This window comes from Cydia amplana, chromosome 1, assembly GCF_948474715.1.
Source record: "Cydia amplana chromosome 1, ilCydAmpl1.1, whole genome shotgun sequence".
NCBI classification, from domain to species: domain Eukaryota; kingdom Metazoa; phylum Arthropoda; class Insecta; order Lepidoptera; family Tortricidae; genus Cydia; species Cydia amplana.
This window is the reverse complement of record NC_086069.1, coordinates 27,238,796-27,479,248: the sequence shown is the minus strand read 5'-3', so window position 1 is coordinate 27,479,248 and position 240,453 is coordinate 27,238,796. Positions and strand designations below refer to the sequence as shown.

The following is a 240,453-nucleotide window of genomic DNA, read 5'->3' as shown; positions in this document are numbered from 1 at the left end:
GGCATGTTTGTTACACATTGATTAATGTTTTTCGCGAGTTCATACATTTTGCTTCTTCCTACTTGATATTAATACTATTAATAGTGGCATTAAATATATAACGCATTAAACACTAATCCATGTGCTAACAGGCCGGGCCCCAATGTAAAAAAAGCGGCCAAGTGCGAGTCGGACTCGCCCATGAAGGGGATATTTAGGGGATTTATGACGTATTAAAAAAAACTACTTACTAGATCTCGTTCAAACCAATTTTCGGTGGAAGCTTGCATGGTAATGTACATCATATATTTTTTTTAGTTTTATCATTCTCTTATTTTATAAGTTACAGGGGGGGGGGGACACACATTTTACCACTTTGAAAGTGTCTCTCGCGCAAACTACCTATTCAGTTTAGAAAAAAACGATATTAGAAACCTCAATATCATTTTTGAAGACCTATCCATAGATACCCCACACGTATGGGTTTGATGAAATAAAAATTTTTGAGTTTCAGTTCTAAGTATGGGGAACCCCCGAAATTTATTGTTTTTTTTTCTATTTTTGTGTGAAAATCTTAATGCGGTTCACAGAATACATCTACGTACCAAGTTTCAACAGTATAGTTATTATAGTTTCGGAAAAAAGTGGCTGTGACATACAGACGGACAGACGGACAGACAGACAGACAGACAGACAGACATGACGAATCCATAAGGGTTCCGTTTTTTGCCATTTGGCTACGGAACCCTTAAAAGCCAGGCACACTTTACCTTACACACAGAATAAATAATAGTAAAGGTAACCTTACTCACAGAGACAATTCTAACAAATCCAAACATAATGACGTTGCGTGGTTTTATCAAAGAGATCGATAACATAACATTGCAAAATCTTGTGTTGTAAAAATACCTACGATACGTAAATACCTACAGTCAGCAGCAGAAGTTGCTAAGCCGGCGACTCTTATTCTCTTAACAATAAAGTCGCGTCAAGATTCTTTTTAACACCTCGCCCGATAAGCAACTATTGTTGCTGACTGTACTTTACGTGTTCAAAGTTCGACTAGTCCGTTATTTTAGTTTCACGTTGTGTAGGTACAGTCACCAGCATAAATAAATGACTATGGGCAGCCGTGCAAAAATATCTGATGCTCCATTGGAGGCATAAGTATATGACGACACTACCTCGGTAAAAATATGTGATCCTTTGTGACCAGCAAAAATATCGTTAGTCCGTATCCGCATAAATATCGGATCGGGTCGCTTAAAAATATTTGATTACTCATAAAATTCAAAATTATGTGATTACTCTCATCTGGAATAAATATCTCTTCACTGTAAAAGCAAATACATCGGATGGACGACAGACCGCCTATTTATCTGACACGTTGGAAAATCACAAATATGTTATCGACCTTTAAAAACGAACCATACATGTTTGGTATAGAGCGGTAAATTGTATAAAGTGATTTGACAATTCACGAAAAGAGTGCCGACTTGTCATTGTATATGTCTGTCTCACATTATATTCTATCATCGATTTGACGGAATAAACTGGATATATAATTTTGAATTGTAACGTATTGCAATCATGAATCTAGTATATAACTGGATCTGGCATGAGGGGTAGGGGAAATGACAAAACGGGATAGTCTTATGTATCTTTCAGTAGGAGTAGCAGCGAAAGCGCTACTATTGTTTGTCCTTGTCAGTCTCACAGGTTGACCTCTCCATCATTATTTTTTATGTAAGAAGGAGGTTTATTACACATTGTCTATTAAAAGTCTACCTGAATTATGTCACAATTTAAAATTGCAAATGAAATATGTGAGACAGACATATGCAATGACAAGTCTGCACTCTTTTCGTGAATTGTCAAATCACTTTAAACAATGTAAGGCTCTATGCTATCCAGGTATGGTTCGTTTTTGCCGATTGATGACATATTTCATAATTTCGTGTCAGATATATAGGCGGTCCGTCTGCCATCCGATGTATTTGCATTCACATTGGAGAGATATTTATGCCAGATGAGAATAATCACATAATTTTGATTTTTATGAGTAATCAAATATTTTTAAGCGATCCGATCCGATATTTATGCGGATACAGAGTAACGATGTTTTTGCCGGCCACAAAGCATCACATATTTTTACCGAGGTAGTGTCGTCATATACTTATGCCTCCAATGGAGCATCAGATATTTTTGCACGGCTGCCCACAGTCATATATTTTTGCTGGTGACTGTAAGTAGGAGTAGGTACCAATTTCACTCAAAAGTAAAGCAAACGAAGCTCGCGGCAATAATAATTCTGACGTGCCGAACCTTTGTTTCGCTAATTTTACGGCACTAACGCGAGTTTTAAGTTTCAAACACTAACGAAGTTTATGAGTAACGTAATCAGTCACATTTCGAATTCCACTTGTGTTTCAGTTCTAGGTAAATAAATAGGTAAATATCTTACACAGATCGACCTAGCCCGAAACTAAGCAAAGCCCGACGATATACATACTTTAAAGACATCCATAAGTCAGGAACAAATTTAATATTCGTGATAAACACACAATGAATGCCCTGACCGGGATTCGAACCCGGGACCTCCTGCTTCATAAGCAGGATCACTACCTACATCACTACCGACTAGGCTAGGAATTACCTATTCGCACGTGTATCGTACAACGTTTTACAGTAGGTAAATAATAAATAAATATTGGGGGACATCTTACACAGATCAACCTAGCCCCAAACTAAGCAAAGCTTGTACTATGGGTACTAGGCGACGATATACATATTTATATAGATAAATAAATACTTATATACATAGAACACATCCATGACTCCGGAACAAAATATTAGTGTTCATCACACAAATAAATGCCCTTACCGGAATTCGAACCCAGTACCATCGGCTTAGCAGGCAGGGTCACTACCCACTAGGCCAGACCGGTCGTCACAGTACCTACATAATTATGTATATACGGCCCCATATACGGCCCTTTAAATTTTCGTCGTAGTTACGTAATGTGCTTATTATAGCACAGGGTGTCGTAATAGAACAAGAGATGTACTGTAAGTGTATTTAAGTTATAGCCACAGATACTGAAAAACAAAATTACCTACCTATGTGCTTATAAAATAAGCTTATTTCAGCAACTTATATTTCATAAATTTTCACGAGATATTCTTAATTTTCCTTATGAAATAACCATTCGAAAAACAAAACGCACTTCACTAACGCGCATTCATTAATACCTACAGCCAAGTTTCAGAACCCTCAAGCCATTAGATAGGTACCGTAAAAAAAAGTTTTAGAACGTTCCGCGGGTTTGGAATTTTGGAACGCGACTTTAAATTCAAACATGGAACGCGTGGCGCCGACCCGAGCGCCCCTTCCCAACTATAGTGCTTGTGCGGGCTCCTGCTTGGGAAACTTTAACTTGAAAACTGTCATAACATAATCAGATGCGTTCACTGAACATAATGTACCTAATGTTCTAAAGAAACTTATTTAAGAGTAGGTCACGTCAAGATTGTAGCTTTTCGGGAGCTACTTAATCAGAATGGGAATGAAGTGGCCAGCTGTTAAAATATTTTTACAGTACATATGGGGCTACTTTTCCGCACTAGTGCGTAAAATAGCACTTTTCGTGCGTATGTCGAAACTTTAATGTGCCATATGTACTGTAAAACGTTGTTCGATACACGTGCGAATAGGTAATTCGCAACTCGTGTCGATTTAAAACACTCTCTTCGGTCGTGTTTTAATTTATCGCCACTCGTTTCGAATTTCCTCTTTTTCGCGCTTGTATCGAAAATATAATAATAATAACTATTACGATACAAGTGCGGAAAAGAGGAAATTCGAAACGAGTGGCGATAAATTAAAACACGACCGAAGGGAGTGTTTTAAATCGACACGAGTTGCGAATTACCTATTCGCACGTGTATCGAACAACGTTTTACAGTACGTACATATGGCACTTTAAAGTTTCGACATACGCACGAAAAGTGCTATTTTACGCACCAGTGCGGAAAAGTGGCCCCATATGTACTGTAAATAACTATTACAGTAGGTATATATGGCGCTACTTTCCCGCACTAGTGCGGGAATAAACCATTTCCGTGCCTAGGTAGGTATATCGAAAATTTAAGGGACCCATTGCGATCAAAATCCTGCATCTGCCACTGTGTACCTACCTACTCCGTTTTCAATAAGGAGGAAATATTCGACTTGTTTCATCGACAGATTATGACATGTCTACCTACCACCTACCTACTGATTTAGCGATATCGCCCGCAAGGTGACACATGCTAATCGAATGTTGACATATGGCGTGTAGTTACGCCCCTGATCGTGATCGTGGAAAGATAGGGACTCATTTATACAAGGGTGACCGTATGAATAACAAAAATATCGACATTTTGTTGATTTACATACGAAATTGGCTTTAATTATATTGCGATTACGAGGGTCACGAGGGTGGTATGATAAGTAATGAACTTTGAAGCAATGCGGTATGTATGGCTAAATATTAAAAATGTCTTTACCTACAGCCGCCATCTTAGACGCGGGAAAATTTACAGTTTCAAATGATTCCGTCAATTACTTAATTAATTATAGCCTTTTAAACAGTATAATAAGCGGAATTTTGTGTGTAAAATGGAAAAAGGACAATATCGGTCAGTTGAAGGGGAAAACGCGTGATGAAATAAAAAGCGGCCAAGTGCGAGTCGGACTCGCCCATGAAGGGTTCCGTATTTAGGCGATTTATCAGATTTATGACGTATAAAAAAAAACTACTTACTAGATCTCGTTCAAACCAATTTTCGGTGGAAGTTTACATGGTAATGTACATCATGTATTTTTTTTTAGTTTTATCATTCTCTTATTTTAGAAGTTACAGGGGGGGGGGGACACACATTTTACCACTTTGGAAGTGTCTCTCGCGCAAACTATTCAGTTTAGAAAAAAATTATATTAGAAACCTCAATATCATTTTTGAAGACCTATCCATAAATACCCCACACGTATGGGTTTGATCAAAAAAAAATTTTGAGTTTCAGTTCTAAGTATGGGGAACCCCCAAATTTTATTGTTTTTTTTCTATTTTTGTATCAAAATCTTAATGCGGTTCACAGAATACATCTACACTTACCAAGTTTCAACAGTATAGTTCTTATAGTTTCGGAGAAAAGTGGCTGTGACATACGGACGGACAGACAGACAGAAACACAGACAGACATGACGAATCTATAAGGGTTCCGTTTTTTGCCATCTGGCTACGGAACCCTAAAAACGAGATGGATAGCGTGTATGGCGATGCTTCACGTTCGATTGCCACAATTTAGCGGTGGTATAACGAGTTCACTTCACCCATAAGGGATCCACATAAAATAAAACATACATATATAAACATTGAAATGTAAAAAAAAAAAATGTAGAAATAAAAGGCTATATTATTATATATATTATTATATTATTATAACGAGTTCAGAAATGGAAGAACAACTGTGTTTGATGAGGCCCGCCCAGGACGTCCAAATGAAGCTACCACGGAGGAAACCATCAACAAAGTCCGTGATATGTTGACGAACGATCGTAGACTGAAGTTGAGGGAGGTAGCTGAGGTATGTGGCTTGTCACTGGAGCGTGTATAAAATATCTTTCATAAACATTTGGGCATGAGGAAGTTATCAGCCCGATACCCATTTGCCACCACCGCGTTTGCTAAGTAAAGAAAACAAGCAGAATCGTGTGGCTACTTCCAAAGAGTGTTTAGCACTATTGAAGCGTAATCCGAAGGACTTCTTTATGCGTTACGTTACCGTGGATGACACGTGGATCCACCACTATACTACCGAAACGAAACAACAGTCAAAGTGAAAAGTGTCCCGGCGAAAGTGCTCCAAAAAAAGCAAAAAAACGGTTCCGTCGGCCGGGAAGGTGATGGCGACCGCTTTTTCGGATTCGCAAGGAATTATCCACATTGACTATTTAGCGAAAGGAAGAACGATCACGGGGAAATATTACTCTGATTTGTTGTCTCGATTTGATGAACAATTAAAAAAAAAACGTCCCCGTTTGGCCTGCAAAAAAGTGATGTTTCACCAGGATAATGTTCCGGCCCATTCATCTTACATCGTCAAGGCCAAACTGGATCTATTGGGTTACAAAATACTGCCGCACGCTCCTTATTCCCCGGATTTGGCTCTTTGCGATTTCTTTTTGTTCCCAAATATTCCTCTTGGCTCAGAGGCAAACGCTTCATGTCAAATGAAGAGGTCATAGAGGTCACGGATGAATATTTTGCAGAGTTTCCGAAGACATATTTTTTGGAGGGCTAAAAGAAGTTGGAGACGCGTTGGGAAAAGTGCATGAAGTTGAAAGGGGACTACGTTGAAAACATGGTTGAAAATTAAAAACAAAAAAATTATATTAATATTATTATTTTTTAATTTTATGGGTAGGCCGAAGGCTCACTACTTATCATACCACCCTCGTAATTCTAAGAAATTAAATTTTATTTAAATGTTAGTATGTTTGGACATTAGGGTGTTTGTCATAGGTCGTTTCTCAAAAAATTGGCACTGCCACCTGTCAATAGGTTTATGTTAGAACTTTTTTTTCATTATGTATAATTTTTATATATAAAATTTTAACACATATTTAGAGAGACTTTTTACACAGAGGCCTAATACTTTGAAAAAGATTTACTAAATATTGATTACAAAAAAAAATATTGTAACTACGTTTATCCGCTAACCTGTCGTGTCCCAACGCGAGGTACTGATGTTTCGAGCTATGAAAACCACATAAATTATTGACTTAATTTAACGTCATTGCCGGATTTTATTAACATATATCCTTAAGTTTTAAAGTATTACTATCGCATAACAATATTATGCTTATATTTTAAGTTATTCGGCTTCAAAGTTTGTCCAAGGCAATTTTTGACATTCACCTGTCGCGTCACGTTCACGACGATTGTATAACCCCCACCGCACCTTTCCCGTCTCACTCCGCACGAACCGAAGGCGTCAGTCATCAGCTATCTCCTGGTAGGACGAAGACGTGGTTATTGTGCTCCGCAAATAAAACACAAACGACAAAGTATCGGAAATTGGAGTTTGTAATGGGTAAGTACTCTTTATCCTGGCGTGGATATCTTGCTAATTGAGTAACCTATCGCATTACTATTAAGATATGTAACGTAATCAATAGTTTAGTTTTATATGCCTAAGTATGGAGTTCATCAAGCTAATACATTTTGTGTATTCGCGATATAACTGCCATTTTCCCCATCACCTGCATATCGTTCACCTGGCTAAAACTGCCAGGTGGATGAGATTTTGCGTCAGGTTAATGTCACTGATACCACAACTAATACTCGTAACTATATAATTGTATAGCGGTAATATCGCTTTTGTGTGTTAATTTAGGAATAAAAACTATCCTGTCTGTTAAAGCTGTATATTATTCAAATTTGTGTACTTTTGTCTTACGTCTCGTTAACCTGTCCAAAAAAGTCAGGTGAATGATGCAATAGCAGGTGAATGAAGCGTCATTCACTTGCCATATGACAGGTGAACGATAACTATTTTAAATCCACGTTACATATACTCAAACAGTGATTAAGTAGATTTGTGACATCCCATGGGAAAAGGTACCTTATGAGGGTTTTTAGTTTTAGACCTATTAAAATATTTTGTACAAAGGTGAAAACATGCTCAATTCTTTTATTGTGTATTGAGATGAGAGAGAGAGGTCAGTTCTGATAATGGGATCCATGAAGAATCGAGGGAACTCCTCAAATCTTAAAGGCATACATATAGTGATTTTTGTGTTTTCATTTACAAATCAAGCATATACATTTAGAAAAGTGACATTTGATGAAGTGGAACTGCTGATGAAGATCAAAACGTAACTCTTCAACGACGCATAGTTCACGTTTGTAGATTTGTCATCTTCGTTATGTTTGTTAAGCAAGTTAAGTTTTTAAGCCACATTTTTGTCAATCTCGAGTTCTGATGATGGGATCCATGAGGAATCGAGGGAACTCCTCAAATCTTAAAGGCATGCGTATAGGGACTTTTGGATTTTCATCAGAAAATCAAGCATTTTCATTAAAAACTGTCGCATTTGATGAAGTGGAACTGCTGATGATGATCAGAACAGAACTCTTCAACGACGCATAGTACACGTTTGGCGATTTCGATTTCGACTTGGACTGGGACTGGGGCTGGGACCCGGACCCACATACACATATCGGTACACGGCGGGAAGAATTTTAAGATCAAGTTTCTTCAATTTTGTATTAAATCAGAAACTACACGATCCGCAAGAATATGATTTCTCTATCTAGGGTACCTACTGCTCTCCAAGGACGTGTTGGATGACCAAACAGCGTATGCTTATGATGCACCAAGTCTATTCCACTTGTACTGCGAGGGTTCAGCATCAGCTCTATCTTGGGTACTGCTCTTCCAAGTGCTCATCAAGACGTATTGGATGACCAAAACAGCGTGTGTCTATGTTGCACCAAACCTGAGTTCCACTAGGTACTGCGAGGGTTCAGCATCAGCTCTATCTTGGGTACTGCTCTTCCAAGTGCTCATCAAGACGTATTGGATGACCAAAACAGCGTGTGTCTATGTTGCACCAAACCTGAGTTCCACTAGGTACTGCGAGGGTTCAGCATCAGCTCTATCTTGGGTACTGCTCTTCCAAGTGCTCATCAAGACGTTTCGAATGACCAAAACAGCGTGTGTCTATGTTGCACCAAACCTGAGTTCCACTAGGTACTGCGAGGGTTCATCATCAGCTCTATCTTGGGTACTGCTCTTCCAAGTGCTCATCAAGACGTATTGGATGACCAAAACAGCGTGTGTCTATGTTACACCAAACCTGAGTTCCACTAGGTACTGCGAGGGTTCAGCATCAGCTCTATCTTGGGTACTGCTCTTCCAAGTGCTCATCAAGACGTGTTGGATGACCAAAATAGCGTGTGCCTAAGTTGCACCAAACCTGAGTTCCACTAGGTACTGCGAGGGTTCAGCATCAGCTCTATCTTGGGTACTGCTCTTCCAAGTGCTCATCAAGACGTATTGGATGACCAAAACAGCGTGTGTCTATGTTGCACCAAACCTGAGTTCCACTAGGTACTGCGAGGGTTCAGCATCAGCTCTATCTTGGGTACTGCTCTTCCAAGTGCTCATCAAGACGTATTGGATGACCAAAACAGCGTGTGTCTATGTTGCACCAAACCTGAGTTCCACTAGGTACTGCGAGGGTTCAGCATCAGCTCTATCTTGGGTACTGCTCTCCCAAGTGCTCATCAAGACGTTTCGAATGACCAAAACAGCGTGTGTCTATGTTGCACCAAACCTGAGTTCCACTAGGTACTGCGAGGGTTCATCATCAGCTCTATCTTGGGTACTGCTCTTCCAAGTGCTCATCAAGACGTATTGGATGACCAAAACAGCGTGTGTCTATGTTACACCAAACCTGAGTTCCACTAGGTACTGCGAGGGTTCAGCATCAGCTCTATCTTGGGTACTGCTCTTCCAAGTGCTCATCAAGACGTGTTGGATGACCAAAATAGCGTGTGCCTAAGTTGCACCAAACCTGAGTTCCACTAGGTACTGCGAGGGTTCAGCATCAGCTCTATCTTGGGTACCGCTTTTCCAAGTGCTCATGAAGACATGTTGGATGACCAAAACAGCGTGTGTCTATGTTGCACCAAACCTGAGTTCCACTAGGTACTGCGAGAGTTCAGCATCAGCTCTATTTTGGGTACTGTCCTCCCAAGTCCTCATCAAGACGTGTCGAATGACCAAAACAGCGTGTGTCTATGTTGCATCAAACCTAAGTTCCAGTAGGTACTGTGACGGTTCAGCATCAGCTCTATCTTGGGTACTGCTCTCCCGAGTGCTCATCAAGACGTGTCGAATGACCAAAAGAGCGTGTGTCTATGTTGCACCAAACCTGAGTTCCACTAGGTACTGCGAGGGTTCAGCATCAGCTCTATCTTGGGTACTGCCCTCCCAAGTCCTTATCAAGACGTGTCGAATAACCAAAACAGCGTGTGTCTATGTTGCACCAAACCTGAGTTCCACTAGGTACTGCGAGGGTTCAGCATCAGCTCTATCTTGGGTACCGCTTTTCCAAGTGCTCATCAAGACGTGTTGGATGACCAAAAGAGCGTGTGTCTATGTTGCACCAAACCTGAGTTCCACTAGGTACTGCGAGAGTTCAGCATCAGCTCTATCTTGGGTACTGCCCTCCCAAGTCCTCATCAAGACGTGTCGAATGACCAAACCAGCGTGTGTCTATGTTGCAATGTTGCATCAAACCTAAGTTCCAGTAGGTACTGTGAGGCTTCAGCATCAGCTCTATCTTGGGTACTGCTCTCCCAAGTGCTCACCAAGACGTGTCGAATGACCAAAACAGCGTGTGTCTATGTTGCACCAAACCTGAGTTCCACTAGGTACTGCGAGGGTTCAGCATCAGCTCTATCTTGGGTACTGCCCTCCCAAGTCCTCATCAAGACGTGTCGAATAACCAAAACAGCGTGTGTCTATGTTGCATCAAACCTAAGTTCCAGTAGGTACTGTGAGGGTTCAGCATCAGCTCTATCTTGAGTACTGCTCTCCCAAGTGCTCATCAAGACGTGTCGAATGACCAAAACAGCGTGTGTCTATGTTGCACCAAACCTGAGTTCCACTAGGTACTGCGAGGGTTCATCATCAGCTCTATCTTGGGTACTGCTCTTCCAAGTGCTCATCAAGACGTGTTGGATGACCAAAACAGCGTGTGTCTATGTTGCACCAAACCTGAGTTCCACTAGGTACTGCGAGGGTTCAGCATCAGCTCTATCTTGGGTACTGCTCTTCCAAGTGCTCATCAAGACGTGTTGGATTACCAAAATAGCGTGTGCCTAAGTTGTACCAAACCTGAGTTCCACTAGGTACTGCGATGGTCCAGCATCAGCGCTATCTTGGGTACTGCTCTCCCAAGTGCTCATCAAGACGAGTTGGATGACCAAAACAGCATGTGCCTTAGTTGCACCAAACCTGAGTTCCACTAGGTACTGCCAGGGTGACAGCAAGTTTGAATGTTTACTTATTCACAGAAACTTATTGTTAAATTGGGGATCGTATCGAAGGTGAGGTGGGTCAGAATCCAAAATTTTAACATACTATTGTAATCATCGTAGTGGACAATAAGGTCCCTTTTTATAGAAAATGACACATTTTTCGATTATTTTTAGAAGGCATTGAAAATGATGTGATGGACAGGTGAATGACACTCAGTTCAGGTGAATGATGACAAGAAACCAGGTAAACGGCAACGGACACAGGTTAATGGAGCCTCTCGATAACCTGTCAATATTTTCAGTGGAATTTGTACTTATTTCTCGATAACCTGCTTCTACTATCGATAACCTGGGGACAAAATATCTTTCACCTGTCCTTGATGTCATTCACCTGAATTTTCAAACGCCTATATCTTCTAAACTAATTGAAGGAATTGCTTCCCTTCCACATTTTCTAATAGTTTAAGTTGCCTTTTAACGATCTCAATAAAAAAATATGCGAAAATGCATAATTTTTGAAAAACATAAATTTTAACCTGGCGGTGCCAACTTTTTGAGAAACGACCCATAGGTCATAGTCATAATTGACATAATTTTCATTCAATTACGCTCACAGATGGCTCACAGATAGCTTGTACTTAGTACAGTCAGCAGCACAGAAGTTGCTAAGCGGGCGAGGTAATGTTGAACAACATTACCTTGACGCGCTCTTATTTTCTTAACAATAAAGTCGCATCAAGATCATTTCGAACACCTCACCCGCTTAGCAACTATTGCTGCTGATTGTACCTACCATGACACAGTAGAACCTCGCTAATCCGGATCGACAAAAAACCGCGGCCGTTGTCGGATTATAGAGGTTTCCGTAAAGGTTTTTATGATTACAAATCACTTAATTAGCCTCCTTCTTCCATCCCTTTTCCCATTATTTGGGGAGAATTGTTTTTTACAATATGTATTATGTACACGTGCGAATAGGTAATTCGCAACTCGTGAATTCACTCCCTTCGGTCGTGTTAATTTATCGCCACTCGTAGCGAATTTCCTACTTTCCGCACTTGTATCGTACTAAAACATAGTCAGTTAGACATCATAAAAGCAAGAATTTATTTCTTGGATAGAGTTAGAAAATGGCTATTAAGTACCTATATAGATTTACTAAATGAGTTTCCCCTTAATAAATAAAATAATTATACTTAACTAGATATTATTATACTCCCTAGCTAAGTTTATTCGGTTCTTCAAAGAAACTTGATAAATGCCAGTTATTAAAATAGTTCGTAATTATTAGTTATTTTGAGCCCATGTTTTCATTACCTACAAGTACACCTAAAACAAGTAACTTTCGTGAATAAATAAAGATCTGCTATTGAAACACGATGGGTACCAAGTGTATACACACGCTGTATGTAATTAAAGTATTTAAGTGGTATTTTATTGTAATCATTTACAGCCTAGTTTATAAAGATTGTACCTAATAGGGTCATCGATAGTTGTCGTCCAGCTCTAGTTTTCATCCACTTGACGAAATTTGAATATAATATAAACCTACATTGCTGCAAGAATTTGAACTTATTGCAATGATTAATGTTCTTAACAACATAAACCACACAAACATACGGCAACTTTTTTATTTATAGCATAACAGTTAGACCTATTATTGACCTACCTATTGCATGTTCTTTTCTTTGCCAAAAACTATCATCCGATCTCGGAACCAACGCAACGATATGAGGAATTCTAGACGCGCCATCTCGAGCCAATATTACCAATATTGGCACTCGGCAGCCTTCAACAACCTTGTGAACCTGCAAAGGCCTTTTCGATGAAACTCCGAATATTTGACGGTATACGATGTGCGAAACGTTTAAGAGGAAAGTGGACCAACGCTTCTCTATACAAGTACACTTCCATCCACATTTTTCTCAAAGTATTAAGAGTTATATATAGTATATAACTTATAAAGATTCGCAATATGTTTTCGGTCCTAACTCAGTTTGTTGGCGTTTATATATGTATATTTATGCCAAATTGCAGCTAACGACAAAGGAGCAAAGCCGCGGGCGTACAGACGTACAGACAGGCAGACGGACATGGCGTAAACTATAAGGATTCCTAATCGCATAAAAAGTTACAATGCTCACAAAACATTTATCACAAATTTCACGGTCTCTACAAGGCGGCTAACCGCCCGCTAACATCTACCAAAGAGAATTTGAAATAGAGGCGGATTGTCAAAGTAATATTATGTAGCCACAGTCAATTCACTGGCATCTTTTGACAAAAGATTAAAACTGTTAGTAATTTGAGAGTAGGCCAAAGGTATGGTGCAATATTTTCGAGCGATGGCGCCATAACCTTTGGCCTACACTCGGGTAGATGGCGTTAATTTCAATATTTAACAAATTAACACATATCAGTGAAAGAATAAGGGTCAAAGTCAAATCGCGTTCTAACAGTTTTTTCAGTTGTCAAAAGATGGCAGTAAATGTAAGTAAAGGGCTACATAATTTACCATGACAGTAAGTAACTCTCTATTCACTCTACTCTCTTTGCATCTAGCTACCCTTGTCATCCAGAACTTTCACCAGTCCATATTAAACGCGATTGTTTAGGTCCCTGCAGGCTGGTTTTGGACCACGCATTACCATAAGCGTAATACACTGCAAATTGATCATGACACGGTTGCGCAAGCTAAAGCTACCTAATTCACTTTATTGTTATTCACTTCAACGGCCTGGAAAGGATTACTTTGTCCGCTAGTGTGGAAATGATATTCATTGTGTTTAATTTGTTTTCGACGCTTGCGGATAAAGTACCCTTTTGGGCACATATTTGAAGCCACAGTTACAATAAATAATTTGGGGGTTAAATGTAATTTTATTAATTATTTTACATAGGTTTAGGGTTTTCACCTGAAACATGAACAAACACTGATGACACGTATAGGACACGTGTCATGCAGCACGATGAAAATTTGTTTGTTTCAAAGTACCTAACTTGAAATCCTCACTTGGCTCAGCTTTCCAAGTTTCCACTTTTTTAATCTGAAATTTGCGCTCGTTTATTATATCAATATGAGGACCAATAAAAGTTTGCCCTATGACTATTAAATAGTTTGAATAACAACCAAATAGTAATAGTGTAAGGTAAGGTAACTGCTCTCATTAGGGAGCTCTCGCTTTGCGACAGAAAAAAGTACTGCAATTAAATAAAACTGCGGTAATAACAGCAGTTAGCTTAATTGTCCAAATAAAAACGTAGCAATTAGACGAGACATTTGTTTTTTGTTATCTAATTACTGCTATCAGTATCTCAGTGCATATATTATTTAAAATTCCTAATAGGTGATGGTCACTTTTACCGAATGCGCGTAGAAACGTCCACGTCCGCTGCGGACCCTCCAATCAGCATAATAGAAAACCTCAAATCCAACTCTATGCAACTGTCAGGAACTGTCATTTTTTGTCCCAGCACGGTTACGATTTCTTAAGGGTGTTCCAGTTCTATAGAATAAATGGGAAATATTCCCGCAGAGCGAGCGCAACCGAGCGTTCAACCGTCCTTTATGGTTCCACGCCGTCCCTGGTCTTATTTTTACAGGTACATATCTAAATAAATAGTTTAGCTTAGGTATACACTTCTTGCCGCCATTTCGTAGCTTCGTTTCTTATGAAAGGAATCAGAATCAGAATTTATTTGTATAACATAGGTGGTACTTTTAAATACATTTCGATCACTATGTTTTATCCACAAATGCGGATGTACAAATTTAATGTAATGCCTAACCTAAATAATAACATGCTGTATGCATACTTTGACATTAATAATATTCTTACAAATATCACAATCAAACTTGGATATGGAGCATAAAGTCATATCATACTCGTATCCCACCAACTTCGCCAATTAAAGGCGACAATAGGCTAATATAAGTTATAAACCATCACGTTTACATACTCAGAGTTATTTTCTTATTGACATAAGAACTGTAGTATTAGTAGTATAGTTCGTTACTGGTTGGTCTAAGTCTAAGCTCTGTAAGCGACACGAACGACACCCCTCGTTGGCCGAGGCCACACAGTAAGGGCACACACAAACACGGCGCACACAATGCCTTATAAATTGCAGCGGATGACGAATGGCCACAATTCGCGCCCGCCTCGCGTGTGCTAATGACTCACACTTGCGCTTTGCTAATTTTCTATGAATTGCGGAATTAATGGTGGCTATAGAAAGAAATGAGAGTGAATAGGGATGTTGACACATGTTTAATTTTATAACAAAATCTAGTAAAATAGATAGCAAACGAGCAATTTATCACAATAATGTGGATATTAAAATAAAATATTGAAAAATTACATAAATACAGGACCTGAAAGTTTCAAAATTTAAGTTTTTTTTAACTTCCAAAAACGATAAAAGTAAGGGTACCATTCGATTCCTTACATTTCACCAAAAAAAATATTGTACAGCAACTATATACATAAACGCAATATTTCACCGACAAAAACGCAATTTTCTTGTTTTGTCCATACTACAAGATGGGCGATGACGTCACGGCCTCTGGCCGTTTTGTATAGGGCGTTTCGCGAGTGAAGTGCGACTGTCGGACTTTGACTACAATTTCTGACTTTTGTGTTACTTTAATGCAATGGGTCCCATATAGACATTTGATCCTAAAAACAAACCCGATCGATTGATACCATAAAAAAAAATTAGTCATGTAGCCTATTACGGTAATTTAATTAGGTATCGTTCCTCTTTTCCAGGAGCACTACGAGGCAAACTATGTACAACTTACTCTTTCTTATCACACTTGGCCTAGCATACCTAGCTGTGAAAATGCAATGAAATCGGGCCCTAATATCTCGAAAACTTTAGTCAAATTCAAATTATATTTTCGGCAAGTCGGCACGGTGCAGCGCCACTTCTTAACAAGAAGATACGGAGGCGTGTAGTAATTAGTACAAGTTAGAATTTATCTGGCATTCCCGCTGCCAAGCGAGTCGAGGGCCTCAGGGCGATTTTGTGCACAGTTCTATTACGTCACCTACATATTTTAAGTTGTCATCATTGCTATATGGTCCACTGTCCTCTTTCGTCGACATTCTTATAGTATCGACCACATTCGGGTCAACGCGATAAAGAGTGCCGAAGACGGCTCTGCATTAAACGAAAGAAAGGTTTTTGTATAACAGATTAGGGCCCAAGCCAAAAAACAATTCGGAAAATCTTGATAAAAATTGCAGTATGCGACTTATGCTGGTTTATATCCCTTCTCGCCCGTGCTCGGTTAGCTATCTGACTAACACCCACACAGATCACCTACAGTTAGACGGGCCATAAAATGTGTCCCGACAATAGTTGACTAACGAATATATTTATTTAAACTAAACTAGTATACATTTTAAGCCTTTTGGTGCATAACGGTAGGTATATTGCGAACGGTAGGTACTTGCTTTATAAGTAGGTTGTAGTACATATTAAGAAACTAATACAAAAATAAAAGGGGTACGAGAAAAGAAAATAGGTATTAATAATCGGGTACTGCATATTTTTAACGTATTTAGTTCATGCGAAGCTATGTATTATAAAATGCAACTCTATTGACAGATACATATTAGGTAAAGTTCAAATTTAAACAAATGATTGTATAAAACATTCACTATAGTTTCTTCGCAAACTATAAAAAACTAACTTATAAAAAAGCTAAACAATCCTGACGTGTCTTGATTAATAAACGCTTTAAAAAATTACGCTTTAAATTAATTAAGTATTACTTATGATACCAAAATAACATAAATGCTCATATATGCTATGTAATTGTTACATATTTACAACCAGGGATCGGACAGATTCGCGTCATTGCTCGCAATAATGTGAACATGACTCCAAATTTGATTAAATAATTAATCATTTAATTATTTTAATTAATTTTATACCTGAGATTTAATTTTGTTCCCTAGTCAATAAATAGCACTTAAATATATTTTTGATATAAAAAAATGAGTACCTAAAAACTTGGAAAACATACTGATTATTTTTTTTAATAAATTTACATTATAAGAAATCTATCTGTTATTTATTGATTAGGAATCAAAATTAAACCTCAGGTAAGAAATTAATTAAATGATTAATTATTTAATCAATTTTGGAGTCATGTCCACATTATTGCTAGCAATGACGCAAATTTGTCCGATCTCTGCATATAACATATACCTATTTGCTGTGACTTATTTTTCAAAAGTGTTTTTCAATAAAAAGACACTTCACGATTGTTTTGGCTTTTTCTAAGCCAAAAAAATTGAAGCACAAAATATAGGCATTTTTAAGTGCTTTAAGAATGATGGTATGCAAATTCATAAGCAGTACGGAGTGTGTAGGAGGGGGTCTGTGAGCCCCCGACCGCAGCGCCTCCTCCCCGAATGAGCCAATTTGTTCTGCGCCAGCGCCCTTAATGACTTTTTTGGCTAAACTCGAATCTCCTTATAAATTTAAGTTCTTTTGGCTGTTGTGGATAAATCACTCTTATTTTTATCTTAAAACGTATTTCACACTACTAAATCTGTACATGTACGTTCAAATATTTAAATGGTTTCCCAAAACGGGTGACATTTTCAATTTCTTTACGTAAAAAAAATCTTATCATTAGCGACTTGTTATTTTCGAGCATCGCTTTGAGGGGAAATCCGGAAGACTGTCTAATATTTGTTAGGTATTGAACCCTGGAGAAAGATCACACATACAACAACAATATATGACGGCGGCAGATCGTAATACTTATATGCCAGATCACGACATTCCTATATAGGCATATCGTGAACCGTAAAAAGAATTATCTCGGTCCCTGGCGGCCTAGCCAAGATGACAATCGCTTGCCCTTCGCCATCCAAGTGCTTTGTGTCTCTCTCTAACTCTTCTCTTCCATATTAGTGTGACAGTGAACGCAACCGTTTCGATCGTTACGGAGCGTTAGCGATTGGCATGTTGTCTACGGGGCCTGAGTCGACGGAGCCCTGCTAAACGGGGCTCCTATTTCTGGACAGTTTGCCCTTCGGACATCTGAAGCAACCTAACGAGCCTATCTAATGGATTAATGCAGTGGTTCCTAACCTGGGGGTAATTACCCCCGTGGGGGTAAAACTGGTATTTTACGGGGGTAATAAGCTAACCTAATATAACAATACAACAAACGTACACGTTTTATTTTTTATTACCATTGGGAGGAGGGGTAAAATCAGGTTCCCTAGTTAGTCATAGGGGTGACCGGACTGAAAAGGTTAGGAACACTGGATTAATGTGACTATCGTCAAAACATTGCACATGGCCGCGGCCGATTAGATCGGAAAATCCGCCCGATCGTCTTGTCTAGGTATATGTAGGTATAGATAAGAAACTTTTAAATTCAGATTTCTTATCTCAACAATTTTTGAGATTCCTAATTTATTTCTTAGTAACAATAATAATCTAGAGCCCGTCTAAGCAAACTTTGCGCAAGTCTTTGTAAACGTCATATTTTCATGTAAATTTGCATTAATGGCGCTTAAGAGTTAAGGATGACTCACGTTAGACCGGGCCGTGGCCGGACCGGGGCGGGCCGGAGCGAGCCGACACCGGGGCTCTCCGGAGCGCAACCGTCACCGGGCCGTTCCGGGGCCGGGGCGTCAGGGCTTAGTATATTACATTAACACTAGGGCTGTCCGAGTCTCTACTGTTTGTAGGAACGAGTCTTTTGAGTCTGAATTTGACAGCTCATTCATACAAGACTGCGCTCAAAAAAATTCTGAGTTTTTTAAGTCCCGAGTAGAGTCATTTGTTGAGTCTTTTTTTAGAGCAACTCAAAAGGACTCGAGCCTCTAAATAATAAAAACTCCGTGAAACAGCTCTAAAAGCAGTCTTACCGTACCTTCAGCCGTAAAAGTGCATGGCTACTTTATCAATAAATTCATTCATAATTTCTCTATCCAATTTCGCAGCTCACTGTACCTGGTTAACGCCTAAACGCTTTTTCATTAACAGTTTAAAATGTTGTTGCGGACATAGTGAACCAGGCGTTTAAAACGCAATATAAAGTTTTGCAATTGGAACTAATAAGAAGTGGAAATAAAACTCAAAGCTTCTTGCGTGTTTTATATAGAAATTAGAAGACTTTACACAGACCTACATAGTCTCACAGCAAGCTCTGAACCCCTAGTGTAAATTACTCACGATAGCGTGACCTGCGTTCGCGTGATGTCTCATTTTGTATGCGATTTCGAACAGCGCGCCAATCGGGCCGTTATGAAAACTCAAAATCCCATACAAAATGACACTTAACGCAAACGCGTACGTCACGTCACGCTATCGAAGAGAAGAGTCGTGGATTGTATTGGGCCCCATACATTCCACGACTCTTCTCTTTCCGCACAGACTCTAGATTCTAGATCTAATTTTTTTACAATAATAGGTACTTAGGTACACGAAATAGTTCTTTACCTATATATGAGAGGAAAACCTATTAGAAAGGTGCAGTCAAGTGTGAGTCGGACTTAATGTACGGAACCCTTGGAACGCGAGTCCGACTCGCACTTGGGCGGTTTTTTCAGTCTATTGCCCACCCACCTTGTATTAATTGCTGGACGATCTCATTAATGCCGAAAAGCTATGCGAATGGCGAATACCGATAGTAATTACAGGTGCTAGTGGCCATGGCAAATCGAATGCCGAGGTGAACTCAATGTACCTTGAACGGGACATTGCCATTTTATCACATGGAATTTAAACAATACACTCCTTTTTAGGGTTCCGTACCCAAAGGGTAAAAAACGGGACCCTATTACTAAGACTTCGCTGTCCGTCCGTCCGTCCGTCCGTCCGCGATAGCTAGACAGTTGAAATTTTCACAAATGATGTATCTCTGTTGCCGCTATAACAACAAATGCTAAAAATAAAATAAAATAAATATTTAAGGGTGCCCATAAAACAAACACGATATTTTTGCTCTATTTTTTGTTGATGGTGCGGAATCCTCCGTGTGGCCGGTTTTTTTGGGCAGTCGTGTAAAAATTAGGCGTTAATAATAAAGTATAATAATAATTTATTAATTTCCGCTACCTACCTAAAGGTTGTCTGGAAGAGATCGCTTTTTAGCGATAAGACCGCCTGTTGTTTAACCTCTTCTTTTCTGTAATATTTTCTATAATGAGGTGTGCATTAAAGAGTATTTGTATTGTATTGTACAAAAACCAGGTAGGTAATTAGAAAGAAACAAAAGATTAGGCACGCCGCGCGAAACTTGCGACGAAAGATTTCACGATCGCGTGGGTTTTGACGTTTTTCCTCAATATCTCTAAAAGTTATCGACTTATATATGTATTAAGACTCGCAAAGACGGGCTTTTCTACGAATGGGGCTAATTTATGGGTGTCAAAATCGCATTTAGTAAAATTCAGCTCTCAGTCGTGTGTAGGGTTACGGTGTCAGGAATTTTCCTGACATGTCAGGAATTTTGGCCGTTTGTCAGGAATGCGGCCGGAATACGAATATGTCAGGAATTTTAGTGAATTAACAATAGGTATGTTGTAGGTATGTGCCTAAAAAGGTACATTATTCAAATTTACTTATCAAGCATACATAGATATCGCATACGGCTAGACCCCCCGTCGCCTGCCGATATGAGCATCAGGAAAAAAAATCGCAAATCAGGAATTTTATCAGGAAATTCCAAATTTGGATCTGGGAACCCTAGTCGTGTGGCGAATTGCCGGGACGCAACTAAATTGACAGACTTTATACCTTTGCAATAAAGTTCATAATGAGTCAAATAATTGTGTCAACTGTTACCTACCTACAACTACGTAAGAAGTGAGGCTCAAGGGCGTTATTTCTATAATTGTTCAATATAATAATATTATTATGTATACCGTATTATTCCTATACTAGACGTAATAGCGTACCTATTTGACCGTAAATTACAATAATTATATTTGACAAGGCATATTCCAAGATCGTAAGGTACAATATAGCAAAGTCATCGACTCTACCTACTTAATAATCTAAATCGACAGATTCGTCGAGTGATCTAATATTATTTTATTCAGTTATTATTTTATTATTAGCAACCGCAATAGGTAAAATTTGCTCTGCGAGCAAACATAATGATACCTAATTAATTAACACGCTTATTTAAGGGGACGGTATATGACGTTTTCGATTTAGACCACACTTTGTGCAATCAATTTGTTCAATGAATGATTAATAACTGCATTAAATTATACGCAAATCTGTTCACGAAGAAGCCGTGTACCGGCTCTTCACGCCATATTTTTTTTTATTTCCTGTAATTCTCTACAAATCGACACTAAAAGTGTCCAAAAATCAAAATATGGAGTTCCGTTTGAGCAAGACGCATTACAGTTTTGTCTTTGACAGTAATTGAGTTGTTGTGGGATTTTGAAGGCTAGATAACTAAACTACCAGATTATTATCTACTTATATTTTTACTCACAAATACAACACAGAAATTCAATCCCAAATGTAAACTTTCGTATAATTTCCATACATTGACGACATCACTCAAAACTCTTCTTCGAGTCAGATGGCCGTTGGCCTTGCATCGAAGCAGACGTGTACATCGTCATAGCTCGTTTTTGACATTAATAAAGACATTTCATCATATACGCATACGAAAATGTATACCAGTAGATAAATTGTATTTCATAAAATAGGGTAAATAAATATAATCACGTCGAGCTCCAGTCAAATTTTAAATGTGAGTTGTTGTTATTTACGGGTCGTAACGGTCGAAAACAGCAGTAAATTATCCTAAAACAATACGATTACAATCGAATTTAAGTAACTTGTTCCTTCAAAACCCGCTTAAAATGAAAAAAGTTTAAAGACTCGTTTTACTGATTGGGATTGATTTTCATTATGCTGGTATCAATTTTGCGTCATTATAAAAATGTATATGACTTCTGTACGTCAATGACTTTTGATGTCAATTAATTGTAATCTTGTATTTATGTTAGAGAATATTATATGTTCATTTAAATATTACTCATCTATTAATACGAAGCGTAATTCGTTTAATACCTAAAGACTTGCAGTGTCTACACCTACTTTGTTGACGTTCGTTCCGTCTATGTATGCGATTACGTAACGTGCTGTTCTGATAATCTTCAAGAATCAAGATAATTAATAACGGCAAGACCAGCATTTAGTACCAGCGAGTTTTGCGGATTTGGAGACCGAGATGAAGCTTACAGGCCAATATCGCTGCGGCCTGGCCTGCTTATTGTTATGTGTATAAATCGAATGTTATATTAATTTACTATAAAAAACAATGTTTTATTTCAATGACATTCTGTGCGTAGAGGTATGTATGTTTCGGTGATTATAAGAATTATGTCCACACAATAATCGTGCAAAGCAGAGACTGCATTATTTCTTTACGGTATAAGCGGTAAGGAAAAACTCATTGGTATCCTGGCTCGTACCAATGAGTTTTTCGGAACTTATGTACGAAATATCATTTGATATTTACCACTAGCTTTTCGGTGAAGGAGGAAACATCGTGAGGAAACCTGCATACTCGTAGTGCATACATTTGCGAAGAAATTCAAAGCTGTGTGTGAAGTCCCCAATCCGCATTGGGCTAGCGTTGAGATTATTGTCTATACAGGGTGGTCCAAACCAGGGATGTTGCGGATGCAGATTTTTTGACATCCGCGGATGCGGATGCGGATGCGGATATTTAAAGGCTCACATCCGCGTATGCGGATGCGGATGTCAAGATTAGGTACTTAGAAAACGTCAAATATTACATTTTTAGTATAAATAATAATAATAATAATTTGAGCCTATTATACGTCCCACTGCTGGGCACAGGCCTCCTCTCATGCGCGAGAGGGCTTGGGCTATAGTCCCCACGCTAGCCCAATGCGGATTGGGGACTTTACATACACCTTTGAATTTCTTCGCAGATGTATGCAGGTTTCCTCACGATGTTTTCCTTCACCGACAAGCTAGTGGTAAATATCAAATGATATTTCGTACATAAGTTCCGAAAAACTCATTGGTACGAGCCAGGATTTGAACCCGCGACCTCCGGATTGAAAGTCGGACGTCATATCCACTCGGCCACCACCGCTTTGCTGCTTATTTTTAGTATATTTTTATTAAATAAAAACGAAACTTTTAGTATTTGAGCAAGAATATAGGTGCGTTATATTTAATAAACAGTAACTTCGCCGACTTTTCTGGATCTAGACGATTTCGTTATAGGTAAATGACGAAATTACCTAGCACTTACGCCGCCGCTAAGACGTTCCTGAAAGAATCATTGACCAGCACATTAGAGCGAAATACCTGGTGGAAAGACCACTTAGTGTAAACCAACATGCTTACCAAAAGGGTAAATCTACGGAGACTGCCCTACTTGACCTGGTTGACAAGGTGCAGAAAACCCTAGAGGAAAAGCAAACCGCTCTATGTGCGTTCCTTGATGTTGAAGGTGCTTTCGACAATACGCCCACAGAGACCATACTCAACGGTATGAAGTCAAAGGGAGTAGACGAAACCACCACCAGATGGGTACATAGCATGCTCTCTAACAGAGTAGCCACTCTGACCCTCCATACTACAGAACATGAATTTTATACCACAAAAGGGTGCCCACAAGGAGGAGTTTTATCCCCACTATTATGGACCCTAGTAGTGGACCAACTTCTTGCAATTATGTCAGGCCAAGACTTTGACACACAAGGATATGCCGACGACCTTGTAGTCATCGTCAAAGGCCCTTGCCTCCACACAATATCCAACTTAATGCAAGGAGCTCTAAACACAATATTCAAATGGTGTAGAGAAAATGAATTGTCCATTAATCCGAGCAAGACTGTACTAGTACCATTCACAAGGAAACGAAAGCTCGAAAAGCTTAAAGAACCAAGACTTAATGGACAAATAATACCATTCTCAGAAGAGGTCAAGTATCTAGGGGTTATTTTCGACCAAAAGTTAACTTGGAACCCTCACCTGAGAAATATTATACAAAAAGCGAAAATGGCCATGTGGTCTTGCTGTCGAATGGCAGGAGCAAGATGGGGCATAAGACCCAATATTGCTATGTGGTTATACACAGCGGTAGTGAGGCCAATTATCACCTACGCCTCCGCAGTCTGGTGTAACAAAACCAACCAAAAGACGGCAATAGAAACTCTAAACAGCCTGCAACGCACGGCTTGTTTAACAGCGACAGGCGCCTTCTCCTCGACTCCGGGGGCGGCCCTAGATGCACTGCTGGACATTATACCACTCCATCTGCAGGTGCAAAAGGAGGCCAAGCAGTGCGTCTACAGAATATGCACGCTAAATAGGCCAAAATGGCGCTCCCAAGCATTAGCCAAACTAAAGGCCTGGGTTTTTGCAAATAAAACCCTTAACATGCCCACTGATGACACGCACACCGAATGTCATTTCACCAAACTGTACACAGTAGAAATACCTCCTAGAGACAAATGGACTAACAACCAAATGTACGTTGAAGAGGGAAGCCACATCTGGTACACGGATGGTTCAAAGAAAGGAAATGATGTAGGATGTGGGATCTATGGTGAGAGACCTAAGCTCAGAGCTAGCGTCAGCATGGGCACAAAGGCCTCAATCTTCCAGGCAGAAGTCTTCGCCATCAACAAATGTGCGGAGATTAACCTGGACAGAAACCTAAGACACCAACATATCTACATCAACTCAGACAGCCAGGCTGCTCTGCTGGCACTAGAATCCCTTGAGTCAAACTCAAAACTAGTCCAGAACTGTAAAACAAACCTAAATGCACTGGCTAACTCCAACAAAGTCACACTTAGATGGGTACCAGGGCACTCCGACATTAACGGAAACGAAGAAGCAGACGAACTTGCAAGAAAGGGCGCAGACACACCCCTGGTCGGCCCAGAACCGTTCTGTGGAATCACAAAACGGGATGCATATTCTCTGCTCAGCGACTTAGAAAAAAAGAGAGCAATCGATTGGTGGAAGTTCGCTAAAGGACAAGTACACTCGAAAGCTCTAATCAAAGGGTTCAACAGCAAAATCGCTAAGGAGCTTCTGGGGCTCAAAAGGCACAAAACTTGCGCGGTGACTAGAATACTGACTGGACACTGTAAGTTGAACAAGCACATGTTTCAAATTGGCAAGAAACAAGATGCGACATGCAGGTTCTGCCAGGAGTCAGAGGAGACTGCAATGCACATTCTCTGTTCCTGTGGACCACTAATGTCAAAAAGAAGTACCTACTTAGGGCGGCATGTATTGCAACCCTATGAGGTACAGAACGTTACGGCCCAAAGCATCTGTAATTTTCTGGATGCAACGGGCATTAGTAATGAACTTTAAAGGGCCGTCACAATAGATCAATACTTGGTCGACGTGACACTCAAAGGCCCGATACCACCCCAATAATAATAATAATAATAATGTGCCACGCTCTATTGGGATCGATCTATTATCACTGACAGGACTATTGTAGCCAATAAGCCTGATATTGTGATAATAGATCGAGCGCAACGCCGGGCCGTGCTCGTTGACATTACCATCCCCCATGATGAGAATCTCGTGAAAGCCGAGAAGGACAAGTCCAGTAAGTACCTAGACTTGGCTCACGAGATAACCGCCATGTGGGATGTTGATTCGACGATCATTGTCCCGATAGTTGTTTCAGCGAACGGTCTAATAGCGAAGAGTCTCGACCAACATCTTGAGAGACTCTCGCTAGGTGGTTGGATCAAGGGCCAGATGCAGAAGGCGGTGATCTTGGACACGGCGCGGATAGTCCGCCGGTTCCTCTCTCTGCGGCCCTGACCACCGGTGGCTTGGGCCCTGCCCCGCTGCCGGCGGCATTCTAGGTTAGGTTTTTTATAATGTGTTTATATGTATTTTTTATTGTTTTGTAAGTGTTTTTATATTTTACTTTTATATTCATATTATAAATAACCTAACTTAAGAGGAAAAATAAATAAAGAGAATAATAATAAAAGACGTTCCTGTACCGACTTGTTCGACATCCGCATCCGCATAAGCTCCGCATCGATTTTATGCGGATGCGGATGCGGATGCGGATGTTGAAAATAATGCGGAAGTTCCGCGATTGCGGATGCGGATGCGGATGTTCGCAACATCCCTGGTCCAAACCGTGACGTCCAAAAATCGTGGGCTATTATAATGTACCCCATATGTTTGTTAGCCGATTTTTCGTAGTTTTCAAGTTATGATTTTTTAAGCTTTTAACTTTTCCTATGTAGGTAATATTCTCCGACCGTCCTTAGTCTGGGACCGGTCTGAAAACCAGCGCCGGGCACCTAGGCCCGGCACACGCTGAGACTGGAACCCTTTGCTTAATACAAAGATCTTCTCACTTTTGTTTTGTATATGATAACAACTGTTTTATTTTATTATGTAAGTAATTCTAACTCTATTTTATGTTCATGTATGTGGCAATAAACAATTCTTATTCTTATTCTATTCTTATTCTTATTCCTATGAAATTCCGGGGTTCCCATACAGAGTGGCTGAAAAATAACTGCATTCCGTTGCCAGGGAGGTGTTGGGATTATACTGAGCAACTTTTATTATGGGACCAACCCCGAAATCGCGAAAAAAAAATTGGCTTTTTATACATTTTGGCTAGTCCATTTTCTATGGAAGGGTAATTTTTTTTCGCGGTTTCGGGGTTGGCCCCATTGTAAAAGTTGCTCAGTATAATCCCAAAACCTCCCTGGCAACGGAAATGCAGTTATTTTTTAGCCACTCTGTATGGGAACCCCGGAATTTCATATGAAAAGTTAAAAGTAAAAAAAAATCATAACTCGATAACTACGAAAAATCGGCTAACATACATGGGGTATATTCTGATAGCCCACGACGTGAGGAATCTAAAAAAAAATTTTTGGACGTCAAGGTTTGGACCACCCTGTATATAGGCTGAATTATTATTATTATTTATAAGCGGTACGGTACCGTTATTATTTATCAATACCGCTTCGTTTTGAAGGTACTATACCTGTTGAAATATAAAGTACGGTACCGGTATAAAATTGCAGCAGGTACAACAATTTTTTATAGGTGTACAGTCAGCTGCAGAGAAAAGGTACCACCCCTGCATACAATCTTCTATGCAGGGGTGACCTGCAGCTGACTGTACCTAAACCTTCACTGACCGAGCGTAGGCGAAGGTCTCCGTTTCAGCTTGGGCAAAAATACTTTCGTTTGTTCGAATGTTCTCCTTTGCATATCACATTTCTCAAATATCTCGAGAAAATTTGTAAGCAGGTTCGGTAGTTGGATATAATTACTCGGTTTCTTTTTTTTTTATAAGTTCTAATAGGCAGAGATTGTCATAAAGGACTTAAGCGACAGTAGGGTCTGTGGTACTTAAGACCATTGTGATTATTCGTAGTGTCCGACCGAAGATTCGGTTTCGGTTTCGGTTTCGGCCATAAAATCATGTTTCGGCCGTAGTTTCGGTTTCGGCCAAAAAACGGCCGAATCTTTCGGCCTGGCCGAAACATACGAAATAGTACTTCGTATTATGAAACTAAACTATGTGACAAAGACCAAAAGTTGGCGAGCAAGTAGGACAACAATATTTATATATACAGAAATTTGTGTTTCGGTCGGACACTAATTATTAGGTACTTACTGATTACGCTGCGCCGCGTGGAACGTGAGGTGCGTTGGGGTAAGTACATACAAATCATTCAAGAAAAAAATCCCTTTTAAGATCACTCGTGTGTCTGCCCCTAATAGACTAATTCAATTGAAATTTGGTACACATTTTTCACATATGACAAAGAGTCGGTGATCCAAAGATGGACTAGTAACGTAAATAAATAAACTTTTAACTTTGCGGCCATTTTTTTGTATCGTGTGATATATCAGATATTAAATTGTAAGATATTTACTAATAATAAGCATTGGTCACGTAAATTATTTTTAGTCTTTTTTTGCAAGTATGAATGATATAGAACATTATTTCAAGTATTTTTAAAATTAAGCCTATCCAAAGGCGACTTGGAAGATGTGTCATGGGGATCTATATTCGTTGGGTGAAAAACAAGTTTTTTTGTCTAATTATCGTTTAAAACACAATCGATCGGCAATAACGCGGGCACATAAAACAAAAAACTTCTTTTTTCACTCATAAAACTCCTTAAACCTAATAAGAGCTAAACAAAAACAAGTGCGAGTCGGACTCGCATTCTAAGGGTTCCGTATATTAAGTCCGTCTCACGCTTGACTGCACATTTCTTATAGATTTTCCTGACATATATAGGTAAAGAACTACTTTGTGTATTTTTTTTCAAAATTTTAGATCCAGTTGTTTCGGAGAAAGTGGGCGGAGAATGATCATTTTTTGCCTATTTTCATGAATAACTGCTGAACTATTAATCCTAAAATTATAAAAAAAGTTATGTTTGAGATTCTTACAATGAGCTCTTTTATTTGATATGTAACACTATATAGTTTAAAAAACATATTTTTTAATTTTTTCATTTACCCCCCCCCCCCCCAAAAATGGTTACCGTATTTCAAATTCTCTAAAATACATTTTATTTACGTTACACGTCCATCTTTGGGTCACAAATTTACATTTGTATGCCAAATTTACATATGTGTGCCAAATTTCAACTGAATTGGTCCAGTAGTTTCGGAGAAAATAGACTGTGACAGACGGACGGACAGACAGACAGACGCACGAAGAATTATATGTATATGCACTTATCCCAACGCACCTCTCGTTCTACGCTGCGCGGGGTTCATTGCCGCTTCTACCGCCGTAAGTGTAAGTACAACTACATCATCAAGGCTACGATCGAAGATAATCAGTTCAGCACTGAAATAATAGCGGTGGAATGCCAGTATAATATTTAATTATTTATTTTAATTTTATAAATTTAATAGCAAAATAAATAGCGAATATAGGATACTCGTACAAGTAAATCTGAGATCTTAGGGGTACATCAGCCGACATATATTATTAAATTTTATTTTGTCGGCCTTAATTAAATTTCCACCCTGCCGAAACTTTATTTATTTAAATTTTTAATTGAATTGATTTTTCGCCTTATGAATAACCGTATAGAGTAGTAAATAACATTTTACATCTGACTTAATGACATCTGGGTTTATTCGGTTTAACTTTACAAAACGCGCATCTCGACAAAGCCATAATATGCAGAAAATAGTTAACAATCAAATGAATTAAATTAGAATTTAAATACGTCACGTGTGACATGAACAGACAAGGAGAGCAAGATTTAATGTATTGTTTCTCTTTCTTCTTTCAATGGAACGTTTTTACAGTTTCTGTTCCTCAAAAGAGGTCAGTGGTTAACACTATACTCAAAACACAATCTTAAAAAAACTTGATGGGTCAATGACCTGTCCCAGTAAAGTGAGGTAGTGTGCGTGAAGTGCGCTTGTGTGTGAAATGGGGTAAATTGACAGAATCTGAAAATTTACCCACCTCTAAGGTGACGGTAGAGGTGGGAAAATTTTCAGATTCTGTCAATTTACCCCATTTCACACACAAGCGCACTTCACGCACACTACCTCACTTTACTGGGACAGGTCACTGACCCATCAAGTTTTTTTTTAAGATAGCGTTTTGAGTTTAGTGGCCTCCTTTTAGGAAAAGCGTTCCATTGAAAGAAGAAAGAGAAACAATACATTTAATCTTGCTTCCTTGTCTGTTCATGTCACACGTGACGTATTTAAATTCTAATAATTCATTTGGTTGTTGACAATTTTCTACATTATGGCTTTGTCGAGATACGCGTTTTCTAAAGTTAAACCGAATAAAACCAGATGTCATTAAGTCAGATGTAAAATTTTATTTACTACTCTATACGACTTTTCATAAGGCTCAAAATCAATTAAATGAGAATTTAAATAAATAAAGTTCCGGCAGGGTGCAAAATTTAATTAAGGCGGACAAAATTTGAAAATATATGGAAACAGTGTTGGCTAATGTACCCCTAATATCTTTACCGATTTACTTTTATGTGGTATATTCGCCTTTTGTTTCACTATTAAATTAATACAATTAAAATAAAAAATATTATACCGGTATTCCACCGGTATTATTTCAGTGCTGAAGCGATTATCTTCGATTGTAGCCTTGATAATGTAGGTGTTGATAGTTACTTACGGCGGTAGGAGCGGCAATGAACCCCGTGCAGAGTAGAACGTGAGGTGCGTTGGGATAAGTGCATATATCTACTTATAATTCTTTGGCTGGTTGGTAACCCTCTATATTTTATTTTTTGTTTTACTGTTATTAGGTTAAGGGAGTTTTAGGGAGTGAAAAAAAAAATGATTTTCGTTTTATGCGCTCGCGTGATTGCCGATGGATTATAATTAGACAAAAGAACTTGTTTTCCACGCATCGAATGTAGATCCCTATGACACTTCCTCCAAGTCTTCTCCAATAATGTTTATACCGTATTTTAATTACCTACCTTAAATGTTACATTTCTAAATATTTTTTTTGTGCTATACATACTTCAAAAAAATCGCTGGAGGCCTAGCGGTAAGAGCGTGCGAATTGCAATTCCGGCTCGTACCAATGAGTTTTTCGGAACTTATGTACGAAGTATCATTTGATATTTACCAGTCGCTTTTCGGTGAAGGAAAACATCGTGAGAAAACCGGACTAATCCCAATAAGAGCCTAGTTTACCCCCTATGGGTTGGAAGGTCAGATGGCAGTCGCTTTCATAAAAATTAGTGCCCACGCCAATTTATGGGATTAATTGCCAAGCGGACCCCAGGCTCCCATGAGCCGTGTCAAAATGCCGAGACAACGCGAGGAAGATGATGATGATGTGACACATACTTCCAAAAAAATCTACAAATATTTTACGTGACAACTGCTTATAAGTAAATATTATGTAGGTACACTTATAAAGTATAAAGTAGAAAATATCTTATAGGTACATAATATAAAAACCGATCATGTACGAGTAGGATTCACTATGGGTTCCACAGTTACACATTTTTATTGCATATTTTTTGTTTAAGACCAACTCACCTATTATAAGGACATAGGTCTTCCATTAATCTTTTGGCGTTGAACTATTTTTTGTATATGTATTTATGTAATACAATTCTGAGTTAGGTTATGGTACATTTTTGCTCACCTACTTATAATTATGTATTATATCTGATATGTCACATGATACCAAAAATCGCCGCAAAGTTAAAAGTTCATTTATTTACGTTACTCATCTTCGGATCACCGACTTACTACTTCCTTACTTGACATATGTGTACTAAATTTCAATTGAACTAGTCCAGTAGTTACGGTGAAAATTGGCTTTAACAAAATGGCAGACACACGAGTGATCTTATAAGGGAGATTATTTTCCTTGAGTGAATGGTATGCATTTACCCCAATGCACCTCACGTTCCACGCGGCGCGGCGTAATCTGGCCCCTATTTCACCACGGTGACAGGTACGACAAAAACATCACTGTTATTGACGCCATAGGCATCCATGGACTACAGTTACCGCTAACACTGATTTAAACTTTCACGATTTTTACACATTATTAAATTGTACAACGGAACCGCAAAACGTTCAAGCGGATAAACAAGACCAAGTGCGGGTAGTTCGAAAAACTCGCGCGGTTAGAAGATGCTGATGTCAACTTAAGCCAGTCTTCTCCGAGACCACGGAGACAACGCCGTCCTCGAAACGTCGGAGGTAAATCTTAAAACTTAGATACGCGATTAAGTCCCGTTGTACAATTTAATAATACAGTTACCGCTTACCATCGGGCGGGCCGTATTCGTGTTTGCCACCGTCATTGTACCTATTTATAAAAAAACATTATTATATCGGATAAAACAGACATTTCTCTCGCGAAAAAATCTTGTGACAATTGTCACAAGATTTTTCAAAGAATTTTCGGTAAGTCTTGACAGGAAATGAGTTCTGTGTCGCAATTTCGATACAGTTGCCGTGTTTCTTGTGACAATTGTCATTAGCTTCGCAAAATAAGAATTTTTTAGTGGCAATATAATGGAGTTTATTTATTTATTAAAATGTTGGTGGCAAACAAGCACATCGCCCGTCCGATGGTAAGCGGTTACCGTAGCCTATGGAGGCCTGTGACGTCAGCAACAGTGATGTCGACAACTGTCGCACCTGTCACCGTGGTCGTGGTGAAATAGGGGCCAGTAAGTACCTAATAATCGCAGTGGTCTTAAGTGTCACAGACCCTACTGGCGCTTAAGTCATTTATGACAATTTCTGCCTATTTTAAATTGTTCAAAAAAAAAAGAAACCGAATAATTATATCGAACTACCGAATTTTCACGAGAATCAGTTGAGAAATGTGATATGCAAAGGAGAAGAATTCGGACATACGAAAGCATTTTTGCCCAAGTTGAAACGGAGACCTTCGCCAACGCTCGGTCAATGATGGTTTAGGTACAGCTAGCTGCAGAGAAAAGGTACCACCCCTGCATACAATTATCTATCTGGTCGTACCTTTTCTCTGCAGCTGACTGTACACCTATAAAAATGGTTGTCCCTGCTGTAATTTTATACCGGTACCGTACTTTGTATTTCAACCGGTATAGTTTTACCTTCAAAACGAACCGGTATTGATAAATAATAACGGTACCATACCGCTTATACCGTAAAGAAAGCATGATGCAGTCTCTGCTTTGCACAATTATTGTGTGGACAAAATTCTTATAATCACCGAAACATACATACCTACGCACATAATGTCATTGAAATAAAACATTGTTATTTTATAGTAAATTTATATAATACTCGATATATACACATAACAATAACCAGACCGCAGCGGTATTAGCCTGTAAGCTTCATCTCTTGTCTCCAAATCCGCAAAAACTAGTTAGTACTAAATGCTGGTCTTGCTGTTATTTTATTCTTGAAGATTATGGCTTGTTTCTTGATTATTGAGAACAGCACGTAATCGCACACATATAGACAGAACGAACGGTAACAAAGTAGGTGTAGACACTAAGACTTTCAGGTATTAAACGAATTACGCTTCGTATTAATAGGTAAGTAATATTTAAATGAATATATAATATTCTCTAACGTAAATACAAGATTACAATTGACATCAAATGTCATTGACGTACAGAAGTCATATACTTTTTTTTAATGACGCAAAATTGATACCAGCATAATGAAAATCAATCCCAATCAGTAAAACGAGTCTTTAAACTTTTTTCATTTTAAGCGGGTTTTGAAGGAACAAGTTACTTAAATTCAATTGTAATCGTATTGTTTTAGGATAGTTTACTGCTGTTTTCGATCGTTACGACCTGTAAATAACAACAAATCAAATTTTAAATAAATTTATTTACCCTATTTTTTGAAATACAATTTATCTACTGGTATACATTTTCGTATGCGTATACTTGGAGGATATAATCAAACGGAGACGCCATGTCTGTAATTTTCTGTACAAAACAGTCTGCCGATTTTTGCGGGGGAGGGGAACGTCAAATGTATGCGTAACGTAAAAATAGCCATGTCAGATAAACGTCAGTCCATACATTGTGTATGACCGTTGGCCGCCTATTTTCGACAGAGGGGAAAGCCTGTTAATGGCTACTCCGTTTAGTTGTATCCTCCAAGTGCGTATATGATGAAATGTCTAAATAATGTCAAAAACGAGCTACGACGACGTACACGTCTACTTCGATCCAAGGCCAGCGGCCATCTGACTCGAAGAAGAATTTTGAGTGATGTCGTCAATGTATGGAAATTGTACGAAAGTTTACATTTGGGATTGAATTTCTGTGTTGTATTTGTGAGTAAAAATATAAGTAGATAATAATTTGCTAGTTTAGTTATCTAGCTTTCAAAATCACACAACAACTCAATTACTGTTAAAGGCAAAACTGTAATGCGTGTTGCTCAAACGGAACTCCATATTTTGATTTTTGGATACTTTTAGTGTCGATTTGTAGAGAATTACAGCAAATAAAAAATATTATGCCGTGAAGAGCCGGTACACGGCTTTTTCGTGAACAAATTTACGTATAATTTAATGCAGTTATTAAACATTTCTTGAACAAATTGATTGCATAAAGTGAGCTCTAAATCGAAAACGTCATATACCGTCCCCTTAATATTAAACCATTATTTTATAAATAATGGGGAAAACAAAAGACATTCAAAAGTAATCGCAAGGCGAGTAACTTTTCTGCGTTAATAACACGAGTTACGATCGAATTAATACGAACAACGCACTTTGCATTTTGTCGAAGGGATATCCACCTGGAGAATACTCTACCTATTGCACAGAAACCAGTTTTATCATTTGTAGGGTTCCGTAAGCAAAGGGTAAAAACGGGACCCTATTACTAAGACTCCGCTGTCCGTTTGTCTATCTGTCTGTCGGTCCGTCTGTCTTTCGGTCTGTCTACTGTCACCAGTGACCAGGCTGTAACTCATGAACCGTGATAGCTCGACACTTGAAATTTTCACAGATTATGTATTTCTATTGCCGCTATAACAATAAATACTAAAAACAAAATAAAATAAAAATTACGTGACCAACAAATACAACGTGATTTTTATTGCCGTTTTTTGCGTAATGGTATTTTTTGCGTAATTTTGTTCACAACACACTGGGATTGAAACAATCAAAACCCTAATTATAATTTAGGTATACTATCCACTCTATTACGCTCAGTATTCAAATCTCAGAATAAATATTAGTACCTAAACAAGTATACGTGTTCTTGTTCTTTCCGACTGGCACTCGATCTCGAAGTATTGTTTTCATAATAAATTCGACTGGCTCGATCGTCGCAGTCCCGACAATGTGCCCGCTAAGGCCCGACGGGTTATTGGTGCTCTTATTAATAGCATCCTTCAACTCCGGATATCGAGTGACCAATTCAAATAAACTCAATTTAAATTTAAATTTCACGGAAACTGCGACTGCATACGGATATGAGTCTGAAGAGCATACAGTGGCTACTGAAGATGGTTACTTGCTGAAGCTTTTTCGGATAACGAAAGGTGCGAAATGTATGGAGCCGAGGCGGCGCACACCGGTGCTGTTGATGCATGGGCTGCTGCTCAGCGCCGACTGCTGGTTGGACGCCGGGCCCGACGCCGGCCTGGCCTTCCTTCTGTCGGACTCCTGCTTCGACACCTGGGTCGGCAACGTCCGAGGCACCTACTACTCCCGTGAACATCTCCATCTCGACCCCGGTAAAAGCCGCTTCTGGAAGTTCTCCGTCGACGAAATTGGACTTTACGATATCCCTGGAATAATCGAGTACGTGTTAAGAACCACTGGCGTGAAGCAGCTCAACTACATCGGATATTCTCAAGGAGCCGGCACTTTCTTCATCATGTGCTCAGAAAGGCCAGGCTATTGTGATAAAGCGAAGTTAATGATCGCTTTAGCGCCTGCTACCAGACAGTTGAACACGAAATCTGTAGTGTTCAGAACGGTACCGCTAATTATTCAGGGCCAAAAACATTTCTTGCAATCACTCGGCATTTGGGAGTTGTTCGCGAGAAGATTGCCGACGTATGAATTTCTCAGTAATATATGTCAAAACGATCAAGCCTCCAGCTTCTGTGAGTGGGTTTTGGGGATATTAGACGCACCTCATTCACGGTCTATCTCGAGGAACACTTTAAAAACTTTGTACAAACATGTGTTAGCGGGTACTTCCACACAGAACATGGCGCGTTACGGCCAAAGTATTTTGGATCCGACATTTACTAAATACAATTATGGAAGAGAGAAAAACAGAAAACTGTACGGAAGTGATCGCCCCCCTGAATATGATTTGAGAGCCGTGAGTGTCCCGGTGGTGTTGATTTACGGTAGAAACGATGGAATAGTGGACGTGAAGGATGTGCAGTGGTTGACGAGTAAGCTACCGAACGTTATAGAGTCGATCCCGGTGAAAGACAACTATTGGACTCACCTAGACATGGCCTATAGTCAAAATACGAATGTTATGATATTTCAGGATATCCGTAAATATTTATTGCAATATGATGTCTAATGGCTGTTTCTTCTGTCTAGAAATTTAAGGGTATGGAAACATTAAATGTTAAATAATCGTAATTTGGAGACATGAGCGCTACATGAAAATCGCATAATAAATATTTACTAGTAATTTAAAAGACAAATATTAAGCTCTAATGTTCTTAACTTTTGGATGCAGGGTGGATGCAGGAGGTTGTTTTCGTTCATTTATAAGTTGTTGCTTAAATTATAAGTTATTTGCGTTCGTTATTACCTACCTCGTTACTCGTAGGTAAGCCATATATAGCTTGTGTTGTGCCAAATAGTATGATAAAATCAAAAATACGAGATGTTATTTATTACTTGCAAAATTTCTAGAGACTGCGATTCTACAAAATAATAAAACTAGTTTGATAAAGCTCCCTTTTGTTTTATTTAGGTACTTACCTAGATACTTGTGCGTACGAAAAACTTGTTCTGTCGGTCGGCAGTTCATTGCTTCGGTGAGCCCGAGTGACCTTCTTAGCGGTCACGACCGCGGGTCTTTTTAATTAATATGTATACTTACATCAAAATGTATCATAACAGACAGACAGACAGGTAAATACAGAGGGGATAAGTTTGTATGGAAAGGCGGTTTCGGGGTGGTCGTCCACTTTGGTTTTAAGAGTCACAAGAACTGACAAGAACCCACCGCCAATAATACGCTCCCATACAATCGAAGTTACGATCTCATTAAAAATAACGATACTTAAACAAATATAGGTATCTATGTAGTTTTCATTGCTAAAAATTGGTAAGTCCAAATAGAACCTATTAAAACTTCTACTCGCTCTAATGCGGCGCGTCCATAAAAGCCGATTCCCATCGGCTTACCTGTTTTTGGACGTTTGAGCAGAGTTGTAAAGGAAATATGTAAGCCAAATTAGCCCCCGGCTTGCCTATGGACGTTTGTTTGACGCGCCGCCACTGATAGGTAGGTACCTAGGTACCAACTAAACAGCATACTATACTATACTTAGTTTTTTTTAGCATTAGAAATTTGGTAAACAATCTTGATGTGTCTTTTAATTGAAAAACACATTTTAAAAATAAGTTACGGTAAATATGTAACAATTATGAATCTAATACGATCTTTTATAGTCTTCTGCTTTCATTTAAGTAATAGTTATTGATTTTTAAAAAGTGTTTTTCAATTAAAAGACATGTCAAAATCGCTTACCTTCTTTCAAGTTCTTTCTAATGCTAAAAAAAACGAAGTATAGTAGTACACCAACTAAAGTTAACCTATCGTTCGTTAAAGATGAGGTGGTTCTTCATGGAACCAATGTGCACTGTATTTACTTGGCACATCGAGGAAGTAAGTAAGTGGACCACGCTTTTGATGTTTGCATAAATGCTGACACCACACAATAGGGTTGTCAGAGACTTTGCCGAGGTATGATGCACGATGAACCATTGTTGAATGTTGAATGCGTTACTCGGATGTCTTCTTCTGAAAAAATATTAAATCAGATATAAGCGCCGCGCCAGTATAAGGGCACACTACACGAGCTGATTATTTTAGAAATTCAGACCCTGAGTTTTTATATACTTATAATAAATAAAGTCCAGCCAGAGACGATAATGAATTTATAAAGTGACAATAAAGATTCAGGCTCTGAATTTCTAAAGCGATGAACTGTGTGTGATGTGTCAAAATTTAAAACTTTGTTTTAGGGCGAATCTACTGACTGCGCCAGTTAGCTGCATGACTCACAACAGCCACGACAATGACAATCGCCTAGTCGAGTACCCTGGCTCACAAACTACTTGCCCGACTTACTTGAATTTAGGGTGTCGAATACGACATTACACCAAAACACATACCTACATCTACTCGTGAAATAAAGAAAATATTCAAATTTATTCGCAGAATAGTATTTTTATCTGGGCTTTAATGGCGCAACCGTCGTGGACCTAATGTATCGTGCACCATTGTCGCCCTGTGAACTCGCGCGGCAGAAATGTCTTGACGTCCTCAGGGAGGTTTATAAAGATGTTCCGTGAGGAATTAAGTCACATCGTTTGGAGCCGAGGAGCTGATAAGGTTCGGATTGTTTACATCTAAGTAGTTCCGCATTGAGGTAAGCGACAAGGTTTCACCTTACTCATCGGACAAAATTATGTCAATACGAACTTACCTCTGAGTGAGGTAACAGTGGGCGGTGATGCCGCGGTGATGATTCGAATTACCTACTTAGTTTCCAGTGCGTTCAAGATAATCGGGTTATTGACAACTGCTTTTGTTTTATTGGTTATTCTTATTCTCATCATCTTAGACATCATTTCTGAGCACTAAGGAAGGAACAAATTATTCCTCTTTTGCGACAATCATGAAACCCATCTGATCGAATAATAATTAAGCTTATCGCTCGAATAATAACGGCATCAATGTCTACGTTAGGTAGGTACATAGATATAGGTAGATAGGTATAGAAAATGGACTCTCATCGAGCATCTGACATGGACATGGCTCATCCGATGTGTACGGTGTATACTGTGGCCGCTTACCTTTTTGATAAATTCAAAGTTAAATATAATTTCCACTTAAGTATGTGTCTGTATAACGTCTGTATAAAGTTTTTTATTGATTTTTAGCGTTTGTTGTTCTGATTGCTATTCAATAATTCAAGAAAAGTGTTGAATTAAAGATAATCAGCCGTTTTCTTAGTATCGGAAGTATTCAAACTTTTTAATTTCATTCGAAGATGTCACCAAAGCGTAGTGCGACATCAGTGGCCATGATGCTATTCTGCGTGGCAGTGTTATGCGTTGGGGACGCGCGAGCGCGCTGCAAGTTGCGCAAGCACATACACAAGGCCATGCAGACGGACTTCACTGGTCGAAGGTGCTGGGACGACGTCAAGATACAGTCCTGCTGGGGATACTGTCTGTCCTACGAGGTTAGTGGCAGCTATGGTGCTTTGCATGGCAGTTGCGTGCGTCGAGGATGGTGCGAGTTTGGCCAACACATGCACATCACATGGTCATACAAACGGACTTCACTAGCCGAAAGTATTGAGACGTTGTCAACAATAAAGTTTTTCCGGGAATAAATGTCCGTCCTACACCAACATTCATCTAAATCGGTTACATCCATAGATATTAGGTATGTTTAGTTATTAAAATTTGGCATTTTGTCAGCCGGACCCCGAACTTTATTAGGATTCAACCGGGAAAGTGGGAGGAGGAGGAGGAAAAAAGAGGAGGAAGAAAGATAATGCAGTAATTTCAGCAGCAACATATCTCAAAAGTGTTTTCTTGAGAAATTCACAATAATGGTGATAAAGTATCACACGAAATACGACCAAATTAAACCCTAGACCACAATACCCGCTATTACTTTCCCAGATTTCTGACTGGCGCTTCCCATACAAGGATTCGCACCACCAAGTGTGCGGTCACGAGGAGCGCAAGCACGCCTCCGTCAAACTGAGGCACTGCGACCCCGGCGTGGAGCCCGGCACCGACACCTACCACTACATCGAGGCGACTAGCTGCAAGTGCCAGGTGTGTATCTCTTCTTACAGTGGCGTAGCTGGCCGCGTAGCCAACATGCCAATCGCTAACGCTCCATAGCGAACGAAACGCAACTGTCACTATCGCACTAATATGAAAGAGTGATAGAGAGACACAAAGCGTTTCGTTGTCGAAGCGATAGCGATTGTAACTTTGGCTAGGCCGGCTGGGCGTGAGCGGCCACTTGCCCTTAAGAGAGCCCCGCGAGAGCCTCTTTTTATTGCCTTGGGAATACAGATTTAAAGAAAAGGACCTCATCACAGGCATCAGTGAGGTCCTTTTCTTCCAATCGCATGACTTCGCCCGCAGGTACATCAGTCACTACAAACATTTCTACCCCAAGCCTTTAGAGATAGTATACTTTAACAAAAAGCCGAAGCAATGCCAGGGGGATGTTATAATGATGTCTCTTAGGTATATTAGACAAAACTATACTAACAGCACACCTTTTATTCGTTGTCACATCAAGGTTTTGGAATGGGGTTAGCCGGTCAAAGTATTTTACAGATGGAGCCAGTATACGTTTAACCTGTCAACCCTAATACGAATTCAAATCGTTGTTTTTTTTTAAGTTTATAGCCTTAGAGACAGTTAACTAATGCTGGCGCCGCCATCCATAAAAACCTTTGACACCAACCCCAGCATTGTCAGATAACTGCGTGATACTAAACACTCAAATCTGTCAATTTCCAGGTATGTTCGTCAGAAGACACGAGCTGCGAGTGGTTGCCTCCCGACTCCAGCCTCCTCGGCGGCCTGGTCCTCAAGGAGGAGATAGAAGAGGAGGAATAACACTAACGCGTACAAGGACCGAGCTACATCGCAAGTTATGTTAAGTTAAGCTGTGAGATAAACAATTTTAAGAAATTGTTATATTATTTATTTGCTCTCCCCAGTCGTAGAAGTTTGACGTTTAAAATAACACTAGCACATTCTGTGCTATCAAAATCGCTGCCGAGTTAGCTTGGTCTGACTCTACACATGTATCCACTTCAACACTGTTTACTGGCCATCGGTGGACCTTATATCTGTGCAATAAGGTTTAGGATAGTTCGATAGTGAACAGCGGGCTTACCGCCAACATCGGAAATCGAAAAACGCTCTTGCGTATCCGAGCGACAGAGAGGCAGATAACGAATTGGCGATAGGCCCTCCGTCTGGCCGATGGTACCGTGAATTTAGAAAAGTTTACAAAATGAATTAACTACATGACTTGGTCAAAACCAGTAAAAAAACACAAGTGGACGACATTAATTTCATAAGCATAAGGTCAAAGATCTTTTCTGTTTTCTATACCTATATATAGTAGGTGAGGGCATTGACCTTTTATATTTTTAAACAAGCAGACCCAGGCAGGTACCAACTTTAGGTTAAAGGTGGGTGGACAGCATTGATCTTTTATTTATACAAGTTTTTTTTAACAAATCAGGTCAGGTCAGGAGGAGGAGGGAAGTAATTTGCTTGCGAGTTAACTTCCGTATTGTATAAAATGACACCTACAGTAAATTCCTACCTAATAGGTTGGACTTTTTCATAGAATATAAGCTCCTCCTTTTTAGAAGTTGGTTAAAATGTTACCCGGTCATAAATTTTTGGTTCTTATTTACTGACAAATTGGTTTGACCAACTATATATCATCTGTGAAAATTTCAACTGTCTCGGTTCATGAGATACAGCCTGGTGACTAACAGACAGACGGACAGCGAAGACTTAAAGTCGTAAGGGTGATATGATAACACCGCACCGCGACCTTGGTGCGTCACACCCATAAGTGAGAGCGAGAAAGAGATGTCTGTTTCTCGCTCTCACTACGGGTGCGGCGCACAAGGTCACCATGCGGTGCGGTAGTGTGTATAGTGCGTCAAGCAAATCTTGTCAGTAGCAATGTACTGCAAATTAAAGTAGGGTAACACCATGTAACACTCAAAGAGCAGAATTGCCCTAAGAAAAGCAGCAATGTACTTCGAACCAAAACGTGTTTATTTTTCCGCCGTTCATACGTCAGTTCGAGTGAATTATCATAACCTCAAATTTTAGTAATGTTTACCGTCAACGAGCATGATTGTACATTGTAGGCACCTAGCTTTGCTCGAGGTCATGCATAATCTTGGTATTTAATGGTGACAGCAGAAATTTCTCTTGAAATAGAAATGATTCAGAATGTAAACAATAAGATGATGGCTGTCATTCACGATCCACATTCCACAGATAACACACAGATGACACGCGATTTTGGAATTATTCGAACACAGTGTTGCTAACCCGCGATTTTTCAAATTTGTCGCCTTTTACTACTGACAAGATTTGGTTGATCCAGTATAGATAATGGCAATGCCGGCCAATTAAAAATTGGATGTGGTAACATTTTTGTTAGCCGTCATTGGAATTGTTGCCCTATCTATCGTTTTCAGTTTCATTCACGGCTTACGCATCGACTTGACTTTCTTTCGGGAAATCAGAAATGTTCAAAGAAAATCTCGTGTTATTGAAAATATGACTCACATATCAAATTTCGCGGTAGATATTACATGTATTGGACGTGATAACAGAAGATAAAAGTAGTATTTTTTGCTGATAATACAGTATTTATTATTGTCAAAGGTGTTATGGAAAGTCTTAGTCATGAAATGCTTTTTTGTGATTATTGTTGTGTGTGTCTCGCTAAGTGAAAGTGTATCTTTAAATCCAGAAAGGGCAGATTCCTCGATTGTTTCTAAGGGAAACGCGACATCAGAGCAGAAAGTATGGAACATAAAACTTGACATATATTTTTCAAAAACACTTCCGAGCTTGATAAAAAAGGTCCACGGGGAGGACATGCGGCTGCGATGCGAGGCGGCTATGAACTTCACTCGCGTGGAGAAAACCACCAAGAACAAGGAAGGCGTGGAGACGTCGCAAGCAGAAGTACCGCCCGACCATATCCTGCAGACGCTCATGAAAAACGTCAAAATGTACTGGCTTAAAGATACTAAAGTTATCACCAACACTACTAGATTAAAAATTCTCAATAGAATGGACAAGAAAAACGGGACTTTAGGCACTCATTTGAGGATCAAAGACATAGATGACAGTGATGAAGCCAACTACACCTGTGTCATCAGGCAGAGTTACGAAAAGAAACAGACAACGACGCTAAAAGTACTAAAAGATGATGAAAATGATGAACTCCCGAAGTACACATCATTTCTACCTAGTGCAGAAGTAAACAACCAACTGGAGATGCTTATTAAAACAACCCCCGATGTACTGTCTGAGGACATCCGTTCACAGCATGCAAGTGTCACTCCAGCCCCAAACACCACCATCACCAGGAAACTGGAGCCAATCTGTCAAGAGTATGTAGGCAATGTGTGCGCCGCACACCTCAAGGGTCATTTTGTGTACATTCCTTACAACACAACTCAGCTGGCAGTAGAGGACAAGCTGTTGAAAGCCCTGCAAGTCACAAAGTACTCAAATGACATTAGTTCCAACTGTGAGGGCTTTGCCTTGCCTAGTTTGTGTTATTCAACATTCCCTATTTGCCGGAATCCAATTATTACAAATGAAAACTTCTTTAGAGAAGCCAAAGAAGTATTTACACAACCTGATACAGCTAACAAAGCTCAAGATACCCCATGGGTGGTCTTTGATAACTCACCTGTAGGGCTCATACCACAGTTCAACAGGAATCTTACGGCACAGTCATTTGATTATCGTTACAATTCCACAGTATTAAAGCGCGTCTGCAAACAGGATTGTGAAATATTAGAGAATGAGTTGTGTCAGACTGAGTATGCTATAGCCAAAAGACATCCACATATTGGTCAGCAGCTCACCTTGGAAGAATGCCAGAGCTTGCCAGAAAATGACTCGGAATGCCTCAAAATTGGTATTGGTGACCTTATGGTGTCAGATGATGAATGCTATTGGGAGTATGGCCAGGGCTATCTAGGAAAGGTGAATACAGCTGGTAACGGTATGGCATGCATAGAATGGTCCAAACAACTTAGGATTAAGATTTCAGATTATCCAGAACTGACTGGTTTGCACAGTTACTGTCGAAATCCAGGAGGAAAGGAGCATCAGCCCTGGTGCATGGTGGACAACGAGGGGAGACTAGAGGTACAACACTGCGACATTCCCAAATGTGCATTAAAAATTTGGATATACATTGTTGTAATATTTCTCTTGTTAACCTTATCAATCGTGAGCTTCATTATTTGCTTATGTTACAAAAATAAAAGCAAAAACAATGCAGCCGCCATAAGGGACATCAATTTGCCAAATGCTGACAAGAATATTTATGGCAATTCTAGATTAAATTCTCCAATAGAGATGAGTGAATTGTTGACAAATCAGAATATTGCCAATCAACCGCACCTAACCAGGAACACGAGGGGTAATGGTATTCTGAGGATACCTCAGTATTCTCTATCACAAATTAAATTTTTAGAAGAATTAGGAGAGGGGGCATTTGGAAAAGTCTACAAAGGAGCCCTCAAGAAGAACGGTGAAACACATTATGTCGCTGTTAAAGCTCTAAAGGAAAATGCTTCTGCTAAAACTCAAGCTGATTTCAGAAGAGAAATAGACTTAATTTCAGAACTGACTCATGAGAATATAGTATGCATAGTGGGAGTAGCTCTCAGTGAGGAGCCTCTGTGCATGCTTTTTGAGTTTATGGCTCGAGGGGATCTGCACGAGTTCCTCATGGGACGAGCACCTCCTTCAGGCAAAGGCCTGCCCCCCTTGAGGCTCCTTAGTATTGCTTACAACATTGCTTCCGGAATGCAGTACTTGGCGTCCCATCATTATGTCCACAGAGACTTGGCAGCAAGAAACTGCTTGGTGTCAGACGATTTTGTGGTCAAGATATCTGACTTTGGGTTATCAAGAGATATCTATAGTTCAGATTATTACAGAGTAAGTAGATAAAACATCATACTTAACATATTTTTCCTTTTAAACCAAATTATTGTGCAAATAATAACAATAACACACTTTATTTTCCTCAGGTGCAATCAAAAAGTTTACTCCCAGTGAGATGGATGCCCCCTGAATCCATTCTCTACGGGAAATTCACTACAGAGAGTGATATCTGGTCCTATGGAGTTGTACTATGGGAAATTTACAGTTATGGATTACAGCCCTACTATGGGTAAGAATGAGTTTCAATATCAACACAACAAGCTTAGAGCTATAGTATAGGAGGTATTTTAAGGCTTCGTCACACATGCGCGTTTTCCGGGCGGGGCGTGAGCTTTTTATATGTAAAAACGGCGCGCCCCGCCCGGAAAACGCGCCTGTGTGACGTAATCTTTATTGTACTTACCGTGTTTCATAATTTACGTCTTCTGTTTGTTTGGTGAACATGAACATGTTGGTGATTGTTGACCTATTTGTACAGGTACAGCAACCAAGAGGTGATAGCGATGGTTCGCGGCGGCGAGCTGCTGGCAGCCCCTGCCGCGTGTCCCGCGCCAATGTATGCCCTCATGCGCGATTGCTGGAGGCACATGCCCCAGCGGAGACCCAACTTCGAGGAGATAGTAGTCAGGTCAGTCTCACTCATCACTTATTGACTAATATAAGGGTGTAACGCAGACATTAAGCAACTAGCAGAGCTCTTGAGGGCGCAAACGGTGTGGGGAAACATTTGACACTTCAGCTAATTTTAGTATGTTCGGCAACGAGATCTACCCGAGGAAGTATGCGCCGTATACACGCTCAAATCTCCAAGAAAGGTCTTGTTCATAAGTTCAGAGTCGTCATACTAAAGTAAGGACGCTATGCACGAAGAATTTCGTACATTGACACGCCAGTTCCTATCTCTATCGCACGCACATAATTGCTGTCGCGCTCGCACAGCGCATTGACTGCCGGCAACATCGGCGGGACAGCAATATAATTATGCGCGTGCGAAATCCGAGGAAATATCGAGTTAATATACGAAATTATTCGTGCTTAGCGTCCTTACTATATCAGGCTAGTATTTTGCCAATATTAGATACGTTTTTGCGATGGCAAAAGTTCATTTTTCTGACTCCTCATTCACAGTGTCACAGTAGTAATAAAAAATGTCATTCATATTTTTTTCCATGGCAAAAGAAGGTATATTTTCTGACTCATCAATCTCATCATTCACGATCAGCGCCTAATAATTAAATTCAATTAATTTATTTCGAATCCATAAAATCCATAAATGTTAGTACTTAGAACAAACAAATCTTAAAATTACTTAAGGTTAGTGTCATTTAAAAATACAAAATAATAGTAATAAATCCAATAATAAATAATAAAACTACAACCAACTACAATAACTACTAATAATAACCAAGCACAATAATTACAGGATACAAGGCTGGATAACAACGGGCGGCTGCCCCGAAACAGCCGCATCCGAGTCCGGCAGCAGCGAGTGCGGCCACCGCGGCTCCGCTCGCGAGCTCCAGGAGCGCGCCCCCCTCCTCCCGCCCCACTCCGCCTCTAACGGCTCCCTCCCAACAGGGAGCCTCAAAAAGATAAGTGTAGCCGGCTCTAGCTCGCGAGTCGACGAAACCTGTTCCACTTGCAGCGAGGGCCCCCCGCTGGCCCCCAAGAAGAAACACAGCTCCGGATCTCTCATAGATGACCGCGGGACGAAGGATACCGTCGTCAGGATACAGAATACTCAGTACGGTAATGAGATATAGTTCTTTCTAAAGTTTGTAGGGAGTTTTTGCGGGTGCGGATGATTTTGTTCAAAACCCAGAAGTCTTGAATTCAACCACGATATTTCCCCATGAACGTAGTTTACGAGTAGGTACATATCTACAATTTACCTATTCACGCACGCGAGACATTTTTGTCATGTGTGGAACTGGACACTTGCCTAAGGAATTTCCTTACCTATAAATCAGTGGTCGGCAACCTGCGGCCCGTGAACCTGTGACTTGCGGCCCGCGAGCCTCCCTGGCTATTTTGTATGTAATATTGACAAACGACAATGTCTGATAAAGTCATAAATATTAACAAAGTACGGCCCGCGTCAACTTCGTTAACTACTATGTGGCCCTTGGCTGCTAAAAGGTTGCCGACCGCTGCTATAAATAATAATGTATCTGTCCGGAAATTATCCTGCATCCTAATCTAAACATCCTAATAGTTTCATAGTTAGATGAATGAAGACTCGAAGCGGCAGCTTTTGGGCACTTAACTTTTTAAGTCAATTGAGGGGGGAGTTTTTTATGGCGTAATGTTGAAGTTCGGACCGCCCCGGATACTTAATATAAATAAACAAAACTACAATGGGAACATTATATTCTTATTTTAATTTGCTGGAGTGAACTGAGATACATCATATTAAATATTCAAGACTTATAAATAGCATTATTACGTAAATAAGTATACAGTACAAGACATCACATAGAACCAGTTAAAGTAGGGACTGTTATTTAACACATTCATTGCCACCCAGCCAAACAAGACATCCGCGCCAGGCCACAAACATTTCGTCATATAAAGCTGTATTACATAATACCACGATCCCGACTATCGGGTCGTCCGGCCTGGGAACGCAATCATAAAATACCTGATAGTCGGGTTTTCGGCACTGAATGTGTTAAAAGTATATGCTTAGGCCATATAAGGCAATCACATCACATCAATAGACGCACGCAAATGTCAGTTTCCTCCAACATATTAAAATGACCACTTTACAAATAGTCTGTCGTAAAATGGTAGCTAATAAAGACAAAATGCAGCTGCATAGATAGATGTCGGAAGTATTTATTATAGTCGTAGCTTTAAAACGAATTAGATATTCGTAATTTCCGTTTTTCTGACATAGTGATAAGATATGAGAAATAGGAAATAAGCAGCTGTGTAATATATAAAGAAATTAGGATAAGTATATGTTAGTATTTAATGCGTCAGCATTTAATTTATAACGAATTGTTGTCAGTACCTTTTGTATTGCCCATTTATAGATATTTTCTTAGTTCCTGCCATTATATTATATTTGGTATCTTTTGTAACTAAATGTTGACTGGTAGCTATAATTCCATGTTATTTATTGTAAATAATTATAAGAGGCAGTGTCCGATCAGCAATCACAGATGTGTCAGTATTATTTACGTCATAAATTTATACGAGCAAAATTTTATGATTGTTTAGTTATTTATAGTATCATAACCACTGCCACGGAAACAAACGCCAAGAAAAAAAATAGTAATAGTAGACGAAATTTTTGGCGTTTTTTTTTTGAATTCTAAAGTTTAACATTCTCGACCTTTTTGATAAACTTTACATATTGGATTTACGATATTATTAACTCTTTTCTTACGTGTTTTTCACTGTCGCCCACGTATTTACTAAAGTTATGGTGCGTGACGCGCGGCGAAAGTAGACAACTGATAGCATTCGCTTCGCGTGGTTGCCAAACACTCATTCCGCTGCTTAGAGAATCATTTTAATTAACTTTGATTACTTATTCAACGTTTTTGTGCGTGAGACAAGACTGCAGGCGTTATAATCGGTGTTTTAATTTACATAGATAATAGATATAGCGTTGTAAAAAGCAAGGTACAGTCAAGTGTAAAACTATCCTCATTCTTTTGTGTCAGACATAATTTTTGTCGTAACTGACTGTAGAAGTGTAGACTATACAGTTTTAAAATGCACTCATATTTTTTAAACTTCTCTATTGGATCAAATTTTACATTATCAATGTAAGTATCCAAAAAAACTCGAGCTATGTTCCCAAGAATCTTGTCAAAATTACAATTTGATAGTTTCAAGATTATATCATCACTGTGTCATTGTTGTTCAGTAGATAATTCCATAATTAGCTAGCTCATGATAAACGAAAGTCTTTTTTGTAAGGATGTTTACAGTCTGTATTATTGATTAGTCTGGTTGATGTTAATTATAATTATAGGGTTTGTATTTACAATGAAACTTCCAGACATTCCGTTGTCGGATCTGTCCTGAACTTGTTTTCTACTTCAGTCACGTCTAATGACTTGAAGACAGATAATTTTCGAGAGCTATAATGAACCTTAAAGCAATGATCTTAGAGTTGCAATTTCAAAGCGTTCGTTAAAACGTTCTTAGGTACTTGCCATTATTCTAGAAATTTACACCTTACTTTATAGCATTAAGTTTCATTATTGTTCAACTTAGAAATCTCTTGCCACAAGCGGGCGCCGGTTCGAAGTACTGCCTGTAAGTAACGCTGATAGATTTAAATTAAATAGGTTTTAAGTACTTATATAAATAAGTAAATATACCGTTTTCACAGTTGTGATCACATTTTGTACCTTAAGTATTTAATTTTTTTTGATATTTTTTCTGGTACTTTAGTAATAATAGTACTTCCCGTACTTGCCAAAGACTTCGTTTTGTATGTGATACATTTACTTATAACTAGACATATTGGTATGATTTTGTAAATTTTATTTATAAATCAGTTTTCTAAAACAACAGTGTTTTTACTTATATATTTATTAAATTCTTATAATAAATCAACCATTAAATTTTTATTTACACTTAACAATAAAACGTAGCTAATCCCTTACAATTACAACCGCAATACAAATAAAGAATAATAATCATCAAACACAACATTATAATACATTTAACTCTCGCATTTCGTACACATAATTAATGTCGTTAACCTTAACGCGATTAAATTTCATTATTTTACCTTTTTTCCGACGTTTCAGCCAGGTTGCACTAGCTGTGGTCACGGAAGACACGTCATGGCTGAAACGTCGGAAAAAAGGTAAAATAATGAAATTTAATCGCATTAGAACCGTTAATGACATGCATTATTATACCTAACATATATTCAAAGCTTAAATATATAAAAAAATTACACTTTATTCAGCCTTTTCAAGACTTTGGACGTTACAACTGGTATAACCCTTGAGGGTGTTAAATAATTTCAATGTATGTAGTAAAACATAAAGATGGTTCAGTAGGTATCGAGTTACAAAGTGACTTCACGAAATGTGTCGTTTCGTACCGTCACTGAATACTGTTAATGTACTTTTCTCTCTTTACTAACTACTCGATGTAATTTCAATGTCGGTCACACTGGCAACACGTAAACCTTATTGCAAAGACATTAGGTCCACCGAAGAGCAGTTAACTGTTGCTGTTAGTAGTCAGAATCTATGCAGCCTCTTTCTTTTAATTTTTTATTTTATTTATTTTTTATTTTATTTAATTCTAAACAATATACATTGTGTCGAATAGTAATACATGCATATAATTAGTACATACATTAAACACATTAAAAACTAGGGTCAAATATATCTTATCTCTACCAAGTACATAATGCCTCTTGCATGCACTTTTGCAGGCGTATGGTTTGCTTTAGTACTAGTACAGTCAGCAGCAGAAGTTGCTAAGCGGGCGAGGTGTTCAAAATGATCTTGACGCGACTTTATTGTTAAGAGAATACGAGCAAGGTAATTTTGAACACCTCGCCCGCTTAGCAACATCTGCAGCTGACTGTACATAGTTAAACATCTTGTTCTTTGTTCCTCTTGTTGACGAGGTTCTCGCCGTGGACCTTCATGTGCAGCTTGAGGTTGTGGCCGCCGGTGAACCGCATGTCGCACTTGGTGCAGGCATATGGTTTTTCCCCTACGGACCAAACAGAATTGTATGGGATTAAAATGTAGATGGTTCTGCATTGGAATAGGGAATTTTGCATATCGATAGATAAAATAGATAAAACGTTTATTTGGATGCTACAACAACACACATTTTACAAATAGGTAGATTACAAACAGAACAAAACTAAAATATTTTCAAAATTTAACTAACAAAAAAATAGAAGATAAAAAAATACTCACACACGAAAAATGGGTTTACTTGCTGTACTCTGTGTGCATTGCAGCAAAAACAAAAGGGTTCCGACTCAGCTATACGCTTCACTCTATTGAGCAAAGCACTGATATTCTGCCGGAACCCAGATCAGGTTACAGTTGGGTAAAAAATACGTGTGTCCGAAATAAAATACATAAACAAAACAATATCGCAGCGGCTCTTGTAAGCAGGTAATAATGAATGGTCGCTTGAGACTCACCGGTGTGTATGCGGCGATGCTTGATAAGCACGGAGCCGGAATAAAACCGAGCCTGGCAGTACTCGCACTGCTGGGTCGGGTTGTTGTCATGCTTGTCGCGGTGTTCCTTGAGGGCCGAGCGGCTCTTGTAGGCAGGTAATAATGAATGGTTGATGATACTCACCGGTGTGTATGCGGCGATGCTTGATAAGCACGGAGCCGGAATAAAACCGAGCCTGGCAGTACTCGCACTGCTGGGTCGGGTTGTTGTCATGCTTGTCGCGGTGTTCCTTGAGGGCCGAGCGGCTCTTGTAGGCAGGTAATAATGAATGGTTGATGATACTCACCGGTGTGTATGCGGCGATGCTTGATAAGCACGGAGCCGGAATAAAACCGAGCCTGGCAGTACTCGCACTGCTGGGTCGGGTTGTTGTCGTGCTTGTCGCGGTGTTCCTTGAGGGCCGAGCGGCTCTTGTAGGCAGGTAATAATGAATGGTTGATGATACTCACCGGTGTGTATGCGGCGATGCTTGATAGGCACGGAGCCGGAATAAAACCGAGCCTGGCAGTACTCGCACTGCTGGGTCGGGTTGTTGTCGTGCTTGTCGCGGTGTTCCTTGAGGGCCAAGCGGCTCTTGTAGGCAGGTAATAATGAATGGTTGATGATACTCACCGGTGTGTATGCGGCGATGCTTGATAAGCACGGAGCCGGAATAAAACCGAGCCTGGCAGTACTCGCACTGCTGGGTCGGGTTGTTGTCGTGCTTGTCGCGGTGTTCCTTGAGGGCCGAGCGGCTTTTGTATGTGGCGGGGCAGCGCTCGCACTTGAAGTGCCGCTCTGAAGTGTGGGTTCGCATGTGGCGAATTAACTGAAACACGATAACTTATGTTTAGACCACAGACTTGCTTACGAATGGAGCAAGTTAGATACTTGAGGTGCCAATTTGTGACTTTTGTGAGGTCATAATTCGCCTGACACTCCCTGGGCATTTTCTAAAATAAGTATTGAAAACCTGATTCTCACAGACCGTGTTTTTGGGTTCTTTCAACTCAGAATCACTAGCATATTCAATCCTGATGATAAAAATTTACCGCATATTACGCACCGCACCAAAAATTACCACACACGGGACATATCTGACTGGTGTTACAAGAGTGCCTGGCAGGTGCACTTGGTGGTCTAAAGCCTTGTTTGTTACACACGTTACAGTATAGTTACCCCGAGCCACGTTCTATCCGTTCACGGGTCATATCTGGCTGGTGTTACAAGAGTGCCTGGCAGCTGTCTTGGTGGTCTGAAGCCTCGTTACAAACGTTACAGTATAGTTACCCCGCGCCGCACGTTCTTGCCGCACACGGGACATATCTGGCTGGTGTTACAAGAGTGCCTGGCAGCTGTCTCGTGTGGTCTGAAGCCTCGTTACAGACGTTACAGTATAGTTACCCCGCGCCACACGTTCTTGCCGCACACGGGACATATCTGGCTGGTGTTACAAGAGTGCCTGGCAGCTGTCTCGTGTGGTCTGAAGCCTCGTTACAGACGTTACAGTATAGTTACCCCGCGCCGCACGTTCTTGCCGCACACGGGACATATCTGGCTGGTGTCGGTGCAGGAATGCCGGGCGAGTCTCTCGGCGTCCTCGTACGCGTTGCCGCACATCTTGCAGATGCACTTGGAGGGCGCGTGCCGCCGAATGTTGTGGGCCTTATTAATGTCATAATATGGGTTAATTTAGTTGAGCAAAATATAATTTGACAGCCGAAATAAATTTCACCAGGTACTTTCATAACAAAATGTAATAGTATTTAAATATTAGTAGTAGTCATTCATACCGTGAGACCCGAGGAATATTTGCTGCTGTACCCGCAGAGGTCGCAGACGTGGGGCTTGACGTCGCTGTGGCTCAACACGTGGGTCTTTAAATTGGCTTTGTTACTATACCTGCAACAAGGCACACATCACACAAAGACAACAGCGCTCACTAACTATGGAGGGTACAGGTAAAGAGCCCACTCTGTGTATAAGCAAGGGTCCGTAAAAAGGGGTCAAATAGGTGCTGCCATAATTCTTTATTAATAATAGCCAGACGACGCGCGAAATAGTACTAGAATAGGACAGAGAAGTAAAATAGGAAATCAAAAATTTAGGTACTTACTTTTTGGAACAAATATCACAGGTGTATTCCTTATCACCATGCAAGCTCCATATGTGTTTTGCTAATTTTCTAGGAGAAGTAAAACTTTTTACACACAAATCACATTTCAGCAGAACATTCTGAAACAAAAGGTGGTTTGCACTGTTTGCAGGTTCAAAATTTAATTGTATAATTTAAAAAAAATAGATTTAAATAACATTATTGGAACACGGAAAATAAGTATGTCGCAGACCGTCTATTATGACTTATGACGGCTGCGTTTGATGGAATGTCAAGTATTAAAATAATCTATGCTTGAGTGTGTTTGACTGCGATACAGTAACTTTTATTTGAATGACCTGAACAGCTTCTTTAATGGATTGGTTCCTGGCTGATTCTGAGGACAGCCCGAAATGAGATGGCATCCTGAGTGGAACGGTCAGTCAGATTTGAATTGGAAAAGTGTCGCAGTCAACCTCACTACATTCCTATAATTAATATTTTATGAAATCTATCGTTTTACCTATGCCGTACATTGAGCATCTTTAATTTACGTGATCGTTTATCCTTCCTCGTCAAGTATATGTTCAGAAAAGTTAGAAGATTTATTAATAGATAGACTAGAATAGATAGACTGTGTGACAAAAGAAGCAAGCTCAGCACAAACTTGCGTCAGCCATTTCATTACAATACGAATGCCGCAATGCTGATTTTCAATTATGTTTTGTACTGTAATAGGTACAAAAATGTTTGTAGAAAACTGATTTTTAGGAATATTATTACCTTTTCCCCATAATGTATCTTCCTGTAATGAAACTCCAAATTGGCGTGCGACTTGAATCTAATGGCGCACAGATGGCATCCTTGGCTGTGCACCGTGTGCAGTATGCGGTGCGCGAGCAGCTGCGCGCGGTGCTCGAACGTGGCGTGGCAGAACATGCAGCCCTGCGCAGTCTCATGCTCTTCTACATGCTTGCTTAATGTGGCTGCGTCTTTGAATTCTTTACCACATAACCCTGAAAAATAAAAATTTTGAACCCAAGCATAGATGATTCATGAGAAATGTGGTCAGAATCTTTAATAAACAAACACAAAATATATGGACTTGTAAATATTAGAATGGTGTATAGTATAGTGTATTTACCACACGTAGGAATATTGCTGGTCAGTTGAACAGAGGTTGCTGTGAGGGCGCTGAAACTATCCTTCTTTTTTGCCTTTTTTATCTTTTTCTTACACTGTCTAGTAGGCCTTTCTTTTTTAACATCATCTAAGAAACAGGAAGTTAAATAAATAATATTTATTTATATGAATAAATTAGATATTTTAAAATCAATTCCTAATGCTGAAATAGATTTACATTACTGAATAATATAAGCTTTCATATAACACTCTTAATATTTGCTATTGAAATATCAATATCAAGTTTAAATGTAAATTCAAAGTCGCTCAGGATAATAATAAGGGACTGAAACACTAGCAGTAAAGTTTTCAACACTAACCATTACATTCTTTTTTAATCTCAGCACCAACATTCTCGGCAGAGTCAGGAAGCTCATCATCAAAATAAGTATCAGTGGCAAAATCTTCAGTTTCACACTTTATTTCGATTTTTATGCTATGAGACTCAGCTTTAAGTGCCTGCAAAAATAAAATAACATCAAGAATCAGAATTTAAACAGTTACAATATTCAGCGGAGCACTTTAAAAAAGTGACCAGAGGTGTTAAAATACCTGCTCCACTATTCCTAGCAATGTCTGTTCAGCAGAAATACATTTATTCCTGAACTCCGTGAAACAGTTGACGGCTTCTATGCAATTTTGGCAAAAAGATTGTGGCTTCCCATCAGAATATTTGACCTGAAATTGGGAAGTAAACAAATATTACTATTTTGTGTTGAGTAATAGTAGGAGGTAGGAGTGCATGTAATATGGGTGTGGATTCACTTTGCAAACATTACTTATCAACAGGTAATCATAATTTTATTGTTGGTCACAATGATTACCAGTTGCTATTTACTTAAGTATATTAACAAGTTAATAAAAAGCTTGTAAAAAAATGACCAGCCCAACATCAACGACAAAGCGTAGAGAATGCTAGTTAAAATATATACCACGGCTGTAAAAATAGTACTATTTACTTACGTTGATATTAGTAAGCAAGTTGTAATTGCAAGCAAAATTATCATCAGAGGGAAAAAGTTCCTTATCCGAAGACAAACACGCTCTACACAAGTTCATTTTCGGAATTGTATGTGCTCACTTTTTAATAACGATAAAATTATGACGGATCACGGGATATAATAATTCATATTAAATAAATTTCACTGTGTTTTTAATAAATTTAATCTGTATCACAGCTAATAAGAGATACTACATGTATTTATATTGAATTGACACTTAAGTGACATATTCATCAGTCATGTATGAGGAACGTTCAAATTTCACATGATATATGTACAGGAGAATTATAAAAAACAGTAAAGCTGAAAAATAACTAAACTAATTAAATGTTTCATTATTTATTAATAAAAATATAAAACGTACTGTTAATAATTTTTCATAACGCAGTTCCGCCCAAGTTTATCCATGGTTCAGCCGTAGAAAGATCGCATTAGCTTATTTGTATTAAATAAGGTATTTGAACGCACTTTGAATTGACAAGAGCATGGGAAGCTAATGTACGGCCATAATAATGACGGACCGAACAACGCGACTAGCTTAGTGAAATATAGACCAAGTCCACACAGTCTGACAACTCGAGACGTCACACACGCTTTAAAAAAATATACGATACGTCACAAATCAAATTCTCTTTGCTTTGCTGTCACTGACGTCACTGTCAGTCTCAGTTTCAAGAAGAAATTGTAGTGGCATGCAGAAGATGCAGTGCAATAATTGCAATATTTACTTATTCGAATAAATGTTTCATGTTAATTATGTATTAAATGTTTTAAAATTAATAGACAGACAGGTTTAGTATGAATTTATGAAACAATTAGTGCCCTTGTAAGAACTTGTTTACCTTTTATTACCATCTTGAATATCAATATTCTGTTTCTTTATTTATATTATTGAATATTATAACTAAATTAACAGTCGAAATGGACCCTTTAAGAGACCCAACATCCTTACAAGATTGTTTAAGTAATCCTGCAAAACGTGTTACACCAAACGTACCAACACCTGTTTGGGTAAGTGACATGTTTACTGATTTTAGTAATTACCTATAATAGTGAAGATTTCAACTACTTAATTATTGGTCTTTTCAGGACAATGTTGAAAGCAGGACAGCTTTAGTTGAAAATGATATATTTTCGCCGCCACCAGTGCCCTCAAATCACGCATCCATTATATCCAATAGCTCCATAAATATGGCTCGCACTCCACAACACAGACCTGCAAGTGTCCATAGTGATAATAGTGCGTCATCTATGCAATTGCCAACACCCCAGCCTCAGTCACGGATTACTGGAGATGTGGTGCTCACTCCGACTCACAGTTCCTTCACACCTCAAGCTAACCCTCATAGCTCAATGACTGCTTTGACTCCAATGCCAAGTGGGACGAGTCAAGCTAAAAACAGTATAAAAATACAGTAAGTATAAATTAAAGTGTCATATAGACTTAACCCTCCCATTGCTTGGTTGAGTTTTCATAATCTGCCTAGATATTGCATAAGATTACTGCTAAAAGTTATTTTATTTGAATTCTACTGTCTTCAGGGGTATTTGGGTAGAGCAGTTTACATCACATAATTCTAATTTTTATTTTAACAATGTTCTTTAAAAAGTTATTTAGCTTCTTGAAGATTTTACCACATCACATCATTTATTAAGTTGTTTGTTACAGGAATTGTGTATCGACTGTTAGTCTTGGATGTGAATTGAAGTTATTAGACATATACTGTAGAACAAGGTTCTCAGAATACAACCCTGCAAGATTCCAAGGTGTTGTCATGAAAATATTGGAGCCGAGAGCCACAGCACTAGTGTTCAGGTTGTTTTATTTATTTAAACTTTATTGCACAAAATACAAATAAAATGTACAAATGGCAGAATTAATGCCTAAAGGTTTAATTTCAGGTCTGGTAAAATTGTATGCACAGGGGCAAGAAACGAACATGATTCATATCTAGCAGCTAGAAAATTTGCAAGGATCATTCAAAAGCTTGGATTTCCCGTAAGTGTTACTTTTGAAAAAGCTTAAAAAGAGAAAAATAACTTGTAATTTTTGGCAACTTTTAGTACTATCTAGGCCAAATTAACAGAAGACCAGACAATTTAGTTTGATATCTAAATGTTTTATATTTTCAGGCAAAATTTATGGATTTTAAAATACAAAATTTCATAGCAACAGGGGACCTGAGATTCCCAGTTAGATTAGAAGCTTTACAACAAGCACATGGACAGTTCACGTCATATGAGCCGGAGCTCTTCCCCGGACTTGTCTACCGGATGGTGCGGCCTAGAGTTGTCCTGTTGATATTTGTTAATGGAAAAATTGTGTTCACAGGTAATTCAAAATTATTAACTTTATCATTTATAGTTCTAGGAACAAATTTCTGATTGTAACCATTGGTTTTTAAAATCATAACCATTTGATACATCAAATGAAAGACCATAAACGTACAGCGAGCTGCATAAGTGCAGACTGCAGACCCACACTATGAATGGAATTCATTCAAAAAGTGGGTATGCACTTTTCCAGCTGGGTGTACCTGTAAATAACTGACAAAAATGTAAGCATTCTTCATTGCTTTTACGATGTACTTAAATATATGTTAATTGAGATTTCTTGTCTTATTTTTTTCAGGAGGAAAGACGAGGAATGAAATCCATGAAGCCCTAGATATTATTTATCCAATATTAAGAAGTTATAGAAAAAATTAAGACTAATAATGTAGTTTTAATAATGAGTTGCCGATTATTCGGTTTATTATTTATTGTACATTTATAATAAAATTATTGAAATGAAATTATGAAACATGGGTAATTCTTAGCTTTGATTTCAGTGCTAAACCCAAATATTACATTTAACACATTCACTGCCAGTAACCTGCTCCATTCTGTTTGTAGGATAGCTTTTCGCTACTAAAAGCGGAAAATACGCGTTATCGGCTACAACTGGCAGTGAATGCGTTAACCTATAGCAGTAGCGTAACTATAATATAATATCGAACCAATGTTCAATCTTGTGGGTGGTGACGCTACAGTTGGAATATTTTGTTACAGAAAAGGTATTGGATATACAGGTGGTCCAAACATAGACGTCCAAAAATTTTTTTAGATTCCTCACATTGTGGGCTTTCAGAATATACCCCATGTATGTTAGCCGATTTTTCGTAGTTTTCGAGTTATGAATTTTTGAACTTTATAACTTTTGTTAAGAAATTCCCGGGCGAACCAATTAATTATATAAAAAAAAACTAAGTATTGAACTTTTTTTGAATGTTTATTTTTGTAACATAATCCTTTACAAACGGCGCAGTTGCTTAAAATAATCAGCATCCTCACTTGACTGCGAGTTGAAAAAAAAGACAAAAGTCAAAGTTAGGATTATGTTACAAAAATAAACATTAAAAAAAGTTCAATACTTAGTTTTTTTAAATAAATTAATTGGTTCATCCCGGAATTTCTTAACAAATTTAAAAGTTCAAAAATTCATAACTCGAAAACTACGAAAATTCGAACATACATGGGGGTATATTCTGATAGCCCACGATATGAGGAATCTAAAAAAAAATTTTTGACGTCTATGTTTGGACCATCCTGTATATAAATGAAAAATATTGGTATAAAAAATAAGCTTAGGCATTTATTTTATTGCTTACACATATAACATTATTACACTTAATTAGTTTAATTACAAACTTTAGGCATTTTATCCACATTATTGTTTCATGCATAATTCTAGCTTAGGTACAAAATATAACTTACAACTATCAAGATTATGTTGTTAAGATCCACAGCTTAGGCAGTCGTCTTTGTTCTGTAAAGAGCAGGTGATTGCCGCCATGTTAGCTTCGTCTCTATCAGCATTGCCATTCGTAGTGCCATTAGTGTTTCCGTTTGGGACTCTTGCTTTCGCTTTAGCCTTATCAACAGTAAACTGGATAGCGTTCGCGGCCGGCTTGGTTCGCAGGTAGTACATGCCAGTTTTCAGACCCATCTTCCAAGAGTAGAAGTGAATAGACGTCAGCTTGCCGTAGTTCGGCTCGGCCACGTGGATATTGAATGACTGACTCTGATCTATAAATGCACCTCTGTCTGCAGCCATCTGAATGGTGGTTTTCACGGAGATCTCCCAAACAGTCTTATACAACTCTCGTATTTCTTTAGGAATATTTTCTATGTTCTGTATGGAACCATTGTTGTGGATGATGAGGTTCTTCATATCTTCGTCCCACAAATCCGCCTCGGTTAAGTCTCTTAGCAGGTGATGGTTGACAACCTGGAACTCGCCAGACAGAACTCTTCTTTGGTAAATATTGGATGTGAACGGCTCAAAAGATTCATTGTTCCCTAATATTTGTGCAGTTGAAGCTGTGGGCATGGGAGCCAGGAGGAGGGAATTGCGGAGGCCATGTTTTGCAATCTTCTCTTTGAGAGTAGCCCAGTTCCATAAGTCGGTGGGAGTCTTATTCCACATTTCGTACTGCAGTATGCCTTGGCTAGCCGGACTTCCTTGGTAAGTCTCGTACACTCCGAGCTTCTCCGCCAACTCACAACTAGCCTCCAAGGCTCCATAGTAAATGGTCTCAAATATTTGCTGATTCAGTTTAATTGCGGCTTCACTCTCATACGGCAACCTCATCAAAACAAAAGTGTCGGCCAAGCCCTGGACTCCGATTCCGATCGGTCGGTGTCTCATGTTGGAGTTTCTAGCCTCCGGGACCGGGTAGAAGTTCACGTCGATGATTTTGTTCAAATTCTCGGTAATGGTTTTGGTCACGTCCTTCAATTTTTCGAAATTGTACGTTTTGTCTTCGTTCACAAACATGTTCAAAGCTACCGAAGCTAAATTACAGACGGCAACCTCATCCTTGGACGTGTACTCGACGATTTCGGTGCAAAGGTTGCTGCATTTGATAGTTCCCAGATTCTTCTGATTGCTCTTCCTGTTGCAGGAATCCTTGTAAAGCATGAAAGGCGTTCCGGTTTCTACCTGTGCCTCAATGATAGCTTTCCAGAGAATTTGCGCTTTCACCTGTTTCACAAATCGATTTTCTTGCTCATATTTTTCATAGAGGGCTTCAAACTCTTCTCCCCAGCAGTCGGCGAGCCCCGGGCTGTCGTGGGGGCACATGAGGCTCCAGTTCTGGTTGGCCTCGACCCTCTTCATGAAGAGGTCCGGGATCCACAAGGCATAGAACAGTTCACGCGCGCGAACTTCCTCCTTTCCTGTGTTCTTCCTCAAGTCGAGGAATTCGAATATGTCAGCGTGCCAGGGCTCGAGGTAGATGGCGAAGGCTCCGGGCCGCTTGTTGCCGCCCTGGTCCACGTACCGCGCCGTGTTATTGTACACTCTCAACATGGGCACTAGTCCGTTGGACACGCCGTTGGTGCCGGCGATGTACGTGCCTTTAGCCCTGATGCAGTGCACGTGCACGCCGATGCCACCAGCGGACTTGGAGATGAGCGCACACTGCTTGAGTGTGTCGTAGATGCCCTCGATGCTGTCGTCCTTCATGGCGATGAGGAAGCAGGACGAGAGCTGGGGCCGAGGGGTGGCCGCGGAGAACAGAGTGGGGCTGGCGTGGGTGAAATACTTCTCGGAGAGTAGATTGTAAGTATTGATGGCGGCGTCGATGTCTTCACCGTGAATACCGATTGCGACTCGCATCAGCATGTGTTGGGGCCTCTCTGCCACCTGTAAGTAGTATTATGATTGAGGATGATCAAGTTTTATATGAGAGATAGTGATGACAAATAATTATGAGTGAGTTGTTAAATAAAGAAAAGCCTTGGGTAAGAGGTATTCGAACTTGGGGATCTGGGACACCGGCCCATCGCTCTGCCAACTTGGCTGCCAAAGTTTATCGGATCACGGCAATATTACACACGTTGACGTCGTAGATTTGCCTTAGATACAGTACTAAACTATCTTAACAGCAATGAAGTTTAAATTTTTTTAATTGTAATTTTATTAGCCGAATAAAAAAACTAAGGTACCTTGTTGTTTATCTTCAAGAGATATGATCTTTCCAGGGTTTTAAAGCCAAAATAGTTATATTTGAAATCCCTGTCATAGACAATGGCGGAATCCAGGCGCTCCTTATGCTTCATTACAATTTCATAGTGAAAGTCTGAAATCATTGGCGTCCGTTTCTTGGTGTGAGGGTTGATGATGTTGTACAAGTCAATTATCACATCTGAAAAAAATATTTAGAAGATTGTCCTCATATCATTTGATAAAGGCGGGATGTCGCTATAATACGCGCATAGCGTTGTCTCGCTCAAACATCGGAGCGACGTGCGAAGCGCATCTAGTGTGATAACCACCTTTGGGTACATATGACTATTCAATGACAATAAAAAGTATGGTACAGCGCCATCTACTTTATTTCCTGTATCATAGATACCCTCATACCACCAGTAATATTTAAATATTCCAAACCATCGAACATTGGCTCGCGCGGCAGCCGCGCGCAATGGATACCGGGCGCACCGAGTAGGCTCGCGCGGCACCCCGGTATCCATTGCGCGCGGCTGCCGCGCGAGCCAATGTTCGATGGTTTGCCGCGCGATATGGAGACGGGGCTTAAATGTTAATAATAAGAACAAGTAGCTTTTTGTCTTGTTACCCCAATTTTTTCAACATCAAAAATTATGGTACCTTTCACCGTATTACAAAAGGCGAAAGTGTAAAGATATCTTTAACAATTATACTATATATTAATGTCAAACAATTTTAACCTACAACATCTCATGTTTACCTGAGAAGTGTTTCCTGGTTTCCTTGTGCAGGTTAGAGATCGCCAGTCGAGCGGCGAGCACAGCATAGTCGGGGTGGTCAGTGGTCATGGTGGCTGCAGTCTCGGCCGCCAGGTTGTCCAACTCCACGGTGGTCACACCAGAGTATATGCCGCCTATAACTTTCAGGGTTATGGAGACCTGGGAAAGTGAATATGATGTACTCTACCTTGACCCAAAATATGCAGGATTAGTATAGCAACTCTTATGTCACAAGTAGATACTACTAGACAAACGAAAATCAGTCTTGCAAGGCTACTTTCTAGTTTGTCAATTATCAGAAAGAAGTGAATTTGTTAGGCACTTAGACACTTTAGAGTAAAAGGGTCCAGTATAAGTGGTATAACAGAACTAGAAAAAATTAATATTGAAACATCAATATTGAAAAACAAAAACTAAAAAACGAATACAGTCTATATATTAAATATAACCAGATAACTGTCATGTTGTTGCCTGAGCTCTCAATGAGTTACGCTTTGTGTGATGGCAGCTTATCTACCTATACTCTTTCACGAAAGATAATTATAATTATCTTCTCTATATGTATACACTGTACTTGACGAGAGTATGTATGTTAATGATATGTGGTTGATAATAAACTTGCTGGAGCTGGAGGGTATTTAAAGAGCACTTGAGATAATGTTGTTACCAAATGTCTTAACCTGTGAGGTGGGTGTTTGATGTTTTTGTTTTCTTTGTTACTACAAACATTTACAAATTAAAACTTTAAGATTTTTCTTCATAAGTTTAATTATTTTTGATTTTAATTATTGAATATATGTACTTAAATAGAAAACATCCATAATGAACTAAAATGGAATGTAACTAAAACCTATACATAAAATTAACAGAATAAAGAGCATTATTATTAAATTCTTTAATTTCAGGGCTCGGTTTTCCATGATAGTCGGTTATGAAAGAGAAGACTCGTGAATTGTATTGGGCCCCATACATTCCATGACTCTTCTCTTTCCGCTCAGACTCTAATGTTGTATTATATACTTACAGGATCCACAAAATCCATATTCAGTCCATAACAGAGCTTCTTGATCCTCGATGTTATCTTATCAATATGAACCTCCTCCACCCTCCCACCTGCAATGTTTGGAAAGTTATCCTCTAGCCATAGACAAGGAATCCTCTAGACGGAGTTTAGAGCAATTATTTCATGAAACGGATGCTGCCAAAAATACGGGGGTGCGGGGGGACGAGGTGAGCGAATCCCGTGCCGTGATTGTATAAGTGGCAGAGGGGGTAGCGTTATTATGGTCAGTCTAGAGGATGTCCTGTCTGTGCCTCTAGCCTACCACAAGACTTGATTAAAAAAGTAATTAAAATATGTATTCAGCCACTGTGCTATGGGATCTCGCAAATAATGTAATCACACATGTTTGATTTAGACACATCTGATGAATCAGAACTGGAACGCGAACAGCAATCGACCAAGTCGAAACATGTGTGTATAAAATGTGTGCTCTTTCTCCTCTTTCATTCAACGGTTTCGACCCGAGGGCATTGTAATTGCAACAATAGATTTTTTTACTTATACCAAACAATGCCATTCCAAGGAAAGGTATACCAATTTTTGTATCATGAGTCAAACTTGATTCTTGATAGAACCGCGACTGCAAATGCCAGCTGTTTTAAATCTAACCTAAGGTATTGAATTTCAATACTACACAATTGAATATAGGTTACAACGACATCTTATATTTCTATTAGTAAGTATCAAAATTCTTACAAATTCAGACCCATCAGTCTGTTGACCCCGGCATGCAGGCTATTTTCTCAGCAAAGTAAAATCGTAAACTTTGATGTAGACTTACCTCTTTTATGAACATATAGCTTATTCATTTTTCCAACCATCTTGTGATGTTATGAATGGGACACAAATTGAACAAATAAGCCACTTATTTAAATTAAACAAAGGAAAGGACCCGCTTCAGCTGGTACTCCAACGGAACGGAACGGAAATAAAATTAATAATGACTGAAAAATGCGCGGGAAATGTTACGAAAGCCCAGAGACAATACAACTTTTTTTTAAGTTGTGTCTACACGATTCGATTATGGTACATTTTTTATTCGCCTTAAGCCCCCTCCACACTCGTGCGCGAATCGTGACGTGAAGCCCCCTCCACATTCGTGCGCGAGTCGCGCAAGCGCGCAAATTGGCTAGAGATTATAGTTTGTCAAAGGACTGTCTCATTTCAAACATAGACAGAGAATCATACTATCTTTGCCTTACATCCGAAAGAAAAGGATGAGTATAGTTTTCCTGGTTCTTACTGACTGACAAATTGGTTTGACCAACTATTTAAAATCGCATACGTTTTGTGGCATAGTCTGTAGAGGTCTTAACGTTTTTAGAAATAAGCCCCCATTCGCACGGCAGCTTTTTCAACGCGCGTTTGAATGACACAAATAGATACACGTGTATTTATTCACACGACAGCGGTGGCGCTTTTTATCAAGCGTTATTGGATTTTTCGGCCGCCTCGGAAGCCTTGGTCGTTAAATCGAATTTACCCCGGCTACACCTAGGCTACACACGTTAACTATAAATCGTAGCGATTAATCTGTGCAGTTCGATTTGCGCAGTTTTATCTACCGTGTGTATGACAAATCGTTAAGATAATCGACAACGATTTGTCATACACACGGTAGATAAAACTGCGCAAATCGGACTGCACAGATTAATCGCTACGATTTATAGTTACGTGTGTAGCCGGCATTAGAGTGCGGACAGAATCAAGCGCTTTTTTAACGCGTTCTACCGATTTTGAACATACCCCCTTGCAGTAGCGATTCGGCCGCTGATTCGAATTCAAAATCGAGTTGACTCGACTCGACGATTCGCGTGGTTTGCGACAAGGTCACAGGCACAGGCGCGGAGCGAGTTGAGACGAAAAAAGTAAAAAGAACCTTCAGGGCACGGAATTAAGGTTTATTTTTGAATGGCCATACTAGCAGTGAACTCGAGTTGGGATACTTGGGATGGCGAATCAAGCGGCAGTTGTTGTAAAAAGAACCTTCGGGTCACGGAATTAAGGTTTATTTTTGAATGGTCATAGTACCAACTCGAGACGGCGAATCGAGCGGCAGTTGTTGTAAAAAGAGCCTTCGGGCTACGGTATTAAGGTTTATTTTTGAATGGCCTTAGTAGCAGTGTGCTAGCGTTGACTCGGCTCGGCGAGTTGGCGAATTGGTGATTCATTCGCCGAGTTAGCTAGTGGTCGAGTTGATTCGAATTGCCAATAGTCTTGATTCGAATTAACTCATCTGTAGGCTGATTCGAATTATTCGAATCAGATAACTCGACTCGCCCATCGCTACTTGCAGCTGTCATTAACGTCACTTGCCACTTCTTGCTTCAAGTTGCTTTTGCTTCCCTCTCTCCTTGTAAAATATGAATCACATTATCTTATCGTTATCAATGTAATTGTAAACTGCTTTTAATCATTACCATATCATCAAGACACCTGTTCTTCAACCGAAAGCAAAGGGGTTTAGCTAAATGATTCACCAACTTATTTATTAACTCAAAAATCTTTTTAAGTTAAGATTAGTAGTTAAGTTTAGTAAGTAATACAATGTCTTTTTACTGAAATAAACAGTTTAAATTTAAAAAATTTTTTTTTTTTTTTTTAAATTTCACAGACTAAATCGTCTTCAATGTTGGGCTTTCTTGTAGAAGATAATAACTTGTTCATCAAATAATTTACAATTAATTAACTAACAATGGAGCAAATTACTGTAGACGGACAAGCATACGATAATGCTTCTTTTTTAATTGGACTATCCTTAGCAGTGTCTTCAAGTTTGTTTATCGGATCCAGTTTTATAATTAAAAAAGTGGCGTTAAAAAAAATCAGTGCAAGTGGAAACGTTAGAGCATCGGCCGGCGGCTTTGCGTATCTTAAGCAATGGCTCTGGTGGTTAGGATTTTTGACGAGTAAGTTTTTTTCTTATTTGCCCGTATTTCGTATTTCACATACTAAACACATGTTAGTTTATGAATTTCCCATGGACTTTCCAGTATGAATCAAAGTTAGATACGTTTTATCATAAAATACGCTGCTATACTAAGTATATTATATTATTTTCTAGAATAAATTCTTAAACCATATTATTACCTAGTTGTTTAACTTTTTTATTACCATTTTATAGTGGGCCTCGGAGAAGCGGCCAATCTACTGGCGTACGCTTTTGCTCCGGCTGCACTTGTTACTCCACTGGGAGCCCTCAGTGTGCTTGTGTCTGCAGTACTCGCCTCAAAGTTCCTCAAGGAGCATCTTAATTTCATTGGAAAGGTAAATATTTGCAATTTTTTTGTAGTCTTTTATAAAATATTACAGATTGCGTGAATTATTTTAGCTAAGGGGCTACCATTAAGCATTTGGACAGAAAAGTTGACATTTACTTGAAAAATATGATATCAATCTAGTTCTTTACTGATCTACCCAGTTACAGTAGTTTATGAAATCCAAAAATGTCATGTATACTTTATTTTCAGATTGGCTGCTTCCTTTGCATTGTGGGTTCAGTCCTCATTGTTATACACTCACCAAAGTCCGAAGAAGTGAAGAGCTTCAGGGAGTTAACTACTAAACTAAGCGACTATCAGTTCTTGACATACATGGCAACAATTGTTTTCTTATGTTTAATAGTTAAAGTCATATTTGTGCCCCGGTATGGCAACCAGAATATTGCAGTGTATTTGCTGCTCTGCTCAGCTATTGGCAGTTTAACTGTTGTGTTTTGTAAAGCAGTAGCACTAGGGATCAAAGAGACTATTGCAGGTCATGCCAATAATCTGACACATTATATGTTTTGGTTGTTATTAGTAACCTCCGTAATTTGCATAATGATCCAAATGAATTACCTAAACAAGTCTTTAGACATATTTAATACAAGTGTTGTGAGTCCGGTATATTATGTGATGTTTACAGTATTAGTTATTATTGCGTCAGGTATCCTGTTCAGGGAATGGGAGAACATGGCTATTATAGACATTCTAGGTTGCCTGTGTGGCTTCCTAGTTGTGATGACAGCAATATTCATGTTGAACACCTTCAAAGATGTTCAAATGACATTCAGAGATTTAAATTTGAATGCAAGAAGGAGACAAAGCACTTTAGATGTAGAATCGAATAGTAACTTTCTGAATACTATTCGTAATGGCAGACCAGCATGACAAAGGTTATTATAATTAACATTATTTAAAAAGACTTACCTGTAAGAAATAACTTAAGCATAATATTTGCCTTCTTATAGTTATTTATTACTTAATTAATAATAAATAAAATACATTAAGATGAATATAAAAATTTATTATTGCATTTTCAAGTATTGGTCACTGACCTACAAAAACAGCAATAAGTAATAAGAATTAAATATTTAGTAATATCAAAACCAAAGATTATTTTTGTTTTGTTTTGTAATTATTACTTATAATTATAATATAATTAAAGTAAGTAATCATAACATATTATATTATAATTATGCAGCTGTTTCTTATCTTGAGATTGCTACTATATGAGTGCACTTCACTTAGCTATATTTATATAGTTATTGCTTTGTGTGTCCTTATAAATGCTATATACAAGAAAATGCGGAAAAAAAGTGTTAAAATAACAACTAAATACATGTGTCACCATAAGAATTAAAATAATACACAATTGATGTATCCATTCTTACATTTTAGATCTCTTGTATAATTTAAAACAACTATGCAGAAAGTTATTACAATAGCTGTATAAGAACAATTTTCTACAAAACAAATTAGAAGAAACAGATCTTCAATAAGTAAATTGAACAATTTGTAACTCACTATTTTTTATTTGAAAGTCACCTCAATAAGACCTTGAAGATCAAGTCAGTGGATACATTTCAGCTTAACTAAGTGAGCCTGATCTTTGGTAAATCTAAATTGGAATTGAGAAAATGCCTCAAGCCAGGAATGTAAAGTATGTCTGTCACAAGTACACAGTGACAGAGTGGTAAATGAAAGTTCTACAAATAGGACAAGTCCTTTGATACCCATACAGTCTCATACAACACTCACTACACAGGCAGATGTGGCGACATGGCAGTGTCAGAACACATTTTTGCCGTTCTTGGCAAATGACGCACAGTGCATCAGCAGCATCCGCAGCATCATTGGCTGCTCGCAAGATGGCCTCCGCCTCCCTCACACGGGCCTCCCTGCCACCCACTAAACTAGTTATCACCCTCACCTCCGAGTCAGTAAAATAATTGTAAAACAGATGATACAAGTACATACTATTTCTTACCACAGACCAATAAAGTGACGTAAACCTAGTTTGAATATCCTCTCTAAAATGTATGCACAAACGCACAATAACTATAGCACTAATTATACCCATAAATGACTCCAAAGGCACATCAGTCAGGAAGTTGGTAAACTTCAACAACGTCATGTAAGCACTTACAATCCCATCTATGGCTATTTCTGTTAAGTACCTCAGCAACTGCTTCACCAGCTGAGGCAGCTGAACAGGAATAAACGTAACTATGAGCCATAGTGCATCCCCTAAACATATCACAGCACTTTTTATAATGTATAACACCTCAGAAATCACCAGAAACACTGAGTCTATTAGCCACTTGATGGAGACCACGATGGCACTGAATTTGAGAAATATGTCGCTGTAAACCTTCGTCACACCGTTCCAGACGAACACCACTTGGCTGACGAACGTGTCGATAACATCATTGGTGAAGTTGGGTATGTCCTCGTTGAAGATCGGTAAGTTGTCTTCATAAACTATCTGAATAAACGTTCGAACACTATCAACAAAGTTTACCAGTGCCGTACAGACGCCTGCAACTGCAAGAAATATTACATGTCCGACGAATGAAGCTCCAAGTAAAACACTTCGAACGGTCAAGGCGAATAAGTTAATTATTTTGGCAACTAGCGCAATCATCGTTTTTTATCATCTTCCATAAGTTTCTTAGCAGAAATAAACTTATCAACGGCTTGAGGAGTGATGCGATTGGATAGGACCTGTCATTTCTGAAAAGCGTTTAGATATTACTCCGGATATTTAAATATAGTCCGTCAACCAAATCTTGTCAGTAGCAATGTAAAGCAAACTAAAGTAGGGCAACACTCAAAGAGCAGTATTGCGCTAAGAAAAGCAGCAATGTACATCGAACCAAAAGATTTTTTTTTCCGCTGAGCGCGCCCTGCGTACGTCAATTCAAATTGTCACTCGCGGTTTATTGAAAAAATTTGAAACGGACGGACAATTTAAAAGCGATGTTAAAACAATGTTAATCAAAATGATGAACAAATTTGAAGATATCAAAAACAACTCCCTATCGTAGTGCTTATATTCTCTTTGTTCCCTATGTCTTCTAAGTTTACTAAAATAAAATCATATCAAAATGCAGATAATTAGATAGTGCATATATTTGTTATTTACAATATAATATGCCACTTGTTAATGTAAATTAGTGTACTCTTCTGGATGAATATGACATACCTGTGTAATTTTTTTGATTGGTATATATTGTACAATAGGATTACATATTAAAAATAAAACAACTGATATTTGGGTGTTTATTTAATTTAAAGGTAAATAAGATAAGGGTCACTTTAGCTTACACTATAATTCAGGTCATTAATTGAAAAAATATAATGAAGTTACCAATGTTACCGGGTCACTTCAACCAAGCATAATACTCTGTAGTATTCTATTGCATCTTTGTAAATAGTCACAACTGATTGCTGAAAATATTAGACATGTATGTAGGGCCTATGGACCTAACCTACGGGACCTACGGGCCTATGGTTTCCAGGACACAATTTATGGTCTTGTTGGATAGATTTAGGCATACGTTTTAATTTTATTTATGCCTTTTAACCCTAAAACAAAAAAACTGAACATAATCTTAAAAGTTCGAAAGAGTTCTTCCAGGGTGTACTTGTCATAACCTCAATTTTTAGTAATGTTTACCATCAACGAGCATGATTGTACATTGTAGGCCCCTTAGCTTTGCTTATTCTTATTTAATGTATTGGTATTTAATGGTGACAGCAGAAATATCTCTTGAAACAGAAACGATTCAGAATGAAAACCAAATGAAAACAAATAAGTTGACGGCTGTCGTTCACGATCTACATTCCACAGATAAAACACAGATGACACGCATTTTGGAATTATTCGAAACAGTGTTGCTAACCCGCGATTTTTCAAATTTGCCGCCTTTTACTACTGACAAGATTTGGTTGACGGACTTTAAATTACCCATCAAACAGATTTAGAATAAATAATTATGAATAATAATAATATTGTTAATGTAAATTGTTGTCGCTCACGTTAAGGCACGTGCTTAAGTTAATATAATACAAGTCAGTTGACTTAATACTAATAGCTTTAACACACTACCGCACCGCACTGTGACCTTGATCTATTTGCTTCTCTCTCGCTCTAATAAGAAAGAGCGATAGAGAGGCAGATAACTGCAGAGGCCCCCTGCAGTTATGAAATGTTATCCAATGAAGGCGTAATTAGAGTGACAGAGAAAGATGCCCGCAATTTGCGAACTTCGATTTTCGCGGTTATAGCTCGCGCAAGTACTTCTTGGAACACCGCTTATCTTTGTCTACTCCAACTAAATGCGCCGCGTGCAAATATCCAGAGAAACATGAGAGAAACCTTTTATAAAAAAAGCGGCCAAGTGCGAGTCGGACTCGCCCATGAAGGGTTCCGTATTTAGGCGATTTATAACGTATAAAAAAAAACTACTTACTAGATCTCGTTCAAACCAATTTTCGGTGGAAGTTTACATGGTAATGTACATCATATATTTTTTTTAGTTTTATCATTCTCTTATTTTAGAAGTTACAGGGGGGGGGACACACATTTTACCACTTTGGAAGTGTCTCTCGCGCAAACTATTCAGTTTAGAAAAAAATGATATTAGAAACCTCAATATCATTTTTGAAGACCTATCCATAGATACCCCACACGTATGGGTTTGATGAAAAAAAAAATTTTGAGTTTCAGTTCGAAGTATGGGGAACCCCAAAAATTTATTGTTTTTTTTCTATTTTTGTGTGAAAATCTTAATGCGGTTCACAGAATACATCTACTTACCAAGTTTCAACAGTATAGTTCTTATAGTTTCGGAGAAAAGTGGCTGTGACATACGGACGGACAGACAGACGGACAGACGGACAGACAGACAGACATGACGAATCTATAAGGGTTCCGTTTTTTGCCATTTGGCTACGGAACCCTAAAAATAGAAAAATACACTTGATAACTGTCAATTGAATGTGTTCAAGTAACTGTCAGTGTCAACAGTTTTAATATTTGTGCTAGTACTCGAGAAATATATTTCTGCTATTAATCCACTTTAATCGTGTGAATCTTGATATAAACGAAGTGAATTAACCCAACAATAATGGTTATTAAAGCGGGTGGTGATTCCGGTAAAGTTAATTCGGCTGTTTACAAGGATAAAAGCAAGCCGACAGACATTCGGCTGAGCAACATAAATGCCGCAAAAGGTATCTTATACTACGATTACCTATATGACTAATAACATCTGACTTTTTATTTCAATTTCAGCGACAATATATGAATGAAATACCTAATCTAAGTAAACGTTATGTAGTAAGGAGGCTCAAATTGTCTAACTACATAGCTTTCTTTCCTGTAATCGTATGTTTTACGCGATATTTTTATTTTTATGCGTCTTGGTTCTGTTCAAGTTCTTAAGTTTAGTCATGTGACTATAGAAAACGAATAAAACTTTCTTAATGATTTACTGTTCAAAGCCACAGCTCTCTAGAATTTATCTGCATGATTAATTTAATTATTTAAATTAAGTATATTATTATTTTCCAGCCGTATCAGATGCTATCCGCACCAGTCTCGGGCCCCGCGGGATGGATAAAATGGTAACAATTCGAAAAAAAAATCTCTAAAAAATCTTAATCTTTTTCTGCTAAAAATTTACAAGTCAACTGAACAAGTTTTTATTTATTTACAGTATGTATTGTACTTACAGTGTCGCAGGAAGTAAGGAAAGCTAAATACAATATGTGAATGAATTGAAAGATAAACATTGAAATTGAAACATTTTGAAGTTAATTCTAAATATTTACTTTTAGATCCAAGCCGCAAATGGTGAAGTGACAATAACCAATGATGGAGCGACTATTTTGAAACAGATGAGCGTGATTCACCCAGCTGCTAAAATGGTAAGAGTTATCAGTGTATATCTTTTTATCTATAAATACATATTGTAAACAGTTAGAAAACTCAGTAAAACAAGATATTTGCAATGTACAAACATATCCTTATAAGGGATAGGAGATATGGTATTGCTATTCACTTTATATTTTAACTACATTAAGTGCCTGATTTAAAGACTACTTAGTTCCATATAATTTTATAGCTACCTGCTACAGAATATTAGAAGTCAGGGACATTTAGCATGCAAGTTGGCTATGAGTATTTCTTCTTTCATATTTTCTTGTCATATTTCAGTTGGTAGAGCTGTCCCGCGCCCAAGACATTGAGGCGGGTGACGGCACTACCTCAGTGGTGGTAATCGCGGGAGCCCTGCTGGACTCGGCTGAGAAGCTCTTGCAGAAGGGCATCCATCCTACGGTCATTTCAGATGGGTTCCAGAAAGCTCTACAAATGGCCCTCCAGGTAAATTCAATTCTTTCAAATACACAAGAAATGAGTACAATAAAAATAAAGACAAAACATTAATAAGGTATGGGCGACAATGTAACATAATATTCTAATGGTCTCCCCATTCTCCTAGGTGATTGAAGGCATGGCGACTCCCGTGGACCTCCAGAATGAGGAAGCCCTGCTGCAGGCCGCTGCCACATCCCTCAACTCTAAAGTAGTTTCTCAGCACTCGACCATTCTGGCTCCTATTTCTGTCCAGGCTATTCGCGCTGGTGAGATATTGAGTCAAGTCTACAGTAGTTCTACAGTCAAGTCTCGATAATCCGGCACTTTGGTGGTCCGGTACACCCAGTAAGCTGGCACTAAAATTTTGGTGAAACTGAATTTCTTTGTCCAAGTTTACTATTTTTGCTCTTACGGTGTTCCTAAAACGCGCGTGAAATAAAAAATAAAATAAAATACCCGCGTAAAATGCATACTAATTTAGACCAAAAGGTGGCTTTATACTATTTTTAATGATTTTAAGATGTAGCAGCATGCATTTAGTCAAGTTCAACGAAAAGGATAATGGCTGCCGGAAATGGCTAGTGTTGTGACTAACCCTACCGGAAGTTAAAAGCTAACAGAGATGTCACCTTTATACCCAAACCTTTACACTATTAGGCGGGTCCACACAGAACGGGCCGCGTCCTGTTTTTACTTGCCTATTGAAAAACGCCCTCATGAATGAGTGCTAACTGTAGTCGATTTCCAGTGATGGAGCCGATAGTGGGCGGCGTGGGCGCGCGCGTGGACCTGCGCGACGTGAAGGTGCTGGAGCGGCTCGGCGGCACCGTGGAGGACACGGAGCTCGTGCAGGGCCTCGTCATCCCGCACCGCGCCGCCAACGTCAACGGACCCCACAGGCTCGAGAAGGCCAAAGTCGGCCTGATACAGTTCTGCATATCGCCGCCCAAGACTGATGTAAGTAGCTGTAGTTAGTGAGAGTTTTGGAGTGGGGCGTGGCTCGTGCAGTCTTTCCAGACACTACAGTCAACGTCAAAGATATTTTAACGTTTTTGCACCTTAGTCCTTTGTAATAAGGCGAAAATGTAGACATCTTCCACGTCAACTGTACGTAACGACATCATACATCGAAATCGATAAACTAATGATTCCCTTTTGCCAATGTGAATCAAAACCAAAAAGCCGAAAAGTAATATGAAAGCACACACTTATGTATTATTTTAATTAAAAAAAAAACAATACGTTGGCACGTTGGTGTGATATGACGTCTTAGCGTCAAATATAATAAAAAAAACAAATTCAAACATAATTTGAAACAAATTATCGTTGTTTTCGTATACAGATGGACCACAACGTAATCGTGTCGGACTACGCCGCGATGGACCGCGTGCTCAAAGAGGAGCGCCAGTACATCCTGAACATCGTGAAGCAGATCAAGAAAGCGGGCTGCAACGTGCTGCTCGTGCAGAAGTCCATCCTCAGGTCAGTTTACTAACAAACTATGCTTAGCCAAGCTTAATAATGATTATGTTACGTACTTAGAGATATTAACGTCCAATTTCGTTGTTCCAGAGACGCTCTGAGTGACCTAGCGGTGCACTTCCTCGACAAGATCAAGTGCATGGTCATCAAGGACATTGAGCGAGAAGACATCGAGTTCGTGTGCAAGACGCTCGGCTGCCGGCCCATCGCTTCGCTCGACCACTTCACCGCTGAAAACCTGGTCAATGTGGATCTGGTCGAGGAGGTCAATGAGCCCTCCGGCAGGTATATCAAGGTGAGTTATTAGACGAGATGTGTGCAAGATGCTCGGCTGTCGGCCCATCGCATCGCTCGACCACTTCACCGCTGAAAACCTGGTCAATGTGGATCTGGTCGAGGAGGTCAATGAGCCCTCCGGCAGGTATATCAAGGTGAGTTATTAGACGAGATGTGTGCAAGATGCTCGGCTGTCGGCCCATCGCTTCGCTCGACCACTTCACTGCTGAAAGCCTGGTCAATGTGGATCTGGTCGAGGAGGTCAATGAGCCCTCCGGTAGGTATATCAAGGTGAGTTATTAGACGAGATGGTCGAGATGTGACGTATGCAAACGCTCGGCTGCCGGCCCATCGCTTCGCTCGACCACTTTACCGCTGAAAACTTGGTCAATGTGGATCTGGTCGAGGAAGTCAATGAGCCCTCCGGCAGGTATATCAAGGTGAGTTATTGGACGAGATGGTCGAGATGTGACGTATGCAAGACGCTCGGCTGCCGGCCCATCGCTTCGCTCGACTACAAAATAGTGTGTTCAAACCTCGATCGTGCCGTATAGTATAGAGACTTTTTTTTCTAAAAGATGATTAAATATTTGGTCAGGATCTTTTTATTATTGATTTTTAACCGTCTGTAATTTCATTCACACACCATTTCTATATTTTCTATTATTACTTTTTCTATTTTTTGGCATTTAAAATTCGGTCAGGAACCTCATCATAGAGGAGATATTTCGTGGGGCGGGACGGGCCGTCGCACGTAATCCGGACCCGGCTATAAAAATTCAAAGTCGAGCGACCGTTACAATTTTTCTAGATGACGGGGTGCTCGGGCGGCGGGCGCACGGTGTCGGTGCTGGTGCGCGGGTCGTCGGGCGCCGTGGTGGCGGAGGCGGCGCGCTCGCTGCACGACGCGCTGTGCGCCGTGCGCTGCGTGGCGCGCCGCCCCGCGCTGCTGCCGGGCGGCGGCGCGCCCGAGGCGGCGGCGGCGGCCGCGCTCGCCCGGGCCGCCATCGCCGCGCCCGGCGCCGACCACTACTGCCTGCGCGCCTACTCGGACGCTCTAGAAGTTGTACCTTCTACGCTCGCCGAGAATGCGGGTAATTATATTTTCTCAAAAATGGACGGCAAAGTCGACGTTGCCGGTTAAAAAATAGGTCGCGAAGTGCGTAGTTTATGGTCATTCAAAAAATTAAAAAGTTAAAAACATTGCGGTCTCGATTTCGGGACTGCAATGTCGCATACAAATTCCATTATTTAACGAGTTCCAGACTTTTTAAAACTTCAAATGGCCATATCAAATGAAGGCATAGGTCCCTTAAACAGCCAAACAGATGATCAGCACTTATTATTATAAAGCCTATAACAGACTATCGCACCGCACCGCGACCTTGGAGCGTCGCACCCATAAGTGAGAGCGAGAAACAGATATCTCTTTCTCGCTCTCACTTATGGGTGCGACGCTCCAAAGTCGCGGTGCGGTGCGATAGTCTGTTACAGGCTTAATGTTGGTACCGCGACTATTTAGGTGTCTCAAATAGGTTGGCGTATTTTCAGCAGAAAAATACACTTCTTTTTTTTTTTTTAAAGGCGGCAAGCTAATTTTTTTAATGGTTGTATTTTTTTCTGTGAAAATTAATGGAAAATTAGAACGTTGCTTCTGTAAGTTCTGTAAAATATTTCTATTTCTTGCACCATTTTTGAGAAAAGCACTATATATGACTCAGCTGGAAGGCTACTTGCTGGCTTCGGATTCAATTAAACGGACTCCCAAGGTCGTCCGTTTAAAACGAATCCTCAGCCTGCAAGTAGCTACTTCCGAACCTCGACAATAATGTACTATTTCTGACTCTTTAAGTAAAAAAAAACCTTGTCTCAAAAATGGACGGCAAAGTTGACGTTGCCGGTTAAAAAATAGATCGCGAAGTGCGTAGTTTATGGTCATTCAAAAAATTAAAAAGTTAAAAACATTGCAGTCTCGATTTTGGGACTGCAATGTCGCATACGAATTCCATTATTGAACTAGTTCCAAACTTTTTAAAACTTTAAATGGCCATATCAAATGAAGGCATAGGTCCCTTAAACAGCCAAACAGATGATCAGCACTTATTATTATAAAGCCTGTAACAGACTATCGCACCGCACCGCGACCTTGGATCGTCGCACTCATAAGTGAGAGCGAGAAACAGATATCTCTTTCTCGCTCTCACTTACGGGTGCGACGCTCCAAGGTCGCGGTGCGGTGCGATAGTCTGTTACAGGTTACAGGCTTAATGTTGGTACCGCGACTATTTAGGTGTCTCAAATAGGTTGGCGTATTTTCAGCAGAAAAATACACTTCTTTTTTTTTAAAGGCAACAAGCAAATCTTTTTAATGGTTTTACCTTTTTCTGTGAAAATTTGAACGTTGCTTCTGTAAAATATTTCTATTTCTTGCACCATTTTTGAGAAAAGCACTATATATGACTCGGTTAGAAGGCTACTTGCTGGCTACGGATTCAATTAAACGGACTCCCAAGGTCGTCCGTTTAAAACGAATCCTCAGCCTGCAAGTAGCTACTTCCGATCCTCGACAATAATGTACTATAGCAGTATAGCTGCCGGATAACAAGTCCCTCAGAAAAAAATATTCTCGACGTTGCCGTTCCACGTATCCATTCTATTCATCATTCCCCCACAGGTCTAAACCCGATCGAGACGGTCACTGAACTACGCGCCGCTCACGCCGCCGGCGGCGCGGGCGCGGCGGGCGCCGGCGTGAACGTGCGGCGCGGCCGCGTGACCGACATGCGCCAGGAGCACGTGCTGCAGCCGCTGCACGTCACCGCCTCCGCGCTCGCGCTCGCCACCGAGACCGTGCGCGCCATACTCAAGATCGACGACATCGTGAGTATTTATCTATTTAAGCCATTTAATTCCTTAATAAAAAATATACATATTTCATTATTAAATTAAATAATAATAAACTATTAAATTAAATTAAATATTATCAAACTAATGTACATGCAAGTTTAAATTGTAAAATTCTATTCAATAATTTAGTTTGTATTATTAAGGACCTCTTGACGAGTAAAGGCCTCCTCCATTTTACTCCACATTTCCGTCTTGGGCTATTGTTACCCAGCTAGAACATCGTGAGTATACTTCGCTTTAAAACCCCGTAGGTTCGGATTCTCTCACTGAGGGTAAGCGTGAGCGAGACGTACCTATGGGCACGCTCGGGCCCGCGGATATCATGTTTTTAAATTTTAATTTGTTGTGAATTTTAACAAAAAAGTATTCGATGTGGTTCACTCAAAAATAAAACTGCACATTTATATAAATTAGAAGCAATTTTCATATTTTAACTTTTGTGCATAAATTGTATTGCATTTTAAACGTATGTTCGTGATTTTTTTTAGGGTTCCGTACCCAAAGGGTAAAAACGGGACCCTATTACTAAGACTCCGCTGTCCGTCCGTCCGTCCCGTCTGTCACCAGGCTGTATCTCACGAACCGTGATAGCTAGACAGTTGAAATTTTCACAGATGTATTTCTGTTGCCGCTATAACAACAAATACTAAAAACAGAATAAAATAAAGATTTAAGTGGGGCTCCCATACAACAAACGTGATTTTTGACCGAAGTTAAGCAACGTCGGGCGGGGTCAGTACTTGGATGGGTGACCGTTTTTTTGCTTGTTTTACTCTATTTTTTGTTGATGGTGCGGAAACCTCCGTGCGCGAGTGCGACTCGCACTTGGCCGGTTTTTTATGAGCCCGACTCCTCGCTGCACTCCCCATCCCAGGCCACTTGCAGGCCTTACACTTATGAATGTTCTCACCTGAATCCTAACATTATATTTTTTCTTTTCAGGTAAATACTATGAACTGAAGTGCCTACGCTATTCACAAAGTATTAGTTTTAATCTCCTTAGTTTCGATAGATGCTTGTTTTAATTTTCGTCACAGGATGGCATTTATGTATGTTCACATTAAGTGTTTATATTATTACTAATTCAGAATTAATGAATTCTCTGTACTGCTTGGAACAAAAATTTTAAATGTAACCAGCAATTGAAACTTGAAATAAAGTTCCTAAATATTAGTCACAAGTACTTATGTTCGAGATAGTTTTCAGACATTGTACCTAATGTTCTCGCATTGAGATAACTTTAAGGGAACTATCTTTCCCTACTAATACATTATAGGTATATCTCGCATATATTTATTTTTGTATTCTTTAAGGTACTAGCTACAAATAATTCAAGTTCCCGAAAAACTTATGTATGAGGGCTTTACACATCTTGCAATAAATTAATGTTTTAAAAATAAAAGTATTAATTTAACTGACGTGTTTATTTTACTTATCACATCGGCCCAGCAGTGTCATGTCATCATCATCAACGGTGTCGATCACGGTCGCATTACAATCACCTGCCATATCATGCGTCACTTTCGCACACTGACAATTTTCTATTTGGCTTTGTCAGAGTTTTTTCTCGCTTTTAAAAAAATATTTAGTCATCGAACATCGAAATATTGACGATGTACAATAATTTTGAACCATACCTAAAGTATATTTTTTTATTCGGTAGACTGAAATGACAGTTAATAGTATGAACATGAAATGTCATTTCATACTAACTGTCATTTCAGTCTACCGAATAAAAAAATTGACTTTAAAGGGTTAAACAAAATAAGAAAATGATGCGATGCATGATAATAAGACAAGTGCATATATGTAATCCTTTACTACTCTTACATTAAAATTACATCTAATAATAATCGAATAAGAATAAATTTATCGTTGATAGGGATGTATCTGATTGGCGGCCTTGATATTGGTCTTAATCGCGGAGGGCGCTTTCGGCATGGCGACGGCCTGCGGGCCGGGCGGCGGCGGCGGGCCGGGCGGGCCGCGCGGGCCGAGCGCGCCGCCGCCGACCCCGAGCGGCGCCAAGCCCGGCCGCAGCCCCTTGCCCGTACCCACCGCCGTCACCAGCGCGTGCGTGTCGCCGGTGCTGTGCGTCGGTTGCATACCTGGGAAATATTTATGTTTACAAATAGCTAACCTTTAACGGTTTGCACCACACAAGCGGAAAACCCTTTCTAAAAACTACAGGGAGCGTGTGAATCCTATGACCTTCACAGTCTGCTAAGTTATAGCACAAAATAAATCGAGAATCCTGTTTATGCAAAGTTTAAGTTTTCGAGTTAGACCATAAAACGCCAGTCCCTGCAAACGTGTAGTCGTCAGTTTAAGTTGTAGATTCAAGCCACAAGGCAGTCGACCCATAAAACAAGCTCAATCTATAGTTTTTACAATTTTAAACTGCTCTCAGTACCTTTGACCCTTAAGTGTTGGAACTATGATAATGAGTTGCTTGATAAAACTATTAAAAGACTCACCTTGTGATCTCATGGACTCTCCATCCCAATCCTCTCGCCCCTTGGATATAATCTCCCAAACATGGTTGACGACTTTTGTGAATTGGGCTACTTGTTTCTGTAAATAAAAATAACCTAGTAGAGTGACAAGTCTGATAATCTTCTCCAATCTTTAAATGATAATGTGACCTATTTCTCGATGAGTCTTAAGGCCAGTCCAGACGGGATGATCAAATCGACCAATTTGATCAGAAAAGACATGTGTCAATCTTGGTCAATCTCATCTATGGTCTACACAATTAAACCACCAATTTTAGATTTCTGGTGAAACTTGAGCTTTAAATTTAAAAAAATTCACTGAAACTGCATATGTCACAAATTGGTTTTCTTCCACCTAATTTTATCAGTCATAATCTTACAATCTAATAAAGTGGAATGGGCAAGCCAATTAAGTTCTCTGGTTGTAATGATAAAAGCAATATTTTAAAAATATATAAAAATAAAATCTTACCTGAGCAGTGTCATAGCTAAGTGTGCTAGCTTTATGGTTGAACTGCTGCAGCCTCTGCTCCGCCTGCGGTTCAGGCTTGGTGCGCAGCAGATCCGGCACCAAGTCATGTGTGCAAGCCGGCACCCTGCCCTCGGTGAGCCGCGACAGCGCCTCATCTCTCTCACAACCCAGTTGTAGAGGCAAGACCACTAAAGCTCGCAAGGATGGAGCCATCTCTGCTTGCAGAATTTTACTTAAGCCGGTTAACTGTGAAAAATTTACAGATCTTTGATCACAATAAAATTATAAATGAATGAAGAATGTTAAGTGAATAAGAATGTAAGTGAATTGTAAATGTCTATGATATCTGTTAAGTTTGCAGGTAGTGTAATTCTGTAAACAGTAATATAATATTTTACTTCACAATGAACAAAGTTATGTGGTTCACTTCACTGTCAATTTCCTATGTATATAAAATTAAAAAAAAAACTTACATGACCAGATAATATGGCATAGTTATCCAGAAAAGTTGGCCAGTTGATAGTTTCGTACTCATTTTCAAGTTTAGCAATAAGTGCCTGGATAGCAGTTTTTAAATCATTGACTCTGTTCAGGATTGCTTGAAGAGTTACTTCCAGCTGCTTCTCTTCACGTTGCATTTTTAGATAGGAATTTAACTAAATCTCTTACTTTTAAAAATGGCTAAAATAAACAAAAAGGATACAAATTATAGATAGAATTGTGAAATAAAGAAATAATAATTGTCGTCATTCCATTACAAAATAAATAAAGCGAGTGGAGTCCAGAATACTCTTAATGAGAATAACACAAGGTAATAATTAAATAAGCAAGGGTAGCCCACCAAACAACACAGCAGCTTAACCACAAAAAAAAGGTACAGGTATAGTACATAATTTTATTCCAGTTCAGAAAAGCTAAAGCTCAGCTCACTGCTAACAACTCCAAATGAACCATAAATGAAACGCCAACCAACAACAATTATAACTGTCATTTCACTGATTTTTTTTTTTTTTTTTTTTTTTTTTTTTTTTTTTTTTTGGATTTTATGGCCTGGTTACGAGACCTTTAAGCCAAGTCTTTATTTTAATTACACTGCACTACTATTAAAGTTTTAACACTGTGTTTTTAATGTATTTGTATATTGGTTGATATGTTTGACTGTCTTTTAGTAGATTATTAAGCGGCGGCGGGCGGGAGGAAAAATCACTATTATTTTTAAACACTTCATTTAGTTCACTGGCAAGCACTAATCTGTCAATAAGAAACTTCTGACACTTAAATATAAGGTGGTTAACGGTTCCTTCTTCAGCTTCACAGAAAGTACAGATATTGTTTTGTATCAATCCAAGTCTCCAGTCTCGTCACGACATTCGTGTTGAGTGCACGCGGCGATCTAATTTTGTTATCGCATTTATTGTTTACGCGCGGTACCTGTTGTCATGCAAGTTGTAGGCTGGTAATTCCGTACACAACATGTCTACGGAGCTACCGGACTCAAAATCAGAAATGGATGTGGAAGAAGAATTATCACAGAAACCAACACTAACAGAAGATAATGAAGTCGTAGTAAAAGAAACAGAAGATCAGGAGCAAAAAGAAGATAACCTGCATGACAGAGCTCAAAAACGAGAAAGACAGGAGGACGATGACGATCAGGGGCAATGGCAAAAAGTGGAAAACGTGAAAAAATTTAAAAAGGAGACTATAGAATTATTCCTTTCGAGTAGCGAAAAACTACCTAAACAATTTGCCATTGCAAAGTTACTTACAATTGCAGGTTTGTTCAAGATTAATAAAATTAAATATATAAATCAGTACAAACTAAAACTCGAGGTGCCCGACGAGACCTATGCAAAAAAGGTAATTGACTGTGAGGAATTTAAAAAAAAGGAATGGAAAATCCAACGAGTTTCGGAAGTGGAAATGTCGTACGGTATTATAAGAGGGGTTGACCTGGAGCTAACCGACAGCGATATACTTAGGGATATCTCCAGCCCCAGTGACGTCAAGCTTGTATCTGCAAAACGGTTACAGAAGAGAGGAGAAGGTAATAAATGGGTACCCAGCGAGGTGGCTAAAGTAATATTTTCCGGATCACAACTGCCAGCATACGTAAATATAGATAACTTACGCGTCAAGGTCGAACCTTTCATCTTTCCTGCTACCCAATGTTCAAAATGCTGGAAATTCGGACATACTAAAGCTAGATGTTCATCTCGAAATGTTATATGCCCCAAATGCACCGGTCAACATGAAAACTGTGAGATTGAGACATTCCAATGTGTTAACTGCAAGGGGAATCATATGGCTCTAAATAGATCGTGCCCAGTCTACTTGAAAGAAAAAAAGCTAAGGGAATTAATGGCGGAATTCAATTGCACATATCGGGTTGCTTGCAACATTTATGTTGAACCAGAACAACACGCTTATAAAGAGATCCGTAGCGATAATAACATTCAAGAACCCTCATTTCAAGTAAATACGCACAACAGCTTTATTGATTTAGATCTGGAAGAAACAAGTCCCCATAAATACGTACCTATCTTATCATCGTTTGCACAAACGCTTAAACGTCCTAAGTCACCGCCCGGCAACCGAGCGGTCCCTAGAAACGCAAGTAGCAGCATCAGCAAAAATGAGCGGCATCAGTACGAGCGCCCGGCGGACCGCATTCCAGAGGAATCAGCTGATAACCCGGAAAACGATCAAGTAAACAACTCGCGAAAAGTACATTTTAGTGAGTTATTAAGTCGTTTAAAAGAAATATTATTTTTAAAAAACATAAGTGTAAATGAAAAATTTAAAAATATAATTAAGTCCTGTATTGAATGGTTAGTTCTCGTAGTAGTAGATTTTATGTCTGAGTGGCCTATTTTAAAAAGTATTGTGGAAATGTTAACACATTATGGAATTTAGTCGTAAAGGTAAAAATATGCAGTTGAACATTTTGCAGTGGAATGCGCAAAGTTTAAGATCAAAAGTTTTAGCCCTTGAAAATTTATTGCTACGAGAAAAAATCCATATATGTATAATATCGGAAACTTGGCTCGAGCCAAATAGTAAATTAAAAATTGGATCTTATAATATCCAAAGACAAGACCGCGATGATTCATACGGAGGATTAGCTATTATTACTCATCGATCTATTAGAGCGCAAGTTAATAACTTTAGTTTGCGTAATGGTGGCATACAAATTATGTGTATTAAGATTTTTAATTGTTCATATTTGCAAAATATTATTGCCGTGTATTGCCCGCCTAGAGTTTCCACTACAAGAGATGATTGGAAAATGCTATTTGCGAAGTGGTCTAGTAAAACATTAATATGTGGTGATTTTAATGGCCATCATCTTAACTGGTCGTGCAAGATTAATGGTAGGGGCTCACAAATATACGATGCCGCGTCTGACTATAATTATGTGTCGCTTAATAATGGTGCAGCTACTTGGGGTAAAATGGTTTTGGACAGATGGTTGTCAAGCTCACCCGACATTACATTTGCGTCATCAGACATTGCACTCCGATTTTATTGGACGATTTTCAACGAGAGTTTAGGTAGTGATCACTTAATGATTTTCATGTCTACCAAAATCGAACTTAATAACATTAAAACACAAAAAAGAAATTTTAAAAAGGCTGATTGGACTAAATATAGGGAAACATTGATTGAGCTCTTAAAAAATAAAAATCTTAGTGGGGATCCTCAGCTAGTGTATGACACGTTTTTGCAGTACATTAATTCGGCTGCTAATGAATCTATTCCTCTGATTAAACTTTGCGCTGACCCTACTCGTACGTTTAATATTAAACCATACTGGACTCCAGAGTTGTCTAAGTCTGTGGCGGTGCGTAGGCTGGCGTTATCTCAGCTTAGAAGAAATCCTACTCCGGTTAATTTAAGTACTTATAAACAAAAAACTGCTGAGGCACAGCGCCTTATTAGGAAAGCGGCAGCAGAATCGTTTAAATCTTTTTGCAATAGTATTGATAGCACAGTATCTAGTAGTCATCTATGGAATAAAATGAAATGGTTAAAAGGGTACAAAACGGTAAGAAATTCCTTAGATTACGAAAAAACAGAGCAATTTCTTACCCGTTTAACGCCTGACTATGTACTACCACAGGACCCAGTCTTTACATCAAAAAACCCTCAACTTGAAGCGCCTATTTCCATTCAAGAACTTAATAATACCATTAAAAAGAAAGACACGGCACCTGGAATCGACGACATTTCTTACTCGATGTTATATAACCTTCCAGATAAACAAATTTTAGTTGATTTATTTAATATGTTTCTCAGTGAAGGAAAAGTACCTACGCAGTGGCGTGACATTAAAGTAATTGCTATACCGAAACCAGGGAGAGATCTCAATGACATCGCATCATTAAGACCCATATCTCTAATTTCTTGCATTTGCAAAACGTTACATACCATAATAACTAGGCGGCTAGAATGGTATTTCGAGAGTAAGAGTTTGTTTTCTAGAAATACAGTAGGCTTTCGCAGAACCCAGTCGTGTCTTGATAATTTGGCTCGTCTTGTTACACATATTCAAATAGGGTATACTCATAAACAACAAACCGTAGGTTGCTTTGTGGATATAGATAACGCATATAATAATGTTAACATTAGATCAGTTGTGGAAAAACTAGATGCAGAAGGAGTGGGGTCCTCCATATGTAAATACCTATGGGAATTTCTGAAGGAAAGACATTTATCTGTCACTGAATCTACCGGTAATAGTTGTATCACAAGATGGACGATGATAGGATTAGCACAGGGAGATCCGGTATCTCCGATTCTATTTAATATAGTAACTACGGACATTTGTAGGAGGATAAATAATGTATATATATCGCAATATGCTGACGACTTTGTACTATACGTATCGGGACAAAACTTAAGATTTATGACAATAACACTTCAAAGGGCTTTAGATCAAATGTCACAACTGTTGGAAGAGGTTAGCTTACAGGTATCTCCAAATAAAAGCAAAGTTTGTATTTTTTCAAGAGGTAGGACGCGACGTCAAGTTGAGGTAAACATAGGAGATGTTAGGCTGGAAAATGTTTCGACAGTTAAATACTTAGGACTATGGTTAGACCAATCTTTAATGTGGAATAAACAAGTTAACGACATGTGCCAGAAATTGAGAACTTTTTTAAATGTGTTCCACGTCTTGGCAGGTTCTTCATGGGGGGTTCATCCTATACACTTAAGGAGACTATACATTTCTATTATCCGAAGTCGTTTGGAATTTGCATGCTTTCTTTTTGATAACAGTTCTAAAACCAATACGGAGAAGCTAGACAGGGTTCAGAATCAGGCTATGAGAGTAGTAGGAGGTTTTATTAAAACCAGTCCAATACACGTTATGGAATCAGAATTATGTCTTCCACCGTTGGCAGTAAGAAGAAAGTATCTTGCATCTAAATTTTGGTTAAAAGCAAAATCGATCGAAAATAGTGAGAGTATTTCCATTATAGCTGACCTTGCGTCATTATGTCACCGTAGTCCGTATTGGAATACCAAAAAGAAGCCGCTATTGGTTTTAGTACATAATGAGCTGTCTAATGAAGCTATTCAGTGTTCTCACATGCTGGAAATGTTTTCACTCTCCACGTGGGTAACAAACATAGATATAAAATCACGAATATGCCTCACAATAGATAATGTCCAGGGACCCAAGAAGGGTTATAGCTCGGTGGACTTACTACGGGAAACTATAAAAACCATTTGGAAAAAGTACGATGGGTTCATACAGATTTACACTGATGGGTCAAAGATAGGAAACGCGGTTGGAGCGGCTTTTTATGATCCTCAAACGAATACCACAGCAGCTTTCAAATTAAACAATAGGATTTCTATAATGGCGGCAGAGCTATACGCAATTACCGAATCGTTGTCATACATACTGTCGTGTGATGGGACAAATTTTGTAGTGCTCAGTGACTCGAAGAGTGCGCTACAACATTTAGCTCGATGTACCTCTGGCGAAAGAGGTCTCCCCGTAGCTTACACCATTCTGGATATATATTTAAAGCTTTTAAATAGCGGCAAGAATATACAATTCCAATGGGTTCCGTCACATATAAATGTCGTGGGTAACGAGGTAGCGGATAAATTTGCTAAAATTGGAGTTGACGAAGGTATTCCTGTAAACTGTATGCCTTTCTTTACCGACTTGCTTAGAGAAGTCAAAGTAAAATGTTTTGAAATGTGGAAGGATCACTTCGATAGAAGGTCGAAAGAGAAAGGCATATGGTATAAAACTCTAGTTAGTGAACCGCCAAAGATACCCTGGTTTTATGACGCTCAGCTAAACAGACAACTTGTTGTTACAAGCATGCGACTGCGCTCCGGGCACATGCCGCTTAATGTGTTCGGGCACCTTATGAGAGTTGTGGATTCTCCAAATTGTTCAAGTTGTGGGGTAAGAGAAGATACCTACCACGCATTGGTGGAGTGTGCTCGGATCGGAGCCGACCGCAGGGCATTTGAAACGCAAGCCAAACTTAAACTAACTGACGTGGGCTTATGTAATATTTTGTTGTCTAAACCTACATCTAAGCAGACTATTAAATTGTACCACTTAATAATCAAATTGTTAAATTGTAGACAATAACCATATGTAACTATTATGAGGCCGGCATCATCGCTCAGCGACGAAGGCCTTTTTTTCCTAAATAAAGATTAAAAAAAAAAAAAAAAATCCAAGTCTGGCAAGGTGTGATGGTGCAGCATTGTGTCCGTAGCGCAACCGGTTTATAGTAGTGATAAAATCTCGACTGGCTTTTTGCAGGTTATTATACCATGGTCTTGTAGGCAGATTTTCCTGAATGCTTCCGTACCATCTTCCTTTTCCTTGGTCTTGATCTGTACTCCACATTTGTTCCCATAACATATTTACAGATAGATTTATACAAGACAAGTAATCGGACATAGGAATATACATTGCCTCGCTAACGTCGAGTGCATTTATGCCTTTGAAGGCAACATTGTCTGCTGTTTCATTGCCAGTGATTCCTTTGTGAGAAGGAACCCACATAAATGAAACTTCTACTCCTTTAAGATGACACTTAAATAACAATTCTTTAATCGCATATAAAATAAAATTAGTTTTAAAATGAATTTTCAAATGTTCCAAACCTTGAAGCAAACTTAAAGAATCACTTATTATTAGAAAATATTTACAATTATCTACATTACCAATTCGCAGAAGGGCCTGATAGACTGCATATGCCTCTGCAGTAAATATGGTACATACTTTCTGCAGAAGAAAGCTCTGAGAAAATTTACATTGAGGATCATAAATTGCACTACGCACATAATCCACACCTTTGCTTCCATCAGTATAAATAGTGTAGTAATTATTATCCGAAAGGAATTGTAACATGTCTACATTACTTTTAACAGAGTCTAGTATTTTAATTGGTTGCATAATGCTTCTGTAGTGTGAGGAATAACATGGCCAAGGATGTTGCTTTCTAATTTTACTACAGTTATTTTCAATTTCCAGAAAAATGTGAAACAACATTGGAGAGTTGCCAAGAAGAAGACCCTCTCCAGTTGCCAAGGAACCAGACACATTAACTCTATGAGGTAAAATCTTGTTTATTAATTTTGTATTATTAGAATATAATAACTTGAGGCAATATCTTTCAGCAAGCATTAGGCGTCTTAAAATAAGTGGCATTATATGTGTCTCAACTTCCATGGCCCTTATTGGAGTTGAGCACATTGCTCCAGATATAATTCTCAGAGCCCTGTTCTGCAGAATATCCAATTTTTTTGCATGTGGACTATTTACATATGCCATAGCACTATAATCAAAATGACTCCTAACTATAGCTTTATATAAAACAGATAGAATCTTGGGATCAGCACCCCAAGAGACACCAGCTAAACATCTTAACACATTTATACCTTTTAAACTGTTTTTAGAAATATATTTCACATGTTCTTCAAAGGTCAGCTTTTGATCAATGATGACACCCAAGAATTTTTTGGATCTTACTCTATCAATAGACTCCCCACTGTACATAATATTGCAAGTTGGATCATCATCACCAAAAATCATTAAGCTGCTTTTTGTGGCATTTATATTTAAATTTAATCTATTGTTATAATACACACCTAATTGATCTAAAGCTCTATTTATGTTATTTATGGCAATCTGCAAATTATGGTTACTACTGTACAAAACAATGTCATCTGCGAATTGGAGAATACTTACATTACTAGTATCAACATATTTACAAATTTCACATGTGTACAAATTGTACAATAATGGTGAAAGTGTGGCACCTTGCATAGTGCCTTTAGAAGTTGATCGAGGCCCATGTAAAATATTATTAAATTTTACAAATAAGGTTCTATTGATTAAAAAATTATATATCCACTGACATAGTCGGCCAGGGATACCAACATCGGACATAATATTGACTAGGATAGTTGGGTCAACATTATCAAACGCTCCTTGAACATCAAGGAAAACACAAACAGTGTGTGACTTTAAATTATTTGACATTTTCAGGTCGGAGATGAGTGAAATGAAACTATCAGCGCAACTTCGCCCTCGACGAAAGCCGTACTGCAAATATGGAATGATACCATTAGCCTCCACAAACCAATCTAAACGGACTTTAATCATGTTTTCAAATAATTTACCAAGACAAGATGACAAGGAGATTGGGCGATAGGAACTAGCCTGTTCTGGAGATTTATCTGGTTTAAGTATTGGAATAACACACTGTGATTTCCAGGATTCAGGAATAATTAAATTAAGCCATAATATATTAAGAACATCAAGAAATAACTTCTGGGCAGATACATGAAGCTCTTTGATTACAATATAAGGAAAATTATCTAAACCTGGACTTGTGTTACGTCTGGATCGTAGACTAGTTATGAATTCATGCCATGTAAATGGTTCCATTAAAAACTTTGAATTGCTATTGTTATTATTAATGTTAAAGTAGGTAGGTAGGGTACTAGTATCCTTTAAATTACTATTATCTGATAACTTATCTAAAAATGGAGTGATGAATTCGTCCTTGTATGATCTAATATTGGACTTGACACCTTTAAACATTTTAATCATATTCCAAATCTTGTTCATAGGGGTAGTTCTGTTAAAAGAATGGCATAAATTATTCCAACCTTTCTTTTGTTCTGAAATAGTTCTTTTTTTCAATGCGTCTAATTTTTTATAACTTATATAATTTTCTATGGTAGGATCTCTTTTATACACTTTCAAAGCATTATAGGATGCAATAACACTTTGCTCACAGATCTCGTTCCACCAAGGTGTAGGAGGTCTGCTAGCAAAATGAGTAGATTTGGTAAACTTTGGGATAATTTTATGCATAAGGGCATCAAGGCGATTGCAAAATTCTGTATAAGTGGCAAGTGGGTCATTAACATTTACTGAGAAATCCTCAAATATGCTCTTAGAGAGTTCATTATATTTGCGCCAATCAGTTCTTTTGTACAAAAATTTATCCACAGGAGCATTGAATTGATATTTTTCAGCTGTCAAAGATATTACGGTTATAGTGGGGAAATGGTAGCTACCCATACAATCGTCATGTACAGACCATTCACAAAGAGGTGCCAAGCAATCACTAGTAAGGCTGACGTCAATGGCTGAAGGGTTAATTCTAGGGCGGTTCACTGTAGTAAAACTACCATCATTTAGGATACACAAATCACACTCATCAATAACATCATATAGATCTTTACCACGACCCTTTGTTGATAAGCAACCAAATGCAATATGATGAGCGTTAAAATCTCCGCCAATAAAGATAGGTTTAGGGAGGTCTCTGATAGCATCGCGCAGCCTCTTCAATCTAATGTGACCATTAGAGGGAGGACAGTAGACGCATAGAACAGTTAAGTTACCGCGTTCGGTAGATACAGAAACAGCTATAGTTTGTATGTCCTCATAAAAGGTTGTATTTAATGTATTGTATTTCAAGAATGGTTTAATTAAAATTGCAACACCATTGTGAGGATTTTTAGACAGTCTGTAGTGAAGATTATAACCAGGAATTTTAAAATTGTGATGTTCTTTAAACCAAGTTTCATTGAGTAAACATATATCAATGTTTTTATCTTTCAAAAATTTAATTAATAAAGGCTTTTTACTATTGGCACTTTGAATATTAAACTGCGCAATACGTAACTGAGAATCTCCAGAGGGACTTAAGTCCATTATGAAGACAAATTTTTAATAAGCCTATCTTTTATGGATGCCGTGGTGATCGGCACCGGATCAGGATTGTTGCCCAGCTCGATCAGTGTCTGTACCAGGGCCATTAGTACATTTTTATCACCGAGGATCTGGGCTTTGAGGTCCATAGGCTGAACCTGATTTACAACCTGTGATGCAGGTTTGTTATTTACATTTTTATTTACATTATTTACATTTTTATTTACAGGTTTTGGCAATGGCTTGTTTTGGTGTTTTGTCAATGGCAAGGATGGATATTCATTATCAGTGTGTGTTTTAGTTTGTGCTAGGCTTGCATAAGTAATCTTGTTTTTCTTTTCTAATAGTTTTTTAATCTTAATTGGACATTCTTTTGATATAGCCAGATGAGGACCACTGCAATTAACGCAGGAGATCTCATTTGGATTAGTACATTCTTTGTAAAAGTGTTCACCTGAACATATAGAACATCTTTGCTTGCCATTGCACACTCTAGCAGAGTGGTTAAACTTGAAACATTTGAAACATTGTTGAAGTGGTGGAATATAATCGAATACTCTATAGGAAAATAGATCATATTGCACATTGTCTGGTAATACATTGGATAAGAATGTTATGCTGACTGTTTGCAGTGGAACGCGATCTTGTCCTACTTTCTTTGTGAAGCGTCGTACAGATATAATTTCGTAAACGGAGCTTAGTTTACTGTATAGATCTTTGTTTGAAATGTTAGCTGGAACAAATCTTATAATGCCAATCTTCTCAATTTGCGTTGCGCTTATGTATGCCTTCATTTTGTGTTGTTCTAAAAACGCAGAGTTGTTTAGAAAGTTATTTGCCGTGTTATACTGTTTAAAAGATACTGCAATTTTATTTGCATTTACTCTCTGAATTGCCGTCACACCTTTTATGCCAGTAGTAAATATATGGTTTAAATAAATAGGGCTTTTATTCCCTAGCCTGTCCTTGGAGTCAATGTGTTCCACAAACACTTTAAACTCAGTTGTTAACGAGTTTTCCGGAAATAGTCTTTTATAATTAGGTTTAAAATACGGTAAGTATTGTTCATTAGACCGCTCACCGCCGCCGCCATCGTCCTGGAGACCATCGCCACCGCCTTTGGAGCGCTTGTGAGAGGTGGGCGGGTTATCCCCGCCCCCCCCCGTTACCAGTCATTGCTAAAAACTATCTGCAGAAAAGTTATGTACAGAATCAACACTAATATATACAAATTTAACTTATTTACACAATTATTTAAGAATTTTAAAACTTGGAGCGAAAAATTTCAAAGTTCCTTGTTTGAGTTCCCGCCAAAAAAAAAAAACTCATTTCACTGACAGCTCGCTCTTTTATTGCCAGGTAGAAAAAAGTGGTCTATGTAAAAACGTTGACACACGGTCGAACCCAATCCAACAATCGCTTAGTGCTTGGTGCACCCGGCGCCTGTAATTGGAGCAAGTAAAGGAGAGAAATAATGCAAATATGAAATATTCTAATACTGCTGATATGCTCTAGCTGGATATATTCAAGACTTCTTCTCTCACTCAGCGTAAGTGAGACGGCTGTGCGTGCCCGGGATTTTATTTTATCCATCGTGCGAAAATCAAGAAATCAGGTTTTGATCAATGAACTACCAGAGAAAGGCCTTAACATTTCTATTCATATTTTTTAACAACCATATTATGATCTAAAAAAGTGCAACGATATAAAAAAACAACGGTTTGCAAAACCTGCATCTCGTTATCATCTTCTTCTCGATTCTTATTTCCTTTCCCTGTTTAGTAAAATGTAAGAATGAAAGACTGTATTTAATAAACGGTTGATATATTATACTTCATATTGATCCTTAGCTTAAATACAAAATAAAATGTGTACAGCTAACTTAAGGCCCCAGTACACAATGGGCCATCGCCGGCCACTCCAAGGGACGCAGCCATGCGGTAGAATGAGATAGCAATATCACTTGCTCCCTCTAACGCATAAATGCGTCCCTTGTAGTGGCCGGCGATGGCCCATTGTGTACTGGGGCCTTTACTATAAGCCAAGCAAGCATTCATAAATTCATATACAACATTTTTATTTCATTACAGTTTCTTTCTGATTAAAACTTGGCAACTCTCAATGATCAATTGAGCCAGTTTGATATTTTGCAAATCGGTTGTCCCCTCTTTGGTCTTCTTCTCTAATTGAATAAGGATAGTCTGCAGCACAATGATTGTTGTTGCCAAGCACGGATGCGCTGGTATAGACGAGTCAAGAACCTGACAACAAGAGGAGTTATATTAGGATTCAATTACGCCGTAGTAAGAGTAAAGGTTTTGATGACTTTGCTTAAAGGCTTTCGAAGCTTCGATAAACTTGCACCTGTCTCACTGCAACGCGATAGCTTTGTCCAGAAGGCAAGCATCTAAGCGGGCGAAGACATTCAAAATACTAAAGCGATGTGCTCAATGAACCCACCCTTCGGGATCAGTGATCCCAAAGGGTGGGAAGAGAAGGGCTGAAGCACTTAACTACGAATAAACTCTGCATACGGCCCACCGAGGAATCGGTGAGGAGTTTCCTTTTACCCACTTTACCCTCACACCATCGATCAATCCTGCGCTCAATGTACGGCGAGGCGGCAAACCCTTCAGCTCCAAAACGCATGGATCTCATGCTGATTGCGTAATCCTGGGGCCCGTTTCTCAAAAGCTTGTAACTTGTAACACAAGCGGAAGTCCCTTTCTAACAAAAGCTGTCAAAAGTGACATCCGCTTGTATTACAAGTCACAAGCTTTTGAGAAACGGGCCCCAGGTGTACGATATGTATACGTACGGTGTTCTGCAGCCGCTTGTAGAGATGCGGCGGCACGCACACGATCCACTCGGGCTGGTCGCGCGAGTGCTCGAGGGAGCGCTTGAGGCGCTGCACGCTGATGGCCAGCAGCGGCGCCAGCGCCGGCTCCGGCGAGCGCAGCCGCGTTATCGCTTCCACCGCCAGCGTGTCGTAGCCCAAATGGTAGAACCCGACCACCTGGAGTAAGAGAAAACTTTCAGAAAATAGTGTCATGTCCCTCCTACAGAGACAAAAATATTTGTTTGGTTCAGCCAAAGATATGTGGGTTTATAATCCGAACTCCGACATATTTTCCAAGTGTCCATCTATTCGATATACTGGAGGCCCCCCGGAAGACATGATAAAACTGAGCGACGAAGCTATCAAGTGGATTCATTCTCTGGAGATTTATGATTTCTCTGTATCTGTATAATGTAATTCCATTAACCCGAACCCCATTCTCTAAGGGATATACAACAACGGAATGTTAACAAAGTCTAATCAGCTCTAAAAGTACAGACTAACCTGTTGTCGCTTCAAGAAGTCGCCATCGATGGTCCACAGCTCTGCCAGCACGGCCACCCTTTCCATCCACTCCTCGCACTCGGCGCTGTTGTACCCTCCCCGGTCGTCACTCGCCGTCACAGTCTCTACAGCCGCGCGGACCAGCTTCGTCACGAACTTCATCCGCGGGTTCTGCAACTTCTCTGATCCTCTCATACTGATGTCTCTGCTCACAACGCTCCCTGTGAGCGCCTCGAATATGTACTGGTAATCAATATCGTACAACGTATCCAAAGGTTTCGACGACTTTACATTGAAGTGACACTGATAGTAAATTGTGCAAGATATCTGATAGTTTAAACTTAAAATGTCACCGTTAACTCGTTTCGTATCTTGTGCGACTTCCATTAAAGACGGGTTGCTTTCATCCCAAATTTTCTCAAATTGTATCTCGCGCTTCTCTCGATCCATAGGCAATTTCGAACACTTTAGAAAATCGTCCAAATATCTGGTAGTCGTTTCGAGGAATTTCACCATCACCGTGTTCCCGAATCCGACGTCTTGTAAGCATAGGGGTTCCTTCGGCATTTTACCAACTTTGTTGACCAATTTACATGACGCTTCGAAGATATGTCGTATGTATGTGGACCATATGATGGCGAAGAGACCTAACCGTAGATGTGTATCTGATATGTTCCTCAAGCAGTCGATGACGACGCTAAGTTTGTCCGTCTGTTGCATGTCCTTCTGCCACGCCATAGCGTATTCCCAGCACATGTTCGAGAGGATATAATTAGCTGATGTGCTGAGCGGGAACTGTTGGCGCAGAAGCGAGAGCCATTTGAAAATTTTCGGGTTATTATCGACGTGCACTCGGTTGTTCTCTATGAAGGGGTAGGAGGCGCTATCATCGTCAGATTCATCCTCGTACGAACTCGCGCGGTTTTCCATCAGCTCATTGGCTACTACCGCCTCTGGAACGACCCCCATGCTGCACAACCATTTAGCTATCAGCTCGGTAACCGACCCCTTTCCTCTGCTATAAATATACTTCAGATTTATGCTTATATCGTCAAACTGTAGCTTAGGAAGAGCGTTCCCGTCGAACGTGTCTTTGAACATGAGAATGATGGTCAGCAGGGATATGTCTTCGAGTTTTCCGATCAACATGCCCCATTTCGCGTCCTCTGAAGTGAGCGACTCCCAAGCCTCCTCCTCGCCTTCTGAACACTTGATTTCGTATATCTTGCCCACAGACTTGCAGGCCATGGCCACGATCATGCTCCTTAATGGACAGGACATGTCTACGAGTAGATCGCGAATGCTTTGCCACCAAGGGGATATCTCGTTGTATGAAATTTTCGTCGCCTCCTCGGTCGCCTTGCTGGCGTAATACAAAACAGTTATAAGTTTTTCTATCAAATCTAAACTTATTTCTTCTAGTGACATGTTCATTAAATGCATAATAACAAGTTTAACTATATCTTTCGGATCGATAACGCTTTTTTTGAGAAAGTCGCTCAACTTCGCGATATCTTTGATTTCAAATATAGATTTGAAAACATCGGCAGCTAATGTATTGATTTTTTCCTGCGGTAATTCTGGTTTCAAAGAGAGATACCCGGAGCTGTCTTCCACGAGGAAACAAGATACGAGCTCTTTGTACTTGTGACTTTTGCTTTCCGCAAATTTCACTCTCGGGTGGTGTTCCTTGTACCCATTTTCTTGGGAAAGAATTAGCAATCTTTCCAAAATGCAATTGTCATCTTCTAGTAGGTGGAAATCTGGGCCGTCGTTCGCTTGTTTCTCATCTACACTAAGCTCCTCCATGCAATCAATTTTTAAATATGAATAAATTTTGATCATTAATTCCGTCATGTCGTCTGTGTTGTCGTTGTTTATGTTCCTGTAGAACAGCGTCAGTAAAGCGAGGTTAGCGAAAAACCGCTTTATTTTTTCTTCCTGCTCCGTCAATTTCTCCAACTTCTCAATATTCTCCCAAAACAAAGTTAGGCAGGAGATAACAATTTTCGGCGGAATTTCATAATTTCGGACGAACATTTCCAAGCAGTGTTTCTGCAGCTCTACCGTTTTTAGTTTCTCCGCTTTCTCGATGATATCGTTCTCGTAATTTTCTACTGTGGTTAGGTTTTTCTTGACGAAATCGCGCAGGTCGCGTAGTATGTGCAGGTCCTTCGAGCGGTCGGAGTGTTCTCCCTCAAGAGCGTAAAAGAAAGGTATTGTGAACTTCTTGAGTTTGCCGTCAGGGTCTATAAGGACGCATTGGAACTCTGGCAGGTTGAGTTTCTTGTGAGTGTAACTTTTCTCCGCGCCTACAAGTCCACAAGTATTGTAGAGGAGTTGTCCGTTTTTGGTGGCGGTGAAGACGGCAACCCGGTTGCCTCTCTGCATGAGCCGGATGTCGATCAAGCCCTTTTTGGGGTTGTAGATGATCAGGAATGTTGCTCGACGAACTTCTTTGATAACCGAGAGCTGTGGCTTTTTACTGTCTTGTTCGAAAACCTGCAACAGCAGAAATTGTTAATGCTTAAGTAACCTGGACTATTTTGCTACAAATTAAGAAAATAAAAGCTTCGTTCAGCAGTTTGCATTAGAAACAATATTTCATTTTATATAAGTACAGTATGGATGGACTGTATATAGGTAAAATGGACTATTACATACACTATAAAACCTTCATTGCTGACGTACGCAAGAAATCCGCTCCGCTACCTGACACAACCAGGGGCCTGTTTCTCAAATGCTTGTAACTTGTAATACAAGTGGAAGTCCCTTTCTAACAAAAGCTGTGAAAAAGTGACATCCGCTTATTACAAGTTACAAGCTTTTAAGAATACCCAGGGGCCGATTGCATAACAACTTGTAACTAATAATATTAGCTGTCCTGTGCAGTCCATAAAACATATTATTTATGACTGTCCAAAGAGGAAATACACTGGATATTCCCTAGACTTGCTCTTCCCTGATGTGAACGCAGCCCACTGGGTGAAGTAGTATATTAGATTATAGTCCTTGTTACCTATATTTCCACAAATATTTTGTTAGTAAGCGACCAAACTTTGTAGCCATACGATTAAATAAATAGCGGAAGTCTCTTTCTAATCTAAGGAACGGAAAAGAGACTTCCGCTAATATTATTATAGCTGGTCAACCAAATCTTGTCAGTAAAAATTTTCTATGGGACGATATCCCTTCGCGCCTACATTTTTCAAATTTGCCGCCTTTTTCTACTGTCAAGATCTGGTTGACCAAGTATAAGAGAGTGGATAAGTTGTTATGCAATCGGCCCCAGATGTTACCTGGAGGAAGGCGCACTGCGCGTCCCTGTGGCCCTTGAAAAGGCGCACGAGGTGGCCGCGCGCCACGTCCAGCACGCCCACGCGGCCCAGCCCGTCCGACACCGCGGCCAGCCGCCGGTCCGGCGACACCTGATATCAACAAGAAAAAAAAAAGATAAATTGAGTAGCATAGTATATCATTTGATATTTACCAGTCGCTTTTCGGTGAAGGAAAACATCGCGAGGAAACCGGACTAATCCCAATACGGGCCTAGTTTACCCTCTGGGTTGGAAGGTCAGATGGCAGTCGCTTTCGTAAAACTAGTGCCCACGCCGATTACTGGGATTAGTTGCCAAGCGGACCCCAGGCTCCCATGAGCCGTGGCAAAATGCCGGGACAACGCGAGGAAGATGATGATGATGAGTATATTGTTGTGATCATTAACCCTTTGACCGCCAACGACGTCAATTGACGCGCGCGGTTACAGCCCAATATCAACCTTCGTGCCTTGCAACAAGGTTCATTATGACGCGACGCACACGACAGGCGTAGCGTTCAAAGAGTTAATATGGATCCCGCATTCCGCAAAGTAACGCCCGATTCATTATTTCAATCGAAACATACCCATAAGTAGATAGGATTCCTCGATTCTGGCCCATGCATCGCCCGGTGACACTCAACCGTCATTCAACCGTAGGGTGTATTTTTCTATAGAAAAATAAAAGAATAGTTGGGGATAAAGGAGGCTTACCACGACGGAAGTCCCGGCGCGCGAGATGTCCCGGAGGCCGGCGCGCAGCGACAACGGCTCCGCACGCGCCGCGGCCCGCTCCGCCGCCGCGGGCTCCGAGCCGCCGCCGCCGCCGCCCAGCCAGCCGCTGTGAAACACAACACATATCTAATTATTATTACCTACTTATTATTCACTCTTTTTAGCTAAATTTGCTCTTTACTTTTGTTTCGGTTAAGTCATTTTTAATCCTATAAATAAATACAATATAGTAATTAATATAGTATAAGTTAGTAGTTAGTACTTAGCAGTCGCCTTGTGTCACCGCCTCAATTTCGGGCAGGCTGAAAACCAGCGCTGAAACCACGCAATAAAAGGCGGGGCTTCCAGCACATTAGCTGAGACTGTCCAATTGTCACATAGAACGTAATTTGAGCTTATTTATACATATACTGTCTAGGTTAAGTATAGCTTAAGTGTGTAAAAAAATTGTAATTTAAAATCCCTGTTGTGACAATAAATGCTTTATCTATCTATCTATCTATCTTATCTATCTAATAGCCCCCTTGCCTGCGTAGTCGGTAGTGACCCTGCGTACTAAGCAGGAGGTCCCGGGCTTAATTCCTGGGAAGGGCATTTATTTGTGTTCATCACATACCTGTATTTGTTCCTGAGCTATGGATATGTTCTATGTATTTAAGTATTTATCTATATCTATCTACATATTACACTCTAGTACTATTACCCCCAACACAAGCCTTATTGAGCTTCCTACGTATAACTTAACGCAAATAGCGCTGCAATATTTCAGGTTTACTTTCGTGAATTTAAATTACAGGTTTTTTATTTTAAATAGGTATTATACTATTTTCCTTTTTGCGAACTTAAGAATTCAAAGTTCCCGTAGAACAAAAATTCCATCAAATTCCCCCAGGAACAAAAAGCAACGCAGGTCTTAGTGGACCTTTCAACGCGTAGTATAATACTTTTAAATTCAACCTTAAACTATAAGCAACAAGGTTCAGTTTAAACTCACGGCAAACGGCAGCGCAGATTTTATCTTATGCGCAACTCCGCGCGCTACGGATTAAAGCGGCAGTATAGTGCCCTCTTCCAACGCGTAGTAGAATATTTCCAAATTCAACTTAAAACTATTAGCAGCAAGGTTCAGTTTAAACTCACGGCAACGCAGATTTTATCTTATGCGCAACCGCGCGCGCTACGTCTTGCAGCGGCGGCGCGGTGCCCCCTTCCAACGCGTAGTGGAACCCGACGAACGGCCGCGTGCCCGCGCCGAGGATCAGCGTGTTCATCGGCGGGATGGACCGGTACCTGAATAATAGAATAGATAATTTACCATTCACATCAAACGGCTAAGAACCCGAGTACGTTTTACAAGAGTTAAGGGAATTTGAATCTTCCAATTTTTGTTGGAATACCAGATGAAAACGTCATAGTTACGAGTCATAGTTACAATTTACATATGATTTTGGAGATTTTTCTTTTAGGTATTTTTTTATAGAATTGAAACCAACCAACCATGTAACTAGGTAATTTCGCCAATAAAACAAATAATTAATTACCATGTATCATATCCCCCATAGGTAGAGGCCGCCAGGAGATGGTCATACGAGTTCTTCAGCTCCAGCCCCACCACCGCTGCATCGTGGATCTGCTCCTGCTCGGTGAAGCTCCACTTCCTCACGCCCAGGCCTCTGTTGTCAACTGAATAAGTTTCCTGAATGCCAGCTTGAACTATAATGGTTACAAAATTGTGTTAGGTGCAGGCAGTTAGGTTTTTTAAGCATGAAAGGAGACATTGGGATAAGTATTATCATTATTATAATTCAGCAAATTTGATTTACACCTTTATGCTTTTTAGTAATTGATGTATAAAATAGGTATGTGATAGTAAATTAATTTGTGCTTGTAGATATCATAACATAAGCTAATAAGGTAATTTTAATCATTTTAGAATAAAAGGGTCAGTTTTATTAAAGTTACTTTATTACAATTGGGTAAACAGATGAAAATCAGCAAGGCTGTCCACAATAATTAAGATTGTATAATAGAAAAAAAACTGTTTCGCAATGTTACCCTAGTTTATGAAACTACCCTGTACTGTCCTGAAACTCCTGTTATCTACAAGATTGATAATACATACATTAGATTATTTTCTCACTCTAGCTGATAGTTGCCACCTGCACCTGCTCTTACAGGACAGTAAGCAGGATATGTGTACTAGGTTTAAGTATTAAGGATTGAATGTATGCAACATCAGACCAATTGTAAAACTTATTGCTAACAAATAAGGTCTAAAATCATCAGTTTAATGTGTTAGATGCAGAATTAGCATGCTTACCTTTAGCAAGTTGTGCTTTCGCATTTCTCAGCAGCTGGAACAAACTCGCCCCGGTCAAGATACACACACATGTTGAGAACAGCACATGTATGTCATCAGGCAGTGTCCCATATGAGCCGGTGTGGCAGGATATCTTCGTGACTGGGGTCTCATCAAGCTTCTCCAGGGACAACTGGTGTCCCGTGTTGGTGTAGAAACCAACACTGCCGTTGTTGAAGCCTATGATGATGCAGAACCAGTCGGGTCCATTCTGGAAAAAGATTTTTTTTACTCTTTATATTTAGTGTATATTATTGTCATTTATTTTTCTGTATTGCTGTGGATAATAGTGTTATATTTACAATAGCCTATTGCCTAGCTAGAAGTAGTTAACCGGTGGTACATTCCATTGTCAAGAACTTGAATATGAATAATTTTATTATCAACAAACTTTAATAGCATTATAGCTAATGGGCACAAATAAACTCAAAACAATAGATTTGAACAGATGACACAACACAACAGAAATAGGAAGTCTAGGAAGTAGATAAAATTTTAACTTAGAACAGCCATAAAAATACCTGGGACGAATGTTGCGACGGACAAATAGAGAGAGCCAACATGGACGTTATATTTGCAGGCATTGTGCCACTCCATGATATCAGGTAGCTGTTCCGATCCGTTGAGCGGATCCACTGAGAAGTAAGCAGGCACAGGCGGTTGCGGTAGCCCACGCCCAGCAAGTTACCGCACGGTGACAGCGAAACGGTGCATTGAGACAGCCAACTGGTATCTTAAAAATAAAACATATGTTATATTTTACGATTCTCTTTTTACTCATATATTTTTTATAATGGTTCCTTACTACCTTCCTTCTCTGGTATGAAGAGAGCACGTCCTAAGCTAGAAATATCTCCACAATCGGCAAATAATTCCACTTGGCACGACATGTTTATTAACCATTAAACAAAGAGCTTAAAAATATTTAACAATAGGGTCAAGCTTATACATATGGGAGCTGGTAGGAATTATACAGAATAAAAGAAACACAAATAATATTAGTCTGAATTAAAGCAGCACATTTTGAGCCGTAATTGTTTTTTAAAATTTTATTAAAAAGTGTTTCTGTTTATATTATCGAGTTCCATGAAAATTCTTTATATAGGAAACAGCTGACAGCTGTCAAAACAGTATGACAGGCAGAGAGCTAATGGTACTTCCACACGGAGCAAGTAGTTTGCAACTTTACTTGCTGTATTTACTAGCACGCGAGGAACATTGCACTAATTAATCGAACGAATAATTTGATGTTGTACATTACATACCGTACCATCGTTATAAAATATAAATGCTTACGCAGATTATTTTAATCAAATTTCTATAATTTATTGGAAAAAGGTTTCGTCAAGATCGAGTCAAGAGACAGAAATCCACTTGGCCAATTTCTGAACTAGTGGAGAGTGTCAATGTCATGTCTAATCAAAGTGTCAACTCGATGGCGATAGGGATGGGGCTTGAGCAAAAATATAATTTTATTTACTTTTATTGGTTCCCTAATCTATTTCGACGCAATTGCATTGGTATTTAATCAGAATGAGATTAATGTTCGTTACGAGATTGAGAGCGGAGGTTTTTATAGATTGATATATGTTAATTTCGTCAAGAAGCGCGATGGGGTGCTTACACAGTAAGAAGGAAGTTTCAGAGTTGCATCCAAACGTATTTCGGGTGGTAAACATAGACGAGAACGGACTGGACCTGTGTTCGGGGCAGCTGGAGATAACCGACACGGATATTATTCTGTACAGGGAAGGGAGGGACTCCACTGTTTGGCCTCTGCACTCTCTTCGAAGATATGGATTTGAAGGAGAAATATTTAGTTTTGAATCAGGTACGAAATCTAAATAAAATAATAATTCTTAGATGAACATTGGTCAGCTTTCTATTAAGAAATAAATTGAAAATCTTATAAGAGAAATTCTTATTGACTTGGTGCTACAAATTTATTTTATTATTTACTTGCCAGTTGAGTATATTTTTTAACCAACTTCATTGTGTGTGTCTTATGTAATAGTATATATTAATAAATTTTACTGTCATTACATTTTCTTTTAACACCAAAATTTTATTCATCAAAGTCTCATTCTAGGGACTGTTATATAGACTTCTAGACCAGCGGTTCTCAAACTTGTTTTGTGATGGAACCCTTTTGGAAAGCAAAATATTTGACAGAGCCTGAAAAAAAATTGTTTGGCAAATTAACTGTGGACCAGAAATATAGGAGAGCTGGTTATTTATTTGTTTTGGCTTTTTCTCGCAGAGCCCCCACAGAGGCTTCACACTTTGAGAATGGCTATTCTAGACCACATAAATAACTTGGTTACTGTTGTCTCCTTGATGAGTGGACAGAATTACAAAAAAAAAGTTCAACCCATAACATAAAATTTAATCAATTTAAACAGGTTAATTTGTCACATGTTTCTGATAGTCTGATTTTTTTATGCGATTGGGTTTTATACCTTAACACAGACATAATAAAGTAATTATTAAAAACAAACTGTCCAATACTGTATAATGCTTATTATATGGACTTTATGGTTAAAATATAATTAGGTAGTAAATAAAATCTATTTTTAAATCAAAGATCTTTTCCTTACTTATCTTACAACTTAACTATCTTACCTAAAACTCTGTCTGCGTCTGATCCAATTATTAATTTATTTATTTTATTCTTCATGATCTATGTATCTTGATATTGCTCCACCAGTATACAAACTATAATATTTGTTCTCAAAATCTTGTTCACAAGCATTAACACATTCAATACCAGACAAAAAACGGCGCACTACCCCAGAAACGGGTCGTCTATAGCTGCGTATAAAACAACCCGCCCAGCGGGTTGTCCGGCATCTGAGCAAAGTTCACGAGCTCCTGGTAGTGAATGTGTTAATGTGCATCATGTTGCTAGTTTGTTTCTCCAGCTGATGTAACAATATGCATAGTGGGGCAGAATATCTAAAATGGTTTTTTCGTAAAATACCTACACAATTTTCAATTTCCCTAGTGATTACTATGACTTAGTTATACTTTTATATTCTATCTAAGAAAAACCATTACATTCCAGTTGTAAATTATTTTTTATATCAAATACATATTGTCTGTGCTTGTCATAATTTTATTAACATTGATAAAGAGGATGTTGGCTAACTGTTCTGTAACTGGAGCATTCTTATGATTAATTCTTCAATTCTGATTCATCATCATCACACTTTTATTGTCATGTCATAAAACTTTATATTGTAGTGTAGGTCCATACTCCTCAAGATGATAAAGATAAGATAAAGATAAAAGATAGTTTACTCAAGTAGGCATAATTACAATGCGCTTATGAACGTCAAATAAAGCTAGGTAGACCGGCTCCAACCCTACACCTCTGCCCCGAGAAGATTTAAATCCCCCCTCAATTGGAGGAGGGTATCCCAATATGGGACCGGCAACAAACTCGGCAGGACACATCTTTTCAATAATAATTACATCTTATAATTAACCTGCATTACGAGAAAATAAGGGAAAAAAATACAATTTAAATTACTATAGAATTCATGCAATAGGGATGTTGACAATTTTTTGGAACTGGTTTCATTTTGTAGATAGACACGTAATAATTACAGAAAAAAATATTAAAAAAATATATTCATTAATTTTGAATAAAAAAACATGTATAATAAGTTTCGTGTTTAAATTTCGCGCCTAAACGCTCCAAACTGTCACGTGACCTTGATGACGTAACGGCGTTTTAAACAAACTGCTGTCAGTCATTTTTTAAAATTCTTTATATGGCAACTGACATTTTTTTTTAAAGCGTTAACACACTACCGCATCGGACAGCGACCTTCTTTCTCGCTCTAACTTATAGCTGCGTCCTTAACGCACCACCTTACACACTATCGATTCGTGCGCCGCACTGCACCAAGATCGCGTTTCGGTACGATAATCTGTAGACACTTAGGCAGGTTTTATAACTTGTCTTTGGTGATTCCACTGTGATTACGTCACGCGCTCCGATTGGCGTTTGCAGTCACGTGATACTGGGCATTATTTTAAATACTTTTGATTATTTTTAATTAATTTATTACGCATATTTACACTTGCAAAATATGATTTTCCGCATTCTAATATTCCCTGCTATGGTAAAAACATAACATGTTATATATTCGCGATTCATGTCAACATCCCTATTATACACATAAGGTGTAATAGAAATTTGATTTAGAAAATATACATATGTACATGGAATCATACAAATTCGTATGTGTTATTTATATTTCTTAAGACTTTAACTGTGCCTTTTTGTTTACAGGAAGAAGATGTGAGACAGGCGAGGGTATATACGGATTTAAATGTCGCAGAGCGTCACTGCTATTCCGGACACTACAGCAGCACATACAACTGCGGAACGTGATCCACGACTCCGTGCCGTACCCCGTGACCCGGCTGGCCGGCTCGCCCGCGCCGGCGCGCCAGACGCTCCAGGCCAGCGTCGTCCACCGCTCCTCGATAGACAACAGCATAGACAACACGCACGTACCACCCGCAGTTGCCCCCACAATACCTAGCAGCGTTACGCAATCACCCAGATCCCCATCTAGCGTCGACATCTTAGAAGTCATGCCGCTTTACCCCCGTACGCAAGCGAGCACCAACCATGTCACTAACGTCTACCAAGTCAGGGACTTTAAGAGAGAACACAACAACAACCAAGCCGAGGCGACGGCGGAAGTGCGACACGTTTACAGCAACGACTTGAACAGAGATCTCGCGATACTAAGGAACACTTTGCGTCAGGAGAGCGTCATTAATACTATGAGAGATATCGAAGATGAGACGCGGTTCCTTGAGAGCAGATATTTAAACGATAATAATCCTGAAGCGGAGCAAGTGACGCCGCTGTCACCAACTTTCAGCAGTAGTAGTGAGCATTACGCGCAGCTCAGCATAGAACAACAAGAAACCGCCAGATTATACATGAATTTAGTCCCTTGCGACGTCCCGGACGCTAATAAGAACGAAGGACCGCCCTCGACGCCGCTAACCCCTAAACAGGCGGAATACTGCAATTTTTTACCCGGCAACAAATCCGAGGCGAACTCTTACGCCAACTTAGCCCTCGGCGATAAAAACTCGAAAATGCTGCGTTTCAACGCTCCGACCACGGAGCATAGTCAAAAGTTCTCCGAATCTGATACCTTTCCATCATTATCCCCGGTTGAGGAGCTAGAAGTGAATTACGCAGTGCTAGATATAGACGGGAACAAGGAGGTGAGGCCCCGGGAGTTCGCGTCACCGGAGAGTCAGTCCTACAACAGTTCGAGAAACGAGAGTAGCGCGTCGTGTGCTTCTCAGGGGCGAGGGAGGCTGGTGTCGCAGGGCAGCGTGGAGCGCGGCGCGGCGCCGGCGCCGAGCGTGGGCTACACCACCATCGACTTCGACAAGACCGTGGCGCTCACGTCCGTGGCGGCGGGAGACGTGGACGACGGCCAGCGCAAGCGCCACGACTCCATCAGCCCCAGCGGCACCGACAAGCCTAAGCTAAGTTTCGGCTAGATATTTATTCAGTGTCTGATGTACACTTGACTATAGCTACAGGCTTCGTCACACAATGGCGCGTCCCGCTCTCGCTCAGATGTAGTGTGGCAAAGACTATTAATCCGGGTGTGTATAACGTCGTTCACACACTACTGATTTAAACGTAAGTGTGATAGTTGACAAACAATAATTTAAACTCCAAACAAAAAGAGACTCAGATATCGAAGCATATAGCATATATCAATTATAAGTAGTGATATCCATTGACTAGGTCATGAACGGAACATTATTGCATTTGTTCAGATAGGTATACTAGGTACATAAGTACCTACCCTCTTGCCGGTTTGACCATAAGAGTTTGCCAAATACATACATAATATTAATCAAGTACCTCTGTGTTGCCAAAATATACATATATAGTATTGTCGAGTAGGTACAATAATTTGCCATTTACCTAATTACATATATTTTTATATAAACGTATTGGCAGAAAGAATGACGATTCTACGATTTCTCAAACTGCTATAGTAGTTACTTTATTTAACCAAATATGCATTACAGTCAATGATTTATAACTCAAAATAGGTTATAGGCGTTCCAAAATTGAAGCGCTTAACTTGTGACAAATTGGACAAGTTGCCTTTAGTCGCGGCTGGACAAGCGAGAAATATGCACGTGCTAACGAGCTCCCGCACACCGAAAGAGAAAGAGACGACCTTATGTTTAACAACGAGTGAGAGAAAGATGGATGGAATGAGAACATTAATCAAAAATAACAGATTTCTTCGTAGGCACAGAAATAAATATGGAAGTATTTTTTGTGCTCCTCAAGTATGGGTATAACCTATCTATGTTTATATAATATCTTTGATTACAGTATACGATCGTGGCACAATGTCTACGTTTTACGCTCAAAAATATTTTTCCCCTGTTTTAACAAATATTTGTTACGCGATTTAAATTCAAACTTTGAATCTCTATCTCTATCGCTCTTGCAAAATTAGAGTAGCGTGTGACAGTGAGAGGAGACCCACTAATTTCAATTTTCACGGTTAATCCCCCCTGCTCCCAAAGGCGATCTTTCCGTAGAAGTCATGAGTCATGAGTAGTGATGGGCTGTTGGATTTTTTTACCGATTTTACCCAAAATATTCGAGTCAATTACAGGGGAGATTTGCCCAGTATTATTCCCAAAAATTATGGGAAATTCCCACTACCACTGGAAATTTCCTCTTGGAAGTGGATATTAAATATCGTAGTACTGCAGCATTAGATGCACATATTTCGGATTGTAAGGGTAACTTTTGAATTGAAATACTTTTTTTTTAACTAGCCTTTATGGGCTCTAGGCTTTTTACTCTTATGAGTGCCCCAATGCTGGGTATAGGCCTCTTTCCCGCAATTTGGCCCTATCTAATGCACACTCTCGCCACTCTGTACAATATGGTGGCCAAATAAGAGGTATACACTTTATTTTTGAAATTTTAATTTATAAAACATAAAAAATATTAAGTATTCCTTGTTAAATATAATATGTAGGGTCAGCAATTACACATGGAAAATAATGTCAGACAAATGTCCACCTCTAGCAGCATGGCAGATGCGAACCCTTTTCATCGCGTTTTTCATCACTTTTTCACACATTTCTGGCGTTATCTCAGCGACAGTGTTTCGAATATTTTGTTTTAATTGCTGAAGGTTCGTTAGCCTATTAGCATAGACACGTCCCTTTAGATAGCCCCACAGAAAAAAGTCAGGAGCTGTTAAATCAGGCGATCTTGGGGGCCACTCAATGTCACCGTTTCTCGAAATTAATCGACCGGGAAACGTTATTTTTAATGTTTCTATTGTTTTTAATGATTAAAACACGTTGTTCCGTCGTAAAACGCTCCATAATAAATTTGCCGTATCTACACAAACTAATTTAACTGTCATATTTACCGCCAAAATAAAATGGCGGCAAAAAAAAGTTGTATACCTCTAAGTTGGCCACCCTGTATCTTAGGTCATCCCGCCATCTCCGTTTAGGTCTTCCTTTACCCCGAGATCCATCCTGTGGCAATTGAAAAATATTTTGGGAAAAAAATTGTATTCAATATCACCTTGAGCGAGGAATATTACTACACACAACGTAATCAGGAAATTATTACTGTAGCGGCACATCGTTATTCATGAGTATGAAGTTTGTTGTTGACCTTAAAAATGGAGGCATCCCTCTAATGTAAGTGTTGTTTGCCAAATTAGAGTTCGATTTGTTATGAATTGAGAATTGGTTAATAGGCGGGTCCACAAATAGCGAGTTGCCTTGCGAGGAAATTGCCGCGCGAAGAAGGTCTGAAAATGTGAAGAAGAAGAGGTGCCCGAGGCTTCAGCCGCGCAGGCGTTTGCTTCGGGCGAGGCAAATCTCAAGTCTCAACAGACCGCGCGGCAAATTCCTCGCAAGGCAGCTCGTACTGTGTAGGCCTGTCTAATGTGGACAGTTTTTCTACAGGAAAGCTACCACATTCCGACGAAAATGGTTTACCATATTTTGAGGCTTATTGCAATATTTCTAGTATTTATATCGTTCCTTTTGTATTGATATTAATAATGACTTTACATACGTAGGTGAGAAATTAAATAATAAAAAATAAGTACATTTGACTTCCAAGAGTACAGGTTATTTTTACTCTCTGATTATGTGAAAACGTGCAATTTATTTAAGAAAACTATTTAATACTTAAAGGTTCGCGATAATTTAAGTTTTTTTAATGTTTCGTATAGGCAGCTATAGAAATAGTCTTCAAATAACGAGAATTCCGAAATTCAAGGAAATTGCCGCGCGAAGCTGCTTGGTCTGTGTAGACGTGCCTCGAGCGAAGCAAACACACTCGCGCGACCGTAATGCCTCGGGCGGCAATTTCCTCACGAGGCAGCTCGTTCTGTATGGACCCGTCTAATATATACTAAACTATTTAAGGGCACTTTATTTTTAGCGATATTCTTGTTTAATTACATACTTAAGTTAGTAAAGTCTTTAATGTAAGTTGTACAGTCTAAAGTTTAGTGTATTGTTAAACGGTGTACGTATATTTATAATTGCACATACCAAAGCATTGTACATTCGCAATGTTGATAATTGTGTTCATTTTATTTTATTGACATAAATATTACTTTGTCAAAAAGATACCCGGTACTTTTTTGACATAATGCAATAGATAAGTTTTCTAGTTGATATAATATAAAGTTTCATGTACGAACAAGTAGACAAAAAATTAGGATTATTTGTAAAGAAAAAAGTGAAGATTCGTATAAAAATGACATTGGCGCTAACGTCCCGGTCTATTAATATTGGAGCATTGACAATAAAGCGCTTAAGGTTCCTTTTTATACGGGCCGACACAAACATAAATTATGTGTTATAGATTAGACAATTTAATGTTACATGTTACCTAATACGTTACGAGGTAGAGGCCATAAGGCGAAGGATGGGGCTACCCAATTTAAAATTTAAATATATGTCACAAATGAAATTAAAGGTCTCTATAAACCTCCCGAAAATTGCATGCGACTTGCGTTACATTGCGATATTTGATCGATGGATTAATTGAGCTCGTAAAACCTACTTTACTTAGCTGGCAATTATCTCAAATCGCATGCGATTTCATGCTGGGTCTATAGAGGCCTTTAACCTTTACACAAACAACAAAGTTATAAATTATTAGTCCCAAAAAATCGGACAGATGGTAGCCCTAATCCATAGCTAGTAGAGTTCGTTTCTCGACGACCTAGTACACTCGTTCACAAAGGTGCACCCTACTGCAGCGTATATATTGCACGGCTGTGCTCTGAACAGCACAACCGAGGTTTGAACCCACGATTTTTCAAATGGCAGATTTTTTATAAACGATAAAATTGTTAAATGGGCTTTCTGACCCTTTTCCAGGCACAATACAATTCATCGACCACATACGCGCCAATAGAATTTCAACCTTAGCAGTCCGATTTAAGCTACAAATTATATATTTCGGGGAATATGATTCGGGGGATTCGCTTCGAAGATTAATTTGATGACAAAATTAATCTTCGAAGCGAATTAATTGGAATATGATTTGTTTTTTTTTTTGGAAAACCGTGTATACCTATTGGTGCGGCCTTGAAAAGGGTTCATTTGAAAATGTGAAATCCAAATGGTTTCAAACACGTGTGTAGCTCAGTCATGCGCCGCAGTGGGTTTTGATGGTGCATCTCATTTTAACGTATGGTGTGCTAAGGTCTAGACCGAAAGTTATGGGATATAAGTAGTATATTAAATACATTGTGCCCAAAGTGTGAGACTGATAGTTTGTTACCGCAGGTAGGCCCCGAACATACAAATCTTGTCAATAGGAAGCCATGTTTCTATTAAATTATGTAAATGGCGATTAGGACAATTTGCCTAGTGCTTTTTCTCTATTGTGTTATATATTTAATTTACATGATATTAAGCACCTTATTCAGACCTAATACTCATTGGCCTGTTTGCAGCCCTGTAAGAGCATGAGGCAGTTCATTTGCTAGAGGGAGATAGTAATAGCTAGCTATTTGTTCCAAAATTTTACGAGGCGAAAAATATACAACTTTCCGAGTTTTATGAATGTTTGAAATTCCATTGAACAGAAAGTCCACTGTAATGTACATTGGGCGGTACGAAGATAGACTTCTTTTTTTTCTCACAGCCGTTTGCTCTTGCAAAACTGTTTAAACTCTTTGTCTTAACAACCAATTACTGTGTAATTCCCGGTTGTACCTATATATTTATAATGGTGCGTCAATATCGAGCCAAGAAACGATCAAAGACAGTTTGTCTCACTCTAACAGAGAAATGTTACATAGCATTTGCTCGGTGTGGACGTACTAAAGTACGAATGTTAACTTGTCACGCAACTATCTTGTTTTCATACAACGAAACTTGTTTGGGCCCGTCCAGAAATGTAACAGCATTTTTTGCATTATTGCAAGAAGTGAAATATTTTTATATATTTTAGATGGTGGTTAACAAGGCACTCGGTCACCGCAGTTGATGATTCCTATTCGTTGTGCTCATGTTTTAGCCAGCATTTTGTAGAATTGGCACAATTACCTACATTTGTCTTCCTTTATAGTCGTAGCCTTTCAAATAATATGCAAAATTGAACTCGGAGAGATCGCGTTCTTAAAATGTCAGAAAATTTTTTCAATATGACCGCTTTGTTCAAATTGCCAATATGTACATTTTTTTGGGATTAGGTCTAAGTATTCTATTACCTACATATGTGCAGTTGAACTACATATGTGCAAGTTGCGGAAATTTTCCAAAAAGCTGGGAATCGAAACTTTCATTATAGAAATAGAAAATTTCGATTCCCATGCAAAAAAGTGAGAAATTTCCGAAATGTTTTAATTTGCTAATTTCACAATTTTTGAAACTTAGCAACCGGAAACCGCTAAAAGGAGGCTCAAACCGATAGGTGATTTTACACCGAACACCATTTTGATCGAGTACCTAAATAATTGTGCCATTATATTTATTTAAGCATAGTGTGATGTAAATGGAAACCAAACGTATATAGCTTTAATTATTGTAGTTTATTTGTGATAAGTGAGATAGCTCGTATCTTAGTTGAGGTGAAATTGCATGTTTTATTCCGTTGTTCCTTTAGTTAAGATACAGGTTCATAAATTGATATTTCGGTGTCAAAAGTCGTTCTTATAAATGCATGTGCCGGCCCCTAAGAGAAACGCAGCTATTTGAAAGAATGAGAAAGATCACTAGTACCTACTTAAACTCTATACACGTATAGGTACCTAACATATTGTAAAATTGCATCTTTCATTATTTGGACAGCCCACTGCGGCATTCGGCTAAGCATGGTTTTGCACGAATATACGAGAACCTGCTGCGCCGCTGTGGGCTACAACTATAAATTATAATGTAATACGTACACACGAGAGCAGTGAAAACACTTGTATGGAAAGTCCCAAGAGGAATGAACCCGTTTTAATTTGTTATTAGGTGTAGGAAGTTGTGAGCGTTTCTCATAGAAAGGCCGTTGTGTTTTGTGTTATTGCCAGTGCAATCCAAACGGGCTGCCTATTATTGTGGGGGTCTTACTTTACTCGATGGATTTTAATAAAAATTGTATTTAAATAGCTACCTACGTACATTTTAATTTACGCTTGACTCAAAAATGGTGTACAAAATTCGACGGTTAGAGGTTTGCAACTTTAGGTATTTTTGGCTACAGATGATGGTAGCATGACGTAGGAGGAAACGGGGTCATTCGAAGCATGATTTTTGGATGATTTTAGGGGGGGGGGGGGGGGTGTCAAAAATCGTCAAAAATAGATGACGTAATTTATGAACAGCCCCTAAGGTAGCAAATCCCTAAATTGAATTGGATTTTATTTACGAGGTTTGCGAGTTCAGCCGACGCGATGATAATGATGATATACATAAAGCCACTCGTCCACGCTGTGAACTCACAATTCGTGAACCTTATTTGCAAGTGCATAAGATTCAGAAGTGGTCAGTACCTATATAGTGTTACTGTTAGTACGGATAACTTGCACTTTCGCGCGTGCATTCCAATGGATGCGAGAGAGATTGGTTCAGTTTCAAATGAAGGAACGTGAACGAAAAATCTGTTGTTGTTGAATTAAAAAGTGAATTGTTAAATGTGGCCAGTGAGATGGGGCGGAGTTTTGCCAATGGATTTTTGTTTGTAGCGAGTAAGTATACCTACTTGCATACTTCATTTTCACTATATCCTCGATTATATTTTGATTTTAACCGACTAAACCAAAAGGAAGCGCTATGATTTTAGCAGTGTATGTATGTGCGGATGTATTTTTTAAGTTCTGTATACCTTAGTGTTCCCACTCGCATTTAACATAACGTCTAAACAACTGTGTAAGTGTTACAGTCAGTATGATTTATCAGTATGGTTTAGGCTTAAAATCTTGAATAAAATACCTAACTTGATTTGTTTCCTAGTTGGATATTATTTTTTTGTTTTATTTTTATAAATAGGCCTTTACGAACAATCATTCAAATAAGAAGTGATTCTCACCACTGTTTCATTTTTCAGACATGCTAAACACAGTGGCCATAGACAAACTAGTGGTTCCAGAGCTGGTGCAAGCTGGCAACGCCGCCATCTTGGACTGCCATTATTCTGTCTTGGACGACAAGTTTACTCTGCAATGGCTGTTCAATGGAAGCGAAGTGTATGAGTGGAGACCCGGGTCGGCGCCTAAAGTTAGTGGCGCGTTGGAGGGACGGTTGGATCTGGATTATAAAGTTTCAAGTAAGTATTAGGTACCTACTTTATAGTCTTTATTAACAACTCAGTGACCATAGCCACCAGCTGGAAGTCACCAGCAACCCAGCAACATGCTGAGATGAGGCCATTTCGTGGCACTTAAATCTTATTTTGTGTTTTCTTTCATAAGTATTATGTATTGTCTCGTTTGTTTGTGCTTACGCATATTCTATTCTATAGACAAGCTGGGGGAACAGTCCAGGTATTAAATATATAGACACGGATAAAATCCCAAAAATATGTATACACTACCTTAATGTATGGGCAATAAGGTTATGGCACTTTGACCGTGTTTAATACCTTGACTGTTGTTTTTAAAATTTTACAAATTACACAGCTGCATAAGTATGGCTTCTATTGATACTCTGGTAAGTAACACAAATTATACAAATGTTGTTAATTCTACAGATGTAAGCTCCCGAGAGCGTCGCCCGCTGCGCATCGTACAAGCGGCCCCGGAGTTGAGCGGCGACTACACGTGCCGCATCCAACACGATACGGGCGCCAACGCGAGCCAGACCACCACGATGCTGGTCTTTAGTCAGTAGACTCTTTATAGTGAGATGAGATAAGCAACTCTTTGGATGTCGCACGTGTGCAAATGTGGCTTAAGGCTGATTTAGACGGCGCGCGAACTCGCATGCGATTTTAGTTACATTGCGGACTGTTGGTTACGTCCAATTCAACCGACCGATCAAAACCCGCAATATAATGAAACTCGCATACGAGTTCTCGCATCATATAAATGAGCCCTTAATAATTACTCTCATCTGCCACACCATTGAAATAAGTGCAAGTTGCTACATGAATAGCTAATATTTCGCCAAAATTACTACATTACCAAAATGAGGGTTCTTTGAAATGATGCACAATTGTTGGCAGCTCTGAGATCATAGGATCACCTATTAAATTTACTTTGGGGTCTAAGTAGTCGAGATGGTTTAATCATTATCACCGACAGAAAAGCTACGGAACGAAACTTGACGTGGTCCTTCGAGCCAGATTAAACCTTATTTGTAAATGGATCCCTACAATTAAATCCTACGAAAACCGGAAGAGTTTTATTTAATGGTTGGTATAGGAGGCTAACGAGCACCAGAGGGGTTGTAAGTGCGTTGCCGGTATTTTAAGATGGGTGTGTTTTGTTCCTATCAAGAGAGACAACGGCACCTGGAGGATAAGGAGGAATACCGAAATCGAGGAGTTGGTGGCCGGACCCAATATTATCGGCGAAACGAAATCCCACAGACTTCGCTGGTTCGGGCACCTATTGAGAATAGGAGAGGACCGAGCTGCCAAGAGGGCGTACCTGGGAAGACCGACTGGTGGCCGCCCGGTAGGTCGGCCCAGATACCGCTGGGGAGACAGTGTGGAAGCGGATCTGCGTCAGCTTCAAGCCGATATTTGGCAGGAAACGGCGCAGGATCGGGAAAAATGGTGTGCTCTCGTTTCGGAGGCCAAGATCCTCTTTGGGTAGCTGAGCCGTAATAGTTAGTTAGTGTGCTCTTTTTTTGAAGGTTTCATGGTCGTAACGGTACGGCGGTAGTTTACGAGCATTTCGTTTTGTGAACTTATTGGCTATTTTATTATTATTAATGTTTTCAGGCCCTGAGAGCGAGTTTGTTTTGGATGTGCAGCCTGAGGGCGACAACAATACGTTGAACGTTAGATGCGTTGCTCGTGGACTGTACCCGCAGCCGGATTTAACACTCGAATATAACCAGTAAGTTGAAAGGCTACCTATTAAGTAGTACCTCAGTTAAATTTTGTGGAGCAACACTGTGCAACAGTAAGTAAATAGGTAAGTTACCTATACCTAATATCATCGTGTTGACCCACAAAAGTGAACTGCGCTGTGGATGCACCTGTAGGAAAAGTGATTTGTGGTTACCATTTCAGTTCCCCAGTGGCCCAGCAGCAGCGCGTATGGCGCTCAGGCGCGCTGTTCTCAGCCGAGACTTCCACACGTGTACGCGCGCCCCGCGGCCGCGCCGTGTGCCGCCTGCAGCTGCCGCTCGCCGGCTACGCGGCCATGCGCTCCTACGTACCAGGTGAGTTTTCATCAGGGCTCATTTAGACGGCGCGCGAACTCGTATACGATCTCAGTTACATTGCGGACCATTGAGGTTACATCAATTCAGCCGACCGATCAAATGACGCAATGTAATGAAACTCGTATGCGAGGCAGGTTCACTGTCGTAGGCGCTTTTCGCTATATACTGTTTTTCCCGTGTTATCGGCTACGCTCGTAACCCGCACTGGCACTGAATGTGTTAAGGTTCTTGTCGCACTGGCGAGTTGAAAGCGAGGCAAACGCGCAACGAGTTTCGCCACGAGCGTGTAACGGTCTCACCGCGAGCGCGTAACGATCTCGCTGCGAGCGTGTGATAAGGCCCTAAAGACGTCAACAGACTCGCGCGGCTACAGCCCAATATGAACCTTCGTGCATTCTGACAAGGTTCACGATTAGGCGCCGCACACGATAGGCGTGGCGTTCAAAGAGTTAAAGGGGCGGGAACCCCATCTGGACGATGTGAGATTTAGCTCGACCGCTTATGCGCCAAAAACGCTTCACATAAATAATGGACGGCAATGCCAGGTCATTAAACTAGGCCCTTAAGGTAAACGGATAATCTGGCCAAGGTGTGAGGCAATCGTTGGCCGAAAGCTACTATGAACTTAAGTAGTATATTTGTTTCAGACAACGACGCGAAAAATGTGCAGAGCAAAGCAGCAGCCTTCATTTATGATTCCATCATTTTAAGTATCGCCATGGTTACGATAGGATACGTTTTGACATAACCATGTTCCACACATGGTACACTGGATACAATTATGTATTGAAGGACTTAAGTGTAATATTAGGTAAAAAAAGCCTGCAATTAATATGGGACCAACTTGGAGGTAGCTCCTTTCAAACCAAAAAAGAATTACGCAAATCGGACCACGGATGTCGAAGTAATCGGTGAACGTACATAGAAAAAAAAAAATAGCCACAACCGAATACTTACAGAACATCCTCCTTCTATGAAATTGAAGTCGGTTAAAAAGAATACTGATAGCCAGTAATGCTTGCATAGCAAATATACGTACTTATTGATCTTCCTTCACCTCTAGTGATCAAATAACTTGTAAAAGATCAATAAAACACAATAAATATTTCTAATAAATTTAATAAAAAAATAAATTGTTTAATAGCAGCAATGAAACTGAAGTAATCGTATAAATTAAATTAGACTATTGTTAGTATCACATGTTAGAGTTGCAGATGTAGAAGGGTCGCGAGCGCCGCCATCGCCCACAGAGCGGCCGTGCGTTCGGCGCCGCCCGCTGCAAACAAACAATCATATATATTCATTAATTTGATATAATATCTTGGACAACGAAGCACGTATATCTGATATATGCTTAACCCTTTAATGGACATAAAATAAGGTAGAGTTCAAAGGTCCTTGAAGGCGTCTAAAACACGACGACGTACTATTATACTAGTGAATTTGGCGAGGAAAAAATGCAAACAGACTAAAGTTTACATGTCGTGTTCGATCTAAGTACATCGCATAATAAAGGGTTAAGTATCCTTTTAGAAATGATAAACTACTGGGTCATATATTGTACAAAAACTGAGAAAAATAACACGCTCAAACTCAGTGGCGGATTTCCCATAAGGCACAGTAGGCTCGAGCCTAGGGCGGCGAGATATTAGGGGCGGCAAATTGTGGCAAAAAATCGCTGATGATAACAAGAAATAACACAAAATTATTCATATATAGGCAACAAATTCTCAAAAAAAGGTATAGAGAGAAATGCTTGGAACACATTTTTTGACTTCGTAACTTTGTTTGAACTACTTAGGAGGTGAACATATCAAAAGTCCCCGGCCGTAGCTAATGAGCCGGGGAAAGAGGGAGATTTGAAGGTCCCATTTTTCGGTTTTTCGCTTATACTTATCTCGGAAACTATGCGTTCTAACGACTGATCATTGTACAAAATGAAAGCTGATTAAATTTGCTACAAGTTTTATTTAGTACAGTTTTTCGATATCATAAGCATCAGCAATCATTGCCGTAGATAAATTACAGTTAAGTCGATCAGCTGATGCTTTTCAGCCATCTTGGCGCGAACTAAACTGCGAAATCACCGAGAACTTTGCGAGTGTGGAGTCATACGTCAACGTCGCGATATATTCGCTCCGCGAAGTCGAGCCGCGATTCACGCGCAATAGTCTGAAGGGGGGCTTGTATAGGGCCCTCCACACTCGTGCACGAAGCCGCGAACGCGAGTGTGGAGTCAATTTCGCAGATCTGCTACACTGTTAAAATCTTTCGGGTTCCTTTCCTCGTGAGCACTGTGAATATTATTGATGGAAATTTAATGCAAAATTATAGACATTCAAGAGCGGCTTTCTCAAAAACTAAACAAGATACCTATCGAAAAACTCGACTGTATAAAACTTGTAGCAAATTTAATCAGCTTTCATTTTGTATAATGATCATGTCACAAGGACGCATAGTTTCTAAGATATTATAAGCGAAAAACCGAAAAATGGGACCTTTAAATCAAACCCCCCACCCCCGCTCAAGGGCTACGGCCGGCGACTTTTGATATTTTCACCTCCTAACGAGTCCAAACCAAGTTACTTAGTAAAAAATGTGTTCAAGCATTTCCCTCTATACCTTTTCGTTGCCTGACCTAAATGCAGTCAGTATGATGGGTGCTGATACTGAGAAAGGGGCGGCTACAGGGTCTGAGCCTAGGGCGGCAAAGACTGCAAATCCGCCACTGCTCAAACAGGTCTGGATAATAAGCTGTATTTTAAAAAAAATCAACGGGTTGCACTCGGGGAGTGCCGGCAGAAGTGAAAACTCAATGACTAGTGCAAAATGCACTATGTATAATTGAGGTTAATGCCATCTAGCGTTAGCGTTAATTATTTGAAACCCCTAAGCACATCACTGTTAGTACTCGAGTTATATTAATACCAGTTAGAGCGAAACTCACAAGATGGCATTTAAATCAATAAAGAAAAACTCAATGACATTACATGTAACAGTCTTTCGATCAGGTCACGTGTCCGTCTTACGGTCACGTGATCGTCTTACGCTGTCTCGAATTTAACATTTTTCCCCCCCCTCAAAAAGTGTACTTACAGCGCCGCTAAAGAAGTTTTCACTTCAATAATTTTTTTGGGGATTAAAGCTCGTTTGTTTTATGTGTACATATTGTGTGTGTTATATATTCGTAAAAAAATTATAACGAGTGGCTGCGTCCTCAGCATCTTTCATATTTTGTAAGAATATTAATAAATAATTGCAAATTGTCTTACTAACGAGTATGGCACATAGTTTATAATTGGCGCCCAACGTGGGGCCAGAGAGCCGAGCTCTAAACGGCTCTAACATTTTCACTATAAGTGTATACTCGTATGAGCTCTATATAATAGTTGCTTTAATTAAAATGTACATAAATAGATGAATACACATATTTACTTATTAAATAACACTTTTAATTTGAATTATGATATTTATGATTTATGATAGTTTAAATCCAAGCCATATTTTTATTTGTATATTATATACCTACATAAATTAAGTATAGTAAACAATACAATAAACATACATATACAGCGGTGCGAGCCTTTCTATTGCGTGTGTATTTTGTAACCTCCAAGCGTTAAAACATGCAAGCACCTCTATAGGAATACTGACATTACTGACACCCAGTTAGTAAGCACTACACTAAAAATACCTAATTTTACCTATGTGAAACATAATGGGTGTATAATATAGGTTTCAAAATGTGTAATTGTGGTAAATGTACATAATACACATTATATCATTACTCAATGGTATCGAGTATATTTACAATATACTTATGTGTGAATATCATACAATATGCTCCACTAACTTTACAAGGGGTATTATAACAATTGATAAATGTGTTCTTGTAGAAGTTATTTGATTCAGAACACATACAAGATTCACAAAATCGAAAATCACCCAGTATAAATACAGTGAACTGCCGTCGGGTGGAAACTGGACGCTTGAGGGGCGGCGACCAGCGTAGCGTCCGGGGCGGCGTCTATATTAAACAAATCCAAACGTATGAGAGTGGCCTCATGGCACACTCAAATCCTCTGGATGTTCCTCGCAACGCGCCGCTGGTCGCTCGCCCCCTTGGCACACTTACGGGTAGGTTCGGTCCCGAGCGCCGCGGGGACCTCTGTAGATTCTGTGGTGTCTTCCGGCGCGGCGGTGCTGGTCGCGAGCCACCCATCTGGCCACGACAACACGTTAGTGCCACACGGATTAGACGCATGCCACGGTCGGCCGGGGAGCTAGCTATTTTAGTTTATTTCTTGCAAATTCTATGAGCTGGCTAGTCTGTCTTGGCAATTTACTTAGTATAAACAAAGTACCTGTAGATATTTGTGTGGTGTTTAAGGATTTAATTATCTATAACTAGCGACCCGCCCCGGCTTCGCACGGGTTAACTTAACTTGTATCACTCTATCTATTTAAAAAAACGCATCTAAATCTGTTGCGTAGTTTTAAAGATCTAAGCATACATAGGGACAGACAAACAGTGGGTAGCGACTTTGTTTTTTCTACTATGTAGTGATCATTTGAATAGTTATTAAATGACGTATTTTTATGCTGCCAGCTCTTCCTCTATAAATATTTGTCAGTCTCCTTATTGTAACGTTACTTTGACGCATTACTAAAATAACTAGCTATAAAGGCCACATTGCTAATACATAGTTTATACAATTATATGGTACACTTCAGACATAAAATATGAATATATTTCTAACACAATGGCAGGCTGCATTTCATTAGGCTTTATTCATTCTGTAAATGTACCATATAATTAGTAACATCAGAACGTACCTACTACTCCTGTCGGCAGACTACTAAGATTATCATGTAATTTGCATTAAGAACAACCAAACCTTGTAATACATAAGAACCGAAGCATTTATTTACGTGTAATTTTAAATTTAAATTATACTTACCACTTTAAAATCTTCTATAAAACAGGCACAACACAAATCATAGTTGTATTAAATACATTCCTACTCAGCCAAGCAGGCCATCACAAGTGCTGTTACTGCATGCTCTAGCTTCATCCAATAGTGCAGGGGTCTCCAAACTTATTATTAGGCTATTTATCGGATAGTGCGGTGTAAACAGGCTTAGGGTGAACTAACAGGGAGTAACAGGACAAGGGAGAGGTAGGGTACTCCGATTGTAGTGAAACGCGTTTTCGAAACTCCCGCTTTCTTTTCCGCGGGATCGATTAGAAGGACCTGCGGGCCAGTTTGGGCCATAGTTTAGAGAACCCTGCAATAATGTAACTACGCAAACTACCCTTACTACGAGGCGATATGACCCGTCTTAGGAATTAATACTTTATCTTTAGACGACCTGTAATATACGTGGACGGTTGTCTAGTTAACACACAAACCTTGCTGCTGTAGGAATCCATAACCAAATCTGTGTGGCATTGGCGGGTGTATTCACAGTTGTCCCGCCCCACTTGACCGCCGCCATACATGAGACAAATGGGAATGAATTATATGAAGCGCCTATTCCCAACTGTACGCGGGGACAAATGGGAATATACCCGTTGGCGGCAAGTTAAATGGCGTTATCACACTGACCGTTGCGCCCATTGTTTTATATTATATTGTATATTCTCTACAAGTGCTTTTTTGTATCCACATCATTTCCACATAGACATAGGAAGTCCCGAATTCCTGCATACGTGAGTCACTACAGAACACATGGCTCAAGTTTTAAAATTCGCTTCTTATATTACGTTTGTATTACAAATAACTGACATGGATAAAAGGACAGTGTGGAAAACACGAGTTCAAAGTTCCATTAAAACTCTGTTCAAGTTACACTTGTAGAAAAATACGGCAATATTTAGATTTCCATTCATCAGCCTATTTTGAGTCCTATTCTTACAGCAGTAAGGTTTAATTTCAAATACAGCACCAGCATCTGTCGAACATACCTGAGTGATAAGTGTCGGCCACCTCCATAACGTCCGACGTGATGACTTCGCCTTCAAAGGACAGTTTGCAGGAGATCTCGACGCCTTCGATGTCTTGCCGGTTGAGTGTTGCGTTAGTGGACACGTTGTATAGCCCGTCGATCGGGCCTTCTAGGACTGTGGTGTTGAATGTGGTGCTGAAAGTTTGAAACAATAGGGATGATGACACATATTGAATTTTATAACAAAATCTAGTAAAATAGCAAACGAGTAATTTATCACAATAATGTGGATATTAAAATAAAATATTGAAAAATTACAAAAATACAGGACCTGAAAGTTTCAAAATTTAAGTTTTTTTTAACTTCCAAAAACGATAAAAGTAAGGGTACCATTTGATTCCTTACATTTCATCCAAAAAATAAAATATTGTATAGCAACTATATACATAAACGCAATATTTCGCCGACTAAAATGCAATTTTCTTGTTTTGTCCATACTACAAGATGGGCTCCCAGAGACCTTGACGTCACGTTCCCTTATCCTTTTGTTTAGAGCGTTTCGCGAGTGAAGTGCGACTGTCGGCCTTTGACTACAATTTCTGACTTTTGTGTTACTTTAATGCAATGGGTCCCATATAGACATTTGATCCTAAAAACAATTTACCCGATCGATTGATACCATAAATGAAAATTAGTCCTATTGTTAAGATAACCGGATATAAGAAGTAAAATTGTCATTGTTAAAAATGTATCCTAAACTCAATTTGCGAATAATCAAATATTTAATGAAGATCAATTTGAAGTGTGTTGCTCTTAGCGTAAAATACATTCTTTTAAAATCAGCCGGATTTTGGTTAACACGTTCACTGGCAAAAACACGCTAGGTGTGTTCATTTTGTATTTAAACGTAGAATTCAAATAATACTGGGATGAAAGTCATTTATCGTCAAATGGCAATGGAAAAGTAAAAATGTATCGGGACGACAAATGAAATAAAAAATGACGTGATCATCTCCATACCTACACTATTTATAATTCGTTTGTCGTTTTCTATAAACAATTCAATTAAATTAATTTATTTTACTATTAGTTACACTTCAATTTGATTATACTTATGTATTTACATATATGTGATATTATTCATAAGATTTTGAGAATAAATTATAATTATTTAGTGTAAGTTAGGTTTAACTAATGGCATTCAGTGGGTAGTGATTGAAAATATGATCAGTGTTTACCCGAATATTTGTTAATTAATCTGTCGGTACTCGCGAAAATGACCCTTCTCTCCTACCCGCCAATTATAATGATAAAAAAGTATAAATATAACGTACCATGAGGTGGAAGATTCATTCTCGCTTGGCGCTTGAACCATTAACATTTAGCACGAAGGATACTGCTTGTTAACTTAAGAGTGTTGAAGTAAGAAGTTGAAGTAAAATAAAAGTAATTGATTGTACCAAGGACTCTGATTTCTCACAAATCAGAAGTGGGATAAACGGCGCCCATAAAAGGACTAGAACGTGTGAGTACCTAGTATACATATACATGTTTTATATACTCAGACGTTAAGGTAGTAAGTTTTAAGTTGTAATGCTTGTAATCTCAAAACCTGATTAAGAATGTGTAGATACGCGATCATGGTCAAGTTGAAGTAACGGATGCAGACTTATTACATAATTTACAATTCTGCTGGTAATCAAAATCGATACAGGCATTGAGCGAGTTAACTTTATTTTTTTACAAGATCCATGTTACATAAGACCGTGGTTACAAGTTGTCTTAGAATTAGAATACTAACTTACAATTAGTGTGTACAGATTATTAAATTATACAACGGGACTTAATCGCGTATCTAAGTTTTAAGATTTTCCTCCGACGTTTCGAGGACGGCGTTGTCCCCGTGGTCTCGGAGAAGACTGGCTTAAGTTGACATCAGCATCGTCTAACCGCGCGAGTTTTTCGAACTACCCGCACTTGGTCTTGTTTATCCGCTTGAACGTTTTGCGCACTAGGGATGTCACTCTGTCGACACACAACACTAACGATATTCGATTTATCGACTGTCGATATTCGTTTACGCTTACATTTACTAATGACTGGATTCCATGTGGATGAGATCTTGAAACCCTCGTCCCGATTGAAATTACTATGTTTTTTGATTTCAATGGCTTCCCGTACTTTCCTGCTGTAGAAATGACGATCCGTGGACAGGATTTTAGGGTTATGCAGCTCAATCCAGTGGTTTGGTCCTGACTCCAGTAAATGCTCAGCCACGGCAGACTTGTTCACCTGACTATTTTTGACAGCTGCAATATCCGAGACCACGGGGACAACGCCGTCCTCGAAACGTCGGAGGTAAATCTTAAAACTTAGATACGCGATTAAGTCCCGTTGTATAATTTAATAATGTGTAAAAATCGTGAAAGTTTAAATCAGTGTGTACAGTGTAGTATTATGTTATTTTTTTGTGTAATGTCGATGTTTAGCCGAGCATAAGCATATACGATGATACGTGATCGCGATTATAGTGAAATTGAATACGATGAATACGATTTGGATAAATATTTAATGAATCCGTTAGCAATCAAGATACAAACATGTATAATTGTACGTGTACGTGTACGGTTATAGGCAAGTAAGTTTATTGTCATTAAAGGAACAGTTTTATTTAACAGAGTGGTTTTAAATTTAAATATGCCCATATTGTGAAGAAATATACAGAAGTGCTCGGTTGTTATGTAGTTTTAGTTAAAATACTTACCGTCGTTAAATTGAAAGTGTTTACATGATGTATATTATGAGTGTTCGTGAGTTTCGAATACTGAACTTAATCTATTACATAAAAAAAAAATCTTTATTTCAGAATATAAAAACTCCATACAATATTAATACATAGTATGAGCTAAATGATCTAATAAGTAAAGCCATAAATGATAACGCCTTGGATTGGTTTCTGAAATGAATAAAGGGCTGACACGTTGTCATTAAATTAGTACCTATGTATGAGTGTCATGTAGGTGGTTGGATAGCAACAAATCGAATGTCTAGTTACTTATGTAGGTGAGTACCTAATAGTGTAGTTAGCATGTAAGCTCACATTTATAGACGGGTCTAACGCGAAATTAATTCAATTACCTTTATTTACCGACGTAATTGGTAATTGAATAAATTTCGCGTTAGACCCGTCTATAAATGTGGGTTAATATGTGTTCAAAACGCGAAGGTTTTAAATATTATAGTTAGCATGTAGTAAATTAAATCATAATCATTTTCTATGAAAGACGCCCAATTTTTTTCTAAAACCAAAACCACACCGTTTTTTGTGGTAGGTACTTACCTGTCATAGCTGATGGTGATGTCAGGCTGGGGTGCAACACCGACGGCCTCGCAAACCACTAGCACTTCTTCCTCGCCTTCAAATGACAGCTTCGGTCCATCTCCTATGCCTGCAACATAAGTACAGTTAGCGGGGCCCCTTTGTTTACCATAAAGTTTTAAGTCATAATGTATTGTTTGACATATTATCATTTGTCATAAAACTGCTACCGTTAACCTTTCAGGATTTTCGTAAGGTTATCTTGTAGATAGGTCAGGTTAGGTATGTTTTATGGCAATCCTGAAAAGTGACGCGTTTCTGAACCAAATGAGTTATGACTAACAAAAATGCGGGCAAACAATACATTATGACTTAAAACTGTTTGGGAAACAATAGAGACCCAAATTTAGCGTGTAGTGACTGGATAAGATAGAATATCATACAAAATGACCACGAACATTACGAACAACCCCGCTCCGAATGGAACTACCTCGCCTGGCGGCGGTAGATTGACTTCAGATTGAGAAAATCTCAGTTCAATTAGCAACGCGATGACTGAAAGTTCAAAATGGCAGTAGCGGCAGATTATGCCATGTATGATTGCTTTAACACATTCAGTGCCGAAAACCCGACTATCGGGCATTTTATGATTTCGTTCCCAGGCCAGACGACCCGATAGTCAGAATCGTGGTAGGTACTACACCTTTATATGAAGAAATTTTTGTGGCCTGGCGCGGATGTCTTGTTTGGCTGGGTGGCAATGAATGTGTTAAGAGCCTGTCAATTTCAGTCAAACAACAACAAGTTTTCTTGTTGCCCTGCCCTAGTAGCACGGTCGCATTTTTATCGTTTATCACCATGCCTGTCACGTTCTAACAAGTATGTAAGTGCGAAAGTGACGGGCATAGTGATAGTTGATAAAAATGGAACCGTGCTGAGCCCGCTGGTTACGCCAAAATATTTTCAAATTATGTGATGTGGGACGTTGAATGAAACAAGTTGCTTGGAGTATCGATCTATAATGTCTTGAATAACGTCATGTAAAAGCTTATATAGGGCTAAACTAAGGGAGTGTGAGTGTACGCGTAGCGCACCCACTACAATTACTTGCTCAAGGAATTTACACACACATTGATGCATATGCATATAAAGACATATCGTGAGCACACATAGAGACAAAAACGATATCCAGATGGCGTGCCCTGTGGTACTCACTGTAAACCACCAAGTCGGAGGCGTTTCTACGTTCTTGGAAGTCTCCTTGCTCAACCTCCACTTGGCACTCGAAAGTGCCGGAATGCTCGGGCTGCAGGTCCCATAACGCGAGATTGTGTTGGTCTTCTTCTATTAATGCTGTTAACATACAACAACAATTGTTAAGTGGAGTGGAGTCCAAAGGAAAAATACAACTGAGGACCCAAGAACATCAATAAGATTTGTAACGCTATTATGATTGCGTTTTTATTGCCCGTCGACATAAAATCCGTCTAAAATCCCCCAGATTACAATACACTGCAGCTGGAACCAATTAGAACGATTATCTGTGGGAACTATGACATAATCTTGAACTCCGCTTGCTTTTGTTATTATCATTTTAAATAAAGTAAAACATGATGCTTAATTGCAATATTATAAAAAATTTAAACAAGCTAATTTTAAGGTATTTTTATTGCCGTGAGCTCCGGCGCCATGACTTCATAAACAAGAAATTGATCTAATTGTTTAAATTCTAAACCTGGAACGGGAAATACGACTGCTACGCCATCCGCTTCAAGTTTTAATTTAAGCATTTATCCTCATTTAAAATGTATGGTCACATCTGGCATGCACGTCCAGGGCTAAAAAAATGGAAGCGGACCTTTTTTCCCACTTACTGATGTTAAGAAGCGGCTCAGTCCTCGGTATGATGACTTTCTTCTCGCCCCCAAACGCGCGCTGGTATATCTGCGTCGGCTCGTCTGCGCCGTCCGGGCTCCAGAACCACTTCACGATGGACAACTCCTCTGTGCCGTCGTGCTCGCATAGCAACTCGGCGTCGCCGCCCATCTCCACGGCTACTGGTACGGAGAACTTCGATATATCTAACCACTTACTGATGTTAAGAAGCGGCTCAGTCCTCGGTATGATGACTTTCTTCTCGCCCCCAAACGCGCGCTGGTATATCTGCGTCGGCTCGTCTGCGCCGTCCGGGCTCCAGAACCACTTCACGATGGACAACTCCTCTGTGCCGTCGTGCTCGCATAGCAACTCGGCATCGCCGCACATCTCCACTGATACTGGTACGGAGAACTTCGATATATCTAACCACTTACTGATGTTAAGAAGCGGCTCAGTCCTCGGTATGATGACTTTCTTCTCGCCCCCAAACGCGCGCTGGTATATCTGCGTCGGCTCGTCTGCGCCGTCCGGGCTCCAGAACCACTTCACGATGGACAACTCCTCTGTGCCGTCGTGCTCGCATAGCAACTCGGCATCGCCGCACATCTCCACTGATACTGGTACGGAGAACTTCGATATATCTAACCACTTACTGATGTTAAGAAGCGGCTCAGTCCTCGGTATGATGACTTTCTTCTCGCCCCCAAACGCGCGCTGGTATATCTGCGTCGGCTCGTCTGCGCCGTCCGGGCTCCAGAACCACTTCACGATGGACAACTCCTCTGTGCCGTCGTGCTCGCATAGCAACTCGGCGTCGCCGCCCATCTCCACGGCTACTGGTACGGAGAACTTCGATATGTCTAACTGCTGGCTCGCTGGAAAAATTGAAGACACTAATTAGATATTTCCAAATAAAAGTAGAGATGTTTTCAAGACTTTTACGAATGCTGTCTGTTGAAATATTAACAGTCTTTTTTTTGTGAAATTCGTTAAATTAGCTAGTTTTAAAACTGATCAAGTCTGCTCTCGGTTCGATCGGTAAAAAAATTAGATAATGTTTTATGTTCGAAATCCGCACGAAGATAAAATAAAAACATTCTCCTTTTTTTCGAGAACTGTAATAAAAACAAGCAACATACCTACATTAAAATGTTCGGCTTTTAAATCAGTCGGCGAGTAAAATTCCCATTTCCCCGAAATCTATTTTTCTTTTAGTGCGTCTCATTGACAACCTTTGAAACTTTTAAATAGATGCTTTGGTGCACATTTAGATCCGCGCGGACATCCGTCGACTAATGTGCAAGCTTTGACACTTTTGGCGGTAGCGTTTCGTAATTGCTTGAAATACTTAGAATAGAAGAACGAAAGTGGTTTCATGTGACTTTCAGATTTCGGATACACAGACAGTAGATAATTCATCGACGGAGCAAAGTTAGGGTCTCCTATGAACTTTTAATTTATAAATTCCATCACATCTTGAGTATTTTATTGCCAATGTTGATGAAAATTGGCAGGAACGTAGTTACGAACGAATGCGAGGATTGTTTGGAGGTTAAAGGGAGGCGACGAACTACAATTTGTATGCAACAACGAGAACCTTCAAACTGTGGAAAACTAATCTGCATCAGTTTATGTTGCTACGATCCATTTAGTGTTAGTGTCTTACGTAAACTGCGCTTCTGCGCAACATGTTTTTACTGATGACGCATGTAAACATAATTAGTCAAATATTTAATGTGTACCTTACCTACCCAACTTATGGTTATAGCCCAAGTGCGAAAACTGGACTATTTTAATAACAAAACTTCTGTGAGACACATACATATTAAATATAGGTATAACAAACGGGTTACAATTGTCACAACACTAATGCATGAGCCTGCGTCGGTCCGCCAACGCGTGTTCCAGTTGAAGCTCCCCGTTATGAAGCGAAACACGTCGATCATCGACATAAAAATAAGTGAGTGGCTCGTTTTAATATGTTTAGACAAGACAAGATGTAAATATAGTGTATGGTCACGGGTCTCTATTCTATCCCAAAAAGTTTTAAGTCGTAATGTATTGTTTGCCCGTATTTTCGTTAGTCATAATTCATTTGGTTCAGAATCGCGTCACTTTTCAGGATTTCCATAAAACAAACCTAACCTAACCTCGATTGATCTAATGATTGGCTTTCTCAATTATTATTATTGAACCCCATTTTTGTAGGCAAGTCACCATCTGCTACTTTTAAATAAGGTTGAAGGGACTGGAGGGTTTGGAGGGACGACATTAGTAGGGTATAGTTTACCCATTCGTGTTTGAGTAATGTAAACTGACATTGGTCATCGCGTACACGCACTAAGTATGTTGGTAAACAGTAAAACACCGGGAGTAACTAGGTACATGGCCGTCATCCATCGACAACGTTTATATTCGTACGGACCTTTTCACGGCACCGGCAATGAACTTGACTTCAATTGAATGACATTCAATCATTATATTAGGCGTCCTGTAGAGTAGATTTAGAGTCTAATTTGATAACATTTGGGACTATTGGTAGTAAAACTTCAAAAGCTCGCCAATATCGTTAAATTAGGTCATATAGCGATGAATAAGATTATCTCGGCCAACCTTGAGGCGGTCCGGGAATGTTAAAAATACCTTCGCGGTGGCGCGCCGTGGGCCGCGGATGTTCATACAATTCTATAAAATGCGTGAAATCTTTAGCGATTTTTTCGGCTATAGATTTGAAAGCACACTCACACATAGTAACAGTTAATATGTATATGAAATGGTGAGTATGATGCTTTGGGTGATTTTGGAAAAACGGGGTAATTCCTGATAGATTCTCTAGCTAGCTAGATGTTTTTTCGGTGGATTCGAGTCAAAACTACGACTGATGTATGATGACTCCAGGGCAAATCAAACGTCTAAATCCATAGGTACCTACCAACTGATATAACTAGTAATTATTTCATGATGCATAATTTTTGTACATTTCAAAGACAAATTTCCGAGTTTTCCCTCGTTATGGTCTATCCTAAGCACCTTAGGCACTTACTTGTAAAAGTTGCTAATTGGGAATTCAGGCTTGCGTCCACGTTACAAGTACGAGTAAATATACAAATAATACGTTCACGAGTTAAATCACGAGTTCTGAAACGTGAAATCTGTAGCTCTCTTATAAAAAAATGCATGCATTTTATAAGAACAGACCTTGAAAAATCGACTTTGAAAAGTGCAACTGACCTACGCCACCGACTATATTAAGCAGATTGCTTTAATTTCACGTTATCTTCCCAAAGATTAGAATAGAGATGACATCTCGCATTCAGAACCGCAGCCGACGGCGCCCGTTTTTCTCAATCTCGGTCACCACTGAATTTAACTCACCAACAAATATAACTCAAAACTCAGAAAGAAATATAGATCGATAGGTAGTGAAATAATATAACTTCCGACGGAGACATAGATGTATAAATTATGCAAAACATTGAACATGGGGATTTTGCGCATTTATTAAACTATATGTAACTATTCTTTAAACATTAAAACAACTGCACAATTTGAAAGTCAAATGCTATCTAAAGAAATTATTCATACGTACCGAGATTGTTTACATGCAAAAAAACCTACGCAAATCTGCCGCTGAGAAACGCGAACATTTTATTCGCATTTTTTCCCAAACTTCACAACACTTCCCGAATTTAGGTAAAAATCTCACCTGCCACAACGCAAAGGACTAGCGACAATGTCCGTAACATCGCGATTTAGAAACTTTAAAACTGTATACTTGTATAGTAACGTATTTGTATGGTGCGCTTCGCGCGTTCTGCGGTCCGACTGACTGGCCGCCCGCCCTTCGCGCGGCCTTCGCTAGCTAAACCGAATACGCGAGAGTTTTACGACAACTCACGTTGGTGAATAGTTTCCGGATATTAGTTATGACTATGACGGTTTACAATCGATGTTTGTGAGAGGTCGGCTGTAAAGATTATGAATTATGACCTTGTTCTTCGAGCTTTATATATAAGTACACGTTATAAAATACTTGCATAGGTATATACAGTATGCAGCAGGTGCTAGTGCCCATAATTTACTTAGGTAAGCTTTAACTACGTTGGAAAAGAGTGCAACAACACATACTTTAATTTGGCAGTCGTGAAAACCCTCACAAACTCACGGTTCCTTCTTTGAAAAATATTCGTCGTATTTTTTTTTTGTAAACGGATTAAAACTCTATCGATTTCATAATGTACCGATTCCATGAAAAAGTAGCCAATTGGTCGTCCGGCAGACAGGGCAATACCCGCTATCTTTTTAAAAAGAGTTAGGGGGTTAGAATATTGCAGGGGTCTAAGAGGCTACAGAAAGTTCTGCCAACAGCAGTATTAATCTCCAGTTTAAAAAGCTGAAAAGGGCACAAAATGTTGATTTCAGGGGTATTAAGAACTCTCAAGTGTCCATTTTTTGGGTCACTTGAAGGACCGCAATTGTACCCCCAAAGAGCCGTATACGGCTCGCGAGCCACGGTTTGTCGACCCCTGGTCTAACCCAAGGAACTGAAGGAACGATCAAGCCAAACGGCGTCACTAGAGACTATACTAGTTAAACTATTCCTAATAGTTTCAAGTAGGTGTGCATTACTTCACATAAAAATTAAATTCAAATTGATTGAATCTAAAGTCTATTTTTTTATTCCGTAGACTAAAATGACATTTCATAGTATGAACATCATGTGTCATTTCATACTATGAAATGTCATTTTAGTCTACCGAATAAAAAAATAGACTTTAGGTCCAGCAGACTTTTCACCCCCGCCGAGATAACAACCGTCAGAATCTGGTAATAAATTATACGTAATACCCGCGCACGAACTAACACTAACACATGTCTGTGTATTCCCAGTGCCTTATAATCACATGCTGGCTAAACCAGTATATGAGATACCTTGTAGCACATAACAACTGTAAGCGAAGAGAGTTCAAACATATATTGGTCATGTTAGCATACAGCAAGTAATAGTCACGCGAAGCTAACACAATTGGCGATCAGCGATTGTTTATTCACACTTACCGCAAAATTATTGAGCAAGATTTATTTTTGAATGTATAATTATCCTACATATACAAGTATGTTTAGTAGGTATATTGCTGTACAGTATAATATGTCATTAACTGATATATACTTGTATGAAATTTTGAGTATATTATGTGTAAATTCTAAGTTACGAGTACCTATATGGGGCATTATCTATGAAAAGGGACCTTATTGTCGATGGTGCTTACGCCGCACAGCGTCGCGCGGCATTGTATTTATATCGGAGCATCATTAATAATGGCGTAAGCGCCATCGACAATAAGGTCCCTTTTCATAGATAACGTCACATATATACTAAGTTTATTCATAAATTCTAAAATAAACTAGATATGTACTTAATAATCGCTCTAAGCAGAGTTAGCAGAGACACCGCGACACGATAGGGATAAGTTATGTATTTAATTTGATGATGAATAATTCATGAATATTCAAAAATACAATAGGTAGGTATTACCAGGGTCCCGTTTCTTAGTTCCACTTGTATTACAAGTTACAAGGTTTTGAGAAACGGGCCGCTGATATCGTCTAACAAACATGGAACATACAGAAAAGTATGACCTTGAGACCTTACTTCGCTCGGTCAATGATAAACTTTAACCCGTATTATCGTGAATGCAATATTCTTAATTTTTTGTAAAGATTACACAATTTCACAATACTTAACACTTATCTTATTATAGTTATGTTTATGGCGTACTTACTCAGGGTCCGTCACTCGGGGATGAGACTGCTTATAATTTATAATATTCCCAAAGACGTCGACATCCTGTTGGGAAATAGATTAATATCAATAATCTTGAAGAAATCAATACCACGTAGGGTAGAGTTCATAAACATCTTTAAAAGCCAACGTTCCAAAAATATATTTACACGATCGTATTGTCAGTGTCTTAAAGGCGTGTTAACATATTTTTGGAACGTTAGAACGTTTAAAAGTGGTAAAATCGGTTACTTACACAGTTTCGCTGTCTATCTAGCTGGGAATTAAATATGTTAATTTAAAAAAGCCACGGATTTTAACTAGAAATATTTGTATTTATTATACGTGTAACTACATTTTCAATAAGTTTTTATTATATCATTTGTCTTAATTATGATTAAACGTTACTAAATAATATAACATTGAACATAATCAATTGAACCGTCCTATATCAAGAATTATATTACAAGAGCCCATACCATGAGTCACTGACAGCGTCAAAACTGACATAATATAACGTCTCGCTTGCGCTTATATGCGAGTACGAGCGAGATGCATAGAAAGTAAATTACGTTCTCGATGGCGTTTATGTCAGTGCTAAACTGGTGGTAGCCACATATGTCCCTTGGAAATATGCTCTTTTCGTGCACTTCATTTAGGCACATATGTGTAATGCAGTGGTTCCTAACCTTTTCAGTCCGGTCACCCCTATGACTAACTAGGGAACTTGATTTTACTTTTTTTTGATTGGCAGGAGCCAATGGTGATAAAAAATAAAACGTGTACGTTTGTTGTATCGTTATATTAGGTTAGCTTCTTTACCCCCGTAAAATACCAGTTTTACCCCCACGGGGGTAATTACCCCCAGGTTAGGAACCACTGGTGTAATGTGTATGTGTAGCCCGGTGCATTTTTAGGGTTCCGTACCCAAAGGGTAAAAACGGGACCCTATTACTAAGACTCCGCTGTCCGTCCGTCCGTCCGTCTGTCACCAGGCTGTATCTCACGAACCGTGATAGCTAGACAGTTGAAATTTTCACAGATGATGTATTTCTGTTGCCGCTATAACAACAAATACTAAAAACAGAATAAAATGAAGATTTCAGTGGGGCTCCCATACAACAAACGTGATTTTTGACCGAAGTTAAGCAACGTCGGGCGGGGTCAGTACTTGGATGGGTGACCGTTTTTTTGCTTGTTTTGCTCTATTCTTTGTTGATGGTGCGGAACCCTCCGTGCGCGAGTCCGACTCGCACTTGACCGGTTTTTGTTATTATATTACAAAGTGAACCGCTCCAACAGCCTATCGCTAAACGTGATGTCCTTGAAGAAGTCGTGCATGGTGGTGGGTCTCGGCTTGGCGCGGGTGCCGAGCACGTGCGCCGCGGTGTCGCGCACGTGCGCGCGCGGCACGTCGCCGCGCAGCGCCAGCAGCCGCACCAGCTGCTCCTCCGACATGTTGGGGCACTTGTCCAGCACGCCGTGCAGGTCCAGCGAGAGCATCTCGATGTCCTGGCAGCGGAGGACCTGCATGAGAAACGGTATTAGCGTGGCTTGCACAAACAACCATACTCCTAACTGTCCATCGTTGGACCTTATGCCTTTTGTAATAAGGTTTACCGATGGACAGTTAACAGTGTGGGCGATGGTACCACAAATTTACCCCCTTGTCCATAAAACTTTACGAGCCTGAATTAGTTAAATGGTTTTATCCCTTTCGTACAAATACATAAGTCAAAATGACAGATAAAGACAGACGATTCATAGCTAATTCAGTGTTGTAATGCGTTTATGAATAACGCCAATAGGCTCTAATTTATATTTTCTGTTTACGAAAGTTTAAGAATTGGTGCATCATGGTTTGGTAATAATAATATAATAAAAAGTTCTTTATTTCTCATCTTCAAAAAGCAAAACGGCCAAGGCACATATTTTGACTAAGGTGTAGAGCAGTGGTTCCTAACCTGGGGGTAATTACCCCCGTAGGGGTAAAAACTGGTATGTTACGGGGGTAATAAGCTAACCTAATTTAACAATAGTTGTATTGTTTGTTGAAACGTACACGTTTTATTTTTTATTACCATTGGAAGAAGGGGTAAAATCAGGTTCCCTAGTTAGTCATAGGGGTGACCGGACTGAAAAGGTTAGGAACCACTGGTGTAGAGTTTGTGAAGTTAGGGCTTTAAGCTTAAGCTAAGCTTGGCTCTACAAGAGATCCGATTACTTTTTGACAGTGCGAGCCTTATAGTTTCGTCTTGGCAACATTTTACTTGAAAATGTTTTTGGTGGGATAAGCATGACCCGAAATGTACAAGATCTCACCTCAGCCAAAGAGCTGATGACCTCAAAAGGCCAGTCCACGTTGACCCCCTCGGCGCCGATCCTCCGGAAGAAGGACCGTATTTGGTTCGCCTCCTTCACGACCTTCGTCGCTGCCTGCTGCGCTTCTTCGACAGTTTTGAAAGTCACCTGGGTTACGACAATATTCGGGATAAGTTATTGGAGAAACATAAGAAGCTTGTTGTAGAGATTATTTGAATTAAACCTGAAGAAAAAAAACATTTATTCCGACTGTACTTTAGGCTAGAACTTAACCAGGCCTTCACTTTTCCGTTCCCATAAACTGTAGTTGGGACACCACCTTTAGGTAATCATGTAATTGTCTAGATTATTTAATAGGCCCAAATTCAAAGAAGTTGAAATTGATTTAACATTTGAATACAGAGAAGAGAAGAAGAGGAGGGGAAGGGGGTCGCTTTTCGGTGAAGGAAAACATCGCGAGGAAGCCGGACTAATCCCAATACGGGCCTAGTTTACCCTCTGGGTTGGAAGGTCAGATGGCAGTCGCTTTTCGTAAAAACTAGTGCCCACGCCAATTACTGGGATTAGTTGCCAAGCGGACCCCAGGCTTCCATGAGCCGTGGCAAAATGCCCGGACATCGCGAGGAAGATCACAGACAAGAGAAGGGGGTCGTCCAATTTCCGTCAAATTCTAGTTTTTTTTTTATATTTAACTAGCGACCCGCCCCGGCTTTGCATGGGTTAACAAATTATACATAAACCTTCCCCTTGAATCAATCTATCTAGAAAAAACCGCATCAAAATCCGTTGCGTAGTTTTAAAGATCTAAGCATACATAGGGACAGACAGACAGCGGGAAGCGACTTTGTTTTATACTATGTAGTGATGGTGATAAATTGTTCCCTTAGCTGTTGATTTAATAAAGTTTTAATTTAACCTACCTTCTTAGACAGCATGGCGGTTATATATTTCTTGTACACCAAATTCTGCGCTTCATTTATCACATATTCAAAGTTTTTCTCCCTCAAATGGTTATAGTCCTGGAAGTAGTCTTCCAAAGTGACGCAAATGGTGTCGACCGGGATAGAAGACGGCAGCCATTTTGTTGTGAACAGGTCGTCGAAATGGACCTCGAGGTCCAGAAATGCCTCGTCGAGGAGGAATCGGGCGGCTTCGTCTCTTAGTTTCTGTAAATAAATCGGGTTTTTACTTCTCATAATAAGTTAGCTTCATGAATGAGTAATTAATTATTAAATTTTTATGCTCCAATCCAATACACAAATATAACTTACTAGCGACCTGCCCCGGCTTCGCACGGGTTAACAAATAATACACAAACCTTCCTCTTGAATCACTCTATTTAAAAAAAAAAGCGGCCAAGTGCGAGTCGGACTCGCCCATGAAGGGTTCCGTATTTAGGCGATTTATGACGTATTAAAAAAAAACTACTTGCTAGATCTCGTTCAAACCAATTTTCGGTGGAAGTTTACATGGTAATGTACATCATATATTTTTTGTAGTTTTATCATTCTCTTATTTTAGAAGTTAGGGGGGGGGGGGGGGGGGACACATTTTACCACTTTGGAAGTGTCTCTCGCGCAAACTATTCAGTTTAGAAAAAAATGATATTAGAAACCTCAATATCATTTTTGAAGACCTATCCATAGATACCCCACACGTATGGGTTTGATTAAAAAAAAATTTGAGTTTCAGTTCGAAGTATGGGGAACCCCAAAAATTTATAGTTTTTTTTCTATTTTTGTGTGAAAATCTTAATGCGGTTCACAGAATACATCTACTTACCAAGTTTCAACAGTATAGTTCTTATAGTTTCGGAGAAAAGTGGCTGTGACATACGGACGGACAGACAGACGGACAGACAGACAGACAGACAGACAGACAGACAGACAGACAGACAGACAGACACACAGACATGACGAATCTATAAGGGTTCCGTTTTTTGCCATTTGGCTACGGAACCCTAAAAAACGCGTTAAAGATCTAAGCATACATAGAGCGGGAAGCGACTTTGTTTTATACTATTGTAGTGATTTGAAAACTGGCTTTGCAATTGATCCAATAGCCACAACCCACGGAGTGGCTGAACCACCTTTATCGCCCTGGTTCACTGTGTACGTGTGGCTCACTCTGTACCTAGAATGTGTCGAGCAGGGTGTCGAACTTGCGCTCGGCAGGTGCATCGTACCGGACCAGGGGCCAGTGTCAAATACCGCGGTTCACTGTGTCAGTGTGGCTCACTGTTACCTGGAATGTGTCAAGCAGGGTGTCGAACTTGCACTCGGTGGGCGCGGCGTGCCGACCCGGAGGCCAGTGTCTAACACCGCGGTTCACTGTGTCCGAGTGGCTCACTGTGTACCTGGAATGTGTTGAGCAGGGTGTCGAACTTGCGCTCGGCGGGTGCATCGTGCCGGCCCGGGGGCCAGTGCCTGGCTTGTGTCTGCTGGGCGAGGCGGACCATCTGTTCACTGTTGTTGACTATTGTGATCATGTGGTGGGTGAAGTAGGCGCAGCGGGAGCGGTCGGAGAAGTGACTATTCTGTAACAATCAAGGTGTTATATATAGCTCAGAACTGTCAGGCATACGCGGTTGTCAATGCAGATCTGCAGGACGCTCTGGTCGGAGTGTAAGCGATGTCGTATAGCGATGTTCCGCTCGCACATGGTGGCCGCATGCGGATCGCATGCAAATATTAAGACCGCCTTAAGAGGCAGTAAGGCCGCAGGGTCAGATATGTTCTCTAGTGGTCACTACGTTCGGACTCGTTAAAACCAATAATTAGATAGATCTGGCCAAGATCGCAGTTCTCTGTAGACGTTTTTAAGGGGTTCTTTGCCCTGGCAGTGAACGCCTGCCTTCGTGTAACACCTATGGTCGGAAAGGTTAGAATTATTAAATCTATCAATTTACTCTCTACTCTTAGGTACAACGGGCTGCAAAAGTGCATACCCACTTTATGAATAGAATTCGAAGGGTATGCACTTTTGCAGCTGGTTGTACAATCAATATGTAACATTATTAATACCTTGAACTGAAGTACACCTTCTCTGTACATGTTGCCATAGCGCGTCACTTGCTCGATACTGAGCATCAACGCTTTGAACGTGATCTCCTTACTTATGGTTTGAGTAACCTGTGAACAATAATGTCATTTAGAAAATCATTCGAGTTCGTTTTTTTAGCTTAGAAATAAGGTAAACAATCTTGACGTGTCTTTTTATTGAAAAACACGTTTTAAAAATAAATAATGGCAAATATGTAACAATATGTAATTATTATTAATTATTAAGACTGTTTGTTTCTCAATAAAAAAAAAAAAAAAAAAATTATGAATCTAATACGATCATTTATATTCTTCTGCTTTCATAAGTAATATTTAGTTACTGATTTTTAAAAAGCGTTTCGTTTTCGTTTATTTCTAATGCTAAAAAATAAAACTATAACACTTGGCAATTAGTAGAACATATTATGTGGCTCTACTTCAGTTTTTGTTCCACTCTGTGTAGTTGAGTATCTCATCTGTAGGATCTGGCAGGTCATCTGAAAGATGATATATGGTGTGTGGTATCCCTTCGAATCCATGTCAAGCTCACCTGTAGGTTCTAATAAATTATCTGGAATGTGGCTCCACTTGAGTAGCGCAATCTCCGTTACTTTCAGCTTTTTATTTAGTTTGTAGGTACATTGGCTTTATTTAAGAAGAGTTAGCTGTACCTGCAAGTTTTGGTCAATCATTTGAAAGTATATGGTATGTGTAGGAATGTGGATCTAATAAGGTTGCCGCTCTGCTACATGCAGTGGAGACGGTGGAGTAACTACCCAGCAGATTCCACCTAAATGTAGTAGAGCAGCTCACCTGTAAGTCTGGTCGATCATCTGGAATGTGGCTTAACATCAGTTCAGGGTTTCCATTTTATTCTATGTAGTGGAGTAACTTACCTGCAGGTTCTGATCGATCATTTGGAATATGATGACCGGCGCGTGTGTGTGGTACGCGTTGGAATGTGGCTCTACTTCGGGCGCGCGGTCTCCGTTCCATTCGGCTCTTTCTGACTCGAGTGTCTTCTCCATCCATTCCATGTAGTTGCTTTCCATTTTCTGTAATCAAGATATGAATTTATACTACCTTTAGTTCATAGTTTAGGGACAATAAGAGTTAGGAAAGGTCTTCAGAGACCATTTTGGCGTGGAAGTCTGCTTCCACGCCAAAATGGTCTCAAACGATCAGGTAGCTGTCCTCAATGCCCTATTTGAAAAATCAATTTCATATAGTATTATACACTATTAGAGCTCATTTAGGCGGCGAGCGAACTCGCATGCGATTTTAGTTACATTGCGGACTATTGAGGTTACAACAATTCAGCCGACCGATCAAATAACGCAATGTAATTAAACTCGCATGCGAGTTCTCGCACCGTCTAAATGAGCCCTTATATAGATAGGTATACCTAGTTTCAACACCCAGGATAGTCACATACCTACTGTCTGACCAATCACAAGCTATATACACCGTCTAGAAACAAACCTGCAGATACTCGTCGCACACGTCCTGCAGGCTCTCCTCGCTGAGCAGCGGCGGCAGCGTGGACACGTCGATGTTGAGCTCCGGGCTGCCCATCAGCTCGGTGCCCGGGTACATGTTCAACACCCAGGATAGTCACATACTGTCTGACCAGTCACAAGCTGTATATACACCGTGTGAACAAACCTGCAGATACTCGTCGCACACGTCCTGCAGGCTCTCCTCGCTGAGCAGCGGCGGCAGCGTGGACACGTCGATGTTGAGCTCCGGGCTGCCCATCAGCTCGGTGCCCGGGTACATGTTCAACACCCAGGATAGTCACATACTGTCTGACCAGTCACAAGCTGTATATACACCGTGTGAACAAACCTGCAGATACTCGTCGCACACGTCCTGCAGGCTCTCCTCGCTGAGCAGCGGCGGCAGCGTGGACACGTCGATGTTGAGCTCCGGGCTGCCCATCAGCTCGGTGCCCGGGTACATGTTCAACACCCAGGATAGTCACATACTGTCTGACCAGTCACAAGCTGTATATACACCGTGTGAACAAACCTGCAGATACTCGTCGCACACGTCCTGCAGGCTCTCCTCGCTGAGCAGCGGCGGCAGCGTGGACACGTCGATGTTGAGCTCCGGGCTGCCCATCAGCTCGGTGCCCGGGTACATGTTCAACACCCAGGATAGTCACATACTGTCTGACCAGTCACAAGCTGTATATACACCGTGTGAACAAACCTGCAGATACTCGTCGCACACGTCCTGCAGGCTCTCCTCGCTGAGCAGCGGCGGCAGCGTGGACACGTCGATGTTGAGCTCCGGGCTGCCCATCAGCTCGGTGCCCGGGTACGTGTTCAACACCCAGGACAGCAGGGTCACGTATTCGTTGCCTTCTAGACCGCTGTCGACTACGCCTTGGAGCTGAAATTATTGGTAAATTAAAGAACGTTGCTTAATGCTTTTGTGAATTTGATCAATGGATAATTAATAATTGGTGTATTGACAAAGGTCTTGAAATTAAAGAGAGGCGAATGGATGGATCAATGAACATGGGTACAAAAGGAAAATACGGCAGTGTCTTCACGGCCCTCAAATCTTCTAGAATCAACTGCCTAGTTAGTTCCAAGTATTTGACAAGCCACAGCTTGTTGTAATGCCGTTCGACGCGGTTCCTAGATATGTATAAAAGACTTACGCTTGAAGAAAGGCAGGTGTGGTACATGTTGACATATTTATTCACAATATCGTAATGCGGCGGGAAGCACGGGACACACAGCGTCTTGACCACCCTCAAATCTTATAAAATCAGCTGCCTAGTCAACTCCAAGTATTTGACAAGCCACAGCTTGTTGTAATCCTGTTCAACGCGGTTTCTAGATATGTATAGAAGACTTACGCTTGAAGAGAGGCAGGTGTGGTACATGTTGACGTATTTATTCACAATATCGTAATGCGGCGGGAAGCACGGCACACACAGCGTCTTGACCACCCTCAAATCTTCTAAAATCAGCTGCCTAGTCAACTCCAAGTATTTGACAAGCCACAGCTTGTTGTAATCCCGTTCAACGCGGTTTCTAGATACGTATAAAAGACTTACGCTTGAAGAGAGGCAGGTGTGGTACATGTTGACGTATTTATTCACAATATCGTAATGCGGCGGGAAGCACGGCACACACAGCGTCTTGACCACCCTCAAATCTTCCAGAATCAGCTGTCTAGTAAGTTCCAAGTATTTGACGAGCCACAGCTTGTTGTCCTCGCGCTCGTCGACGCGCGTGCCCTCGGTGCGCTGCGCGACGGCGCGCTCCAGCTCCTCGAAGGCGACGGTGCGCCAGCGCTTGGGCCGCCCGGGAGGCATGAAGCCCGTTTGGTCTTGTTGCTGAAACAAAAAACAACCGAATTGAGAACCTCTTTGGAAATTTGGAAGTTGGTGAACAGAGCATGGGATTTTACAGCCGCTTCTGACCTATCTCACAAATTTACAAATTCACCATTTAGCATTTTCTACTAACCATAGAACTATACAGGAATGCAAATTCAGCATACAACAAACGTGATTTTGGACCGAAGTTAAGCAATGTCGGGCGGGGTCAGTGCTTGGATGGGTGACCGTTTTTTTGCTTGTTTTGCTCTATTTTTTGTTGATGGTGCGGAACCCTCCATGCGCGAGTCCGACTCGCACTTGGCCGGTTTTTTTTTATGCTGCGCGCCTCGAGTCTTGTAGCGGCCTCGCACGCACACCTACCTCGAGCGCCATCTGGTCCCTCTTCTCCTCCCTCTCAATAATCCTGAGCGCGGTGACTATAACCGTGGGCTCCTTGCGCACAGTATTGAGGGTCCGCGCTAGGATCAGCTTGATCTGCTTCTCCAGCGAGTTGGAGACCATCTCCACATCCTCGAAGTAAGCTTTGAGCATGATCTTGTCGTGTGAGGACTGGTTGGGGAGACGATGCAGCTCGTAGAGAAGGTCGTCGCGGGAGTTCTCTAGGTCGTTGAGGCACTGGAACAGAGGAAATAGGATAGATTCGGATACGAACTGAGGGCAATCTAATTTGGACCTTAAAGTGTAGTGTTAAGGTTGAAATTTTATTGATATTCTGGGAAAGGGTTAAATTTACTTTTCACGTCAAATGCAAAGTTTTGGTCCATTATGGTGCCTTCTTAAATAGTAGGACGGCTGAACATCGCAAATGGCCAAAATTACCAAAATGGATTCATAGATTGTAGGCTGTATTAATATCCACCAATAATAATAATACCAACGGTCACTTAAGAATGTTGCTTTTGGTACAACGAAAGTTGCTTCTGAAACCACGATTTATTGGTTATTTAAATATCTTTCATATGATATATCATTTGTTTAAAAATATTAAGTAGTTTTTGATCTACCTACACTATACAGTACAGCGTCCTCAGTCGCGCCCGCGCCCATTAGTAACCGAGCGCGCGCCGCGAGATACGCCGCGACCGCGGTAAAATCATCATAGTTTGCTTATTTATTATCTGATTCACAAAATTCAAGAAGTAACGTATAGCTTATTAGTGTACCTAAATGATTTATATGACACAATTTTCATCTAAGTGGCCGTTGTCATTGTGTTTTTTGGGCTACAAAAAAAGACAAATGTTATGTTTTCAGATTTTTGTAAATAAAAAAATAATTAGTGAAATTACACTTTTCATTACATAGCATGTTTTATTCTACATTTCATCAGCTTTCATAGGACACCTCACTTTTTAAAATCTGATAAGAACTTGCCGAGTAATTATCTAAAATTTGAAACCCGGGACCGCCATCTTTGTGACGTCACAGCTAAGCCCCCCACAGTCTTAGAAAGTGACAAGTCATTATTTCGTACTCAGTACACTCTACCGAACACAACCATACCACTTGTCAGTAGTATACTGTCCAGTCACATCGATTAGTGTTGGAGGCCCCTTGGCCGCCGTACTATAAAGAATTTAAGGCACATGTTTACATTACATTTCCATTTGAGGTACCTACTGAGGTATCAGGGCAGTATAGTTCAGAGCAGCATTTCCCAATCTATGGATCGGCGACCCACCCATCGGCGATCGCGGTGGTTGGCGAGCAAATATTCAGTGGGCCCTGAAACTACTAGGGAGGGAACAACATTACCATTAATATTTTGCCCCCTTTTTTGTTAGGTGGGTCAAATCCGAGTCGAATTTGGGAACCACTGGTTCAGAGACAATATTGTGTATATCTATAGCTAGTGATAAATGACCTACCTGATGCGCATGCAGCAACTTCCCCTCCCCGATCCACTGCATGGTTTTAGCCACGCTATCTGGCACCGTGAATATATGCTTCAGGCTGTCCATGGCCGTCACGTACTGCGAGTGTCGCGAGTCCTCTTCTCTTACAGCTTGTAGCGACCCGACTAGTGGAGGCACGCCTTTTAGAAGCTCTTCTAATTCATCCATCCTAAAAAAGAATTGTGTTGGTTAGTTTCGTGGTTATTTTGTAAAGATAAGATAAAAGATAGTTTATTCAAGTAGGCATATTACAATGCGCTTATGAATATCAAATAAAGCTACACCGGCTCCAACCCTACACCTCTCTCTCGAGAATATTTAAATCAATCGCCCCTCAATTGGAAGAGGGATCCCAATATGGGACAGGCAACAAACTCGGCGGGACACATCTTCAAAACATTACATCTTATAATTGCATGTTGCATTAAGTGTAAATAAGAGAAAAATACAATTTAGATTACTATTGAATTGTGCCTATTTAACATCATTAATTCATCAACATATCTGCCCTTTATTTTATCACCCTCTGCTGAAATTAATTTATTTCCTAAGTGAAGCCTTTTAAATATATACCTACACAAACATTTTCAGAATGGTCAAAACATAAGTGGACATTCATATTTGATTTGCAAGTATCAGCTATAAGTTGCCTGTGCATTCATATATAATAATAATTTATAAACTTGTGAAAAGTAGGGCTACCCTAACATCTCAAGCTCTTCGTTGAATCCTGGCAATATTTTCATCACATTGTACAAGCCATCTCGCCAGGAAAATAATGTGCAAAACAGGTTGGTCTGTGACAACCTGACTCGCCCGAGGCATCATGACCAAACCCTAAATCATTCCCGATTTTGTGTTTTATTGTTTATTGTAAAAAAGTTACTAAACTATACATTAAAAATAGGTAATAAACTCCAAATGTGCTTCGAAATATTAAAATATAAAATTTAGTGATTATGAATATAATGTAAAAAAAAACATACTTGAGACCAATTTGCTGCACATCATCAAGGCACTCCTGAAGCTGTTTCAACCCCACACTGACCCCGTCCAGCTTGCCCTGCACTGCGGACTTCAGCTGAGCCTCAATGGAGGCCTTCTTGTGAGTAATCCTCTTCTTGTACTGCTCAACCTGTGAAAACATCAGTTCAGTATGTTCTTACTTCTTAAAAGGTCAATTATATCAAAATTAACTAAGGATGTAATGAAAAACCACAAATTTCTAGTATCTAAACATTTTTAGTTTCACAAATAGATAGTTTAATCACAGAAAGAAACACGAATCATATCATTCATATCAAATAAACAATTAGGTAAAAAAAATTGGGGGCGGAGACAGGAAATTCACTGCAATCCTAATTCAACTTTAGTATTTTCCATGCTTCAATGAAATAATAATATATGTGTACGCTGTACGAATAATAAATAAAATAAATATGCTATATAGTTATTATTACACTTAGGGCCACTTGCATGGTGCAAGTTAAGTTCAGGGTTAGCCACTAACTCGGAGTTTATTAACTGTTAACATAGGGTTAAATTGTACTGGTAACTCCGGGTTAAACCGGTTAATCCCGAGTTAGTGGCTAAACCTGGATGGCGCAAGTGGCCTTTATAACACAGTAATAACAAACCTTTTCTAGTTGACCTGGCCTTTGCATCATATTTATAACCATTTTTTCTGCTGCTGCTTTGGCTTCTTCTTCTATTTCGTCCATAGTAGACAAACTGATGCTCATTGTATCTGGAAACTAATATTTGTTCTAGCTGTATTATGAAAACCAGCAGAAATTCAGTAAATATCTTCAGATACTATGATGTCATTCCCTTTTTAAATGCTAATAGATCTCAAGTTTATTTAATAGTTTTATCTCACACACAGTATACACACGCATTCAAGAAAACAAACAATAAATCATTTCCTATGATTTTTTTGCGATAATGTTCATAAATCCGTTCCGAAAAGTTGTATTTTGGCTTACAACTTTTCAGTAATTAATTTTGACATTTTTGACAGCTGACAATTACAAGTTTGAACCATCACCTAGATAAAAAGTCTAATTCGGTTATCATAGCTGCGTTTTTATGACTAAGTGAAATATCATTAAAAAAAATAGACGCACATTCTGATTTTTTTCCGAATCGACTTTTATGTTGAATGATCTCTTAATGGAAACAGTAAGCCATTTTAGAAATTAAGTTAAATTTATGTATTATTACTTCATAGTTTTCTAGGGTTATTTATATATTGTCCAATTTTTATTGTTTAATGTTAACATAATCTTAGTTTTAGAACGACTGTCATAAACGTCAATATCGTCAATAACGTCAATAACATGCCAATGACACTGACACATGTTTGTGACGTTTGTGATATCACTACAGCGGTGTATGAACTATTGCTATCATTTTTGTTAGAATGTAGAATTTTAAACTGAATATATAAAATAATATAATTTAAACAAAAACATAGGGAATAAAAAACAATATGTGGTCTATAATAATTTTAGTAATATTCTCGATTATTGCTTTTCTGATTACCGATGAATTGATACCAAATTTGAAGGAATTGTTCATAAAAGCTGGTTTAGGTGGCATAGATTTATGTAAAACCAGCAAGCAGAAAATGTAAGTAATTATTCGAATTGATACCCATAACTTTATAAAGCTTTTATACCTTACTTTAACTATTTCTTAAATTGTTTATTTATAATTATAATCTTGAACTCTTGAACTTTGCTTATAATTAGTATATCATTAATCATTATGGTTTATCTTGTTAGCTGTATATTTCATCAGATTAACCGTTTGTTTCCAGCCCTGAAGCATTGGGAGTAGTCTCGGGATGTGTTTTCCTGGTGACATGTTTCTTATTCATTCCTATAGTTTTTGGCAATAGCCTTATGGACACTGCAAATTTTCCTCATAATGAAGTAAGTGTTTTATTAGTATTTAAAGCTATAGTTTCACCTTTGTAGTAAGTTTAAAATATGCCTCTAGTACAAATAAAAAAAAAAGTTACTCAAGTATAATTTGTATCTGTATTAACTGTGTGTGTTTGTAGTTTGCAGAATTGTTAGCAGCCCTCCTGTCCATATGCTGCATGCTGCTGCTAGGGTTCGCAGACGATGTGTTAGACCTGCGGTGGCGCTACAAGTTACTGCTGCCGACTATAGCATCCCTGCCATTGCTGGTGGTCTACTATGTCAATTTCAACTCCACTACATTTATTGTGCCAATGCCTTTGAGGCAATGGCTTGGAGTATCAATAAATATTGGTTAGTATTTTTAAAGACAAGTTAATAGTTAAGACTTCATTTTCATACAAATATGCATTCCTCTGAAATAAACATATTGACCAAATTATTTGTAAATAGAGTATGATCTGATTATAATTTGCTTATTTTGAGTATATTGATTGTGTGTGGAATGCAATACAGATTATTGCTATATTGTTTAGGTTTATTATGCAGCTTCACATAGTTAGTTTGCATTACGAAAATCCACTGTAGCTATGTATACTTAATCTATAAATGAATTCTCAAAATTTACCTACCTAACAAGAAAAAAAAAACCGGTTGCACTCTGGAAGTGCCGGTAGAAGTGAAAACTCAATGAGTAGTGCAAAATGTCTGCAGCACTATGTATAATTGAGGTTAACGCCATGTAGCGTTATTTCGTCGCGTTACTTAAAACCCCTAAGCACATCACTGTTAGTACTCGAGTTATATTATTACCAGTTAGAGGGAAACTCACTAGATGGCATTTAAATAAATAAAGAAAAACTCAATGACATTGTAACAGTTTTTCGATCAGTGCACAGAAAGCCCACCTCAAAAAGTGCACAGCGCCGCTAAAGAAGTTTTCACTTTAAAAATTGTTAACATGTTTTCAAGACATTGACATATTCTGTTTCAGGGTTTCTCTACTACATCTACATGGGAATGTTGGCAGTATTCTGCACAAACGCCATCAACATCCTAGCTGGAATCAACGGCCTGGAGGTCGGCCAGTCCGTGGTCATCGCCATCTCCATCATCATCTTTGACATCATCGAGTTGAGGGGAGACCAGTACAAGGCCCACACATTCTCACTGCATATCATGATACCTTACTTAACTACTGCACTAGCATTGCTGAAGCACAATTGGTAAGCAACCTCTTCATTAAAAAGTAAACCTTATTTGTTAAAACATAAAGTGCAATATAGACTTTACATCAAATTTTTGATATCATCGAGTTGAGTGGAGACCAGTAGGCCTAGCACATGATAGGCGCGACAGTATCTCGCCGCAAGATAGACTACCCGGGGACGTGTAGACTATCTCGCAGCGAGATATTTACTGTCGCGCCAATCATATGCTAGCCCGGCTGTACAGTATTTAAAAATAAATTCCATTTCCTTCCAGGTACCCATCCCGAGTGTTTGTAGGCGACACGTTTTGCTACGTCTCCGGCATGACCTTCGCCGTCGTCGCCATCCTGAGCCACTTCAGCAAGACAGTCATCCTCTTCTTCATACCACAAGTCATCAATTTCCTCTACTCAGTACCCCAGCTTTTCCACTTCATACCCTGCCCCCGCCATCGCCTCCCTAAATACAGCGCAGAGCTAGATTTACTACAACCTAGCAGAACTGTTATAGTTAAAAAGGAAATTAAATTTTTAGACTCTTTAATGCTTGAAATATTAACTTTGCTACGCTTAGTAGATAGAAAAGAAGACAATGAAAGCATAACCATAAACAATTTGACTTTAATAAATTTCTTTTTAATCAAACTTGGGCCTACGTCGGAGGTTAGATTGACGATAAATTTGATGCTCTTCCAAGTTTTGTGCACTTGCATCGCATTTCTAATAAGATATCCGTTGGCGTCATACTTTTATAACACGTAATTAGGTAAGCATATTTCCATTTAGTTTTAAGGTTGATAAAGTGTTGTTTTCGTTGCGTTATTTATATTTTATGAATATAATTTGTCATGTAATTAATCTCAGAATTTATATTTAAAACTGATCACAATCGTCGAAGCAGTTGACTAACCATATGTGAACCTTATTACTAATGGCATACGGTCTACTAGTAAATAGTCAATTGTTTTCGTACACTCAGCACCATTCATCATCAGTATCTGCCACCCTCTAATACTTTTCAGAATGGAGATAAATATCTACAGTTCTACATAATATAGTCATAAGTATATCTGTTTGTCAAGCTTTTTCAGAATATGAAATATTTTTGACGCGCAGTCTGGTCCGCTACTTGGGTGGTTACTGTACAAGTACAAACAGCAACGCTACTAACTGTACATTGGTGGACCTTATTACAAAAGGCATAAGGTCCACCGATGTACTTAACAGTGTGGGCGGTGGTACTATGTAACAGCAACACTCTTATCTGACCTCGGTGGACCTTATTACAAAAGGCATAAGGTCCACCGATGTACAGTTAACAGTGTGTGTGGGCGATGGTACTAACAACAACACTCTTATCTGACCTCGGTGTACCTTATCTTATGTATTTTTTAAGAAGTTTTACCTGGTTTCAATAATAATTTGTCAAAACAAATATTCATATAGGGAGATATTAAAATCAGACTTTGTTATACTTCAAGTGTTTAATTTAAAGAATTCCATACCTAATAAATAGTATTTCAGTTACAATCTGTAGGTTCACATTCACACACCTACGGGAATTCAGGCAAGATACGAAGTTGATAACGTTATAATTTAGACGTGAATGAAATTCTGTCTTGTCAGTCGCCTTGACTCATGTAAATATTGCTGATGGTGTAAGCTTATTTGCTGTTTTAAACCTTATATATGAGTAGTAAGGTCTATAATAGGAATAGGTACTTCTTGTTAGGTGAATTTGTGCTATGGAAGCTTGATAACACTTTCCCTATGGAATTTGGACTACAGCATTGTTATTGTTAACGATGAAGCAATATAGATACATCTATTTATGACATTTTTAAAGCACAATTGTTTTCCTACTAACGTTTTTTTCTGTACATCTCAACTTTATTTCACTGTTGTTTATAGGTAGGTATGTACCTACAGTCGACGTCAAAGATATGTTACACTTTTGCACCTTACTCCTTTATAAGGCGAAAAATGTAGGCACATCTTTGACGTTGACTGTACATAGATAAATAAGACTTCCTTGGGAATTTTCTGGAAAAGGGATAGTATTTAGGGATTGAATTCATTGTATTGTAAACTTCAAAGTTAAGGTCACAACTATGTGTAGATATATTTTATAACTTATGTCAATGGAACAAGGTGTAAAATACAACAAAACAAATTAGCCATTTCAACTGCAGTTAAATACCGACACCATACTTTCTAACAAGTCAAGATTAAGAAATAAACAGATCATTTCTATATACAGCATAAGCCGACTTACGGTCACCACACATTGGCGCTTCCATACTTAGGTACTAATTTAGTATGAGGGCTCGATCTATCATTTTTTTAGTTTAGGATCTGTACTTAAACCTATTAACTGTATGTAACGTAATTTACAAATAATGCTGGTAATTTACAAATAATGGTGCTGCTCTAGGCGTAGCGTTTTCAAGTAGGTACCTAAGTAAATAAAATTAAAGAGCGCCTATGAGTGGTGACCTGGCGGTCCTGAGTCTTTCATAAAGCAGGGTCTGTGAAAGGATTTTTTTTTGCTAGCCTATAATAGTGTCCCACTACTGGACAGAGGCCTCTCCCCTTATCTTCCACGACTCCCGACATAGCGCCTGCTCCGGCCAGTTACTGGGGAAATTACTGAGGAAATTAGATAAGTATAATTAACAGTATCAGTAATAAATACTGCTCCATGAGTAACAGCCGGAGTTCAAAAATGTACTTATATAATTGATTGCCGTTTATTTTAATTAATGTATGACGGTCGGCGTTAGCGACGAGTCTGCGTTTCGTGGCCGAAGCATTAGAAGGTATACATACGTGTTGAGGGAGATATTGCGACTTTGTGCAAAGTGATATAGGATTACAATATTGTTAACCGCATTAGTCTGTGTAGGTAGGTATTACGTGAATTATAGCACCGTTGTACTCTATTATAAGTACTTATTATATGTATCTATTATAGGATTATTTGGAGTTTAGTAAGAATTTAAATAAACATCAGGCGGTGTACCTACATAATAGCATTAAATTCAATTAATATTTGATTTAAAATTATCATTAAGTCGAGAAAAGTAAGATCTGCAATATTTGAGAATCATCCCTTCTCCCCACCCACTAGTGACTATCTGTTTCATTAATTATTCTAGATTTGACTACAATTGGGTAGACTTTTTGGATACAAAGGAATTCTAGATTTTGGCTAGCTTGCTAATAATAAATTTATTTATAAATACATTTTAAATAACCAAGCTTCTAATACATTATCGCATTTCTCTCAATAAATTCAATTTTATCAATACAGTTAACATTCAGTTTAGCCATATATCGTACAAAATATTGTCTTCAACGTCGTTTTCGTTGATGACCCGCAACGTCTTGAGGGTCTGCAGGTAGAAGGTCAGCTCGGAGGTGACCACGCCGTGCTGCGGACTGCCGTTCGCTACAATGTTCATCTTCGCCAACTGCTCTCTCAGTTTATCCTTAAAATTATCATGTACCCTTTTATAAATGTTTCTTATTTGTTCAATTGGCAATATATCTATCAACGCTTCATGCAATTTAACTAAGTGTTTAGAAATATTTCGGAATGTCTGCGAAGGAACTGGAGGTTTAGCGTCCCAGCCGGTCAGCTGCGAGCACAGCATGTTACTAACTATGAGGCATATCTTATTTTCTATTTCTTGCTTATGGCTAACAATATCATTCTGAATACTATCAAAGCCAGTCATTGACACCTCTTTTGACTGTAACTGGCTAAGCTGTTCCTTGATTATGGGCAGGAGCCACAGCAAGACCTGCAGAGACCTGGATACTAATGCTAAGTTTGAAGTGGAGATTGTTTTCAGGCCGGCACTCTGTATTGCACCCGCCCCCAACACCAGCTGACAACAGCGGGAGTTGAACAGTCTAGTCAACTCTAACATGCAGTGGATCAAGTACTGGACTATGACTGGAGACTGCTTTGTCGCATCACAGTATTCTAGAAGGATTTTAATCAACAGCTGCACAGTGCCTACGACTGCATAATTTTCTTTATTTATAACTAAGAATTTTCCATCAGATTTAATAGTTTCATATAGTTTTGTAGAAATATCGTTAGAATTAGATATTTTGTCAATCAATTGTTGAAGTTCAACAGGGACGTCAGCACTTTTCCAACGTTCAGCATTGAGCATAATTGTCAGTTGACTTCTTCTGTCCGAATGTAAATTTTGAACATATTTCATAGCAAAGCTCCTCAGTGCCAATTTCATTGAATTGCTGTTGTGGCCAGTCATTTTTTCCAACTCATCTGAGAAATTCTCAATTAGCGTTGAAAGTTTGGATAACTGAGTCAAATCTGAGAACACAAAGTCTTTATCAGATTTGGTGACAATGAGATTAGCACATCTCTCATTGCTGTAGTCTGATAATGAAACAATCATTTTGTCCAACTTTTCTTCTACAGATAAGAGCTCTTCATGGGTCCACATTTCTTCACTCTCATTTCCTGTCACATCATCCATTTGGCTGATTTCTATTACTAAATCTCTTAAACACAAGATCCTTTTAAATAACGTAATTAAGTTTGGAGTAACTTTTTGGAGAAATACAATACTTTCATTGCACATTAACCATGTGTTGTCTGCATTAGATCCTCTTAGAACTACCTCCATGTTGCCATCTCTTTCTGATACTATCTCTATTACACATTGCTTGATTGTAGCCTGAATTGTGGTCATAGCCTCCATTTTAAAAGTATCTATAAAGTCAAATTCTTTTAATCTTAGTATACCAGAAACTATAGACACAATTTTATCCCTTTCTGGTATATCTGTGAGGTCAATGGGGGGTCTATTTAAATCTGTCACTATAAATCTTTGGAATTCATTGCTTAACATTTTATGAATTAATCTTTTCATTTCAGTCAACTGTGGTGACAAATGTCGGAACGCCTGGATCCTCGCAAGTTGAGTGGAAAGCACTTTTTGCGTGGAACTGATCAAGTCCAAGGCAGCTACATAGTCTGAAGTACTCAAGAGCAGCTGGATCATGGGTTGGGTTTGCTGGACTGTGCCTATTAGCTTAAGTAGTTCATGTACATTATTTAAGTTTTCATTTATCCTTGTGAGGCTAACCAGTTTTAAAGGATTCTCAGTTAGATTGCTTTTAACTGCATGAATATTGCTACGGGTCGACCGCACAGTCTTCACTGCCCGGGCCATTTGCTCCATAATAGTGTCATGTGACAGCATAGCATGGAAAAATGCATCAGATTTCTGTGCAACTTGCTTTGAAATCTTCATCTCTATAAAATCCAGGTATGTACTGAGCGTCTCTTGCAAGGAGCGAACAGCCGCACTTGGGTCTTGAGAATCCACAAGGTTCGGAAAAACTTTGCTAAACACATTTGGATTGTGTAACTCAAACGTCTGTTCATAGAATATCTCAGGAACCTCACAATTCGTTTCAACTACAGGGGTTTTAACTTTAACAGCTAGGTTTTCTTTAAGTTTGCAATGTCTTCTGTGCCGTCTGACAATTCTTTTACAATATGCCTCAAAATGTAACAATGTTATTTCTGGCAGATAAGGACTAGGCTGTATATCTACTTTATCTACAAACCCATCTCCCCATATTTTAGTAAAAAAGTTACTCTGCTTCCCTCTGTTAGGATCATTTAATACTGCAGGGAGGTTTTGAGATGATGAATAGAATGTCCAGTCATCCTCCACTTCGTCCTTGGCGAACAGGTGGTACTCCCTTACGTGATACTTGAATCCTGCCTTCCGTAAATCTCCAAACTGCAGCGAGGCACAAATCCCATTAGGTCCATATTGACATAAGATAATGGAGCCTTCCTTAATACTGTGCTTGTCTTGAATGTGCCTGGAAAAGAGACGAATATAATAAGATTCATGAATATAAAAAAACATTAGTAGTTTAACAACATATAATATAGAAACCTTTCAAATTCCGTAGTGGTGCTGAACAGAAGATTGGGGCAATGTACACAGTTCTGCCAGGTTGGCGTTTTCTTACAGAGCGTGATATTGTCCTCCATAACATGTTTGTCGCCACGCCCAATATATAATATTTGAGGCAACCTAATTTAATATTGTGTATTATCATCTAGTATTTCACATTTCCGTAATCCAGATCACGATACCATAGCAAGTCAGAAAATGACAAATGACATCAATGCAATGACATGAGCTAGTGACGAACGAAACGAAACGTAGATACGAAATGTCAAAGTGACAGCTTTGGGTTGCCATAATTACGTATTGTAAATTAAAAGCCCTTACACACTACCGCACCGCACCAAGGTCGCGGTCCGGTAGTGTGTTAAGACTATAAAGGTCTCATAAAAGCCTGCTGTCCAGGCGGGAACAATTTTTCGCCAATCTGAATCAATGAATATAATCACTAGCGCTCATCACACTATCGGTAGGGGGGGAAGTGGCGCTGATCGTCACAAACACGTAATCTTATGGAATGTCCGACATTAGTACTATTAGCGGCAGCCGGAGAGGCGGAACCATGGTATAATAATATACTCCGCCTGGTACTCTCTTCCGAGATTCGCGAATGACCTAACTGTCACTTGCCTACTGTCGCGAGTGCCAGGCACTGCGATGACGTTTAACAGCAATATTCACCGCTGGCAACCCTACCAGGGAGTAGTGTATCTATGGTGAGTAAACAAGCTTCATGGTCTATGGAAGTCTCTATGGTCATAATCTTCATTGTCTATGGAAGTCTCTATGGTCATCACTGTCTCCGTACACGTGGCTAATGAGATATCATACTTTGTCGCCATTCCGAGAGGAACAGTGAAGTGTGTTAGAGGTTATGTTCATCCTACGAAGCAGGGAACCACATGGGCTGGTCCCCCTAAAGCTGAGTATTCTCCACTTGTTTGTATTTGTTTTGCTCTCTATCCTGATCATGTAATGTGAACTCATAATGTAGCTAATTTGTTTCACTACTAGTTTCCTGACTCTTGATACCTAAGATCCTCCATGAGAATTACTTCTATAATGTTTGTCCCCGTAACTGGATAGATGTGACCACAACTTAGATAGGGTCGACGAGGAGATGGAGGAGGAGAATGGTTCAATATCGGCAGCCTGTAAAGGGGGCGCTAATGCCTGGAACAAGTCTGACGAGACATATCTATATGACGGCGGCCCGTGCGGCGTTCACGCCTTGACTATATCGGCGACCATTTGGTGGTGTTAACGCCTCGAATGTATCTTATCCGTAACGGCAACCACTTGTGGTGTTTAATGCCTTGAAGTCTAATCAGCGTGTATGATCTACGGGACATTACGGACTAACTGACCAAGTAACTTAGCAGAGTCTCCACGACATTACTGACCGACTGAATCTCTATTAGACGCATGTACCCACCATATCTTCATCATGCCAACTTGTATTAGTAGCTTCGTGAAACCCCAAAAGATATCCGAGATACTCAGTGATAACGGTGATGTCATAGATCACTTAAAACCCTTAGGTGGTGCGCTGGAACCCCGCAGGCGTGGCCTATCATGCGAGGAGCACGAGTTGTCCGAGGGCATAGACGTGGGAACCTCAAGGCTTATACTAGGAGATAAAGGTAAGATTCAAACATCTTTATCTCATACCATCGCGACGCCTTGTCAAGTCTCATTCACTCTACCACTGTAGTTACATAACATTCCCATAATGACAAGGGCGTGTCGCGACATGGTGGAATGATGCTGAGATGTATGAATCTATGCCTAAAACTCGTGATATGGGCCAAAAATAGTCGATGTTGTTCTTCGAGCTTTCAGGAAATAGAAGAAATTTATTTCAGATACCAGGATCGCATCGATCAGAACGGGTGAATAACTGATAATGTGTTTGTTATTTAATGTCCATTTCAGATACGAGATTAGGTTAATACATAGTTCATAAGCTAAGTATTAATTTCTACTTAAGGTGTAAAAGAGAAACAACAAGAAACCGATTTAAACTTAATGACGAATTGCGAATATAATCAATCGATAAGCATTCGATTCGATCAATGAAGAGATCGAATGTTGTTTGACTCATTCGATTCATAATCATCGATACTGAAGAAATTTTAGAATGGCAACACAGAGCGACGACCGGAACAACCACGGAGTACAAAAAATATAATTAATTTCGGAAAAAGGGATATACTCAAGAAAATTGTCAAAAATAGCGTGGAAAATTTAATTATGTATTATTATTGAGTAAAATGGATGTGATAGTATTTAAGTTAGAATTACGTGGGTTTATGAGAAAGTAAACTGTAGAGCGCTTGGTTGGTCAATCGTTGGTATTATTTTCATCTTAAAATCATTTAACACAACCTAATATGTTAGAACACATTTATTTATTCGTCTTAATTAATTTAATGATTAATAAACTTGAATAGGTATAAAACCTAATAATCATTATATTTTCATATTTTATTCCATCTTTAAGTAAATTAAAAGAATAGACCGTTATGAGCTTTATTTTCATCAGTCTAAGGTTTATTTTACTACGACACAATTACGATTATTGGAAGCGGTTCAGTTTGTTGTGTTGGTATAATTGGTATTGTCAACTCAGCGAGCGCATAACATCACAGCGTGGGTAGCCATCTTCTTTTTTCGTTCAACTACGACTTCGAGAACTCGGTGACAAAGTTGATAATTATATTTTTGTTGCGGGGTAAGTTCTTTTAGTTATTTTAAAATAGGAAAATTTTTAGATTGTTCATTAGAGAATGCGAATCAAATAAAGATACCATGTAGACACCAGATATTTACGCGATTTCCCAATTAATGTTGACGCCATATATTATCCACGTTCCCTTTTCAAACTCTTTTGAGACTTCTAGTTAGAACTCGACCTGTTTGTGAGAAAACTTTCAAAATCTAGTTAAAGGGAGGGTCCCTCTCTCTGACTAACTTAGTTTTTAGCGTTGTTTGACAAAATATTCCGGTATCCATAGGCTAATAGCTGCCACCTAACCTACGTCCCACGGAGCCAGCGCGACGTCTGCCCGGTGTCATCTGAGGCGAGATTCATCTGTTTTACCGTAAGTACATGTTATCTACCTAAATTCATCTAGCGTTTGTTCATGAGAAGACCGAGAAGCTGCTGCATACCGGGACATGTGCCTGCTACACTATATGCCTTGCTTGGGGCTTATTTCGCCGCTAAATAAATATTATCTATACTTGATATGAGATTCACGAGCACTTTAGTGAAAGGAGTAATTCATTTTGAATATAATTGTGTGATATATTTGCTTAATTTACCTTCATTTGTTTAGAAACTAAAATTAATAATGCGTCCAACAAATTAATTACTTGATTAATTATATAAGTAAATTCTTATAAAATTAGTACTTCACTATATTTTTACTAAATATCATAATCAATTTAACTTTATAGTAAAATTCTAGCCATCATCGGAGCAACATTATTTTGATAGAGTAATAAATAATATTCCAGACTATCAGTAGTATATTCATATCATGATATAATATCTTATTTAGAAGTAAATTCAAAGATGTGCTCAAACAAATTAAATATGAACGGAAAGGAATTTCAACTTTAGTCCAGTAATTTCATCAAACGTTGAGATTTCTCTATATTGCCTGCCGCCTGGAGTTTTACAAATTTTAGAGAACTGCTTCTGCTATGTGTGATTAAATAAATATTTGTGTGTTGATTTTTTACAAAACCCATGCCCCATACCCTGTTTACCCATGCTTATAATTTGGTGAATGCTTTGTGTGTTAATTTACAGCGGTTATATGTGACAGTGTTTTTCAATATATACATGATGTAGGTTGTAGTAATTGAAGAACAATACAAACAAATAAAGTGAAACTTAAAATTAAAATAAAATATCAAACTTAAAACTAAATGATTACACTATGATTATCATTATGTGACATAAATACTTTGTTAGATATTTCTTGACTTTTGATTTTGTTAAAACACAGTGAACACACTTTGAAATTATAGATTTTCTTTGAGAGTTATTATACATCAATAGTTTATACACAAATTAAGCAATGAATAAATATTGCAAATTAGAGTCAGTGTTAATTCAGCATTACAAATTCATAAGAAAGTTAGCTAACTTTGTGGACAATATTATTGCCCGTAAGGCCAATCCTGAGATATACATCAATGACAAAATTAATTTTATTGGATGGAAGGTTTCTTTAGTGACATTTACAACATAAAGACACTTTCAATCTATGATTACTTAACTTCATTTATTTTGACACAAAATATACACAAATCATGATTAATAAGTTAGCCTTTTAATTTCCAAATAGACTTGGTGATGACTTAATGAATAATTATTAGAAAATTTGCTAGTATTTAAAACTTCCTTAGAATATTAGTTTCTTAATTTTCGAATAGGTACACATTCCACATTTGGGAACATTTAGTCCATTTTGCATTGATAACTAGGTTTGTTTACACAAAATAAACGAAACGATTATTGACCTACCAAGAGCTATCAGCATACGACCTCGACCAACTAACGTTGAACCCTTAGATCTAAGTAATTATATGAAGTGAAAGTTTGAGTTATGCTGGACACATACAAGGCTTATGGAATAACTTTAAATAATATATGCCTACGATGCTATACTACAAATAACCAAAGAATTCATGCTTTTTCTCGAATTATTTTCCCTGGGACATTGTACATTAAGCGGTGTGCAATGTGGTTCTACTATTTTGGTGTGTGTATATTACAGGTATCTACGTTACTAATCAACATGGAGGAAGGTTTGAAGACTGCACTTCGGTTTACTGCCAACCATTTAGAAAGTTTGTCTGTCAAGGCGAGGGAGATATTGAGTATCATACCTGGTTCCCCTACGGACGAGTTTCTTCTGGAAATAGAAATTGTCATCTCCAAGCTAGAGAGTAGCTTGAGTAGGATAAAGGCCGAAATGAACAACTATTTTAAGATGGCTAACCAGCCTGATGCCGACGAGATCTCCAGGGTTTCTACGATCCAGCTGGCAGCTGAAGAAGATTTATGTGAGCTCCAAGTGCGGATTAGAAGAGCTCGAGCCACATCAAAAGAAGCTACCATGCCGGTCTCGGGGAAGTTACCCAAATTGAATCTACCAGAGTACCACGGCGATATTCTAACCTGGCACCAGTTTTGGGATCAGTTCGTCTCCTTAGTTGATAGTAGAAGACTAAGTGATGTAGATAAATTCATGTATCTCAATTCTGCTGTTAAGGGAGAAGCCAAGAAGCTGATCGAAGGGCTAGGAACCACCAACAGGAACTACGCCATTGCTGTCAACACTTTGAAAGAAAGATATGGACGCGTGGAACTTGTTAAGGATGCACATTACTCTGCTTTAAGCAAGATCAAGCCTGCCGACAGTTCCACTAGCAGTTGCCGGAAGGTTTTGAACGAGATAGAGACTCATCTTAGAGTGTTAAGTTCCTTAGGCGAAGACGACACACACAGCTACCTTCGGTTTGTAATACTGGAAAAATTCCCCGAAGAAATAGTCTATGAGTTGAAGAAAAGAGTTCAGGATGACTCGGTACCCGAAATAAGGAAGGAGCTAGAGAAGCTGATATCCGCCAAGGAAGATGCTAGTCGATTTATGTCTCAGACAAGTGAAAGTACTTCAGGCAACTACACTACTGAGACACTGCACATCAGTGAAAGATTTAATAACCCTAGATTTGGAAGAGGAAGAAATAATTATAGATTTAAGAATAATGGTAATGGACAGCGAAACAATTATACTTCACTTTCAAGAGACCAGGGGCGGAAGAGGAAGTTTGAAAATAATCAAGAAAGAAAATTTTCAACGGAACCATCTGGAAAGAGGTTTAAGAAGTCATGCATCTTCTGTGAAGCAGAACATAACTCCCAAGATTGCAACAGATACACGACAATAAAAGGGAGAATGGATAGACTTAGGACTCGTTGTTTTAGATGTATAAGAAGGGGGCACCAGAGGCGAATGTGCAGAGAAAGGAAACCTTGCACGCACTGTGGAGACAGATACCATCACTTGCTTCTGTGCCCAAGGTTACTTCCAGAAAATAAGCAGATAAAGACAACGGAAGTACAGAAGAACAAAGCGGAAACATCTAAAAATGAACAGGAAAACAACGGAGCCTCCGGGCCTACCATTCCTTTGTGACTAGGCTTAGTGAACGATGTGCGACCCACCGTTATGCAAACAGCCATTATAGAGATAACTGCTGAAGGAAATAACAACAGGCATAAGGGTAGGGTAATGCTTGATGGAGGAAGCATGAGATCTTACATTACAAAGGACTTCGCAAAGAAACTCAACTTGGTAACCATAGAAGATAGTCATCTTACCATATTTGTTTTTGGTACCAATACACCTCAAGAAGTGGAAAGTCCCAAAGTCAAGATACAGATGGTGACACAAACCGGTGAAATTGTTTCAATTAATGTCAACGTCATCCCTGTGATTGCAAGAGGCGTTCCATACTTAGGACCTGACCTTAAATTATGGAATCCGGAATATAAGTTAGCTGATGATGGATCCTTCGGTGACCGGATAGACCTTTTAGTGGGTAACGACTACTATCTATCTCTGTTATTACCCGAGATAATAGAATTAAAGGAAGATCTTTTCATGATTAACACCAAGTTTGGATGGACTTTCGGTGGAAAACCAGAGATAGAAACAGATAATAACTTGGAAATCATCACCTATTGTCAGACTAACTTGGATATAGGAAGAAACAAACCTGACTTACCATTAGAAGGTGTAAACCTAAAGGAACTATGGGATCTTGAAACAATTGGCATCGTGGACTCTCCGAAAGAGAGCAGAGAGGAAGAAGCCTTACGTCATTTCAACGAGACGACCCGGTTTGAACATGGCAGATACCAAGTCTCGTGGCCATGGGTAGAATACCCTCCAGACTTGGATCCTAACTTCGGTTTGGCACTAGGACGACTTGTCAGTTTAATTAATCGTCTAGATGCTGACACATTGACTTCGTACGACGAATTAATTAAGGAACAAGAGAAATTAGGTATAATAGAAGTCGTACCGGAGGAAGAGGTTATTAGCCCTAGTCATCCCGTTCACTACCTACCACATCACTGTGTCAAACAGAAGAATAAGCCTCCGCGCATAGTATACGACGCGTCATCTAAAATCAAGGACAATAAGAGCTTAAACCAGTGTCTTTACTGTGGTCCCTTAATGCTGGAAGAGTTAACAGGAATATTGTTGAAGTTTAGATCACATAACATAGGTATTTGTGCAGATGTCGAGAAAGCATTTCTACAAATAGGTTTACAAGTTAAAGACCGTGACGTAACTAGATTCCTTTGGATCAAGGATCTAGATAAACCAATAGAAAATAACAATTTAATACATATGAGATTCTGTAGAGTCCCATTCGGTGTGATCAGCAGTCCGTTCTTACTGAACGCCACAATTAAATACCATTTATCTAGATCTAGTTTAGAAAGTATACAACGTGTTGCTCATGACATCTATGTAGATAATATGGTGACTGGAACAGATACTGTAGAAGAGGCTATAGACTTATATAGCGCAACAAAACAAGAGTTTCAACGAATGTCAATGAACTTGAGGGAGTGGAGCTCCAACTCACGTGACTTCATAGAACAGGTTCCAGACAGCTGTCAAGATAGAATAGTTAAAGTACTCGGACTGGACTGGAACTTAGAATCAGATACACTTCACTTGCGACTAAAGGAACGTGAGTATCCTAGCACAAAGAGAGGAGTTCTACAATGCATCGCGTCAGTGTACGACCCTTGTGGGTACGCAGCACCCTCTACACTATCAGCGAAGCTTCTTCTACAGGATTTGTGGAAACTTAAATCAAAATGGGATAACCCTTTAACTGGAGATGAAGCGAAGAGATGGATTGACATACAGAAAGAACTTAAGAACTTAAAGGACACCTGTGTTCCCCGGTGCTGTGTAGAGAACCTTCGGCAGAAGAGCTACTCCATCCATTGCTTCACAGATGCTTCTACTAAAGCATATGCAGCGGTTGTCTACATAGTGCAGGGCAACCAGAGAAACTTCTTAATAGGAAAGTCAAGACTGATACCTATTAAGGATCAAGATGATTTGAAGATCCCGAAATTAGAGCTTATCGCATCTCTTATAGGTCATCGTTTAATCCAGTACGTTAAGAAGTCACTACAAGGCGAAATAACTGAACAAATCCTCTGGACGGACAGTCAGATTGTAATCGGTTGGTACTACTCAGATAAACTTCTAACACCGTTCGTATCAAGAAGAATACAAGAAATGAAGAAAAATAAAGAACTGAAAGTACGATATGTTCCAACGGATTTAAACCCAGCGGACGTGGCTACCAGGCCCACACAGCCAAAGGAGGAACTGGAGAAATGGTTGACAGGACCCGAGTTCTTATCGAAAGACCCAGTAGAATGGCCTGTCAGTCCGTCAAGTAACACTTCTCTTTTGGTTGGGGAGGGTCTGTCGAGCATTCCAATGGAAATAGAACTTGACGACAGAGAGATACAGGTTGAAGCTGGTAGTTTAAGTATTGGATCTGAAGAAACAACACATAGAGAGGACAGCTCAGGAACTGGACCTAAAGTAGGGACGCACGAAGACATCGGAATCGTATATACTAAGGTTTCCGAGATCAAAGAAGTCCAAGCTAAGTACTTTCCCGAAGAACTAGCAGGAAAAGAGACTAGCTTAAAAAGAAATCTAGGTCTTTTTATAGATGAAGATGGAATACTGAGAAGCAAGGGGCGATTCCAATACGCTAATTGGACGTATGACAAACGATATCCAATCTTACTACCTCCTAAGAGTACATATACAGATAATATCATTATGAGAACTCATAATGATAATTATCACGTCGGAGCCGCCCACACTCTTAGTATAATTCGTCAGAACTTCTGGATACCACAAGGGAAGAAGCGAGTTCTTAATGTCATAAATAAATGTAGTCAATGTATCAAACAACGGGGTGGACCGTTTAAACTACCGCCTACACCGGCTTTACCTCCTGAAAGGGTCAACTACACGGAACCTTTTACTTTTACAGGGATAGATTATCTAGGCCCGATACTAGTTAAAACCCAATCAGGAACGAAGAAGAGATGGATTTGCCTATTTACCTGTCTTGCCGTACGCGCCATACATCTGGAAGTAGTGAGAGATTTGACAGCAGAAGAAGGACTTCTCGCATTAAGAAGATTCATAGCTACTAGGAACGTACCCACAGTAGTAACATCTGACAATGCCACTAATTTTAAATTAATATCCGAAGTTATGACACGACCTTATTGTATAGAAAAGAAGATTAAGTGGCGTTTCATCCCTCAATTAGCACCATGGTTCGGGGGCTTCTATGAGAGACTTGTGGGTATGGTCAAAGTCTGCATGAGAACGACTCTTCAGAAACATCTTCTTACGGATAATCAACTAAGTACCGTAGTCAAGGAAATTGAAGCTGTTGTCAACACGCGACCGCTAACATATGTCGACGAAGATGTAGAACATATACTTAGGCCGTCTGATTTCATAGCCATGGGAAGAACCATAATAACAGACACCGGGAGTGATGAATCCTTACCTCTAGAAACACAGACAAAGAGTGATCTAGTACAAAGCTGGAAGAGAGGTATCAGCATATTGGAAGAGTTTAAAAGAATGTTCATAGATCGGTACCTTTTGAGCCTGAGAGAAAGGTATTCACACTCTCCTAAACAACCTAGGTGCACATCCAAGCTTGAACCATCGGAGGGCCAAGTAGTACAAATAAAGGCAGATAACAAGAATAGACAAGACTGGAAAGTAGGGAAAATTATATCTCTTGAAAAGGGAAGCGACAATTTGTGTCGTGTTGCCTGCGTTAAAGTAGGGAATAAAGTGTATACTCGTTCTTTAGCACAATTGTATCCATTAGAAGTAGAAGATGTGACAAGCGAAGAAGCTGCTGCATCAACGGTGAATAAAGAAGACTCAAGAGTTCTTGAAGATTCACAAATTTTAGATATCGACCTCGAAGTCGATAATTTGGGCGACATGCCTTTTAATGATGAAGGGGATAAGGAAAGTTTATATGATACGGAAGGTATTAGTGAAGAGTGTACTCTACAGAGAGTCACTTCGCCTAATAATATTGAGACAGACAATGGATCAAATGCTGATGATGACACTGGCGCATCTCCACGACCGCGGCAGCAAAGGGATGCCGCCGCCAAGGCCCGAGAGAAGATCCGGCAGTGGACGCGATCCCTATCTTCTCTTCTGCTCGCCGTTGGGAGTGTCGCGAGTGCCAGGCACTGCGATGACGTTTAACAGCAATATTCACCGCTGGCAACCCTACCAGGGAGTAGTGTATCTATGGTGAGTAAACAAGCTTCATGGTCTATGGAAGTCTCTATGGTCATAATCTTCATTGTCTATGGAAGTCTCTATGGTCATCACTGTCTCCGTACACGTGGCTAATGAGATATCATACTTTGTCGCCATTCCGAGAGGAACAGTGAAGTGTGTTAGAGGTTATGTTCATCCTACGAAGCAGGGAACCACATGGGCTGGTCCCCCTAAAGCTGAGTATTCTCCACTTGTTTGTATTTGTTTTGCTCTCTATCCTGATCATGTAATGTGAACTCATAATGTAGCTAATTTGTTTCACTACTAGTTTCCTGACTCTTGATACCTAAGATCCTCCATGAGAATTACTTCTATAATGTTTGTCCCCGTAACTGGATAGATGTGACCACAACTTAGATAGGGTCGACGAGGAGATGGAGGAGGAGAATGGTTCAATATCGGCAGCCTGTAAAGGGGGCGCTAATGCCTGGAACAAGTCTGACGAGACATATCTATATGACGGCGGCCCGTGCGGCGTTCACGCCTTGACTATATCGGCGACCATTTGGTGGTGTTAACGCCTCGAATGTATCTTATCCGTAACGGCAACCACTTGTGGTGTTTAATGCCTTGAAGTCTAATCAGCGTGTATGATCTACGGGACATTACGGACTAACTGACCAAGTAACTTAGCAGAGTCTCCACGACATTACTGACCGACTGAATCTCTATTAGACGCATGTACCCACCATATCTTCATCATGCCAACTTGTATTAGTAGCTTCGTGAAACCCCAAAAGATATCCGAGATACTCAGTGATAACGGTGATGTCATAGATCACTTAAAACCCTTAGGTGGTGCGCTGGAACCCCGCAGGCGTGGCCTATCATGCGAGGAGCACGAGTTGTCCGAGGGCATAGACGTGGGAACCTCAAGGCTTATACTAGGAGATAAAGGTAAGATTCAAACATCTTTATCTCATACCATCGCGACGCCTTGTCAAGTCTCATTCACTCTACCACTGTAGTTACATAACATTCCCATAATGACAAGGGCGTGTCGCGACACCTACGTCATCATGCTGTTTACAGGTTCTCAAACTTTAAAATGTGGGAGAATTTTAACCAACGGTGAAAATTATTTTAACGGCATTAATTTTAAGTTATTCATGTAGAAACATCTTGGAGGATATAATCAAACGGAGACGCCATGTCTGTAATTTTCTGTACAAAACAGTCTGCCGATTTTTGCGGGGGAGGGGAACGTCAAATGTATGCGTAACGTAAAAATAGCCATGTCAGATAAACGTCAGTCCATACATTGTGTATGACCGTTGGCCGCCTATTTTCGACAGAGGGGAAAGCCTGTTATGGCTACTCCGTTTAGTTGTATCCTCCAAGAGAAACATAGTAAAATAAAACAAATCTATACTGCACTTTTCACTCCTACTCTTACAGTTCCGAATAGAGCAGCCAACCATTTTCGTAACAAAACATTAATTACCAAGCTTACGACGTGAAAAGTTTGGAAAACACTGCGACTGCTGACACTGAGCGAGAAGGAAATAACAATTAACACGCGTTCGACAAGGATGACGGTCAAGGACAAAATGGCGGATTGTCAAATGTGACAGCGCTATCCTGTGTTGCCAGTAGTAGTAAACAGAATTACCCGAACGTCTGAAATTTATTTCGTGAATCGGAAGATATTGCTAACGAATAATTAAAAATGACGTGTTATTGTAAAATTGAAGATAAAATACATATAAATGAAAATTATAAAATTGTAAAGAAATATTTTAACTTATTAACCATAGATATAATGTACCCATGCCATGTAACATGTTATGTTGAAATAAAGTGGCAATGTTATTGTGACGTAGGCAAGTGACACTCTGGGAATAGAAGACCATGTTTTATTAGACCATGGGCGGAACCAATATGTGTTATACCATGCGTTTTTTGCATACAAATCGAGATTCTACAATACTAAGTTAAAACCATGGTATAATCATTGACATAGATATCTAGGGGCTGGCTTTACAGGCAATAATACCGTACACGGCGGGAAGAAGTTGATAACTCGCGGGAAAAAGTGGAAGAAATTTGAACTTTATGCAATTTAATTTTAAGTTCAAATTTCTTCAATAAAATATCTCGAGTTATCAACTTCATCCCGCCGTGTACCGAATAATGAGGCATGACAGGGGCCAGTACAGCGGTGTGAAATCGCTACAACGCGATTGGTTGATGAGTTCGCATCACGCGCGCGATTGGTTGACGAGCTCGCATTACGCGCGCTATTGGTCGCAACTAGGCGCGTTAGACTGCACGATTGGCTGGAATTCCTGGGTAGCACCGCTGAACTAGTACGATGTTTAGTGCCCCATTAGCCCGTCCTTAGATATTATACGTCAATGGGTATAATAAAAAAAAAATCATTTATTTCGGACGATTGACATCCATATAGTGTTAGTTACAAACTTACAACTAGACTTAAATTACTATGTTATTACCTAAACTAAGATGTTGGGAGGTCCAGTGCCTAACTAGTGCACTATCCCATCTCCCTGCCACAACAGCCAGGAGACTGTAGCGGCTGTCGCGCAACCTGCGGAGCGTCGCGGCGCAGCGCTTGCGCAGCGTCGCGTGGAAACCGCGCGTCCACATGCGCGTCTGCGAACATGCCCGACGCGCTGCAGTATCGCGGGAGCCGCAACAGTAGTCAGTACCCTAAAAGCGTCGCCAATAATAATATACTCCGCCTGGTACTCTCTTCGTCTTTCCGTGGTCACGTGACTGACACAAGCCTACGTCATTATGCGACAGCGCTATATGATAATATGCGATAGCGCTATATAAAGTGGCAATGTTATTGTGACGTAGGCTTGTGTCACTCTGGGAAGAGAAGACCATGTTTTATTAGACTATGGTTAAAACACTTAAAACTCGCAGCATCCGACATATATATTACTTATACTACTCTTTGCATCGGACGGCGCTCCGAAGTGTGGCGCAGCGTGATGTGTGATTTAAAGCGCCTAACCTAAGGTAATGTTTTGTATACTAAGTATTTGAATAAAACGGGTTTTCTCTCACTCGATATGTTTATTTTTAACCGATCACATTTATTTTACAGTTTATAAAGTACCCTCCTTTTGTCTTAATTTCTACATCGCAAGTTATAATAAGTTACATAATATTTGACTTAAGACAAACAATTCATTGTTTAATTTAATTTCACTAAGATATTCTATTTCCCCTTAGAACAGTAGATTGGAAATTAATTAGGTACTTATTGTTGTATAATCACAGACATATATCTAAGGAGACCACCCAAATGCACCTTCCAATTCCGTTTTATTTCCGAAAGTCATTAAGATTGAGTTATTTCGAGTTTCGGAAAACAGATTTAAAAAATTTTTTTAATGCATTTAAGAAATGTACCTATATAACTACCTACTTCATAAAGCGTAGCTAGATAAGAATTTTAATTGACATACCTAAGAATCGAAAGAAATATATCGATATTAATTTCATTGAGTCGCTGTCCCAGCAAATATCAAATCAATCCGATAATTTCTAATCTAAATACGCCTCGCGCTTCCTTATCGATACAAAGTAAGTAAGTCTACTTGAATACATGTCTGTGGGTGGGATGTCGGTGTTTCTTCTGACTGTCAGATTCTATTCCTTCTGACAGTGGTAGCACGCGCAGGACACTGCCGACTTGAACGTCAAATTCCGTTCCCCATCAATACATTGCACCTTGACATGTGTCTGAAAAAAAAAAGCACGAGTAAGGAAAATATAGGTAAACCTAATTTTATTTATTTAATTTAAAATAAATGAAATTATTTCTAATCGCCCTTAATAAATATTTTACATTTATTATTGTGTTTACCTATAGGTCAACCAAACAACCTGTTTGTGCTAGTGGCGCCCCCTACGCCGAGTTTTGCAGAATATTCCCTATCGCATAGCGAAGTGACCGGATGCCGCTTGAATCCGAGCATGATGCTGGGCAGCGACCAGGACTCGCAGTAGCCGCGGCAGGCGTTGGTCGTGATCTTGATGTCTTCACCAAAGAGCAACTTGTAAATACACTCACGTCTTCCGACTCCATGATGTTGCAGCACTGCCCCAGCGAAGTGACCGGGTGCCGCTTAAAGCCGAGCATGATGCTGGGCAGCGACCAGGACTCGCAGTAGCCGCGGCAGGCGTCGGTCGTGATCTTGATGTCTTCACCAAAGAGCAACTTGTAAATACACTCACGTCTTCCGACTCCATGATGTTGCAGCACTGCCCCAGCGAAGTGACCGGGTGCCGCTTAAATCCGAGCATGATGCTGGGCAGCGACCAGGACTCGCAGTAGCCGCGGCAGGCGTTGGTCGTGATCTTGAAGCCCACGCAGTCCGGTATGTTGATTTCCCGAGTATGGCCTGGAGGGAAATTAAATTATAAACGCGTGTGAAAGTATAAATGGCGTGTGTAACAAGTCCTAGAGTGTTCTCATTGCGCTTTTCTACGACTAATAGAGTTCGAATATGCTAAGTCTGTACCGTGCCTATACATCATGCTGCAGACTATTGCGTATACAGAGCTCGGCTAATCGGGCTAATAGATATAACTCAATGGCGGACAGCAAAAGAACGCTGTAAAATCGGTAGGGGTATCTAGATCTATAAGGTTCGGCAGGAACGTCGTTCAGAAAGTTGAAAATGAATCACAGGTCCCAGGAGAGAAAACAAGAGCGAATGAAAAGAAAATGATGGTCTCAAGGCTGTACATATTCAGATTAGGATTAGGTTATTGATGTTATAGGTATACTTTTTCTTTGGACACAAAAACCTCGTGAAATAAGTACCTACCTATGTAAATTAAAACTAAATCATTTTACGAATATGTGAGATAAAACAAATAATCAAACCCGTTTTATGGCAGCCAGGCTTTCTCCAGCCTTCCCCGGCGTAGATCTGCGTGAACGTTAGCAACAGAATTATACTCCTCAGAAGCATGGCGAAGCAGATGAGGGTGCTGCTCAGATACCAATGGAGGTGTTTTGAAATACCCCTCTCTTATACTAACATTGGTGGCGACTATGCAGGGATCGTCAACATTTCCGAATCCGAAAACCCTATATATATAGATTGTTTACTTTATGAGGGCCTAAAATTAATGCACTGTTTCTCGGGTCTAAATATTGTGAACTTTAGCGATATAAATATATAAAAACACGAAACCCGAGTAATTTTGGAATAAATGTGTACGTAAGATATGTTTAGTTTTAAACAAAACCCTAAAACCGACGTCAATTTGGGAAAACTATTGGCTGAATGCAGAATTCTAATAGATGTCCGTACGATTTTTTTTTAAATACCTAAAAGGTTGACGACCACTGTCACAGTATAAGTTTTGTGCTAAAAACAAAGGAATAAAATTATTTCAACCCATAAAACAGCTGACGTCCAGCCAGGGGATATTTGCAACGTTATGGCGCGAGGGTAATGGGGTGGACTAATATTTAAACAGAGCAGACCTATACCTACCTGTTTTTACAGTTACAGGACTTAAAAGTTTTAAGTACGTACGTACGTGTTTTAAGTTAAAACACGTACGAGTGTGGTTTTATGAAACGAGCGGAGTGAGTTGGCAATATCGCCATGTTACACACACGTGTGTTAGGCCAAAATAAACATGAGGCAAATAATTTAATCGTTCGTTAAAATTTTTAGACTACTATTAATTACCTATTTTGAACGTATCGGAACATTACAGGTAGGGGTGTGAAATGCGCAACTAATTCAAATTAGGTACGTGTAGTGTAAGGGGTTGCTTAGCAACCAATCGAAACAGAAGCAAACATAAAACTGCAACTTATATCCTTCTAGTTAACTTAAACAATGGATATAGACTACAGAATCATAAACTTATACAAAACAAAACAATACACAGAATGCCTAACGCTATGCGCGACAGCGTTGCAAGGGAAAGACGATCGTATGCTAGAGTTCATACAGATGCGAGCGATGACGATACAAGCCAAGGTAGCTGGGAACGGGTATGAGGAGGTGGAGTATGTGCCTCAGCAGGATGAGCTGACGAGCACGGCTGTGGCGAAGACCCCGCGGCCGGGCACGTCGTTTCAGCGGAGTGCTAGGACTGCTCAGAACATTGTAAGTCCTATTGATTATTAGTTAGGTATAACGAGTAGGTACCTATAGTTAAAATTGTATTGGATATTAGATCTTTAAAAAGAATAGGGGTCTTGAAGAACTGCTTTTCAGAGAGTGCATATATTTGATAGGTATCATGTGTTGCTTAACATTTGAAGTATTTGAACCCTAGACTAAACAAGGGCTAGCATGCTCTCTTTACAATCCTTTCCATACTTGTATAATTTTTGGTTCTTTAATAAACTTTCATATATTTCACTAAACTTGCATACATTTCATTATGTCGATTGTTGTTGTAGAGAACTGCTACAGCAACTCTAAAGACCCGAGCCGGCACCAGCACGGCCCGCGCTCGTACCGCCCGCAGCGCCCTCAACACAGCCTCGCGAGCCTCCAGGGCCGCCACGGCCCTCGCCGGAGCACCCTTCAGCTTCACCCCGGCCGTCCCACTGTCGCTGAGATTCGTGGATAAGGAAAACAAGATGTTTACACCCTCCGCCAAGACACTCTTTGAGTATGTTTACTATTGTGAAGGAGATGTTCGAAAGGTAATCCAGTCATGACGATTAGGTACGACTTCGTCTGCATGAAATGATGATGATGTATGGAGACAGATAAGATATCAATTTTCATCTAAATCGGTTCAGCGGTTGAAGCGTGAAGAGGTAACAGCAGATAAGTAGAGTTACTTTCTCATTTATAATATTGGTAGGGAATTAGGGATACGAACAGAAATACACAGATTTTTACACATTCTTTTATTCCAGGCAATAGAAATAGCATTCCAAGCTCAAAAGGCCGACGACACCACGGACTGGTGGTGGCATTTCTCAATCGCCCGCTGCTACTCCACTTTAGGCATGTTCCGAAACGCGGAAGATTGTTTGAGGCAGGCGCTGAAGCTGAACAAGCACGTGTCGATATATCTGCGGTTGATCGCGATGTATGTGGGGCTGAACCAGCCGTTGTCGGCGTTGGAAGTCTGCAAGCAGGTACCTACGTATAGTTACCTATGAACAGAAACGTGTATATCAAAGTTCCTGTATACCGAAGTAGAAGCGGGATAATAAATAATAACAGCTATAGGTACCTAATTGTGTGAGAAAAACACTCACATTCTCCGATTTAGCAAATTCGCCGCTGGTGCGCCGTTCATGAACCTAAGTACACATATCTTAACATCGTACTACGACGCACACGAGCATTAGCGATACTTTTGCTGGTTCGCGAAAGGTCACGTCTTGACACGGTGGTAATTTCCATACAAATAATCGCCTTTTCATTGCTCTCGAGCGTACTAAAGAAGATAAAACTCACAGGGTTTGTCCGTGTTCCACTCGTACCCGCCGCTGGTGCTGGAGCAGGCCAGGATCCACGAGCAGATGGGCAACTCCACGCTGGCGGTGCAGGAGTACCGGGTGGTGGCGCTCGAGGATCCGACTAACATGGAGGCGGTGGCCAGCATCGCCATGTACAACTTCTACAACGACCAGCCAGAGATTGCTCTACGATACTACAGGTTCTTCTAGTCTTGAATCATAATTTTTGCATAAAGTTCACGCACGCTTTTGCACCCATTTTTAATATGGTTTCCTTGTAGGTACAGTCGCCATTGAAATATCGGAATATTTTTCAGGAGGTTATTAGCGACGAACCCACCAGGCGCTGAAATCTACAACAACCTGGCCCTTTGCTGCTTATACTGCAACCAATGGGACCTCACGTTGCCCTGCTTCAGGCAAGCCCTGTATTTCTCCACCAATCCGGAGACGCGCTCCAATATATGGTTCAACTTGGCGCATGTAGCTTTGGTAAGCCTTATTAGACATGGCCAGCGAATCGTATCACAAACTATTTTTCAAAATTCGATCCACTTCGAAGGTCGTAGTAAATTCGAGATCCACAAACGAACCAAGGTCGTTGGCATTGGTTAGTTAGATTAGAGAGTATCAGAGTTTAGTGGTAGTAACTGTAGTGAGACTAGTGAGCAAAAGAGAGGCCTATAAAGGGCCTGTTCAGCAGAAGACGATAACAGGCTGAAATGATGATGATGAGCAAAACAGGTTATGTGTTCAAAGTGTAAGTTGGTACCTTATGAAAGTTATGAACACGCAAACTTTAGAAACGCTTCTAGGTAGGTACTGACGAATTCCTTTAGAATTCTTGCAAGCGAGGCCTTGGAGATATATATACCTATGTTTGCAAGTTTTGTGAAGTCTCCACTTACAACTACATTACACCCTAATAACATAGAGGTATTTGACAGTCCACAGGAGACATGGTGTTGGCGCGGCGGTGCCTCCAGGTGAGCCTGGCCACCAACTCGGATAACGGGCCCGCGCGTCACGCGCTGAAGACCTTGGATGCACGGCTGCGTGCACGCAAAGACAAGTAATTAACAAGCGTACACTATCGAGATGGGAAGCGGAAGGGTGTGCGAATGCGAAATACCATATTTTAAGTAGGTACAAGGTCATCGCCATTATTATCCTCGAGTTGTGCGAGAAGCAATTGAAATCAAGAAACACCCCAGGAATTTTAATAGGGAGGATGGATTCAACTTATCGCCAACTTGGGAACCAGTGATACAGAAGTTAAAGCCAAAGGATCTACCTATCTTCGGACGTGTGCGTGGATATTGTGAGTGTTGCGTGTCGGACTATTGACAATAATTAACATTATGTGTAGTGGGTGGTTTGAAAATGTGATGTCTACCCCAAACATTTTCATACATTTTTCGTCGGGTAGTTGCACAAATCTCTGTTTTGACATTTTGCTGGGACATCAGTTAGCCGCGACCATGACCAGTGAAACCTGTGTCGAAACGTCGGTATATAAAGGTAATTGAATAAATTCGAATTGCGTTTTTAACAAGCTTTTATTAGGTCGACCTGTATGTAACTATGTAATGGAATCTTGTAAGTTAAATTTCATCCACTTCCCGGTTTTCGATTGAGCTGAAATTTTGCATACACATGTAAGTCGGGTGTATTTTTCTAATTGTGTTAGGGGTTTTTAGAATTGTCTCGATGAGTATTAGTTGTCTGTCGTAAGAAAAGTACAGTCAGCGATAAAAGCTTGTACCAAAAATAAAATTTTTGGCCAAAAAATTATTTCTATCGAAAAAATTTCGCGCTCGCTACGCTCGCTTTTTCAATATAATTTTAAACGTTAGGCACTAGCGACCCGCCCCGGATTCGCACGAGTTAACAAATATATATATAACCTTCCTCTTGTCTCCCTCCATCAAAATCCGTTGCATAGTTTTAAAGATTTAACATACATAACATACATAGGGACAGACAGACAGCGGGAAGCTATTTTATTTTATACTATGTAGTGCAGCCAACTTTGAGAGGGGTGACATTCGGAAGGCGACTGCAGCAGCATTCCTGTTGCAAAGTTACTGCTGCAGCACTGTCAATTTCCGTGTTAAAATGATGTGACGGATTGAAAATGACTGTCACTCAATTTACCAAGAAAATTCAATGTAATGTTGATGACACTAGGGAGAGGGGGCACCATGGTCTAGAAATGCTTAGGGCACCAATATACCTTAATCCGGCACTGACTGTACCTACATAGGTACTCCATCATTATGTCAAATACGAATTTATCTATGAACGATAAATATGTAACTCTAGGAAACGAGAGTTGAAGATAATAAATATTAAAAATATTTTATTTTGGTAAACGAGTGTTTTTATTTCTTAGCTGTATTCATCAATTCGGTTTTCTTCAAATCATAAGTACTTACCTAGGTATAAGTATATCAAATTATTTACTTTTGTATGTTACGCTAAAACTCAGTAGTTGTGCCATAATTATAAAAACACTTAATCCAAAGCTTTTAAATAATCGCCAATTGAGAAATCAAAGGACTCCATATTGCGCAGTTCGTCATACTTGGCCGAGGCCAAGGCGTCCAACACTGGTTCGGGGTGTGCGAGTTTCGGCCTCGTAGTTGTAACATCCCCTGTCACTTCGGCCTCGGGCCCTATCCTGGATAGATGACGGGCTTTGATCTGTGGACATATTGTATTTTTGACCAATATTTAGTGATGGAGATTATTTACGCAGGCGGAGGTCGAGCAGACTTTTTCAGTGACATTGAAAAGGATTGGCCATGCTTTAGTAGATACTAGGTTCTAGAAGCACTCTGCAATTAGTCGCATATAACGGGCGTCAGTGCTCCACGCACCAAAGGCAAAGCATACATTTCTATTAGCTATTAATATATGGTCCTTCGAACGAGATAGTACACGTTTCGATGATCTGCAATCTTAAAAAAAGTCATGTTTTGTAATTCTAATTTACCATATCCATAGTAGACTGTGGCACACCAATGTTCTCCCAAGAATCCGACCCTTTTGGTATAACCAAAGGTTTAGAGAAATTTGTATTCTTCTCTTTGGTATGAAAACCGCTCCCAAAGCCAATGTTGTACAGCATCTCTTTGGCTCTTTTCACTAACTGGGGCTCTTTGGATGAGTAGAATATTAAATGGGAGTGGGTCGCTAGCGACACGCTTCTCATGGTTGTGCTTATGATCTTCTTAATTTCATTATCTGAAAATAAATAACACTCCACAGCAATCCGATAAAAATTGTCGAAAGGTTTAGTTTGTAATTGAAATTTAAGTTACAGGCGGCAAAATTCTTAGTTTTTTGTGCAGAGACAAACAATCAGGTCAAAATCATGTGCATGATCAATCGTTGTGTTGATCCTTTTGGTTGACTGGCACGTCATCTACTACTATCACGCATCATCATCACACGCACACTAGGTACCAAAGAGTAAAGTAAGTACATATAATAGGTACTATTTAGGTACTAACATTTTTGATACGTAGAATATTTATTGCGTAGCGTACGCTTTCCGTACATATATGTATTAAATAGGTACACTTACCATAATTTTTGAATATATCATATTTTCCACCAATGATTATCAGCTCCGGCTCAATCCCTGTACCATCGTAAGTCTCTTTTATAGATCCGATACACGTCTCCAGAATGTTCCAGATATTCTTTATTTTACTCAGATCGACCATCACACAACAATAGTACTTTCCTCGAACGGGTACCGCCGTGAGCGTGTTTTTCAAAACATCGAGTTTTCCGCCATACTCCCAAACGTGGCATATCGACTTGTCTATGCTTTGCTTGTTCACTGATTTCCGGCCGAAGGAATACTCTAGGACTAAAGTTTCTCGAGGAACTTCGTTTTTCTCGAGAAATGAGTGGAGCATCGTAGATTTTCCCTGATAAGAGAACGAAAAATGTAATGTAAAATCTAACGCGCCGGCCACGAAATCGCGCGGCGAGCGGCGGCCATAGGTGGGAACGAAAGGTCGGATCGCTGTCTCGCTCCAACCTATGGCCGCCGCTCGCCGCTGCCGCCGCCACGCCTAGCAAAACCAAATAGCATGATTATTTTAGAAGCGTGTACAGGCGCTGATAAATATAACTTTACGTGACCTTATCACACTTTACTAAGCAAGGGTGGCAATAAAATAAGAAAGAAAGAATGTGTTAAATATTGCACTGTAAATATAATAAACAACAAACGATTCCCAGTTAGTTTACTCACCACAGATTTGCTCCCCGCAACAAAAACGGTCCTTGAACAATCATCGCTGCTTTCCGACAGCGCTTTATTCACGATTTGTGAAGCTATTTCAGGTATTGATAGCATATTTTGGGCTCCAAAATCCTTTTATCAGAAGATCACAATCACAGTAAACACGTTATTTGCCATTTATTTGCGTAATGTTTGTAAATATGGCTGCTTAGCAACAGAAAGCCCTCTGAACGGTTTTGGACCCTTTGCGGGGGTGTGGGGGAGTGACGCAGAGGGAGGAGGGGTGGGGAGGGCTGATGAAAAATAACTTCGATCTATAATGTAATAAAAAAAATCTTCTATTAATTATGCCAAGTTTTCCATATATTTTTTTCCAGAAGCAACATACTAATGAGGTTATCCTTAAGTGGGACTGATTGAGTAAGTGTGTGTGTGTGTGTTGCTGTCCTAAGGCACTCCAGAGGTGCAGAGGGACTGATTAGAATTGAATAACAATCACTATGGAATAAATAGGAATAGAGTGGTACATACTATAAAAAATTGTCACATAAAATGATTTATTATTTAATTTGTTAGTTATTACATTTTAATATGTTCATCAACAGCTACCAGTTCATTAAGTATATTAAATGCATGAAGAATAAATACTTTTACAGTACAAAGTTTTTCTTTTACTTTCTTATAATAATTATTTTTGCCTCTGCAGGTTTTGGTATTCCAATTCCTTGTACATGATATCTTGGTTGAGAGTCTGTAGAATGTCTTGGAACCTCTGCCGAAGGGTCTGGTTCTCCAGCCCAGCTATCTCATGCTGGGTACGCTGACGGCGCTGCTTCAGTTCTTCAAGCTCAGCGCTGATCTGCTGCAGCTTGTAACTTACACCACTCTTATCTGCTGACTGCAAGAAGTCATCTACAGAAAATTGCTCCTGGCCGCCCATTTCCATGTCCATTTGGCGACTTGATGAGGGTTGTGGCTCATTCATTCCTTGTGTGGTGCTAAACATTTCAGGTTTAAATTGAGTAGCTAGATTTCCTCCTTTAAAGTCGCTGGCACCGTAAATAGAGTTGGTGTCCGAGAAATGATCATCATACGAGGATAACCTGTCATCTACATCAACATTTACATTATCATCTTCGGCATCACTGTCACTGACGGCACCACCAAATATGTCCTCAACCTTAGATGAGCTCTCCACCAAGTCTCGTTTAATGTTTTGTTCCTTCTTTGGTTTAGTTTTCTCTGCTTTAGTTGATGTTGATGCGCTGGGCTCGTGTTTCACTTCATCCTCCTCCTGGATCACCTCCCACGTGACACTCACAGCTTCATTATCAGCGCGCAGCAGTCTCTTTACTTCTTTTTCTATTTCAGGGGCCTCCATGCACTTCTTGCGCAAAGTCTTCCGGAAACGCCTCTTTCTTATGTTTTTGGTTGGTGGTGTGATGCCGTGAGGATGAAGATATTTCTTATCAACTTTAAGAGGATCTTTCTTCTTTTTTGGCGACTCGTCCTCCGTAGGTACGGGGTCTAATTCTTCTTTGCATATCATCATTTGACATATATCCGCAGTTTTGTAAACACTCTTTCTGTCAATGGTTTTTAACGATTCGATTATAGTGGGCAAGTCAACGATCTTTGCATGAAGCAGCCAGTGATCGAAGCGTACTTCGCCATGCCTCATATCGTTTTCAAATTGAATACTAAGTCTGTTTTTAAAATTATCCCCGGATTTTAAAAGCTCACGAAGGGCTTTAGCTGGTTCGGTTGGTAACCTCATTATAAATTGAGATTCTAACTCTACGGGGTAATCTGGCTCACGTCTATTCATGGTTAAATTTAACAAAAACGATATACACTTATGAAATGAAGTTCTACTCGCCTTTTTTTTCGTCCTTTTCTATTTTAGCAAAGCAAATGTCCGATGATCATTTCGATTTCGCCGCAACGTAAAAAAAAGCAAATACGTCAAACAAACGTCAGTCTTAGTGTGACCAGTGCAAAAAAGCGTAAACCAATGTTAAAGCCCCAACACACTACCGCACCGCACCATAAAGAGTAAAGTAAGTGTAGCTTAGTCTGTACTTCAACTGTACTTGCTTCAGCTACATGCATCGTGTGAATTATTATTTAAAAAAAAAAAACTTCGAACTATCGATTTCTATCCTATCTGTGGTGTTGTCGATGAAAGAAAAAAAATATACGAGTGAAGAGTGAACATATGAAAATATCACACAAGGTTTACTGCTAATAAAACTAAATTGCGTTACAATTAGTTACGAAATAACTGCATAGTATTGCGTTTTTGCGAAGAAGTGCTAAGTTGTGGTGTGCATTTAAATGACAATTTCTATAATCATATTATGGTTAGTATAGCAAATTTGTAGTGTTAAGTAAAGACGGAGTCGTCAACTCGTCACCTTCACTCTTGTCCTCATCAATTTGTATTTGTTATGTTCAAGAAATGTTATTATTTGGATAACTCGCTATAAATAATCAATTTCTATTACATCGCAATTTGTCCTAGATATCCTTTGTTCATATCGTCGCTAGAGATGAAAGAGAAAGGCTTTTCCTTATGCGCTGTATGAGTGCATTTCATACGGTGAATATATTTCCGCAACTTGATTTAGCACCTCCTAGCTTTATGGTCGTGTATATATAATTAGCTTTTGTATCTTGATTCTGAACAAGCTAGTAAGCTATTTTAGTTTTTTTTACATAGTTTTTGACTACTACGCCATAATTGATTGTAAATAATAACCATGTGATAATGTATGATTACTGACCTAATTTGTATGGGATAACCCGTGAAGTATTCTTTGTTTAATAATGAAACAATATGAAGGAATTGGTAAAGAATACCACTAAATAATATGGTTGAGTTTAAAAATAGATTATAATCTTCAAATAAATGCTTCATCTATCAACTTAATTACAAACAGTTTGTTAATATAATAGGTTAATACATTGATAATCTATTTCAATTCAATGCCAGGGAAAGATTCAGGAACAGGAAAAAGGCTGAAGAGCAAAAGAATAAATACCTACATGGTGTCATCAGTTGTATTTTCATGTGCATTGTGCATTTGGTGATTTATTTGTATTACACAACCATTATTAATAAACTTTTTTGCCTTGTGGTCCTGGGCTGCAAGGTGAATTTGCTTAAAGGTGACATTCGGATGGCAAGGTTATGAACCTATACCAGGATCACCTAGCACGCCACCCAAAAATGCCTGGTGGGCTGTCAGGTGTTGAGCATAGCTGCTTTAAATTAATCAATATAATAATAAAAAAACAGTGCTCGTAGACACAGTCATTTACCAATAATATTATGGCAGCTTATTTATAAATGATTGTGGACTGTGGTGATCAATTGAATACTTAATCAAAATCTTTAATCTCTGTTTATTAGTGCATAGTTTTACCATAGGTATAAAGCCCCGTCTCTATATCGCGTGGCAAACCATCGAACATTGGCTCGCGCGGCAGCCGCGCGCAATGGATACCGGGCTGCCTGCAATGTTCGATGCCTTTGATGGTTTGCCGCGCGATATGGAGACGGGGCTTAAGATCTGTCCCAAGTGAAAAAACAGGTATAGGGAGGTAGTAGTTTGTGTTAGTCATAAAATGTAATATTGTTTTAAATAATGTTTCATTTTGATAAATTTATGTTATAATTAGATAAAAATCATGGGTGTGGTTAAGTTTTTTGGAAAATGTTTGTTTTTTGTTAAATTTGGAAAGTCAAAAGACAACCACATGCATTTATGTCTGAGAACTACTTCGAAGTTTAAAATGAGTTGCATGATTTCACATTTTAAATTTCAGATGAATTATATTGTTTTGATCAGTAGAAATAAAACAATTACATTTAAAGTATTGTGAGTCACCTTGACATTCAATTTAAAAAGGGTAAACTCATGTGATCCATGGGACCTTAACGTCACATTTAGCGCAAAATTTCAAATGTTAAGACTCATATCTTCAGGTTTATTTATTTTAATTTCATACATTTTTCTAATTTATCTTATACAACTTTGTCTGGGTGGAATGATTATGATGATGATTGATAAAAACTACCCTATGTCCTTTCTCGGGGCCAAAACTATCTCCATACCAAATTTTGTCCAAATCAGTTCAGCAGTTTAAGCATGAAGAGGTAACAGACAGACACACTTTCGCATTGATGAGTCAGAACATTAGTGATGGAACTTGTGACTAGACTATCTAACTGATATTTAATGATCAACACTCCTAATCTAATCTCATATAATATCCATGCTGTGATTGGGGTGTTAATATGATGTCTGTTGTGTGTAGATGTCGGAAGTGGATCCGGAGACGTTGCTGGAGTGGCTGCTGACGGGGCAGGGCGATGAGCGTGACATGCAGCTCATTGCCTTGGAGCAGCTGTGTATGCTGCTCCTCATGTCCGACAATGTGGACAGGTGCTTCGAGAGGTAACCACTGTTAATGTTGTGATACGTGGGGAGAGGATCTGGGGTCCATGCTGACGGGGCAGGGCGATGTTCATTCATGGTATATTCATGTTCGACAAAGTTGGCAGGTACAGTCAGCAGCAGAAATTGCTAAGCGGGCGACGTGTTCAAAATTACCTTGTCACGCTCTTATTCTCTTAACAATAAAGTCGCGTCAAGATCATTTTGATCACCTGGTCCGCTTAGCAACTATTGCTGCTGACTGTACTTCGAGCTCTTATTAGTGGACGTGTATAAGATTACATTACCGCATTACGCTAACACTTAATACTTTCTTAGTAATAGTATATAATTTTCACGGAAAAATGGGTATCATCTTGGGTCGTCCCATTCGTTTTTCGTCAAGTTCTTAAATTAGTCCTATTCTGCTTTCGTCACTCATTCTATATTGAAAGCCAACGACGATTGTGACGAATGTAGAATGAGTGACGAAAGCAGAATAGGACTAATTTAAGAACTTGACGAAAAACGAATGGGACGACCCAAGATGATACCGAAAAATGCACTCATTAATGTTATTCTGGAAACCAATTAGCACTTTCGGTTTTGTATAATGTAAAATATGGTGTTGGCGAGTTACCAGCAGGAAAAAAGTTTATGACCATGTAAAGTGTTTTCTGAAGCTTATCTAATCGGCATCCTCTGACTATACCTCTAACTAGTCGTAAATTTAATGTTAATGTGATTCTGAGTTGGTTATGTGTATTGTGTGAAGTGAAATAGTACTTACTAGTACGAAACATCCGCCATTTGTACATAATTGTATATCTTTGTGCAATAAATTTTAAATAAATAAAAAAGCCCTAGTTGAACTATAATATTAAAATATATTTGGTTTCAGCTGCCCTCCAAGAACCTTTTTGCCAGCATTGTGCAAAATATTTCTGGACGAGAGTGCGCCCGACAATGTTCTGGAAGTGACAGCCAGAGCTATAACCTACTATCTGGATGTGTCTGGTAAGCTATAATATTGGTACTTAATATTCCGAATAAGTAAATGTTTGTAGGATAAGTAATATTATTACATTTCATATGAACTTAGTCCTAAAAATGTTAAGTCCTTGGCAGTCGCTTTCGTAAAAACTAGTGGCCTCGCCAATTCCTGGGACTAGTTGCCAAGCGGACCCCAAGGCTCCCATGAGCCGTGGCCGTGGCGTGCCGGGACAACGCGAGGAAGATTATGATGAACTTGTCCTAAAACTATTAAGTGGTGACTAGACAGGAAGTATTGTGTTGTACCTATTTCGGAAATTGATAATTTGACATGCTATATGGCTCATAACAAGTCAGTTATTAAGTGTATTGCGAAATAAGTATAATGATGTAATTTGAGTAAGGACTGTCAACAAAAATACACATTTTCAATGCTCTTAGTCACATCGCATTGTTTGTATTCGAAACTAAACATAGATGAGTCATTTCGAGTCATTCCGCGTGTTGCCTTAACGGTTATAATTTATGCAGTATAGGCTGAGTCTAGTCATATTTACATATTAATAAGAGTTGCTGTGGTTACTAACTGGAAACTATGATTTCAAAACGTCTAAAGTCATAATGTCGTAAGAAAAAAAAATAGGTAGTCTTTTATAAATCCCACGCTGTTTGAAATAAAAATTGATTTAAGTAATTCTTATTATTACCTATCTAAAGTCTATTTTTTTATTCATAACATAACATGTCATTTTAGTCTACGGAATAAAAAAATAGACTATACATAACCGTAAGGTTAGGTAGGCAAGTAATTGCCTAATGTAAGAAAAAATTTACTTTTAGTTAAAGACTAAAGAGGACTTCATTTGAGTTTCAATTGTTATGGTTACCTTATCATAATACAAGTCTTATATTTATCGTGATGGTGAATTTAGTCTATTTAAGCAGGCCAGTCACTATCTCTCTATTAGCATTGCTCTCCAGCGGGGCAATTCAATTTCAAAATTCAAAAATATTTATTTCATGCGACTTACACACATAGATATACAAAACAAACATACAGGCATTGCACATAAACACAACATACCTATATGCAGCCAGCCTTCTGGGCCTAGCTGCCTAGCAACAAAGACCTAGGGAACATTTTGTTTATACATTTTAAATGTAAGTTCTTCTTTTATTATGTTTTGACGTGTGTATCGTTGTTAGCTGAGTATTATATTTCAGCAGCAATGCCCTGTTATATTTGTTTATTTTGATTTGTCTGTAGCGGAGTGTACCCGTCGGATCGTAGCCATCGAGGGTGCGGTGAAGGCAATCTGCAGCCGCCTGTTAACCGTGGACCCAAACAACCGCACCAGCAAAGATCTCGCCGAACAATGTATCAAGGTCAGTACTCAGTACTCGTGCGACGCGTGTCAGTGACACTCCCTGATCGAACCTCTCGCTTCTACTCATGATGTAGTGGGGTGGCAGAATACCGGGCACAACACCTCGGCTCACCGGGGTCGCTCCCAGAAGTCGTCGGCAACGTCAAGGGTCTGCTAGGCTTCCTGGTAGAGCTGGGTTGGCAGGAATAGGCCGCCAACCCATCACGCAAAATAGGCGCAATAATATGACGTCGAGTTGCGGAAACCAAGCCCGCGAATACCTATAACCTATAACCTATACACATGATGTAATGACTCCCGGTTCGCCTTTGCTCTTTACGCCGTCAGGTCAATGCGTTACAACTTAGCGACAACGATGTCAACTTTTCTTTGTGTACTTAACTCTGATAAATGTTGTCAGGTGCTGGAGTTGGTGTGCACCCGCGAGGCGGGCGCGGTGTGGGAGGGCGGCGGCCTGCCGGCCGTGCTGCACTTCATCACGCACTACGGCACCGCCGTGCACAAGGACACGCTGCACTCCGCCATGGCCGTCGTCTCAAGGTTACTAATGTTCTACATAAAGAAAAAAAAAACAACAATCTTACACAGATAAAAATAAAACAATTTTACACAAGTCGACCTAGCCCCAAAATAAGCCAAGCTTGTACTAGACGACATCTTATATAGATAAATGCATACTTGCGTATATCTATATATACAAAGATTACATTCACCAGGAAAAATATCCATAATAAACACACAAATGCCTTTACCAGGATCATCATCATCATATCAGCCCTTTATCGTCCACTGCTGAGCATAGGCCTCTCTACTAGTACGCCTCTTGTCCCGGTCATGTGCTAATCTCATCCAGAAGTGACCCGCAATCTTATGAAATATGAACCCAAGACTTCTTGCTTCGTAGTGCAGGATTCGGCATTACCCCGGATCCAAATATCACATCCACTTGATATATTTTTGTGATATTATACGAACTTATTGTTATACAGGGTGTGCGGCAAGATGGAGCCGGGCTCGGAGCGCGTAGGCGACGCGGTGATGTCCCTCTCCGCGCTACTGCGTCACGCGGACGCGCGCGTGGCCGACGCGGCGCTGCGCTGCTTCGCCTCGCTCGCGGACCGCTTCGCTCGCGCCCACGCCGACCCCGCGCCTCTAGCGGACCATGGTACTATACATACGTACTACACTATATATAGCTAACTTATAGGGCGGTGCTAATAGGATATTTGACTGTACATATTTAAAATAAATTATTTCACACCATTCATGAAATAAAACACCAGATAATTATTAGAAAAACATAGATAGCAGTTATTTTTAAACACAAGTTCTATTTAATAAATCGGATGGAAACATAAAAAGTAAGTGAGTTGACCGGGACGACATTGTGTAATGTTTCATATAAATTCCATATTAGCCAATCGTTTGACAATTCAAAAAAAAAAACTGATTTGATTTGTAAGAGAATACCCTATTCGAAGACCGCTTCGCTCGCGCCGCGCCACGAACTAAAACACTTTATATATCTGTCCTATTTCTAGTATTTAACACTATCAACACTCGTTTGGGATGCTTACTTTTCACATATGATTCACAAACAAATATTCCTCCAGGTCTAACCGAAGAGCTGGTCCGCCGGCTCGGCAGCACCGAGAGCGGCGACGACAAGTGCCCGGCGCCCTCCGTGTCCACCACCGTCAGCCTGCTGTCCACGCTGTGCCGCGGCTCCGCGCAGATTACACACGTATGTATAGTTATTCCTGCAGGTCTCACTGAAGAGCTGGTCCGCCGGCTCGGCAGCACCGAGAGCGGCGACGACAAGTGCCCGGCGCCCTCCGTGTCCACCACCGTCAGCCTGCTGTCCACGCTGTGCCGCGGCTCCGCGCAGATTACACACGTATGTATAGTTATTCCTGCAGGTCTCACTGAAGAGCTGGTCCGCCGGCTCGGCAGCACCGAGAGCGGCGACGACAAGTGCCCGGCGCCCTCCGTGTCCACCACCGTCAGCCTGCTGTCCACGCTGTGCCGCGGCTCCGCGCAGATTACACACGTATGTATAGTTATTCCTGCAGGTCTCACTGAAGAGCTGGTCCGCCGGCTCGGCAGCACCGAGAGCGGCGACGACAAGTGCCCGGCGCCCTCCGTGTCCACCACCGTCAGCCTGCTGTCCACGCTGTGCCGCGGCTCCGCGCAGATTACACACGTATGTATAGTTATTCCTGCAGGTCTCACTGAAGAGCTGGTCCGCCGGCTCGGCAGCACCGAGAGCGGCGACGACAAGTGCCCGGCGCCCTCCGTGTCCACCACCGTCAGCCTGCTGTCCACGCTGTGCCGCGGCTCCGCGCAGATTACACACGTATGTATAGTTATTCCTGCAGGTCTCACTGAAGAGCTGGTCCGCCGGCTCGGCAGCACCGAGAGCGGCGACGACAAGTGCCCGGCGCCCTCCGTGTCCACCACCGTCAGCCTGCTGTCCACGCTGTGCCGCGGCTCCGCGCAGATTACACACGTATGTATAGTTATTCCTGCAGGTCTCACTGAAGAGCTGGTCCGCCGGCTCGGCAGCACCGAGAGCGGCGACGACAAGTGCCCGGCGCCCTCCGTGTCCACCACCGTCAGCCTGCTGTCCACGCTGTGCCGCGGCTCCGCGCAGATTACACACGTATGTATAGTTATTCCTGCAGGTCTCACTGAAGAGCTGGTCCGCCGGCTCGGCAGCACCGAGAGCGGCGACGACAAGTGCCCGGCGCCCTCCGTGTCCACCACCGTCAGCCTGCTGTCCACGCTGTGCCGCGGCTCCGCGCAGATTACACACGTATGTATAGTTATTCCTGCAGGTCTCACTGAAGAGCTGGTCCGCCGGCTCGGCAGCACCGAGAGCGGCGACGACAAGTGCCCGGCGCCCTCCGTGTCCACCACCGTCAGCCTGCTGTCCACGCTGTGCCGCGGCTCCGCGCAGATTACACACGTATGTATAGTTATTCCTGCAGGTCTCACTGAAGAGCTGGTCCGCCGGCTCGGCAGCACCGAGAGCGGCGACGACAAGTGCCCGGCGCCCTCCGTGTCCACCACCGTCAGCCTGCTGTCCACGCTGTGCCGCGGCTCCGCGCAGATTACACACGTATGTATAGTTATTCCTGCAGGTCTCACTGAAGAGCTGGTCCGCCGGCTCGGCAGCACCGAGAGCGGCGACGACAAGTGCCCGGCGCCCTCCGTGTCCACCACCGTCAGCCTGCTGTCCACGCTGTGCCGCGGCTCCGCGCAGATTACACACGTATGTATAGTTATTCCTGCAGGTCTCACTGAAGAGCTGGTCCGCCGGCTCGGCAGCACCGAGAGCGGCGACGACAAGTGCCCGGCGCCCTCCGTGTCCACCACCGTCAGCCTGCTGTCCACGCTGTGCCGCGGCTCCGCGCAGATTACACACGTATGTATAGTTATTCCTGCAGGTCTCACTGAAGAGCTGGTCCGCCGGCTCGGCAGCACCGAGAGCGGCGACGACAAGTGCCCGGCGCCCTCCGTGTCCACCACCGTCAGCCTGCTGTCCACGCTGTGCCGCGGCTCCGCGCAGATTACACACGTATGTATAGTTATTCCTGCAGGTCTCACTGAAGAGCTGGTCCGCCGGCTCGGCAGCACCGAGAGCGGCGACGACAAGTGCCCGGCGCCCTCCGTGTCCACCACCGTCAGCCTGCTGTCCACGCTGTGCCGCGGCTCCGCGCAGATTACACACGTATGTATAGTTATAGTTTGTCAAAGGACTGTCTCATTTCAAATATAGACAGAGAGAATCATACTATATTTGTCTTACACTAGTACTAGCACCCAAAAGAAAAGGATGAGTATAGTTTTCCTGGTTCTTACTGACTGACAAATTGGTTTTATTGACCAACTATATCTGAAATACGACATACAGACCGGCGAGCCGCCTTGTGAGGAAATAATACATTGCATAAATAAATACAAATATTCTAAGTCAATATCCAGTTTACCTGTAATCATCATCTTTGCGTTGTCCCGGCTTTTTGACACGGCTCCAGGGACCCTGGGGTCTGCTTGTTTACCTGTAATGTCATTTAAAAATAAGCATTTACAGTCCCGTAGTTAGTAACTCGTAAAACTAAGTATGTTGTGAAAAAGAGGCGTGACTCATTCACGCCTAGATTGACCGGCTAATTGCCTATATTGGTCCACGCTAGTTTCCTGTTGAAAAACCGATCAGGCAGCCAGGTGTGACTGAAACATTCCGCTATTGAGGCTAATTACTCGTGGCAACTTAGAATTAACTAACTCGATCGAGACTAACATTGTGTTGACGATCTTTTTCTGACTCTCATATGATTTAGAAACAAATTATGTTTTTTCTTAAACAAATAACTGGTCCTAATTTCTAAGTAGTCGATTTTATCATACCTACTTGACTATGACGTCATAAGAACAATTTATGAATGCGTCTACGTTTAGAACTTTAGGTAAGTTTATACGAATCATTATGTCGCAATAATGTTGTACATGCATATATTGTAACAAGAAACATTTAGACAACGACAGTTAGAACAGCATGGAAAGAGTCAAAGGGAGCGCGACCGAGCGATTTTCATCTATAAAAAGACTAACAAATCACCTAAAGAAGACACGCGAAGGATGAATATTCGCTGTGTCAAACTTTGTCTTACTTTCTAGTTCAATTTATGGTCTGTGAATTGACATTTATTATTTAGTTCGATAAGGCTACAAGTTAACATTTAATTGCGACCGACTTGAAAAAACGTCATTAATCTGGCATAATGATTAATTTTTATTTTAACGCTCTACTCAGAGACCTTGTAATTTTGTAAGCTTGCTGTCTACGACAACGTTAATTAACATATATTTTCTGTATCCCAGGACCTAGTCCGCCTGGAGCTGTGCTCGGCCATCGAGGCGGCCGTGCAGGCCGACGAGCGCTGGTGCCTCGAGTGCATGCGGCTGGTGGACCTGCTGCTGGTGCTGGTCTGCGAAGGCCGACATGCTATACAGACGTTAGTACACTAGAATAATTTAAAATTATTTTCACTATCACCCTGGTTGTAGACTTTTCCAGTTAAAAACGATTTAATTGTGTAACGTAGTGTTACATAAACAATATAATTAAGTAAATTAACGAAGTGTTGACTAATGGTGATGTTTTAATTTTCAAAGCCGCCATCTTAGTTACCGTCACAATTGATGGGATTCTTCAAGAAGCGGGTATTTAGGGTTCTCAAGGGTCGGCAACGCTTATGTGGCACCTGTGATGTTGCTTATGTCCATGGGCGACGATGACCGCTTCCCATCAGGCGGTTCGTCTGCTCGTTTGCTGCCTATCACATAAAAAATAAATACATTGAAGTTAATTCGCTAGAGCTAGAGGATAAATTAATTTACTTTGGAACTACACGGTATAATTACATATCACGTGTCTATTTTTTGTGTAGTGGCTCAAACAGGAATGGCGACGCGGCCAGCGGTTCCAAGAGTGGTGCAGGGGGCGAAGGCTCCAGCGCGACAGCGGGCGCAAGAGGCGACAAGTCGCATCGCCAGTTGATCGACTGTATTCGTGGCAAGGTACATTGTGTCTTATAATATTATTTACATGTGTATAATGTAATAATTGTAACTGTTATTAGAAACTAGCGACCCGCCCCGGCTTCGCACGGGTAGTTCAACGAATTTACACAATTCCTTTACAAATTATACACCAAAACCTTCCTCAAGAATCACTCTATCAATAGGTGAAAACCGCATAAAAATCCGTACAGTAGTTTTTGAGTTTATCGCAAACATACAGACAGACAGACGCGGCAGGGGACTTTGTTTAATAATGTTAGAAAAGAAATATGACATGGGTATTGAAAAGATCTTCACCTACTTATTGTCCTAGTCAACAGAGAAACGAAGGTTGTGCAGGAAAAAACGTCACGTCAGCCATGCTATGTTATTTTCACAAATGTTTTGCTATTTGTGGCTTTCCATAGAGAAGGGTCCTTATGCTTGCTGTTTTTTACCTGAAGGACACGGACGCGCTGCTGGCAGCCGTGTCGACAGGCGCCGTCGACGTCAACTTCACCGACGACGTCGGGCAGACGCTGCTCAACTGGGCCGCGGCTTTCGGCACCAAGGAGATGGTCGAGTTCCTGTGCGAGAAGGGTGAGTGTTGTCTGTGATAGTGACACCAATCTTATAATAACTACTACTCATAAGTGTAATTATACGCGTCGAATGATGGTCCTTATGGCCTCGATCAAATTTTTTTGTCATTCGTTGTCATGGTTACAGGATAGGTATCTCCAATCACTCTTAAAAATCATCATGTTGCAGTTGAAAGCCCAAGTGTGCAACATTTTGGTCGTGCAAACTGTGTTATCGATTGCTCCAGGCTGACAGTGGGCCTAGCATTAGTACATTCGTCCCTCTATAATTAATACAGTCAGAAAAAGGCGGTTAGTCTATCGGTGTCGAGATACTGTCGCGCCGCTCCTGTGCTAGGCCTACTAGCCAGGATACCATTAGGTCGACCCCGCATTAAATTGCCATATCTTATGATCTATCTTTGCAATTTTGACAGGAGCCGACGTAAACCGTGGCCAGCGCAGTTCGTCCCTGCACTACGCGGCCTGCTTCGGGCGGCCGGCCATCGCTAAAGTACTGTTACGCTACGGAGCTAATGCTGATCTGCGCGACGAGGACGGCAAGACACCGCTAGACAAGGCCAGAGAGAGACACGATCAAGGTACATATGTCAGCACTTTATACCACACTACGACTCTGCCAACCTTCCTCGCTACTTCCCATGCCACTCGTTGAGTGTGTGGCCGGGGTATTAGGGAAGGGCGGATGGTTGACATCGCCATTGACGCGTTAGAGTTAAACAGACGCCGATGAATCTAAGTTTGTACCGACTTGGTGCTCTTGGCAATGATAATGCAATATATAATATATCCCATCTGAGCGCCACACTTAACGTACTTGGCATGAAACTTAGCGTACTCTGATACTATAGCGCGGTCACGTGAGTGATCTCAAACTTCTATCTTAAGATTCTCGAAACTGAACATACGAAAAAATATTTAATATGTTCGTAAGGATATAACCAATCATTATGCACCTTCATCCACTCCAAAAAACTCGACAGCCAATATCATGGGCATAAGGGTGCGTCCATTAATTACGCGAGGGGTTTTGAGGATTGTATACGTGATATTAGCCGAAAACACCCTCTGTCTGTGTCTCATCGTAGTTGCTTCTGTTAGTTATATTTGTTTATTTGTTTACTCAGGTCACAGAGAAGTGGCCGCTATCCTCCAGTGCCCCGGAGAGTGGCTGGTTGTCGGCAACCAGGATTCACCAACATTTTCCAACGATGAAGACTTTCCTGAGACCGGAGACAAAGAAATGGCTGCTATTTATTTAGAGTGAGTATCAATCTAGTAACTATAGCAGCCCAAGCTAAATTATTCTAGGTTGGTGTTGTTGATAGATTAATTAGTTTATAAAGTAATTCAAAATTAACATGGCGCCCAACGTGGGGCTAATGATACGAAATCATGTCACCGTTTATTTATACTTATAACATCTATTAATTGATTTATGTGATGTAAATAGTGCAAAGTTATTTAAATTTATAAGCTGCCTACCGCAACCGCTCCATATTAAATAATAAATTCAAGATTAGTTTAGAAATGGCGCCCAACGAGGGACTACTAAATCTTGTGGTCATTAATCAATGATCTTACTGACCGTTCTGTAGGCTGACTGTGAGTTGACTTTCTAGCAGTCAAGAAAAATTCTGAGAAAAGGAGGGTGGGCAAATTGGCCTAATGACCAATAAGGACAAGCAATATGTCACTGGATAGCTTATTCTAAGTTCTAATATTTTTACTATGGCAGATAGTCCCAAATCTTTGTGTGAAAAAAGTTATTACCGCAAAAAGTAGTGCGAGTTTAAACGTGACTGTATAGTTTTTTTCACCACACCAGCTCGGAAAGGCTTACTTTGCACTTCAAAAACTGATAGCAAAGTTGCATTTTATTCACATGTGAGGCAAAGTAATCAAATGCTAATTTTGAGTTGTTTTCTTATGTTTGCTGGTAGAATTGACTTTTAAATGATGATTTTGGATAATAAATATTTAATAACATTCATTTGGATTTGATTTGGTTTGATTTTATTTGATATATTACATTTAATATTTGCTTCGGGTTGGTGTGGTGAAAAATTTTGTGTTTCACTCGGGGGCAAATTTTGTTTAACCCTCGTGCTTTGAAACCCTCGCAACGCTCAAGATTCCATTTTTCGAACCACTCGCTACGCTCGTGGTTCAATTTTGGAATCTCGCTTGCTCGGGTTTCAATATTAGCACGAGCGGTTAAACAACAACTTTGCCCCCTTGTAAAATAAATAACTATTTCGATACTAAGTTCCTGTGTCGCAGATCATTAAGGTTTTGTTATTGTGGATGATTTGGTGTCACGATATTTTAGTTTTTTATTCGTTTTCTTATGTTTTTTTGTCATATTTTTTTTTAAACAGAAATTTGACAAGTCTCGTCATACAAAAAATGGAGTAAAAAACCTTTCCAATGGTATGTCGCTTATTCTTATTGGTTCATAGGCCAGTGTCCATACAAATCTGCACATCCTCCTTTGAGCATGTTCTAAATTTAAAATTTACGCTTTACTGAGAAGGTTGTATTTTTACGTAAATCAGGTTTTTCTCAAACTTATTTCCCCGCGCCCCCTAATCAATTTCACAAAAAAATAGGATAACACCCTGCATATAAGAAAGACTGTTTATAGGTACTTGTTGCTTGTTGCGAACCCCTTTACGATCGCCGCCGAAACACTGGGGGTTCGTGTACCACACCTTGAGAACCCCTGACCAGGCGAGGCTCACTCCGCGATTTCGTCCCGTCGCTACAAGTACATGCGGCCCACAGCAATTGGTGTATAGCAATCGTAGGTGCCGCGCACCACTACGGAACGGACGCCTGCTCGCGCTTGCGCTTATATCTCTCGTAATTAACGCGTTTTGTTATAGAGTGAACCTTCTGTACCTAGTACTATTCTGTGCCCTGACCAGGGGGGTTTCACTCCGCAGTTTAGGTACATTTGGCCGGCGCGCCCACCGGACAGGCGTATAGCAGGGGGCTGCCGCTCGGCGCGCACGATTGTCGTGTCACATGGCGCTCGCGCAAAATTGAAAATACACAATGGCTTCGAAACTTACTTCCGCGAGAATCAGACATGCTATCTTCGGATAAAAAATGTATGTTTACATAATCAACGTTAGTAATTCCTACATATTTATCTTTAAAACAATAAATCAGTGGGTATAGGTATAAAAACTTGTCAAGTGATAACCCCGTGCCGACACTCACAGCTCGGTCATAAAACTGCGGCGCGCAAAGGAGATTCACGGTTCGTGCGCGGTTATAAGTTTCAATTTTGCTTGCATGCGGCGATATAGGTGTAATTTTATACCTAAACCTGACTTTTGTGAAGGAGTGAATTTTCTGTACGGTAGTAGTAGTTATTCTGTGCCCTGACTTAGAAATATTGGTTGGCAGGCGGTTGATCCCGGTGTTCTGCGCGCGCTACCTGGGCGCGGGCGGCGCGAGCGTGCGGCGCGCGTGCCTGTCGCTGGTGCGCAAGATGGTGCACTACACGCCCGCCCGCCTGCTGCGCGCGCTGCCCCGCGCCACGGCCGCCGCGCTCACCATGCTCATCGCCGCCGTACTGGACAACGTGGTAAGATAACACACCCTAACAGTAGCCACCATCATCGCCGCTATGCTTCACGACGCGGTTGGTTATTCTCTTGCAACAGACCCGTAGCCCAGATTCATGCGACGTCTCGGAAATTTTCTGTTTATACTAATTGTTTTTAAAACTATTTTAGTAGATACATTAGCACAGGAACTTTTCTTTGTGTAGTATGCCGCGCGTGAGGTAATATAAATCTAGTTTTCATGTACGTATATCCAAGTCAATATTCTTACAGGCATAACATTGTTTCTAACGTTCATATCGTTAAATGCCATATATACTGGGTCAACCAAATCTTGTCAGTAGAAAAAGGCGGCAAATTTGAAAAATGTAGGCGCGAAGCGATATCGTGCCATAGAAAATTTGGATTTCGCGCCTTTTTTAACTGACAAGATTTGGTTGACCATCTATAGGCAGGATATCGCTAATGTGGGTAATATTTTCAGCCAATTTAATTTCGATTTCTATCAATGTGAATGGGTGCTAACTTCTTCAATATTTTGTGGTGGTGGAAGCACCATCGTTGACCTTTCGTAAACCTTATAGCAACGAGATAAGGTCTACCCATTATCAGTAAAGTATTCTGCTATTAGGCTACTTACGCACTTGCGATCGCAACCGCGACGGCTGTCCAATACTGTAAGTTGGCGGTTGAGTGCATGCCACGGGCGGATGCATACTAAAATCGAACTTGCCGCAGTTACAATCGCAAGTGCGTATGGGCTGTTAGTACCACTGACGATTCGTAGGCCTTATTCCAAAGACATAAAGTCCACCAGTGAGTTAAGTGCAGTCAGTACAGCGGTTGTGTGTATAGGGCGAGGTGGGCCCCCGGCGACCGCAGCCGCGGCCGCTGCGCAGCCGCTATATCCGCGCGCCGGCGGTAATGTTCCGATGGTGTGATGATTCCGAGTGTGCGCCTAAGGCTCTAACTACTGCCCGAGCGGTACAAGTATCATAGTCGCCGACACTCCGATCTAACCGCTTTACTTTGTTTGTGCGGGGCGGTAATGGCTAGCCGTCTTACGTTGAAGCTAGAGTATCCGACTTCTCGCTCTAACAAATAGCGGCTTGCCGTGGTGGACCGGAAAATTGACATCGTATTAAAGCTTGTTTTTATACTTAACCCACATGTCAAATGTATGATATTATTACAAAAGCAGGATGATTGTGTATAAACACAGAGCTTAAAGCCACCTTAGCAATAAATTAAAAGTGGAAAAATTCACTCGGCGACTCTGGATAACTAGCCCATCGCTCTGCCCTACTGTTGTCCTCGAGTGAGTCTCGGTAGCTCATTTGGCAAATCGATGGGCTATTGATCCAAAGTTACGAGTTCGAGCCTCGCCCGAGACAGTTAATTTTTCCACTTTTAATTTATTTCTAACGCGTTTCAGACGTTTCTGCTTAATTCAAACTTACTTTATAATGTAGCTTTTAAAAAAATAACTAGTGATGGTGTGTATAAATCTATGCCAAAATTGGAAGTTTTTATTGACTAAATGCCGGGTTTAAATTTTGTATAAGGTGATTATGATACTTCTACCCCTACCCTACTCTAAAACAATTATTAGCCAATATTTGAAAATCAACAACGTATTTAATTGGCCTTAAATTTAATTGTTATTAAAATGGTCAGTAACTTAGAGCCGTAGCATACGGTAGCGTCGTACCAATGACATATTTTTGCCACTTATATTGCCATTTATGTCGCAATGTTGTATAATCAGCGTCAAATAAATAGCGACAGCCACAGTTGTCAAATATATCGTAGCACACCTTTGTTACCATAGAAATAAGTATGTGATCCGATTTTTTTGACCACTTTGGCTGTCACTATTATTTGACACTGACTGTACTTACGATCGAACTCCTTAAAGTGTATATTTTTATTATACAGTGCCAGCCACTTGAATAGCCTCACTCAACAAAATTAATATTTCTCATAGTAATATAAAAAGGAGATATATATTAAACATTAAATATGAAATAAAACAAGAAGCCTTGTAATAGTAAATACAATATTTATTGTTATCTAATCAAAGTTTTAAGAAATAACGTCAAACAAATAAATTGACCCTTCCACTTGAATAGCCTCACATGCTAAAAGATACTGTTTAGTTATTAAAACTCTCGTTTAATATTTCGTATACCTTCCATTAGACCTTATTAATTCGAAAATACGTTTAGGTAGTGATTCATATAAAGAATGTATGTAATTAACGTCCACAGAATCCCAAACAGTGTAAATAGCTTGAATGAGTTCTTCTTTATTACTAAACTGTCTTCCGTTGTAATATACTTGCCGAGAAAGCCAACCCCAGGCATTTTCCATGATGTTCAGATCAGGGGACAAGGATGGCCAATCTAGAACTTCAATCTGGTTTTCTTCAAACCACTTTGTAACTATAGCTGACTTGTGTATGGGAGCATTATCATGCTAAAAAAACACTTTTTTTCTACCTATTACTTTTCTGATCTTACTTTTTGTTTCTTTTAATAAATTTAAATACTTTTCAGAATTTAGTCTTCCGTCTACCACAATTAAATCAACAGTACCATAGTAAGAAATTGCTCCCCAAACCATCACCGATCCGAGAGTTGAATGATGACGTGATAGTACTTTCGGTTCTTTCCTTAGGTCATGAAAATAATATTTAAATCCATCTGGACCATCTAGATTAAACTTTTTCTCATCACTAAAAATCACATTTCGCCACTCGGTTTTCCAGCACATGTACTTTTTAGCCAAAGACAGTCGACCCGCCACATGTTGTTCGCGCAAAGGAGGTTTACTCATGATTTTTTTTCGTTTGAGGTGGGATGATGTTCTAATAATCCGTCGAACTGTAGAGAGAGGTGCTCTAGTATTTATTTCACTAGCTATTTGCCTGGCGGTCTTGGTGGAATTTGAAGCAGTGCGTAAAATAAGTCGACGTTCACGATCCGTAGTGGCAAATTTTGTGCGTCCTTTATACTGGTGGCCGTAATTTTCCTTATTTTTAACATAATTATTAATAACTTTAGGGCTGCGACCTATTTTTTGAGCTATCTCACGATGGGATAATTTTAGAGTTAAATAAAAATTAACCTTTTCAATTTCTAAACTTGTAAGTTTTTTCCACGTCCCATAGTCACAAAAACACTGTGTTTATCGCGTTACTGCAGGTACTTAATAGAATGCCATCTGTATTATCTAATCATAATAAAATAAATTTGAAAGCGAAACTTAAATGCACGGTTTGGACGATTATGTTACACTGAGGCTATTCATGTGGACGGCCCGTATTAGCTCTTGCGTCCACAACGTTTCGCGCGCAGACAAATTCGGACTTGTTAATGTGTCGTTCGATAAACGTTATGGCGTACAATTCAAATTTAAGATATATTGATAAAAATAATCACGTATAATTATAATACTCACAATATATAGGTGAGGCTATTTAAGTGGTTGGCACTGTATTATTTGAAATCGTACGACGCTGACCCCATATTTGCTCGGCTTTGTATTGCTATATATGAAATAACGATTTACGTACCTGTTTCACATACATCACAGTACTGTTTACTAATAAGCACCGATAATGGATATTATGGTTTATGTACATATCATGTTTCCTCCGCATCACTGTTTTATATACAAAAACCATCACACCATCGAAATTTACTTGCATTGTTTTTGGTGTTTTTATGTGTTAATAATTATTGTTTCTTCGTAGATTATAGTCCTGTTGAGTTTGGGGTTGAGTATATAGGCGTTGAGTTTTGATACTGGGTTTATTGCGAGATTAAGGCTGCCTTTCCACTGAAGCGGAGATTGCCAGTAGTTGCCAACTCAGTGACTTATGCCAACGAGATGCCATATAGATCAGTTATTGTATTGCTTTTGGTAACTGTTGGGAATATCCCATTTTATGGGGTTTGCCTTCTTTGAGTGGCCACGGCGGTTATTGGTGCGCATTCTTACTTTTTTAACATAAAGACGCCATTTTAACGCAGATTATATATTTACAACGCGTCTCTTAGGGACTTTGGATAACCTTACATGTTGATTCAAAGATTTCTTACTCGGATTCTAAATTGAAATTGTAAATATGTGTATCAATAATACAAGTGTTTATAACCACTTCGCTGTGGCTACAAATCTCTAAACTGTCTTCATAAAATTTATCACTATAAGGCCTATCTCACACGGGACAATCCAAAAAAAAGCCAATTGCGACGCGATGAACTAAATGACACGATTTATCAATACTAGCCGGGTAGCGTAGAGATCCGGCGTTAACCGCGTAAGCTGAAGACGCCGGTTCGAATCCGGCCTCCGCCACTTGAGGTCAGTCACTTTTTCTTTAGTAAATGACATCTATTTCAGATTATTATGTATTTATATAGTAGTTTGACTAGGTGACTACTTAAATAACACAAATCCAAATATTTAATAAAATAATTTTGTATCTTCCCGAAGTTGTATTACAAGCTGTTGCGTGTAAACGCCTATGTTGCTAAACGTGTAAGTCGCAGTTGACAACTAGTAATTTTTGGGTCTCCCCGCGTGTGTGAATTGCCTAAGGCTTTGGTCTCCCATTGAGGCTGTGCGCTATGTACAGCGTCACGTTTTATAAAATAGCTTCTTTCCCATACTATGTTACGGTGACGCGTCAACCGGAGACCGCGGACTAAATATGTAACCTCTTATAGGATGACGACGACGGTCACATCATCGTGCTTGGCATCGCCGAAGAGGTGATGGTGAAGGCCACAGACATCTACTTGGAGCAGTTCGCGAGGCTGGGCGTCTTCAGCAAGGTGGAGGCTTTGGCAGCCGAGCCGGCGGCGAGTGCTGCCAACTCGACTAGTGCAGCTGGTATGTTGTTCAAATGTTGATTAAATAGATTTATTAGAGTGCGAGGGAATTTATATTAGGTTCCTGTAGTTGTGTTTTTTTTGCTCTTTTTTATAAAGACAAGCTCACTGCAGTGAATATTCAGTTTTATCGCGACATTTTTGGTCAATTGTAGGAAATTTAGTTATAAGGCTTATTGACTTATAAGAGATTATGTTCATGGTTATGAATGTTATGCGCTGCTATGAGTTGTTGCCGTCTTTAAGGCCTGGGTCTTTGGGATACGTTGTACCTACGCTGCGAACGGCGTCACATTTTATTAGAAATTGTTACAATTTTATAAAACGTGACGTACACACGGTACACGTGTAAGTCACCAACCAGAGGCCAGTACCTATATATGTATTGTACAAGTTACTTATTTTCTTGTCATAGAACCAAATTATAACTCGTATTTTTAATTTCTTTTTCTTGTTTAGAGGATACTGAAATAAGTTACACAGATACAGAAGGTAACTTTCAAACGAATACAGAGACAAAACGCTTAACAATTTAATACCAATAATTGGAAGTAGTGTAGCGAAAAAGATCCATTCTCAAAAAATAATCATTTAAAAGTGTGTTTTCGAGATGTGCAAATTTTATTGAGAGATTTGTGTGGGTTGGATCCTTTTCCCTAAATGACGTAAAGTTTGGAAACACGCTCCATCACAGTTACTCATTCCACGCTCTGATAACTATGTATATGCTAGCAATTATAGAAATGCTACAATTCGGTCAATATATCCATAAAAATATATGCTGGCAACGTTAATGTCTCTTTAACAATAAGACCGCCTGTTGTCTATCTCTGCTTTTAATTTTATTTGCTATTTTTTGAAGGGTGCTATACATTCTGTGTAATATTAGACTTCCTGCTCGCCCGTGTCCAGTTTCCGCTATTTTAAAGCTGTGTTTGATGGATTTTTGGTCGGCTGAGTTGGTTAATTTATTGCCCAGTTATCCTAGCTGTTTTTGTGTCAATTTTCTACTAAAATGGCAGGTCGGTTTGACAAATTGGGGCGCTTGTACTGTATGTTTATTATCTGGGATATATTTTTTTTTACTGTGCAATATAGTTCTCAATATAGCATCATTAAGGTCGAATTTGTTAAAGAACATTTACGCTAGTATTGCCATTACCCCGTCATAGTCATAGACGGGTTTTAAAATACAAACATTGTTATCTAGGTGGAACAGAAGACGCGACAAGTTTGTGCAGCAACGTGGCGTACTCGTGGGGCGAGTGGTCCCTCTGCCGCGGGCGCGACGCGCTGTACGTGTGGAGCGACGCGGCCGCGCTCGAGCTCAGCACCGGCTCCAACGGCTGGTTCCGGTTCCTGCTGGACGGCAAGCTGGCCACCATGTACTCCAGCGGCAGCCCGGAGCACCAGACCGACAACACAGGTACAGTAAGCTGCAGAGTTAAGTGACCTGCCCTGCATATCAATTTGCGTCGTTAAAGATTCCAGTTCCTGCTAGACGGCAAGCTGGCCGCTTTGTATTCCAACGGCAGCCCCTAGCACCAGACTGACAACTCGAGTTCGTACGTGACAGGTCACTTATTAAATCAGATGAAAGTTCATCAGCGTCGTCATAATATCAGCCAAAAGACGACGACTGTTGGACGTAAGCCTTTCTTCAATAACGATCTTTCGTGTGCTGGCCTATTCCAACGAATCCTTGGGTGCCGTCTCCGTTCTGCCTGCGTTCTTGGTTACATGGTCGTAAGTCAAGAAACTTACCGCCCCAGCCGCCATCTGTTCTACAAGCAATGTGCCCTGACCACTACCACTTAACTCTGGCATGTGGCAACTTTTGGAAACCGGCCACTGCTAAACAAAGGCGGCCCTCCAAAAGTTTACTGTGATCATGAGTCTTATATAGATCTTTGGTCCATTGAGGCTCTTTTCACGATCCGCCTTGCCATATCGGCTAACGATTCTAGGAAAAAGTATCTGTGCCAGCGGGGTAAGCTATGGATTTTTTTACTACCTATTTACTTGTCTGATTTTAAAATGTTGTTGGCAGAAAACCGCGGCGAGTTCATAGACAAACTCCAAAGAGCCAGAGCCTCAGTGAAAAACTCTGTACCACAGCCGATATTGTCCAAGCCGTCACACACCAAACTGATACTCGGGAACTGGTCTCTGTCCTGCAAAAAGTGAGTATTATCAAGTATAGTATAGTATCCCTTATAAAGGCAGAGCCGATTTAGCGACCACATAAAAACTAAAACTAAAGGTGTTAGTGAAATGACTAAGTAACTCTAAGATGTTAAAATAATATTTATAAGAACAAATAATCTACTAAATCTACCCATCAGAATATGCAATAAGTTCATTTGCGTCATCTCGTCAGTACTTGTAATCATTAAAATTAAAATCAAAATATTCTTTTAAATTATAAAAAAAAATTGTATGTTTGCATGTGAATTACTTTTATTTATCACAATTTTGTAACTTTAGGGAAAAGGAGCTTCAAATACACAACACAGATGGTCAACAGCAAACCACATTGCTACGAGAAGATCTACCCGGGTTCATATTTGAATCCAACCGAGGGACCAAACATTCCTTCACTGCTGAAACATTTTTAGGTAAGTTTTTATTATAATATTATAAGATAGAGGTAAATATTATATTCCCAACAGGATTATGATCTTTATTTCAAAGTGATAGGTATCAATTTTGATCGGAACTTTTACGAAAAGATTTCTTAGAACATAATAACTCTTTTAAATTATGTGTGTTTTCTAGCTTCTATTTAATTCAACACAGTTTTCTTTTAAATTGTATCCTCGTATGTGTGTCTTTTAAAAGATAACATTTGTAATTACAGCTGTGTATCATGTATTAATTAGATGCTTCTTTAGGGCCGGAACTAGCAAGCGGATGGACGGACCGAAGACCCACAGTATCGAATAACGCGAACAATGCTAACCAGCGGCGCTCGCGAGTCTCTGCTAAGACTGAGGCGCTCAAGACGCAGGTACGTTACTCGGAGGGTTTTCAGAAGAACGAGGGCTCGACCACGACATCGGCAGGAGCGGCAGGTGGGAGTGTGTCGCCGCGATCGCACCTCTCGCTTCGTACAATTCGTAGTGATACTCACTCGCCGTGGGTACATTGCGCGGAGTCTTGACGAAGCATTTACCCCCCTATTGATAAGATTTTACAAGCCTCAATTATACCTCTCGCGTTGAATAATGGACCTTATGAAAATTAACTATACCTAACTAATGTTTTATCCCATTCTTACAAATACATACATAAGACGTAAAATGACAGATTAAGGAAAACGATTAATAGAAAATTGAGGCTCGTAGTTCGTTTCTGAATAACGCCATTAGACGTCAAAGTTACAATACAAAGATAATACTAAAAACGACAAAGTTTAAACATCTGAGTTACTAAGGCGTATGACGCGTTAGCGGCACACTCGCCAGATCTGGACAGTCCATTGGTGGTCTACAATTTCAATGTCATCATCATCATATCAGCCCTCTATCGCCCACTGCTGAGCATAGGCCTCTCTTCTAGTACGCCACTTCAATGCACAACAATTTCAATGTACAACATATAAATAAATAGGCTACATGACTATTTTTTTTATGGTATCAATCGATCGGGTTTGTTTTTAGGATCAAATGTCTATATGGGACCCATTGCATTAAAGTAACACAAAAGTCAGAAATTGTAGTCAAAGTCCGACAGTCGCACTTCACTCGCGAAACGCGCTATACAAAACGGCCAGAGGCCGGGACGTCATCGCCCATCTTGTAGTATGGACAAAACAAGAAAATTACGTTTTTGTCGGTGAAATATTGCGTTTATGTATATAGTTGCTATACAATATTTTTTTGGATGAAATGTAAGGAATCGAATGGTACCCTTACTTTTATCGTTATTGGAAGTTAAAAAAAACTTAAATTTTGAAACTTTCAGGTCCTGTATTTTTGTAATTTTTCAATATTTTATTTTAATATCCACATTATTGTGATAAATTGCTCGTTTGCTATCTATTTTACTAGATTTTGTTATAAAATTCCACATGTGTCATCCCTATTGTCCACATCGTCTCAGGTGGGGTCCCGCGCGCGCTCGCTGTACGCGCGGCACCTGGCGGGCGCGGCCACGCGGCAGCCGCGCGCGCCCGTGGCCCGCCTGCGCGCCGTGCTCGCGCAGCTGCAGCGCCTCGCCGCCACACCCACCAGTAAGCGACCGGCTATGCCTGACCATAGAGAAAAAAATACATAGAGTGCTCACTCCATACATCAGTTTTAGTACCAAAAAGACTTAGCATCTAGCATCGAGTAGCGGAACTATCAGTACTGCTACTTGACGATAGATGTAGCACCGACCGGAAAGTCTTATACTGTTGAGATAAGACTTTCCGGTCGGTGCTACATCTATTGTCAAGTAGCAGTACTGATAGTTCCGCTACTCGATGCTAGATGTAGACACTGAAATTAATAGTCTGAACTGATGTATGGAGTGAGCACTCTTGTCTTTATTTCTCTATGGCCTGACGGATGATTCGTAATCGTCCATTTTATACGATTGTCTATACGATTTCCGCTAACGATTAGCGAATATCCAAGAATCGATTTCATGACATCCCTACATTTTGTTATGAAAGCAGAAGCGGACGAGCGAAGCCCGCATTATACTATGCGCATAGAAAGTACCCTGTCTAGATTGGATGAGTGACTTCAGATCTTACCCGTCGATTTGTGTCATAATCGTAAATCATTTATTAGTCGGACGAGGCTGCCGTGTGTTTACTTCTGCATCTCCCATCACCAAAAACCATTTGTATTGAGAGACGGTCTCATCAAAGATTCTTGTCCAGTCTGATTCTGGCTATCCGGTATATTTTTTTAAATCTGAGTAAATGCAGCTGTTTTATTTCACAAATAAATTCAGACAGTGTGACTCGTAGGTTTTTATTAAACGATTGAATTATTTCAGAAGACTGGCAGCAGGAAATGAACGAAGCCTTAGAACAGTTAACTGAGCTACTATGCGGAGAGGAACTGTTGTCCGCCTACGAGCTGCAATCGTCCGGACTCGCGCCCGCGCTGCTGCAAGTGCTGTCACAACAACCTAATGGTGAGTGTAACATATGAGCGTTTGAATGATTGAAGCAAAGATTTTAAAGGGAATTCAGAAATTATGTACAATATCGATGTACAATTATTGATGAAATACGTAGTATTTTGGTCTAATATCGCCGGCTGAGAAGACGTTTGTGCCATATCCATTTTTGAGCAAAACGTTTTTTAATGATTTCTAAAATAACAAAAAAATATCCTATAATTGACACTTATCGGTTTTTGGAAAAACATATTTTTCAAAAATGTTGTGCCATATCCGCATTTTACTATAGGATAATTACACTCTGTTACCAGAAAATTATCACAAAAGTGTGACATATCCAAAACTTTTGTCTCATATCATACACTGTGCGATTAACATTTACTCATCTAAAACGGATATGGCAATAATAAAAGTGCTTTTATTTCATGATTATCACTATATTCACAATATTTGTATGGTACTATAAATAGTAAACGTGCCTAAATGATAAATGAGTTCAATATTTCCTAAATGTAAACCTTTTCGAGAAATTTTTTTTTTGCTTCTTTTCGCTCTCCTGTAAACCAATGTAAGTGGCGTATGGCACAAACGTATTCTCACCCAGCGATATATCTATTGTAACTAGCACATTTGTACTCGCGATGCCGATGCCGTTTAAATAATATATGGAATGGATGAGACATGCCCCAATTCAAGCCGGTCGATCTGAATCGTACATTAACAGCTGCTGACCTGCATTTCCCGTGCGCAGAACCGGCCTCCCAGTACGCGGCGCGCGAGCAGCTCGTCCGGGCCTGGGCCACGGACAGCCGCGCGGGCTGCGCGCTGGCGGCGCGGCTGGTGGGCGTGCTGGAGTCCGTGGAGCGGCTGCCCGTGCACGCGCCCGCCGGCGACGCGCCGCCACCCCCCTCCACCGCGCTGCACCACCTCACCAAGCGGATCAGGTATACACATTTTTTTTAAATGAGAGTCCATTAATTTGACGCCTTATTCTACAGGTTTGGAGCCGATATATGTGAAACGTTTCGCTTTTAACACATTTGATGATTTGAAACATTTCAATCTTTCCTGTAGTTCGGCCTTCGGCTTCGTACCGAAAGTGCAAGCGGATCATCGAGAGCCAGAATCTCTGTACCTTATACCGCCCGAGTTATACGCCGATTTAACGATGTTGTTTGTTTTTGTACATTTCCGGCACCAGGATTTAAACTACATGTTAAGTACGATCTTTTTTTTTTTTAATAATGTAGCGATTATGGGATCTTAACGTGTATTTTGATAGCACGTATGTATACTAAACTGGTGTCTATCTTGTAACTTTAAATTCACACTCGTAATTCGCCCAACAGACTACGCGTAGTCCGCGCAAGCGAAGACAGCACCGAAGACACGAGCAACAGCAACAACGCCGGCCGCAACCTCAAGGTGGAAGCTCTCACCACCGTCCGCCAGCTCGAGCGCTTCCTCGCCAAGTCCGTGGCGCGCCAGTGGTACGACATGGAGCGCGCCACCTTCAACTTCGTGCAGCGCATCAAGGCCGAGGCGCCGATCGACTTCGTGTACGACGTGAGTATACCCCGTCCCGCTCTAACCTGCAGCCCTGATCGTCTGTCAGCTCGCTTCCTCGCCAAGTCCGTGGCGCGCCAGTGGTACGACATGGAGCGCGCCACCTTCAACTTCGTGCAGCGCATCAAGGCCGAGGCGCCGATCGACTTCGTGTACGACGTGAGTATACCCCGTCCCGCTCTAACCTGCAGCCCTGACCGTCTGTCTGCTCGCTCCCTCGCCAAGTCCGTGGCGCGCCAGTGGTACGGTCAGCATCAATAAGATAGTGACGGTCAAAGTGCTTCTGAACGGGACAGGCCCTTTGCAATAGACAATACAAAATTACACGCCTTTGATACTTATAAGTTCTTCATGAAACATTTCGTAAGACCTTGACGCTCATATGTTCTAAAATAAGTAACCGTTCCTTTTGCTACTTAAAATCGTTGTTAATTCCGCAGCACGATTTCGACGAGAACGGCGTCCTGTACTTCATCGGCAGCAACGGGGGCACCGCCGAGTGGGTCAACCCGGGGGCACATGCCCTCGTCTCCGTGTGGTCTTCAGATGGCCGCCAATTACCCTACGGCCGCGCCGAAGATGCGCTGTCCCGCTCACCTGAACCGCTGAACGTGCATACGAACGATGACAGACGCGCGTTTATAGCGCTCGATCTCGGCCTGCAGATTATACCTACAGCCTATACGCTGCGACATGCGAGAGGATATGGACGCTCAGCGCTCAGGAATTGGCTCTTCCAGGTTTGCCAAATAAACAGTAGTTGTTTAGATTTTGTCCTGTCGCGGTCACCGTGTGGTCTTCTCGCAGAAAATTACCTTAAACTACCGAGTGTAAACTCGTACTCTGGGTGAAATTTTGTTAAATAAAAAATTCTACAGCTCTCCGTATGACAACTTCTTCGTTATCGTGCACTTAATTTTTAGTAAAATAGGCTGGCTTTACATTGGTTTATATTTCAGATGTCCGCGGACGGCATGTCATGGTCTACCCTACTGGCACATAGCGACGAGCAAGCACTGCAAGAACCGGGCAGCACGGCAACGTGGCGACTCCGCGCCGACGCGCCCTACCGCTACCTGCGCGTGCAGCAGAACGGCAAGAACGCTTCGGGACAATCTCACTACCTGTCGCTCTCCGGCCTCGAGATATACGGCAAGGTATGTACAATACTGACTGAGCAGAGACACGCACTAACTTTGCCTCTGCTTTCTTGCTTTAATCTGTGTTGTATCTTAGGTCGAGTTCGGTCTTGGATCGAGTTTCGTCATGCAACTGCCCCACGCAGCTACGCTCTGTTTTGGGTTACCATAAACATTAGGATCTTCTTTCATCTGCTACTCAGTACTAGACCACCATGAACTTTGTTTGTAGTACACAACTGCGTTTTGTAAACAAACTTAACGAGTACATTAAAAATGTCGTAACTCGTAACCCAAATGTTAACAACGTTAGTGTCTAGACGACAGAAAAAAGTCTGCTCTTCGTACCGGATACATACCTAATTCATCTTAAAAGGGATAGTTTTAACGAAATTAAACTCTATATGAGAGCGGTCAGTGCCCTCGTGAAATGAATTAACTGTATTGTTGGGTTAACTTTTTATGTCACGGCCGTCGCGCTTCGCTCGCTCAATGTCGGCCAAATACGTGCGTGAAATTGGTTCTCTGTTGTAACTTTTTTCTAGCTTTTATTTCTTTTTATTTTTTGCATTCGTCTGTAAGTTGTCTGTTTTGAAAACTTATTGTTTTTTAAGTCTTGCTTTTTTGTTCGAAATTAAATAAGAACTTTGTTACGTGTTTTTGTCGAATTAAGGGTACCCCACGGTTTATTATCCACCGAGCCGAGTTTATGTACAAGTGGAAGTCTCAGTCTAAAATTTAAAAACAAACTTCTGGCCTAGACACGATGATAATCGAATATCGACAAACGCAAAACGAAAAGACAAGCTGTATCGGGATGACAGATGCCACGAAAAGGCACGGGACTAGTGATGTAGTGCCGTTCCCGGGAAAACTCTCTAGGTGGGATTATTTTCGGAAGCGTTCCCGGGAAATTTCCCATATGAAGGGAAAATAGGGGAATTTAGAAATAGTGCATAGATATACTATTTTTATCAGAAATTCAGTCAACAAGCCTTTAGCCCCTTAAGATGCCTAGCTTAAACTTTTTTTCAAATCATTAAAAACTGTATCTCATCCGCCTAAGTAAATTCCCTATACTCCCGGGAATTTTCCCATTCTTCCTGGGAATTTTCCCATAGTTCCTGGGAATAATTCCCGGCAGAAATAAAATATTTTTTACAATAATACGTCTTTTATCAACAAAATCGATACAAATCATCACAGTTAAATCAGGGTCAAAATAAGTTAGGTACTAATAAAAATAGTGGAGTTCCGTAAGTTTTTTACCCAGTAACTCATACATAACAAACATACATACGAGTATCAAAGTCGGGTTCTTGTGAAATCTTTTACATTACCAAAAAAAAGTGTAGCCATTATCTTTTGCCGATCTCAATTTTTATTTTTATATTTGTATGGAGAACATTTCTAAATGGTCTGATTTCGTTAAGATTTCACATCCAGGCACATCGGGGGCTTAAAGTGAAGTCAATTTAAAAAAAAATCCAAACTGCGACTATTGTGAGCAAACCCACTTTCCAAGTTTCTTTTTTGGGAAGCCACTTTGCATTTTACGGTTTATGGCAACTTTATTTTACTAAACGCAGTGACTTGTCGATATAGCTAGCTTTAATTAAAAATTTATTTCACTTAATTTATGGTTCAATATTCTCTTGTTTTTGAATTTCCCATATTGGAATATTCCTCTTTCCGGCAAAATCCCCACGGCACATCACTACACGGGACCGTTTTCCATACATTATTTAAGTTTTCTATCTACGATTGTCATTGTGGCTACCAGGCTCGCAGATAAGATCGTGTGTGTTCGTGCGGCAGGTGGTGAGCGTGTGCGAGACGCCGCCGCGGCAGTGCGCGGGCAGCGCGGGCGGCGCGTGCGGCGGCGCGCGCTCGCGGCGCTGGTCGCGCGGCGCGCGCGGGCTGTGCGCCGGCGCCAAGGTGGCGCGCGGGCCCGACTGGAAGTGGCGCGACCAGGACGGCAGCCCGCCCGGCCAGGGCACCGTCACCTCCGACCTGCACAACGGCTGGGTGGACGTCAGGTACACCATCCACTCTACTATGCGATCCTAATTCGTGAGCTTTTTTACTAGCTTTTATTTACTTTCACCTGACCGTTGTCTGTTTGTCGGTCTGTAATCAAATTTTGCAAGTTAAATTTGACCCACTTCCCGGTTTCCGATGAAGCTGAAAATTTGCATACGTGTGTAAGTCGGGTGACAATGCAATATTATGGTACCGTAGAGCTGATCTGATGATGGAGACGGGAGGTAGTCATGGGAACTCTGTGATAAAACAACGGAACCTAATTGTGTTAGGAGTTTTTAGGATTGTCTCGATGAGTATTATTTAGATTCACCTGTCCCGTTGTCTGTAATCAAATCTTGCAAGTTAAATTTGATCCACTTCCCGGTTTCCGATTGAGCTGAAATTTTGCATATACATGTAAGTCGGGTGACAATGCAATATTATGGTACCCTCGAGCTGATCTGATGATGGAGACAGGAGGTGGCCATGGGAACTCTGAGATGAAACAACGCAACCTAATTGTGTTAGAGGTATTTAGAATTGTCTCGATGAGTATTAGTTATCTGTCGTAAGAAAAGTACAGTCAGCGATAAAAGCTTGTACCAAAAATGAAATTTTTGCCAATAACTTATTTAAAGATAAGTCCACTGATGGTCAATTAAGAGCGATTATGGTAATTTCTCTGATTTTTTTCCTGATTGCAAACAATTTTCAGATCCTGAGGTTCTCATGATAAATCAGGTCTACCATGTGTATTATTGTGGCAGGTGGGAGCACGGCGGGCGCAACTCGTACCGCATGGGCGCCGAGGGCAAGTTCGACCTGAAGGTGGTGAGCGGCGGCGCGGCCGAGGGCGCGCGCGGCGGCCGCAAGTCCCACTCCACCCCCAGCCTGCCCGACGCCACCGCGCAGGACCAGGTCAGTACTGCCCTGCATGGTGTTCCTGAAGGTGGTGAGCGGCGCGGCAGGTATACGATGTGTACACAGCTATACACACTCGTCTGATCTTTTGTGTTTTTTAGTGGTTATGGACGCTTTCCCGTCCGCTTATATACTCGTATCAGGAATCGAAATTGTACCCGATGCGCGATGCGCCACAGACGCCGACACATAGACGCGCCAGATTAACGAATCCCCGAAACCCTTCTGTCCCATCGCGACACGACAGATAAGTATGAATAAGGCTAAGTATTTCGCGCAACGGCTATTGATTTCAGAATTAGGCAACAGTGAACCTTTTTACCCGCATAGATTTTAAGGCCCTAATTTTGTTTCTCGTTCGTTAGGTGTCGGTAGCGTCAACCGAGCAGGCGTCCTCAGCGGACAACATATCGGGCGAAGAGATGGCCAGCAACATGACGCGGCCGCGCATGCACACCGCCGACCTGTCCGCCATCAACAACTCCACTCATCATATCAACACAGGTAACACTAACTTCTGTGTGTATAGGTTTAATTTAACCTCTAGCCGCCACAAATCAAAACTTGCCAAGACATATGGCTTGTCAAAACAAAGATTTAAAATATAATCGAATGAGGGTGAAGTCACATCTATCAGCATCGAATCGCATTTAGCTGGATGATTTTGGACACACTATACGCACCGCAAGTTAAAGTATGCTGTTACATGTTTTCAGCTGCTAAAGGGTGCTATCGCATGCTTTTATCTGCTAGAGTATGCTATCGCATGATTTTAACTGCCATGGCTCTAATAAAGGCAAAGATATTTTTGCACCAGCAAAATCAATTTTTCCTCGTCCATTTTTATGCGTATATTGTAATTATTGCAAGTAAACAAACTAGTGCACTTTTCTAGATGGACACGTGATAATGACGCGGTCGGCCGCCCGCACGCCTCCCCTTTTCATTTGCAGCCTTTCTCATTCGCAAGCATCCCGGCTCACGCTTAAGCAGCCGTTATCAATCGCAAGCGTTATGTCTCACGCGTAATCATCTATTCTCATTCGCAAGCATCTAGTATCACGTCTTAAACAGCCGTTCTCATGCTTTATCATGAACGAGCATTCTTCAGTATGTTAAATGGATAGCTACACTTATACGCATTCAATGCTGAAGCTGAATCAATGCGGAAGGGTGAATGAATGCGGACGAATCTTCATACAAAATTGCGTTTTTGTATTACAAAATGCGATTCGATGCTGATAGATGTGACTTCACCCTGAAAGTCCTTTTTAAATGCATCTGGGTGACTAGAGCTTAAAACCTACAGACTGATTTTAAATAAAGCTGTTCCGGATACCCCAGGAATCACTTTCCACGATTTAGTGTAACTTTTAAACATATGTAGACAGATCCAAGATTTTTAGCAAAAATCTTCTCAAATACTCAACGGGCTTAGCACATTCAATATTTGTATATAAATTACCGGCAAATCAGTTATTCCTGGTAATTTTACTCCACCCTACCTAGTACTGTGAGTCTGTGAAAACTATGCGAGACTAGGAAGATGCCGCCCTGTAAATATTTAGGTAGTTACTAACATCCGTGCTCGAAGCGCGTGGGCATATTTCGACTTGCTTATATGAAAAAACTAGTTGACGATCGTGAAGACCTTTCGTTGGTAGATCTGGCGACGATAGTGGAGTCTCTAACGCTCGGCGCGGAGGGGAACAACTGCATCGCCGAGCTGAGCGGCAACTCGTTCGCCAACATGGAGATGGGACCCACCAGCATCACGGACATCACCAAGCCGTATCCGGCTAAGGAGCCGCTTCCGGAGGCGAATTCGCAAGAGGTTTGTTAACTTTGAATAGAAAAAAAATGTATTGACACTGTGACTTCTCATTTCGTTCGGTTTTCAAACAAACAAAATGAACTCTATTTCATAAATAAAAATGTTTCGGATTTTTTTCTTGGTCCTTATAGGTTAGAGTCGGACCAAAAAAAGTCTGCAGCGGATTTGATAGCCCACGCAGTGCAAGTGTCATTTATACGTCATAATTTCATAGAAGTTTGACATTTAAAATAACACTTGCACTGCGTGGGCTATCAAATCCGCTGCAGACTATTCTTGATCTGACTCTGTCTGTATTCGTCCATTGACATTGTTCTTGGGGAGTTGCTAGTTGGTGACAAGTGACAAAACTTAGTGGGTACATCTTTCTTTGCTTCATGTGAAGACAATCAGCGGTAGATTCGATTTAAGCCTTTCCTGGAATGATTCCAAAAATTATTTCAAAGCCATAGGGTTCAATATTGCGTAATTTCTGACACCCGTATGCCCGTTAAGGATCAATGTAAGCAAGTTGTCATGAATAGGACCGTTGCTCCCGTGGATCGAATAATAACGCTGGCGCGCCGCTACCAAACGCGTTCCTGGCAATACCGGCGGCACTCCTGAGGCAACTTCATGCGATGCGACCTCCTGGCCTGTACATACAGGTCCTTGTCCTATTTACTCTTGTACCTAGGACTAATTCTAATCGTGTAGTTTGTTGGAACATATATACATTATGACATTATATTCTGGAGCGTACTTTTGTTTTCCATCAAAATTCATTGTTATAGTGAGGTTGCGTAGACTTTGCTTTCCTACAAAAAAATCTAGACGCCGTTAGTTTTTTGATTAGAATGATTTTAGCGACATAATGTTTCCAGTCTCTGAAGTAATAAGCAAATAGTTTTATAAACTTAAGATGTACGAACAGAAGTAAAAGTTAATAGTCGAATTGGTAGTAGGGGTAGCATCGACGTAGTACGACTACTGTATGTGTATGGTTCGAATCGAATACAGTAATAATTTTAAATTATTGTATCGTTTCTTCATAATTCGTAGACTATGTAATTTCATTTCAAGAAATCCAACAACATTTGTGAAATATTTTTCTCGGTTTATAGTGCGAAGACAACGAAAGCGGAGAGGGCCAATATGACGACCACAACAAAAATGACGGGCAGGGCAGCGGCTCGGGCACGATGAGTGCCAGCGAACCGGATCTCACACAACAAGTATACATCTTTACTATCTACATTTATTGTCTACTGCATATTCTGAAAGCTGTATAATGCGTGAACATGTTTGCACAATGCACAATGTTTACGATTCTAAGGCATGATGCCTCCCGGTAAGCAAATTGTTGCCTGTGCTGGAAGACACCAGAGAACAGAGCGACTCAGGAAGGCTTCTGCAAATATTACAATTCGAATATCCGCTATTTCCCTCTCTAGCGTTCTTGCTTAAAAGTAATGTAGAAGAGTCCAGTCAATAAGATCCCGGCATTTATTTATCTAGTGAGTCCCTTGAACCAAAGCAACCTTAAAACTGTGTGGTTAGGGGCCACTTGCACCACTCACTAACCCGGGGTAACCGGTTAAACCGGAGTTACCATGGTTACCAGTACAATTAGACACTGGTAACGGTTTAACCGGTTAGCCCCGGGTTGTTGTGACGGTGCTCTCGGCGCTAAGGGCCACCCCACATCTAGCGTCTTTCGAGCGTCGGCGTCTACAACTCTATGGCCGAACGTCTACGCAACGTCGACGCAACGTCATTTTCCATAGCGCTGACCAGACGCCGACGCTCGAAAGACGCTAGATGTGGGGTGGCCCTAAGTGTCGTCGTGTGGTGCAGGGCGCGGCGCGGCTGCTGGAGTCTCTGGGCGTGGGCCGCGGCGGCGCCGGGCGCGGCAACAACCCGCAGCGGGCCGCGCGCACCAACCACTCCACCAGCCTGTTCCCGAGGTATGCCCGAATCACTTACTGTAGGATAAATTGACTACTAGTCAAATCAGTTTCTTTTTTCGAACTGTATAAACGATTTTGCTACTTTCACATGTCGCGCGAGTGACTTAAAACAAGTGAGTCTAAACCGTAAAATTATTCAATGTTAGCATGTCTCACAACAGTTTAAATTCGATTTTGCTACTATGGAATTTATATAAAACACTAGCATGTGACGTCACAATCAAATTACCTAGTCTTTATAGTTTTATACGGTTTTAAAATAAAAATTGTGTCTAAAAATAACTGCTGTCTACGTTTCTCTATTAATATTCTAGTGCTTTATTTCATACATGGTGTAAAATAGTTTATTTTAAATATAGTCAAATACCCTATACTAACTTACTGCAGAATACACTATCGGGATCCATTTCGACAAAAAAATAATACATTATCATCAAAACTTTCTAAATTGTATGTAATGTTATAGCTTGGTGCGACTCGCGTTGTCGAGCAACTTCCCCGGCGGGCTGCTGTCTGCAGCGCAGAGCTACCCTTCGCTCGCACCCAACGCGCAAAACGCTCTCACCCTCTCCCTCACGTCTACTTCCAGCGAGAGCGAGCAGGTAAGCATCAATTATCGAACTATGCTATATACTTGGCCATTTGCCACTTGCCATATGCTATGAACTTGGGGTCACGCGGGCAACGTGGTTGACAGCCTTATGCTGCTACGTCTTAAGTCAAAGTAATCTGTGCAGCGAGTACTCAGTTTAAAACATTCAAACGAGCTCATTCCCACTTCTTAGATACGTGGCACACCAAGAATAAGCGGGTATCTAGCTCGTTTCTTCCCAGAACGTGCAACAAGTGGAATGAGTTACCTCCTGCGTTCTGAGGTATTTCTTAAAGATGATTTAATGATGGTTAGAAATGGCATTGTTGAAAAGGCAAGGCTAACTCAGCACTTGTATCCGCAGGTGTCCCTTGAGGACTTCCTGGAATCATGCCGCGCGCCCGCCCTGCTGGCCGAGCTGGAGGATGACGACGACGGCGACGACGCGCTCGACAGCGACAAGGAGAACGAGCCCGCCTACCAGGAGGTACTGCTACTACTACTGCTTACTTGGCTGACACAATGACCCAAAATGAGTCTTGGGCTCCAACACAAGAGCACGCCACTTTGCTCGGTCCAGAGCGGTATCACACCAGCTTTCGCCGACGCCGAGCTCACGAAGATCTGCCTCCACTCTGTTCCGCCCAACGATATTTACCAGGAGGTACTTTTTTTTGGCCCGGAAAATAGACTCGGGCCGAGTCGCTCCACGCTGTAGTCGGCTTCGGATAAAAATAAAAACCAGCACATACATGGTTTTACAAGATAAGATCATGAGTATTAAATCCATGAACATGTTTGAGGAATTTTATGAAAGTAAAGCTGGCAATCCAGCGGGGAAACGCCAAGCGTCCTGGGGACGATGCCCCAGGCAACTTTAGGTTTTAAATGTTATATGTCATATGTATCTTGTAAACTTATTCTCTTAAGTAAAATCATAAATCATTTATTTTTCGTGATAAACTAGTTAAACATACAAAAGTAAAGGTTAGAAATTCATAATTACATATTGTTTACCACGAAATGGGCTCGCCTCAGCGTAATGCTAACCCGAGAGTCGGCGCTGATCTTCCGGCGAGTCCATTTATTGTGGGCCACGATCGCAGCTGTACGGCACGGCCTCCTAAAACTGAGCGCATCCACTTGCGGTGGCTGCCAGCGCCATCTGGCCTACGGGTGTGACAGATACTGACAAAGTAAAGCTTAAACATGACTATATCTGTACAGGTGTCCCGTAACCTGCTGTCCTTAATGGAAGAGGAGGCGTTGGAAGCGGTTCGGGGAGGGTTAGGGCAGCGCGCTCGACGTCCTTGGGACGACGAGTTCGTGCTGAAGCGGCAGTTCTCCGCGCTCATACCCGCCTTCGACCCGCGCCCCGGCCGCACCAACCTCAACCAGACCGTCGGTGAGTATTGTCATTGATGGGGGAGCGTCGCAGGCTGTCCGCGAAGGCAAACATGGTAGTAGAGGTCCTGGTAAAAAATATACCAGGCCGCGTAGCCAATGTGCCAATCGCTTACGCTCCGTAGCGATCGAAGCGCAACTGTCACCGTTGCGCTTATATGGAAGAGTGATGGAGAGACACAAAGCGTTTCGTTGTCGAAGCGATAGCGATGGTCAGCTTGGCTAGGCCGGCTGTTGTTGTTTCACCGTCGATCGCTTCGCCAGATTTTTAAAACCGAAATTTCAGCAGCCAGCGGGGACGCATCTACTGGGGGCGATAGATTTGTCGGAAATGGATCGTCAAATGTTATCGTTAGCGCTTGAAAATCTAGGTACAGCATATGTGTGACGTCGTATAACGTTATTTACTTAGCTGTCTGAACTAGGGCTCCTATAAGACTGCCGGACGCTTCTACTGAGTAATAATCTGACACTGTCACGTTTTTAGTTCTCGTTAGTTTACTCACGCTTCTCCTTCCAGATCTCGACATACCCCTAAACGAGTCCTCCGACACGGAGGAGGCGTCCCCCGCCCCCTTGGCGGCCGCCACCCCCTCCCCCGCCCCCGCCGCCCCCGCCAAGCTGCCCGCGCTGCGCCTGGTGCTGAGCTCGGGCGCCGCGTCGCTGCCGCTCGAGCGGCCCGACTGGACCCTGTACCGCGCCGTCGTGCAGCTCAACGCCCGCCACAACCACCAGGACTCGCACAGGGACACCACTTACACGTCAGTATACTCACCCCGTCACATCTTGGACAGACACGTCCTTTTACATATATTAGTATGCTGTTGAAAATAAATGGTCTATTAGGGTTATTATATTATTTTACGTTTCTCCTAAAAAGCTTTCGGGAGGAACGTTGGCCGTTCCCCCCGAAAGCTCCCGGTCCCGATTCTAGTTCCTTGGTACGACTCGAAAATTAATGTCCTTCCTTCTCAGATTAACATATAAAGAAGTGGAGGGAATGGAAACGTTCGCCGCGTCCAGCGACAGCGAGGACGACGAACCGGGAGATCCAGGTAAGCAGAAACATCGGTTTTTGTACTGCAACACTTAAATTGCCTTCCTAATTCACTGAAAATACGCCAGCCTATTTGAAACACCTAAATATGTTTGGCTGTTTAATGGACCTATGCCTTGATTTGATATGGCCATTTCGACTTTTAAAAAGTTTGGAACTCGACAAATAATGGAATTTGTATGCAACATTGCAGTCCCGAAATCGAGACTGCAATGTTTTTAACTTTTTAATTTTTGACTGATCATAAACTACGCACTTCGCGACCTATTTTTTAACCGGCAACGTCGACTTTGCCGTCCATTTTTGAGAAAAATGTGATTACAATATTGCGTTATTACAGAGCGAGGCGTATCAGGCGCCGAGACGGGCGAGGGCGCCGCGGCGGCGGTGTGCGTGCGCGTGCTGCGCCGCCTGCGCGCCGCCGCGCCGGCCCTGCCGCCCGACGCCTTCCTCTCCACCAAGCTCACCAACAAGCTGCACCAGCAGCTGCAGGACCCGCTGGCTCTCGCCGCGCACGCCGCGCCGCACTGGTGAGTGCCGCCCGACGCCTTCCTCTCCACCAAGCTCACCAACAAGCTGCACCAGCAGCTGCAGGACCCGCTGGCTCTCGCCGCGCACGCCGCGCCGCACTGGTGAGTGCCGCCCGACGCCTTCCTCTCCACCAAGCTCACCAACAAGCTGCACCAGCAGCTGCAGGACCCGCTGGCTCTCGCCGCGCACGCCGCGCCGCACTGGTGAGTGCCGCCCGACGCCTTCCTCTCCACCAAGCTCACCAACAAGCTGCACCAGCAGCTGCAGGACCCGCTGGCTCTCGCCGCGCACGCCGCGCCGCACTGGTGAGTGCCGCCCGACGCCTTCCTCTCCACCAAGCTCACCAACAAGCTGCACCAGCAGCTGCAGGACCCGCTGGCTCTCGCCGCGCACGCCGCGCCGCACTGGTGAGTGCCGACCGGACTTGGAAACGAAAACTGTAGCCAGACGGACGTAGCATGTAACATTTTAAACGTATGCGTGTTACGCCGCCGACGCCTTATCCACCAAGCTGACGAACAAGTTGCACCAGCTCGCTCGCGCTCACTGCTCCCGCCGCGCCGTTAGACGAGACCCGATTGCCGTTGAAATACATTCGGCGAACGGCTTACACGCATAACATACATATGCCAATATACAGCCAACGCTTGATGCCTGCGTTTGTCTACATAGAACGAGCTGCTCGTGTTGCGTCTCGATCTGTGATAATTCCATTATTAACTTTTGTTACTATGCCAGGTGCCAACAACTGAACGACTGGTGCCCGTTCCTGTTCCCGCTGGAGACGCGGCAGATGTTCTTCGCGTGCACGGCGTTCGGCACCTCGCGCACCATCGTGTGGCTGCAGGCGCAGCGCGACCGGGCGCTGGACCGCCAGAGGTACAGACAGCAAAACTCCTAACTGTACATCGGTCACAGAAGGCATAAGGTCCACCGATGTACAGTTAACAGTGTGGGCGATGGTACCATACATACAGTACAAAAAAAAACTCATAGCTTTCAGGATGTTTCGAAGCTTCGATATCTTTTTTGAGGATTTGAAATTAATACAAATACAAATATAAATACAAATAATTTATTGAGAAAAGTATAGTACAGTGGTAATGTTTTGTTTTGGTACCCAGAGCCGGCAACACAGTTTCGCCGCGTCGCGCGGAGTTAGAAGCGACGGAGTTCCGCATGGGTCGTCTGCGGCACGAGCGCGTGCGCATCCCACGGCAACCTAACCTACTGCGATCCGCTATGCAGGTACGTTGTAGTCCATCTGCTGTAAGTGTCGGTTGGACCAAACCGTCTGTCGTCGTTAAAGCGTTTGTTAAATTTTATTCTATGGGAAGTTTCATAGATCTCTGCTGCGTGACGTTGATCAGTCTGTTAACTGTGGGTAGAACTGACCCTAAAAAGACAAACCTAACGATAGAACAAAATATTTAATCTACGATCCTCGCAACAGTCGGATTTGCGTAGATTTGTCAGGATATAGTATGTTTAAATTTCGGTTTAGTTCAAGAAAAACTATTATATGAACTAGGGACATACTTATGAATGAATTCCATTCGGCTAGCCGTACATAAAGTGTGTGGTTCCGCAGGTGATGAAGGTGCACGCGGGGCGCAAGTCGGTGCTGGAGGTGGAGTTCGCGGGCGAGGAGGGCACGGGGCTCGGGCCCACGCTGGAGTTCTACGCGCTCGTCGCCGCCGAGCTGCAGCGCGCCGACCTCGCCGTGTGGCTGCACGACGCGCAGCCGCACCACGCCCAGCCCGCGCCGCACCAGCCCTACCTCCTGGACGGTACGCATGCGAGGCTCCTCTCCTGCCATCATTCTCAAGCTTTTAACTTGTAATACAGTCGCCATCAGGTATATCGGAGCGGCCATGGAGTTCACAATATCTGGACACGCACTCAATGACGTCCGGTCTGGCCTAGTGGGTAGTGACCCTGCCTGTGAAGCCGCGGTCCTGGGTTCGAATCCCAGTAAGGGTATTTATTTGTGTGATGTGCACATATATTTGTTCCCGAGTCATTGTTGTTTTCTATGTATTTAAGTATTTGTATATTAAATATATCGTTGTCTGAGTACCCACAACACAAGCTTTCTTGAGCTTACCGTGGGGCTTAGTCAATTTGTGTAATAATGTCCTATAATATTATTATATTATTATTATAATGACAATAGAGGCGCTATTTGTGAACGCCTGAGCCGCTCCGATATATCTGATGGCGATTGTACAAGTGGAAATCCCTTTCTAACAAAAGCTGTCAAAAAGTAACATCCGCTTGTAAAAAGTTATAAGCTTTAGACAAACGGGCCCCTGACGTAGACCGACTGGCTGACTGACGTACACATTTGGAACGACCGACATAAAATTCGACATGACAATTATTATTATTATTTTATTATTTATTCAGGTAATTACAACACAATATCTAATCTTAATTACAAAAGTATCGGTAAACCAGTAAGGTTTGTCTCGATACTCCAGGACATAAACACACCAGTTGACGACAGACAGCCGAACAAGGCAGACGACGGCAACAGACCGTACAAATACCAACAAAAAAATCTTCCACAATGTCATAGCTAATAGAAGGGTTCACACGGAACAAACCGCCTCGCGAGGAATTTGCCGCGCGAAGAAGGTCTATCTATGTAGATGTGCATCGCTCAAAGCAAACTCACTCGAGGCCGAAATATAGCGGGGATGTACCATCAGCCGTAAAAGTGCATGGCGAATTTATCAATGAATTCATTTATAATTTCTCCATGCCATTTCGCAGCTCACTGTACATACCATGTGATTGAAAAAGCGCACGAGAAACTAATCTAAGTACCGTCATTGTGTGCGCCAAAAAATCAAAATCCTACGACAGATGAGTTCAAAAGGTCCTAAATTTGAACCCTTCCAATGTTGTCCACAGAAAAGCCCCCGGGCTACTACGTGACGCCGGCCAACGGCCTGTTCCCGGCGCCGCTCCCTCAAGACTCTCCTATCTGTGATAAAGTTTGCAAATATTTCTGGTTCCTAGGAGTATTTTTAGCTAAGGTAACCCATCATTCTTTTGCTCTTAATTTGCAATTTACACCAAACGGCTAGCGCATGTCCTAGCGGAATCTTGTCAAAACGTTTGAGCCTTATCTAAATCTTTTTCGATTAACCTAATATTTTCCAACCGTACTAGTTTTTAGGGTTCCGTACCCAAAGGGTAAAAACGGGACCCTATTACTAAGACTCCGCTGTCCGTCCGTCCGTCTGTCACCAGGCTGTATCTCACGAACCGTGATAGCTAGACAGTTGAAATTTTCACAGATGATGTATTTCTGTTGCCGCTATAACAACAAATACTAAAAACAGAATAAAATAAAGATTTAAGTGGGGCTCCCATACAACAAACGTGATTTTTTGACCGAAGTTAAGCAACGTCGGGCGGGGTCAGTACTTGGATGGGTGACCGTTTGTTTGCTTGTTTTGCTCTATTTTTTGTTGATGGTGCGGAAAGGGTTCCGCACCATCAACCCGGTCAAATCAGGCCGGTAAAAAAACCGGCCAAGTGCGAGTCGGACTCGCGCATGGAGGGCCATGCGCGAGTCCGACTCGCACTTGGCCGGTTTTTTTTTACTAAAGTCAGTTTAATACAAAATCTGGGTACTATAATGGTCAATGGACAGTTCCATTCAAAAAAACAAAATGACAGTTCATTTTAGTACATATCTGGGATTTAAAAATAGTGCTTACAAAACTGAAACTTAACAAAACTTGTTCGCACAATGTTCATGAGCGGGCGCAAGCTGCCACGGTAACCCTTTGACCGCCAAAGGCGTCAATTGACGGGCGCAGCTGTAGCTGGGCTGATAATGGGCTGTAGCCCATTATCAACCTTCAGGCATTTCAACAAGGTACATAATGACGCACCGCACACGATAGGCGTGGCCTTCAAAGGATTAATATGAAATGTAACTAGTTGCAAAAGGTTCATATTCCTTTGACACCACAAGATGTAGATCGCATATTATCCAATCACGTCATAGCTTTTGAATGTGGAATGTAACCTTGGTTGATGGTAGGTTTTACAAGACGGGCGGCTGGTGGACCTGCCGCTCTCGGAGCCGTTCCTGCGCATCATGTGCGGCGAGGAGTTGAAGAACGAGCATCTGCAGGAGATCGATCCTATCAGGCACAGGTATGCAAGTCGTACATTTATTTTTTAACCGACTTAAAAATTCCCAAAGGAGGTTCTCAATTCGGCTGTTTTTTAGTTTTTTTGTCCAGGTCTCCATCGGTTGAAGCTTATTTATAAGCGGCTCCAAGCCCTAGAAAGATCTAGGTCATTTTATAAATCAAATCTTATTCGTTTTAGCTAATTAGTGGTCAAGCAACATCAGTCGTGATTGTGATCGCATTTTTGTATATACTTGAGTATCAATATTTAGCGTACTATGTTGGTATTTGTAACTCTATTATGACTTATCGTATATTACGTCCGCATAATAAATAAAGTTTTCTACCTTAATCGCCATCATGTTCGTTGATAAAGTGGCATCAACAGAAAATCGTATTGAAATGAATCCTTGTAGGTTCCTGCAAAACGTTCTGGCCGCGGCGGACCAGTACGACGCGCTTCAATCGGACGCGTCGCTGTCCGCGGAGCAGCGCGCCGCACGCGCGGCTGAGCTGACCGTGGAGGGCGCCACGTTCGAGCAGCTCGCGCTCACCATGACGCACGTCGCGCCCGGAGACCCCGCCGCGTTGCAGCCGCTCTGCGACGCCGGCGAACACGTCGAGGTACCATACGAGTACTCTACTGTACAGTTGTTACTACTAATCATGCAATAAGATCGTAAATTGTATGTAGAATAGTGTTCAAACTTCAAATGTTAATTAATTGCGTGAAGCTTTACATTTTTGCGTTTTAAATTTTCATGAGGTAACGTAACTGAAAATGAACTTAAACCGCAATCTTGTAAACTCCTTACTAGGCTTAAATTATTACCCTTCGCATGTCTAAGCAATGATCAGTGCGCATCCATTGTTTCAATCTATCTAATCTATCTAATACCTTTAAACGAGCAATTCTTGCATATTTATTTATTTATTTATTTATATATATATATATTTCGGGGATCTCGGAAACGGCTCTAACGATTTTGATGAAAATTGGTATATGGGGGTTTTCGAGGGCGAAAAAATGATCTAGCTAGGTTTTACCTTTAGGAAAACGCTAATTTTTGAGATTTTATGTTTTCCGAGCTTCGCTCGGTCTCCCAGATATTAGGTTTAAATTCGTTCAAACTAATCAGTGCTTATACATACGAAGATTAATACATTTTATCCGCGATATGATATGATAGTAACAGAGTGGCATCGTTTTCGTACCCCGTTTAGAGAGAATCATTGAAACCGATTCGATGTAACGTATTTTATTTGTTGTAAAGGTCGGCGCGCACAACGCCCGCGCGTACGCGGAGGCGAGCGCGCGCTGGATGGTGGCGGACGGCATCCGGCGGCAGGCGGGCGCGTTCCGGCGCGGGTTCGCCGGCGTGTTCCCGCCGCGCCGGCTGCGCGCCTTCAGCCCCGCCGAGCTGCGCCTGCTGCTGTGCGGCGAGCGCGGACCCGCATGGACCAAAGAGCTGCTCTTACAGGTACATTATTTAACTGGCGAGTTATTTATGACCATACATCGGGGTTTTCGGTGCGGGAATGTTTTACAATAGCCAAATAACAGGTAAAAACTGTAAAAAACGATACTAATTTAACATTTCTAAGCACGTTTAGACCTTACTACCTACGTTTAATTCATAGTTTGGTAATTATTTTACAATAAACAAAGTTATAAATACGCGAAATCATTCCCGCACCGCAAACCCCGCAAAAATGTATGTTTATGACGTGTGCGATTCAACTCTTTTGTAGTGCGCGTGGCGCGATCGCTGCGGGGGACCCTCGAGGGAGCCACGAGTCGACGGAGCCCCGCCGTTTTCTCGCCAAAATAGTGTTTAGTTTTAAGTTTGTGGAATTTGTGTATGCTAGTCTATTTATGAGGTATTTGTAATTTTATAGCCCTTGTTGCCTGTTTTTAGGGTTCCGTACCCAAAGGGTAAAAACGGGACCCTATTACTAAGACTTCGCTGTTCGTCCGTCCGTCCGTCCGTCTGTCACCAGGCTGTATCTCACGAACCGTGATAGCTAGACAGTTGAAATTTTCACAGATGTATTTCTGTTGTCGCTATAACAACAAATACTAAAAACAGAATAAAATAAAGATTTAAGTGGGGCTCCCATACAATAAACGTGATTTTTTACCGAAGTTAAGCAACGTCGGGCGGGGTCAGTACTTGGATGGGTGACCGTTTTTTTGCTTGTTTTGCTCTATTTTTTGTTGATTGTGCGGAACCCTCCGTGCGCGAGTCCGACTCGCACTTGGCCGGTTTTTTTATAAATAAATAATAATTGTTTTGAGGAAATAAATGTGTTTTTTACGCATACGCTATTGGCATAAGGTCACATTTGTAATTTAACCCTTTCAGACTGTACTGAAACTAACAACATCCCATTTCCACAGTACACGGAGCCGAAGCTAGGCTACACCCGCGACTCGCCCGGCTTCCTCCGCCTCGTGGAGGTGCTGGTGGAGATGTCGTGGCGCGAGCGCAAGGCCTTCCTGCAGTTCGCGACCGGCTGCAGCAGCCTGCCCCCCGGCGGGCTGGCCAACCTACACCCGCGCCTCACCGTCGTCAGAAAGGTACGACACAACTATTCGCTAGGTGCACGACTGGTCGCCCTGTAGCCCGGGCGTAAGAATACGGCTACGGCATCCCCTGCCTGTCGTAAAAGGCGACTAAAAGGGGTCCTTGAGGTCGGAGACAGTCGCAGCTAGGGACTGCGACTGCAAAAAAGAGGGGACCCATAAAGGGGGACAGCGCTAGGACGGCACTGGCGGGTTCATTGGAGATCCCAGAGCCGTCCGAAATGCGCCGAGGAGGACTACTGGGAGGTTTTTAGTCGGTGAAAGTCCGACATAACCTCCGTGCTGTCCCTGCGGTGCGGAGGTATCCATAACGGATTTTCCTCCCAATACAAAAAAAAAAGGTGCACGACTGGTGCTGCCCTCATTTTGGCAGACTTTCTACGTTAAATCTTATGGAGTAAAATTAGTTCAAGCGGCTGCCGCTAGTACTAATGGCGGCCATTCCATAAGATTACCTGTGTTTGTGACGATCAGCGCCACTTCCCCCTCCACCGACTTCGCACCTTGCCAATACGACGGAGTGGTTCGTGACTTACTAATCACTTGCTCCACGTTCACCGCATCCGCTGCAAGCGTGAAGTCTTGCCGAATGACAAAGCTGTGACTCGTTGGTAATGTGTAGAAAATATAAACAAGAAACAATGTGGCGCGGTTGGCGATATCAGCTGTTGCCGCCAGGCAGTTAACTTGTTGGCTGGTGATAAACAAAAATCTTGTGCTAATTAAATAAAGATAAAGATAAAAGATAGTTTATTCAAGTAGGCATATATGCTTTATCCAGTCGCATCGTAAAAACGAAATCATCTAAAGTATAGTATCGGTTTCGAAACATGAAACTATTCACTGCGTGTAGCTGTAGACTGGTTTGTCTTTCAATGTTATTTCTGTTTATCGTTACCATGGTATAATAATATACTCCGCCTGGTACTCTCTTCTGATATTCGCGAATGACCTAACTGTCACTTGCCTACGTCATCATGCTGTTTACAGGTTCTCAAACTTTAAAATGTGGGAGAATTTTAACCAACGGTGAAAATTATTTTAACGGCATTAATTTTAAGTTATTCATGTAGAAACATAGTAAAATAAAACAAATCTATACTGCACTTTTCACTCCTACTCTTACAGTTCCGAATAGAGCAGCCAACCATTTTCGTAACAAAACATTAATTACCAAGCTTACGACGTGAAAAGTTTGAAAAACACTGCGACTGCTGACACTGAGCGAGAAGGAAATAACAATTAACACGCGTTCGACAAGGATGACGGTCAGGGACAAAATGGCGGATTGTCAAATGTGACAGCGCTATCCTGTGTTGCCAGTAGTGTAAACAGAATTACCCGAACGTCTGAAATTTCTTTCGTGAATCGGAAGATATTGCTAACGAATAATTAAAAATGACGTGTTATTGTTAAATTTAAGATAAAATACATATAAATGAAAATTATAAAATTATAAAGAAATATTTTAACTTATTAACCATAGATATAATGTACCCATGTAACATGTTATGTTGAAATAAGTGGCAATGTTATTGTGACGTAGGCAAGTGACACTCTGGGAAGAGAAGACCATGTTTTATTAGACCATGATCGTTACCAATCTCGTATTTCTCATATCTCTGTACCGAACCGTCGTTATTTCTGCAGGTGGACGCAGGCGACGGCTCATACCCCTCGGTGAACACGTGCGTGCACTACCTGAAGCTGCCCGAGTACTCCTGCAAAGAGGTGCTCCGCGAGCGCCTGCTCGCCGCCACCAACGAGCGCGGCTTCCATCTCAACTAGACCTCTCATGGCGACCCAGCGAGTTCCTAATGTCTGTAAGCCGTTAGTAGAAAATAATTGTATTACACCTTGTACCTCACCTCTACACAGATCGAGTCGCCTCGCGAGGTAATTGTAGTGCCTCGCACGCGCGGCTTCAATGCCTCAGTCGAAACACGTCGACACAGACCGGGCTTCGTGTGGTAAAATCCTCGTGAGGCGGATCGTTCTCTGAGGCCTATTGAGGATTGGCGCTTCCACGGCTCGCAACGTATCAATGCGACTGAATGATCTCAACTTATGGTGTAATAAGTTACTTGGCTGCTTGTTACTGACATAATTGACTTGACTGTTTTAGTAATTTGTACTCTTGGTAAAATAAATATTCAAATTACAATGGGTATGCGCATATTTTCGATTTATAACACCTACGAACTCGGAATTGAACTATAACGGAATACGGCTTAGCCGCAAACAGCCAATAGCGGATGAAGACGTGTGATAAGAAGAGTTATTATTGGCTTAAATATTTCTCCACGGTACGCTGGTTTACGTATGTACGACTTCGCAGTCTTTACGAGTAGGTGCAGTCGACGTCTAAAATATGTATACATTTAACGCCTTATTACAATATAATAAGATGCTAAAATGTTAACATATAACTTGGATGCCGACAAGTAATACCGGCAGTTCACCATGATCTCAACCAATATGCAACAGATGAGTACTCGGCCTACTTTTCTATAGTCTAATCTTACACGTAGCTAAAAAAGACTTGTGTTATGGTGTGACATTAATGCTATAAGACATTCTGTTAATTGTTTGTATTATTTTCATATAACCTACTGCGTTGTACTTTCACCAGCGTATCGTAACTACGCGGACGATATGTATGCGGAGATTTGTGTCCATTTGCGGCATATTTAGGTAGTTAGATATTTTTTAATTTTTTTGTTAGATTTAAAATGTACTTGTAATGACAAATTGGAGTTCTCTCACAAAAAATGCTAAGATAGGTATACCCACGCTGCTTCGAAGCGTAAAGCTTTGGATTCCTCCGAAAACGGTGCCGTCATATGACGGCCGTCATATAGCGGCAGCAAAAGACGGCCGTCTTTACGGTGGCGACATGTGGAAAGTACCACGGCGTCATAACACAACGTCATCCACCAAGGTCAAAGCGGCAAATTTGAAAAATGTAGGCGCGATGGGATAACGTCCCATAGAAAATTTGAATTTCTCGCCTTTTCCTACTGACAAGATTTGCTTGATCATCTATAATTTACTTGGAGGATGAAATATCATCAGAAGAGGAAAATAATCGTAGTACGGAATCACTTATTCAAATCTCGTGTCATTTATTCAAAATGGCGTCACCGCTATCTAATAAAACGTTCACGAAACTATCGACAAGGTCATGACGGCCGTCATCTTACGTTACGTTGACAATCAACGTAACGTAACGCCGTCTAGGAAACCGCGCCATCTTGTTTACATAGACAACGTTCTGGTGACGTCAGTCAACGCTATATAGCGGCCGTAATATGACGGCACCGTTTTCGGAGGAATCCAAAGCTTAAGCATTAACCTTTTTTCACCAATACTTTTTGTCGTTTTGTAAAACGTGTTACTATTCATTTGTATACTTGGGTCGGCGATATCAAAGGAAGACGATTTTTATGTGTTACCTAATACATACTGTTTGTGTAACATTTTAGACGTACAACCTATTGTTTTTAAAGTAGTAGGTACCTATTCAGATTTATGGCTTATTTAAAATCTATTTTTTTATTCGGTAGACTTAAATGACAGTTCATAGTATGAACATAAAATGTCATTTCATACTAAGAAATGTTATTTTAGCCTACCGAATTAAAAAATAGACTTTAGACGGCGCGCGAACTACGACGTATACGATTTTAGTTTCATTGCGGACCATTGAGGTTCCATCAATTCAGCCGACCGATCAAACGACGCAATGTAATGAAACTCGCATGCGAGTTCTCGCACCGTCTAAATGAGCCCTTAAGATCGGTTTTCCTAGGACAGCGGTGCCGTCATATAGCAGCCGTCTCCATACTAAATAATACGGCTATATATGGATGTCGTAGTATTTGTATGGAGATGGCCGCTATATGACGGCACCGCTTTCGGAAGAAACCAAAGCGTTACTGTCAATTTAGACATCTCGTTTTTATATAAATGTAATTGAGAACCATTATATTTGTACCGTAACGTGATATTCTCAATACATCCACGCTAATCTATTTCTGAATACCACTTTAGTTAATCTGGGTAGGAGTAATGTAATCTCGCTGAAGATTAGTTACCGTGGCCAATTATATATATAAAGTACAACACTATCGCTGGGTCGGGCTCTTTTCAATGTATTTACATAGTGTCTTGATTTGTGCTCTTAAGTTTTTGCTGCTATCATTATTGTAAGATTTGATTAAAAATATAAAATAAGAGAGGCTTCTGTTTTGTTAGTGAACGAATACTTTTGACTAGATCTCTGTGATGTTTATATTCATATAGTTGAAAATGACCAGATTTGTAACTTTTTGGGTGACCTAATCATGGATTCACTCGTTATTGAATATTTTATAGTTGAAATTAGTAAAACATATAAAAGCACGACGTATGTGCTATTTGCAATCACCTTAAAACGTATGATTCGCTTGACAAAAAAATTTAAAAAGCTGTTTAACTTGCATCTACAATAGACGTTTGAACTTTCATTTATTGTATTATTTATAATATTGAAAATACACCATTTTGTCAAGTGATAGTACTTACTGATATACGCCTTAGCTAAATCTAAATTTTAAAGTATGCATCGCGTTTGGTGCTTCCATAACTGTCGTATGTATATCGAATTCTGTACTAAATACTCTTGTACCGAATAACAAACCAATGCTTATGTTCAATGTATACTAATCATGATTAGCTAATTCACACGAAAATGCACTTTGGAAAATGTAAAATGTGAAACCAAGAAAAATATATAAATTCAGGGTGTAAAACACTATATACTAATACTATTTTAGCTATGTTCCTTTTATTAAGTAGTCAACTAAAAGTTGATATTGTGATGTATGAAATATTTTACGAATTAAAAGATATTTAGTTTATCATAATTAGGCGATTAGATTAAAATTTATTAACATTGCAGCAACATATAGCGCTCGGATCATATTTGTTGTTGAGGATTGTGTCAATAAATTAAGCAAGAATTTGAAGCATTTTACTTATATCCCCGAGAATTACCTTGTATTATTGTCGCATTCGTTGTCCCAGTTAAGCTTTGGATTCCTCCGAAAACGGTGCCGTAATATGACGGCCGCTATATAGCGTTGAATGACGTCACTAGAACGTTGTCTATGTAAACAAGATGGCGCGGTTTCCTAGACGGCGTAAGATGGCGTGTAAGATGACGGCCGTCATGACGGTGTTGATAGTTTCGTGAACGTTTTATTAGATAGCGGTGACGCCATTTTGTATAAATGAGACGAGATTTGAATAAATGATTCCGGTATACGATTATTTTCCTCTTCTGATGATATTTCATCCTCCAAGTAAATTATAGATGGTCAAGCAAATCTTGTCAGTAGAAAAAGGCGCGAAATTCAAATTTTCTATGGGACGTTACCCCTTTCGCGCCTACATTTTTCAAATTTCCCGCTTTGACCTTGGTGGATGACGGTGTGTTATGACGCCGTGGTACTTTCCACATGTCGCCAACGTAAAGACGGCCGTCTTTTGCGGCCGCTATATGACGGCCGTCATATGACGGCACCGTTTTCGGAGGAATCCAAAGCTTTACCTGTCACTTATACAGTGAAACCTGCACCCCTAGCACATGCTTGGCGCGACAGTATCTACCCGTCTTTTTCTAACTACGTTAATAAAAGAGGGACGGGTAGCCTATCTCGCGGCGAGATACTGTCGTGCCAATCACGTGCTAGCCCGGCTGTATTATACACATAATCCTACCTTATCTCGTGGAATAGGCCTGAACCAAAGAGTAGTAAGTAGGTATATTGCCCAGAACAGTCAAACGATTTTTCGTTATTGTTGCGTTCAGTACGAAGCAAACGAAGGTCAATCTTAAGCGCTACCGATGTGACCCCCATTTACACAGCATCCTATATTTTATGAGTTTATAACATGATCATAGAGGCCAATTCGAACGTAGATTTAACATGAAAATGATATCTATATGATGTGTTAAAGCTGTCTTTCTCGCATACATTTTGCTCGTAATCGAATTTAAACTGTCCTGAGAAATTCTAACATTGAGTTGACCGTAGTTATGCAGAAAACGACCAACTAAATTTTTTTATCCATGCAGTAAGCGACCAAAGCCACTGAGTTAGGGTGTAAGTCACTGACAAAAATACTGCTTTCTACAGAAGTGCTACAGAACAACGGTCGAATAATTTTACGATTTAGACTCGCACAACACAACATGTCAACATGTCGTGCGAGTGACTTAAAACAAGTACGGCTACCATCAGTTTGGCACTGACATAAACGCCGTTGAGAACGTAATTTACTTTCTATAGGTACATCTCGTTTGCAATAATATGCGAGTACGAGCGAGATGTATAGAATAGTTATTTGTACAACAAGAGATCAAAGTTTGATATTTCTTCGAGTGCTTATTTTGAGTCCCGTGCAAGCGAAAGATTTTAGAATCTTGAGCGTAGTAAGGGACTCAAAAGCTCACGAGATGTAAATAACTTTGATCTCGTGTAGTTCACAAAACTTTTCACCTCAGCAGTGAGAACATATTAGAGAACCCGAAAAATGTATTCCTTCTTAATCATTTACCTCTATTCACTCATGTTTTCTTAAGATATACCAACAATTAAATTTTCACCTCAGCAGCTCGAACAAGGGTACTTTGCTACTTAAAAACAGTGAGCAAAATCGCATTTTGCTCATTTTGTCTCACTCAGTGAGCAAAATGCGATTTTGCTCACTGTTTTTGAGTAGCAAAGTACCCTTGTTCGAGCTGCTGAGGTGAAAAGTAAATTACGTTCTCGACGGCGTTTATGTCAGTGCCAAACTGATGGTAGCTGTAAGGTGGTCTATTTGATTTGATTTTATTTAACTTTAGTTTTAAGCGATTGTTGGTAGGTATGTGGTGGATGACGTGGATGGCGTGTACTGTTCAAAATGATAACGATAGAGAACAAGACTGGTGCTAATGAGGTTTTTAATAGGAAAGTACACGGAACTGATCGGAACTCTTTTTAGGTCAGACATGAATGGGGCTGAAAGCAAAGAGTATACAGGGTGGATTTTCTTTTTGGGTCAGTAAGGGCAGCTACCAGATCCCATGTTGTTACGAGAAAACGGTCTTAGAAGACCTTCCCTCGATTTAAAATAACGAAGATTGGCTTTTACAGATTTTGGAAAAAACATACAGGATGCGAGAAAAAGGTCATTTTTGACAAACTTTTTTTTGATGCCAATCGATCCTGAGGATCAAAAGCTTGTATGGAACCGAACATAGACTAGGAATCCTCTAGACGGAGTTTAGAGCAATTATTTCATGAAACCGATGCTGCCAAAAATACTGGGGTGCGGGGGACGAGGTGAGCGAGTCCCGTGCCGTGATTGGTCCGTTCAAAGACACGGACGTCACACCAAGACACTTTCGACTTTCGACTCGATGATGGAGTAAAACTACCGTATATTTGTGGCAGAGGGGGTAGCGCTACTATGCTCAGTCTAGAGGATGTCTTGTTTATGGGAACCGAAAAAAAAATTCCGGCTAGAAAAGCCGCAAATCGAGGAAAACTAAACTGAAAACTTTTATTTTTCACATGCGATTTTTGTATGCCAATCGATTCCATTCCTATCCAGTATCAATAGTTTCCTAGGGGTCAACTTACGGTAATGTACTAAAAAGCCACAAATTATTAAAAACTTTTTCCATACATTTACTATGGAGAAAACCTGAAATTTTATTCACAATTTTCTATCTCGCCCATCAGTCCTACAGCAATGTCTTCATACAGTATTATGGTCCTTAACCTTTTGGACGCCAATGACCGATATATCCGCACCGTAGGTTCAACGCCAAAGACCGATTAATCGGTCACAGACCACAGAGCAACATAGACCTACGTGCATAATGCATAAAGTTCAATTTCAGTTTTGACACTTCGGTGACGTGGCGTCAGCGTGACAGCTTTTGTGTCGAAAAGGTTAAATGTAACAGGACTGATTGGGCAGATAGAAAATTGTGAATAAAAATTCACGTTTTCTTCATAGTATGTATGGAAAAAGCTAGTTTTTATGAATTTGTGGCTTTTTCTCTAACTGTGGTTAGATTAAAATCTGTAACAAATAAGTGAACCATAGACATTTTTTTTAATTTCATTCATTATTTTCCCGCCCCCGTACCCTCCATTCTTTGCTACTTCTTGAATGTGGTTAGGCATTGTGGTTGTCGAATAAAAATTTAACTTTTGTGTTAAGAAGAAACAGGAGCTGAGATTTAAATATTTTAGGTAAATATACCCGTCTCGCTAACGGAAGCGGCTCCTAAAACTAGTGCGATAAGGACAAGGCGAAAAATCTCAAAAATCGAGGTTTCGTACTCGACTGTTTCCTCCTCCAAAACTTAACCAATCGTAACCAAATTTGGAAATCTAAATGATTACCTATGAAATTATCTGTCGGACCGTTTTGGTTTTTTGGCTAATTGATATCAGTTCAGCCTCTCATTGCGGCATAGTCAATTAGGCCACTTTGGCCATTTTTGAAGGGCTCTAGCGCCTTAAAAAACAAAAATATCAAAAAAGCAAAACTCGGACCGTTTTGCTTTTTTTGATATTTTTAACCGACTTCCAAATCTCAAAGAAGGAGGTTATCAATTCGGTTGTATGTTTTTTTTTATTTTTTTTATTATTTTTTTTTGTTTGTTACTCCATATCTCCGTCATTACTGGACCGATTTTGAAAATTCTTTTTTTGATTGTATGTATATGCATACAGATTGGTCCCGTTTTTGTCAAAACCCAGTTCTGATGATGGGATCCATGAGGAATCGAGGGAACTCCTCAAATCTTAAAGGCATACATATAGTGATTTTTGTGTTTTTATCAACAAATCAAGCATATACATTCAGAAACGTGACATTTGATGAAGTGGAACTGCTGATGATGATCAGAACAGAACTCTTCAACGACGCATAGTTCACGTTTGGCGATTGGTCCTCTTCGTTATGTTTGTTAAGCAAGTTAAGTTTTTAAGCCACATTTTTGTCAAGCTCGAGTTCTGATGGTGGGATCCATGAGGAATCGAGGGAACTCCTCAAATCTTAAAGGTGTGCGTATAGAGATTTTTGTATTTTCATTAGAAAATCAAGCATTTTTATTAAAAACTGTCGCATTTGATGAAGTGGAACTGCTGATGATATCAGAACAGAACTCTTCAACGACCCATAGTTCACGTTTGGCGATTTGTCCTCTTCGTTATGTTTGTTAAGCAAGTTTAGTTTTTAAGCCACATTTCTGTCAAGCTCGAGTTCTGATGATGAGATCCATAAGGAATCGAGGGAACTCCTCAAATCTTAAAGGCATACATATAGTGATTGTTGTGTTTTAATCAACAAATCAAGCATATACATTTAAAAAGTAACATTTGAGGAAGTGTAACTGCTGATGATGACCAGAACGAAACTCTTTAACGACGCATAGCTCGCGTTTGGCGATTTTTTCTTTTCGTTATGTTTGTTAAGCAAGTTATGTTTTTAAGCCATATTTATGTCAAGCTCAAGTTCTGAACATGGGATCCATGAGAAATCGAGGGAACTCCTCAAATCTTAAAGGCACACGTATAGAATTTTCTATATTTTCATCATAAAATAAAGCATTAACATTAAAAACTGTCGCATTTGATGAACTGGAACTGCTGATGATGATCAGAACAGAACTCTTCAACGACGCATAGTACATGTTTGGTGATTTCGAATTTCGACTTTGACTTGGACTAGGACCCGGACTCGGATCCAGATCCGGACTCGTACCCGGATCCGGTTCGGACCCGGACCCGGATCTGGACTCGGATTCGGACTCGGACCTGGACTAGACCCGGACTCGGACCCGGACTCGGACACAGACCCGGACCTTGACCCGGAAAACCACTATGATACCTAAACTAAATAAACCACTATGATTACCTACCATAAAATGTAGGTATAAAGTATGATGAGGCCAAACCCCTCCCGCTCAAACCCCCGTACACCGCACCGCATGCGCCGTTAAGTGGGTTAGGTTAGGTTTGAACTGCTATCCTCACAGAACCGAACAAAAGTGGGTTAGGTTAGGTTAGAACTGCGAGCCTTACAGAAACGAAATGCTTCCTTTTCTACATAGCGCACCATCTACAATAATCTTTCACCGGGCCGCATAGAAGTCGGTTTTTTTTTCTTAAAAATTATTGTTTTTTAAGGCGCTAGATAGGCACAGATATTGACAATATTAATCTCTGTTGAAAAAATCATTGCTCTAGCTTCAAAACCCACGGAAGAAGGAGGGAGAAGAAGAAGAAGGAGGAAAAAACAGTATGTCTTTCCAGTTAAAATGGATGAAGACGAAAACTTAGTGTCTACGCCTGAAGAAATATCAGTAATAGCCCAAAAGTCACTAAAAATAGGTAGATACCGTAGGTAGAAGTCCACTAGATGTCATGTAATTTATTTGTTAAATTTACAATTTTATTTCAATGGTCGTAGAAAAAGTATTGTATGCAACGTTGTTTAACTGAGTCAAAAAATATTCGTGGCGTCTCGTCTGTATTAACAATTTTCGGCTTCGCCTCAAATTGTTATACTCACGCCACTCATCGTCGGTTGCATAAAATACTATTAACTATCTAATACTTACATCGTTTTTTGATAAAATAAATCTAATGCGCAGATGAGTAAAATTATAACAATTTCCAGGCGGTGAAATATATTTTTTCATTTCTTTCCATTTAGTTGCTCTTAGGACAGAGGGACATAGAGAGACGGTCACACTCGAGTGTACACTCTTGAAATGTACTCGTATCACTTTTTGCTCGCTTCATAGATAAGTAATGACCCACTTTCAGAGCATGCGAAATAAAAAATCACAATATTGACAATTAAAGCTACGTACGAACCTACACCTACCTTACCGGACCACAGTAAGCAGATTTGATACAAAACATACCTCTTGCAAATAAATACCTACGAATTCCACAGTTCAAAAATTATTTCTGATATAATTTATTAATAAATAAAAGATTAGAAATGAAAGATTTTATTAAGAAGATTTATCGGACTAGGTAAATATACCTAGTCCGATAAATGTGATAATACATAATTACACACATTAATCTTATTTCTCATTATATTGTCAGATATAAACAGAAAAATGCAACTGGATATTTGAGAGTTTTATTATCCTCTCGAACGGACTTTTACGATACTCACCCATTATTGAAATAGGTAACTACAAGTTTTTGCGTTGAGACACCGGGTCCCCGCGCTGCGCAATGCTCCCGCTGCCGCAGGCTGCAATAATCAATCGTAACCTTGGTGTTTTACACAATTTTCATACAACGCTAACTAATTGAAACCATTAGTATAAAACCTTCCAGCAACGGAAGCAGTGTATCATTCAACAGTGTTCCTGGGATCAGTGAAGTATGAGGGGCTTACTAGTGTGTTGTCTGGCGGCGGCCGCGCTGGCGCTGGTCAGCGGCCGTGAGCTGAGCCGCGACAAGCGCGCCGCCGACCTGGAGCCGGCCGCCTCCCACCACGGCGGCAAGTGGGACAAGGGTGGCGGCCACGAGCACCACGCGCACCACCACCACGACCACGGCGAGAAGGGACACAAGGGCTACAAGGGCCACCACCATCACGAGCACGGCAAGAAGGGCCACCACCACCACGAGGGACACAAGGGACACCACGACGAGCACGGCGGACACAAGAAACATCACCATCACGACGACGGCCATCATCACGAACACCACCATGGCGAGAAGGGCCACAAGGGCCACGGCCATCACGAGGATGGCCACTACCACAAGGGACACTCCACCAAGGGCCACCACGGTGTCCACAAGCATGACGAGTTTAAGAAGGAGAAGCACTTCCACGATCACCATGGCGAGAAGGGCCACCACGAACACCACGGAGGCCATCACGAGGAGCACGGCCACAAGAAGGGCGGCCACCATCACAAGGGACACAAGCACCACGGTCACCACGAGCACCACCACGGCAAGAAGGGACACCACGAGAAGGGAGGACATCACCACGACCATAAGGGACACCATGATGAGGGCGGCCACCACGAGCATCATCACCATCATCATGATCATGGCAAGAAGGGTGGTCACGAGGACCACAAGCACTGGGGACACAAGAAGGGACACTAATCAATCAAAAGACTGTTTATATTTCTATGAATGCCAATTAGTTAAGCCTTACTTGTTTAGGTTTACGTTGTTGAGTTTTTGTTTGTACGTTTATATAGGTGATTTTATTAAAGAAATTAATTGTTAAACAAACATCTTCATTACAATGACCTTCGCCTATTGACCAGCTCGAAACACGCGGAGGTTTGATTGGTAGTGAAAAATATCAATTTCACGTTTCATTTCAACAACAAACGTTACATAAAACAGTTGGCGGTGGAGGTTGGCAACGGCCGCTGGCGAGATAAACTCACGTTGAGAAACTAGAGCGGTGCCCGAGATTGGCCTACATTTTCGTGGCCAACGAATTAGTCGTGGTTGCAATGAACCGTTTCCTATAGAAAACACTTGCAGCCCGAATGCAATTGATAACGAATTTTCTTCTCAGCCATCGGACTGAGAAAAGTGTAGATAAATCTTGCTCGTGTCGCAGGCACTGCCGTCTGTTCGGTGCAGCGATCATGTAGATAAAGTTTTATTTGAAAAGGAGAAATTGTTAAAAAGTCTGTGACTCTACAGCTACAGACATATCGAATTCAGTTCGAATAAAAAAGGTGAAATGTGTGAGAGGATAAGTTTGAGAAAATATATGCGTTTTAAGCTTATACTGCGTTGTTTTGAGCAGAATGTGACGGGAGTGTCGGGGGGAATTCGGCGGCTAATGAAGGCTAAGCCGGCGGATGTTATTGCCAAGTCGGGCTGAAGGGTGGCTCGGGGCGCGGTGAGCGGTTTGGGGGAATACCCGTGTAAATACAATATATATATCTCACGTTATAAGTAGTCCTCGTCGCCTTACTTATATTTACTTTTCACTTTATACTAATTATTAAAGGTAGGTACCTAATTTATTTTCTGATCGTTGAATTCTTCCTTTCAGTTACTTATAACTCACTTTCCCACGTACTTACCTCCATAGTTAATGAAATGAAAAGCGAGTTGCGATAACAAATACTTGAATATTTTTTAGACAGAAGTTTTAGAAAAAAATATTTTAAGCCTCCGGGATCCCGTGAATTACAAAATTACTTCATGTCTTCATTCGTCGACGAAACACATTAAAAATATTATTATTTTTGGTTAAAGTGAAATAACGCTACCCGTACCCGGGCGTCGTGGTTTAATAATGCTCGGTGAATTATGTTCCACGAAATAATGGGTATGTAAATTTTGTAAACGTAAGGTGTCATCAGTGGAACAAATGGTTTGACCTCTCTTACCTCAATTAAAATTCGAGCGGTGACCTGCGAGGGACCAGAGAGCCCGGCTACATCAATTATTTCTTTTCCATTTAATTAGCTAACATGGGTAATTATACCAAGTAGGTATGCCATTGTGTTCTTTGTTTTCACTTATCTCTATTATTCGCTCTGTTCGGAGGCTTTTTTTAAGCTTGTCTATAAAATATAATTATAGCATTGCTTTTTGTTTGAGTCAATAAGAGTCTAAGTGATTTTGATAGTATTTATAATTGATTTTCACGATATAAGTAAATGTTTGAGCAATTTAAACGGATTAGAATTAGAATTGAGACTGGTGATTAGACTAAGTTGGATCTAATTTTGGGGCTTAGGTACAACACTTTCAAAGATTTTCTTAAATCCCTAATTCAAACACCTAATTGAATTAGAACAATTAACATTTGCCAAAATAATTGAAATCAGCTTGATTTTGACATTACTTAACAGTACGGCTACCATCAGTTTGGCACTGACATAAACGCTATCGAGAACGTAATTTACTTTCTATACATCTCGTTCGCCATGGGCACAGAATAACTAATAGTACTACCGTACAGAAAATTCACTCCTTCGCAAAAGTCAGGTTTAGGTATAAAATTACACCTATATCGCCGCCTGCAAGCAAAATTGAAACTTATAACCGCGCACGAACCGTGAATCTCCTTTGCGCGCCGCAGTTTTATGACCGAGCTGTGAGTGTCGGCACGGGGTTATCACTTGACAAGTTTTTATACCTATACCCACTGATTTATTGTTTTTAAGTAAAATATGTAGGAATTACAAACGTTGATTATGTAAACATACATTTGTTATCCGAAGTTAGCATGTCTGATTCCCGCGGAAGTAAGTTTCGAAGCCATTGTGTATTTTCAATTTTGCGCGAGCGCCACGTGACACGACTATCGTGCGCGCCGAGCGGCAGCCCACTGCTATACGCCTGTCCGATGGGCGCGCCGGCCAAATGTACCTAAACTGCGGAGTGACACCCCCCTGCCATGGGTGCATGGGCATGGGTACAGTTTTGACACTGTCAGTGACTCATGGTACGGGTCCAGAAAATACTTAATTTTGCTAAGGATGAGAAAATGAAAAAAATCTTAAGTACCTAATTCAAACAAAAAATAATGCCGTCACTTTACTGGCACCTATCGGAGAAAATTTGCTTAAGTATAATAATTTGTATACCGAGTATAAAGATCTAAATGTAAATAAATAATAGGTATACCTATACCTACACCTCCTCCCTTTACCTACCTTTATAGTTTCAACCTAGCGAGCAATTGTATTAAATCCTCCTCTACGGGCAATGTTACATTATGTTAGATATATAAACTAATGTATATTATCAGTCACCAGTAGTAGGTACGCCAGTTACATTTCACCAGGTACTGAGTACGTACACCTGAAATGGGAATTGGACAGAATGAGTAATGAAGGCGGACGTCTGGGCTATAACTATAACCGCAAAAATCGAAGTTCGCAAATCGCGAGCATTTTTCTCTGTTACTCTAATTACGCCTTCATTGGAGTGAAAGAGGAAAATCCCCGCAATTTGCGAATTTCGATTTTTGCGGTAGCCCCTCTGATACCGTCTGAGAGGCGACTCGCGGCGAGCGTACCTTCAACTATTTATAATTAAGCTAATTTTCTTAACAGACTTAATCAAGTAATTAAATAATTACGCAAGATAATCAGCCGAAGGGAGTGAAGTTTTGTAAACAGGGGGAAGCTTTGTTAGCTATAGGATAGCATCCTATGCAAAACACATGAAAGTTAGTAACCTAAGTTAATTGCAAGAAATAAGAATAGGTTACAGCAGATATATAATTGAAAGTAAAAAGGCGAACTTATCTACATAAGGGATCTCTTCCAGCTAACCTTAAAAAGTAATTAAAATCTATAGCTAAAGTAATCTTAGATTATTATACCTATGCTATAAAATGTATATAAATAAATATATTTAAATAAATACATGAATAAATAAACAGGTACATAATATAATAAAAATCCAATTAATTCTTCGTCTAAGAGCACAGAATAAATAATAGTACTAAGTACAGAAGACTCACTCTCTAAGAAAACGCGTCTGTTACGATCAGCACAGATACTTATGGCCGCTAGGTGGTGACAGCGCCTCGCGCGGCTTATGGCTTTCCCCAAAATTGGGGTCGAACGGATGTACTTTTAGCTACCTGTAGCAAAGCGACGAAATCGCGGAGTGAGACACGCCTGCTAAGAGTCAGTTTTTTCAATTTAGCTTTTAGCGAGCCGACTGACTTTTACTGCCTTAAAGGAGATGATAGCGCAGCGTGTTTAAGAGCTTGACTGTATCCAAATCCAATCAAAAATAAAATTTGTCATAAATGTAATTATTTTCTCCTGATCGATATACCTACCTATATTGAATATAGTAAATTAACTCATTAAAAAAATATGCAAACGAATCCTCCTTTTTTCGGTGCATCAAAATTTTACCTCAACCTTAGATTTAACTGTACATAAAATATTATCACAATATTATGTCTGTCACGTCGATGCGACATCTTATCAGGTAGCAACTCTGAGGTTACAGTTGATGTGTGTGACACATGATGTGTTAGATTGGTGCGCGGCGTTGCATTGTGTCAGCTACAGTATGAATTATGAATGATCGAACGTATTTAAGTACGGGTACGTCCAACCAGCGTCCAACGCTATCGCTATCAGTCGTCTCGCACACAAACACATAAACATCACATTTTGTTTTTTTATTATTCCATACCATAATTAGCTTGTGACATCGATGTACGGTTCTCCATGTCACGGGCGTTTTTATAAGGTCCCTGCACGGCTAGCACATGATTACCCGCGGGATAGCTGGCGCCGCGAGAGACGGCAGTCGCCCGTCACAAATTTCTATCTCTATCTGTCAATTCCTCGATTTTGGCAGCATGAGTTCGCACATCGAGAAAAGAGTTCCACGAGAGAGAGCCATCCCGCGCGCGACTTAGCCAATGTGGCCATTTATACATGGAACAAACTTTTCATTCGTGGCAACACTGAATCGGTAAAATAATAATCGGATAAGTAATGAATAGTCAGCCTTAGAAACGGAGCGTCCCTAGTCACGATAACTTTGTCTCTTTCTCGCAGTATGAAGAATAAGAAATAGCAAATATTATTTTTAAGTCGAAAATGTCAGTGTCAATACTGTCAATCAAAATTTGATTCGCTTTGTCGTTACAAGTTGGAATATATTATTATAATTATCTAAAGATTACCTACCTAATCATTAAAATACAACTCCTTACGAATAATTGGCGTTTTGTTAAAAGTTTTGGCTAACAAAATACCATCTTTACGAAGAAGTCAAGTTGTAAGTACTTACGTACACAATTCAATCTTCATAAAGCTCTTTTCCGTTGTATTTTGCAAAAAAATTACATTCCTTTTAAATCTTATTTACAGACTAAATATCTTATGCTAATCCCCGACATATCTCCCTTATGGCTGGCTAGCCGCTGCATTGCTGGCTTCGAAGATAGATTGAATGACAATCATGCACAAGCCTATCATCAAACACGTAGGTATTCTCTACACCTAAGCATGCTGCTGCTAACCGCAGCCCTCCTGCCATCACGGAGGACATAGAAGGGCTCAAGTTGGGAACCTACTCCGTGCAAGGACAGTCGAGTGTTGATAACACTTCTCAAATAATGTGACTTTTAAATAAATACTACCAAAAACTTTAAATGATTTTATTTACTTTGACCTTTTTGAGATAGGTACTCAGATTTAAGTACGATTCGTCGGAGTCGGAGCGCATTTCACATTTGTATGCCCAAAGCCGGTCGGCTGCTTGCGGATCGGATGACTCCGGACGGATTCTATCGCTTCTGCCACACATTATGTAAATAGGTACACTGAAAAAGCATTCCGGCGCGGCCCAACTCCAGCCGGTCGGTGGGAATCGTAACTTAAGGATTAGGCTAGTACCAACTCGTACACTACAAAGTAAGTATTACGGCTGTGGTCTTCTGTGAGGTGGAGTTTGAGTTGAGCTGCCAGATTCATTATTTGCATTCTTTGTGGAATGTTGTTTCACAAAATTTCGTCTAAATCGGTTCGGCGGATTAAGCGTCAAGAGGTAACATATAGTCAGCAGCAATAGTTGCTAAGCGGGCGTGGTGTTCAAAATTACCTTGACGCGCTCTTATTCTCTTAACAATAAAGTCGCGTCAAGATCATTTTGAACACCTCGCCCGCTTAGCAACTATTGCTGCTGACTGTACATAGGTACAGATTTACTTTTGCATTTACTTATTATAAGTGAGGTTGATCGCAATATTCAGGTCGGGATTGTGTTGTTTATAGATATCCCACAATGAATGGAAACACCTAAGGAGCGACATAATATAGGTTGTCAACAATAATTGCATGTAAAAATACGCGTGTAAATATAACGGGTTAGCACTGATTGATAGCACGTAATTGTTTCCCGGATTAGCAATGTAATATTTTTGTATCAATTATTTATGTTTCTATTAATTATCCCCCAGTAAATTCGCCACCAAAGGTTTGCTTTGTTGATGTGGTCGTGATCGTACAATCTTAGGCTTAGATTTTTTTCTGTCGGATTTTCGTTTAACTTAAGACAACAAACAAGTCATTGTGAAAAAATATAATAATTTTGATATTAATGGCATGATCATGAAACTCAAGATTCAAATTATACTTAAACAAAAAAGTGTTGTAGTATGAAATAAATATAAAATATGGAAAATTATCTTTCTTTTAGAACAAAAGTCAACAAAACTTCGACCAAATGCGCTTGTCGCCAAACTCAGTACCGGGAGCAAACCCTAGTCGCGACCCTCTAGCCTCGAAGACAATTTCTCTCATTTTGACGTTCAAACGCGGGACATTTTGTCTCCCATAGTACACTCGTGCTACGATTTTCGAGAGTATCCCGCGTGGAACTGTCAAACGACAAAATTATGTCGCTTTGACATTTGTCCGCGAGACAGCGGGTTGTCGCGCGGCTCTTATGCTACCGATTCGCGAGAGAGCTCTATGTCGCGGCATTTTCTCGCCTGTCGACTGTCGCGCCCATCATGTGCTAGCCGTGCTGGTATACTGAGTTTGACCTTTGTTTAATCAGTTAAAGTTAAGGCACGTCATAATAGTATAGATAGACCCAATTCAATATACCTAGACATACGATTTATAAACATTAAAAGTTGTAAAATCGTATATATGAAACAATATATTCCCGAGGTGTATTTACTTGTTTACATATAGAACAGTATTTGTTTCAGCCGGGGCGAGAACATCGCCGACCCAAATTGAAGTTTGCCGTGATGCTCTCGAAGCTCCGACAGATATTCTATTCGCTTCAGCTGAGCCAACAGTTTTGCAATAATGTTCAATTAATCTGAAATAGCAGAGTGGCCGTTCTATGAAATCAAATCGGTTAGATTATGATTAAAATTGCTCTGCTAATAATACTCGAATGGCTTTCAAATATATTTAAATTGCTTGTTAATCTCATCTAAGTTTGGCGAGCCTGGGAGTGCATAATGAATAAAAAGCTCTAAATGTGTTAATATCTGATTGATAATTATTTTATTCGCCATTTAATACGCAAATGCTGCTAAACCTTGATTGAATTAGGGTTCTTTGACCGTCTTGCCTGACTTGAGGATGGATTATTCGGTAAACAGTGGGCAATATTTGGGGATAGTGCTTGATGCAATAACTATTGTTAGCGCGCGAAGCCAGTCGCGACGCGTCGGTTACCGACTTA

At 40.4% G+C, this 240,453-nt stretch overlaps 26 protein-coding genes across 30 annotated transcripts in view; 15 read left to right on the top strand and 11 right to left on the bottom strand.

Moving 5' to 3' along the window:
• The first annotated feature begins 34,903 nt into the window (after nucleotides 1–34,903).
• Nucleotides 34,904–36,145, top strand: LOC134651260 (lipase 1-like). Its single transcript, XM_063506346.1, has one exon. It carries the CDS (start codon nucleotides 34,937–34,939, stop codon nucleotides 36,143–36,145), a length of 1,209 nt encoding a protein of 402 aa, XP_063362416.1. The 5' UTR covers nucleotides 34,904–34,936.
• A 1,800-nt stretch (nucleotides 36,146–37,945) lies between these two features.
• On the top strand, nucleotides 37,946–40,504 carry LOC134651075 (thyrostimulin beta-5 subunit-like). The gene is made up of 4 exons (XM_063506065.1): nucleotides 37,946–38,197; nucleotides 38,859–39,053; nucleotides 39,502–39,660; nucleotides 40,363–40,504. The coding sequence occupies exons 1-4, from the start codon at nucleotides 38,147–38,149 to the stop codon at nucleotides 40,459–40,461; spliced, it is 504 nt and encodes a 167-aa protein (XP_063362135.1). The 5' UTR covers nucleotides 37,946–38,146; the 3' UTR covers nucleotides 40,462–40,504.
• A 1,571-nt stretch (nucleotides 40,505–42,075) lies between these two features.
• Nucleotides 42,076–46,349, top strand: LOC134651056 (tyrosine-protein kinase transmembrane receptor Ror). The gene is made up of 4 exons (XM_063506042.1): nucleotides 42,076–44,577; nucleotides 44,670–44,812; nucleotides 45,062–45,211; nucleotides 46,007–46,349. The coding sequence occupies exons 1-4, from the start codon at nucleotides 42,292–42,294 to the stop codon at nucleotides 46,344–46,346; spliced, it is 2,919 nt and encodes a 972-aa protein (XP_063362112.1). The 5' UTR covers nucleotides 42,076–42,291; the 3' UTR covers nucleotides 46,347–46,349.
• Nucleotides 46,350–49,994: 3,645 nt separating this feature from the next.
• On the bottom strand, nucleotides 49,995–55,171 carry LOC134651047 (zinc finger protein 93-like). The gene is made up of 11 exons (XM_063506030.1): nucleotides 54,991–55,171; nucleotides 54,580–54,705; nucleotides 54,354–54,486; nucleotides 53,990–54,115; nucleotides 53,629–53,861; nucleotides 52,867–52,985; nucleotides 52,544–52,652; nucleotides 52,269–52,415; nucleotides 51,384–51,579; nucleotides 50,158–50,286; nucleotides 49,995–50,019 (listed from the first exon to the last, which is right to left on the bottom strand). The coding sequence occupies exons 1-10, from the start codon at nucleotides 55,084–55,086 to the stop codon at nucleotides 50,162–50,164; spliced, it is 1,410 nt and encodes a 469-aa protein (XP_063362100.1). The 5' UTR covers nucleotides 55,087–55,171; the 3' UTR covers nucleotides 49,995–50,019; nucleotides 50,158–50,161.
• Nucleotides 55,172–55,863: 692 nt separating this feature from the next.
• On the top strand, nucleotides 55,864–57,750 carry LOC134651065 (uncharacterized). Its single transcript, XM_063506054.1, has 6 exons — nucleotides 55,864–56,039; nucleotides 56,118–56,443; nucleotides 56,698–56,844; nucleotides 56,931–57,027; nucleotides 57,162–57,360; nucleotides 57,661–57,750. Exons 1-6 carry the CDS (start codon nucleotides 55,950–55,952, stop codon nucleotides 57,735–57,737), a joined length of 936 nt encoding a protein of 311 aa, XP_063362124.1. The 5' UTR covers nucleotides 55,864–55,949; the 3' UTR covers nucleotides 57,738–57,750.
• A 986-nt stretch (nucleotides 57,751–58,736) lies between these two features.
• Nucleotides 58,737–63,782, bottom strand: LOC134651037 (ribonucleoside-diphosphate reductase large subunit). The gene is made up of 5 exons (XM_063506020.1): nucleotides 63,647–63,782; nucleotides 62,827–62,915; nucleotides 61,784–61,961; nucleotides 61,020–61,219; nucleotides 58,737–60,717 (listed from the first exon to the last, which is right to left on the bottom strand). Exons 1-5 carry the CDS (start codon nucleotides 63,684–63,686, stop codon nucleotides 58,804–58,806), a joined length of 2,421 nt encoding a protein of 806 aa, XP_063362090.1. The 5' UTR covers nucleotides 63,687–63,782; the 3' UTR covers nucleotides 58,737–58,803.
• A 1,694-nt stretch (nucleotides 63,783–65,476) lies between these two features.
• LOC134654388 (magnesium transporter NIPA2) lies at nucleotides 65,477–67,246 on the top strand. The gene is made up of 3 exons (XM_063509855.1): nucleotides 65,477–65,774; nucleotides 65,990–66,132; nucleotides 66,336–67,246. The coding sequence occupies exons 1-3, from the start codon at nucleotides 65,561–65,563 to the stop codon at nucleotides 67,014–67,016; spliced, it is 1,038 nt and encodes a 345-aa protein (XP_063365925.1). The 5' UTR covers nucleotides 65,477–65,560; the 3' UTR covers nucleotides 67,017–67,246.
• A 243-nt stretch (nucleotides 67,247–67,489) lies between these two features.
• Nucleotides 67,490–68,784, bottom strand: LOC134651027 (E3 ubiquitin-protein ligase RNFT2-like). The gene has a single exon (XM_063506007.1). It carries the CDS (start codon nucleotides 68,770–68,772, stop codon nucleotides 67,798–67,800), a length of 975 nt encoding a protein of 324 aa, XP_063362077.1. The 5' UTR covers nucleotides 68,773–68,784; the 3' UTR covers nucleotides 67,490–67,797.
• Nucleotides 68,785–71,146: 2,362 nt separating this feature from the next.
• LOC134651020 (T-complex protein 1 subunit delta) lies at nucleotides 71,147–78,433 on the top strand. Its single transcript, XM_063505995.1, has 11 exons — nucleotides 71,147–71,366; nucleotides 71,707–71,759; nucleotides 71,973–72,062; nucleotides 72,352–72,519; nucleotides 72,638–72,779; nucleotides 73,262–73,470; nucleotides 73,856–73,995; nucleotides 74,086–74,290; nucleotides 75,083–75,365; nucleotides 76,946–77,151; nucleotides 78,121–78,433. The coding sequence occupies exons 1-11, from the start codon at nucleotides 71,261–71,263 to the stop codon at nucleotides 78,136–78,138; spliced, it is 1,620 nt and encodes a 539-aa protein (XP_063362065.1). The 5' UTR covers nucleotides 71,147–71,260; the 3' UTR covers nucleotides 78,139–78,433.
• Nucleotides 78,434–79,047: 614 nt separating this feature from the next.
• Nucleotides 79,048–81,067, bottom strand: LOC134654375 (mediator of RNA polymerase II transcription subunit 8). Of its 2 annotated transcripts, XM_063509849.1 has the most exons (5): nucleotides 80,987–81,067; nucleotides 80,619–80,826; nucleotides 80,146–80,391; nucleotides 79,656–79,752; nucleotides 79,048–79,286 (listed from the first exon to the last, which is right to left on the bottom strand). In XM_063509849.1, the coding sequence occupies exons 2-5, from the start codon at nucleotides 80,781–80,783 to the stop codon at nucleotides 79,048–79,050; spliced, it is 747 nt and encodes a 248-aa protein (XP_063365919.1). In that variant the 5' UTR covers nucleotides 80,784–80,826; nucleotides 80,987–81,067. The 2 variants fall into 2 exon arrangements, with proteins under 2 accessions (XP_063365919.1, XP_063365912.1); XM_063509842.1 differs by having other exon boundaries at nucleotides 80,619–81,066.
• An 11,367-nt stretch (nucleotides 81,068–92,434) lies between these two features.
• On the bottom strand, nucleotides 92,435–101,176 carry LOC134651264 (rab3 GTPase-activating protein non-catalytic subunit). Of its 2 annotated transcripts, none has more exons than XM_063506338.1 (10): nucleotides 100,923–101,176; nucleotides 100,636–100,847; nucleotides 100,076–100,325; nucleotides 99,297–99,438; nucleotides 98,896–99,045; nucleotides 97,735–97,861; nucleotides 97,004–97,132; nucleotides 93,705–96,206; nucleotides 93,180–93,377; nucleotides 92,435–92,622 (listed from the first exon to the last, which is right to left on the bottom strand). In XM_063506338.1, exons 1-10 carry the CDS (start codon nucleotides 101,002–101,004, stop codon nucleotides 92,446–92,448), a joined length of 3,969 nt encoding a protein of 1,322 aa, XP_063362408.1. In that variant the 5' UTR covers nucleotides 101,005–101,176; the 3' UTR covers nucleotides 92,435–92,445. The 2 variants fall into 2 exon arrangements, with proteins under 2 accessions (XP_063362408.1, XP_063362405.1); XM_063506335.1 differs by having other exon boundaries at nucleotides 99,297–99,468; nucleotides 100,923–101,175.
• Nucleotides 101,177–101,524: 348 nt separating this feature from the next.
• On the top strand, nucleotides 101,525–105,687 carry LOC134651010 (uncharacterized). Its single transcript, XM_063505983.1, has 2 exons — nucleotides 101,525–101,945; nucleotides 104,415–105,687. The coding sequence occupies exons 1-2, from the start codon at nucleotides 101,702–101,704 to the stop codon at nucleotides 105,656–105,658; spliced, it is 1,488 nt and encodes a 495-aa protein (XP_063362053.1). The 5' UTR covers nucleotides 101,525–101,701; the 3' UTR covers nucleotides 105,659–105,687.
• Nucleotides 105,688–112,322: 6,635 nt separating this feature from the next.
• On the top strand, nucleotides 112,323–115,038 carry LOC134651175 (uncharacterized). The gene is made up of 5 exons (XM_063506255.1): nucleotides 112,323–112,368; nucleotides 112,728–112,946; nucleotides 113,370–113,501; nucleotides 114,567–114,684; nucleotides 114,861–115,038. Exons 1-5 carry the CDS (start codon nucleotides 112,329–112,331, stop codon nucleotides 115,036–115,038), a joined length of 687 nt encoding a protein of 228 aa, XP_063362325.1. The 5' UTR covers nucleotides 112,323–112,328.
• A 1,080-nt stretch (nucleotides 115,039–116,118) lies between these two features.
• On the bottom strand, nucleotides 116,119–130,027 carry LOC134651439 (uncharacterized). 2 transcript variants are annotated; one of them, XM_063506549.1, is made up of 7 exons: nucleotides 129,868–130,027; nucleotides 126,158–127,036; nucleotides 125,499–125,636; nucleotides 124,305–124,413; nucleotides 120,984–121,159; nucleotides 119,151–119,237; nucleotides 116,119–116,291 (listed from the first exon to the last, which is right to left on the bottom strand). In XM_063506549.1, the coding sequence occupies exons 1-7, from the start codon at nucleotides 129,905–129,907 to the stop codon at nucleotides 116,218–116,220; spliced, it is 1,503 nt and encodes a 500-aa protein (XP_063362619.1). In that variant the 5' UTR covers nucleotides 129,908–130,027; the 3' UTR covers nucleotides 116,119–116,217. The 2 variants fall into 2 exon arrangements, with proteins under 2 accessions (XP_063362619.1, XP_063362627.1); XM_063506557.1 differs by lacking the exon at nucleotides 119,151–119,237.
• A 3,193-nt stretch (nucleotides 130,028–133,220) lies between these two features.
• On the bottom strand, nucleotides 133,221–144,376 carry LOC134651000 (exocyst complex component 3). The gene is made up of 12 exons (XM_063505972.1): nucleotides 144,200–144,376; nucleotides 143,549–143,697; nucleotides 142,536–142,731; nucleotides 141,028–141,282; nucleotides 140,179–140,661; nucleotides 139,521–139,703; nucleotides 138,203–138,361; nucleotides 137,289–137,396; nucleotides 136,622–136,801; nucleotides 135,186–135,431; nucleotides 134,266–134,412; nucleotides 133,221–133,470 (listed from the first exon to the last, which is right to left on the bottom strand). Exons 1-12 carry the CDS (start codon nucleotides 144,302–144,304, stop codon nucleotides 133,222–133,224), a joined length of 2,460 nt encoding a protein of 819 aa, XP_063362042.1. The 5' UTR covers nucleotides 144,305–144,376; the 3' UTR covers nucleotide 133,221.
• Nucleotides 144,377–145,014: 638 nt separating this feature from the next.
• Nucleotides 145,015–147,495, top strand: LOC134650989 (UDP-N-acetylglucosamine--dolichyl-phosphate N-acetylglucosaminephosphotransferase). The gene is made up of 5 exons (XM_063505960.1): nucleotides 145,015–145,193; nucleotides 145,384–145,498; nucleotides 145,630–145,843; nucleotides 146,484–146,715; nucleotides 146,975–147,495. Exons 1-5 carry the CDS (start codon nucleotides 145,054–145,056, stop codon nucleotides 147,459–147,461), a joined length of 1,188 nt encoding a protein of 395 aa, XP_063362030.1. The 5' UTR covers nucleotides 145,015–145,053; the 3' UTR covers nucleotides 147,462–147,495.
• A 2,409-nt stretch (nucleotides 147,496–149,904) lies between these two features.
• LOC134650980 (vacuolar protein sorting-associated protein 54) lies at nucleotides 149,905–152,956 on the bottom strand. The gene is made up of 2 exons (XM_063505949.1): nucleotides 152,657–152,956; nucleotides 149,905–152,579 (listed from the first exon to the last, which is right to left on the bottom strand). Exons 1-2 carry the CDS (start codon nucleotides 152,752–152,754, stop codon nucleotides 150,020–150,022), a joined length of 2,658 nt encoding a protein of 885 aa, XP_063362019.1. The 5' UTR covers nucleotides 152,755–152,956; the 3' UTR covers nucleotides 149,905–150,019.
• Nucleotides 152,957–157,485: 4,529 nt separating this feature from the next.
• LOC134651094 (uncharacterized) lies at nucleotides 157,486–158,889 on the top strand. Its single transcript, XM_063506131.1, has one exon. It carries the CDS (start codon nucleotides 157,486–157,488, stop codon nucleotides 158,887–158,889), a length of 1,404 nt encoding a protein of 467 aa, XP_063362201.1.
• A 96-nt stretch (nucleotides 158,890–158,985) lies between these two features.
• On the top strand, nucleotides 158,986–163,062 carry LOC134651003 (uncharacterized). Its single transcript, XM_063506012.1, has one exon. It carries the CDS (start codon nucleotides 158,986–158,988, stop codon nucleotides 163,060–163,062), a length of 4,077 nt encoding a protein of 1,358 aa, XP_063362082.1.
• Nucleotides 163,063–166,767: 3,705 nt separating this feature from the next.
• LOC134654364 (thyrostimulin alpha-2 subunit) lies at nucleotides 166,768–168,151 on the bottom strand. Its single transcript, XM_063509831.1, has 3 exons — nucleotides 168,011–168,151; nucleotides 167,356–167,522; nucleotides 166,768–166,860 (listed from the first exon to the last, which is right to left on the bottom strand). Exons 1-3 carry the CDS (start codon nucleotides 168,096–168,098, stop codon nucleotides 166,768–166,770), a joined length of 348 nt encoding a protein of 115 aa, XP_063365901.1. The 5' UTR covers nucleotides 168,099–168,151.
• Nucleotides 168,152–168,929: 778 nt separating this feature from the next.
• LOC134654352 (tetratricopeptide repeat protein 8) lies at nucleotides 168,930–171,687 on the top strand. Of its 2 annotated transcripts, XM_063509817.1 has the most exons (6): nucleotides 168,931–169,256; nucleotides 169,556–169,804; nucleotides 170,024–170,248; nucleotides 170,576–170,775; nucleotides 170,893–171,067; nucleotides 171,523–171,680. In XM_063509817.1, exons 1-6 carry the CDS (start codon nucleotides 168,984–168,986, stop codon nucleotides 171,649–171,651), a joined length of 1,251 nt encoding a protein of 416 aa, XP_063365887.1. In that variant the 5' UTR covers nucleotides 168,931–168,983; the 3' UTR covers nucleotides 171,652–171,680. The 2 variants fall into 2 exon arrangements, with proteins under 2 accessions (XP_063365893.1, XP_063365887.1); XM_063509823.1 differs by lacking the exon at nucleotides 169,556–169,804 and having other exon boundaries at nucleotides 168,930–169,256; nucleotides 171,523–171,687.
• Nucleotides 171,688–173,076: 1,389 nt separating this feature from the next.
• Nucleotides 173,077–174,974, bottom strand: LOC134654342 (cytoplasmic dynein 2 light intermediate chain 1). Its single transcript, XM_063509810.1, has 4 exons — nucleotides 174,849–174,974; nucleotides 174,168–174,519; nucleotides 173,574–173,824; nucleotides 173,077–173,281 (listed from the first exon to the last, which is right to left on the bottom strand). Exons 1-4 carry the CDS (start codon nucleotides 174,951–174,953, stop codon nucleotides 173,093–173,095), a joined length of 897 nt encoding a protein of 298 aa, XP_063365880.1. The 5' UTR covers nucleotides 174,954–174,974; the 3' UTR covers nucleotides 173,077–173,092.
• Nucleotides 174,975–175,406: 432 nt separating this feature from the next.
• Nucleotides 175,407–176,951, bottom strand: LOC134650909 (transcription initiation factor TFIID subunit 7-like). The gene is made up of 2 exons (XM_063505895.1): nucleotides 176,922–176,951; nucleotides 175,407–176,736 (listed from the first exon to the last, which is right to left on the bottom strand). Exons 1-2 carry the CDS (start codon nucleotides 176,949–176,951, stop codon nucleotides 175,528–175,530), a joined length of 1,239 nt encoding a protein of 412 aa, XP_063361965.1. The 3' UTR covers nucleotides 175,407–175,527.
• Nucleotides 176,952–177,009: 58 nt separating this feature from the next.
• Nucleotides 177,010–223,075, top strand: LOC134651775 (E3 ubiquitin-protein ligase Ufd4). Its single transcript, XM_063506885.1, has 46 exons — nucleotides 177,010–177,202; nucleotides 179,163–179,302; nucleotides 180,183–180,298; nucleotides 181,542–181,660; nucleotides 182,063–182,202; nucleotides 182,652–182,827; nucleotides 183,276–183,406; nucleotides 186,550–186,683; nucleotides 187,119–187,248; nucleotides 187,695–187,830; nucleotides 188,249–188,413; nucleotides 188,960–189,095; nucleotides 191,250–191,430; nucleotides 192,266–192,331; nucleotides 196,147–196,312; nucleotides 197,522–197,737; nucleotides 198,362–198,494; nucleotides 198,799–198,929; nucleotides 199,206–199,321; nucleotides 200,416–200,545; nucleotides 201,304–201,444; nucleotides 202,184–202,376; nucleotides 202,782–203,157; nucleotides 203,439–203,738; nucleotides 203,958–204,155; nucleotides 205,956–206,176; nucleotides 206,930–207,080; nucleotides 207,449–207,587; nucleotides 208,748–208,917; nucleotides 210,021–210,131; nucleotides 210,754–210,863; nucleotides 211,333–211,468; nucleotides 211,823–211,945; nucleotides 212,686–212,863; nucleotides 213,383–213,623; nucleotides 213,838–213,917; nucleotides 214,260–214,449; nucleotides 215,189–215,329; nucleotides 215,575–215,698; nucleotides 216,042–216,240; nucleotides 217,370–217,494; nucleotides 218,514–218,629; nucleotides 219,024–219,231; nucleotides 219,882–220,088; nucleotides 221,009–221,188; nucleotides 222,845–223,075. The coding sequence occupies exons 1-46, from the start codon at nucleotides 177,200–177,202 to the stop codon at nucleotides 222,980–222,982; spliced, it is 7,161 nt and encodes a 2,386-aa protein (XP_063362955.1). The 5' UTR covers nucleotides 177,010–177,199; the 3' UTR covers nucleotides 222,983–223,075.
• A 9,536-nt stretch (nucleotides 223,076–232,611) lies between these two features.
• On the top strand, nucleotides 232,612–233,531 carry LOC134654332 (histidine-rich glycoprotein-like). Its single transcript, XM_063509800.1, has one exon. It carries the CDS (start codon nucleotides 232,654–232,656, stop codon nucleotides 233,389–233,391), a length of 738 nt encoding a protein of 245 aa, XP_063365870.1. The 5' UTR covers nucleotides 232,612–232,653; the 3' UTR covers nucleotides 233,392–233,531.
• Nucleotides 233,532–240,332: 6,801 nt separating this feature from the next.
• The window catches only part of LOC134654322 (histidine-rich glycoprotein-like), a 1,117-nt gene continuing 996 nt past the window's right edge, over nucleotides 240,333–240,453 (top strand). Inside the window, exon 1 of the mRNA XM_063509790.1 lies at nucleotides 240,333–240,453. This exon is cut by the window's right edge and continues 996 nt beyond it. The gene's annotated coding sequence lies outside the window, so the exon portion shown is untranslated.

What these genes read in the sequence shown, in the direction of transcription:
- LOC134654375 (XM_063509849.1), bottom strand. Translation starts at nt 80,783, where the DNA reads ATGCAACGTGAAGAGAAGCAGCTGGAAGTAACTCTTCAAGCAATCCTG. An exon ending in ATGCCATATTATCTGGTCAT is followed by an intron (nt 80,392 to 80,618) that starts GTAAGTTTTTTT and finishes AATTTTTCACAG; the next exon opens with TTAACCGGCTTAAGTAAAAT. An exon ending in AGAGTCCATGAGATCACAAG is followed by an intron (nt 79,287 to 79,655) that starts GTGAGTCTTTTA and finishes AATATTTCCCAG; the next exon opens with GTATGCAACCGACGCACAGC.
- LOC134651047 (XM_063506030.1), bottom strand. Translation starts at nt 55,086, where the DNA reads ATGAACTTGTGTAGAGCGTGTTTGTCTTCGGATAAGGAACTTTTTCCC. An exon ending in CAGCAATATTCCTACGTGTG is followed by an intron (nt 53,862 to 53,989) that starts GTAAATACACTA and finishes TTTATTTTTCAG; the next exon opens with GGTTATGTGGTAAAGAATTC. An exon ending in AGATACATTATGGGGAAAAG is followed by an intron (nt 52,986 to 53,628) that starts GTAATAATATTC and finishes CTTTTGTTTCAG; the next exon opens with AATGTTCTGCTGAAATGTGA.
- LOC134651010 (XM_063505983.1), top strand. Translation starts at nt 101,702, where the DNA reads ATGTTAATTTCGTCAAGAAGCGCGATGGGGTGCTTACACAGTAAGAAG. An exon ending in AATATTTAGTTTTGAATCAG is followed by an intron (nt 101,946 to 104,414) that starts GTACGAAATCTA and finishes TTTTGTTTACAG; the next exon opens with GAAGAAGATGTGAGACAGGC.
- LOC134651000 (XM_063505972.1), bottom strand. Translation starts at nt 144,304, where the DNA reads ATGAGCATCAGTTTGTCTACTATGGACGAAATAGAAGAAGAAGCCAAA. An exon ending in GGCCAGGTCAACTAGAAAAG is followed by an intron (nt 143,698 to 144,199) that starts GTTTGTTATTAC and finishes ATGTTTTCACAG; the next exon opens with GTTGAGCAGTACAAGAAGAG. An exon ending in TCATCAGCTCTTTGGCTGAG is followed by an intron (nt 133,471 to 134,265) that starts GTGAGATCTTGT and finishes TTTCTCATGCAG; the next exon opens with GTCCTCCGCTGCCAGGACAT.
- LOC134651037 (XM_063506020.1), bottom strand. Translation starts at nt 63,686, where the DNA reads ATGGTTGGAAAAATGAATAAGCTATATGTTCATAAAAGAG. An exon ending in GCTATATGTTCATAAAAGAG is followed by an intron (nt 62,916 to 63,646) that starts GTAAGTCTACAT and finishes CAAACATTGCAG; the next exon opens with GTGGGAGGGTGGAGGAGGTT. An exon ending in AACCAGGAAACACTTCTCAG is followed by an intron (nt 61,220 to 61,783) that starts GTAAACATGAGA and finishes TATTTTTTTCAG; the next exon opens with ATGTGATAATTGACTTGTAC.
- LOC134651003 (XM_063506012.1), top strand. Translation starts at nt 158,986, where the DNA reads ATGCTTGATGGAGGAAGCATGAGATCTTACATTACAAAGGACTTCGCA.
- LOC134651020 (XM_063505995.1), top strand. Translation starts at nt 71,261, where the DNA reads ATGGTTATTAAAGCGGGTGGTGATTCCGGTAAAGTTAATTCGGCTGTT. An exon ending in TGTCCAGGCTATTCGCGCTG is followed by an intron (nt 72,780 to 73,261) that starts GTGAGATATTGA and finishes GTCGATTTCCAG; the next exon opens with TGATGGAGCCGATAGTGGGC. An exon ending in TATCGCCGCCCAAGACTGAT is followed by an intron (nt 73,471 to 73,855) that starts GTAAGTAGCTGT and finishes TTTCGTATACAG; the next exon opens with ATGGACCACAACGTAATCGT.
- LOC134651264 (XM_063506335.1), bottom strand. Translation starts at nt 101,004, where the DNA reads ATGTCGTGCCAAGTGGAATTATTTGCCGATTGTGGAGATATTTCTAGC. An exon ending in CTTCATACCAGAGAAGGAAG is followed by an intron (nt 100,848 to 100,922) that starts GTAGTAAGGAAC and finishes TTTATTTTTAAG; the next exon opens with ATACCAGTTGGCTGTCTCAA. An exon ending in CGTCGCAACATTCGTCCCAG is followed by an intron (nt 100,326 to 100,635) that starts GTATTTTTATGG and finishes ATCTTTTTCCAG; the next exon opens with AATGGACCCGACTGGTTCTG.
- LOC134651056 (XM_063506042.1), top strand. Translation starts at nt 42,292, where the DNA reads ATGAAATGCTTTTTTGTGATTATTGTTGTGTGTGTCTCGCTAAGTGAA. An exon ending in ATAGTTCAGATTATTACAGA is followed by an intron (nt 44,578 to 44,669) that starts GTAAGTAGATAA and finishes TATTTTCCTCAG; the next exon opens with GTGCAATCAAAAAGTTTACT. An exon ending in TTCGAGGAGATAGTAGTCAG is followed by an intron (nt 45,212 to 46,006) that starts GTCAGTCTCACT and finishes CAATAATTACAG; the next exon opens with GATACAAGGCTGGATAACAA.
- LOC134651775 (XM_063506885.1), top strand. An exon ending in CACCTCACCAAGCGGATCAG is followed by an intron (nt 202,377 to 202,781) that starts GTATACACATTT and finishes TTCGCCCAACAG; the next exon opens with ACTACGCGTAGTCCGCGCAA. An exon ending in CTTCCAGCGAGAGCGAGCAG is followed by an intron (nt 211,469 to 211,822) that starts GTAAGCATCAAT and finishes TTGTATCCGCAG; the next exon opens with GTGTCCCTTGAGGACTTCCT.
- LOC134651075 (XM_063506065.1), top strand. Translation starts at nt 38,147, where the DNA reads ATGTTCCGTGAGGAATTAAGTCACATCGTTTGGAGCCGAGGAGCTGAT. An exon ending in GATACTGTCTGTCCTACGAG is followed by an intron (nt 39,054 to 39,501) that starts GTTAGTGGCAGC and finishes TTACTTTCCCAG; the next exon opens with ATTTCTGACTGGCGCTTCCC. An exon ending in CGACTAGCTGCAAGTGCCAG is followed by an intron (nt 39,661 to 40,362) that starts GTGTGTATCTCT and finishes GTCAATTTCCAG; the next exon opens with GTATGTTCGTCAGAAGACAC.
- LOC134654364 (XM_063509831.1), bottom strand. Translation starts at nt 168,098, where the DNA reads ATGCTTCTGAGGAGTATAATTCTGTTGCTAACGTTCACGCAGATCTAC. An exon ending in GCCTGGCTGCCATAAAACGG is followed by an intron (nt 167,523 to 168,010) that starts GTTTGATTATTT and finishes ATTTCCCTCCAG; the next exon opens with GCCATACTCGGGAAATCAAC. An exon ending in ACATCATGGAGTCGGAAGAC is followed by an intron (nt 166,861 to 167,355) that starts GTGAGTGTATTT and finishes TTTTTTTTTCAG; the next exon opens with ACACATGTCAAGGTGCAATG.
- LOC134650980 (XM_063505949.1), bottom strand. Translation starts at nt 152,754, where the DNA reads ATGGAGGACAATATCACGCTCTGTAAGAAAACGCCAACCTGGCAGAAC. An exon ending in ACCACTACGGAATTTGAAAG is followed by an intron (nt 152,580 to 152,656) that starts GTTTCTATATTA and finishes TCTCTTTTCCAG; the next exon opens with GCACATTCAAGACAAGCACA.
- LOC134654332 (XM_063509800.1), top strand. Translation starts at nt 232,654, where the DNA reads ATGAGGGGCTTACTAGTGTGTTGTCTGGCGGCGGCCGCGCTGGCGCTG.
- LOC134651027 (XM_063506007.1), bottom strand. Translation starts at nt 68,772, where the DNA reads ATGATTGCGCTAGTTGCCAAAATAATTAACTTATTCGCCTTGACCGTT.
- LOC134654388 (XM_063509855.1), top strand. Translation starts at nt 65,561, where the DNA reads ATGGAGCAAATTACTGTAGACGGACAAGCATACGATAATGCTTCTTTT. An exon ending in GTGGTTAGGATTTTTGACGA is followed by an intron (nt 65,775 to 65,989) that starts GTAAGTTTTTTT and finishes ACCATTTTATAG; the next exon opens with TGGGCCTCGGAGAAGCGGCC. An exon ending in ATCTTAATTTCATTGGAAAG is followed by an intron (nt 66,133 to 66,335) that starts GTAAATATTTGC and finishes CTTTATTTTCAG; the next exon opens with ATTGGCTGCTTCCTTTGCAT.
- LOC134654352 (XM_063509817.1), top strand. Translation starts at nt 168,984, where the DNA reads ATGGATATAGACTACAGAATCATAAACTTATACAAAACAAAACAATAC. An exon ending in GTGAAGGAGATGTTCGAAAG is followed by an intron (nt 169,805 to 170,023) that starts GTAATCCAGTCA and finishes CTTTTATTCCAG; the next exon opens with GCAATAGAAATAGCATTCCA. An exon ending in ATTGCTCTACGATACTACAG is followed by an intron (nt 170,776 to 170,892) that starts GTTCTTCTAGTC and finishes AATATTTTTCAG; the next exon opens with GAGGTTATTAGCGACGAACC.
- LOC134651094 (XM_063506131.1), top strand. Translation starts at nt 157,486, where the DNA reads ATGGAGGAAGGTTTGAAGACTGCACTTCGGTTTACTGCCAACCATTTA.
- LOC134654342 (XM_063509810.1), bottom strand. Translation starts at nt 174,953, where the DNA reads ATGCTATCAATACCTGAAATAGCTTCACAAATCGTGAATAAAGCGCTG. An exon ending in TTGCGGGGAGCAAATCTGTG is followed by an intron (nt 174,520 to 174,848) that starts GTGAGTAAACTA and finishes TTCTCTTATCAG; the next exon opens with GGAAAATCTACGATGCTCCA. An exon ending in CACAGTCTACTATGGATATG is followed by an intron (nt 173,282 to 173,573) that starts GTAAATTAGAAT and finishes ATATGTCCACAG; the next exon opens with ATCAAAGCCCGTCATCTATC.
- LOC134651439 (XM_063506549.1), bottom strand. Translation starts at nt 129,907, where the DNA reads ATGTTACGGACATTGTCGCTAGTCCTTTGCGTTGTGGCAG. An exon ending in TGAGCCGCTTCTTAACATCA is followed by an intron (nt 125,637 to 126,157) that starts GTAAGTGGGAAA and finishes GTATGTTAACAG; the next exon opens with CATTAATAGAAGAAGACCAA. An exon ending in CTCCGACTTGGTGGTTTACA is followed by an intron (nt 124,414 to 125,498) that starts GTGAGTACCACA and finishes CTTATGTTGCAG; the next exon opens with GCATAGGAGATGGACCGAAG.
- LOC134650909 (XM_063505895.1), bottom strand. Translation starts at nt 176,951, where the DNA reads ATGCATGTAGCTGAAGCAAGTACAGTTGAA. An exon ending in CTGAAGCAAGTACAGTTGAA is followed by an intron (nt 176,737 to 176,921) that starts GTACAGACTAAG and finishes TTGCTAAAATAG; the next exon opens with AAAAGGACGAAAAAAAAGGC.
- LOC134651175 (XM_063506255.1), top strand. Translation starts at nt 112,329, where the DNA reads ATGGGGCGGAGTTTTGCCAATGGATTTTTGTTTGTAGCGA. An exon ending in TGGATTTTTGTTTGTAGCGA is followed by an intron (nt 112,369 to 112,727) that starts GTAAGTATACCT and finishes TTCATTTTTCAG; the next exon opens with ACATGCTAAACACAGTGGCC. An exon ending in TCTGGATTATAAAGTTTCAA is followed by an intron (nt 112,947 to 113,369) that starts GTAAGTATTAGG and finishes TTAATTCTACAG; the next exon opens with ATGTAAGCTCCCGAGAGCGT.
- LOC134651260 (XM_063506346.1), top strand. Translation starts at nt 34,937, where the DNA reads ATGTGCCCGCTAAGGCCCGACGGGTTATTGGTGCTCTTATTAATAGCA.
- LOC134651065 (XM_063506054.1), top strand. Translation starts at nt 55,950, where the DNA reads ATGGACCCTTTAAGAGACCCAACATCCTTACAAGATTGTTTAAGTAAT. An exon ending in GCCACAGCACTAGTGTTCAG is followed by an intron (nt 56,845 to 56,930) that starts GTTGTTTTATTT and finishes GTTTAATTTCAG; the next exon opens with GTCTGGTAAAATTGTATGCA. An exon ending in TGGAAAAATTGTGTTCACAG is followed by an intron (nt 57,361 to 57,660) that starts GTAATTCAAAAT and finishes TATTTTTTTCAG; the next exon opens with GAGGAAAGACGAGGAATGAA.
- LOC134650989 (XM_063505960.1), top strand. Translation starts at nt 145,054, where the DNA reads ATGTGGTCTATAATAATTTTAGTAATATTCTCGATTATTGCTTTTCTG. An exon ending in CAAATTTTCCTCATAATGAA is followed by an intron (nt 145,499 to 145,629) that starts GTAAGTGTTTTA and finishes GTGTGTTTGTAG; the next exon opens with TTTGCAGAATTGTTAGCAGC. An exon ending in TGGAGTATCAATAAATATTG is followed by an intron (nt 145,844 to 146,483) that starts GTTAGTATTTTT and finishes ATTCTGTTTCAG; the next exon opens with GGTTTCTCTACTACATCTAC.